Source organism: Lepidochelys kempii, chromosome 2 (assembly GCF_965140265.1).
Source record: "Lepidochelys kempii isolate rLepKem1 chromosome 2, rLepKem1.hap2, whole genome shotgun sequence".
NCBI classification, from domain to species: domain Eukaryota; kingdom Metazoa; phylum Chordata; order Testudines; family Cheloniidae; genus Lepidochelys; species Lepidochelys kempii.
The window spans coordinates 128,581,469-128,869,826 of NC_133257.1; the positions used below are offsets into that span (position 1 = coordinate 128,581,469).

The 288,358-nt window shown below is 40.6% G+C and overlaps 1 protein-coding gene across 4 annotated transcripts; it reads left to right on the plus strand.

Annotated features, from left to right (window-relative positions):
* The first annotated feature begins 76,795 nt into the window (after positions 1 to 76,795).
* Positions 76,796 to 223,138, plus strand: CDH10 (cadherin 10). 4 transcript variants are annotated; one of them, XM_073332273.1, is made up of 12 exons: positions 76,796 to 77,068; positions 130,286 to 130,666; positions 167,669 to 167,963; positions 179,387 to 179,506; positions 179,967 to 180,134; positions 187,246 to 187,433; positions 191,762 to 192,015; positions 198,180 to 198,316; positions 200,086 to 200,207; positions 209,128 to 209,236; positions 211,793 to 212,044; positions 222,176 to 223,138. In XM_073332273.1, the coding sequence occupies exons 2-12, from the start codon at positions 130,436 to 130,438 to the stop codon at positions 222,667 to 222,669; spliced, it is 2,370 nt and encodes a 789-aa protein (XP_073188374.1). In that variant the 5' UTR covers positions 76,796 to 77,068; positions 130,286 to 130,435; the 3' UTR covers positions 222,670 to 223,138. The 4 variants fall into 4 exon arrangements, with proteins under 4 accessions (XP_073188374.1, XP_073188375.1, XP_073188377.1 ...); XM_073332274.1 differs by having other exon boundaries at positions 187,246 to 187,424; XM_073332276.1 differs by lacking the exon at positions 222,176 to 223,138 and adding an exon at positions 217,169 to 217,421.
* Positions 223,139 to 288,358: the final 65,220 nt, after the last annotated feature.

Genomic DNA, 288,358 nt, shown 5'->3' on the forward strand with positions numbered 1-288,358 from the left:
TCAGCAAGAAGGCGAGCACCGCTCACCTGCACGACAGAGGGAGGACCCCGCTCTGCAAGGACTCAGCCCAGACAGTGACTAGGTCTGGGCCGAGGATGTCCCAGAACTCGCAGTAAAACTCCACGGTCAGCCCGTCCATGCCCGGAGATTTATTGGTGGGCATGCGACGGAGGGCTTCAGAGAACTCGGCTAGGGTGAGAGGCAGCTCTAGCCGGTCTCAGTCGCCCACGCTGACTGTGGGGAGTTCCTCCCAGAGCACCCCGCAAGCGCCAGGATCGGTCGGATCCGGGGAGAAAAGGCTTGTGTAGAAGTCACGGGCCCTCCCACACATCTTCTCCGGATCCGTGAGGGGGGTGCCATCTGTTCCCTGACTGACCAGAGCAGGGGCTGCTCTAGGCTAATGAGAACACCTGACTCCAATTAACCTGCAAAGAGTCAGGTGAGGCCATTAAGCTAATGTGACCACCTGACTCTAATTAAGGCCCCTCTGATACTATAAAAGGGCTCACTCCAGTCAGGCAGAGGAGAGCTAATAAAGACACCCTCAAATCATTGGTAAGGGAGAAGCAGGAGAGCTGTGGGGGAAGCGATCCAGGGGCTTGTAGCTGCTTTGGCAGTGAAAGGTCGGCTGCCAACAGCTGCTATCATTAGGGTCCCTGGGCTGGAACCCGGAATAGAAGACGGGTCTGGGTTTCCCCCAACCCACCACTACAGAAACACCTCTTGGGAGGGGAAAACAGGCCCCTGTCAGGACAGGAGGCTAAACTGTTTTGGTATGAGGCCATAGGAGCAACAGAGACTGTAGGAGTTCTCTCACCAACCTCCTTGCTGGCTTATGATGAGAAGGGCCCAGTAGACTGTATCCCTGGCCCTAGAGAGAGAAGGGCTTTGTGGAGGGTTGCAGTAAGCCTCTGATGCTAGCATAAACTGCCTGGAAGCAGGGGACCCACGGGGACAAGGTGAGAGATCTGCCACACATGGTATAGTGGATAGGTCAGGGGACTGCGACTGAAGAGACCTGGGTTCTGTTGTGTGGAGAGTGTCACAGTTACAGGCACGGTTGCCCTTGATTTCCCCTCAGTGGTCCAGCAAAGGCACCCACTTACAGCTTCCTAGCCATTGCCTTTCTGGTTGGAAACCAGCACCTTGCTCCCTTTTAACTGGGGTATTTCCAGGCTCCACAATTCTCTGCGTTCACTGTGTTATTCCCAGCACAGTCACCTGTGTTACTCCCAGCATAGACACTAGTCTGTGGACACCTGCTTGCCTTCTCTTCAGAGACGATTAACAGGTGTAATTGCTACAGTTATATGTACCCCACAGTGTTTCTATGCAGTCCCATTTTATTCTTATGGTATAAAGCACTACAGAGAAAACATTTAAATCAATAAAATAACCTACATGTCTATTAATAAGCTTATGGATATTCACCCAACCCTAACATAGATTCTGGAAGGAACAGTCCTTCCAATCCCCACCCAAGGGGTTTCCCTTTGCTTACTAGTTCATCACAGCTTCAGCTCAGAACAAGCAATCAGTCTTATCAGGCCTCAGAAGGCCTTGTCCTTCGAACCCTACCCTAAGGATTGGGGCCCTCTGTGGACCAGGAAGGAAGGACATGAGCCAGTTTAAAAACAGACTTTTTATCCAAAACCCTTTTTGTTTCTTGGTCCCTGGAGGATCCAGTTTGTACTGGTATATGGGGACCTTTCCAAGGTGATGGTTTCTCTGGAGATGCTAGAACCTGAGTGAACTTGCCTAATCATCCCGCACTGCCCTCCTATTTACTCCTCCCAATTCCACAACAACACATACACAAGTGCATTTTTAATACAATGGACCCCAAGGGAATTAACCTAATTTAGGGAAGTTTAACTTAATTCAATAAAGTTCATATATTTGGGGGGAATTGAGTGTCTGTCATAGGGGACTCTGCCACTGACCAGCTACTTAAATTATTTCACCTCTCTATGCCTCCATTTCCTATCTGTAAAGTGGAGATAACAACAAATCCCTTGAAGTTCTTTGAGATATATGAATGAAAGAGTTAGATAGCCACAAAGAATTATTATTCATAGAGGAGACAAGGTCAGTGTTGTCCCTAACTTAGGCTGGAGAGTGAAGTACAGCAACATAGGTGGGAGGTTTTTTTCCCCCCTGGATTTTGTTCTTAAATAACACAGTACCAAACATTTTATTCTAGGGGTATCATAATGAAATCCAGAATATTTAATAGCTATTTTCATGTCCTAGGAAAAACTGTTTGTTTCATTATAATTCTAATTGCTTGGCTTGTTTCTCTTTAGACTACTTCACTGGCAACAACTTAGACTGTGTCTCTGTAAGAGACTTCATCTCTCTTGCCCTCTATATCAGCTGTTGAGATCCTTGCTGACATTACCTCATGATTGAATTTGCAGGAAATAGGGGGCAGAGTCAGAACATTGCTGGGAAAACAGATATTCATAATTATAGAATTAACTCCATTGGCTGCAACCTACACTTATTGGCCAAAGCATGACATAAGATTTCCTTTAAGCAATAATTTGAGAATGTCTTAGATCAGAAGGCTTTTTTTTTTTTTTTTTAAATGATGGCTTGGGTTGAATAATTGCTACTGTCTCCTATAGAAAGTAATATTTCTGCATTTTTTTGTCCTAATTAGAGATAAGTGAATAATTGTGTTGTCAGATCTTGTGAGCTTTTATGAGTATTACTTGTTTTTCTTATAGCCCCAGTTCTTGGAGTGATAAAATCCATGGGAATTTTAGCCTACTTTTCCTCTTTTTTTTTTTTAAATGAAAGCTATTTTCTGTATTTAAACATTTGATGCTTGTTTAGAAAATCTTGGTAGGTCATATGGTATCATTTTAGTTCATTAATGGGGTGATTATACTCCTATAATGTGAAGAAGGATCTGAACGAAGCATGAGCGTTTTCAGGGAAAGGAAGCAGTTGAGAGATGAGTAACAGATCATTAGCATTAGAAAAATGTAGAAACATGTAAACATTTTCCTTTTTAGGCAATCCAGGCCTGGCCCAAGGCATGAAATAGAAAATTATTAAGAAAATTAATAGAAAATTATTAAGCTGTTGTAAGATTCATTGGCTGAGTATAGAGTATAGTAACTTTCTCTAGTCATAGTCACATAATGTAACTATCTGTATGTGCATGGTTTATTTGACATGAGCATTCCTGAAGCCTATTCTTTTTTAAAATTTAGCAGCTATTCACAGAAAATGTTTTGCAGTGTATGCCCAGTTCTACTTTCTAATATCCATGTGTATTGATTTTTACATAACAAATATTTAAATTGATTTTTTTTCATAACAGATGTAACTGCCTTACCTATTAATATGACCATTAATTATTCTAACTATATGTAATATGTGCAAACACCTATTCCACACAGGAGAAAGTGGGGGAAAAAATAACCCAAAACAAAAAAGAGAACTTTCTTTATTTGCATAGTTATACTCCCGTTGACTTCTATTTTTATACTGAATGATGCGCAGAAGCTGAAGCATCTGCTTATCTTGAATTGTATATATTTCACTTTCCTAAGAAGATGACATTGATGGCTATAAGAATGATGAGGCACCTTAGAGACTAACAAATTTATTTTAGCATAAGCTTTGGTGGGCTAAAGCCCACTTCATCGATGCATGCAGTGGAAAATAGAGTAGGAAGATAGACAGATAGATACAGAGAACATGAAAAAATGGAGGTTGTCATGCCAACTCTAACAAGACTAATCAATTAAGGTGGGCTATTATCAGCAGGAGGAAAAAAAAACGTTTGTAGTGATAATCAGGATGGCCCATTTCAAACAGTTGACAAGAAGGTGTGAGTAACAGTAAGGGGGAAATTAGCATGGGGAAATAGTTTTTAGTTTGTGTAATGACTCATCCACTCCCAGTCTTTATTCAAGCCTAATTTAATGGTGTCCATTTTTCAAATTCCAGTTCTGCAGTTTCTCATTGGAGTCTGTTTTAGAAGTTTTTTTGTTGAATAATTGTGACTTTTAGGTCTGTAATTGAGTGTCCAGGGAGGTTGAAGTGTTCTCCGACTGGTTTGTGAATGTTATAATTCTTGACTTCTGATTTGTGTCCCTTTATTCTTTTGCATAGAGACTGTCCGGTTTGGCCAATGTAGATGGCAAAGGGGCATTGCTGGCACATGATGGCATATATCACATTGGTAGATTTGGAGGTGTGATATATGCCTCTGATAGTGTGGCTGATGTGATTAGGACCTATGATGGTGTCCCTTGAATAGATATGTGGACACAGTTGGCAACAGGCTTTGTTGCAAGGATAGGTTCCTGGATTAGTGGGGTTTTTTTGTGTGGTTGCTGGTGAATATTTGGTTCAGGTTGGGGGGCTGTCTGTAAGCGAGGACTGGCCTGTCTCCCAAGATATGTGAGAGTAAGGGATCGTCCTTCAGGATAGGTTGTAGATCCTTGATGACACGCTGGAGAGGTTTTAGTTGGGGGCTGAAGGTGACGGCTAGTGGGGTTCTGTTACTTTCTTTGTTGGGCCTGTCCTGTAGTAGGTGACTTCTGGGTACTCTTCTGGCTCTGTCAATCTGTTTCTTCACTTCAGCAAGTGGGTATTATAGTTGTAAGAATGCTTGATAGAGATCTGGTAGGTGTTTGTCTCTGTCTGAGGGGTTGGAGCAAATGTGGTTGTATCTTACAGCTTGCTGTAGACAATGGATCATGTGGTGTGGTCTGGATGAAAGCTGGAGGCATGTAGGTAATTGAACTTTAGGATACAGATGTGGGGACCAGCATGAGAGACCCCCTAAAGCTTATTTTTACCAGCTTAGGGTAAAAACTTCCCAAGGCACAAATTATCCCTTGTATTTTGGATTAGGAAAACGCTGCCACCAGCAAGTGATTCAAACAAATATTTAGGGAGGGCCACTTGGAACCCTATTCCCCCCGCCCCCCAAGCTCTACACCCTCTTTCCTGGGGAGACTTGAGAATAAACAAAATGAGCACAGACCAACCTTGGTTTTTAGGGACACTAAATCAGATTCTTAAAGAAAACAGAACGTTATTAAAAAGAAAAGTAAAAGAAACACCTCTGTAAAACTAGGATGGAAAATAATCTCACAGGGCAATCAGATTCAAAACACAGAGGGTTTCTCCTCTAGGCAAAACTTTAAGGTTACAAAAACAGGGATAAACCTCCCTCTTAGCACAGGTAAAATTCACAAGCTGAAACAAAAGATAATCTAACGCATTTCCTTGCTATTACTTACTATTTCTGTAACATTAGATGCTTCATTCAGATATGGTTTAGGGATATGTATTTTCCCTGTCCTGGTTCTTTGCTGACCCTGGACTGAGCAACAAAGAGAACAAAAGCAAAACCCCTGCCCCCACACATTTTGAAAGTATCGTCTCCTCTCATTGGTCCCTTTGGTCACGTGCCAACCAGGTTACCTGAGTTTCTTAACCCTTTACAGGTAAAGGAGGGATTTTATGCTACGCTTAGCTGTATGTTTATGATATGGTCGGTAGGTTTCCAGGATACGGTGGTGTTTATGTGACCATCGCTTATTAGCAATGTAGTGTCCAGGAAGTGGATCTCTTGTGGGGACTGGTCCAGGCTGAGGTTGATGGTGGGATGGAAATTGTTGGTGGAATTCCTCAAGGGCTTCTTTTCCATGGGTCTAGATGATAAAGATGTCATCAATGTAGCGCAAGTAGAGCAGGGACGTTGGGGGACGAGAGCCGAGGAAGCGTTGTTCTAAGTCAGCCATAAAAATGTTGGCATATTGTGTGGCCATGCAGGTACCCATAGCAGTGCCCTGACTTGAAGTTATACATTGTCCCCAAATGTGAAATAGTTGTGGGTGAGGACAAAGTCACAAAGTTCAGCCACCCGGTTTGCCGTGACATTATCGGGATACTGTTCACGACAGTTTTGTTGTTGTAGTCCATCTTTGTGTGGAATGTTGTTGTAGAGGGCTTCTACACCCATAGTGGCCAGGACGGCTATGTGTCATTTTTCCAGCATGTTAGAATCACTCCTTGTAGGGTATATGAATCAAGGCTATCTTGAGTCAAATTTAGTGACCGCGGGAAATATCTTGTATTGCTCAGATGTATAGCTCTTAGTATCTTGGAGTCATGAATAGGCCTGACTTTCTCTCTTTGTGTTTAATGGAAATTTTGCATGGGGGATCTGTGTTTGGTAATATTAAAGGTGGCCTGAAGAGGCACATGAAAATGTTTAATTAAAATGCTTTTTCCCTTCTTTTTTTGGTCTTACAATTATTGGGAATGTCATGTCTTGTTTTCCCTGTTGTAGGACTCAGCTGTGAATGAGGGATTCTTTTGGCCTCTAAAGGTATGCGTACACTGCAGTCAGACGCCTGCAGCTGGTCCATGCCTGCTGACTTGAGCTTGTGGGGCTGTTTAATTCCAGTGTAGACATCTGGGCTTGGGCTGCAGTCTGGGGTCTGGCACCCTCGCAAAGTCCTAGAGCTCAGGCTGCAGCACAAGCACAAATTTCTACACCACAGTTAAATTGGCACGTTATTCTGAGCCCTGCAAGGCCAAGTCAGCAGGCATGGGCCAGCCACAGGTGTCTAATTGCAGTGTACACATGAAGTGTACACTCTGTGAAGCTTTGGGACTGTGGAAGAGCTTTCTATGGCTAGTTTTAAATTAGTTCTGTCCTCTTCAGGGAGTGTATTGAAGTTGGTTTTGCTCCTTCATGAGAGGCACTGTGATGTAGTGCACTCAGCACAGGACTATACATTCTTATCTCTCACACTGATGTGCTGTATGACCTAAGGCAGTTCGCTTAGACCAAAATTTGCACAGGTGTATATCTAAAGGTAGGCACTTAAAAATGTCTGAATTTCAGAGGTGCTGGACATTTGGAGTTCTCACTGACTTCACTGGACATTACATTTGGGTCCAGTGTCGCCCAATTTAGGTTAAAAGGAAACTCTTCTAAATCTTGCACAGAGGCTCTGGCAGAGGAAACTGGATTGAAAAGAGTTATCCTGTATCATGCATGTATTGTATCATGGAGCAGATTGGTTGGCATTTAGCAAACATATATCTAAATGCTATAATTTTGAGTGAGATTGCTCTCCCTTCTCTTAATCCCAACCCAAGTGTGGATTGGACCCTCCCTCATGGAATTCCACCCTCCCAGGATTGGGAAGAAGGGGAGAAATTGTCTTCATGATTCCTTCCCCTGTCATTGCAAACCCAGTTGGGAATTTTCCGTGGGTCCTTCTTCTGCTGGGAGTATGGGCGGAAATTAGATGAGAGAGAAGTCAGGGTTAGTAATGTATACATTTTGTTTAGTAGCAATTCCCCAGCACTTGGAACTATTATCTTTTCCACAAGCCTTCCTCAGGCATCCTGGAGGTGGAAACAGTCAGTGGAAGACCCTGATAGTGTGTCTGGGATCAAAATCAGTGCAGAGACATACGGCGTCCACTCAAGTGGACCTGACTTCCTATGGTGGTATCACTGAATCCCTGAGAATCACCAAGCTTTTGGGGCAAACCGTGTGGCATACTGTAAGAGAGAATGGCTAGAGAGAGAGAATTCCACCTGTACCCCAAGACAGAAGAATAGGGGTGAAATTGAGGAGAATGTTTTGTTCTCCAAAGCATCCTCACATAGAAATTTTTTTTCTTTAGGAGAAGATGATCCAGACCCTAGATTTTATTTTCAGTTGTATTCTTGGTCTGAGATATTAACTTAAAATAAAAAGAAATGTATTTCTTAAATCCATAATTAACTATTTTCATACATCTCTGCTATTATGTTCTCATTTAAATCCCTTAAATCCTATCTGACCTCTTTACATTCAACAGCATGCAACATTTTGGAGTCTTGGTTGCAAAATAGATCTGTGGGGTGAATTGGTAATAGGGCATTCAATCAACCTAGAAGAAACTCTCACTACACAGAATATATTATAAGGATAAAAACCCAATAGTCTAATTTCATCTGTAACTTCCTGCTTCATCTCTGTTTTCAACTAGACCTACTTCAACAACAAGAAAAAATCCCCAGTTTATGTATTTGCATATGTAGTAGGGATGGATAACTGGGACAGTTTTCAATTGTTGTGATATTTATTAAACTCTGGTTTTAGGAATTGCGGGAGGGGAGATTCTCAGAGTTGATGGGCCTTATCTGCCGCAGTCAGAATTTTCTTACATTGAGATGTGGTTGAAAATTTACATCTAAGTCAAAAAGCTCCAAAAGGATACTATTGAAGGCGAGATTATGTCATGAAGATTCAGTCTGGCGCTGGGTCCCATGTAGAGACACCAGAGGAAGAATGCTGTTCAGAGCTCTCAGAATGCAGGGACAGGCAGCACGCCTGCTATACTACACTTTTTTTGTGGGATGCAGTTTACACTCAGCTGGATGGTCAGTCATCTTCTCTGGCTCATGGATAGGACAGAGGTGTGGTCCTCCTGCCTTCGGCCATGCCTCCCAACCCCCTTTTGGGCACACTTCACTTCCAGAGATGTGGGAAGAGAACAGTCATTTAGTTCTGCAGAGAGCAGGGCTGCAGTTCTCCCTGGTCTTTGGGTGGACTGCACAAGGTGGTAGGAGAGGGGAGAAAAGGTTCCTTATACACTTCCCTTTCCCCCACTGCACAGCCAGCTCAGATTTCAGGTTGTTAATGAGATTTTGCCATCTGTGTTGATTGAGCCAGTTTGTTGCATTTTGATGAGCCAGTACCATTTTCTGGAGGCAGCTATCTTATACTTAAGAATTTAACTTAAATTTAAAAGAAATTAAAAGCCCTATATCCTTTACAGTTGTGAATTTAATGTGAAACAGATGTAAACTGAGGTAATAATTTCTCCCTGGGTCTGCAGAAAGCCTGAAACAATAGCTCTGAAAGAGTTGTTATATACCTTATCATATAGATGGATTGTTTACTCTGAAACCTAAGAACAAATTTAAATGTCAACATTGTCATCAATTACACTGCTGATCAGTGTAGGTAGAAAGGAGATTTTCCCAAAAATTTTGAAAATCTGCAGAGGAAATGGTGAATAGCATCTTCTTTTGAGATCTGAAGAAAGCATACCTTGGAGAGTATCACTAATTACTTTCTCCAGTTAGATCTCTGATGGAATCCTGTGTGTTGACAAGACCTCCTTTTTTCTATACATGAATATTCCTGATACGTGGGTGATGGGGATTAATTATAAATATTAGCTCTAGATTAGATTGAAAAAAAATGGTGAAAATGTCTTTGTGAAACTTATTTTCACTACATTCCTTTAAGCCAGGATGGCATCAGGAGGCACAGGATTTATATTAGTGATAACTTCTTTTTGGCTGGGTTAGAATAGGATATTGTTGTGCCACTTTTCAAATGGTCAGAGAGTAGTATGGGGGTGGCTTTGTATTTATCTTTATAGATCTGTTGGACATCTGTTTCTTTGAAGCCATCTAGTTTAGAACTAGACCATTGTTGCAAAATCAGGAACAACACATACTCAATAACTGAGCATACCTATGAACTTTGCTGGTATTCTGTGTATATTTTGTTAGGATCTGGAAAAAGACATAGCTGAAAAACTTGCTTAGGGATTTATGGAACTGAAATTTAGCTCACTGTAAGTTTGTCCACATGAAGCTTCTTGCATTCTTGCCTGAGTGATTTGTCAAGGGCTTCTTGAGCTATCCTGAGTACCAGGATGTTGCTATAGAAGCTTTTAATTCCATGGATGCCTTGTAGACCATTTTGCATTGTAGTTCTGCACAGTTGATGCAGATGTCAGGTTTTGTTAGCTACTGAAGGTCTCAGGTCTTTAGAATGTGGTGGTATACCTCAACTCTGGAGCAAAGTGAGGCCAATGAAATGCAACACTGGGTTCTAGCTTGGAGAAAAATGTGGTTTCACTGGATAATTAATAGTGTGATTGACTGTGTGTGAGATCTGTTGCTATTGATATAGATATTCTGAAATGTTGCCGCTAGCAAATTATATAGAACTTAATTATGTCTGGGGACTTGTGGAACAAATATACTGAAATTTAAATAATAAAGAACTATCTAGGGTGTTCTGTTAAATTTTACTTACAGTTCTTATTATATATACAAATTCTTAGGAGGCAGTGAGGTGATAGATGCAGCTTTTTGGCCCCTCGTCGGTACTTGCTAAGGTGTATTTATGTCTTCAAAAATAACTTCTCATAATTATTAAATCCTTACATTTCAAGTAGCAATTAACATCTTCTCCCAATTATCTACTTAGGTATAATTTTAAAAAATCACTTGTGAAATCATTTATTCTTCTCTGTCACTTCTAATAAAGAAAAATACATTGTGTGTGTGCGTATTTATGTAATTTCATCATTATAGTATACCTATATATCTCATAAAATAGTCCAGGTGTTGAGGCTGTCAAACGTATAGCTGAATATGAATCTGTGTGAGCCTTTTTGAAAAGTAAATCTCATGACAGAAAATTGTATTATCAAAATAACATTTCTGAAACAGATTTGAGACTCACATGGTGTCATAAATATAAAGGGAAGCGTGGTGGAAAATTAACCGTGCGTTGTGTTTGGATCAGAACAGGCCTGAGGCCCCTTTATTGATTACAAGTGCAGGGGGGTAACAGCTCAAAGTAGCTGCCCCCCGATGCAAAGCACACACAGCTTTTTAAAGCTTAAAACCACAGACAAATTACACATACCTCCGTATTAATTACCTTATTTGGAATACATTGCAAAATTAACACTGGTCAAAAGCAAAAGCAAGCGTCTCTCCCACTAGGCCCCTCTTGTTATTCACTGTCTGTTCTTTTGCAGTCAGCGACCTTTCTAACACAACTGTTGTGGCTATATATTTCATAAGCTTGACTATTGCAAATTTGTTCTGTCCCCAAACCACAATTGGTCAAGCACACTTGCACCAACTGTGTTTGCCCTTATTTGGCATATAATGTAAGCTTTTAACAGTTGCTCTGCCTTATTGGGAATACAGCAAAATAAGCTTTTCCTGTTATTGACAGGTCTGTTCTTTTCCGGTTAACGGTCTTTCCTAATTTCTAGCTGCTTTGGTTACATTTCTTAAGCTGTGCTGTTGTAACTGCCCTACAATGGAACTTCCCCCACCCTCTTCTTATGCTCTGTATACACAGTTAGCTTGACCAAAGTTTTAGGCCTATAAGTTTAGGCCTGCTAGATTTTTTTCCTCCACAGAAGGTTAACCACCTTTCTGCATACGGTGCTATAAAATCCCTCCTGGCCAGAGGCAAAATCCTTTCACCTGTAAAGGGTTAAGAAGCTAAGGTAACCCCGCTGGCACCTGACCCAAACTGGCCAATGAGGGGACAAGATTCTTTCAGATCTGGAGAGGGGGGAACAAAGGGTTTGGTCTGTCTGTGTGATGTTTTTGCCGGGAACAGATCAGGAATGCAAGCCTTACAGCTCCTGTAAAGTTAGTAAGTAATCTAGCCAGAAAATGCGTTAGATTTTTTTTTTTTTTGTTAAATGGCTTGTAAAATAAGCTGTGCTGGAGGGAATGTATATTGCTGTTTTTGTGTCTTTTTGTAACTTAAGGTTTTGCCTAGAGGGATTCTCTATATTTTGAATCTGATTACCCTGTAAGGTAGTTACCATCCTGAATTTACAGAGGTGATTCTTTTAACTTTTCTTTAAATAAAATTCTTCTTTTAAGAACCTGATTAATTTTTCATTGTTCTTAAGATCCAAGGGTTTGGATCTGTGTTCACCAGTACCAGTTGGCGAGGATTATTATCAAGCCTTCCCCAGGAAAGGGGGTGTAGGGCTTGAGGGGATATTTTAGGGGAAGACATTTCCAAGTGGTCTCTTTCCCTGTTCTTTGTTTAAAATGCTTGGTGATGGCAGCATACTATTCAAGGACAAGGCAAAGTTTGTACCTTTTGGAAGTTTTAACCTAAGCTGGTAAGAATAAGCTTAGGGGGTCTTTCATACAGGTCCCCACATCTGTACCCTAGAGTTCAGAGTGGGGAAAGAACCTTGACACATGGTGAGATGTCTCATGGTAAAAATGGGATGTGGTACAAGTTTCCTATGGGCATTTTCTTTTTGGGATATTGACACTGGCACCTGGATAAAATCAGTGGAAACACTGATTTCAAGCAGAGGTTGCATGGAGTATATTGTACTAGCTATTGCAGGGGTGGACATTGGATTTCTGAAATTGTATGGAGGGCAGGTTAGGTGAGGCTGTGCCTCCCCAAACAGCCAGGCAGGGCCTGGCCCCCCGATGACCCCTGCCCCATCCACACCCCCCCCCGCTTTCTCTCCCCTGACTGCTCCTGGACACCCTGCCTCTAACTGCCCCCTGCCACTCCATCCAATCCCTCCTCTCCTTCCTGACTGCCCCCCCAGGACCCTTGCTCCCATTCAACCCCCCCTATTCCCACCCTCTGACCATTCTGCCCCCTGACCACACCCAAACTCCCCTGCCCTCTATCCAACCCCACCCATTCCCTGCCCCCTTACCGCGCTGCCTGGAGCACCAGTGGCTAGCAGTGCGGCTGCACCGGGTCAGGCCAGGCTCTGCAGCTGCGCTGCCCGGCAAGAGCTTAAAGCCCCACCTCCCAGAGCATTGCACTGGCGATGCAATGAACTGAGGTTGGAGGGGAGGGGGAACAGCAGGGGTGAGGCCGGAGGCAAGCCTCCTGGGCCAGAAGCTCAGGGGCTGGACAGGATGGTTCTGTGGGCCATAGTTTGCCCATCTCTGATCTATAGTGTGTGTTTAATGTATGTTTATCCATGCTGGGGCTGGTCACAATGAACATGTTCATGTAAGTACTCTAAGGAGTTTGCCTTTATACCAGAGTATATGATGTTTTTCTGAAAACCCCAGGTTCCATGGTTCCTTCTGGGGTGAGAGACAAATCATGCAGCACAGATGGTTCTGTAGATTTCTGTTTAACTTTCTTCCATGCAGTCCTTATGCAAGCTGAAACATTCTGTGAGGCAACTGCCCCTCTCCTGCTTAAAAGCCCTCCACAAAATCCACTTCCTCTATGATGCCTGCAAGAAATCAGCCAACTGAGAATGACAATGTTGAAGAGCAGTTGGTGTCAGTTTATTATACTTATTTATTTTTAAAGGTCCATATATTTATATAATATATATGTGTATATATATATACACACACACATACACTATGTTAAGGTTAGGAAGTACCCGGTATAAAGGTTCCCTTTGTGCATCTGCATTATGATACAGTCTTTATTACATTATGATATTCTATCTTTTCCATAGGATCCATGATTTATTCCATAGATGATTGTTTCAGTATTACTTTTTATCCCCCACATTCAGTGTATGATCTCAGGCCTCCTGGTGGGAGACTTTGCTTGGGTGGAGCCCCAGTGCAACAGGTCTTTTGAATATCATGCTTCACCCCATTGTGGTGATCATTGGTTTCCAAATTATACTAGCAATTGGTCTGGTTCTGCTGGTTTATTGGATACAATGACTGATGCGGCGACTGCAATGGATGGAAGATCAGACCTGGTACCACAGAGTAAGGATGTGATGGGCATACTTGCTCAGCACAAGCACCCCATCAAAGAGGGGGCTTGATACCAGTCAGGTCTGTGTTTTTGGGGAACCAGGGTGCAGTATCTAGCCTGTCTGACTCATGAAAAACACCCACCCACCAACATCACCAGTCTCTGTTTGAACCAAAGCCGATCAGAGAAAAGGCTTGCAGAGAGCAGTGAAGGACGTTGGGAGACACACCTAGACCCTCCTGACCAGGGTGACAAGATTAAGACATCCCCATTAGCATACAGAATGAAGAACAGAGACAACTCCCCTAGCGTCATCTGCATGAAAGATAGGACAGGGATTAGCATAAAGAATGAAGAACAGAGAACCGCACTGAACTCTGAGACCAGAAAAGCAGGGAAGCACTGCATCATGGAAATCTCTGCTCCAGACGTTAATGAACCTACACCTGCACACACCCAGCTCAACAATTATCAGATCAATTCGAGTAATAAATCCTTGATTGATATCCAAAATACTGAAGCAGTCTAGTTGCATTGTGAGCTCCCTGGAAGAAAACGCCACCCATAGCCAAGCATGATCAGGTCCTATTGTCTAGCCTAAAGAAAACCCTGAAGTCATTGGTTTACCTATAAACAAATCTAGTGTTCTCCTTTGAACCATTGTATTTTCTCTACAAAAAATCCCTACTTCACCCTCCAGTCAGTGTTCTGATGCATGGATCCAAACTCTGCATCAGTTTCACTGGGACTCCATCTCCTGATTGATCGTGCTGGGGGCTCTGCCTGTCTCCTGCACTCAGGACCCTGAATTATCATCATCACCTGGGAACCCCGACCAGTTCAAGCCTCATGGAATGGGTAAGATCTCTCTCTCTCTTTTCTTTTCTACCTCAGGTATTACCTTTAATAAAATAACTGTTATGTTCGTTTAGGCTTTCCTTGTGTAGTTATCACTATTATTCAATAAATAACTTTTATGGTTAAGCTGGTTGCTTCTCTCTCTCTCTCTGTGAACTTTACTCCTTTGTGTTTTTGCTTCCCCCATTTACTCTGCAGCAATGCTTCTTTTACCTACGTTAAAGATCCCTGTAGCACCCAAAAATACTGTGGGGTTTGCTCATCAAGTTACTGCCAGTACAACTGAGGTGTGAAAATGGGATAAGGACTTGTTAAACCTGTGGCATATAAGGGGAGGGTGCAGCTGAAAGTGCTGCTCAGCCCAGCCTATTGAGACCAGGGGCGCATAAGGGTGACAGCTTGAGAGTGTTGATTGACCCAGTCCGCTCAAACTTGCTCTCTTAGAGTGTGTGTGTGTGTGTGTGTGTGTGTGTGTGTGTGTGTGTTCATCTAGTCATAGGGCTGGAGGAACCCAGTCCTGGGAAACCTAGGTTCTTCAGGATAGCTCCATTGGGAGGGAACTTGCAGAAGGAAGGAATAGAGCTCCATATGAACCCACAAGTGACATAAGCAGTACATTAAAATAATTACAGAACCCCCCGCACCAAAAAGGGTAACCCAAATAAATGAGTGTACCCCAAAGTAATGGGCACATCTGGTAACAGGTATAGAATCCAATTCTCCAGAGCAGCATTCAACCGTCTTCACTCTCAGACACTTTTCTCTTCCTGTAATTCCGTTCTCATGTAACTTGCAACTTTTGCAACAAATGAGGAAGGGGTCCTATAGGCCTTATTCACTGCACAACATTGATTAATTCTGAGAGAATCATCCAGCCCCTCATCCAGTGAATGAGGCATCAGTCGTGTTGAAAAAAACCAGTATGTGATTCTGAAATGAAAGACTATATCATAAGGGGGCTGAATTAAGTTTGCACTAACAACTGTAACAAGGCATTTCCAAATTGAGTCCTCAACATTGCAATTTTAACATTCCTTTAATGTAGTGATTAGGTTTTTGTTTGGTTGTTTTTTGAATATACAATCCTCTGACATGAAAGATGCTCAGAGATCAGATTGAGGCAAAGTGGTGGTAACTCTACTCAAGATCTATCCACTATCCCATTTGATGTTTTTACTATTACGATCAGTAATGAAATGATTATTTACAGAACAATTATTATGCGTCAGAATTAAAAAACCATTGAGATTAACTTAAGGTAGTTAATTCCTTTTTTAGGAGCATATTCTGATACTTTTGTGGACAGTAAAGGCACTTTATGTGAAGGGTTTAAATAAGGTTAAGGGTAAAATAATATTTCTATACAAATCAGTGGCCTGGCAAGGGGCAGTCTGCAATAACTGGGACCCTCCTGTAACCCTGATTGTGGATCCAGATAATACAGAATATACCTACCACTAGAAATGAGTGAAATTCGGAATTTCTGTTGTGCTGGAAATTCCAAAATGTCAACATTTGTTTTTGTCCCAAATTGGGGTGAAAAGTTTACATTTTGAACCTTTTCACACAACAGAAATGCTGAAAAATTGCTATCGGTAAATGTCAGAACAAAACATGTTGACATTTTTGATTGAAACAAAATACTTCAGTATTCTGAAATTTCAGTCCTTTGAAATGACCTGAAAGGCTCTGTTTCAAGCCACTTCAACATTTAATTGTATTTCCATATCTTGGCAGGATGCCTTAGGGACACAACCAGAATTTTCCTAAGGAGCTGGCCCAAGGGGAGAATTCCTCTCCAGTAAGGCAACTGTCCTGAGGCACAGCTGGGCTTGGTGCATAGCTCACAGAGGACAGAGTCAGCTGAAGGCAGGTTTGCAGGTCTGTAGCCAGGGAAAGAAGTGCTGGGAGTGCCAAGCCCAGGCTCCTAGTGCCAGGGTAGGGCACAGACTGGAGTCTGCAGGGGGGTGTACTGTGCAGCTACACAACCCTCCAGTGCTCCCACTCCCTGTAGAAAGCCCCAGCTTTTGGGCTGCAGCCCTTCTCCATGCTGCTGCCCTGGGGCAGGGTCTTGGAGAAGTATTGGGGTGTCCCCGACCAGCCTGCAGTATCAATATCCCTGCAGGGGCTCCTCTGTTTGGCAGGGATGTTGCCATAGAATGTCAGGGTTGGAAGGGACCTCAGGAGGTCATCTAGTCCAACCCCCTGCTCAAAGCAGGACCAATCCCCAACTAAATCATCCCAGCCAGGGCTTTGTCAAGCCTGACCTTAAAAATATCTAAGGAAAGCGATTCCACCACCTCCCTAGGTAACTCAATCCAGTGTTTCACCACCCTCCCAGTGAGAAAAAGTTTTTCCTAATATCCAAACTAAACCTCCCCCACTGCAACTTGAGACCATTACTCCTTGTTTTGTCATCAGCTACCATTGAGAACAGTCTAGATCCATCCTCTTTGGAACCCCCTTTCAGGTAGTTGAAAGCAGCTATCAAGTCCCCCCTCATTCTTCTCTTCCGCAGACTAAACAATCCCAGTTCCCTCAGATGCTCCTCATAAATCATGTGTTCCAGTCCCCTAATCATTTTTGTTGCCCTCCGCTGGATGTTTTCCAATTTTTCCACATCTTTCTTGTAGTGTGGGGCCCAAAACTGGACACAGTACTCCAGATGAGGCCTCACCAATGTTGAATAGAGGGGAACAATTACATCCCTCGACCTGCTGGCAATGCCCCAATGTATACATCCCAAAATGCCATTGGCCTTCTTGGCAACAAGGGCACACTGCTGACTCATATCCAGTTTCTCGTCCACTGTAACCCTTAGGTCCTTTTCTGCAGAACTGCTGCTGAGCCATTCGGTCCCTAGTCTGCAGCGGTGCATGGGTTCTTCCGTCCTAAGTGCAGGACTCTGCTCTTGTCCTTGTTGAACCTCATCAGATTTCATTTGGCCCAATCCTCTAATTTGTCTAGGTCCCTCTGTATCCTATCCCTACTCTCCAGCATATCTACCTCTCCTCCCAGTTTAGTGTCATCTGCAAACTTGCTGAGGGTGCAATCCACACCATCCTCCAGATCATTTATGAAGATATTGAAAAAAACCGGCCCGACAACCAACCCTTGGGGCACTCCACTTGATACCGGCTGCCAACTAGACATGGAGTCATAGATCACTACCCGTTGAGCCCAACAATCTAGCCAACTTTCTATCCACCTTATAGTCCATTCATCCAGCCCATACTTCTTTAACTTACTGGCAAGAATACTGTGGGAGACCGTGTCAAAAGCTTCACTAAAGTCAAGGAACAACACATCCACCACTTTCCCCTCATCCACAGAAGCAGTTATCTCGTCATAGAAGTAATTAAATTAGTCAGGCATGACTTGCCCTTGTTGAATCCATGCTGACTGTTCCTACTCACTTTCCTCTCATCTAAGTGCTTCAGAATCGATTCCTTGAGGACCTGCTCCATGATTTTTCCAGGGACCGAGGTGAGGCTGACTGGCCTGTAGTTCCCAGGATCCTCCTCCTTCCCGTTTTTAAAGATGGGTGCTACATTAGCCTTTTTCCAGTTGTCCAGGACCTCCACTGATCGCCATGAGTTTTCAAAGATAATGGCCAATGGCTCTGCAATCACACCTGCCAACTCCTTTAGCACTCTTGGATGCAGCATGTCTGGCCCCATGGACTTGTGCTTGTCCTGCTTTTCTAAATAGTCCCGAACCACTTCTTTCTACACAGAGGGCTGGTCACCTCCTCCCCATGCTGTGCTGCCCAGTGCAGCAGTCTGGGAGCTGATCTTGCTCGTGAAGACAGAGGCAAAAAAAGCATTGAGCACATTAGCTTTTTGCACATCCTCTGTCACTGGCTTGCCTCCCTCCTTCAGTAAAGGGCCCACCCTTTCCTTGACTTTCTTCTTCTTGCTAACATACCTGAAGAAACCCTTCTTGTTACTCTTAACATCTCTTGCTAGCTGCAACTCCACGTGTGATTTGGCCTTCCTGATTTCACTCCTGCATCCCCGAGGAATATTTTTATACTCTTCCCTGGTCATTTGTCCAATCTTCCACTTCTTGTAAGCTTCTTTTTTGTGTTCAAGATGAGCAAGGATTTCACTGTTAAGCCAAGCTGGTTGCCTGCTATATTTACTATTCTTTCTACACATCGGGATGGTTTGTCCCTGTAACCTCAATAAAGATTCTTTAAAATACAGCCAGCTCTCCTGGTCTCCTTTCCCCCTCATGTTATTCTCCCAGGGGATCCTGCCCATCAGTTCCCTGAGGGAGTCAAAGTCTGCTTTTCTGAAGTCCCAGGGTCCGTATTCTGGTGCTCTCCTTTCTTCCCTGTCAGGATCCTAAACTCGACCATCTCATGGTCACTGCCTCCCAGGTTCCCATCCACTTTAGCTTCCCCTACTAATTCTTCCTGGTTTGTGAGCAGCAGGTCAAGAAGAGCTCTGCCCTAGTTGGTTCCTCCAGCACTTGCACCAGGAAATTGTCCCCTACCCTTTCCAAAAACTTCTTGGATTGTCTGTGCTCCGCTGTATTGCTCTCCCAGCAGATATCAGAGTGATTGAAGTCTCCCATGAGAACCAGGGCCTGCGATCTAGTAATTTCCGTGAGTTCCGGAAGAAAGCCACTTCATCCCCCGGTCCGGTGGTCTATAGCAGATTCCCACCACGACATCACCCTTGTTGCTCACACTTCTAAACTTTAATCCAGAGACACTCAGGTTTTTCTGCAATTTCATACTTGAGCTCTGAGCATCATACTGCTCCCTTACCTACAGTGCAACTCCCCCACCTTTTCTGCCCTGCCTGTCCTTCCTGAACAGTTTATATCCATCCATGACAGTACTCCAGTCATGTGAGTTATCCCACCAAGTCTCTGTTATTCCAATCATATCATAATTCCTTGACTGTGCCAAGACTTCCAGTTCTCCCTGCTTGTTTCCCAGGCTTCTTGCATTTGTGTATAAGCACTTGAGGTAACTCGCTGATCATCCCTCTTTCTCAGTATGAGGCAGGAGCCCTGCCCTCTCGCGCGCTCCTGCTTCCTCCCGGTATCCCACTTCCTCACTTACCTCAGGGCTTTGGTCTCCTTCCCCCGGTGAACCTAGTTTAAAGCCCTCGTCACTAGGTTAGCCAGTCTGCTTGCGAAGATGCTCTTCCCTCTTTCGTCACAGTCTATTACTCCTGTATGAGCAGTGGGTCCTTGGCTCTGGGCTCACTCCATGCTGCTGTCTTGGCCATGGCCAGGACGAGATGCATTGGCTGCTGCTTCTCTGCTCAGAGCTGTCCAAGGGGCATGGGAACCTCCTCCTACCCCATTGAGTGCCTGGTTATAGGAGTCAGACTCTCTAGATGGACTATATCTTCCATAATGCACTGAGAGTCATGCAACTACCATGATGCACCACACAGCTCAGTCAGACAGGAGTCTCTGAATTGCATTATAGGAGATGTACTCTTACAGGGAGCTATGCCCGTATGAGAGAATGGGAGCTGGAGCTACAGCTTCCATAAGGCAAAACATGCACAATAGAGAGATGTCATTTAATGTAAAAATAACGTGAAACAAATGCATTTTGGATCATTTCAGCAAACAAATATATTCCCATTGGGATTGAACTGACATAAAATGAAATATTTCACTTTGATTTTCCCAATGGAAAATATATATTTTTTGGCAATTTTTGAAATTGCATTTTTTTTTGTCAAAGAATTATTCTGATGGAATTTTCTGACCTTACCTACCACTCCCCCTGCACGACAATGACCACATTGATTTCTAATCCTTGGGGAGTGCACAATAGTAGTTCTCCTCTAGTTAGGTTCTATCTTTCCCACTCAAAATGATTGACACTTGGCCCACACAGCTGTTGTTTCACTGTGTCTGCTGAAGCATTGCACTGTAATGGTTTGCATCCAGAATAATCATAGACGCTGAAACTATTTTTTTCTTTGAATAAAGGTTAATTTCTGCAGAAACGGATACAGCCCCGAAAGAACTACTGATATAACATTCAGCAGTGAGATCCAGTGGAAGGGAGATTAGATTGGGACATGGGAGATCTGGGTTCTGGTTTTGGCTCTAATGTTTGTTGTCTAATGTGGCTCTATGCAAATGATTTAATCTTTTGGCTTGATCTTTTAAGGCTGTAGAAAAATGATATAATGCATTATTTGACTCCATGGCTTTGCAATTAAAAACTGCATGTTAATGCATACTCAGAAGGTAGTAGAGTTAAGGTTGCATGTGAATCATTAACTCTGGCATTTCATGACTTTTGAGTCTCTGACGGTGCAGTCTTAAGTCTCTTAGATATAAGTGTCAAGGAAATATTTAACTGTATTCTCTGGATGTGACAATATTATTCAGAAGAAAGATGTATTCTAATAAGGAGGGGATAAAATAAAAGCCAGATCAGCAAGGTGTGATTTAGATGGGTGCTCATATCTTACCTGCCAAGGACACATTAACCCAGAAGAGAGAATCATTGTCGTTTTTTGCAGTGTAAATCAGTCAAATTTGAAGAAAATATATAAAGTTAACCTTGAGGTGTTTAGTATTTTATTTCTCATCTTGGAGTGAAATTGAGTACCATAGAACTACCAGGGGGTTGGGAGGTCTGAATTCACTACAACCAGTAGACTGGGTGTTGTACAATTCTGGAGATCCTCTGTAGCTGCTAGTTCAGCCTCTAAACTCATGAAGTGGCTCCTGGGCATTCCCCCACATGAGAAATGTGGGCCACTGGAGATGCACAATCATAGACACACAATCCCTGGCCCATCCACAACCTCTTTCCCTGCTTTTCAGTTTTGCACATCTTGTGTAGAGTCCTCTGGACTCCAGCTTTGACATACCCCCACTTCTGTGCAGTGAAACCACCCAGTTCAGCATTATGGGAAGTCTCCCACAACCTTAATGTAGTTGGGTGAATTTCATTCTCTCTGATTAGGGTACACTAACTTTGTTATAGCCAGTGACATTATAGAAACACCATTACAGTGTATTACATGGGATAAATCTAGTATGTAAATCCTAAGTGTGACAGACTGACAATTTCCTGCAATATCCTGAATGAACTTTATAGAATTAAGTTAAACCATATTGAATTAAGTTTAATACATTTGGAGGGTATATTGCATTAAAATGCAATTGCATTTGTGGTTATTGTGGCATTGTAAGTACCTTCTCTTCTAGGGGATGTTCATGTAGTTTTTGTTAGCTACCTTTTGAAGCCCCCTTTCTTCTCCCCCCGCCCCGCAAAGAGAGGTAGGCATGTACTAGTTCAAACTCAATTCTCCAGGGACCAACAGACAAGGAAAGGGGTTTTGGATAAAGAGCCTGCTTTTAAATTGGCTCGCGGCTTTTTCCTAATCCAGCAAACAGACAAGACCCCTGTTCCATGGTGGTCCCCAATCCTTAGGGTAGGGTTGGAAGGCCTGGGCCTACTTAGGCCTCGAAAGACTGGGTGCTTGTTCTGAGATGAAACTGATGAACTTGTAAGCACAAGGAATACCCTTGGATTTAGGGTGACCATATTTTCCATATTATGTTTTCTCTGTAGTTTAAAAAGCACTTGCAATAAAATAAGCTTGCATGGAAAGAACTGTGTGGTAACTTATAACTGTAGCAATTACACCTTTTAACCATCTCCGAAGAAAAAGCAAGCAGTTGTTCTTGGGCAAACTGGGAATAAAAAAGTGAAGGCAGGGATCTGTGCAGCCTGGAAATACCCTGGTCAGGAGGGGGAGAAATGTTGCCAGAAAGGCAATGGGTTGAGAGCTGGAAGCCTGAGAGTGGGTGCCCTTGCTGAACCATTGAGGAGAAATATGGTGAGGTTGCCCTGAAATGTGACACTATGCATTGTTGTCTAAATATGTGCAGAGGGGAGGAACGCAGCACTTTTACATGTTGCGCATAACTTTATTTTTTTTAATTTTTAGACTGGTGTGTGACATGAAACCACAAAGCTAGTAAAACAAATTGGAATACCTTCATTTAGTGGGTTTCTGGGCAGACTTAATAACACGATTGTATCGAGTAGAAAAATAAAGTTGGATCTGAATCTTGAAGCACTGTACCAGGGAATTACAGACCAGTCCGATTAATGTTGATACCTCGAAAGATCATGGAATAATTATTAAACAATCAATTGTAAGCATAAGGTTAATCAGGTGAGAGGGAATAGCCAGCATGGATTTCTCAAAAACAAATTGTGCCAAACCATCCTTATTTCCTTCTTTGACAGGGTTATTGGCTTAGTGGATAGGGGGAGAGCAATAGATAAATTATATCTTAGTAAGGCTTTTGACAGTCCCACATGACATTCTCATAGGGAAACTAGGGAAATGTGGTTAAATGAAATTACTATAAGTGGGTGCTGTCATAAATATAAAGGGAAGGGTAAACCCCTTTGAAATCCCTCCTGGCCAGGGGAAAGCTCCTCTCACCTGTAAAGGGTTAAGAAGCTAAAGGTAACCTCGCTGGCACCTGACCAAAATGACCAATGAGGAGACAAGATACTTTCAAAAGCTGGGAGGAGGGAGAGAAACAAAGGGTCTGTGTGTCTGTCTTATGCTGGTTTCTGCCGGGGATAGACCAGGAATGGAGTCTTAGAACTTTTAGTAAGTAATCTAGCTAGGTATGTGTTAGATTATGATTTCTTTAAATGGCTGAGAAAAGAACTGTGCTGAATAGAAAAACTATTTGTCTGTGTATCTTTTTTGTAACTTAAGGTTTTGCCTAGAGGGGTTCTCTACGTTTTTGAATCTAATTACCCTGTAAGATATCTACCATCCTGATTTTACAGGGGGGATTTCTTTATTTCTATTTACTTCTATTTTTATTAAAAGTCTTCTTGTAAGAAAACTGAATGTTTTTTCATTGTTCTCAGATCCAAGGGTTTGGGTCTGTGGTCACCTATGCAAATTGGTGAGGCTTTTTATCCAACATTTCCCAGGAAAGGGGGGGTGCGAGTGTTGGGAGGATTGTTCATTGTTCTTAAGATCCAAGGGTCTGGGTCTGTAGTCACCTAGGCAAATTGGTGAGGCTTTTTACCAAACCTTGTCCAGGAAGTGGGGTGCAAGGTTTTGGGAAGTATTTTTTGGGGAAAGATGCGTCCAAACAGCTCTTCCCCAGTAACCAGTATTAGTTTGGTGGTGGTAGCAGCCAATCCAAGGACAAAGGGTGGAATATTTTTTACCTTGGGGAAGTTTTGACCTAAGCTGGTAAAGATAAGCTTAGGAGGTTTTTCATGCAGGTCCCCACATCTCTACCCTAGACTTCAGAGTGGGGGAGGAACCTTGACAGGTGCACAACTGGTTGAAAGACCATACTCAAAGAGTAGTTACTGATGGTTCACTGTCAAACTGAGAGGGTGCATTTAGTGCGGTCCTGCTGGAGCCAGTCCTGCGTCCAGTAGTAGTCAATATTTTCCTTAATGGCTTGGGTAATGGAGTGGATAGTATGCTTATAACATTTTGCAGAAGACCAAACTTACCAAACTGGGGTTAGAGCGGGTAGGGGGGACATTTTAAGCACTTTGCAGGACAGGATTAGAAAGCAAAACAACCTTGACAAATTGAAAAGTTGGTGTGAAATCAACAGGATGAAATCCAATAAAGACAAGTGCAAAGTACTTTACTTAGGAAGGAAGAATCAAATGTATAACTACACAATGGAGAGTAAGTGGCTAGGTGGTAGTACTTTTTGGAAAAAAATCTCTGGGTTATAGTGGATTGCAAATTGAATATGAGTGAATGTGATGCAGGTTGCAAAAGAAAAAAAAGGCTAATATCTATCTGAAGTGTAGTAACAGGAGTGTTGTATGAAAAACGCAGGAAGGAATTGTCCCACTCTTCTCTGCACTGGTAAGGCCTCAGCTGGAGTATTGTATCTTGTTCTATGAGCAGCACTTCATTAAAGATGTCCAGAATGATAAAATGATAAAAATGAATGATACAAATTTAGAAAACCTGACCTATGAGGGAAGTTTTTTTTTGTGTTGGCTATATTTAGTCTTAACTGAAGACTCTTAAGAAAAAGGTGACTGAAGGTGGACATAAGTCTTCAACCATTTTATAAAGAGGACAGTGATCAATTGATCTCCATGTCCACTGAAGGCAGGACAAGAAGTCTAAATCTGTACCAAAGGAGAGTTAGATTAAATATTAGGAAAAACTTACTGACTATAAGTGTAGTTAAACTGTAGAATAGGCTTCCAAGGGAGGCTGTGGAATCTCTGTCATTGGAAGTTTTTAAGAACAGGTTGGAAAAATGCATCTCAGGGATGGTCTAGGTCAGTGGATCCCAAACTTGTTCCACCACTTGTGTGTTGGAAGCGGCAGCCAGTACGTCCCTCAGCCCGCGCTGCTTCCAGCATCTCCCATTGGCCTGGAGCAGCGAACCGCGGCCACTTGGAGCCGCCGTCGGCCGAACCTGCAGATGTGGCAGGTAAACAAACCGGCTGGCCTGCCAGGGGCTTTCCCTGCACAAGCAGTGGAACAAGTTTGGGAACCACTGGTCTAGGTTTACATGCTCCTGCCTCAGCGCAGAGGGGCTGGACTCATTGTTTTCTCGACGTCCCTTCCAGCCCTACGTTTCTATGATTCTATAATTCAGTATATAGTAACACTGAAGGAAAAGGCTTCAGATGAGTAAAAAAACATGACTGCATAGAAGTAGAATTGGGTTACATACACAGGGTCAGAATATGCAATCCTTACTCAAGTTGGTAGTCCCACTGTGGTCAACAGGAACTACTTGTGTGAACAATAATGACATGGATAAGGACTATATAATTTATAGGTTCATAGATTTGAAGGCCAGAAGGGACCATTGTGATTGTCTAGTTTGACCACCTATATAACACAGACCACAGAACTTCCCCCAAAATAATTAATAGAATGTATCTTTTAGGGGAAAAAAAAAACATCCTGTCTTGATTTAAAAATTATTTATGATGGAGAAATCTCTATGAACATTGGTAAATTGTTCCAATGGCTAATTACTCTCATGTTTAAAAAATTGTGCCAATTTCCAGCCATTGGATCATGTTATTACTTTCTCTGCTAGATTGAAGAGACTGCTATTAAATATTTGTTCTCAATGGAGATATTTATAGATAAGGCTACCCTTTAGTCATGGGTATTTTTAGTATAAGTCATGGACAGATCATGGACTTATACTATATACTCCTGACTAAATCAGGAGGGGGCACCATGGGTACTCGTGGAGGGGGCGGCCTGTGGGCCTGAGGTGGGGGGAGTGGCTCAGGAACACTGCTGGTGGTCGGGGCGGGGGTGGTGGGGCTGACTGGCTCCCTACCCGGCTCTTCACAGCTCCCCGGAAGCGGCAACATGTCCCTCCCTCAGCTCGTAGCTCCACACGCTGCCACTGCCTCAAGTGCCAGTTCCTCAGCTCTTATTGGCTGGGAACCATAGCCAATGGAAGCTGCAGGGGCAGTGCCTGAAGGCAGAGGCAGTGCACGGAGCTAGGAGCTGAGAGGGAGGGACATGTTGCTGCTTCCAGGCAACCTCCCAAGGTAAGCACTGCCCAGAGCCCTCATCCCCGGCACCCCAGCCCTGAGCCCTCTCCCAGATGCACCCAAACTCCTGCTGCTGCTCAGAAGGCAGGGGAGGTAGTCTGAGGCTGCCCCAGCAACAGCCAGTGTGGCTGCCCCAGGGGCCACCTAAGCACCTCAGGCGGCCTCCGGGCCAACTGCATCAGCCGCTGCAGAAGTCACGGAGGTTCCGGAAAGTCACAGAATCCGTGACTTCTGTGACGAACTCACAGCCTTATTTATAGACTATATCAAGTAGTGCCTTAACCTTCTCTCTTTTAAGCAAAGTTGATTGAACTCTGTGAGTCTCACTGTAAAGCATGTTTTTAACCCTTTAATCATTCTTGTGGCTCTTCTCTGAACCCTCTTGAATTTATCAGCATTCTTCTTGAATTTCCATCCCAAAAGTACATACTGTGATCCCTTCTGTTATATGATAAAATCTGAAAAAATGTGTAGATGCTCATAAAGGTCTTGTGTGATACCCATCATTCTATGTTCTGTTCACCCATTCCCCAAGTTATTAACTAATCAGGCTGGTATGTGACTCACCTCCATCTTCATCTAATCATGTTTGTGTGCTGTTCATAAACTTTTGATTATAATGTGAAGAAGAGCTATAAATGATCCTGACATCAACATGCCCCCTCCAACCCCCAAAGTTTCCTGTTAAACTCTGAGAGAACTGGTGCACTTTTCTACCAATTTTTTGTATAGAAGGCAATGTTTCTTAAAGCATATCAGTCAACAATGAACAGTTAAACTCCCAAGGAGAAGTTTCAGCCAGAGCCTAAACTTCAATCTTCCTTATTGATCAACTTTATTCATAGATTCTAAAGCCAGAAGGGAACTCTGTGGTCTGGTCTGTCCTCCTGTATAACACAGGCCATAGGACTTCCCTAAATTAATTTCTGTTTGAACGAAAACATATCTTTTCAAGAATTTAAAAATTCTCAATTTAAAAATTGCCAGTGATGGAGAATCTGCTGTGACTGTTTGTAAATTATGCAAGTGGTTAGTTAGACTCAATTTTTTTTTAAAAAATATGCTCTATTGAAAGTCTGTCTAACGTCAACTTCCAGTCATTACACCCTTTCTCTGCTACATTGATGAGCCCATTTTCAAATACTGGTTTCCTATGTAATATATACAGACTGCTAAGCAAATTGACCTCCTTGAGTCTACCACTATCAGGCATGTTTTCCAATCCTTTCATCATTCTCGTGGCACTTCTCTGAACCTCTTCAATTTTTCAACATCCTTCTTGAACTGTGGACACCAGAACTGGATGCAGTATTCTGGCAGCAGTCACATCAGCATCAAATACAGAGGTAATACAACCTCCCTGGCTATATTCAAGGTTCCCCTATTCATACATCCAAGGATCGCATAGCCATTTTCGTATTGTGTCACACTGGGAGTTCATGTTCAGCTGATTATCCATCAACAACCCCAAATCCTTTTCAGAATTGCTTTTCAGGATAGAGGTTTCCCCATGTGCTAAGTGTGGCATATATTCTTTGTTCCTAGATATATAACATTACCTTTGCATTTAGCTGAATTTAAAACACACATTGTTTGCTTGTGTCCAGCATACCAAGCAATCCATCTCTGTGTCAGTGACCTGTCCTCTTCATTATTTACCGCTTCCCTAATTTCTGTGCCCCCTTGGGAAGTCACTGTTCCTGTCTCAGAGTCCAGGCACAGCACTCTAGCTGTGCTGTTCAGGGAGATTGCCCCCTTGTGGGGAGAGTGAAAGTAGTCCAAACAGAAATTCAGTATGTTTCTGTAGCCTGGAAATTCCTAGGCCTTCAGGAAGACAGATGTGCATACAAAGAAAATAAAAGGCTATAAGAGTTAAGGGACAACTATGACATTAAGGCTGCAAGCACCAGAGATGGATGAAAGGTCTGAGACAAGGAGACAGAAGAGAGAGAATTGTCTTAGTATGCACTTCTTGTCTAAGAAAAGCACTTCTGTCTTTGAGATGTTTAGCAGAAGGGATATCAGGGACAAATTTTAGTCAAAGGCATCGGAGAAGATTGAGAGGAAGTGGTCATTGAAGATGTTGGAAGATATGTACAGTGTAAAATAATCAGTGTGAAGCGGTGGATAAATAGAGAATGCAACAGCTGTCTCTACCTTTAACTTCAAGTGCTAACATTGTGTGAGAAGGCAGCAGAGGGTTGAAAATTGAGCTGTCTCCTGAGATGAAAGTACAGTTGTACCTCAGATTTACAAACACCTTGGGAATGGAGGTTATTTGTAACTCTGAAAAAAGCATTATGGTGATTCTTTCAAAAGTTTACAACTGAACACTAAACTTCATACAGTTTTGAAACTTTACTATGCAGAAAAAAATGCTGCTTTCACACTTTATTTTTAGTAGTTTAATACAGTACTGTACTGTTTCATTTTTTTTTCTTTTTCTGATTGCATACTTCAGGTTCCAAATGAAGCGTGTGGTTGACTGGTCAGTTCGTAACTCTGGTGTTCGTAACTCTGAGATTCTATTGTACGGTCAGACAATGAGAGACATTTAATAGGAAGGAGTAGAAACATGACAAGATGGCATTGGAAATATCTGCAGGTGAGCCAAGGGGAATGGAATGGTCCAAAGTGTCCACAGTTATGGATTGGTTGAAGGTACAAGGTGGAATGAAATTTCTGACAATGGCAGCTGTGAATGCAGCAAGATTTGAGAGACTGGATGAAATGATAGAAAAAGGAAAAAAGAAGGTGGCTCTCGTAAAAGACTGGATGATCTGAGGAAGATCTTGGGGGACTAAAAACAAGGGGGGAATAAAGTGGAATTAGAATAGGATGGGGGGAAATTAGTAGGAAGAGACATTTGAGGTGGCAATATTATTGGGTAAAATGTAATTTAGATTGAGAAAAGTGAGTTCCTTTTATTTGGCAGCAGAAAGGAGAGGACAGCTAAAAGCAGTGGTGAGGAGGGTTTAGTCTTTTAAAGGGAGCAAGCATTATCAGCACTTTGGAAAAGCAGAAGTGGAAACTGGACTTTGCAACTCCATCAAATAAAATGGCATTGGTATACCTGAGAATTGTTAGAATTTGACACCCACGGCTTCCCATAATATGTAGATAATTCCAGCTCTTAACATTTCATCCACTTTGATCCTCTAACTTTTCTCCTTTAAATCTGAGGTTTAATAAGGCAGTTGGGCAATAGGATTTATATTAGCAGTGTCAGTGTGGCATTTGATTAAGCAAATCTTTCTAGGCTTATTATTTAAAATGCTGGATTCTCATTGCTAGGGCTTAATTCCTGTCTTTCTAATTTTATTACAATTGTAGATTCAACTTGCATTTTAATTGTCAGTAGTTTTTCAGAGTCCTTATTCTGTTCTGGATTGTTAGAAAACCAGAGATGCTTATGTCTGTCTTAGACTTTTTATTTCTACAGATATGCACTTTATGGTTGGAGGCCTGGTTTGGTTTTGTGTGTGTGTGTGTGTGTGTATTTTTCCTAAGTAAAACTAAGTTTTACTTTCAGACGGTCCTCCCATGGAACTGGGTGGAGCTATAATGAAACTACATTACTATATCGGTAGTTCTGTACTTTTGTTCTTGTGGACTGGCTTGGCTGTCCCAATAAGACTATCTATTGATTTTTAGCTTTAAGATAAACCATTTTTTTTCCTTTTAAAAAACTATCAGATATGTTTGCATGGGTAAACATATTAATGCCAGTGTGATGGCTAGGTTTGCCAACTTTGTAATTGCATAAAACCAAAAACCTCTTCCCCGCCCCTTCCCTGAGGCCTCGCCCCTTCTGAGGCACTGCCTCTACTTGCTCCATCCCCCTCCCTCAGTGGCTTGCTCTTCCTCACCCCCACTCACGTTCACTGGGCAGGGCGTTGAGGTGTGGGAATGGTCTTGGCTTCAAAATTATAGCTCACGTGAACACATGCTACTGGCTAAATTAATTCTGTACCTGCATAAAGAGTAAGGACATTGGCAGAAATTAAAATTTAAAATGTAAAAATACATTTTATAAATCAAGATTCAAACATAGTCCTATTTAGTGGGAAAATATTTTTATTTTGTTGCTGTGTATATTTCACAATATTCAAACCCCTTGAAATACAGATGTATGCTGAAATGAAAATATCCAACCTTTTTATTTCAGTAGGAGCCAATAAATGTTCTCTTTAAAGTTCTAGTCTTGATAAAAAGACAATGCTGAGTTCTTCTTACCAGAAACTGAAAGAAATCTGCTATTATATTTGATTTCTCCTTGACCTCAACAGAAATCACAATATTCTATATGATAGAATGTAATACATAAAACTATTAAAAACAAGAAGAACATAAACCCAACATTATCAGTGTATTAAAGTTGTAGTTTAAACATACAAAACCCAGGAATCTCTTAGTGAAGGGGATTACTACAAGCACCTTAACTCTGACCTTGCATGCATTATGCTTGGTGCACTCAGATTTTAAGGCCAGAAGGAACAATAATAATCTTCTATTATTGGATATTATGTTTCTTATTTAATGCTTACATTGTACTACTGGTGGCTGATTATTTTCATGAGTTAATTTTTAAATATATAATGGTCACTATGCCTTATTGTAAAATAGCAATAATTGTCTGCTGCTATATGAGGTCACTGCATTTCATTTATTCATTTACAGTGTAAGTCTTGACACAGCAGCGACTGCTTTAAACACCAATTCATCTTAACCTGCTCCAAACTGGTTTATGCAACGCAGTGGTACAAACACCAGCAGCTGCTGGTGTCCCCATCTACACTAATGCTTCTAGCATGGTAACTAGTGGACTACCGCACCAATGTCAGCAATGATGGAAGTTTTCTTTAGAATAAAAAAAGACTAATGCAATTGGGGGGAAGGGGAAGAGAGAGGCCATCTTTTGAAAATCTGATTAGGTGTGGCAGCAGGAGACAATTTGCTTGTGACAATATTTTGTTCCATTGACTGCTGTCTTTGTTTCTTACACTTATCACATCTTGTCAGTGAAACTGCATGTCACCAAATGTTCTGTTACTACAGAGTGTTCTGGTCTAGAAATGTACTTAAGCATGTGAGCAGTCTCGTTGAGGTTAGTAGACTTACATGCTTAAATTAAGCATATAATTAAGGATTTTGTAGAGCCTGCTTGCAGAAAGAAATGTGAGGCATCTGTGGAAAATAAATTGAGATGAAGCTGAGATGCACACAAACTCTTTTTGGGGGGTCAAATCAGGAGATGTTCATCTTGGGACATTGTCTACAATGGATTTATTTCTAATAAGTGATACATTTTATCTGATACATGATGTTGTATGATTCATTATTACTAATATATGATAGTCTGTTTCACATAGAAAACAGCTATTGAATTAAATTCTGCCCTAGTTAACTCCCACTGACTTTAATCTGAGTTACACATATATAACTGAGAAAAGAATTCGGCGTATAGTGTTTTAAAAGTACTACATACTGAGCTTTCAAGAATAAATTTTCTGAATTTTATTTAGGGGCCAGAAGTTCAGCCATCTGTTTCCTAATCCATTCCACATAAGTAAGTGATAATAATGTTAATATGTGAGTTGATGCTCCACAATGGCCTACACTGCTAACACATAAATGCAAAGGCTAAACTGAGACCTTTATTTTTGCAGCTATTACAGACCATTACTGAAGCAGAAACTCATGTTCTGTTAATGTTATTGCTCTCTCAAATTGAAAATGAACTGTGACTTTCTCAAGGCTTTTAAAGTAGTCTGTGTTTGAGTTCTTTTTTGTTGTGGAGAAAACTCAAAATGGCACCTATATTTGGGCACATGTTGGAAATACTATAAATGCACAGAATTAATAGATTTTTTTAAGGTCAGAAGGGGCCACTGGGATCAACTAATCTGACCACTCAGAGCATATACTTTCACCTAGTGGAATTTTATCTGTGCATTTAAGCTCCAGTTCAACCTTAGGTTATTGGGCTATCTTTCAGAGAGACATCCTGACATAAAACCTCCAAGTCATGGAGATTTTACCATGTTCTTTGGTGACCTGTGCCAGTGGGCAATTAGCTTCACTGTTAACTATTTTCATTTTATTTCCAGTTTAATATTTGCTTTCTTCAGCTATAGCCATCATATCTTGTTATGTACTTGTCTTGCTATGTTAGTCTTCTAATACAAGGTATTATATTATCTGAAATATTTGCTTACGGCAATGATCAACATGTAACTATTAGTTTACAAAAAACTGAGTGATAAGAATGAGCATAAATCTATCTTGCAGCAATACAGCACATTCAAATGTAAGTTCTATACCAACGGATATAAAATACCAGGTAATAAGTAAGGTCAGCAATGACATTTTCAATTTTTTACAGTCATTGTTATAATGGACACCAGATTGGCTGGTTTAATACCATCCATATTAGATTCAGAGAAATTCATAAATGGTGATTAGACAGTAAAAGGTTGGTTATTTTTGTCATGTTTCAGAATTTTACACTTCTTTCTAACGAGATTATATATTTTGTTAGGGGGAAAACTGACTCTGGGTGCAAATGGATTTGCCAAGCCTGCAGTAGTAGAATGGTGAACAGCTGTAGGTAGGAACCAAACAAAATAATCTACTTTTTTTTTAATAGCAGATTCTTAACTTATTTTAGAGCAATGGATAGACACAATGGCCTATTACTTTTTGCATTTGCATTAACATCTCCCTAACTTTTTTGGGGGGTTGCGGGTGGGGGAGGGGCAGAGGAGACAGTCACGCCAATATGGAATTACCCCTTATCAAAACATAGAGTACAAAACTACCCATTGCCAAAAGGCTTTGTGAAAGAGACCATGCGAAGAATGAAGATGATTGGTAGAAATCAATGCTTTGGAAGTAGTTCTGCAAACTACCCCCATTGCCCCCACCAGCTCCTATTGGTGATGGTTGTATGATAGGGTAATAATTTAAGCTCAGTTATTTTCATATATATTGTTACTCTTTTTTTTTTTGGTGTTCAGTTTATACTAGTGAAATAGTGAGAGCTGCAGCAGCTGCTTTAGTTAAGGTTGCTTCATTATTTCCACTCAAACCCCTTGTTTTAGCCACTCGGTGTACTGTATATCTACACTGCAATGTAATCAGACTCAGTCTTGAGCCCAAACTTCCCTTCCATCTACACAAACATCTCTCAGACTCTGGCTTGGACCCCTAGGGCTATGTGGGAGTGGATAGTTCAAGTCCAAATCAAGCCAGGATCCAGGGTAGGACCCTATTGCTTTGCATTGTAAACACAACCTACCCATGGTTTGGGTCTTGGGAGTCCACCAAAAGTGCCCCACAGTCCTCTCTATCTCAAGAATCATCAGCTGATTCCAGGGAAAGGGAAACAACCTTTCTTGGTACAGTGCAGCAGCACAGTGAGACAAAATTTAACCTTTCCATTCACTTTTGACCACTGAGCTGTAAACATACCATCAAACAGTCTTCTGTGTTTGCAATGGAGACTGAACAGAAGAAGTATTTTCCAAAGTGTGCTGCTCCATGGGTCACAGGTGCACAGCCAGGTTTTGGTAAATTTCTGGTGCAAGGCCAGCAAAACAGTGGACTTTAGTAAGAGTACCAGTAATTATCACATTTACCTGCAAAGAAGCTAGTAGCATTGCAAATTTACCTGACCAGTGCAGGGAGCAGATTAAGCATCAGAAGGCTGTGTATGGGAAAACCAGAATAGCACTTCAGGCAACTTGCTTACATCATGACCATTTTATGAGCAGTTAGCCAACTTTCTGGGCACTGCACTGAGCACAGAGCACACAGTAGTGTATGATGATCTGGTCAGCTGGAATAGCCCCCTTTTAGCCCCAGAATCCAGCATGGGGACTGATGGGAACCAGCAGTAGGCACCAAGTGAAGTCAGCCAAGTGACTTTGTAGCTGACAATGATCTCCGAGGAGGCTATCCCTCAGGAGCAGCAGCAGCCCATCCTGGGGCTGTACTCAGAGGAGCTTTTTGTTGCCTTACCTGTGGAACAGCCTTCCACAGAGCTTGCCGCAGATACAAAAGGGACAGAAGTTACACTGGAGCCTGGTGAGTTTCTGGCTCCATTTTAATGTTTGCTAATATAAGAATGTGAGGAATTTCCTTTCTGTGAATCAGTGTAAAAGTTATAAGAAGTCCCAGATAGCAGTGTGTATCTGTCGATAGTGGATTGTATGCCAGCCTCTTGGCTCTTTCCCTTTCCATCCTTCCCCTCCCCCACCACATGTGGTTCAAAATAGTGACCGGGAAATACAAATACTGTAGTAAAAATATCTTGAAAGTAAAGTTATACTGGAGAGATGCAGATTTTTTGCTAAGGCATCGCTGTTCGTTGGAAAATAATAACCTTACATTGGCATGCCTGCAAGTGCGCTGCTCTGTAACCACTCAACAATGTGATGAACTGCAGGTTATCAGTAAACTATTTAGTGGGGGGGAGGACATGTGTTCCATTTATAAATCTAGTCCTTGTTAGTTAAAGGTAGTCCATGAAGTGCACAAATGACAACATTATTTGTCCTAAATTCAACTAGGGGGTTGAAGTTTTGTTCAGAAATGTGCTGGGGAGGGGAGAGAGAATGGCTGTGGACTTCTATGCATCTCCATGCAGCCATAACAGGCTAAGCCATGTGGAAGCTAACACAGCATCCTATGATTCCCTTCTGAATTCCGATCCATTCCTGTGTGCCAATAGCTGCAAATTGTTCCTGAATCAGCAACTCCCGACAGGTAATCATGTTTGAGGAAAGGGCTTATTTTCCAGGGCCATCTTGGTAGCTGACCAGCCTACTCCTCTCATAGATATGCTGCTGTTCAGTCACTATACATTTGAATACTTTGGTTGCATATACTGCTGGTTTCCCACCCGCAGCATGAAATAGCATCTTCCTTTGCCAACCGGGCACCACAAGAACTGTTATGTCCTCCAAAATGTGGAATGCCTGAAATGATAGACAAATCTTTTGCAGCATAGCCACTAGCAGCCTCCCCGTAAACCCAAGTAGTTCTGCAACTTTTAGGGGGCGGGGAAGCAGCTTTTAATTTTTAAATGACCATTCTCCACAATTCTTTCACGGTGATTAACAACAGGCTGCATCCAGAGAGCTTCTGTGATCTGAAGAATCCCTCTCACAGTATATTGAAGTTCAGTTTAGAAAAGCAATATTTTATGTTCTTAAAATTCCACAGGATTTTTTCTGTGTTCCTGCACTGAGCTATTTGAGGAAATAACCCTCTGTGTCTTTTCCTGTTCCAGGCCCCTCAACCTCTACAGGCTGCAGAACCTCTGCAGCTCACTCACCCTTCAGCAGAAGCCTGGGCCAGTGTTTCCATGATGAACTTACGGTTGAAAATCTGGACCGGGGCAACAAGCAGGTCAAGCACCAGAAACAGAGGGACTTAAGGCTAGAAGAAGGGCATGGTGAGAGGCAAGAAGAAATGCTGAGGCTGGCTGTAGAGCTTGAGGGCAGGGTTTCATCATGGGAGGAGGCACATGCTTCGCTGTTCCTGGAACAGGAATGCAGCGAAGGGAGGAGGACAGATCTTAGCAGAAAGAACGGTTTGCATGGTGGATATCACTAATGGCCACAAGAGCACCTGCTGCATTACCCATACCACTCCATGTGTCCCCTCTGCAGTACCCTGTGCTGAAGTCCAAAAACAGCTTGTAAAACTCCTTTTGTGGGTGTCTCATGCAATCGTGCCCTGGGAGCTACTGGGCATGGCAACTTTGCCCCATGCAGTCCTTTATATTGACCCCCTCACGTCCTGTGGCTACATCTGTGCCACTCCCCTGGCTCCAAATTCATGGCAAATGGGGAAAGAAGGGAAAGAAGAATGGGGATTCAGGGGACATGCAATAGTAGGGGATTTCTATTTGTACATGATTTCACTGTTTGGACTAGTTTATACACTTTGGTGTTTGTTGTTTGTTTGTTTTCTTTAAGGTTCTGTTGTTACTGCTGTTCTGGTGTGGTAATGGCAGCTGTCCTCCATGGCAAGGGGTTAATATTGTACTTTTAAAATGAATGCTTATTAATCAGTACTTTTATTTTATCAAGAAAGTTTATTGGTATCCTCCAGGTCCATTACGCCTCAAAACCCTGACAAGGCAAAAATCAGACAAGGCAAAACCAGTGTCCTTTTAATAGCACCAGCCTGGCCAAAACAAGTCTGGTTCCCATATCTAGCTTGCCTTTCATCCTACACATCATTTAATCTAACACTGATAGCCAGCCTACTGACCCCAGACTCAGGGAAGGTTCTTCATTCTAAACTCACTGCACTGCCATTGGCTCTCAGGGATAAAAATGGACTGCTCAAAGTGCAGGAAGTAGTACTGAACAGCAGAAAGTAATCTACTAGAAAATAAACCATGCCTATAGAAGTGGAAGAGATTGCACCACAGGTGCACAAAGCAGGGCTTCTCCCCTCTCAACTCTCCTCTATCATATAACTTGGACTACCTTTTTGCCTTAAATAACTTGGATCTGTCTCTGAGTTCCATTAAAGTGCACTTAGCTACTATTTCTGCTTCCCCCAGGAAGGATTTTTGGTATTTGCTCACCCTACTACCTATACACTTATTAAGGTCTTTCCCAGATGTCAGAGAACACACCGCTGCATGAGATCTAAACTCTGTCTTCAAGTCCCTCGTGAAACCTCTCTTTGAGCCATTAGCCAAATGTTTCCTGCTACATTTGTCAATGAAACATGCCTTTTTAGTGGCAATCATTTCCACTAGGAGAACAGCAAGGTTGGGGTCTTAATGACTGGTCTCTCCCACCTCCCCCTCATACTGTGTTCTACTGGGAAAAGGTATCTCTTAGACCACTAAAGATCCCACTTTTAATAAAGTAGGGGTAGTCAGTTATTTTTTTGTCAAGGTCCAAATTTCTTGGTCAAGGTACAATCAAGTTCCAGACTCAAGAGAAACATTTTCACACTGCAATAAAAATAATTATAATAAGTAAGTAAAAAGGTTTTATGGTCCATTCCAAAGCATCTGGCAGTCTGGATTTGGTCCTCAGTCTGCCTATTGAGTACTTCTGAACTAAAGTAACCTCAGGTTTGCATATCAATCAGGACATTTAAGGCTTTTTTTTTTTAAACCCTAAACCTCACCAGTCCAGGGAGAAATTCTCTCTTCACACTTTAGATGCTAGAGCTTTGGCTCTAGAAAGAACCCAAACCTCTTAGAGCAGTGGTGGGCAACCTGCGGCCCACACACGGCCCATCAGGGTAATTCACTGGCCGGCCATGAGACAGTTTATTTACATTGACCGTCCGCAGGCATGGCCTCCCACAGTTCGCAGTCAGTGGGAGCTGCGGGAAGCAGCAGCCAGCATGTCCCTGCAGGTTACCCATCACTACCTTAGAGCTTCCTCCAGATGGTTTGTTTCTTTATTTCTTTTCAGACAGAGTTGAAGGGACCCCTATCTCAACCCAAAGATTTTCCAAATGGGTCTCTGGCTGTATTCTATCTTGTTATGAGATTGCTAATTGCATGTCCCCTTGTAGAGTTATACCCCGTTTTACCAGATCACCGTTTACATTGAGAGCACTGTTAAAGAATATTCCAATTGCAGAAATCTATACAGCTGCCACTGGGCTTCAGTTTATATCTTTTAGGGGCACTATGTTCTAGTTCATACCTCCAAAGCAGATGTTGCCTTTGAACCTGTCATTTTTCATCAGTCTTATACTGAGCTTATAAGCACCCACCTCCTGTAGGAAGTACTGCTTGTGAATTACCTGAAGTGGAGCACCCATAGGGACATTACTTGAAGGAGTGGTTACTTACCTTGTACAGGTTTCAGAGTAGCAGCCGTGTTACTCTGTATTCGCAAAAAGAAAAGGAGTACTAGTGGCACCTTACAGACTAACCAATTTATTTGAGCATAAGCTTTTGTGAGCTACAGCTCACTTCATCGGAGGCATTGAGTGGAAAATACAGTGAGGAGATTTATAGACACATAGAACATGAAAAAATGGGTGTTATCATACATATTGTAAGGAGAGTGATCACTTAAGATGAGCTATTACCAGCAGGAGAGCGGGGGGGGCGGGGCAGGTAGAAAATCTTTGGTAGTGATAATCAAGGTGGGCCATTGCCAGCTGTTAACAGGAACCTCTGAGGAGCAGTGGGAGTTGGGGGGGGGGATAAACATGGGGAAATAGTTTTACTTTGTGTAATGACACATCCACCCAGAATTTTTCACAAGAGGATGTTAACCATTTGGCAAATATTTCTCTGTTTTATCTTTCAGTATAACAGCCTTTTGTGGTTACATGACAGTTTTCTGGACAATGAAAACCTGCCTTCCGTTTTCACCACGGGTGAGAAAAATAACCATACTTCTAAATAAGGCAGCAAAAGCAGGACAAAACCCCACCTCTTTTGCTTTTGCCTTGGTTTTATAGGTACTGAAATTACAACTTTTCCATCACATCAAAGTCAAGTTATATTGGAAATTAGAGCTGTGCAAGTAAAGATATCCAACAATAATTTTTACAGTATTTAGAACTGAAAAATTTGTGGTAACCAGCTTTGGCAAAAAACGTCTGTTCTCTATCAGAGTTGCCCACCATCCAGCATACACTGAGAACACATCTTGTTAGTGGCTTTGTTACAGACTGTAACAGACAAATCCAATGTCACTGAAAGGTTTATGTTTGGAAGTAAACATATTTTTCAGGTTCTACTGTCGATATAATAAATTAAATTCAACAAACCTCTAAGAAGCTCTCGGAGGGTTGCCCATTTTCACAAACTCAGCAAAATTATATCAAACCAACTGGTAGATTTCGACAGATACATTATAGGAAAAAGTAATTTTCTGTTATAGAAAAAAATCTTTCCTCAACATTTGTAGATGACTCAACACTTCACTGAAAATAAAACTGGTGCAGTGACCCTGCATTTTTAACATCTTACTGTGCAATGTTTAAGCAATCTTTCAATACAACTATGTGTAATGGGGAAATAAAAACACCTCCAATTCCTTGAAAATGTGCATTTGCTCTGGGAGATGAAATTGGTTTGTTAGAATATTGAACAGCAGTTTCAGCTGAGCTGGGCAGATCGCAGAGATATAAAAATGCAAGGTACATTAATCTTGAAAATTATTTAGTAGCCATTGTGTAAGAAGGCACAAACATTGTTGATCTTTTAAATTGTTCTTTTAGTAAATTTCTCTAAATATATGCACTGTCAATATATTACAATGGTTATCCAATATGATTAGATAATGAATAACTTTTTGCAGTTATGAGTGGCACCTGCGGAATCACAAATCATTTGAAAAACATTAACTCTTACAACACCGCTGAGCTATGTTCAGTATTCACATTTTACAGTCAGGTAAATTGAGTCTCGAGGAGGTTAACTGATTTGTCTGAAAGTACATAAGAGATAAGAATACAGCTCAGTAGTCCTGATGTGTTCAACTGTACTAATCACTTGACAATACTACTTGATTGTACACTTGTTTAATATGAGTATCCAGCATCCAAAGTCAGTTGGCCTATAGACAGGCTTAGCAGACCTTTTAAAAAATAATGTTAACGGAAAATCAATATCTATTTTTAAGCATTTTCCCTTTTTTTTTCAATTTAATTTTTCAATGTTTTGGGGAACTATGATGATCAGACAATTATTCAATGACAGTAGATACTGAGATTCAAAAAGGTAAAGATTTGTAGCTGTTAAAACATAAATTGTCAACATTGTCTATCAAAATATACAAAGTAAATACCTGTAAATCAAATGCTATTTAAGTTCTCAAGCAGCATTTTTCTTATTTGCCTATTTGTAAATTCTGTCATTATTGATGGAAATATATTTTTCATCACTTTGTGTGTTGTGAAATCAATGTTTAACAACATTTATAGATAAAAATCTAATCCTTCCAAGCCTACCTCTAGATTAAGGCCTACATTTTCAAGCATGCACTTCTGCATGTGCTCAGTCTGCATGCATTCATTAGTCAATGCGTGTGCTAGTCAGGATTGTGTACACCTTGATTTATGCACATATGTCAGGTGAAGGATGCATGGACCTTTTGATATACTCACTTTTGAAAATATGGGTTTAAATCCCCTTAATTCCAGATATTCAAAGACTAAAATGGATAAGTGACCATATGTTTCTGAATCTTCCTTTTTTCAGTATTTTGTCCCAGTTTTTGCAAACCCCAGTAGACTAGACACAATGAAGAGCCACCAGTCACCTGACCTAGTGAAAGCAACAGCAGATGGAACACGTTACACATGAAGGCCACCAATTTAGGCATGTTACCAGTTCTTCTTGTTGTTTTTATATTATTTATTGTATTTGTATTACCATAGTGCGTAGGAGCTCTACCCATGGACCAGGATCCCACTGTGCTAGGTGCTGCACAAACAGAACAAAAGACTGCCCCTGTCCCAAAAACTTTACAGGAAACAACAAATGGATACAGGTGGATGAGAAAGTACAAATAAACAATGAGAAAACCTTAGGTAGCATGATAGACAGTGGTCTCAGTACCAAGCTAAGGGGAGGGAAAAGGTCACCTTGTATTTTGTCTTTGATATCTTCCAAGAAAAGACAAAAGTGATATCCTGTGCACAGAGAGAAGTGGAGTCAGGAGGAGGGAAGATTTTGAGGAGTGAGCCAAAGGCAGTGAAAAGGCAGCTGGGATTGAGTATGTGGGATTCAGTTAAATTGGAAAATTAGAATTGTGCAGTGATTAATCCAACAACTCTTGTGCAAGAGTCCATTTTCCATGATTCAAAGAGTTGCTTTGTCTCTGGCAAGTAACAAGACTTACAGGTCCTGAGCAATACCATCATCTACAGGGGGATACTGATCTAGTCTGGGCTGACCTCTGTGCCATTTGTATCTTCCCCTGTGCCAAACTGGAGCAAGAACTAGAGAAGGGGTACAGGAGCCTGTTTCTGGAAAGAGAATGTGTGACAGAGAATTTGGTGGGAAGGGGGGTAGTAAGCAGGGGAGATGAGAACCAAGGAGGGAAGAGGAAAGACAGGGTAGGTGAAGGGGTAAGATGAGAAAGAGATGGACCAGACAGAGGAGAAAGACAGCTCCTTGTCCCTCCTGCCTCTGTTTTTTCACTTTGCAAATCTCATCACCCAAAATGTAGTTGGTATCAGGCTCCCATTATGTTGTATGGTTGGTTTAAAAAAGGAACAACAAGTGCATAATAGTTAAGTTAATTGGAGACTGCTAGTTGTGTGGAAAAAAATCAGTGGCAATAGCTGTTTTTTTCTATCATATTATAGGAAGAAAATAGTGCTGTGTTAATAAACACATGAACAACTTTCACTGGTATCGCTACAGTTTCAAAATATGTTGACATCTTGTACACTCCTCTACAGTTTGGAACGACATGCTTCCCAGATGACTTTGAATTACCCCAGAGTCTTCTGATGGTGGAAAAAAAGCTAAACGTTGTCAATAATCTTTCCAGAGAGCTTCAAAGGTAAGAACCAATGACCTGTCCAAATGATTATGAACAGATATGCAGGACATGTGAGGAAACTATCTGCAGACTTTTTTTAAACAAAAGTCTAAGGGTCATTCACACTCTCTGCCACTAGTAAATATTCAAAATCAAGATTACCAAATTAACTGTATCTGTTGTTTTATTTGAATGTACACATTGGCATCTAGGTAGCAAAAAATATTAGGGTTTCTTTTTGTTTTTGAAACAACCGCTTGCCTACTGAAGTGTCAGAGATAGGTGAGCAGGCAGCATTTTTGTGAGAAGAGGAAAACAGGGTGAAATGCCACCCACGCTCTCTCTTCCAGAGGAAATGTTAAAACCCTTTACCAACAGCAGCAAAAAGACTTGGGGCTAAGTCCTAATTCTGCTCAAATAAATGGGAACTGGCCATTGATTTCAGTCCATCTGTTTTTGTTTTTATAATCTTTTTCTAGAGCAAAATGTCTCCTGTTTGTGGTGTAATGAAGCACTTTGTGTCAAGATGTCAAATGGTTTCATGACAAGAAAACAGTACTGCTATTAATGTCAAGGAATAATGTAAAAATGATATAAAAATCTATTAGAATGCTTTGAGGGGGTCAACACGCCTGCATGTGGACCAAGCGGATCCAGTGGACATAGTGTACTTAGATTTTCAGAAAGCCTTTGACAAGGTCCCTCACCAAAGGCTCTTATGCAAAGTAAGCTGCCATGGGATAAGAGGGAATGTGCTCTCACGATTAAAGATAGGAAACAAAGGGTAGGTATAAATGGTCAGTTTTCAGAATGGAGAGAGGTAAATAGTGGTGTCCCCCAGGGGTCAGTTCTGGGACCAGTCCTATTCAACATATTCATAAATGATCTGGAAAAAGGGGTAAACAGTGAGGTGGCAAAATTTGCAGATGATACAAAATTACTAAAGATAGTTAAGACCCAAGAAGACTGTGAAGAGCTACAAAACTGGGTGAATGAGCAACAAAATGGCAGATGAAATTTGATGTTGATAAATGCAAAGCAATGCACATTGGAAAGCATAATCTCAACTATATATAGAAAACAGACGTTGGCAAACTACAGGACTGTCCTGCCCGGCCCCTGAGCTCCTGGCCTGCGAGGCTAGCCCCCGGCCCTCCCCCACTGTCCCTCCTTCCCTGCAGCCACACTGCCATGCCGGCAGCACTCTGGGCAGCAGAGCTGCCTGCTCATGCAGGGCAGCACGGCAGCATGTCTGGCTCCGGCCAGTGTGGCAGCCAGACATGCTGCTCTGAGCAGCATGATAAGGGGGCCAGGGAGTTGGATAAGGGGCAGGAGGTCCTGGGGGGCAGTCAGGGGACAGGGAGCAGGAGGTGGTTGGATGGGGCGGAGGTTCTGGGGTGGACAGGGGAAAGGGGGGGTTAGAGAGGGGGTGGGGTCCTGGGAGGGGGTGGTCAGGGGACAAGGAGCAGGGGGGGGTTGGATGGGTGGGGAGTTCTGAGGGGGGCAGTCGGGGGGGGGAGTGGGAGGGGGCAGATAGGGGGCGGATGGGGGCAGGGGCCAGGCCATTTGGGGAGGCACAGCCTTCCCTACCCTGCCCTCCATACAGTTTCACACCCCGATGTGGCCCTGAGGCCAAAAAGTTTGCCCAACCCTGTGTTAGGTAATATTAACATGGGGTTACTGCCACCATTTGTACTGATACGGTTTCTCTCTTTTAATACAATATATAATAAGATACATGCTCTGAACCAGTTTGTGGAGTAATTTGTTATATGTTCAATAAGCCTAATTACTTCAGCAGTTTATATCACATGAGCTTATAGTGGAAATGAAAATGATCAGCTGTTGTTAATTCTTCTCTATGTTTCCACACTTTTTGAAAATAAGACCTTGAAACAAAATGGCCTCTTTCATACCATGAGGGTTTGAGGGCTTGCAGGATGATGCTTCTAAACAGCCAATGGAGAAGTGCTGGAGGCCAAATTTCTGATTTCAATACCCTCTGGTTGGCCTGGTGTTTTCAGGCCCTACCGATTGAGACTGATTGACAGAGGGAAGCTTGGACAGCCCTCAGAAGGGGTCATGGAAGCTGAGTCCTCCCTGGAATAAAAAACAAACACACATGGTGCATGCTCCAAGGGGTGGGGTCTCCAAAGACATTGAGAGGTGTGATTTCTGGACCCATCTCACTGCTGATTGGTCAAGGGGAGAGGAGGCACTACTGCCAGAGGGCCCAGCTGCGCCCCCCAGTGCATGCCCCGGGGCAGGACCTGTGTCACACCCTTAACACTAGACAAGGGTTGGCATTAAGAGGGGAGAGAACAGAATTTGACAGGTGGTGTGAAAAATTTTGACAACTAATGTGATCCTAAACTACTCATCAGCTCAAGAATGACAACCTCTGTTTAAAGGTGAATCTCTGGTGGCATAGAGCTGTGCTAGATTATATACTTCCTACTGTCAAGGTAGTAGTGGGAAGGGGGCATAACTGAGATATCTCTATATTGTGTCAGTTATTGACTGTTTTTGGTTCCGTGTGGTCATTACAGCCTAGCGAAAGTTGGAACAGCCCTTAAAAGGCTTTAACACAGTGTGATAGGGGGATGGAAATGCACAGAGAGAAACTTGGAGGAGGTTACTGCAAAGGTGAGCATTCAATCCTCTTTGCATGGCAACCCCCGATTTGCACTTTATGGAGATTAAACCAGATATTCAGCAAAGGCTAGAATATCTGGGCCTGTTCTTGTGCAATACTTGGCTCTCCTGCCTGCAACAGCACCATTCTTCAGATAGTTGATTAACTTGTATGTGGATCCCTGATCATTCATTTCACTATGTAGGCTCTAAGCCTAGACTAGTGCCTGGAGTTTAGCTCCATTTTTTCTTCGTTAGCTAGATGGATGATTCCTTTCCCTAAGGAAATCTTCCTCTCGCATACTAACTTCTTGGGCCATGCCTGGGAGATAGGACTTGGATCTATATGCAAAACTCTAAATGAATTTCTTGTTTGTTTGTTTTAAGAAATTTTGACCACGTGTAGCCACATTCATCTTTAACATAACTCCACTGAAATCAAGTAGGAAAGTATTTGTCCCATTGCATATAGTATTTTCCATTCCTAATTTTGACATAAATATATTAACTGTGCATTTATTATTATATTTTTAAATATTCTACCAAATAAATAGGATTTATAACATTCCAAAGTAACATTGTTTTTGGAATCCCTGCATTTCCAGACAATTTCTCTGTAAACTTCCAAATAAGTGTTTCATATATTGGTTGCTTAATTATTCAATTAATATTATATATCAAAATAGAAAACATCAGTGTTTGCTTTTAATATACTGCATATATGATCCTTCCAGAAAGGCTCTTGAAATACACTTTTTGCCTGATGGAAGTATCTCCTCTGAATGGTTTCAATTTATTAAAAATAGAAGATGATATTAAAATGCTAAAGGTAAATAGTAGTTACTTGTATACTTTGATTCCCCAGGTTATCCTGGATCCTTTCTTACAGGTTTAATGTGTGACTTGCCCACTAAGGACAAGACAGGCAGGCAATCACAAACACACACTGTGAGTTGTCACGTCTCTAAGAGGAAAGTACAAACAGTACAGTGTGTGTGTTCTTCTCCTCAGCACTCCACCAATATCAGTCCACGCTGGCCTTGTTTTAGAGCCAGAAACTAATTGTAGCATATAATAAGTGACCCTGACCCAAAGTCTTTGACTTTTTTTTTCCTTCTCATTCAGTGAAATGGCAACGGTAGCCCAAAGAACAATAACTGCAATGGAAACAAAAATGATTTGCAACGCTATCCACTAAACGTATGTGCACATACTTTCTTGCAGACACATGCTCATGATAGAGAGCGTATCTGCTCACAAATTCCATTCTCCAAGAGAATTATGTTCTTCACCGTGAAAGCGGTCAGTGCTATGTAGAAACAGTGTTGAGGCTGCTGTATGTATCACATTAATTTTAATTGCTACATGTTGATCATAACCTTAAATGAGAACAGAGATGCAGTCTCTCAGATTTCTGTAGCTTTCACTGGCATAGCAAATACCTACAGTAAGATAATAAATGTCAGTTAATATGACCGAAAGAGAAGAGAATGCTTTGGGGCACACCTAACCCATCTGTGACCTATCGTAGGTGTCTTCAGATATCCTGGCTGGCTGACCAGTAACTTGGGAGTTTGAGACTAGTAATTACAGGATTGTTATTCTAGCAAATGTCATCGTTATTAGATAATTTTCCAAGTGTCTCTGCCATATGGGATTTAGAGCCCTAGTGCTTAAACTGATTCTCATGAAGTAGTGGCAATAATTAAGGTTAGAAACGGCAAGCCATTGGGTTGAAAAGTTGGATCACTCACCCACAATAAATATGCTTAAGTATGTTTGGTGCTTAGTTATTGATTTACTTATCCATTGCCTGTGAGTGCGAGAGTGATTTGTGCAGAATTGCTCAGATTAGAAAAGTTCCATTTTAAATTCAGTATATGATTTAGATGAAGACATTCACTAAATTTAGTTAACCTGTCACTGTCATACCCCTCATATTTTAAAAAAGCTGTCTACTGTAATGCAATCTGATTATTCCCCCTCCCCCTGGTGAATACCAATCCAGCAAAAGTTTTGAAGCAGATGCTTTATGATGGGTCTATAGAGGTGAATTCAAACATTGAAGAGATCTGTTTATACTAAAGGTAAGTGGATAATGAAATAACCTTTTTAAAATTAGTTTGCAGCTAATTTTGTGAAGTCCTCATCAAAGACAGGAATTTTCAAGGCCTCCTTCTATCTTTAAATCAAAGCTAAATGAAAACTTCAGAGAGATGTATGACTAAAGCTTAGATCAATACATTTTAAATCATTAAAATATACTAGGTAGATTGATATAATTAGGCACAGTTTAATTTTGCATCTTATCACGATTCACTCATCCTTCCCTTTCATCACATTACATCATATTCCAAGATGAGAGAGGATATTTTGTTTAAAAGGATGTAGAAGAATGTTACCATAGTAATGAGCACACAACAAACCAAGCAAGGAATTATACTGTGCATTATATGGATTCTCAGGATATTGTAGGGCATATCTGTATAATGGATATGACATATGTGCCTGGGTTTAATATTCCTGTCACATGACAGAGGTAAATGTGCAATGGTTACTCTGTTGGAACACCTGTCCTTTGTTAATAAAGCTAATAATGTTATGTCTATGTCCCATTGACTCAGACATGCTCTTTCTTAGAGTCTGGAATAGTCATTTTAAAATTCAAAACAGAAGGTTTAGGATATTTTAGTTTTCAAAAGACAGAGTAAAATACAGCCACATTTTGAAAATTTAACAGCTAATCTAAAAATGAGGCAAATTCTCATTGTTTCCTAGGAAATACTGATTTTTAATCAGCATGACCCAGAAAGGGTGACCTATTGTGAAAAGCAGCATACCAATAGGGTAGATTACACAGGTCACCACAGTACTTCTTTCCAGATTTCATCATCTGCAGGAGGCTGGTCTCTGTCTTTCTCTGCAGGGATCCCAACTCAGTCTCAATATATGTAGCCCTTGCAAAGGTTGTAATACTTTGTTTGGCCAATCCATGCAACACCCACAGTTCCTGAAACAATGCAAAGCTCATTGCTGCTCTCCACTGACACCGTCTCCTCCCACTTTCTTATAGGTGCTGAATGCTGATAAAAGGATTGGTCCAGGACCATTCCTGAGTACAAGGAAAGCTAATGTGAACTTTTAAAATAACATCTCAACCTTCAGAAATGCATGATTCTTCACAGTCACCCCAGACAACAGCAAAGTAAACTCAAAGTGTTTGCAGAAGAATTCTGCATTCCCTCAATAGACCTTGTGGAAGTATGCAAATATCGAAGAAAGTAAATTGTAAACCCAGTGCACTCTGTAAAAAGGCACTGTATAAATATTAATTAATAAATGTTTACAATACCCTTGTGAAGAAGTTAAAAACTGTTATCAGTAGAGCTGGGCAAATACCTAAATAAAATAATGAAAAAAACAAACAAACAAAACTGCTGAGTATTTTGGAGCATTTAAGTACTGAACTTGCTTTAAGTGTGTTCACACCCTGTGTTGTATATGCTTACCATGAAATTTTAGCAAACAGGTTACCTGGGAAAAGTGTTTGCTGAAATAACATTTTCAATATTAAGAGAATATTTATGGAAAGCAAATTACAAACTCGTGAATGTGCATATTTTATATCAGAAACTTAATTGCAAACGTTAAGGGACAGAAACAATATCATTTGGCCAATGTATCCAATCACAATTAACTAGCATTGCTTGAATTTCATATATCCAGTTCTAGCAACTAACTACTTCCGAAAATCTTCTATAGATTAAGAATTATTCAGTGAGTAATTTTGCATAAGAAATACAAGGAAACTGTAAGATTTGCATGGGCAATTTGCAAATAGAGAGAAATATTTGTTGTTGTTGTAATTATTTCCCCAACTTTACTGATGGGCAAGTCTCATTGTCTCTGTCTCATTTGCTCCAAATTCACAGAGGGAGACTATGGGAGAGATGCATCTAGAATGTGGGTGTCTCTAGTTCTTGTATTGTGCTCTGACCACTAGACAACACAGTCATTATAACTTGGGACCTAGTACCTGGGAGGAGGGCACATTCCAGATATTCTGTTTGAACGGAATCTGTAATAGAGATTTTCTTTGCTATTCAGAGCCAAGGGAAACATGGGTATGAAGAAACTGATGAAAATGACATTGATAATATCGCTGAGGTCGCTACACTTATTTTCACAGTTCAGTCCCTATGATAGTGTAAATGAAGACTTGGGAAATGTGAAGTTTATGCCAGGATGAGACAAATTTTAAAATGTGGCTTTTTCACATGATCAAAGATAGTGGAAACAATAAATTCTGCAAATTGTCTTGGAAGAGAGTCCTCCTCAAATCATATATTTCTACTCAAGGCAACTGTTTCTAGATCTACATTTGAGAAACAATGAAAACATATTCATTTTACATGGAAACTACTGTGCCTTTTTAAGGGGGAAGGAAACTGAGCACTGAATTACATTTTCTATTAATCTATTACACAATGATACTCTGTCTTACAGGATATACTGCTTGTTCACTTACATCTCTTTTAATTGCTACGTTGGCATGTGGGGTTTGTGACTAAAATAAATATTTTAAAAACGATTTTTCTAGCTTCTAAAAATTGTTCTAATAGTCTCCCGTAGGCCTTCATTATGCCTCATAACTTCATGTTATGCTATACTGTAGCATAATTAGAAAATGTCAGTACTTGGAGCTCTTGAATATTTGGTTTCTTGGGGATGAGAAAGCAGCATAGTAAATGATCTAACTAAGGACTAACCTAAGCCCCTTGGCTGCTGTCCAGTTTGCAGATGAGCTATAAAAAGCTTTTGGCTGTTTTGGGTCTTGTTTAATTTTTTTTCTAATGCTATTAACCTACGGCTAAAATCTTATGGTCTTTTCAAGCTCCATATGCAAAATTCATTTCATGCTACTCCATGCCATTTTTGAAAGACTAGAGGATACAATAAATCACTGAACTTAAGTGACTGAAGTGTGAATCATTGTTGCAAGGATTCTAATACTGTTCTGGCAGTATTTCCATAAGGGCTATATTGTGATGACACTAGCAGGTGAAAAACTTGGAAAGCAAAACCTACTTAATGTGACTCCAAAATCCCGTCTGGACTCCAATATAAAAATACCTTATTAAAAGGGAAAAATACTGGTTGAAAGGTGTATTGTATTCATTCACAGACTGATTTCTATCCAACACCTTTGAGTTTTTCAAAAGGGTGACTAATGGATGGAAATGGTGCAGCAGAATAATTAAATTCTTTAAACCATAGCCACATAATTCTGGAGTTTGGTATCAGATTATTTGGCATAATATCAAAGCAGCAATTCCCTAGCTTCAAGTAGCAAGAAAAAGTAATAAATAGACAAAGTTGTTATCAAAATATTTAGGAGAAAGCCAAAATGACACTTACATTTTTGGGCACAAAGATGAAAGTGAAAGATTCTGTACAGAAGAAATCAGGAATATTGTACATATGCATTTCTTCACACATGGAGATCTTAAAATATAAGTTTCAAGCTATCCTGATATGTTTTGTCTTGCAAGATTATTGCCATACCTTGTCTGAGCAAGCTTCTCAAAACAAACAGAGGGGAAAAAAAGAAGGAACCTGCAGTCAGTACATTTATTAGACTCTACTGTAGTTAGGGATAAACTAATTTAGCATATTATTTTACTTACACATTTAACTCTTGACATGTCAATAGTGATTTTCTGTGTCAAGATTTAGTCACATTCATTTTCATTTTGCCATCTGATATTATGCTAAACCTATCTAAAAATGTCCTTTCCATTTTTGTTCGGGCTGCCAACAAGGTTGCCATCTAATTAATACCAGTTATGATTTTGTGTGCGTTTATGATGTGGGCACTTCTCCTTAAGGATCTGGTCCAAAGCAATACACTAATTTCATGTAAACCACTAAACAGCCATCGGGTAAGAATAACTTTTGGTCTTAACGACACTCGCTAATATTTTTAAATTTAAGATGCATGTTGGATCCCCTCCCCCTTTATGTTCCTTGGGGTTTTTTGGGACTATGCTTGGCTTCCACTCCTACAATTAGCCAGGACTACATCTTATCTGTATAAGGTGCTGAAAATCTCCATTGCTTATCTGTGGTATTGGTATTAAAGTTGCCTTTTGATGGTTACACATTATTCACTTAATGATATCAAGGAACTTTGTTACCCTTACTCTGCTGTGGGGGTTATCATGATGTAAGCCTCTGAATATTGAGATGTGGATCTGTTGGCAGGACTCAAAGGACAGAGTGGCATGGAAATGAGACTTTTGGTTCCATTCCTGCTTCATATTAGATTCAAGTCTGAAGTATAGAAAGTTCACACCCGAATGAGAAGTTTATCACAATTTAGGAGTGCCCATATACAGTGTTTAGAGTTTCTTATTCTAGAAATAGGGACCAGGGTCATGCAGATCTGGATCTGAACATTCCCTCTGGAGTTCTGAACTCAACCCAGCTCTTCATCATACATGGTTTTATACTGGTTGAATGCCAGTCATTTTTGATGACAGGAGTTTTGATTTACACTTTCTTCATCCAGGCACCTGTAGAGAGCTTAAAGGCCATGAGTCTATTTTGTGGTGTCATCTCACAGTAAAAGCTCTCTGCACATTTATTGGTTGCCTCAGCTATGTGAATTTATGGTTGCAGAGCTCTAGAAAACCTGAAGATACACAAGGAATGGTTAGAAAGGTCATATCAATCCCTATCAGAGAACTACAAAACAAAAACTACTCCCCATACGCTAACCCCACTCTCTGCACTATTCCAAAGTAAGACTTTGACAGCTTTCCTTTCCCCCCTCAGCACAGCCTTTAACATAGTGCCCCAACAGGTGGAGTAGACTTACCAGGCTATAGTCATTGGGTGTACCAACCTTTAATTTTCCTTTTCACTGTAGGTTTTATTACAGGAACAGTTCACAGAAACACAGACCATTGATGGTAATGTGCACCACTACTACAACCAATCTAGTGGATTCAAGCCACAATCACCTTTATACAGGGCTGCAACTCACATAGCACTAATATCTCTGCCTTGTTCTAGTAAAAGTTAGTTCAATTGTCAAAAAGAGTGGGACTGTCCATGATTTTATTTCAGGTTTGACCCTTGATGCAGCAGCTTTCATCAAAATCTGCATAGATTATGCTGCACATCCAACGCTAGCTCTTTTCACCACTTCCAGACTACTTGCTGCATCAGTGTCTCAAACCACTTTACTTCATGCATCAAATGCAGGAAATGAAGTGAAGTCTGACATGGGGCTCTTGTTAATTTCTAAACCACCAGACACCAAGGCTTTCCTAGAGATTTTTACAAATCTACTGTCAGGGTACAGAAGTTAGCAAATTTCATTGTCCTTAATGACCTCAGTGCTGATTCTAATGGTGCCTCTGATATTTACTTTATTTACCTAGGCTTTTCTGAGGTAATCTTTGGTCCTGCACACCCAGCTGGTAACTCTCTGGACCTGATCTTTTCACTGGACAGGGGAAAAGATGATATTCCACTGTTCTGGCCAAAACACCATCTCACTTCAGATGGAAATTGGAATTCTCCACATCTCCAGCCGAGAAGGTCAAACCACCAACATTCTGCATCAAAATACCTCATTGGCCCAACCCTTTCCCTTTACAGTGACTAATCTGCTAACCTGGCTCAGAAGAATAGAGAAGGAAGAAAATGTAAGTGTTGGTGGCAGAGAGCTAACATGAGTGGATAGAGATGAAATTTGGAATAGAAAAACGTGCATCTGCTATGGAGGAAAGCAATAGTTTGTACTTGTTTTTCTCTACAGCGTCTGTAAAGTAATGTCCCACAGAATTATTTCACATGATAAATCCATTTTTTGGAGCCCCAAATCCTTCCACTCCTTACCTCCTAGCCCTGCTTCCCCATACACGCACTTTCAGGAACTGCCACTCTGCTTCACAGAGAAGATCAGCTTCTATCCTAGTGTTCTAGCACACACTTCCAATAACTTGGCGCATTCACAAGAGGAAGTCCTGGAAGCTCCAGTGGAATCCAAACAACTACCCGTGACACTGATCCACGCATGCTTTTAGTGGATAGTGGAAAACTAGAAGAAACTGTGTTCCCTACTGACAGAGACTGAAAGATGGAAACCAAGAATGTAGTAGTCCAATCAGTATTTAATACACCTTTTTCTTGGTGTTACTGATCTTGCAAGCTGCCATCTGATTTCTGACCAATTATATCTAAGCAGGTTAATAGCGAAACAGAATCCATCTGTCCACTGCCAATATCCCGTATTCATTCACAGCTGGCCATGTAATGGGACTGAGAAAATGGTCTTGCTGAAGGATGGGCTTGTTTTATCAAAGGAACAGGGAAACACATCCATGCCTATACTGCTGGATGGCTCAGCCAGGTTGAAGGGTAATACCTTGAGATGTTTTTAGTTATTTTTCTCAGTAAGCCAGAAGATGAAGAGGGGCAGCTACTCCTTGATGTCTAAGGCTCTTGCCTGTTGAGTTTCACAACGTTTATCTACCTAAACATGAACTCCCATTGTGATGCTGTATCCAAAGGAGCTAATGGCATCCTGGGATGCCTAAACAATCTTGAGTAGGACTAGAGAGGTTATTTTACCTCTATATTTTAGACTGGAGTGACTGCTGATGGAATACTATTGCCAGTTCTGGTGCCCAGAATTCAAAAAGAATGTTAATAAATTGGAGAGGTTTCAGAGAAGAGCCACAAGAATGATTAAAGGATTATAAAATATGCCTTATAGTGGTAGACTCAGAGGTAAATCTGTTTAGTTTAAGGAAAAATAAGGTTAAAGGGTGGTTTGAATAGGATATAAGTATCTACAAGGGGAGAAAATATTTAATCAGAGAAATGTAGGGCTGGAAGGGACCTTTGGAAATGATCAAGTCCAGCTTCCTACACTGTGGCTGTTCATACTGGGCTCTTCAACCTAACAGAAAAAGGGATAACATGACCCAATGGGTGAAAGTTAAAGCTAGACACATTCAGACTGGAAGTAAGGGGTAAATTTTTAACTGAGACAGTAATTAACCATTGGAACACTTTACCAAAAGTCATAGTGGATTCTCCACCACTTACATTTTTAAATCAAGATTTGGATGGTTTTCCCCCCTATAAAATATGCTCTAGCAATTATTTTTGGGAAGTTCTATAGCCTGTGTTATACAGTAGTTCAGACTAGATAATCACAATGGTCCCTTCAGGCTGTGGAGTCTATGAATCTCTATTGCTCACCTGTTCTATTATGTCATTCAGACTTTAAGCTTTTGAGGCATATATGTTTGTTCAGTGCCTAGTTCAGTGTGGCCCAACCTTACTTTAGCCTTTAAATATTAATGCAATATAGATGTTAAATAATGACTAAGGTCAGTTTGTCCTTCTCAGCATGTACATGGAGCCACTATTGGAGATAGCTTGACTTGGGACTGGCTCAGGGTAGCTGTGTAAATTCCTCCCTGTGTGACCCTGACTGCCCATAACCACTTCGTTCCACTGGAACAATGGAACTGTTAACCACAGTGGTGAGGGTTGTGATCATGTGAGGGTGGAGCTTTCTCTGCAGCTGGCCTGTAATTGTGGGACTCCTTCCAGAAAAAAAAAATCAATTGATCACAAATCTTGCTGCCCTCAAAACACAATGTAAAACTTACGTATTTGATGATGTTTCCCTAAATAAATATTTTAAAATAAACCATGTGGTGATGGGGGGAGAGAGAGGAAACCTATTTTAGGGCAGGTGGGGGTGATGATGATATTTACAGGGTGCTTATACCATTGTGAAGTGTGTGTGTGTGAGGCGGGGGGGGGGTATTTTTGTTAACATATTTTGTTATTTATTCCTGGGAGGTGTGGTGGATGGACTTCTGTTTACTGAGCTGGTTGTGTGCATAGCTGTGTAACTGAAGTGGTGTTGTACGCAGCAGCAACCACTATATTGTTTCAGCTCCCTCATTGAGGGAGAATGTTAATGCGTCACTGAGCCCTTGTATGTGCATTCTCCCTCTTTCTTGGAGGCTGTATGTTTAGTTTTTTCTTTGTTGTTTTCCTTAATTTACAATAAATCATCTGGACTGAGAAAAATATTTTACTCTGTGTGATAGGGCTGGGGGAGGGGGAAGGGGAAAAGCATCATTTACTTTGGTGAACTTTAGAATTAACATGAAACTGCTCAATTTTCTACTCCAGTTCCTTCTTTCTTATGCCCCAGAGGCACTACATTTTTTATTTGAAAATGTGCTCTAAATTTTTGCTTCTTAGACAAGTCTTTTAATGCCCATCTGCACAATACATCAGGCGTTCAAAGTGACCTGTAAATATGACTTCAACCTTGCCCTCCCTTCTCCCACCTAAGCTAAATATGAGTCAACAGTGTTGCAAAAAAAGGCAAACATCATTCTGGGATGGATTAGAGCTTCTCATGTTCTAAGCAAGACATGAGAAGTAAATTATTCTGCTCTATTCCAGTTGAGACCTAATCAGTGTGGAGTATTGTGTCCAGTTATGAGCTCCACATTTCAGGAAAGATGTGGATAAATTGGAGACAGTCCAGAGAAGAGCAACAAAAATTATTAAAGGTCTAGAAAACATAACCTATGAGAGAAGGTTGAAAAAATGTGGTTTGTTTAGTTTGGAAAAGAGAAGACAGGGGTGGGGGGCATAACAGTTTTCAAATACATGAAAGATTGTTACAAGGAGGAGGGAGAAAAATTGTTCTCTTTAACCTTTGAAGATAGGAAAGAAGAAATAGGCTTAAATTTGCCACAACGATGGTTTAAGTTGAACATTAGGAAAACTTCCTGTCAGGGTAGTTAAGCACTGGAATAAGTTGCCTATGAAGGTTGTGGAATCTTCATCACTGACGAGTTTTAACAGCAGGTTAGACAAACACCTGTCAGGTATGGTCTAGATAATACTGAGTCCTGTTATGAGTGCAGGGGACTTGTCTAGAAGATCTCAGGAGGTCCCTTCCAATCCTACACTTCTGTGATTCTAGAAGTGAAGGGGGTAGGCAGAGCAAACATAACAGAAACAAGATTGTGCTGTTACATTGGTTAGCTTTTGCACACATTGGAGGTTTCTAATGGCTTCAAATCTTGATTTAAAAAAAAAACACATGTAAAATTGGCTATCCCCAACTGCAAGCATAATCTAGTTATCATTACTTAGCTGATTACTTGTAGGTAACAGAAATTAAAACTAAGGAGGGATTTGAAAGAGAGAGTGGTCCTATGGTTAAGACACTGGACTGTGACTCAGGAGACAGTTTATATTTGTGACTGTTCTTGTGGACTATTTGTATGAGCTTGGGCAGGTAATGTAATCTATTTGTTTCCATTTATTGACAGTAAAAAGAGGATAACCTTGTCCTTGATGATATCCCTCTGAGGAGAAATTTATCATTATTCATGAGGTGGTCAGATCGTCCCGCAATGGGCAATACAGTTCTAAAGAGACATGGTAATGGCCTTATTGGCTGAAATAAAACAAAGCGGATGTATAGCTTAGTGGATAGGGCACTGGTCTGGGGCTGAGGAGACCCAGGTTCTACTTCCACTGACCTGCTGTGGGATGATGGGCAAGTCACTTCAACTCTTTATTTCCCCCTCACCCTTTGTCTACTTGAATTGCCAGCTCTTCATGGCCGGGGATTGTTTCTGTGTGTACAGTGACTAGTACAATGAGGTCTGGATGTTGTTTAAGGCCCCTACCATAATAATAATGTGGAGATGTTTAATGCTGAAACAGACCAATGGTCTGTCATTGGTAGGTTGGAGTTGAAGTGTGATGAGACAAGAATGGGTAGGAAGCGTCTGATGGGGACAAAATTTAATGTGGTGGAGAACGGGAAACAATTGCAAGAATTCCCATGAGGGGGTACCATGGTTACAAAATAAGGATAAAAAATGTGATTGGCTTAGACATATGGATCTCTCAGTCCTTAATTGAATTGATAAGTCAGTGATACTTTAACCGTTTTCCTCTTAAGTATTTCTTAACTTAAATGCTTTAAAAAAGGTTTATTTTTTGAAGTGTTAATAAAAATAATTACACTTTTAAGTTAACCAGGTTTTGCATATATGGTGTATCTGATGTCGTCATTCTATCAATTATCCAGTTATCAATAGTTCTCCGTAAAAAACAGAATCAACAAAACTTGCATTTCTAATGTTAAAAAAAATCTGCAGCAAAAAATCCCCAAGCAAAATAACCTGTAAACCCCCCCATAAACATCTTACGAGCCTTTTTCGTATATTAGAATGAGACCAACCCCCCGCCCCCCCTGCAAAAAGCTCAACTTTGAGAGATCATTTAAAAAGTATTTAACATGTTTTAATGGTTTTTTTTATAAATCAAAAACTACTCTTTGTGGACACTTTTTTATAAAAAGGCTATGATGGGTACAATTTGAGATTCATAGACTCTATTAGCTTTATTAAGATTGTTGTGAGTTATAAAGGTGCTTAGAAGGGGGATAGGCAGGGTGGTCAACCTCGTGATGTGCTAACTTCCTCCCTCCCATCTCTTTTGAAATCCTTAGATGTAAATATTGGAAGTGTTTTATGTTGAGTTAATCTACATAAACAACTAACTTGAGATCAACACCATGATACATTAATTAGACAATATTAGTTTAACTTACTCTTTTTTTTCTAGATGGTAAATGAGTCATTTGAATAATTCAGACATTTTAAAATTGGCAGGAATAATTTAGCTGATTGGTAAATGAAGCATTATAAGCTTGAACCATTTCATATTAGGTCAATGAGAAGACTCCAGTGGCCACTGGATCAGGTGTTTATCTATAACCTTTTGTATTGTACTTAACAGTTTACATAGATTTCCCCTCCCCCCCCCCCTTTCTTAGTTTTTTCCTCCTGCGTATCAAGATGAAAATTTGACTTTTACTCTTGTCATAAATATAAAGGGAAGGGTAAACACCTTTAAAATCCCACCTGGCCAGAGGAAAAGCCCTTTCACCTGTAAAGGGTTAAGAAGCTAGGATAACCTCGCTGGCACCTGACCACAATGACCAATGAGGAGACATGATATTTTCAAAGCTGGAGGGGGGGGAGAAACAAAGGGTCTGTCTGTGTGATGCTTTTGCCTGGGACAGAACAGGAATGGGGTCTTAGAACTTAGTAAGTAATCTAGCTAGATATGCGTTATATTCTGTTTGTTTAAATGGCTGAGAAAATAAGCTGTGCTGAATGGAATGGATATTCCTGTCTTTGTGTCTTTTGGTAACTTAAGGTTTTGCCTAGAGGGATTCTCTATGTTTTTAATCTAATTACCCTGTAAGGTATTTACCATCCTCATTTTACAGAGGTGATTCTTTTTATAGTTTCTTCTATTAAAATTCTTCTTTTAAGAAACTGAATGCTTTTTCATTGTTCTTAAGATCCAAGGGTTTGTGGTCACCTAAGCAAATTGGTGAGGATTTTTATCAAACCTTCCCCAGAAAGGAGGGAGCAAGGTTTTGGTGAGGATTTTGGGGGGAAAGACGTTTCCAAACGGGCTCTTTCCTAATAAAATAAAACCGGTTAGACGTTTGGTAGTGGTAGCGAAAGTCCAAGGGCAAAAGGTAAAATAGTTTGTACCTTGGGGAAGTTTTAACTTAAGTTGGTAAAAGTAAGCTTAGGTTTTCATGCAGGTCCCAAAATCTGTACCCTAGAGGTCAGTGTGGGGAAGGAACCTTGACATGGTGGTAGAGCAGTGGGATCAACTTGAAATCATTCTGAGATTTTTTTGGACCAGAAGCACAGATTTGAAAAGGAAATATTTTTTTTTCCTTTGGGCTGCTGGAAAGCAGGTTAAACTGAAAGCAGTTATTTTTTTTCTCTGCTTTGGGGTCAGAGCAGAGTCCAAAGGGAATTGTCTTTTGTGAGCTGAGCTTTCTCTATGTAAAGGCAGGGTAGTTAACCTCCTGCAGGGAAATTCACAAGTCTTCACAGACCTGAAGTTTTTTTTTTTTTAACCTAAGAGCAACTAGAGGGGTTTTCTGCCTATTTGCCTGGAGAAAAAGGTGTTAGGGTTTGGGTTTTTTTTAGGATTTCTTTGTAGGCTGACAATCACTATCAGAGAATATAGGTATCATATAACAGCACAGCAAAATTTTACAAGCCAAGGTGTTTTTTGTTTTCTTTCTAACTCTCGGGTGTAAAGTTAGTCTAAAAACAGAGAGGTTAGGATGACTGACTCCACGGTTCAACAAAAGCTGGAATTAGCCAGATTTGAGGCTGAGGAAAAACAAAAGGAACATGAAAGACGGGTAGAACTCAGACGGATGGAGATGGAGGAGAAGGAAAAAGAGAGGAAGCCTGCACTGGAGATGGAGAAGACAAAGGCTCAGCAGAATATACCAACAAAACCTAGCAATCCTTCTCCAGGTACCACTTCCCATCCCAGAAAGTTCTCCACCTACAAAGCAGGTGATGATACCGAGCCCTTCTTAGAAAACTTCAAAAGGGCCTCCCTTCGGTACAGCATCTCTACAGACCAATACATGGTAGAGCTGAGGCCGCAGCTCAGTGGACCCTTAGCTGAGGTGGCGGCTGAAATGCGTAAGGAACACATGAACCAGTATGAACTGTTCAAAACCAAGGCGAGAGTCAGAATGGGGCTAACCCCCGAGCATTCCCATCAGCGGTTCAGATCCCTAAGGTGGAAACCAGATGTGTCATTTACCCGACATGCCTACCACATTGTGAAACATTGGGATGCCTGGATATCAGGAGCAAGTGTTAAATCTCCAGAAGATTTGCCCTTCCTAATGCAAATGGAGTAGTTCCTAGAGGGTGTTCCTGAGGAAATAGAAAGATGCATCCTAAATGGGAAGCCCAAAACTATAATCTAGGCAGGGGAGATTGGATCCAAATGGGTGGAGGTGGCAGAAAAGAAAAAAACTGTTCGCAGTTGGAGCGGATACCAGAATGGACAACCTCAGACCACCCCCTACTACCGGGGGCCGCCCAAAGCACTAACTACCACCCAAGGAATCCTCCAGACACCATGTTGTCCCACCACACCGTTCTCCAGCAACCCACCTCGCCCCAGTGACCCGTCAGCTGGACGATGTTTTAAATGCAACGAAACGGGGCATGTAAAGGCCAACTACCGCAAGAATCCCAACAGATTAACAGTTCATTGCACCAGAATCACACCAGAAGTCCTCAGGCCCAGATACTCTCAGAGCAGAGGGCAGCTGTGAGTGTAGGCGGGACGAAGATCACTGCGTGGAGGGACACCGGAGCACAGGTGTCTATCGATGCTTCCTTAGTGGACCCCAACTTAATCAACCCAGAGGCCCAAGTGCCAATTCAATCCTTCAAGTCAAACTCTTTTGACTTGCCTACAGCCAAGTTGCCTGTCCAGTACGAGGGCTGGTCAGGAACATGGACTTTTGCAGTCTATGATGATTATCCCATCCCCATGCTGTTGGGGGAAGACTTGGCCAGTCATGTGAAGTGGGCTAAGAGGGTGGGAATGGTCACCCGCAGCCAGGCTAAACCAGCCATCACGCCTAGCTCTGTTCCGGAAACTTCTACCAGGACTCGGTCAGAGGTGATGGAACCGGACCCCAGGACAATGTCTGCAACAGCAGTAGTGGATCCAGTCACAGAGACCCAGACAGAGCCAGTCCCAGAACTGGAATCGGTGGAACAACTAGCACCAGACTCATTGCCAGCACTGAACCCAGTACTTGCAACCCCAACACATCTCAGCTCTTCTAATCGATCCAGGTTTGTTGTAGAAAGAGGACTTTTATACAAGGAAACTCTTTCTGGTGGACACCAGGAAGACTGGCATCCTCAGAGGCAGTTGGTAGTTCCAACTAAGTACTGGGTAAAGCTATTAAGCTTAGCCCACAATCATCCTAGTGGCCATGCTGGGGTGAACAGGACCAAAGACGAGTTGGGGGGGTCATTCCACTGGGAGGGAACGGGCAAGGATGTTTCTACCTATGTCCGGTCTTGTGAGGTATGCCAAAGAGTGGGAAAACCCCAAGACCAGGTCAAAGCCCCTCTCCAGCCACTCCCCATCATTGAAGTTCCATTTCAGCAAGTAGCTGTGGATATTCTGAGTCCTTTCCCGAAAAAGACACCGAGAGGAAAACAGTACATACTGACTTTCATGGATTTTGCCACCCGATGGCCGGAAGCAGTAACTCTAAGCAACACTAGGGCTAAAAGTGTGTGCCAGGCACTAGCAGACATTTTTGCCAGGGTAGGTTGGCCCTCTGACATCCTCACAGATGCAGGAACTAATTTCCTGGCAGGAACTATGGAAAGCCTTTGGGGAGTTCATGGGGTGAATCACTTGGTTGCCACTCCTTACCACCATCAAACAAATGGCATGGTGGAGAAGTTTAATGGAACTTTGGGGGCTATGATATGCAAATTTGTAAATGAGCACTCCAATGATTGGGACCTAGTGTTGCAGCAGTTGCTCTTTGCTTACAGAGCTGTACCACATCCCAGTTATGGTTTTCACCTTTTGAACCTGTATATGGCCGCAAGGTTAAGGGGCCATTACAGTTGGTGAAACAGCAATGGGAGGGATTTACATCTTCTCCAGGAACTAACATTCTGGACTTTCTAACCAACCTCTGAACCTCTTTAGCCCTTGCTAAAGAAAACCTACAGGATGCTCAAAAAGACCAAAAAGCCTGGTACGATAACATGCCAGAGAGTGTTCCTTCAAAGTAGGGGACCAGGTCATGGTCTTAAAGGCTCTCCAGGCCCATAAAATGGAAGCGTCATGAGAAGGGCCATTCACGGTCCAGCACCTGGGAGCTGTTAATTATCTCATAGCATTCCCCACCTCCAACCGAAAGCCTAAGGTATACCACATTAATTCTCTAAATCCCTTTTATTCCAGAGAATTAAAGGTTTGTCAGTTTACAGCCCAGGGAGGAGATGATGCTGAGTGTCCTGAAGATGTCTACTATGAAGGGAAAAGTGCTGGTGGCGTGGAAGAGGTGAACCTCTCCATGACCCTTGGACATATGCAGTGACAGCAGATCCAGGAGCTGTGCACTAAGAGTCCCAACTGTGTCTGTATGGTAAATGTCACTGTCTCTCAGCTCCTTTTATGGTGTAGAAAAATTGTTTGTCTCACATTTTCTTACTCGGTCTCCACTGTAACTGTTTGGACTGTAGACAGGGGCTAGATCTGGCTTCCATTTAAGTCACTGGGAATTCTGACACTGATTTTGTTGTGCACAAGTCTGAGCCCTTCTACAATCAGATTGTCCTCAAATATATGCATGCAGTTCCCATTTAACTTGGTGGGAATTGCACATGTGTTTAAGAGAAGAATTGGAACCAAATGGCCAAACTTTCAAATGCATATTACATTTGTATACACACTTGTGTGTGTTGAAATCTGGAATACACATGTGAAAAACAAGTATTTGCATGATCAAATCCTGTGTTTGTCTGAAATAACCCATTTATCAAGGTGTGACATACCAGGGTACAATCCATACTAATAAGCAGCTGTGCCCTGCAACCTTGGGTGCCTCAAAACGCCTTGCTGAAGTAGCTCCCAACTGGGCTACTCACAAAAACAGCATGAAAGTCACACCGTGTGTGTGTGTGTGTTTGTGTATAAGTGTGTAAGTAACTGCAGGCTGCCACCCTCACTTGGGTTATACTCTGGCTCTCACCAGCCTGGGTTATACTGCAGGGTGACCCCAACACAGATTTACTGATTTACCCCCAGAAATGTATGTCCTGTGCTGCCCAGATCTTTCCTGGATAGTCCAAATATATTGCCTGTTATTCCTTATTATCTCAAATAATTATTCATACACATCAATTTAAACACACTGGAATAGATAAAACAGTAAAACAAGTTTATTAACTACAAAGAGAGAGATTTTAAGTGAGTATGAGTAATGAGGCATAAAAGTCAGAAATGTGTACAAGAAAAATAAAGATAAAATATACGTTTATGCCTAACTCACCAAACAATAGAATAATAGATTCATAGATTTTAAGGTCAGAAGAGACCATTATGATCATCTAGTCTGACCTCCTGCACAACGCACGCCACAGAATCTCACCCACCAACTCCTGTAACAAACCCCTAACGTATGTCTGAGCTATTGAAGTCCTCAAATTGTGGTTTAAAGACTTCAAGATGCAGAGAATCCTTCAGCAAGTGACCCATGCCTCATGCTGCAGAGGAAGGCAAAAAACCCCCAGGGCCTCTGCCAATTGGCCCTGGGGGAAAATTCCTTCCCGACCCCAAATATGGCGATCAGCTAAACCCTGAGCATATGTGCAAGGCTCACCAGCCAGACACCCAGGAACGAATTCTCTGTAGTAACTCAGATCCCACCCCATCTAACATCCCATCACAGGCCATTGGGCATATCTACCTCTAGTAGTCGAAGATCAATTAATTGCCAAAATTAGGCTATCCCATCATATCATCTCCTCCATAAACTTATCAAGCTTTGTCTTGAAGCCAGATATGTTGTTTGCCTCCACTGTTTCCCTTGGAAGGCTATTCCAGAACTTCACTCCTCTGATGGTTAGAAATCTTCATCTAATTTCAAGTCTAAACTTTCTGATGGCCAATTTATATCCATTTGTTCTTGTTTCCACATTGGTACTGAGCTTAAATAATTCCTCTCCCTCTCCGGTATTTATCCCTCTGATATACTTATAGAGAGCAATCATATCTCCTCTCAGCCTCCTTTTGGTTAGGCTAAACAAGCCAAGCTCTCTGAGTCTCCTTTCATAAGACAGGTTTTCCATTCCTTGGATCATCCTAGTAGCCCTTCTCTGTACGTGTTCCAGTTTGAATTCATCCTTCTTAAACATGGGAGACCAGAACTGCACACAATATTCCAGATGAGGCCTCACAAGTGCCTTGTATAACGGTACTAACACCTCCTTATCTCTACTGGAAATACCTCGCCTGATGCATCCCAGGACCACATTAGCTTTTTTCACAGCCATATCACATTGGTGGCTTATAGTCATCCTGTGATTGACCAGTATTCCGAGGTCCTTCTCCTCCTCTGTTACTTCCAAGTAATGTGTTCCCAGTTTATAAAAGAAATTCTTGTTATTAAATGCATGACCTTGCACTTTTCACTATTAAATTTCATCCTATTACTATTACTTCAGTTTACAAGGTCATCCAGATCTTCCTGTATGATATCCCAGTCCTTCTCCGTATTGGCAATACCTCTCAGCATTGTGTCATCCACAAACTTTATTAGCACATTCCCACTTTTTGTGCCAAGGTCAGTAATAAAAAGATTGGTCCCCAAACCGATCCCTGAGGAACTCAACTAGTAACCTCCTTCCAGTATGACAGTTCACCTTTCAGCGTGACCCGCTGTAGTCTCCCCTTTAACCAGTTCCTTATCCACCTTTCAGTTTTCATATTGACCCCCATCTTTTCCAATTTAGCTAATAATTCTTCATGTGGAACCGTATCAAATGCCTTACTGAAAGCGAGGTAAATTAGATCTACTGCATTCCCTTTGTCTAAAAAATCTGTTACCTTCTCAAAGAAGATCAGGTTGGTTTGACATGATCTACCTTTTGTAAAGCTGTGTTTTGTCCTAATTACCATTGACCTCAATGTCCTTAACTACTTTCTCCTTCAAAATTTTTTCCAAGACCTTGCATACTACAGATGTCAAATTAACAGGCCTGTAGTTACCCAGATCACTTTTTTTTTTACCTTACTTAAAAATAGGAACTATGTTAGCAATTCTCCAGTCATACAGTATAACCCCCGAGTTTACAGATTCATTAAAAATTCTTGCTAATGGGCTTGCAATTTCATGTGCCAGTTCCTTTAATATTCTTGGATGAAGATTATCTGGGCCCCCCAATTTAGTCCCATTAAGCTGTTCGAGTTTGGCTTCTACCTCAGATATGGTAATATCTACCTCCATATCCTCATTCCCATTTGTCATCTTACCATTATCCCTAAGCTCCTCATTAGCCTCATTAAAGAATGAGGCAAAGTATTTGTTTAGATATTGGGCCATGCCTAGATTATCCTTAACCTCCACTCCATCCTCAGTGTTAAGCGGTCCCACCTCTTCTTTCTTTGTTTTCTTCTTATTTATATGGCTATAGAACATTTTGCTATTGCTTTTAATTCCCTTTGCAAGGTCCAACTCTACATGGCTTTTGGCCTTTCTCATTTTATCCCTACATGTTCTGACCTTAGTAAGGTAGCTTTCCTTGCTAGTTCCTCCCATCTTCCACTCCTTGTAGGCTTTCTGTTTTTTCTTAATCACCTCCCTGGGATGGTTGCTCATCCAGCTTGGTCTACAACTCCTGCCAATTAATGTTTTCCCTTTTCTTGGGATGCAGGCTTCTGATAGTTTCTGCAACTTTGATTGAAGTAATTCCAGGCCTCCTCTGCCTTTAGATCCACTGTATCAGTTTCAGGCAGTTTCTTACCTCATGCTTTCAGCAGTATTACTGACCAAACTGTGTAGGTTAGGAACCCTCCCCCAGAGTCAAGTGAATGCTTCCTTTTTTGCTTCAAGTGCAGTGAACACTCACCAGGCTGTTGTGAGAAGATCCAAATGCTGAATCCCACATGCCCTTCATGTGTGGGAGCTGCGCAGAGTTCAGGCACTGTTCCTGGCCTTGATCATTTTGGGACATACGCTTGCACTCAACCCAGATTGCCATAAAAGGAGTGAACTCTCTGGTTTACAGTTTACCTCTTCAGGGGCATGGAGTGGTGAATGTCAGTAGAAACATAGACTTTACTAAGGATTATAAAAAAACACTGCTCTTCAGCTAACAGGATAAAGAGATATACAGATCTCAACAAAATAATAAACACACCTGTATCAATTTCTCCTGTCTGTTTCTTCACCACTCTAGAGAGGTTTTTGTATTGATCTGAGCCTTCTGAGATGTCCAGGATCCTTCCCCAGCAGCTCATGACTTCTCTTCTGAAACACAGCTTGGGGTCTGGGGAGGGAAGGGGAGAGGAGGTATGGTGCAGCTGGCCCAGGGCTCCTCTGGCCATGGGGGCTCGGTGCTCCAGCCAGCCTGGGGATCCTCTGACTGAAGGGCGGGGATGCTCAAGGTTCCTCCGGGCATGGGGGGTTTCGGAGCTCTGACTGTGGAGGGGGAGTGGGGGTGTTGCAGACAGAAGCCGCAGAGCTGGGGGCTAGCCTCCTCAAAGGGAGGCTCCACCATCCACCCATGGCAGCCTACTCTAATCCAGCTAGCCTCCTGTGATCGTATTGGTTTGCACTTAACAGAAACCCCCCCACTACTAAATCATGCCTTTTTTTCCCTCTTCCCCTTTCCTGACAAAAGCTTTCGCCTCTTGTCTCTACAGTTTATATTTTCCCCGTACCAACAGCTAGTTCTTTCATTCTGTTGCTGGTGGTTCTCCACTCCCATTTGATCCACCCCTTGCAGACAAACTGGAGGAAATAGCTTCTCCCAGCTTCAGTAAATCTCCTTATCATATCAACGGTTCAGTCATATACAGTTGTTAAGGTTAATGACACTCTATTGTCCCTTGTCTGGTAGATGCATATTTCAGCCACTGTCAACAAGTGTTGGATTCCATGTCTACATAGAGGTGATTCCTGATACCGCAATTTCATAATGACAACTTCATAACGTGTGGCTCTAAAGAACTTTTCCAAGTATTTCCTGCACCAGTCCCACGAGGAGCATGAGCATGTTGAAAAACTCATGAAGCTACAGAACCAGAGGGGCAGTCACATCTTTTTGCAGGACATCAAGAAACCAGACGTTGATGATTGGGAGAATGGGTTGACAGCAATGGAGTGTGCCTTGCACCTGGAAAAGAATGTGAACCAGTTACTCCTTGATCTGCACAAGCTGGCAACTGACAAGAATGACCCTCATTTGTGTGACTTGAATTTATAAGTTCTACAGCCAAATTTCCCAAATTGTCATAAACTACTAGTCATTATTACCCCAAAAAGTCCCAACTGGAAGTCTGTGTATCTTATGTAGATGCTAAACTATAAACCAAAACATGCAGCAATGGAAATGATAGAAAGGATCCAGCACTTGCTCCTGTATATACAGCAACAACATCTTTGTCTACCTGCACGTATGAAGCATTTTACATGACTGAATAAGGTCTGGTAGCTGTTACAGTAGTTGTCGGAACCAGGAATTTGGATTTCCTGATTTACATGTGATTAAAATATCAATCTCAACCCTGCTTAACGGTAGACTTCTTGTATTTGATCTTAGTTGTTAAAGGTAGGAGAAAGGGATGATTTACTAAATGTCCAAATACACACGAATGTAGCATCTTGAGATTCATGTAAACACACTGGGTGATCTCTTTTGAAAATGGCTCATTCAGCGTGTAATTGTACATTCATAAAAAAAATGCTGTGGCCTCAAAATTACATCAGGACCTCAACATATCACACTCTGCATTCACCAGCTGCACCTGTCCCAGCCATCCTAGTTGTGTAGAACCCATCCTGAAATCTGATCTGCTGGACAGAAATTCCAATCACACATAACAGTGCCATTTAAATTCACACAACATAAAATGTCTGCCAGTTATCCTGTTGAACTGTTCCTATATCCATTTAAATTCTGGATGAGTTTTGTAAGTGATGCTAAATAGAGAATTCCATGTTGAGTTTCTCCTCTCTCCCTCCCCCCAGAATTTAATAATAATAATGCTTTGCCCCCATCATGAATGTATCCCTATACAGTGTTTTAAGATGCAAGGCCAAATCCTGAGTTTCTTATTCAGCTTTTACTCAGTCCTTAGTCTGGAAAACTCCCATTGCAGTCATCGAAAGGTCAGTGCCACATTGCCTCCTCCTGTGGAAGAACTCTCAAAAGAGGTCAAAGAGAAGGAAGGAGGAGGTTTTCCTAATAGCATTGGTTGGATGGGAGGTGGATTTTGGTCTTAGCATTCCCCATGGCTCTTGGATATCTGTGGGGAAGGAGCTCCCCTTTATTTGGAGCCAGGAGACAGTTTATAAGACAGTTCCTTGCCCTGCTGATACCTCTTCTCTGGCAGCCTGGCTCCTGTTGGAGTTGTTCTGACATTGGCTGGTTCTCTGGACTGGAGCCAGAGTGTGGTAACATGGCTCTGAGTGTATAACTTTACACACATACAAATCCTGCCACATAGCGGGGATATGGTCACAGAAGTAGGTCCTCCCTTTCTTCACCCTCTTCCAACCTCAGAAATCTGTGGATTTCACCACATGAGCCTCTTGGGGACAAGGTGGCGGTGTGCCACTCCTCATAATCTCTTCAATTTGGAAAGGAAGAGATCTATGTTTGTAATGTTTTTTCTGCACATGGACACCTGGATATAATCTAGGCCTCAATAAAGAATTCAAGATGTGTCCAATCCATACTCAGTTTTTCTCCTTATGGTGTAAATACAACTGTGTAAACAAATTTAAAGTGAAGCAGTTCTCTATTTAATTTTCACCAATTTTTAATTTTGCTGGTGGGAAAAATACCATGGTTTCCTCTCTGCTTTGTGCTTCCCTGAACTCTGAAAAAGTCATCCATGGTATTATTTAGATTGAAAAGTATGCTTAATTTTATTTCTTTTGCTGCAAAAATGCAGCCTCTCTCAAATCTGAGCAATTGAACTGAAGCTAGTTTGCTGTTGCTTGTATCACATGAGCCATCATATTTGCCAAATGCAGAAATAAAAAATGTATTTGGAAGAACACAGATTAAATTTACCAAAGTAGCTGGACTCCCTCATTTATTTAGTTATTGCTCTGCAATTGCATATGCATGTACATGCTTATTTAAGTTCAATGGGATGGCAATACACCACTTGTCATCCCTTCAGGAAGAGACACATTCACAGCACTGTTTGTTCATTACACTAGAATTTACAACTCTTCCAGCTAAATCACACTTCTGATTAAATCCAACCTATGAAAAATGCCACACTGACACCTAAAATGGGGATAAGTTATTTACGTGAGAAGGGGATCACACAACAGGTTGTAGGAATTGGTTGTCCTATTTCAAATGCAGATTGGAGCTGCAAATCTACTATTTGGTCTGCTTCCTATAATCACTTACAAAAATGTTAAAGCCAACATTAGCAAGAAAACAATAAACATGTTGTCCAAGGGGGGACGGGCTGGGGGTGGTGGTGGAATAGTGATGAACACCAGAAATAGTCTGAGCAGTGCAGAGAGAAGAACAATTTCAGTGCAGCTTAAGTGCCATTAAAATAAATGTCCTCTTTTTTTAACATCTAACTATCAAAAGGAAGGTATACCATCAACAGGCTCATGTCCTGTTGCAGCTATATTAATCAAGCATTTGCTTTTAATTTATTGCATTTCTCTTGTCCATTATATTACCATTAAGACAGGGGTTTGACAGGCTGTTGCTTATGCTCTGTCATGATCTGTCCATAAGGTTTTGTGAATAACATTTTTTTAATCATTGCAGAAATTCTTGACAAATCTACTTTTACAATAGAATTGGTTTATTGCTATCCTGCCTGGTTGTTCCATTTTATTTATGTATGGTCTTCTAGAAAGACATAAATGCATTGCATCTCAATCCCACATTTCATTTATAGCATAGCAGAGAGTGTCTGCAAGGCAACTATAGATAATTTCAAGTCTTTATGATGCCCATATTTGTTTATAGCATCAGAACAGTAAAGACTAGGGAAAAAAGGACATGAAGAGAAGAGATTTGTGCATGGCAGACCTTGTACTGTACATTCAGGAGTAATGACAATGGGTGAAATAGGGTATACAGAATTCCTTGCAGACACATTTCTGCTTTTTCATGAAAGCGGCTTATGAGTTTTTAACTATAGGAGAAAAGGACACATAGGGATGGATTAAGATAGGGTATTGAGTTCATGGATCTGAGAAACATGCACCTCTAAGTATACTACCAAGAGTATAAAGATTAACAATAATTTCCACATCTCAAGGACAATTTTAACCAGAGGGTGTTACCAGAGCGTGTTTAACCAGATACTGGGAAACTTTCACGGGAGAGTGCATCAGCCACTTTGTTAGAAGCTCCTGAGATGTGTTGGATGTCAAAATCAAAATCTTGGAGAGCTAACCTCCACCGAATAAGTTTTTTGTTATTTCCCCTGGCAGTATGAAGCCACTGTAGCGCAGCATGGTCGGTTTGCAGGTGGAAACGCGGTCCCCAAATGTATGGACGTAGCTTTTCCAAAGCATAGACAATGGCATAACATTCTTTTTCACTGACTGACAAGTTGCTTTCCCTCTCAGACAGCTTCTTGCTGAGAAACACTACAGGGTGGAATTCTTGATCAGGTCCTTTCTGCATTAAAACTGTTCCCACAACATGCTTGGACGCATCTGTGGTTACTAGGAACGGTTTGTCAAACTCTGGAGCCCTTAGCACAGGGTCAGACATGAGTGTCGCTTTAAGCTGGTTAAAGGCCTTCTGACACTCTTCAATCCACTGAACTATATTTGGCTGTTTCTTTTTGATTAGGTCTGTCGGTGGGGCAGCAATTTGGCTGTATTGTGGTACAAATTGCCTGTAATATCCGGCCAAGCCTAAGAAATATTGGACCTGTTTCTTTGACTTTGGGACAGACCACTTTTGGATAGCATCCACTTTGGCCTGTAGGGGGTTGATAGTTTCTTGACCCACCTGGTGTCCAAGGTAAGTCTCTCTGTTTAGGCCTATTTGACACTTCTTAGCCTTAACAGTTAGTCCTGCCTCCCTTATGCGCTTGAAGACTTTTTGTAGATGTTCCAGGTGTTCTGCCCAGGAATCCGAAAATATGGCCACATCATCAAGGTAGGCGACTGCATAGTCTCCCAATCCTGCTAGGAGACCATCTACAAGTCTTTGGAAGGTGGCGAGTGCATTCCGCAGCCCGAAAGGGAGGAACTACCAACTGTCTCTGAGGATGCCAGTCTTCCTGGTGTCCACCAGAAAGAGTTTCCTTGTATAAAAGTCCTCGTTCTACAATAAACCTGGGTCGATTAAAAGAGCTGAGAGGTGGTTGGTTGCTCCTTGCCACCGTCCAAGCTCTTTGGAGGCTTTCATCTGCTTCCTGTTCGGTCTGGAACTGTTTTCTTGAGGCTGGAGAAATCAGTTCCTCATTGGATTGTGGATCTGGGCTTGGTCCCTCTGGAAGCGAGGCAGGTGATGGGGCTGTTTCCAACGACTGTGAACCGCTCTCTGCTGGTGCACTATGTTGGGGTTCAGGCTCCGGCTGTGTCTCTTGTGTAGGGTTTTCTGCTGCTGCCAGTGCAGGTTCGGTGGGACCCACTGGTGTTGGGGTTTCAAGTACTGGATTTAGTGCTGGCAATGGTTCTGGTGCCGATTGTTCCGTTGGTTCCGGTTCTGAAACTGGCTTTGTCTGGGTCTCTGTGACTGGATCAACTACTGCTGTTGCAGACGTTGGCCTGGGGTCCTGTTCCATCACCTCTGACCGGGTCCTGGTAGAAGTTTCCGGAACAGAGCTAGGTGTGACAACTTGCTTAGCCTGGCTGCGGGTGACCATTCCCACCCTCTTGCCTGACTTCACACAAATGACCAAGACTTCCCCCAACAGCATGGGGATGGGATAATCATCATAGACTGCAAAAGTCCACATTCCTGACCAGCCCTTGTACTGGACAGGCAACTTGGCTGTAGGCAAGTCAAAAGAGTTTGACTTGAAGGGTTGAATCGGCACTTGGACCTCTGGGTTGATTAAGCTGGGGTCCACTAAGGAAGCATTGATAGCAGACGCCTGTGCTCCGGTGTCCCTCCATGTGGTGACCTTCTTCCCGCCCACACTCACAGTTTCCCTCCGCTCTGAGGGTATCTGGACCTGAGGACTTCTGGTGTGATTCCGGTGCAATGAACTGTAATCTGTTGGGGTTCTTGGGGCAGTTGGCCTTTACATGCCCCGTCTCATTGCATTTAAAACATCGTCCAGCTGATGGGTCACTGGGCCAGGTGGATTGCTGGAGAATGGTGTGGCCGGACGATAAGGTGTTTGGAGTGTTCCTTGGGGTGTAGTTGGGGCCTTGGGATGCCCCCGGTAGTAGGGTGTGGTCTGAGGTTGTCCCTTCTGGTATCCGCTCCAACTGTGACCAGGGTTTTTTTTCTATCTCCTCCCTCTGCCCACTTTGTTCCGGTTTGCCCCACCTCTCTGGCGATCTGGGACTGCTCATATCGATCAGCATAAGAAACAAGACTTTCTGCTGAGTCCATTTTCTTATCCCATGAACACTGTTTTCTTTCCTCCTTGCACATATTCAGGAATTGCTCCTGAGCCATCAAATCACACATTCCTTCAAAGTTAGTTACACCCCTTTTTTGGACTCATTTATCTAACAGATCCTTTATCTGGTTTAGATAAGCCACATTACTTAGTCCAGGTCTTCTCTTAAGGCCTCTAAATTTCACTCTGTAAATTTAAGGTGTATCTTGAAATTGCTTTAAAGCCAAATTCTTGAATTTATTATAGTTAGAAGCCTCATCAATAGGCATCTTATTGAATATCTCCAGAGCTCTTCCAGTCAATTTTGCGACCAATGTGATCATCTTGTGAGCTTCAGGAATTTTATGGAGTGTGCGCAGCCTCTCAAAGGTGAGAAAATATTCAGCAATATAACTGGATTCATCATACTGTGGACATAGTGGCTCCTATTTGTGGATTGTTGAATAAGGATTGTTAGGGTTATCCGGCATATTCTGCTGAGCCTTTGTTTTCTCCATCTCCAGTGCATGATTCCATTCTTTATCTTTTGCCTCCATTTCTCTCCTGTGGACAGCCTCTTTGGCTTTTTATGCCTTGGGTTCTGTCATCTTAGCCTCTCTGTTTTTAACTAACTTTATACTTGAGAGTTAAAAAAACCCAAAAAACTGGCTTGTAAAATTTTTGTGCTCTAATGTGATACCTATGTTCTCTGATAGCTATTCTCAGCCTACAGAAACATCCTTTGTCTCTAGGTAAATAGACAGAAAAACCCTCTAGTTGCTCTTAGCTAAAAAAAAAAAACAAACCTTCAAGTCTGTGAAAAACTTCTGAATTTCCCTGCAGGAGGTTAACTACTGTGCCTTGAGGTAGAGAAAACTCCAGCTCAAAAAAGACAAATCCCTTTTTTATGCTTGCTGCTCTGGCCCCCAGACAGAGACAGAAAAACTCTAATTGCTTTCAGCTTAAAACCTGCTTCTAAGCAGCCCAAAGGGAAAAAGAAAATGTCCTTTTAAAATCCTATTGTGGTTTTGCTTCAAAATAATCTAAAAAAAAAATCTCAAAATTATCCCACTGCTCTGCCACCATGTCAAGTTTCCTTCCCCACTCTGAACTCTAGGGTACAGATGTGGGGACCTGCATAAAAGACCCCCTAAGCTTATTCTTACCAGCTTAGGTTGAAAACTTCCTCAAGGTACAAACTTTTTGCCTTGTCCTTGAACCCTGTGCTGCCACCACCAAGCATGTTAAAAAAAGAACATGGAAACGTCTCCACTTGGAGACATTTCCCCCCCCCCCAAAATATCCCTCCAAGCCCTACACCCCCTTTCCTGGGGAAGGCTTGATAAAAATCCTCACTAATTTGCATAGGTGAACATAGACCCAAACCCTTGGATCTTAAGAACAATGAAAAAGCAATCAGGAGCTTAAAAGAAGAATTTTAATTACAGAAAAAGTAAAAGGATCACCTCTGTAAAATCAGGATGGTAATCAGATTCAAAACATAGAGAATCCCTCTAGGCAAAACCTTAAGTTACAAAAAGACACAAAAACAGGAATATACATTCCATTCAGCAGAGCTTATTTACCAGCCGTTTAAACAAAAGGAAATCTAACGCATTTCTAGCTAGATTACTTACTAACAAGTTCTAATACTCCATTCCTGTTCTGTTCCCAGCAAAAGCATCACACACCCAGACAGACCCTTTGTTCTCCCCCATCCAGCTTTGAAAGTGTCTCATCTCCTCATTGGTCATTTTGGTCAGGTGCCAGCGAGGTTATCTTAGCTTCTTAACCCTTTACAGGTGAAAGGGTTTTGCCTCTGGCCAGGAGGGATTTTATAATTCTGTATATAGAAAGGTGGTTACCCTTCCCTTTATGTTTATGGCACTCCCACTGCATGTATTCTGAAAGATGCTGCACACTATTCAAACCCTGCTCTGAAGATAGTTATTAATTTCCTGATGGGCTCATCACTATATTATCCTAGTTCTGCACAAATATTAATGAATTTATTTTCATAACTTCCTGTGAGGTGAGGGGCTGATATTATCCCATTTTAGAGATGGGAAAGTGAGGCAGAATGAGCTTAAGATCAGAAGTATCCATTTGTTTTGAGAACCTAAATTGAGAGAATGAAGACCTGATTTTGAGAATACTTAGAATTCTTTAGCACTGTAGAAATTCAAAGCACAGCTCACATTGACTTGAGTTGCAGCTGTGAGTTCTCAGCACTTCAAGTCAGACCGTAGAAAATGAACAACAAACAATTAGTGACCATGTGTAAAAAGTTTGGGTTGAGTGACTTGCCTAATATTACACTGTGGAAGAGGCAAGGATAGAATACAATTCTATCCAACTGCCTTAACTGTGAGACTATCCTTTCTTTTTCTGTAATGAATGAGGCAGGTGTCCCATAGACAACCAGTTTCCTTCATTAAACAACCCTGATTCATCCTTAGAGAAGGTCCACACTGCACTGACTGAGGCAGGGTTCCTTTGGGGAAAAAAACAGTATGTGATCATGTAATTAACGATTATATCATAATTATAAACACGAGGGAACTGAGTTAAAGTAGCACAGGTCACCTTAATTTTGCCATTTCCTAATTTTTCAGAGCTTAACTTTGCAACCTGAATGTTCTTTTAAATCAGTGTTTGGTGTGTCATTGTCTAGGTTTTTAAGAAGCAATCTGATAAAACAGACATTTTCCATCATGTGACATCTCATACACACACATTTGGTTCATCAGCTGGGTTGGAACTTTTAGATACACTGCAAAGACTTGTTCCATATGAGATAACAGACTAACTGATGGAGTTAGGAGGCTGTTGTCCTCTACATGGACCAGCACTAGAGGAGGATCATCACTTTGCAAGTGAGTATCATAGATATTTGCTGACAGGAGAGGAAGGGTGTGACTCAGGAATCTAATCTTTATTCCATTCCACACTCTGAAAGGGGAAGATGGTCTAGTGGGCACAGACTTTTCTGCTCATTCTCCACAAGCATCACCCTTTCTGCTCACTCTGCTCCCACTTGACATAATTCCAGTCCTGTCTCTTCCTCATGTCTGGTTCCTCATCCCAGTCTTGTTCTCATCTGTCCAGCCTCCACACTTCAAGCCTCTCATCCCAGTCCCAGGTTTTTTGCTCAGCTAGACTCTTCCGTCCCCATCTCTTCATCTGATGTGTCTCTCCCCCCCCAACCTGGCTTCAAGTTTCACTAACCCCCATGTTCCCTATACCCAATGGTGCCCAGCTTCTCACCTGATGTGTGTCCCCCTGACTCCTTTTCCAGTCCCTTTGCCCAACAAGAGCCTGTTCTCCCCTCACATTATGCTTCTTGTCATATCTCCTTCCCTCCTCACCTCCTTACAAAGACAAAATGTAAAAATAAGAGGAAAAATTACTATCAACAATTTGTAACATAAGAATCTGTCGGACCATAATCAGAACAGCTATTCAGGTTTCCAAAGCTATTTCATAGCAAAATATTTAAAAAAAATTGTTATAACTCCCTGCAATGTAGCTGTCACTTTAAGAGGCTGTTCAGCTTGGTATTACAGGGGCCACCCCTGGACACGTTGCTTTTAGGAAGCAGAAGCACAGACGGTCCAGCTGGAAAAGGCAATTGTAAACACCACATTCAACTCAGTCTGGGGCAGAAACCATCAAACAAAAGGGAATTTTATATTTCTTGTCTCATATGAATACTGGAAGTCAGTAAAGATGTCACAGAATTGTTGCAAGACAGATTGTTGTGAAGTGTGGACCGCTCTCCCCATGTTGGAGAGAATAAGGAAATCAGATTTATTAATTCCATACTCTAGTCACTCTTTGAGAAAGAGTGAATGACTGAGAATCAAATTCTATGTAAAGCAGAAACAGAAGCAAGATCATTATTTGTCATATTGAGCTAGCTTTGGGAAAAGAAAGAAAGCAAATATAAAGAAACTGATTTTAAAATGTTATGCATTGTGTTATATCCTGGAAAGAGAGAGAGAGAGAGAGTTTCTGTGTCACATTGTTTTATTCCTTCATGTCAATAAATTTTACTATTTTACTTGTGATTGAACTTAGGACAGGAATTCTCAAACTCTATGCATTTCATGGGCCACATCAATGGACTGTTTCCCCTCCCGTTGGTGACTGCACAGATCACCTCCTCTCCCTTAAGTGATCCCATTATATCCGTTTGGCAACTGTAGCAATTGCTTACATGGAAAAGAGAAAGTACGTACTTTAGTTCTTGATGCCTTTTTTAATGCAATTCAGCAGCTGGAAATGGGAAAGAGAGAACACAATGTGGCCTGTCAGCACTCATGGACCACCGTCAACCGCTCTGCAGACCTGCCCTGGTCCATGGCTCACATTTTAAGACCTGCTGACTTAAGCAATGAGGCTTGTATTGCTTTCTATGAAGAGACTACTCTGTAGTGTAATACAATTCACTGCTAGTACATCTTTGTTGATATTATCGGTCTCTCTCTCTCACATTGTGCTGCATCCTATATCTGATACATCTTAACTTTTGGGGAAGGGTTTATGCCTTTTTTACAACCAGAAAAATTCCCTCTAGGCACTGTTTGGATGGAGCAATACTGACATCCACTGACGTAATCTTAGGTGGATATTTGCTGTATCTCTCCTAGCCAATGTTACACAATCCTCTACTATGACACAGAGAAAGGATTGGGATTAATATGATCGAAGGAGGGATTGTGCTGAGTCCAATTTGTTGTATTAGGAAATATCAACTGTTACAGATTAAAGCTGTGAAAAGGATTACAGCAGCAAAATGAGAAGCTACACTGTTGTGAGCCAAATAACAATATGCTAAACACAAGTGATGCAAATATCAACTTGAAGAAAATATAAGGTTGGGGAGAATGAATAGCAGCTCTGTACCATCTTCTCAGATGAGGTTTAGAAACATTTTGGTATCTTACATAATGTAAACCTGCACAGTTTTGTACACATTATAACACTGATGGAGCAGAAACAGATTTGTTTTGTTTTCTTTTTTAACCAATGGGGTAGGCAGTTCAGTGAAAACAATAACAATTAATAACTCTCTGGTTGCATCTCAGACCTAGTTGTAATTTAACTTGGTATCTTGTTTATATATTTAGTTACTATTCAGTGGCTTGCCACTGTGAATACTGCAGGATCACTGATGATAAAGGAAAAGTAAATATATCTAATTAAGAAAGAATGCTTACAAGAAGTGGTCACGTGTTTACTGTTTATCACTGCAAAAAGAGTAGATTAGGCTAATTACCTTGGACTTCAGACACAGAGAGCCTTCTATCAGGAGGGGGAGGGGGAAGCTTCAGCAAAAAAGCTTTCCTTTCTCTGTACCTCCCACTGCATTCACTTGCAAATCACTGTGTGCTTGGGAAAGCCTGTGCTTTCCCAGTCTCTAACCTTCCCATGGCAAGTGCTGTGGTTCAATCAGAAGAACCTCTCTCTCTCTCTCCCTCCCTCTCTGTGAGGGAGTGATTTTTTATTATTATTATTTTCTTAATCAGGAGCTTTGAATGAAAGCCAGTCAGTGAGAGAGCTCCCCCCTAAGCATGTCCAGAGTTAAGTGATGCTGGAAGAAGAAGCTGAGTTAGATTCAAGTAGGATCAGTCTTAGAAAATAACAGCAGAAAACAAACAAAAAAGGGAAGATAGTAGCAAATTCTCCAGCGTTGCTTGGGTTGGACACTACTACACTTGCTCAGAAGCAGAATAAAAGGTAGGAGCCTTTCATAATTGTATTTCCTTTGGTGGTTTTATTTTCTTGAACTATCAGCAGCACTGTATTTAATGTAATCCATAGAATTATTCTATTGTATACAACTTTTATACATTACAAAGGCACTTTGATAAATATGACACATACATGAAATCGAGACAAATGTGTGTATACTGTATTCAAAGTGAACTGCCTTTATACATATTCAGGATCGAACTGCATTTTGCAAAGCTTTTTTTTTTTTTTCCTTCCCCCAGTAACCAAGCTAGGTTCTAAGCAGCACAGTTTTAATTTGTATTTGATTACTGTAAATTCAGTGGAGGAATACTATTTGGACTTCAAAAACATAGTGTTTCATATTCTAATTATCACGAGCATAGCATGCAACATACACATACGTGCCCACACTGACTGCATCCTGATTGTAAGTCTATTACAGCTTTCTCTGATATTGCACTATTGTACTTGACTTTTGATTGAATTGAATCCAAACACTTAAAGCAAATACTTCTTCAGAAAGCAAGTCTCTGTGTTGAGACTGATGGCAAGGTAGACAGAGGCAATACTTTGCGTGCGTGTGTGTGTGTATCTGGACATGTACAGAGGGAAAAGTGCACACACTTCTCCTATACAAACATTTCATATTGTGGTTAGAAGGTAAAAAATCAAAGAAAAAAGGGAGAGAGAAGAAAGAGAAAATATATGTAGTCAGCAGTTGTTGTGAGCCTTTATTGTCACTGCTGCAAAGAAATCCATATTTTATGTGTTAAATTCATGCAGCACATTGCAAGTCCAAATCCATATTCCCAAGAAGTAACTGTTGATGGCGTTGTAAGCTGCACTAGATATTTGCAGTAGGCTAATACTGTACATACTAGTTGCAATCAGAAAAAAACTAGCAGACCTTTAGCATAAGAGAATTAATCTGCACATGCAATCAGTGACAAACAGCAACCAGCATTTTAAAACTGACCTATCATCTTTGTTGTTTCCACACAAATGGAGCTATTTCCTATAATCTTCATCTCTCATTCCAGTAAAAGCCTCTCTGTTATCCAAAACTGCACATCCGTTACTTGTAAGGTGTTTTGAGATACATTATTTTGTCCTCTGTGTGTGTGAGAGAGAGAGAGAGAGAAGAAGCAGCTCTGTAAAGAATGTTCTGCTTGCTTTTTATGGTGACGGTAGGCTTTATATTTACATGTTACTATTGCCAGTTTTTTTACTTGGAAAATATTTCTGAGTCTCAAAGCCCCTTGTTAAATATTCCATTTGCTAGGAATATTTTCACTTTCGTGCTAGTGTTCTTGAGAAATTCAGGTGATGGGAACTTTTACGCTAATCACATATTATTTGAATATAATATTAATTGCTTTAAAGAAAGCAATGAGAGAATTAAGTGTGGGATATGGGTAGGAAGAGGGAAGTTGGAAAGATAAGTTATTTTTTCCAGAGCAGAAAAAGTAGCTCTATATAGAGTCAATGTGGCTTCCACAGGGAGATAAATACTTCTTGGATCATAAGATGGTAATCTTCTATGTGCCTTGGGAACTCCTCAAATTCAAACCCATTCTGGTGAATACCAATGTAGCTGACAAGCTCATTTGTGGAGCAGGTTTATATAATAATTTATTCCCATCTTAAATCAATGTTTTCTGTGGTTTTGAGTGTCAGGGCGAGTTTGTATCTTTGAACTTAATTTTGTGTGATAGAATGTTAATGGTAAAATAGATCATAGCATACACTTCATGCTAGTTTTATTTTTGTAATGCTATGTTTGATTTTGTAGCTATATGTGGCATAGGTAAACAGATCTTACTGCTTCCTTTACCCTTCTTTTATATTTGTAATACTATCTCTTTACTATTTTGTAACTTTAAGTGGCAAAGGGAAACATCAAGGGCATATATCTGTAGGTATAGATATTTATATGTCAGTATATAGATACTTAGACAACTGTTGTTTACAGCATTGGTGAGCAGTATTGTGGATTTTGCTTTGGAGTTGATGTGTACGTCTATAGTAAAATTTTATATATATGAATGTTCTCAGTGGACTAAGGCTCCCTTATGAAAGTGCAAAGTGATGAAAATAATACCATACAGTTTTAGTAGAATCTAATATTGTGGTTACAGTCATGGTCCAAATATGAGCTTAGTTTAAAAAAAAAAAAACTTTACTGGTTTCCTATTAAAACACTTAGAGAATGACAGTACAAAACAGCTTATGTTGAAACAGTTACATATTTTCCCATCATTCTTGTTAAGTAACTCAATGTAAAAGACAGAAAAGGTTAATTTGAAAATGATACCCACCTTGGGTCCTCAAAGTCATTTCCTCATCTCAACATGATTTCCCAAGGAAACAAATGACTGAAAGTGTGTGTGTGAGCTGGGTGATTTCCATGCAAATGACTTATTTTCTATGTCTGTTAATCAGATTTACAACCAGGTGGCAGGTAATATCCTCTAAGAATTTCCCTATTGCATACCTTATCATGCCACTAGGTTGCAACATTTAGTGCATAGGGTAAGGGTAAGAGTGAAGTATTTCTGGATTGGCAGCAAAAAAGAGGTGGGGTTTCTAACTTAATATTAAATCTTAATTTTCATTGATTCATTATTAGCTAAAGTGTTGCAAGGTCTCAGGCTTCCTAATTAGACTTCATAATATGTCGATGTTCAGACATATTAATGATGTGTTGGTATTGTCAGTTAGCTCCATAATTTAGGATGATAGACAGAAATGGAAGGAAAGATAGAAAGTCAGTAAGTAGATACAGTAGTAAAGAGGGGCTTGAGAGACATTTTGGGAATGTCTTATCACTGGCTGCACTGAGCAATATATGCATTGCTCTCTTTTATGAATTACTATATGTAACAGAATTGATGCAGAGATGTTAATTAATGTATCATTCGTAATACAGGCTGAATATCTAAAATAAGAGAGAGTGAAGGAGTCTTGGTTTATTTTTAATTACTCTCAAACAGACTGTTTGGGTACCCCAAAGTAAAAAAACATGAAAGATGACTTTGTTGTTAATATCATGGATATTTAAGCAATGGCAAAATTGAATAAGCATTTTTAATCTTCACTGAATTATGTATGATTGTGTATAGTTATTAAAATAGAAAAGAGAGACTCTGAATGCAGTACAGCGAACACTTTTTAAACTGTGTATAAAAGGTCCCTTAAGAAAAACCTGCACCCTGCACCCTTCAATATGGACTATTCATCAATATTGACTAAACGAGACCCAAGCACTATATTAGTGGCTCACCCTCTGACTTCCCATGCTGCCTTTCATAAGATTAATTAACTCCCCTTTAATATTTCCACCTATAAAGATCATATTTATATGACATTTCATGTATACAAATGTTTTTTTCCAGATTTTTGATAAAACTTTGCTTTCTGTTTAATTTCCCCCCCTTGGAATAGGTATTCTCTTGATCTTTCTCTGTTGCCCTAGAAAAATCCCTCTGGGGTGTGTGTGTGGGGGGGATGTGTGTGTATTTGTTTCTGTCCATGTAGATTTACATCCTCCTCACTCTCAAGTCCTTTGAATGACGACTTCCTTGCAGTCAGTGGGTGGGGGTGGAGATTGAAACCCACTCTGCTACTGTGTTGGTTATAGCAGTCAAGCAATAGAAAGTAATCCTTGTCCCTTGGGAGTTGAGCATGCTTTGCATCCACTGGGCCACACTAACACAGTAGAAAGTAAACGAGACCCAAGCACTGCCTTTGCTTTTGCGTGGAGTTGAGGGGAGCCAGAATACGATCCATACCAGAAGGCCACTGAGCTCATGAATCCTCTTTATTAGCTTACCAGTCTATCTTTTACCATGTGGATGGTCTGCCAGAAATATGGTAGCCAGTATTTCTGTATTTCTTTAGCCTTCTTGACTATTTAACATCAAAGCTGATTACTCCACGTGGAAGGAGGGAAGAAACTTTATATGTTCTAAAGAGATTACATTACAATGAATAGGATACTATATTTTCTTTATCTCTTAATTCACATTAGATCTCCATTCCTTCCCTGCGTTTTGCCTCCAGAAACTAGTATGAAAAAGATGACTGTGTCATTCTGTTGATAAGAAGGAAGTATGTGCTGCAAGAGGCATAAACAGCACTAGAAGTAACTCTGAAACATTCTATAGGTTGCACTATCAATAGGTCATATGATTTGGGATCTGCTTCTGAACTCAAACCTTAGTCTTCCAGCTGCCAGTATGTAATGCTATCTTGGTACCAATGGCTGCACTGGGGGAATACAGAATTTTAGGAAGTTTAACTAGATATACTCTCAGGTAACATAGCAGGTGTCTGTTTTAATTATGTGAGAGTGTAGGGACAATATTATTTAATTCATTTAATGACACAATACTTATCTCTTTGTTACTCTTTTATTATGGCAACTCTTACACATAAGTCAAAACCAACTTTAAATCATATTTAATTTTCAAATAAAGGATATAAAATCATATTTTGTTTTTGGATTTTTAAAAGGTAATGGTTCAGAAAGAATATCTAGTAGGAAATGAAATGTCCAGACATTTGCAGAGTTCTGCTGGTGTTCAAAAGCCAAAGAAGTTCCCTTCTGTATTTTTTAACAACAGCAGAAATCTTTGTTTGAAATATTTTCCCATGTGCAATTTTATATTACCCTATATGTAATTATGTTTTTTGTAAATCTTATGATTGTATCACTGGTATTCCATCATCTGCCACGTTACTGATAGGCTAATGCAATAAATCCAGTCTCAGTGCTTTGCATTACCGCATAAAAACATGACATACCTTCATTTAGCATGATAAAATCATGCAATTAAAATGAATGCAATCCTTGTGAGCTCTGCAGATGTTATAGCACCCAGTTTTAAGGAGTAAGGGGTAGATATCAATGCAGTTCACTACACTTATGAACAAAGAGCTTGAAATACAACGTGTAATATGGAGGTTTGCTTTTTTCAAATTAACAATGTAAAATACGTAAAAAATAAATATCATACCCTCATGTGTCAGGGTAAGCATTAGTAACGTATATGTAATAGGTTTATTTAACAGAATGAACTGAACATTTGAAGAATTTCGACATAATCCTAGTGCTGAACATAAATAAAACAAATAATGTGTTTGTGTCTAAGAAACTATTAACTATGGTTTGTAACCTGTCCTTTAAATCAGCTACTGTACCCAATGACTGGAAGATAGCTAATGTAACACCAATATTTAAGAAGGGCTCTAGAGGTGATCCTGGCAATCACAGACTGGTAAGTCTCAGGTAAGTACTGGGCAAATTAGTTGAAGCAATAGTAAAGAATAAAATTGTCAGACACATAGAACATAAATTGTTGCGCAAAAGTCACCATGGTTTCTGTAAAGGGAGCTCATGTCTTACTAATCTTTTGGAGCTCTTTGAGGGGGGGTCAACAAACATGTGGACAAGGGGGATCCAGTGGACGTAGTATACTTAGATTTCCAGAAAGTCTTTGACAAGGTCCCTCACCAAAGGCTCTTATGTAAATTAAGTTGTCATGGGATAAGAGGGAAGATCCTTTCATGGATTGAGAACTGGTTAAAAGACAGGGAACAAAGGGTAGGAATAAATGGTAAATTTTCGGAGTGGAGAGGGGTAACTAGTGGTGTTACCCAAGGCTCAGTCCTAGGACCAATCCTATTCAACTTACTAATAAATGATCTGGAGAAAGGGACAAACAGTGAGGTGGCAAAGTTTGCAGATGATACTAAACTGCTCAAGATAGTTAAGCCCAAAGAAGACTATGAAGAGCTTCAAAAAATATCTCACAAAATTAAGTGATTAGGCAACAAAATAGCAAATGAAATTTAATGTGGATAAATGTAAAGTAATGCACATTGGAAAAAATAACCCCAACTATACATACAATATGATGGGGGCTAATTTAGCTACAACTAATCAGGAGAAATATCTTGGAGTCATTGTGGCTAGTTCTCTGAAGATGCCCACGCAGTGTGCAGCGGCAGTCAAAAAAGCAAACGGGATGTTAGGAATCATTAAAAAAAGGATATAGAATAAGATGGAGAATATCTTATTGCCCTTATATAAATCCATGGTACGCCCATATCTTGAATACTGCATGCAGATGTGGTCCCCTCATCTCAAAAAAGATATACTGACATTAGAAAAAGTTCAGAAAAGGGCAAATAAAATGATTAGGGGTTTGAGGACCCATATGAGGAGAGATTAAAGAGGCTAGGATATTTCAGCTTGGAAAAGAGGAGACTAAGGGGGGATATGATAGTAGTATATAAAATCATGAGTAGTGTGGAAAAAGTGAACAAAGAAAAGTTATTTACTTGTTCCCATAATATAAGAACTAGGGGGTCACCAAATGAAATTAATGGGTAGCAGGTTTAAAACAAATAAAAGGAAGTTCTTCTTCACTCAGCGCCCAGTCAACCTGTGGAACTCCTTGCCTGAGGAGGTTGTGAAGGCTAGGACTATAACATGGTTTAAAAGAGAACTGGGTAAATTCATGGAGGTTAAGTCTATTAATGGCTATTAGCCAGGATGGGTAAGGAATAGTTTCCCTAGCTTCTGTTTGTCAGAGGGTGGAGATGGATGGCAGGAGAGAGATCACTTGATTATTACCTGTTAGGTTCACTCCCTCTGGGGCACGTGGCATTGGCCACTGTCGGTAGACAGGATGCTGGCTGGATGGACCTTTGGTCTGACCCAGTATGGCCATTCTTATGTTCTTATATTCTTATGCAACACATGAGTAATGTGCATTCTTTCACTGGTTGTTGCAAGAAACACGTGTCCACCTTTAAAGCTATGACACATCTAGGACTAGCTTTCACTTCCAGTGAAAGCAAAGGAGCCATGTGTATAAGTGATGGCGTAGCTTTGGAGATACAAACAATTAAAAGGGGGTAATAATCCCTTTATTGAAAATGGATATGGCAAAGTGGACAGGGAAAAATGAATTGTTGTGTTGTGAAAAAGGAGTGGCTGAAAATATTCAAGGTGGGGAGAGGGTTATAAGCTTTCTAACGAGGAAACTATTGGTCATAAACATTGAATAGTATAGGAAATCATTTCCAGATATATTTATTTTGCCAATTAATAATCACTATTAAAAGACTCAAGGGCCCATCAGCTTCATCAAAGAAACAGCAGCTTTATCAATTTGCTGTCCATGTCTCTCAAAGTATTAAATTAATGGAAAAGGCAGACTCAGGCAAGTAAATTATATGCTTTCTGAAATTAGTACCATTGGGTATTTCTATAATGCTGTTAGACATCCAGGGCTGACCTGATCTTGCTAAGGGGCTGTTTAATTGCAGTATAGAAATTCAGGCTCGGGCTGTAGCCTGGGCTTTAGGACCCTGCAAGGTGGGTACATCTCTACTGCAGCTTGGAGCAAGCCTCCCAGCCCAGGTAGACAGGTGTGTGCTAACAGAACTTGAGCTGGTTCACGAGCAATAGCTGTGTGTACGTTGTGGCTCAGGCTGAAGTTTAGGTTCTCAAACCCACCTGACCCCTTCATCTCACAGCTCGAGTCGCAATATCCACATTACTATTTTTAGGTCATCGGCTTGAGCCCTGCTAGCACCGATCTATCTAACCTCACAACCAGCGGCAGTATAGACACACCCACTAAGGGTGCAAATTTTCTGTTAACTTTAATGGCATCACAACCTTCAGACAAAATATTAGAGTAGCTTTTGTGGGCATCTTAAAATAATATCTATTATTGAAAACATTCCAACTGCAACCAAAGTACTGCTTTGTAAGCTTTACCTTTGACAAAAACATCTGAGGTTTTTATCCAAGATGCAGTGAAGTAGAGGACATGGCAATAGGTAATGTCTTGGAAGTTAAATATAGCAAATAGTTTTTAAATTGTTTTAAAGCATCACAATTAATACTGTACAGACTGTTCACACTGATATTAGTGATCTTGTGCCATTGCACTGAGAATGTAGACAATGATTTTGAGGGATGCTGAGGCCCTATTGACTTTGATTGAAAATCAGCTCCACAGTGTGTTATTTCTGAACACAGACCTACACTGTGTTGGTAAATAGGCCCAATTAGTTTAGGCCTAAATCCCAAATGATTTAGGATTATTATCATGGCCCATAGAAACTTCAAGTGGAAAAAGTTTGTTAGATCATCCAATACTTGTCAATCTCACTTTCAGGGCAAGATTGTTCTAAAGTATGATGGGATAAGAGTCTAATCCAATTCCCATTGAAGTCTCCCACTGACTTCAGTGGGCTTTGGATCAGACTTCTAGAGAGGGAATTCTTACTTCCCTGCTTTGTGACAGGATACATTTGCATGAGGAGCAAAATGCCATTTGCTATTTTTACTGCCACATTACAGCTTCCCCAGTTTCTCCCTTCCATTAAGTATCAATATTTCTTATTATTTCCCTGAAATATGTTTGTTTTCATTGTTTTCCAAGTTGAATTTAATTTCTCTTTCAAGGTTTGGTCTCCTGTAAGAATCTCTCAGTGTAAATTTATTTGTAAGCTAATTTATTTTGTCATCATACTGAGATTTGTACTGTTCCTATATAGAGGCCTACAAGCAATTCATGCACTTTCTAGAATTCTTCACAATTCATGTGAAGTTGGCTTAGAATTATGAGGCTTTCCCCAGAATCGCTTAAGTGGGTGGATTTGCTCCTTTTTGTGATCAGTCTTTGGTCACAGGTCAGATTCAATAATGATTTGAAACTATTTTAACATAGGTATCCTGAAAATTCTCAGGTCTACAAATTTGCAATAAATCATGGTGGTGGGAATTTGTGCTTGTGCAAACACAGAATTTTAGATGTGCACAAACTATTGCATGCATGTACAACCTGCAATTTTTGCATGAATTGGATCATTGGTGAAGTTTGTGGAATGGTGTCCAAACCAGATTTAGGAAGATTGGAGTAAGTCTAATAGTAATGTTTGTTCCACTAAGGAAGAAACATAAAATAGAGGCGAAATTTGTCATATCAGAAGTATATACATTTTTGAAAAACTGCACATTGTCACCTAAAAAATAATAAGACAACTCATGTTAACCATGCAAACTACAGATGAAATGTGCAACTTTTACTACGAGCAAGCACCGGTGACAAGTGAGCCATGGTCCAGTTCAGGGCCAATACCTTATGGTCTCCAAGGCCATCTTAGGCCTGAAGGAGGGGGATTTTGGGGACCTCGTCAAAACAACTCCCCAAGTCTCTTAAGGTTTTACACTGAGCTCATAAAGGCTATGTGCAGCAAGTAATTTTCTGATAAAAAGAGGTCTTTTCCAGCCAATTTGTTGTCTGACTCCTACATGCCCCAGGAGGAGGTGCTGCTTCTTCGTAGTACAGTCACCTCAACTTCCCAGAGCACCTGCCTCTTTTAGAGATTATTCCTGGTTTCCCTCACAGTCCAAACTCCTGCTATCTTCAAAGGGTATCTTGAATGAATCACAAATACAGCAGCTGGCCCATATTAGGCTGAGAAATTACTTCATGACAGCTGGCCCTGTCCTGCAATACTGCATTTAGGGCATGCAGCTGTGCATGCTCTTGCTCTCTATCTTCTCCCTCCCCTTTCCCTTTTTAATCCCCACATTTAGATTAAGATTGAGGATGCTATTGATTCATTTAAACATTAAATCAAGGATGGCTGCCTGCAGTCATCAAGGTTTTTTTTGATGGTTTTTAAGTATCAAAGGTATGAGATTCTGCAACAGCCTTCCAATGGGGGTAATAAGGGCAAAAAAAACCTAACTAGTCTTCAAATGAAATTTGTTAAATTCAGGAATAGGATTATATGATGGAATCGCCAGCAATGGCGGGAAATTGTATTTGATAACCTAAAAGTTCCTTCCAGTCCTATGTTCCTAAAATTTATTATATATATTTTTACAAGTAACCACAGTTTCAGCAATGAACCTAAAGCAAGGTCCTGTATCTGGAAGTTTGGATCTGAATTTTACAACTAGGACCCATCTTTATACTTTTGTGAATCCTATTCACTTTACTCATGTAAGAAGTCCTCATTGTACGTTGGAAGAATTACAGCCCTAATTTGGCAGTCTATTTTTTTTTAAGTAAATTACTTAAACCTCAGTGGCACTTAAGCACATGCTTAAGTACTTCTGCTGAACTGAGACTTACAGGGGTGAGTTAAATGAGAAGGATTCAACCCTTAAAAGGACTCCTTTAAAAATGGTGTTTAATAAATAAATGTCCCCAAACTACTGGAAATAATTATTAATCATTTTAGTATCAGCAAATGTCCTAAATCTGCACTAGAATAGTCCATCAATTTTAAAGGTAGTAACTGAAAAGCATAAACCAGGACATGCACAAGACATGCAAAACAAGGAGAGATTACAAAAGTCAAAATAATGTAAATAACTATCATATTATTAAAATGGTCAGAAAATGTAAATATTTAATCTATCCTTTCACATGTAAAATTGTAATGAAATATGTAAATACCCTTTATTTAGTACTATACTATTTATTTCAAATTGTTTAATTATAAAATCTTTTGCACAAATCAGTGCTACTTTAAAGGTGCCCCCCCCAAGTTTTGATTTATGTATCATTAAAGCCTCATTCCTGCAAAGAGAATCACATGCACCCACTCAGCTAGCCTCGGAATTTTAATTACAGAACTGGGACCTAATTACCATTTGTAACTATGGTGGTGAATTATAATCACATGTATAGTGAACAATGTTTATCCTTCTCAGCACTCAGTAGAATCTAGAGTCAGTACCATCAAATGTGAGAGACCATGGCATCATATTTCTATATCACCAGCAGCATTCATTTTATTGGAAATCCTGTTGTACTCTGATCTAAAATAAATGTGGCTGCCTGTGGAGTATGTGAAGGCAGAATTTGGCCCTGTGACTCATAAGACACATCAACACTGAGTAAATTGTATGTAGCACTTCTTACTACATCAATTAAATTCTTAATTCATGAAACAAAAAAAACATTCTCCTTTCAGACATCAATTTATTTAAAATATTCTATTCTATTTTAAATAAATTATCTGAAAAGTATCTCAAATACATAAATATCAGTAATAATATTCAACGTATGTAATGATTTCATGAACCATTTAATTTTTGGTATTTACCTGTGTTGTCCTTGTAACTACTATATGTGCAACAGTATCATAGTAGGTTTCACTTGGATCAACTACTTAAATTTTGGAGCCATGTCCATAAGAGGTCAGCCCTGTGCATCAGGGTGGGAAGTAATTAATTGCACTTATTGTATCTGAAGAAATTAAAGAGCTATGTAAAGAGTGAGTGGAAGATTCCTTAACCTTTTACTGCTTTCCACTCCCCACCAAAAGAAAAAAAAAAGTACTTCATATTCCTGACCACTGTTCCCTCTAAGCTGTTCGCACACAGATCGTAAACCCCGTACACATGGCAAAACACCGTGCACACAAAAATTTGCACAGAAGATGTTTTTTGCGCACATGGCTTGTCAAAAATTAGAGGGAACATTGTTCTTGACACACATCTCTTTTTCCTGCGAGGGGAGTTACTACAGCCTTTGGGCTGAAACAGACCTCATATCTGTCTCCAGCAAAAGGAGGATATTGACATGGGTTACATCACTATGTTTAAATGATTAGAAAATGATACTTTTATGTGGGGGATGGGTGTTTCTGCCATTGAAATCCTGAGGTGGGTTCCTCTCCCTGACCAAGAGATTGGCACCCATCTTTTCCTTGCTGTTGATGCTGAAGTTTTGATTGCCATTGGGAAAACCTTTCTCCTTTCTTGTCCTCTCTCTGACATGTAAAGCAATACGATGTTTCTTTGACTTCATGCTCTAAAGCATTTTATTGAATTGAACTAGTCTCATGATTAAGAACAAAAGAACAGCCACACTTTGTCAGACCAATGGTCCATCTAACCCAGTATCCTGTCTTCTGACAGTGGCCAGTGTCAATGCATCAGAGGGAACAATTTATAGTGATCCATCCCCTGTCATCCAGTCCCAGCTTCTGTCAGTTGAAAGTTTTGGGGCACTCAGAGCATGGAGTTCCATCCCTGACCATCTTGGCTAACAGCCATTGATGGACTTATCTTCCATAAAATTATCTATTTCTTTTCTGAACTCAGTCATACATACATACAGTCACAACATCCCATGCCAATGAGTTTCACAAGTTGATTGTGTGTTGCGTGAAAAAGTACTTTATTTTGTTTGTGTTAAAACTGCTGCCTATTAATTTTATTGTTTGACCCCTAGTTCTTGTGTTATGTGAAGGGGTAAATAACACTTAACTATGCACTTTCTCCATGCTGTTTGTGACTTTATAGGCCTCTATCATATTCTCCCTTAGTCATCTCTTTCTAAGATTAATGGTCCCAGTCTTTTTCATCTCTGTTCATACTGAAGCTTTTCCATAGCCTAAATCATTTTTGTTGACCTTCTCTGTACCTTTTCCAATTCTAATATATCTTTTTTGAGATGCAGTGACCAGAACTGCATGCAGCATTCAATGTGTGGGCGTACCATGGATTTATATAGTGGCATTGTGATTATTTTTATTATTATTTTCATCTATCCATTTCATCCTAGATTCTAACATTCGTTTTGGTTTTTTGACTGCCACTGCACATTCAGCAGATGTTTTCAGGGGAATATTCATGATGCCAATATCTCTTTCTTGAGGGATAGCAACTAATTTAGATATCATCATTTTGTGTATATAATTAGGATTATTTTTTCCAATATGAATTACTTTGCACTTACCAACATTGGATTTCATCTGCCATTATGTCACTGAAATGGGCTGAAACGTACATGGACCAGACCTACTTTTCAAGGGGTTAGCTCCATCTCTGGATGTAGATGTTTCCATTGGAACATTAATACTTTTATGGACACGGTACGATATTATATACACATTTGCTCACCAACTCCAACAGGTTTGAGATGAGAAAGTGTCTTGATTTACTTGACTTATTAATTTGATAAAATCACAAAATATATGAGAAATTATTTCATTCTTTTATTTGGAGTTTTGAGGTACTGCCCACTAATGAAATTGTCATTGTTTTTGATTATTGAAATACTTTATTTTTAGTCATGAAATAACTATGTGGTGAAATTATATAAATTGAATGAGAGCACAGACTAGAGAGAAACAATGCGTCAGCCAGCTGAACCCACTCTGTGAAGTACATTGGGTGTATATGAATATATCCCAGTAGTGGCTCATTTCATCCAGCTTCTTGTTGAGGTCAGAATAATGAGAATTATAAAAAGAGTGATGAACTGAAGCATAGTGCATTATAGAAATAATCCCATTTAAATTTGGGTACATATATATCTTCAGAATATTTCAGCAGTCTATGCTATGACTCAGAGAGGTCAGTAGGCTAGCGCTCTCTTAAATTGATTACCTGTGAATGACAAGAAAGACAGAGATCTTATTTTACTTCTGAAATGTAAAACTTAAAAAAAAAAACAGTTTGTTACATTTGGGGACTTTAATTATGTTAATTAGATTCATGATTTAGAACAATATTAAAAACAGCAGTTTTCAAATCACTTCTCTCTTATAGGTTTTCTTTTCATTCCTACAGTCACCAGGCCATTTAAAGTTACTCACAAATGGAACAGCTCATCTCAATCACTAATGAGCAACCTAAACTACCTGTATTCTATGTTCATATATGACCACTGATTGGGTTATTTTTCAGTGTTGCAGGCTCGCTGTAAGAAATGCTTACTGCACAATACACGGACTCAAGCAAAAAAATGTAAAATTCCTTGGTATTGTAATTTGGTTATTACTTTTCCCCACTATGAATTTAAATATGTATTTTTAAAGCATAGGTTAGCAGGCTTTTAATAAGAAAAGGAAGAAAAGAAAGCACAGTACTGTAGATTTGAATATATGACTAGTCTATGAACATTTTACCTCTGGAGAAGAGTTCCTGTGTTGTCACTAGATAACAGACCACAACTGGACCAGTTAGTGTTAGGGTAAAATAGATTATATGGCGGGGGAGGAGATGACCAAATGGCAGTGACATTTGCAAGTTTAAGGAAAACAGATGAATAAAGGCCTGAACCGAAGTCCATTTGAAGTCAGTAGGAGTCATGTAATTGATTTCATTGGACTTACTTTGAGGCAGTAAGCCCTCAGAGATAAAGTGTGAGTGCCTTAAAATATAGTAGGTAAAATAAATTGATCCATGAATGAAATTTCATCTTTCAATGCAGTTAAATACTGTACAATCATAAACAGTGTCAATAAAATATTTCTGACATAAAATCTCTTGTTTCATAATGCAAACATCCTTCAGGGTATTGTTTTTTATAAGAAAAAAAATGCAGTTAGTTAAAGAATCTTAAGGAGAATGCATAGCTCTGCTTTTTTATGTGTAGACACTATACTTTATCACTATTTTGAAGAGAGATATGTGTCAATAAGTGCAGAGTAGAAGGATTATAAATACCAGTACTGCAATTATGGCATAGAATTTTTACTTTGTTTTCAGCTCTTGAAATAGATAGACGCAATTCAATCGGACTTTATCATAGAATTGTGTTCTTGCATTTAACAAAATTCTCTGTGAATTGTGATGTTTTGTGGAAACTAGGAAATAAAAAAAATTGAACATAATGAAATTAAAAATATGCTAGGAATATTTTTCATCATTGACTCTTTCTTGTAGCATGCACCTTTATAAAGATTTCAGTGAATTCAAAATGGCAACTGAATTTCTGTTTAAAATGTTAATGTGGAAAAATATTTTATAACTCTTCAGTTACCAATGAAAAAGAAATAGTTCAGCAGTTTTTTAGATTAAACTTTTCCTGTTGTTGTGTTTTGTTTGTTTTTAACTTGGATGAAATTCATTTACTTCAGGGTCATCAGTGTTTGGCTGGTTGACCAGCATACCCCTCTGTATGTTTTTGCCCACGGCTTGAAAATCAAGTATTTAATACTAAATTGTATCCCCTTCCTTTCTGCAATTTTTAGGAAACCTAAATTTAAGGAAAACAAACTTCCTGAATATTAATTGAACCAAAATTAGGTCTCAGCATTCAGCAGCTTGTCAAAGCAGGGGAGGGTTATGTGGACAACCTATTGGCTCACTTGAAGGTGAACTGTTGATGGTTTCTCTGGTAAAATTCCCATCAAAGCTTGTTTCATTTCTCTAGCAAGGAAACCTTAAGAATATCAAGATTTTTAGCCCTTTGGTGCCATCTTGTGGCAAGATGTCAGTTGTGAGGCAAGAGAAAAGTCATTCAGTCCTTGCTTTGAGTTTCTATACCTACTGCATAGCCTGGATTTAGTAACAGGAATACATTCAACTTTACTACCAGCTATAAAATGACAAACTGAGTCATGATTAGAATAGCTACAGAAATCGCACAAAACCGACTGTACTAATTACCAGATAGAAATACATTTTTACTGTACAGCTGCATGGAATTTGTATAGAATACTTAAATATTTAGTTAGGTCAAGGCAAAACCTAGCATTCTCCAGTGTGTAACAAAAAAGCAAAAAAAAAAGACCTGTGCTAGTGGTTTTTTTTGGCACTTTGGAAAATGTAAACATAAATGTAGAGGCTATGTGTTAAAATAAAGGGTGGTGACACAGCTGCTGTTCTTATCTAATTTATTATTCTGTTGTCTCAGTGTACGTTCAGCTAGACAAATATACTTGCTTTCATATTAAATTAATGCTTGGTTAACTCCCAATAAACTGAAGGTAATGAACTGGGTGGGTGTGTTGAGTTTGTTGAAGTTAAGGTTTGGTCATCAATGGTGCACCACCAATTGAGTTCAGTGGGAGTTGCGGGTGCTAAGAATCCATCAGGATCAGGTGCGTATTCAGTGCTTTGAAAGGCACCATACACTGTAGGCAATGTTTTTTTTCCCCTCCTCCAGTTATAGACCGTTCCTGGATGCAAAGATAATCTGTGAACAGGTGGGACAGAAATAAAATGTTGATCCTCCTACAAAAGCCATTGGCCCCAATTATTTTAGGAGAAGTTAAAAGTTTGTTTTACTAAGATTAGTGGGGGAAAAGGGAGGGAGAGTTATAATTTCTCTTCCCTTTTTATCTAGGTATTTATATGCCCCCATCAACATAGCATCTGAGCACCTCTCATTTGTTAATTATTTATATCCATAATTCCCTTGTGAATTAGGGGAGTACTATTATCTCCATTTACAGATAGGAAATGGGAAACACAGAGATATTAAGTGCCCCAGATCACACAAGCAAACTGTTGCAGAGCCAGAAAATGAATGCAGGTATCCTGGGTCACAGTCAATTGCCTTAAACACAGGACCATCTTTGCTCTCTTTTTCTAACAGGATATAGTCCCTTTCTATTTTCCTCTTTGTGGGAGTAAGAATACACATATAAGTACTTCCATGGTCAGAAACTCAATGAAAATATTTTTTTTCTAATTCTAACCTTTGAAAAAGGAAGTTGTATTCCATGTGTACCTTTCCGGAATTATATCCATATGAGCCAGAATCCTGACATCAATTTTGGAAGTACTGTATGGGTGTTGCACTCATGGTCAATATTGTTTTCATTATGCATGCTCTGTGTCACCTATCCTATACACTTATCTGGAAAGTAGAGTTAATCTTAACATTATGCCACTGTAATATGCCAATTTGGACAGAGAACTATCATTCCCTACTATGATATGTCTGGAAATGCCAGACAAGAAGAGATTATATTTTAATAAACAATCAATAGCTGGTGCCAGAACAGGACACTGCACTGTCCAGCAAGTGTGAAAAACAAATATCCCTCAATCCAACAGATCAAGGATGCCCCAGGTGGTAGAGAGATGTTAATTCTGTGGGTGTTGCTGTGATTTCTCTGGTTACAATTGGGTCTTATTGCCAAAGAGTATATTTAGAGATGCATTTCAGCAAGGTAGGGATAAACAAATATTAATATGCAGATGCTTGCTAGTGAATGCAGTAGATACAACATCTGGCATTTCAGTTTAAGTATGATGATTTCTCAGTTTACAATTTTCACTGTCTCAGCCCAGTAAAGTTCCCTTGACAAACACCATATTTAGCTATTTATCTCTGTTTATGTATCTTCTGAGCTTTCATATATGATGCTTTATGTATCATAGGATTGTATATGGTATGTGAAGACTAAAGCTTATAGGCCAGATTTGCTGAAGCTGACATAAGTTGAAAATTACTCCTCCCTGTCTCTTTGTTGCCTACTACCAGGCCACAAAAAGCAGGGCCGGCTCTAGGCACCAGCAAAACAAGCAGGTGCTTGGGGCGGCACATTTCTAGGGGTGGCAAAGTTTACAGAAATTTTTGGCATATCGCATTACATTTGGCTATGGTTAATTGTACCTGTTCTGTTATGACACTGCTAGCTTAATAGAACAGAGATGTTGCACTGTAGCAATAAATGGAAGTGCCTGGAATTCCATTGGCATGCATAACAAATTATGGAAAATTCTGCAACCTGTATCACAGGTTGGATACATAATTTTTATGCTTATTTGATCACATGGTATGGCAGAACAACAAAAACAGTAAACCAAAATAAATTTGTGATAATCTTGTTTAAAACAAAGTGTATCCAAAATGCTTTAGAGAGTTGTCGGGAAGAGGAGCCATAACTATTATCTGTGCAAGATTTTTCTCTTCTCTTCTTTCTCTTTTTTTTTTCTTCTTTTCTTTCTGCTTTGTTTTAGGCAAAGTAGAAAAGAGATCTTCAGCTTAAATTTGAAATGAAATGGAGAGTAAATCAGGCAGGGATACAGCCGTACCTCAAGTCAAGATCTGCCAAGGAGAAAGTCCTCACACCAAAGGTGATAGGATTATGTGGAGGGTCCAAGAAGAAGCCAGTACTAGATGAGCAAAGGGAAGTAGTGTGGGAGAGACACAGTGCTTGGAATAGGCTGGAGCAAGTTTTAGAACATGGAGAACAATTTTGAACTGAATCCTGAAAAAAAATGGAGAGCTGATGGAATTTGATAAGGAGGAAGAAGGTTGGCTGCCTGTTTTTATGCAGATGAAAAGGCAGACAGTACCAGTCTGACCATGATGAGGTTTGAAGGGGAAGGTCTTGAGGGAGACCAGAGCCAAGAGCCGCAACAGTCAATGCAGAAGAGGCTTGGCTCAGGATTTGAGCAGAAATGAAGATGAGGTATTGGCATACATGGGAAAAGTTGCAGACAGTGAAAAGTGGATTTACAGCCCTTAGGGATGTATGAAAAGAAGAGTTCAAAGATAAGGTTATGTCAGTGTTCCAGTATGTGGAAGCAAAGGCAAGGTCTGAGTTCAAAAGATAAAAAAGATGGAGGTGCAGGTGTTGAAGATACTGCACTTGCTCAAGAGAAACAAGTTTTGGGTAAAATTCTCTAAAGGAAAATGAGATAATGGCACATGTTTACTTGCTTAATACAAGAAGAGAAGGTGGACAAAGAGAAGTTAGAGTTAGCCAAACGTACATATTTTATATCTTCAGTACAGAATTGTTAATATTAAATATAGCTATGTAATCAAGGGGACAAAGGTTAAATAGAAAGAGCAGAGGGCTTAGAACTAAACCTATTGTGACACTATGAAGGTGGAGCTTTGTTACAGAGATGGAACTCCTTTGTTACCAGAGAGAAAAGAATTTGATACGGGTATAACCATAACAGGAAGAGTGAGAGACACCTAGATAGCCAGATGGGTGGTCTAGAAGGATGGAATGGTCCCCGGAATCAAAGCCTCCACTAGAGCTAAGGAGGGAATAGGTGGCGTTGCCAATGAAACTACGTTGACTGAAACTACATAAAACTGAAATGAGGTGAAACCCAGACTGAGTTAAGGGTGTTGTTGTGATATGACACCACATATGTGAATATTCCAGAACACCTGTTGTGTCTGAGGTCAGCACTGATACATGGTTTGAATGTATCCTCCTGGTCTTCTTTTTTGTAATAGTGAATTTTATGTCTTGCCCCAGTAATGGGCGCACCCTAAGAATTATCACTATGTAACTCAAGTTCATTCACACATCAGGGCTTTTAACAATCACTCCCCCTTCCCCCATTTTTTATGGAGGAAGGATATGTGGTATGCATAATTTCCTAAAAACAAAAACATGAAAAAATACTGCTGTTCTTGAAATACATTAGTCTTAACCTGTTTTGAAATGTCTCTAGTACCATTTTAGAAGAACATATTTCACAAAGAACTGATTTTTTTCAGAAACTAAGGGTTCCCTCCCTCTTAATGTATCAAATCTAAGCCTCAGATAAATCACCTACCTATTCTGTATCAGGATTACACCATTTGTCTATAGATTTCCATTTTCAATCCCAGTATATGCCATTTAGCTAGAATATAGGGAGGCTAAAAAAATATATTATTTATTATACTGGCTCTGTTAGATCTTCACTATAAAGAGGAAACCAAAAAATGTCTGTCATAAACCTTCAGAAGATGATCAAAAGAAAAAAATGTTTTAAAAATGTTTCTGGGGTTAGTCAGTCAGAAAAGATTGATTGCTGCTGTATGGGACTTGTATATTTAGTGCGTGCTTCTCCTGACTGTCAAAATTATTTATGTCTAGTGTGAATACTGACTAGTCTAGGCACTACACCTAGGTAGTGGCAATGAAGGAAGAAGGGGAAAATTTTTCCTGCTGCACAACTGCAGTAATATATAACTGACATGCTTCAGGGGGTGAGTGCCTAGAGAAATTCTAAACAAGATGTAAAGGTCACTAAAGCATAGGTTCCCAATAACTGTGTACTGTTTTTACATATGAGACCTAGATGTAACATCCTTTCAGACACCTGTAATAATAGTCTGAATGAGTTGCTGGCATGACTTTGCCTTTTGGCGATTTACAGTATTTAGGGCAAACCAGGCAGTGGCTATTTAAATGGAAAAGAGAAGTGTTAGAACAGGAAGAATGACACTGTTCTTTCTGGATACACTTTTGGTATCAAATTTAAAAATCCTCCCTCCCCTAGTATAACTCCAGTCTTCCTCATACAGAACTGAGCACAGAGTTAGATGTGCATAGTACCCTCCAAAGCAGGGCATGTTTCTTTCATTGTTTTTATTCCTCTTTCCAGTGGAGGAGTGATTCAGGCCATCTCAGAGGTATGAATATTTATCACTGACACAGAGATGGAAATTGTATTTCAACAGACTGATGCTTGAACTATATACTTGTTAGAAAAGAAAGCACCATTTCCCTGGAATGCATTTTTACCTGTGCCCCTTCAAATAGAATAAATTGTGAAATGCCTACATGGGAATATGTGCAGCTTTCTAGTTTGTAAACAGAAAATTCTGGAATGTATTTTAAATCAAGGACAAAAAGAAATCCTCATGTCTTAAAAATAAGAACAAAGAAAAGCTGTATATACAAGTATTTGCTCTGATGTCATATTTAAAACATTATTTTGCTTGGCCCTGATTTAATTTTATTATGGCATTGACACAAATTATCTGAGGGAGAAGAGAGAGGCTTTTAAAGAGAATAAAACTTTCCAAACTTAGGAATTCACTAGTTGTCCCTCCAAAGGTTGAAAATGAGTGTGTTTGCCAGTTGAAGTGAAATTTCATTAATTTCACTTCAACCAAGAAAATATCAGATGAGAAGTGTTCCAGCAGTCTATGTGACTATCAGGATCTAGCCTGTTTGAGCCTCCCAAGCTCTGCTCTAGTTCCTTGAATGGAAGCGCTTCTACAACAGCAGGTCGAGGTTAGGAAGGCATGGAAATCAGCAATTATCAACTCTGCCATGTTGTCCTCCCTTACCTCATAACTCTTCTGTGAGGGTCCTGCAGGGCTCCTGCTCTGAGAGGCCTTATCTAATCAGGGAAACTCAGTAAAATAAGATGAATCAACTGAAGCAGTGAAGTTAATGTGCATAAAAGTTAAAGTGCATTAAACCCCCATGAGGATGCTCTCATTCAGCAGTAAAGTGGCTTTAGTGGACAAGCCCTGAGTGAGGAAGGCTTGGGGCTAGGGTTTGGTGCTCTCCAAGGTGTGATAAATTCTCCCTCCCTCCTCAAAAGAAAACCCAAAAGAGAATCCGGTTTGTTACAGCCACATATGCTTCTTCCCTCTTTATTACATGTTTTGGCACCCTCAAATAAATGTATTTCCATTGGCAACTGCAGTCCTGTTAGCCACGTACTTGGTCACCTGCAGGAGCCAGGCTGTTCAAGAACAAGTGGGAGCTGCTGGGCTGGGAAGCACTGCAAAAGCTCCTTGCCTTCAGTGGATTTCCTGAGATCTAAAAATTAAGGGGATGTAACAACCTTCCCCTGGAGAGTTTCTACTCATCAAACCCTTGATGTCTCTGGAGGCCGAGTGAAGACCCAGATGTAGGGAAGGGCCAAAATGCAGCTTCATGTGTGCAGACACCAATTCAGTAAATTACTGAAGCATGTACATAAATTTATTTGCAGTCAATGGGTCTTGAGCATGTGCTTAAAATTAAGCACATAGTGCTTTGCTGAATAGGGTTGGGCTTATTTATATATCTAAGTGCTTTGCTTAATTGGGGCCTTAAACAGAATAGCACCAGTGTATCTGCAAGCGCATCTTGCTCCAGAATCTTTTAATTTTCTAACAGAAAGGCTCCAGAAAAATACAACTGAAACTAGGGCTATTCTGTTTACAATTGGCCCTGAACTTACGTTGGATAATCAGTATGTCAGTTGTGTAGGTTTGTCTTATTTTGTGCTCAGATTTATTGTATTACTGATAGCATTAGTCAAACAGTGTACACCAAATATTTCTAATACATTCAGGCATTGTATTGTTTACTTCCTAGATTTTAGTAAGAGGGAAAATTTCTCTCATCACATAATTCTCAGGAGATAGTGGTTTGTTTCATAAACTTTTAATGATCCCTGAGAAGTATTTGACAGGTAGTTATGTTAATTGATTTATACTATTTAAATATCCCAAGGTGAACATTCTACCTTCCTAAATTATATGTACAGAACAGTTGTAATGGATGAATTACCTGTAGAATTGCTTAATAGTACGTGTGACCATATGTTGTCCTGGAAAAAGCTTAAATTGAGACTCGGTTTTGAGATTTTGTTCAAAATCACATCTATTTCTTCGTAACGGCTTAATTTGCTTCTGGTGTACAATATACAAGGTAGCAATTTCTGCATTCAAATGAATGTATGAAATCAATGCATATTCAACAAAGTATTGATCTGCTAGTTGGGCAAAACGGTTACATCATGGTAGGTCATATAATCCCAGTCAATTATTTTAGTAGAAAAGGGTTTATATATCATATAAAATTAAATTAAAACAAATGTGAAGAGAAACCTAAGCCTTTGCTTCTGAATATCTTAGAATGTAGGATTTGAAGGGAGCTTGATAGGTAGGGCCCTACCAAATTCACAGTCCATTTTGGTCAATTTCACAGTCATAGATTTTAAAAATCATAAATTTCACAATTTCAGATATTTAAGCCTGACATTTCATAGTGTTGTGATGGTAGGAGTCCTGACCCAAAAGGAAGTTGTGGGGTGTGTGTGCCAGGTTATTGTAGGGGGAGTGTTGGCATTGTCACCCTTACTTCTATGCTACTGCTGGGGGCAGTGCTGCCTTCAGAGCTGGGCAACTGGAGAGTGGTGGCTGCTGGCTGGGAGCCCAGCACTGAGCACCAGCACAGAAGTAAGTGTGGCATGGTAACCAGCAGCTGCTATTTTCCAGCCACCCAGCTCTGAAGGCAGCAACACAGAAGTAAGGGTGACATGGTATGGTATTGACACCCTTACTTCTGAGCTGCTGCTGGCGGGACGCTGCCTTCAGAGCTGGGTGCCTGGCTACCAGCCGCTGCTCTCCAGCCACCGAGCTCTGAAGGCAGTGCATAAGTAAGGGTGGCAATACCATGACCCACCTCCGACAATAACTTTGCAACCCCCATGACCTCCTTTTGGGTCAGGACCTCCAGTTTGAGAAATTCTGGTCTTCCCCATGAAATCTGTATAGTATGAGATAAAAGCACACGCAAGACCAGATTTCATGGTCCGTGACGTGTCTCGCACGGCCGTGAATTTGGTAGGGCCCTATTGATAGGTTATCTACACTGAGGCAGGACTAAGTATTATCTAGACCCTCTCTTAGGTGTTTATGGAACCTGTCCTTAAAAACCTCCAGTGATGGAGAACCCACAACCTCCCTAAATAATTTGTTCCAGTGCTTAACTACCGTTATAGTTGGTAAGTTTTTCCTAATGTCCAAGCTAAATCTCCCTTATTGCAATTTAAGCCCATTACTTCTTGACCTGTCCCCAGTGACTAAGGAGAACAATTTATCACCTTCCTCTTTATAACAACCTTTTTACACACTTGAAGACTGTTTTTGTGTCCCCTTTCAGTTCTCTCTTCTCCAGACTAAACAAACCCATTTTTTTCAATATTTCCTCATAGGTCATGTTGTCTAGATGTCTAATAATTTTTTCCTCTGGACTTCCTCCAATTTGTCCACATCTTTCCTGAAGTGTGGTGCCCAGAACTGGGCATAGTACTCTAGGTGAGTACTCAACTCAAAGAAGAATTACTTCTCCTGTCATGTTTACAAAACATTCTAATACATACTAGAATTATGTTTGTGGGTTCCCCCCCCAACAGTATTATACTGTTGATTCATATTTAATTTCTGAGGCACTAAAACCCCCCAGATCTCTTTCTGCAGTACTTCTTCCTAGGCAGTAGTTTTCCATTTTGTAGTTATGCGATTTGATTATTTCTTCCTATGTGTAGTACTTTTCCATTTGTCCTTATTGATTTTTTTTCTATTTATTTCAGGACAAATTGAAGAAATGATAAGATCATTTTGAATTCTAATCATATCCTCCAAAGTCCTTGCAACCCCTTATTTTTAAACACACACACATTTTTACTTCTTCTGGTATAACCTTAATTATGTGGTCTATATTTTTTAATGCTTGTGTGGTGGTGGTGCTTTTAAGCCAAAAATTAACTGTAAACTTTCTTTAGGTATTTCCTGCATAGCTGTGTAATGCTGCCCTGCCCCTATTCAGAGGCTGGAACATTTGCTTTCTTTTATCTTTCTGTCTTTTGCACTTATTGATAATTCATATGTTCTTTTCATATGTCATATATTTTTATGTTAATTGAAATCTTCCTTAGGATGGCTTACTCTACCCTATATGATATGCCTCTCACTTCATGTCTCCTACTGTTTGTAGACATTTGAATTAGAGTTGTACTATGTAAAATAGTAAAATCAAGATTTAATGGTATGTAATCTCACTTCTTATAAGCAAGACTGGGTTTACATTGTCATGCTTTAAAAGGCAGATTGAAATATCCTATAAAACACCTTATTCTGCAGCTCTGGTGCACATGTAAAATTCCCATTGACTTTAAGTATATGCATGTAGCAATGGTGGAATCAGTGATACATTTACCTTGGGATGACTCCACTATGTCTCTGATCTACCTGTGTGGCAGCTGGCATGTTGAGGTTTTTGGGGCTTTTTTACATCTCTTCCTTACTGATGAACCATGCTGTCTCCTTAATAAAAGTCCACTATATCGGTCATTACAAAATGATACAGAGCACTGTTTACAGCTGTAAGTACTGGATTCTATCCACCTCCAGGATATTCTTTGTTATTTTGGAGGTGGCTGCAAGTAGCTTCATCTTCAGTTTCTCGTTTGCTAGTTGATAGTGGATTTACAGTATGTTACGGAGCTTGTATGTAATTTAAAGATACTAAATGCCACCCACAGGCCAATACGGTATATTGTTTCACAGTGCAAAGGTATATTTTGCAGATAATTTTACGACATATACTGGGTGGACTCTTAATTAATGATAAAGAAAAGCCAATCACTATCATCTATCACTACATAAAAATAATACTTATTTATGCCTGTCTTTTTTTTTCTATTGCATCTGATAGACAGCAGTCTTCTTAATCAGTGAGGTGGTCAGGGCTGGGACTCTCTCTTTCTCTCACCATGTACAGTGTCTAGCACAATAGTGGCCTTGATGTCAGATATGACCTTTAGGCATTACTGTAATTCAAATAATAAATTATAATAACTAACAAGTACAACAAAATGTACCCACTCTAGTTATGGACTCACCCCATCTTGTTCTGAATCCCATTCAATCTCATTAAACTAATCAGGATTGAATTGGGCCTACAGTTGGATGGGAAATAAACAAGAAACATTTAAAGGCTGCTGCAAAATGGTGTTGATTCAGTAAGTGGCCCTTTTCTGTCTGAATCAGAACTGAACCAATGGTTCAGCATTCTGTCAGGAGGAGTTTTGCTGTTGGTGATGGTATATTTCAAATTAAATGTAAAAGCAAGTTGCAATGACCTTTTGGGTTTGTTAAAGACAATGTCACAAAAGCAGAGATTTTACCTTGGTATTCTTGCCAAATGCTACCTTGGTTATTTATATGTTGTTAGTCAGGGCCTGTTTAAATAAAGTGGGGATCCCCAGCAAATGCATACAAATGGGCATAAATTCCAAACCCAAAATTCAGTCTTTGACCTTCTCCCTCCATCTAACCTAAACTGCTATGTTATGAAAAATTGTATGTGGCAGAGGGAGGAGGAGGGCAGAGTAGGAGGCTGGAGGCAAGTCCTATAAGTGCTAAAAGGGGTAGAAAATAAGTAATCAAAAATGCACGTAATTGGTGCAATCCCTACAGAGCTGTCAGCCAGGATGAAGTTGTATGTAATCAACACCAAGCAGCACTGGAGCACGAGGAAAATCATCAAAGTATAATTTCTTGGGGCCACTGGAGCTGAGTACATCCTATTGGAGGTTTGGCAGAACTGTTTGAGTTAGTCCTGCTCTCTGCCTAAAACTTTTCTGCTGTTTCATCTGAATAGGGTTTTTATTCCTGTCTGTCCCAAACTGTTGTATGGTGTTGCAGTAGGTACTATTAACCAATTGGTATTTCTCTCCACAAAAGCAGCTGCACTTTTGGATCTTTGCAATAAACCTAAGCATAGAAATATAGGTTATTACTGTTTGTATGGGGTACTAATGGCCCCATTGTGCTAGACATTGTACAACCACAGAGCGAGAAACCCTCTGTGATCTGAACAGCTTGCCAACTAAATGGACACCATGAATAAAGGCAAGAGGTGGATCCAGATGCACAGAGAGGTGAAGTGATTTGCCTAAAGTCAACACAGCAGGTCAGTGGCTGAGCCAGGAATAGAAACCAGCTCTCCTGAGTCTGGTTCATTTCCCCTATCCATTATACCCTACCACTGCTCAATATGTTTTAAATAAGAATGACAATAATAATTCTGATGCTTTTTTAAAAATAAATAATAGTGGAAAGAGAAGAATATTATGGTGGACAGGGAATGGACAAGTAAATTAGTTTAGTAAAAATCAGTAGCTAATGGTCACTGTGTTTTAAAAAAGTAGAATTCAACTACCGTTACATCCCCTTTTTCCCCCTTTGGAAACATAAAACTGAACATTTGATGATGAGTTACATAGCAAGTTTGAGCTGAATGGGATTTGAAATGGCTGAGGTGCAATATCAAACTCAGGATATCAGACATTACATTGGAGACAAGCCATCCTTAATAGGGATGCTACTGCTGCTTTAATGTTATCATTTTTTACCGTTTCAGACAGCAACTGTTCTATATACTTAGAATCGTTCCATTTGCCTTCCCTTTCCATACACAATGTATGTAAACATTAACTATTGTATGTTCAGCCCCTGGGGCTATATTTCCTTTTGCCAGTAATGTTTAAAGGTATTTCTCAAAAACCAGAAGTCTAAAGTGACAACTTAAAATAAAACCTAGCAAACTGAACTCCGACTAAACATAATACAAATAGGTATTTCGTTTTTCAAATTCTACTTAACCCTTGGGGCAGATTTGGAAACAAGTATTTGACCTTATATTCATTTTTTGTTGAACTAGGTTAAAGGACTTCTATTAGCAGTTCCCAGACTGTGGTCATTGAAAGATTGCTGGTCCCAGCATGTTGGCTCTTTTACTTTGTTCTGTCTTCTAAATTGGATTAAGATAGCTAAAAATATTTCTTACCCCCTTTTGACCTTGGGTCAGCCAAAGTTTGGGGCCCTGCAGGTTGTTTTCATTAGGAGGCAACATTGTTGATGGAGTCAGGTATCTTTGATGCAGTGCTGTTTATTTACAAAGGATTTACAAAGTCCTGTTTCCCTAAACACAGGAAAACTCAAACTGCTCTTAGCTCCATGCCCCTTTCAGCCATTGCTCAACGCAAAAGCTTTCAGTGTAGGTTTTTCTTAGGGCCATGCTCTCAGTGCCTTTGATGTGGGTGGTGATGTGCCTATGGTATAGCACAGGAGGTGTAATTTCCAGCTTGAGTAGAAATGCCCGTGCTATCTCTGATGGAGGTACCACATTAACAACAGAAGTGCAGCCACAGTGATGGGATGGGCTAGCTGCCCCAAATACAATCCTGTCTGAAACCTTAAGTATTTACCTGGGTGGCTAGCACCTCCTGCTGCTTGTGACAGTGTGGCTACACTTCTAGTTTTGGTGTGTTAGCTCAAGTAGAGCTTATGCAGATATGTCTACCCAAACTAGAAGTTAAACCACCAGTGCCAGTGTACAAAGATCCTGTGTTTGGGGTGGGAGTTGCTCATGCTTGTTTCTTAATTGTTATACGATGGGCGGTAAATACACCCATGAGCTTCAGTGATGTTTTGCCAAACCCACAAGAGTATATATTTTCTGATTATTTGGTTTTTTATTTTCTAATTAATTTCCTAATTAATTTTTAATATAAATAATTGATTTAGTTGGCACAGGGTTGCAATTTTGTTATGATTGGGCACGGTGATCACAAGCTCACAAATGGGCATCGGGGTTGATCCACAAGACACTCTCTATTAAGAGTCGACTCACATTGTGGAAAAAGTGTAAGTACCCTTGCCCTAGTCCTATTTAGAGCTGCAAGCATCTTATTTGCTGGGTTGGGCCCTTTTCCCCTATTTTAAATAATTTGCAAACAGATGAAGGGCCAGATTCTCTGCTGGTGAAAATGAGTACATCTTTGAAGTTCAGGGACCTGAATGTGTTCACATCAGCAGAAAATTTGCCTCAGTAACTTGTAAAAAGCTTAATTACTGGTAATTATCTAGCAGATAGGTTTTATGAATATAGTAGGGCCAATGGGATTGTTCAGAAACTGTAGTGAGTTCTCCTTTGGATATCTGACATTTTTAATTCTCTGTTCATGCTGTGTGATCATATCAGGATGCTGCTGTCTGCTTATGTAATGCCCCACTCCCATTTGTATGGAAATTCCCCTTTTCTGTTCTCAAACTGTATGAGAGAGTTCTTTGAGAGAGGGGAGGGAGGAGTAAGAAAGTGCCCTCTTAAAAAGACACACAAAGGGGATGGGCAGAAGCTGTTCAGGGGCACTCCTACTCTAGGCAACACCAGCATAACCTGTGGCACAGTTGAATGTTTATGTCAGCGTCCGAGCACAGCAATGTGCTGCAAAGAAACAGCAGTCTTTTGGGGGAAACACTAATTGGAAAAGCAGGAGTTCTGGGTATTTGGTGGGGAAAGTATCCAAGTACAGAGCAGGGCTGGACTTAGGTGCCCTGGCTATTCTTTCTTTGGCACCCTTGAAGTACTGCTCCCCAAGCAGTGGGCAGCCGCTCAGCAGGCAAAGCAGCAGCAGGTGGAGACGTGGCAGTGCTGCGGATATCATGCTGCCGGGAGGGTGGAGAGGGGATATGTGTGAGCACCTATCTCCTGCCCCACAGCCCTGCACTCTCTTGATGATGGCAACCCTCCTCCCCTTACCATGACGCCCAGGTGGTCGGACACATTGCCTACCCGTAAGTCTGGATTGGAAGACAGACTATTTTCCAGTCACAGGAAGAGAAGGATACAAATATTGTTGATCTATTTAGAATCATAGAACATTAGGGTTGGAGAGACCTCAGGAGGTCATCTAGTCCGGGGTCTCAAACTCAAATGATCACGAGGGCCAGATGAGGACTAGTACGTTGGCCCGAGGGCCACACCACTGACCACCCTCCCACCCGGGTGCCCCGGCCCCGCCCCCACTCCACCTCTTCCATGAGGCCCTGCCCCTGCCCCCCCTCTTCCCCTCCACCCCTTCCCTGTCCCCATTCCAGCCCCCTCTCTGCCCCAAGGGGGTGCAGGGTGCGGCAGGGGGTTGGGGAGCAGGAAGGGTGCGGGGTGCGGCAGGGAGCTCAGGGCAGGGGGTTGGGGTGCGGGGTGCAGCAGGGGGCTCAGGGCAGGGGGTTTGGCTGCAGGAGGGGTTCGGGGGGCAGGTCCGGCCCGGTGCGCACCGGGGGAAAGGCAGGCTCCCTGCCTGCCTGCCTGCCCTGTCCCCGTGCTGCTCTGGGAAGTGGCCAATGGGAGCTTCGGGGGAGGTACCTAGAGGAGCAGCCAGGGCAACACACAGACCCCTGTGCCCCCTCCCCCAGGTCCCGGCCACTTCCCAGAGTGGTGCGGGGGCAGGGAGGGAGGGAGCTTGCCCTGCCCCTGGTGAGCGCCAGGCCAGAGCCGCTCTAGGTAAATGCTGGAGGGGGCGCAGAAAATAACCCCACGGGCTGCATACGGCCCATGGGCCGCGTGTTTCAGACCCCTGATCTAGTCCAATCCCCTGCTTAAAGCATGGCCAACACCAACTAAATCATCCCAGCCAAGAGGGTTCTTTTGTGAATGACTCATTGTGATTAGTGGTTTTCTAGTGCCCTTTCTTCCCATCAGTGCTGGCTTCTGTTTCTTCCTGATGACAACAGCCAAGTTGGTGACCTTCTTATCTGTCAGCAGTGTCTTGTGAATTCCCTTGTAGATGCAGGAACTTGTCATGTGTAGAGAGATTCCTAAAGAACAACAGTCTCCCGACATTAATTCTCTTCTTCGCTATCTGGTCACATTTCAGGCAACCCCCTCTGTGTTCTGAACATGCTGTTTGGTTCATTATTGTTTAGTCATACTGTCATTCTTCCATAGTTATTTCTAGGGATGTGTCAAGAGTTTGCAAGTCGAAAAGTTCAGAGGCAAGGAAACAACTTGCAGTTGCTGGGTGCTTTGATATATAATTTCTAGGGCTGTCAATTAATCGCAGTTAACTCACACAATTAACTCAAGTTAATTGTGATTAAAAAAATAGCGATTATCACAGTTTTAATTACACTGTTAAAAACGGAATACTAATTGAAATTTATTAAATATTTTGGATGTTTTTCTACATTTTCAAATATATTGATTTAAATTACAATGCAGACTACAAAGTGTACAGTGCTCACTTTATAGTATTATTTTTATTACAGATATTTGCACTGTAAATATGATAAAAGAAATAGTACTGGTATAAGGTGAGTTGAAAAATACTATAATACAACCTCTTTATCGTGAAAGTGTAACTTACAATTTTTTTTGTTCGTTATGTAACTGCACTCAAAAATAAAACAATGTAAAATTTCAGAGCCTACAAGTCCACTCAGTCCTACTTTTTGTTCAGCCAATCACTAAGACAAACAAGTTTGTTTACATTTACGGGAGATTATGCTACTGGCTTATTTACAATGTCACCTGAACGTGAGAACACGCATTTGCATGGCAGTTTTGTAGCCAGCATTGCAAGGTATTCATATGCCAGATATGCTAAACATTCGTATGGCCCTTCATGCTTCGGCCACCATTCCAGAGGACATGCTTCCATGCTGATGCCGCTTGTTAAAAAAAATGTGTTAATTAAATTTGTGACTGAACTCCTTGGGGGAGATTAGTATGTCTCCTGCTCTGTTTTACCTGCATTTTGCCATATATTTCATATTCTAGCAGTCTTGGATGATGACCCAGCACATGTTGTTTGTTTTAAGAACACTTTCACTGCAGATTTGACAAAACGCAAAGAAGGTACCAATGTGAGATTTTGAAAGATAGTTACAGCACTCGACCCAAGGTTTAACAATCTGAAGTGCCTTCCAAAATCTGATTCGGATGGGTTGTGGTGCATGCTTTCAGAAGTCTTTAAAGAGCAACACTCAAATGTAGAAACTAAAGAACCCAAACCACCAAAAAAGAAAATCAGCCTTCTGTTGGTGGCATCTGACTTAGTTAATGAAAATGAACATGCTTCGGTCTGCACTGCTTTGGATTGTTATTGAGTAGAACCCCTCATTAGCATGGATGTATGTCCTTTGGAATGGCAGTTGAAGCATGAAGGGACATATGAATCTTTAATGCATCTGGCACATAAATATCTTGTGACGCCGGCTACAACAGTGCCATGTGGACATCTGTTCTCACTTTCAAGTGACTTTGTAAACAAGAAATGGGCAGCATTATCTCCTGCAAATGTAAACAAACTTGTTTGTCTGAATGACTGACTGAACAAGAAGTAGGACTGAGTGGACTTGTAAGCTCTAAAGTTTTAGGTTGTTTTATTTTTGAATGCAGTTATTTTTTGTACATAATTCTACATTTGTAAGTTTAATTTTCATCACAGAGATTGTATTACAGTACGTGCATAAGGTGAATTGAAAAATACTATTTATTTTGTTAGCACAAATATTTGTAATAAAAATAAATACAAAGTGAGCACTGTACACTTTCTGTTCTGTGTTGTAATTGAAATCAATATATTTGAAAATGCAGAAAACATCCAAAAATATTTAAATAAATGGTATTCTATTGTTTAACAGTGCGATTAATCACATGGGTTAATCACAATTAATGTTTTCAATCACACAGTTATTTGTGATTGTTTTAATTGCTTGACAGCCCTAATAATTTCATGAATATGATAGTACTCATCTGCCGTAGGGAATGTCTAATGTGGACAAAAAGGACTTAGCATTCAAGCTCTGTTCTCCCCCTCTACCACCACTTAGGCCCAGCACATACACTGGACCTAATGGATGCAGCAAATTATGCATGGAACAGCATGGAAGAGATTGTGCTTGCTTTAAGTTGCTTAGGAATGAGAAGTTAGATACTGCCCTGTAGATATAGACACAGAAGTGGGTTGTGTCAAACCATAAATCCTTAATTACTGGCCCAGTTATGGCATGTTTTGGGGAGACAGTGGATTTCCTTATCTGAGAGAGGTGTTGACCAGAGCTTGTCAAATTTTTCTGAATATTGATGTTTCCAAGAAAAACAGGATTAAAATGTCACAAAACATGTATCCAGTTTTTCTGCCAGTTCCAAGTGTTGATGATTCTGTTGGGGTTTCAAACGATATTGACTCTTTCAGAGAGACAAGGTGGGTGACATGGGCAGCGAGTAAAGCTTCCCCTGAGGGAGACTAGCTCCCTGTCCTGCCTCTTTTGCCCATGGCTGCCCACACTCCACTTCTGCCCTGCCCTCTCCCCTACTCAGCCTCTTCCCCACTCAATGGTCCCTCCTCCCACCACCACTTACTGGTTCTTCCTCCCTGCTCGCCCCCCTGCCATTACTTTCTGGCCCTTCCTTCCCCACCCTTTCCCATTCGACCCTCTACCTGCTTGTCATGTGCGTCCCTCCTCTCCTTCCCCCTCCCTGCTCGGCCACCCCTCACCACGTAGGATCCCTCCTCTCCTCTACCCCTTCCCACTCAGCCCCCTGCTGCCGCTTGATGCATCCCTCCTCCCACCGGAGCGGACCGGTGAGGGGTGGCAGGGGAGAGAGGGAGGAGGGACCAGCAAGTGGTGGTAGGTGGGCTGAGTGGGGTGGAGGGGTGGAACCGGTGAGCACTGTCAGGGACCTCCAGAGATGGGGATGGAGAGTGCTGGAGAGGAGCAGCCAGGCAGAGAATGCTGAGCTTTTAGATGCACCATGCAGGTTCCTGGACAGCTGAGGAGGCGGTATCTGCTACTCAGCTTCCCGATTCATCAGTAATCTCCCTGGCGAGTCCCAAGGACCCAGGAAGCTGAGTAGCACGTACCACCACCTCAGCCGCCCAGGTACCTGCATGGTGCAAAATAAATAAGCAAAAACTTTCCTCAGAGTCCCTCTCCCAACATGGAGGGGAAGTGGCAGGGCCACTGCAGTCCAGAACTCGGGCGGCATGGTCAGTGGTGGCTGTGCTAGGGGAGGCTCAGCCTCTCCTGCCCGACTATACCTGCCGCCGGTGGTGGGTAATGTCATATCTTTTCTTGGACCAACTCCTGTTGTGGAGAGAGACAAGCTTTCCAGCTACACAGAGCTCTTCTTCAGGGCTGGGAAAGGTGCTCGGTGTTATAATATAGCTCAGTATTATATAGAATATGCACAACGCTTTCAAAAAAGGAGCCTGGAAGATGAAATTCATAACTTTGCTAGATGCTTAAAATCATGGTCTAATTAAAGACCCTGGAATTATTGCTTATTACAACAATCTGTAACCCACAAACTCCCCTTTTTGTCTTATGGCTACAGGAGTGTTGTTGGGCCACTTCACGTTGAATGGTCCCTTAGACAATGTACTTGCTACTTACGCTAAACTATCTGTTCCAGCTTACATGTAGCTGTGACACTCTGAGTACCTTTCACAGACCTGAAGAGGAACTCTGTGTAGCTCAAAAGCTTCTCTCTATCACCAACAGAAATTGGTCCAATAAAAAAAGAGTACTGTCACGGGTTGGATCACAGAAACCCCCTTGGGGCTGCCAACTGATCTGCCAAGACTATTTCTTCCCCTGCTTTCCCTGCCAGCTTGGGACTCCAGCACCCTGTCTTGCTAAGCCAGACACGCCTGTCTGCTCCAACACAGACCCAGGATCTGAACCATGTGCTGTGAAGCTGCAGACTTAACTGAAAGCAACTTCAGGACTGCTCCCATCTTTAACACTCAGATGCCCAACTCCCAATGGGGTCCAAACCCCAAATAAATCTGTTTTACTCTGTATAAAGCATATACAGGGTAATCTCATAAATTATTTGCCCTCTGTAACACTGATAGAGAGATATGCACAGCTGTTTGCTCCCTCCTCCCCCTATGTATTAATACATACTCTGGGTTAATTAACATATAAAAAGTGATTTTATTAAATACACAAAGTCGGATTTAAGTGGTTTCAAGTAGTAACAGACAGAACAAAGTGAATTATCAAGCAAAATAAAATAGAACACTCAGGTCTATGTCTAAGAAAACTGAATAAAAACTTCACCCAGTCAGCTTCCTTTTACAGACTAGTCGTCTTCTAGTCTGGGTCCAGCACTCGCTCACACCCCCTGCAGTCACTGTCCGTTGTTCCAGTTTCTTTCAGGTATCCTTGGGGGTGGAGAGGCTCTCTCTTTAGCCAGCTGAAGACAAAATGGAGTGGTCTCCCCAGGGTTTAAGTAGACTTTCTCTGGTGGGTGGACACCCCTCACCCCCCCTGTATAGAATCCCAGCTACAATATGGAGTTTTGGAGTCACATGGGCAAGTCACATGTCCACTCGTGACACAGAACTTACAGGTAGCAGCCATGGGTCGCATGCTATCTTGAACATCCTCAAGTAGACTTCTTATGTGGATTGGAACATTCCAAGATCCATTGTTTCTTAAGTGCTTCTTCACTAGGCACTTAATTTGGACATTCCTTTCTCCAGAAGTTGACCAAACACTTTACAAAGGCTACTTAAAAATCAAGCCAGTACACAGCCAATACTCATAACTTCAAATACAAAAATTATACCTGCATACAAATAGGATTAATAGATTCAGTAGATCATAACCTTTACAGAGATATGTTACATGGTATATGTAGCATAAAACATATTCTAGTTATGTCATATATGCATACATGAGCATTTCCCATAAAGCCTTATGGGGTGTACCATCACAAATACCTCACCTACCTTTTGTATCTAATATCCTGGGATTAACATGACTACAATTACACTTGACTGTGTCAGTAAGCACAGAAGGGCAAGGTTCAGTAAAATAGGTTGTGGCTCAGATTTCCTGCATTGCTTCCCATTGCGTGAATCATCTGAAGGTGTCCTGTTGTTAAGCTTGCATGTGCTCTATGGTTTCTAGTATCCTGAGACGATATTGCTGTTGCCAATAATTTTGTCAGAAGAGTAGGCTGATAAATCGATGTAATCACAAATTGTCCTTTTTTAGTTTGATTTTGAGGATAGGACATACCTCTGTTGTTAAAAATGACTCATAAACCAGTATAGTGTACAGAGAATTGAGTCATTTATTGAAAATCTCCTCAAAAGATCATTTTTTAATGATGTACATGCTGATAAAACAGCTCCTAATTATAAATAACAACAAAGGAATATGGACTATAGTGACAGGAAGATGTAAAACTGAGCCTCAGTAATCTATCTGTCATCTAGTCTCCCTAGCAGGTTACTGCCAAGAAATGGAGATTCATTGGAAGGGCTAAAATAAGCAGCAATTTTAATATTTGTTCCAGTAACACCCTTCTAAATTGCAGAAGTCTTTGACCCTTAATTAGCTCCCTATTATAATGCACCACTATGAATCCCTAACACCATAATCCATTAAAACACCAAAAAGGGTTGGATAATAAATGGACAATAATATAAACTGTAGACAAATTAGGCAGATTCTTCCCCCAAACTGTACTCTATACAGCCCCACTGAAGTCATTGTTAACAACTTGCAGTAACTTCCAATTCTGCTCTTGCCTTTTGTAATCAGAAATTAGCACCATTGAAGTCAATGGGATTGTATTGGGGTAAAAATGGCTTGAGATCAGAATCTCGCAGGAGGAACTTTTTCTGAATACTGCTATTCTTTGCAGTTGCTATTCTTTTTCTGAATAATACTATTTTTTTCTTTTTTCTTTTCTTTTCTTTTTTTGAGAATATATGTGGATTATAGATTTCCCATAACAGAAATTCTGTAAGCTTTATATGTGATCTGTAAGTTCATATTCCTATTGAATTTTAACCATGGTTCATTGATCTCCACTATCTGATGCAATGCCCACAGAATTCTCTTCATACGTTACTGCCTGTTTCTCACATCTTGCTTAGCAGAGAAGCATAACAAAAATGTGCAAGGCTTCTGTTTTCTTTAAATATTATTATTAGATCAATAGGGGTGTTGTTGAAGTAAGGAAGAAGTGAGGCCCTCACATCCCTCCAAAGAGAATTCCTGTGTAGGTGGGCACTAAGTGGAGCTTCTTCACTGGGACTAAACTGGGGAGAGGAGGGCCAGCAGATTCTCTTTACTCTTGGACTCTTTTGAGAGTAGTTGAAAATGGCCTGCTGTTCCATTACTGTCTGACAGCTACAAGTGAGGAGTTCTGATTGGTGGGTGATTCTGAAGAAGGGCAATGGGGTGAGGTATATAACAGTTCAGAGGGAACTAGAGAGCCTGGGTGGGCAAGGTAATATCTTTTTATTGGACCAGCTTCTGCTGGTGAGCAAGACAAGCTTTCAAGCTTACACAGCGCTCCCTGAAGGTGGAATTTTATCAGGGATAAAATTCCACCAACCGAGGGGTGGGGGGGCCCAGAAGCAGACCCTTTATTAAATGGGTTCATCAAGTCTGTTCCGATGTTGGACTCTTAGCCCAACAAGACCTTGCATCCGCACATCAATAGATTAAATGGAGAATGATCACTATGGCCGAACGTTTGGCTAAGCATTGTGGAATTAAATTGGCCTGATCCCTTTTTATGAGTTATTTGTGGGATTGCCGATGGAAACCATTTAGCCTAAAAGTATGCGATCATCTTAGAGTTGGTGAAAGGTACTTGGAATCAGGAATACAGTGTCACTGTTCTTAAGATAGTAATACACCGTTATTGAGTAAGGCCTCCTTAATAGAAGGCTAAAAGCCTTTTCCATTAAAAGCTGACTGGATACATTTCTTTCACACCTTTGCAGCCAGGAGGATGGTTATTCAGCAAAATGGGTAATGTGTAATGTAGTATCCTCTAGGGTCATGATACTGTGAATAATGTATATCAAAAAGGTAGGAAAATATCAGTATTGAATGAAAAATAATGGAGAACAAATAGAACACAAGAGAAAGCTCCTCCTTTCCTTTGTTGTTGTCAGAAAGATAAAAAGGCTGAACAAGCCACAGCAGAAGCAAGCTTTAAGTAACATTCAGTTCAGCACCAGCTATGGAATCTTGCCTGCAAATTCACTGTGTTCCTTAATTGAAAACATGATCACCAGTTACAGCTGTGGTCAAATAAAAGCAGCAACAAGAAAATAAATGGTAACTTCTGTCTCCAAGGAAATCCTAACCTATAACTCGCAGTTCTGTCATCCACTTTCTAATGCACCAGATGCTTCCAGTAAGAGTAGAAAACATTACTTTTATTGTCTGACATATCTCCAATACAGAAATTGCATGAGAAACTTCTCAGATTATCTGCAAATGACAGTGAGGCCTCAAAATGTGTTGCCTACAGAATGGCAAGAAAGAAAAGGAGCTGCATTTTATTCCAGAATAATGTGTTTGCATACTGTGCAGACAATACCCCACACAGTTCTGGCAAAGCAAGCGAAGGACAGTTAAATAGTGGCATCAAAATAAAAGTAATATTCTGCCAGGGGGGTGTTCTCATAATACCCTATGTTTGGAAAACAGTTTGCTTTGGTGCTACACTTCAAGTCACTGAAATGAAAAAAAGAGAGAATTCTGCATATGGAAAGAACTATGGCCAAAATGTTCATGTCCAAAAATTTAGGATACCTCAATTTTTGGGTGCCAAAACTCCGACAGACGGACATACACAAGCTCTGAATTTCAGAGATATTGAGCACCCAGGATTCCAGTTGAAGTAAACAGGAATCGCTTATGCTCAACACTTAAGAAAATCAGCTCCTGGATGTTTCAAGATGGCTACCCCCTTCACTAGGCTTCACAGCCCGACCTGCAGCCTGAGTCACAACTTCAAAGCACTCCCTACACTGCTATTTTAGCATGGTGGCATGAGCCTGAGACTATTGACCCAGGCTGGGAGGCTTGCTGCCATGGGCTGTGTAGACTTACCCCAAAGCTCCTGCTGTGTTTAATACCCCCCACACAGTATAGTGCTGGGTGCTGGAGGGTGCTTAGAGCCACAGCTACAGGTGAAGTTCTGTCCACCACTCACTGTTGTGCTGCCCATTAAACAGTGACTCCAGTTAGGCAGACACAGACTTATCTTGAAGATAACTTTCTACCTTCTGAAGGGCTCTGTCTTATGCAGAATCATTCTGCTGCAGCACACCACACAAAAATCCCAGAGTCTGCAGACTGCCCCAAGGGTCATTCTACCAGACAGGTGATGAAACTCACAATGGTTAAATAATTTAATTAGCGAATTATTTCTATTAGATTTCTCACTGTTCTTTTGCTCTGTGTTCCTTGTGTAAAGTAGAGACTGGAGAATTACTATGATTTTGAGTTTTATTACCCAAAACACTTTTGAAAGCAAATGAAAAATTTTCAGAAAGCAAAATCAAGATGTTACTGTTCACAATATGAAAAATAAAACTCAAGATGGGAACTTACAATTTTCAAGAGATAATAAAACAGTTTGAATTAATTCAAAGTCTCATTACAATCTTATCACAAATTGTTATTCTGGTTTTATACTAGTCTGGTCAGGTGACTTTGGTGCCAACATGGAAATATGGAGCTGTAAATATAAATCCTTATTTACTTCCAGTCAGATTTCTATGTCACTGGAATTATGGGACTGATTGTGTCAGTTCAACTAAAGCAGAGTTTATAAATGTAGACAAGTTATTTAATTATTGAAAAATGTCAATTCAGCAAAATGACCTTGCTGATGTTATATTCATAGCCAAGCGTTGCCACTTATATATGTAAGACTATCACACATCAAATGCAAAACAAAATATGGAGGTAATAATTTTGACACTATTCTGATTTCTCCAGAGTTTCTCCAGTACTGTAAGCTCTTTATCCAAAGGTACAGTGGTAAAATCTTTAGCTTACAAGCCAATTCAAAGATTCTTCCTCTTTTTGTCTAAGAAGCTATAAATTCTCTTGATCACAAAATCCATGTGATTTTTAAGATGAAATCTTTGAAATGCTCAGGGTTTAGGGTTTCTCGCAGTGAACTTTTGCTGTAGGGGAGCGTAGTTTCTATTACAAAAAGTAGTAGGCTTAATTAGCGTAGTGAGTTTCTCTAGCCTCAAATATGTTGCTACTTATAACTTCTAGGTAACTATGATTAAACTTGTTACTGAAGTACACATGATCATACATTTTAGTCATTCAGAAGTTTTTTATTTAGGTATTTTCTAAGAAGCATGCCTACCTCATAACCAAGTCAACACTAGGGTAAACAATGAAAGTACTTTTATCAGTTGGAACTGGCATGATGGTGGGGTTTTCCAAGTGAGTTTCACAGTTGCAGTGGCTGGTTTCTTGAGAGAGAGAATTGATTCACTCAAGGTAGTAAAAAGAACAGGCGTATTTGTGGCACCTTAGAGACTAACAAATTTATTTGAGCATAAGCTTTCGTGGGCTACAGCCTACTTCATCAGATGCATACAGTGGAAAATACAGTAAGACGATTTTATATACACAGAGAACATGAAACAGTGGGTGTTACCATGCACACGATAATGAGAGTGATCAGTTAAGGTGAGCTATTACCAGCAGAAGAGGAAAAAAACTTTTGTAGTGATAATCAAGGTGGGCCGTTTCCAGCAGTTGACAAGAACGTGTGAGGAACAGTAGTGGGGGGCGGGGGCGGGGAAGAATAAACATGGGGAAATAGTTTTACTTTGTGTAATAACACATCCACTCCCAGTCTTTATTCAAGCCTAATTTAATGGTGTCCAGTTTGCAAATTACTTCCAATTCAGCAGTCTCTCATTGGAGTCTGTTTTTGAAGGTTTTTTGTTGAAGTATTGCCACTTTTAGGTCTGTAATCGAGTGACCAGAGAGATTGAAGTGTTCTCCGACTGGTTTTTGAATGTTATAATTCTTGACGTCTGATTTGTGTCCATTTATTCTTTTACGTAGAGACTGTCCAGTTTGACCAATGTACATGGCAGATGGGCATTGCTGGCACATGATGGCATATATCACATTGGTAGATGTGTAGGTGAACGAGCCTCTGATAGTGTGGCTGATGTGATTAGGCCCTATGATGGTGTCCTTTGAATAGATATGTGGACACAGTTGGCATCAGGCTTTGTTGCAAGGATAGGTTCCTGGGTTAGTGTTTTGGTTGTGTGGTGTGTGGTTGCTGGTGAGTATTTACTTCAGGTTGGGGGGCTGTCTGTAAGCAAGGACTGGCCTGTCTCCCAAGATCTGTGAGGGTGTTGGGTCATCCTTCAGGATAGGTTGTAGATCCTTGATGATGTGTTGGAGATGTTTTAACTGGGGGCTGAAGGTGACGGCTAGTGGTATTCTGTCACTTTCTTTGTTGGGTCTGTCCTGTAGTAGGTGACTTCTGGGTACTCTTCTGGCTCTGTCAATCTGTTTCTTCACTTCAGCAGGTGGGTATTGTAGTTGTAAGAATGCTTGATAGAGATATTCTAGGTGTTTGTCTCTGTCTGAAGGGTTGGAGCAAATGCAGTTGTATCGTAGAGCTTGGCTGTAGACAATGGATCATGTGGTGTGGTCTAGATGAAAGTTGGAGGCATGTAGGTAAGTATAGCGGTCAGTAGGTTTCCGGTATAGGGTGGTGGTTATGAGCCGGGGAGCACATCTGGCAGGGGCTGCATTAGCCTGTTTCTGCCTGGGAAATCTTGTTGTCTCCCAGAGCAGCCTGGTCCCCCCTCCCCGAGCGCCCCTCCTCCATGCCACAGCCTGAGCCCCTAACATTCATCCCCGCCTTGCTCCCCTGCCGGCAGCGTTTGCCCGTTGTGCAGACACAGCTGCCTCTGGGGTGGAGTAACCAGAACAGCCCAGACTGCTGGAGAAAGCATCCCCTACCGATCTCTGCCCGCTCCCTGCAGCACAGCGCCCCCTAGCACCACACTGGGGCATTGGGGCCAGCCCTGATTGCCAAGAGAGAGCACCCCCTACTGATCTCTGCCCGCTCACAGCACAACGCCCCCTAGTGCCGCACTGGGTAATTGGGGCCAGACCTGATTGCCAAGGGAGAGTGCCCCCTACCAATCTCTGCCCGCTCCCTGTATTATAATTTTTTAAGAATAAAACATGAAACAAGTGAAAGGAAATTACTTCACAAGTTAGTAAGAATTTGTTGATAAGTATAGATAGTTAGCTGTTGTAGTTACTCAAAATGTATGAAATGCAAATGGCATCTTCTATTTTACGTGTTGTAAAGGCTTAGGCCTAAGTCAAGAATCCTGGCCTATATGTGAATGTAAATAATAATTATTGTTATTAATAACTCCAAATGCTTGGTCTCATAACTACCCAGGCGCACCACTGTTTTGACATGGTTTACCTCCCGGTGGTGTTTTTTAATCTGGCAGGCTTAATTACAACTAGTGGGTAACCAGAATCTGACTGTGATGTATCCAGCCACTGTATCAGATCACAGAATGAGGAAGGTAGACTGGATGTAGTGAAATTCTTTCCATGTCACTGATTTATTGGTTACTCTTCAGTGTTTGTGGCATGCTGCATTTGATGTGCTACCTTATTACTTGCTTGTTTATAGAGAAGGATAATAGAATTCTTGGCACCTGAATGACAAAGTTAGGCTTTTCCCAGGCAGTTGAGGGGTATCACTTGGCTGACACTAATTTAATCACAGCTCATCAACTTTGTGGCATTTTCAAACAGTGGCTCAATGCTAGCAGAGACTAGATGCAGGAAGATACTGTGGGTAGGTCAGTAGCCAGGCACTTGGGAGACTAGAGTTGAATTCGCTGCTCTACCACAGACTTCCTGTGTGACTTTGGGAAAATTACAGCCTCTTTTGTCTCAGTTCCCCCATCTGTTTTAAGGGTGACAGTACTTCCATACTCACAGGAATGAGGTGTGGAAGAGAAGATAAATACATTAAAGATTGATAGCTTGGCCATATAGCTAAGATATATAGAGATGGTAGAGGCCTTTTAGCAGAGACCAGGTGAAGTCTAGCTTCTGTGATCAGGATGGAGCAAAACATTTAGAGCAGTTGTAGTCGGGAATTCTACCATGTCTGAAGAGGAAGCTAACTGAGTACAGCAGTCACAGTTTTTAGTCAATGATAAGCATCATGCACACACAGTTGTCATTCTGTTAAACTGAGGTATTGTGAAAATCAGGGTACATGCAGAAAACATGCACTGCCATCTTGACATTTTGACTGCTGTCTGACTGCAAACTTGGGATAGAGAGGCTCTAACCCAGGGGTGGGCCAAATCTGGGGATGGAAATTGTATGGCAGGCCATGAATGCTCACAAAACTGGGAGTTGGGGTGCTGGCTCTGGGGTGGGACCAGAAATTAGGAGTTCAGCATGTGGAAGGGAGCTCTGGGCTGGGGCAGGGGTGTGGGTGGGGAATGAGGGCTCCAGCTGGTGGTGTGGGCTCAAGGGTGCAGGAGGGTGGGACGAGGGGGATCAGGGCTGGGACAGAGGGTTGGGATGCTGGAAAGGGTCAGGGGTGCAGACTCCAGGCGGCACTTACCACAAGCAGCTCCTGGAAGCAGCGGCATGTCTTCTTTCTGGCTCCTATGTGGAGGCACGGCCAGGCAGCACTGGGCGCTGTCCCATCCATAGATACCACCCCTGCAGCTCCCATTGGTTGTGACTGCTGGCCAATGGGAGCTGTGGGGGCGGTGCTTCGGGCGGGAGCAGGGTGCAGAGCCCCCTTGCTGCTTCTACATGTAGGAGACAGAGTGGGGACATGCTGGTGCTTCTGGGAGCCACATGGAGCCACAGCACGTGCGGAATGGGGCAAGCCCCCGACCCCAACCCTGCTCCCTGGCAGGAGTTTGAGGGCCAGATTAAAACGTCTGAAGGGCTAGATGTGGCCCTCAGGCCGTAGTATGCCCACCCCTGCTCTAATTAATATCTCTAACCTTTCAAAAATGTTACAGTTAGTGTGTACTTTTTCACCACCACATCTGCCCTACATGACATTCTGATGGAAGGTGGTACTGGAACAGACTACAAATAGATGCAGATTACAGCCTTTTGTACACTGAGTAAGGCAGGAGTCCTGGGGGGAAGTAACATGAGATCAAGTAATTATAATATGTACACATGAGAGAGATGAATTAAAATTTTACGAACAATATTAATTTTTATGTTTTATAACTTGAGTGCCTGACATTGCTATTTTAATGGTCTTTTAATAATTTTTCCTGGATGTAATATAGTGGATCTAATATTTAAGGCACAAGTGACTGAGTATATGATCCATACTGAACTATGATTTCTTTTGTGGGTTAACTCTTAAAAATGTTGCTAACAGATTCCACAAGTCTGACTCATTTTGCAGAATTTTACTAGTGTATAGCAGTAGCTTCTGCAGTAAAAGGCGTGAGGCAAAGAAAGCCAAGAATATAATGTGATTGTCAGCACTTCACTGCAGAATTGTAAGAATTCCAAATACATTTCAACAGCACCATAAAGACGAGCTCTTAATTTGCCAGGTAAAAGGGTACATTGAGAATGATACAACAAATACAAGAACAAATTGTACAGCTATAGGAAAGTGGCTATAGGAAAGTGATACATATTTAAGGAACAAACCAAAAGGAGCTGAAATACAAGCTAAAGCTTCAAATTAGTTAAAGATAATTGACAAACCACTTATTGTGAGAATCACTGAGTACATTGTAAATATACCCAGGGTCTAATGTTAGTTTAGTTGAATAATCAAATGAAGGACTTGTAGAAAACATGAATAACAACGCATACTATAGGAAGCATGTGTGTGCTCTGATGTTCAATAACTGTTATGCTAATAAATAATTGTAAAGACACAAATATATCATTTTAAGAAATTTTCTAGAAGTGACGTCATCTCCATTTTACCATCGTAAAGTAAGGTTTAAAACTGTGAGCCTGTCATTTGTCTGCCTGTCTTCACAGGAGATTTTATTCCCACTACCCTCATCTGATTAGCAGGAATGGGAGTCTCCATGCTCCAGGCACAGGCACCAATACAAGTTTGAGGAGCCAGTATGTAGACACCAATGAACACTTTATTAAATTACACAGTCTTCTAAGCAGGCACAGTCTCTCAGTGCTCCAATTCTTCATGCTTCAGTGAACTGACTCTGCTCTCTGAAACTGTAAGGTTTCAGCCTGAGCTGCAGATCTAAACTCCTGATGAGATTATGGTTAGTTTTTAGATGTTTGGCATGCTTCTGTGCTTATTCTATTACTCTGATGGGGTTGATAGTTGGCTGGCAGAAAGAAAGCACTAGAAAGTACAGACCTTGAGCCTTACATTTCCATCTGCCCTGAAGGAAAAGAATGTCTTGTTTATAAATGCTCAGTGTCATTCACTAGAATTCATGCTGCTGGCCAGGAAATCACCTGCAGGACAGGGTGAAAGTTAAGTCTCCAGCACTGCAAGTCTTGCTGTACCTCTCAATCTGGGTTCCTGACAACGTCCCCAGTAGAATTTTATGATCTTTCCATTCCCAGAAAAGTCGAAGAATATCAAAGATGGACTGAAACAGAATAAAGAAAAAGTAAATGTATTGTTGCCAAGATAACTTATTTCTCTGGTACATGTTTCTAAATTATAGCGATAGATCCACTTGCCTGGATATTTCACTGTAATTATTTGCATACTTCATTTATTGGAATTTCATGTACTGTACATGTATCCCATAGAGGTTGAAGATTTGGCAAACCTATTGTACTGTCTTGGGGATTTACAAATTGTACCTAGTTCGCTAATATTTTTTCTTCTAATCTAAATCTAAGGTTCTCTCAAGTGCAATTCAGCTGCTAAAACACAAATGAATTCATAATCACTCAATAGCTGTTGAACATAGACTCATAGAATCGTAGGAATGGAAGGGACCTTGAGTCCCCTTCTAGTCCAGACACACTGTATTGGTGAGCTGCATGTAGTGTGTGTGTCTGTGCATTTGTATGAATGTTTGAAGTATCATTGAGTGCTCTGTAGTCAATGTTAAAGCTATAACCTCCTAATATAAACTCAAAGTGTTTTACTTCCCCCTAGTTTATCCAAAGAAAAACTCAATATTCCTGACATTTTGCATGCCGCATCTTTTAGAGTAGTGTTTTTGTTTGTTTGTTTTTCTGGGATGTTTGCTAAAAATCAAAAATTCCATTTTTATGTTATGGTATTTTTGAATATTTGCCTATTCTTTTTAAAATGTATTATTTTTTGGAATCATCTTTTTTCCACAGTGAATTGGCCTACAGACTCCATCCGTAATTAGAAGCAATTTTCTTTGGTTGACATTGAAGAGTAAGTTTTCTTTGGTTGACATTGAGGAGTAAGTACTTTATTTGTGGGAGGGGTGAGACAAAATATAAACAAAGCATTTTCCTGCCTCCAGGCTTTGTTGCTGCAGCAGCTGCTAGACTGAATCTGAGGAGAAAAGGGATAGATTAGGCTAGGTGAGGTGTGATACGATAGAAAAATAATTTAGGAGGAGGTGTGTGCGGACATATCATGGAGAAGCAGGGTGGAGCTAAACTCCCTTGTCAAAATGAGAGGAGGCAGGAGGACACTGGTGGGAATTCAAGTTTTCAAGATCATATAGTAGGGGGAACTTTGAATGAGTCAGGAGATAGAGAACAGAATGTGGGTGTGGCAGGAGGAATAACTTGTTAGCAAAGAACTTTGGAAGGTACAGATAGTAGACATAGAAGGGGTGGGATGTATTTAGAGGAATCATGGAAGGTTGAGAGGGGATGGCACAAAAGGTACAGAGGCACACATAAAGGGACAGGCTGTATGGAAATGGTGGTAGGAGATGGGGAACAAGGTATGGACTGGAGTGTTTTAGGGAACCATGGTGGGTCATAGAGAGGGGATGAAAGGGACTGGATGATTATAAGATCTCAATTCCTTTTCAAGGAATCATTTCCTTTAATCACCTACTGATTTTTGTTTGGTTAGTTATGAGTGTAACATTTTTTTGCAAATTTGAGAAGAAAGAAAGAGTTATAGCTGTATGTGTATGTGGGGGTGATAGTGAGTATTGATGGGTTATAATCGTGAAGGACACACTAGATACCTTATTTTTAATTTTAAGACATAATGTGCTTGTTTTTAAAGGTGTGAAATTTTACAATGTTTTGTTGTATAAAACACACACATACCTATTGTTAACCATGAATCACTGCTAAAAAAAAAAATAGCATTTCAGTACAGTTCCACCTAACATTCAACAACAATATTACACTTTCTTGACAAAGGTAATAATACTGCTCGGCATTTTTTTCTCTTAGAATTTTTTTCTCTGCTCTATTTTTCAGTTTCTTTCTCCTAACTGGGACATGGATAAAATAATGTTTGGGCTTGAAAGAAACATTCATATTGTATCATGCAGCTTTGAAATAGGGGGAAATGAGTTCACCATCCCTAATTAGAAGCAATTTTTCCGAACCATTCAGTTTGACTGTGTCCAGTTTAGCAGCTAACCATGCAGACTTTAGTCACCTTTATCCATTTAGGAACTTGAACTGAAGATAGTTCAGAGATATAGATGTCTCTTTTACAAATACATACTATAAATTAACAATGATGAATGTGTCCAGTGCAGTGTACAATGTAGAGCCGGTAAGCTTCAGGTAGCAAAATTATCAACTTATTGTCAGTTTATCATTTAATCCTTTGATTCAGAACTAGGCAGTTAATTTGTGAATAGGTTTGGGGGCATCTTTACAATTACTTGCATCAAAGTAAAATGACCTTTAATGCATAATAAGATGAATGATAAGATTAAAATCCTCTAAAAATTGTTCATTTGAAACAACTTTCTTTTTCTTTTTCAATTATGGTAACTGAAGCTGCATTGAAAGGCCTTTTTTTTTTTTTTAAATGAGGACAAAGTTGTATGCTGAGTATTTACTCAGTTGTGTTTTGGAAAAGCCACTTGTATGTGTTCAGAATCTGTTACACAAGCTGCCACTTTACCATGCTGGGGTCTAGCATATCAGAAGATTTTTTTTCTTTTTCCAGTCTTCATTTTTTTGTTCTTTATATTAAAAATGTGGCAACAGAGGTTGAAATCCCCCAAGTTTCTATGAATGTAGGATTTTCTGGGGCTGATGGAGAGATGAAGAATTTATATATCCAGTTACACTGCCATGCCCACTCTGCTAAAGGCTAGCTGAGTAGACTCAAGAGTTTAGAATTCACTTACACCAATGTAAATTAGGGGTGACTCCACAGAAGTCAGTGGAATTACACCAGAGTAAAACTAGTAGGAGAGTAGAATCTGTTCCATTATATCCCCTAACAGAAGGGAAACTTTCTCATCATAGAACCTCCCACACAGTTTATCTTAATTTGTTATAGGCATTCTCGGACTAGAAAAATACCTTCCTTTGGAATATTTGCAATGTTATGGTACAGGACTGAGGAACAATATTGAAGCTGTGTGTGGATTATTGTTGTGCAACATCTTGTCAGTGCCATAAATCACTTCACTTTCAGGAAGCTAGAACTCACCTCCAATTTAATCTTACTCTGATCTGTTTGAATGCAAAAAGCAAACTTTCGAAAAATTGTGCATGAATCTCTGTATCTCCTTGTTTTGGTTGAAATGTTAAGAATGAGCAGTGAATTCCTGTGCAAGAGGCTTCTCTTGTGGCATTTCAGACCTATTGAAACTAGGGAGCAATGTTACTTTGTGATGGGCATCTCTTGAAAGATTCAAAGGTTCTTTATGATTTGGAAAAGCATGAAGAATCTGGACACTTTTCCATAATCTAAACCTATTGCTAACACCTTGAAATCTGCAAATTGGACTGGAAATTTTGTGAGAAAAGTCTTGACCATGGCATTTCATGCTTCTGATCAGGCCTGAAATGATGCAAATAACCTTTCACATTGTATTGTGGCACACCTGCTTCTATTCTGACTCAAACAGGAATACAGAGGCACACAAGAGTGGGAAAATAATTTTAAAGTAGATTTCTGAAGTGTTTCAAACTTAAAATTAAAAAGTTAGTTTACTCAAGATCAAATTTGGGACTGAGAATCCAGATCAGTTCCCATTTATATGATTTTTTGCTTCTCTTGCCCACATAGCACTGTGCACACGAGCGCTTATGTCGGTATAAGTTTTGTTGCCCAGGAAGGTGGTTTATTCATGCTGCTGAACGACATGAGTTATATCAACATAGACCGTAGTGTAGACATATTAGTGGGAATATATCAAGCTAACTATCCTGATTCTGCTTTCTCACCAGAGAACATAGGGAGTATCTCTTTTTGAAGTACTGTAAGTGAAGCTAAATTGGTGTCAATCAGAGCAGAATCAGGCACAGTCCATTTTCTCAGTGGGTTTCGTTTAATTTGAAATAACATTTTACAGGAATGAGGTTTCAGGTTTAAAATTGTAAATAGCGGTATAGCATGGCAGGCACTCACTGCCATGGCGCCTCCTGCTGGTCATCCAGGAATTAGCTCAGTTCCAGCCTCGGAGTGCCTCCTGCTGGCCAATGTCTTCCTATTGATGCCTGCTTTCTCCACCACTTATAGCACTTCATGCCCCGTGTCCCTCCTGGACCCCGGTGCCCCTTTCCTTAGGGTGCTGTCCCGTAGCAGTGCCCCCACACTCTGGGTCTCCCCTCCTCAGGGAACCCCAAACCCCTAAGCCCACCTCACCTCAGTAATCCACTGCCAGTCCTCATCTAGCCCCTTCCCACAGGGACAAACTGCAGTCTGAAGTGGCCACTCATCATCGGCAAGGGGGGTTTGGACCTGCTGCCTTTCCAGCCTCAGCTGCCTCCCTGCAGCCCTAGTACTTCCCCTGGCCTTTAGCAAGGCCTCAGCCTGGGGACCCACCAGGCCAGAGCTCCCTAGCTCAGCCTGCTTTTCCCCAGCCCTGCTCTGCCTCAGGTACCCTGCTTGCTCTCCTAGGCAGCCTGGTCCTCCCTGTTCCTCAGCTGGAGCAAGAGTCTTTTCTCTCATTCCCTTGGCCTGCCCTTTTATCAGGGTCAGCTGGACCCTAATTGGGTATGGCACTGTTTACCCAACCAGGCTCCCTTGGCTGCTTTTAACCTCTTCCTAACCAGAGTGGGGTATCTGCCCCGCTACACGCGGATTGTATATTGTAACAAATATTGAACAGTGTTTTAAGAGCATGGTCCTGGCCATAGGATGCTGAAAGAAGGGAAGAGATTTTAGGGGAAAAGTTGGGTGAAATCATCAGTATTTCCATATGCATTCTGAATTATTGTTTAAAAAAAAAACACTTGAAATTCTGCTGAATTGCACATAACTTTTTGGAGAAAATACTCCATCAGAATTTCGGTACGTTTCCCAGAAATTTCCAGTGGCACTAATAAAGTGAAAACAGTTAGAAGCTGATAACAGTTTCAGGTTCCTCCAGTGATTAGATCAGCTCTAATAAGGTTATGAAGAATCTCAGCTGACTTGCAGTATTTAGTACAGAGCTGGGGATGCCTCAGTGTCATTTGTATCTTCTCGTCTAACTCGAAACCAAAACTGCCATTTCCCCCCCGTGCCCTTTATTTAGTGGCATTGCCACTACCAGTTGCAATATATTAGGCAGAAGGGTTTTGTTGTTGTTGTTTTTTAAGGTACATTTTATTTAGTTCAAGTATGTGACCATCAAACTTAATATTACACTTAAAACAGCAGGCTGAACTCAAAGAGGAGTCCAAAGGGGAGAACCCTACTGAATACATCCATTAAGCAGCATAGCCTGCCAAGTTCATGTACATTAGCTAGTTTTGTAATTTTAACAAATTCCATCAGAGCTTTCATTCCACTGACCTAATTTAACAAGAAGGAAATTCAATAACAATCCCAAACACTGACTCATTATTTCCCAGGAGGAATTTAACAACACTTCTACATCAAATAGTGATGTGTGAACAGTGGAATATACATACCTATGGGCTGGGGGTGGGGGTGGGGGGAGCAAGAGAAAGAAGATACTGTATCTCCTTTACACAGGTAAACCAATAACTTTCCATCTTTGGGGAAAATAGTAACAGGTCTAAGGGCTTAGATGTACATATGCAACTTCCTCTGACTTCAAGAAACATCAGCTAAGAGCAAGATTTAGTCAGTCTCTGTCTCTCTCTGTGTGTGTCAATAAAAAGAATATAGGCATGGGCGTATGGGCAACATAGAATTGTGGTAATGCTATTCATCAACAAACAAACACACAGTACCTACCCCATGTAATACAATTTATGATTGAGCCTGATCCTTCCAACCTTTGCTCACATAAATACTCCCTTCTTATACAAAGTAAGGATGTGTTGGTCTGGCGATATATCATTACAATGGAATGATCCTGGGTCCTGATCTTGCTGTCACTAAAGTCAAAAGCAAACATTAATTTTTGCATCCTGGTAGAAGCAGACACATACCAGTAAGGCAATGTCTCACAGTAATACATCGTGCTGGGAGATGCTCATATTTTATTAATTGTTTTAAAAATTTTAAATATTAAATATTAATGTTTTAAAAACAATAAAATATTAGAATATTATTTAAATATTAAATTAGATATTAATGTTTTAAAAAACAATAAAATATTAGAAACTCACTCATCATCAGGCTTTTGCAAATTGAACAAAAAGATTAACACATTGACTTTTTTTTTTGTAAGAACCCAGAGCAGAGCACGGGGCAAGAAATGAGATGCATTTTTTGACATTTATGAGACACACTTTTAAATTAAGAATCTGAAAATGCCTAGGGTTGTATTCATCCATGGTGTAAAGCCACTGAAGTCAACAGATTTTTGTCAGGGATCAATGTAGCCGAATGCATTGTTCTAAGGTATGCTAAACAATGCTGTGTCCAAATCATGGAAGTAAAGGAAAACCCATCAAGTTTCTGTATCATTTCAGGGTTTTTTGTTGCATATGGAAGAATACAGTATATGTATATACTGAGGAGCTACAAGCATTGGCTGTATATACTCCCATTGCAGATTTAAGAGAAAAAAATGTAGAGAAAATGTATCCTATTGAGAAGAAAAAGCCATAGGAGCATTCATATACGCTTGCTGCCTAGCAACAGACACCATTTCCCCCTTAGCAGGGGTCAGTGGGCTCTGCAAACAAAAATGGACGCTGAAATACGAAGCTAACATTTCTCTCTCACAAATTAGCCAGTAAGGAATTAACAAGTTCTACACTTCTGTTCTGGTTGCAGACTGCATTATGTGGCCTATGCAAAGCTGTTCTTATTTCATTTAAGACAAAGTACTGGAAAGAAAATTATATTATTTCCCAGAAACGCACCATTAGCGTTCAGAAATGTGTTAGCCCCTTTACCAAATAAGTAAAAGAAAAGATTGACATTCCCCAACATTGACATTCTTCAACAATCAAACAGCCCAGTCTTGTTCCCACTGAATTAAAGTCACGTCCTTTGAGTTAATATAAAATCCAAGTGACTTCTGTTCAGACTTCTGCCAAATTTGGGTGTTAAAAATTAGACATGACACAATAAGTAAGGGTGGGAAACTTAAATGTGGGGAATGAGAAGGGAAGGCAAGTGTTACAGTAATAATTGTTTGTAGTTACTCATTTTAGTCATGTGTATATCTGAGTTCTGTTGGGCGTGGTACTTAAGGTACTTACGGGACTTACAGATAAAATTAATATTTTTAGGTAGGAGTTGAAGGTGGTAATGGAGGCTTGGCAAAGAGGAACTGAAAGAATAGAGTGCACAAACTGGATTTACAAGTAATCCAATGTTTTAATCTTGTTAGCCAGTGGTCCAAAAGACTAATGCAAAGCAGTTTTAGAAACCACAGAAATGATGAAACATTAGTTCCCCATTGTTTTCTATATTTATTTGCATATAGAGAGAGTTCTCTTATTTATAGCTCCTAATGTTTTGTCTGCTATATTTATGTATATTAGAATAATCTGTAATAATAATTGTATATACTTAAAGTCCATAATGTACCATTATGATACATAATTATATATCTTTCATTTATAGTTAATATATTTCAAAATAGCTTCGGTCAAGTTGCCATGGTGCTTTGGAATGACATTAAATATCAAATGTGATCCTAACAAAAACATTTAAGTGTTAATATTCTTTTTTTTTTAATTGTATTTTACATGGTTTGCCTGCTGAAGCAAATCTAAATGAGCCATGCAGACATTTGCTCTTAAGCGTTTGGTAATTTCCAAATTTAATCTTTTAAAGTGGAAATCAGCTAATGGTGTCAACAGTCATGAAGAGTGATATACTGAGAAGGAACATAGGCACAAGATTGGAAACAGTTTATTTCTGTTTGATGTCAACAAAAGATATTGATGGAATCTGCCTATTGCTTCACAATGGTGCTAAATGCTTCCTTATTGTGTCAGGAAAAAACATAAAATACTACACAAACCTAACATAACAGGTTTGGAAATGGATTTACTTTTTTTCTCTCTCTGTAGTAAAAGTTGCATATTGAATGTCAAATTTAAGTATATTGTAAACCAAAAACATCCTGAGTTCACTATGACTTAACATCAAATAGATCAAGTCCTAGTTATTTCATCATTTTTTTCTTGCATTTAAAGTTGTTTGCATGCTACCTCACTTCATACTGTAAGTACTACATCCTAAGAACTTTTTATATTAAAAAGTTTGCTTCTTGTCATGTTGCATTTCTTTTGATGCATATGATGTTCCCTTTTGCCATTTAAAGTGCCTGGGGGAACTAGTGTTTCACCATTTCTGTGGTTTCTAAAACTGCTTTGCGTTAGCCTTTTCAGGCCTCCGGATAACAAGATTAATAAAACACTGGATTACTTGTCAATCATATCAGGTGGAAAATATTTGAAGTAAAGGCTGCAGTATTTAATATGTAAGTGCTAATAGTATTAATCCCCTAGTCTACATGAAAAAAAAAATCCTCAAAGTTCTTGAACTGAAAAGTTAAGAACAAAAGTTAATCAGCTCAATGCACTTTTGTTGTGTTTCTCATGTAATGTTTTGAAAGCAGCTACCTGCTACATTTGCAGCCCTCCCACTTGGTGAAGGTTGACAGAAACTCTTTATAGTCACGATATCAGCCATCAGTTGGGTGCACATGGGAAATAATCAGTTGCTTTCTTTGCTGTAAAGTACAGTGTGAAGTCAGTCACAGGCAAATGGAATGTTTTCAACTTACACTGTGTCTTTTCTGTTTATTTTGAGGATTTGGTGGATATGTGTGGAAGGGAGATGAACTATTGGAAATCACTTGGCTGCACTGCCAACTAAAGAGACATCAAAAGGTAATCCAGGAAAAGAACACTGTTGACCCCACAGCCATCTGGCTTGGAGGACAGACAGCAGTGGAGAACTATGATAATACAACAAGTGTTACTGCTACTGCTGCTCTGGATGTGCCTGCCACATCCCTGCTATGCAGAAATGCTGTTCAGAAGGACAACTGACCACCAACCGAAAGACTTTGTGGCACGTGTATCAGGGAGTGATGGAAAAGCATTTCACCGACAGAAAAGGGGCTGGATGTGGAACCAGTTCTTCTTGCTGGAGGAATATACAGGCTCTGATTATCAATATGTAGGCAAGGTAGGTCTGTATTAAGGTTTGATATTTCTCCATTACATCCTTATATATTTGTCCTACTACTGTTCTCAAGTTACTACAATGACTTATTCTCCTAGCTGAATGGTTGGTTTTCCAGGCAACACTATACAAGTTGTTTATCTGCTCTATTGGCGATCTCTAAAAGTAATAATGCAAAGAGTTACTAAAAACTATTTAGGAACATACAAATGTCTGAAACAAGCTAAAGTGTATTTCACAAATTATTGTGTGATCTTCACAGCATTCCTACCACCACCAGCGACCTACTTTTCTCTCCTATTTCTGAATCTTGTATTTTAAAATTCTTTCTAAAATTCTGTTTCATATTTTTTCTCTTTGACCTTTTTCAGTTTCATGCAAATGCATGTGGACTCCTATCCTCTGTCTGTACTCTTTGTACACAATTCTTTCAAACACAAAATGGCCTTTCTCCTCCAGTGCTCCCTTTGTCTTAATAAACTGCAGAGGACGAATGTCATTAACAAATGTGATGGAAAATAAATATGAGGAATGAAATTGTGAATTTAATGCTACTGACACCAAGAAAAGAATTCTGTATTTTTAAATTAAAGCATAAATTAATGGGCCACTTTCTGTGTTGACTGCTCTTGATGTAGTCCGATTTTTTTTTTATGTCAGGATGGTTGTACTGAGTCTGCCAGTGCAGAACGTGGCCCAGTATTTCAGAGCCCCATGCTGAAGGAATAGATGGAATAACAAAAAGTGAAGAATGGCAGCAGTTCTAGGGATGAAAAATGTTCAAATAACTAATTTTATTATAGGCAGCTACTAAAAGTAAAACAGCAACTTGCTCAACCAAAATCTTCCGGTCTTTCCCCCTTTCATCCAAAGCAATTGCTAATGAATCCTTATATAAATGCAAATTACTTGCCCAAAGTGAGAGTAATCAGCATAGTGCAGAGGCCATGCATGGAGCAGGTGTAAAAATGCATTGACTACGTTCTTTCTTTCTTAACCCTCTTTTGAATGAACTCCCATGGTTAATCAAAGACAAAACCAAGAGAGTTCCTACATTCCGTTGACTCTTTGGATTTTTGGGAGTCAGGCACTATCGCTCCCTTCTGAGCAACTGGTTTCTCACATTTCCTTTCCTAGCTATTGGTTTCTCAGCTTACATGAAGTCGGAATTTGGTCCATTAAAATGGAGGCTCTCTCCTTCCTTTGACTGTACCACTAATCAGTAACTATTGTTTGAGAAAGCACCAGTTGAGGCCTTACATTTTTGCTTTTGTTAAACAACAAATGAATTGAGAAGCAACCAAAATGGAGATTTGTGTGATGTCTGTGGATGCCTGTTCTGAAAGATTTAATTACACAACATTACCCTGGGTAATATCCACATCATGTTTTGTTGACTTCCTCAGATTAAGGTTCATGACCCAGATAATCTCATGTCATACAATATAACATGCTGGATTATAAAGGTTTTATGAATTAAAATAGGCCAATTCTCTCTCTCTCAATATAAAATGTTGGGCTTTTGTGCTGCAGAATCCCATGACAAATTGAGCATCGTACAGCCATTCACAAACTTTGACAACACAGATTCGGTTATCTTCATTGACTTGGGTCCTGATGATACATGTGCAAAACTCAAAAGATTTAAACAACAGTCCTGCACTGGGATCAGCTGTGCCTGTATGGAGTCCTATTGATGTCACGGACGATCTGCACAGGTGCAGGTACCAATGAAAAACTGGGGCCTTACTTTAGGCTCAGAACCCCCAGAGTTTCATTTTGAGCCTCAGTCTCATGGAATCCAACACATAAAACAAAATTTCAGCTGATTTTAGTCCAAAACCACATTCTTATAGAACAATCCTATGAAATATAATAGGGGAGAAACCAATAGGGTTCTATGAGAGTTATTCTTGCAGACTTATATAATTTAATAGAGTGAGAATCCTTTCCATAGATTTTCCCAGCCATCCTATGAAATAATATAGCAGGTATGTATTTTTCTATTAAATTCTGTAGGGCTGTCTTATAAGAGCTTGTACATTATGTGCTTACATTAGAAACTACAAATAGGCTCAGGTTCCTTAACTTCCATATTTTTCATTTTAATTTTTTGCAATCCTGGCCTTAGTATTGTGTTGCTATTAGGGCTGTTGACTAATCGCAGTTAACTCACACAATTAACTAAACAAAATTAATCCTGATTAATTGCGCTGTTAAACAATAGAATACCAATTGGAATTTATTAAATATTTTGAATGTTTTTCTACATTTTCAAATATATTGATTTCTGTTACAACACAGAATATGAAGTGTGCAGTGCTCACTTTATATTATTATTTTTATTACAAATATTTGCACTGTAAACAAAAGAAATAGTATTTTTCAATTCACCTCATACAAGTACTGTAGTGCAATCTCTTTATCGTGAAAGTGTAACTTACAAATGTAGATTTTTTTTTGTGATGTAACTGCACTCAGAAACAAAACAATGTAAAACTTTAGAGCCTACAAGTCCACTCAGTCCTACTTCTTTTTCAGCCAATTGCTAAGACAATCAAGTTTGTTTGCATTTAAAGGAGATAATGCTGCCTGCTTCTTATTTATAATGTCATGTGAAAGTGAGAACACACGTTCACATGGTACTTTTGTAGCCAGCTTTGCAAGGTATTTACGTGCCAGATATGCTAGACATTCATATGCACCTTCAGGCTTTGGCCATCATTCCAGAGGACATGCTTCCAGGCTGATGATGCTCATTAAAAAATAATGCATTAAGTAAATTTGTGACTGAACTCCTTGGGAGAGTACTGTATGTCTCCTGTTCTGTTTTACCCGCATTCTGCCACATATTTCATGTTATAGCAGTCTTGGATGATGACCCAGGGCATGTTTGTTTTAAGAACACTTTCACAGCAGATTTGACAAAATGCAAAGAAAGGTACCAATATGAGATTTCTAAAAATAGATACAGCACTCAACTCAAGGTTTAAGAATCTGAAGTGCTGTCCAAAATCTGAGAGGGACGAGGTGTAGACCATGTTTTCAGAATTCTTAAAAGGGCAACACTCAGATGCAGAAATGACAGAACCTGAACCATCAAAAAAGAAAAGCAACCTTCTGCTGGTGATATCTGACTCAGATGAGGAAAATGAACATATGTTGGTCTGCTCTGCTTTGGATCGTTAACGAGCAGAACCCGTCATCAGCATGGACGCATGTCCTCTGGAATGGTGGTTGAAGCATGAAAGGACATATAAATCTTTAATGCATCTGGCACGTAAACATCTTGCAACACCAGCTGCAACAGTGCCATGTGAATACCTATTCTCACTTTCAGGTGACATTGTAAACAAGAAGCAGGCAGCATTATCTCTGCAAATTGTAACCAAAATTGTTTGGCATGAAGTAGGACTGAGTGGACTAGCAGCCTCTAAAGTTTTACATTGTTTTATTTTTGAATTTAATTATTTTTGGTACATAATTCTACTTTTGTAAGTTCAACTTTCATGATAAAGAGATTGACAGTACTTGTATTTAGTGAATTGAAAAATACTATTTCTTTTATTTTTACTGTGCAAATATTTGTAATAAAAATAAATATAAAGTGAGCACTGTACATTTTGTATTCTATGTTGTAACTGAAATAAATATATTTGAAAATGTAGAAAACATCCAAAAATATTTAAATAAATGGTATTCTGTTTTTAACAGTGTGATTAATCACAATTATTTTTTTTTAATTCCTTGACATCCCTAGTTGCTATATAAAAGCTTTACATAACTTTAGTCCTTTGTATGAAGTTGCAGACAAGTCCAGCTATATTTGCATTTAAAATACCCAGTTTAGGAGATAACTGTGCAGGGATCATTGGGTGGAAAAATGGGCCTTCCAGACAGAATTTGTGCTTTTAAATTATACAGTACATTAAAACCCTTACATACTATAGTAATGGAAACTGACCAGATTGATACGGGATGTAACATTTTCAAAAATGCCTACGTCCCATTTTCAAATGTGACGTATATAAGTAACGATATTGTGGAAAAATTTACCCTGATTCTAGTCTTGCATCCCATACTTATGTGGTTCATTCAGCTGAAGACAGTAGAACTATTCATATAATTATAAGTATTGCAGGACTGGGCTCATAATATCTAGAAATGTCAGTTCAAAATATTTACAACAGACATCTAATTTTTGCCAGGAAATAGGCAGAAAAATGAGTTGTAAATGGACCAAGGGATAATGAGGTAGTGACACTCAAAGAAGGAAGCAGTATGTTTCTTCCTCATTAACACCCAAAGAGTATGGTGCTGAGAGGTGGTAAAATTCTCAGGACAGACAGTAGCTTATTTGTAAGTGGAACTTAGTGTTAATAATCAAGATTCTGATTAACACCTTGTAGTTGGTAGCTAAGTTGGTTTATTATAATTTTTTTAGTCCCAGTTTCTATTAAAATTCACTTACAAAGTACTTTATTTTGGGAAATATGTGGGGAGGGACATTCCTAGTAATTTCATTAAATATTTATTTCCCTTTTAGTTCTCTAATGAAGCATCCTTGTTGCATCTATGGCTGAAAGATTAAAGTTCATGAAAAAAAGAGGAGAAAATAATTATAATAGCCCTTTTTTCTTTAAAGGTTGGGGAATATACTGAATGCAAACTGACATTTTTTTTCTGAGGGAGGCAACACTTATTAAAATTTCCAGGAACTGTTAGTGGGAAGAAGGAGTTCAAGAATGACAGAAACTTAAATCTAATTAAATTGCCTTTGTCAGCCATTTATTATTTATTTCTCTGTGTGGATGTAGTTTCAATGCTGACCTTTAAAGACTATTATTTATTGCTCGTACTTACAGGAGCACCCAAAATGTGCTGGGTGCTATGCAGACCTTTTTTTTATATTTATTTCTGTTTATAATACATCTTTCATGCAACCTCAAGGCACTCTTGCCATGAATTAAAAACACAATTGCATAGCCAAGCCAGCAGCACATCCTCATTCCAAACAGAACATACATGATTGGTAATGAAAACAGTTCTGCACAATGCCCCACCTCACTCACAAAGAGCACCCATCATAATATTCTTACCTCCCAAAATGCCTGAGGAAATAAACAGGCCTGCAGCATACCTGAAGACCAAAGGTTCTGGACTATTGCAGATAAAAGTGTGGAGTAAATTTAAAAGTTAAGAGCACCTAAAAGAGAGAGTCTTGCTAGCAACTCCCTCTTTTCTACATAGAGGCATTTTCAGTTCTGGCACCTCCACCATTTTCATTTCTGCCACTAGAACTATAGCATTAAGGTGGAGAGGGAGAAAGGGACACGATCCTTGCTCTGAGGTGTTCACAACTGGAGATGACAAGCCGCGTATTGAGTTGGGGGAGAGGGATAAAATACAAACAATCAAACTTTAAAAAAAAAAATGTCTATTGTCCCCCACTGCCCCTTATCTGAGCATTGTTAGTTGTCAGTGTTCTTCTGGGCACAATAGTAGAAATGGGTCTTGTGGAGGGATTTGAAGAGGAAGACAATAATGGCATTATGGGCTAGTTCAGGAAGAATTTCCCATAGTGTAAAGAAAGTGACAAAGGTGGTTATGAGGGGAGATTCAAACAGCTTATTGAGGCTGGCTGAAGGATCAGAGCAAGGAAAGGTAAAATGGTAATAGACAAGAGAAAATAAGTAGAGAGGGGCAGAATTGAGAAGAGGTTTGAAGGGCAATTAAAGATAAGGAAGGATAAATCCAGTCTGCACATTCAGAACATCCCACCTGAAAGGCAGTGGAAATATATCAAAGTATATTTCTGAAAAGCCACCTTCTACATCAGATGCATTCTATGGTGCTTTACAGAGCCAAACACCCTATAAAGAACAGAACAACAAAAAATTGTCATTATTTAACACCTGTTTCTAAAACACAAACAGAGAATAAACAGTTCAGATCTCTTTTTGAAGCCTTCACCTTTTATAAAGTTCATACATTCATATCTGCCTTCCAAGGTTCATGGCTGAGGCTGGGAAGAGGAATGAAACCTTATTTCTTAAATACATTTTACTCCTCTTTATTGTGGTAGAGCCCAAAGATCGCCCAAAATGGGTCTCTATGGTGCTAGCCACTATACAAACAGAGTAGCCGACAGTTCCTGCCCTGAAATGTTTGCAATCTAAATAGACCAGACAGACACAGGATGGGAGAAGGGGTAGAATGAACAAGCAGACTGAACAATGTGATGTTCCACAATATTGTGTGTGTGTTGGGTTAGTTAGGAGGTGCTAAAGAAAAGGGAAGGGAGATGGGAAGTTGAAGAAAAGAAAAATGAGGGTACGAGGGGCAGGTGTGGACTGAAGCTGAGATGAAGATGTTGTGAGGGAGTAGGTTGGAGCAAACGGTCAGTAAGCTGACTGGCAGAGACAGTCCAGTCAATGCCGTAGAAAGTTCTCTGAGTGTCTGAAGCTGCTTCTGCTGCTGGAGTCTCTGGCTGGTTCCTCTTTGCAGTTTTCCCCCAAGGCCACATAGGAAGGGGAGACACCCCTTGGGTCCTAGTTTCCCCAGAGTTTGTGTGGAGTGGCGTTAGGAGGTCAGGATGTGAAGAGGAATGTAAGATTGAAACAAATCATTCAATTAAAATTGGCCAAGAATGTAGGAAAAATGTTTGCCAAGGGCAGAATGTCAAAGTCAAAGTAAGTGCTTAACATAGGCTAATTAAATGCCATTAATATAAGGACTGCAGCAGTGAGATGCTCAGCAGAAATGCAGACTCTGAAGTACCAGATTCTTCATGACTGTGATATCAAAGCTGATAGCTTCCTAAACTCATGGGTGAAATTCTCTGTGGTAAATCACATCTCTTAGCATGCACCCATATCTCTAGCAACTGAGAGGGAGCCTGAAGACTGCTGAATATCATAATATCCAATTAAACCATTCCAACTCATGAGTGAAGTTCAGAATTCAGTTTGCACATTGCTTGTTTTGTGGCCTTTATTATTGTTTAAGCCAGTTCCAGAAAATACAACTGGAAGAATGTTATAGGAATGTAGCCTAGATTATCATGAGCAAGTTACAGGATATGCCTAACTCAGTAGGAACCAAAATGTCACCAATTAATGTTAAGAAAGCAGATATTCAAGTACATTTGTGACCTGCTGAGATAGACACAACAGCTATATATTGCAGTAATTCTGGGGTTTTACTAAATAATATATGTGTTATTTTATTATATTATTTTATATATTATAATATTATAACAATAGTATATTATTATAATACTATTATATTAGTATTATTTATATATGTGTTGTTTTTTTCCAATAACATTGTACTACATATTGTAAGTTCTCTGGGGAAGGGTCAGGCCTTCCTTTATTTGTATGGTGTCTAGCACCTTGTGGGTGCTAGTTGAAATGGATAGTGAAGGTGATACTACACCATGGTTTATTTATGACAAAGCTATATTTTTGTTTCCATTATCAAACACTATCCTTTCTGGAAAACTAGAGAACATTAGACCCAGAAAAGGAAGGCATTATAGGAGGATACGAGTTATATACGGATTGTAGAATCTATTGGAATATCTTCGTAATGCTATCATAGGAGATAATAGCCTACAACAAAGCAACTTTTCATAATTCCAGAATAGGTGACTCAGAGATTGAGCCAATTGAAGTTTAAAATTCTAACAGACACAAGGACATTTTATCTAGATTTTTTGCCTTATAATAATGATTAAGAATTCTATTCTGTTTTAGCCATGGTGAAAGGGCAATATGACCATAATATAGCCTCTTCATGTACCCAAAGACTGATTCCTACTTTATTTCCTCCTTTGTTTTAGTGCCAGGTGCAATTTATTTATTTATTTATTTTTAAGGAAGTGGTGCTGTTACAAGACCTGAGTCATTTTCAAGCTTGTTCTACAAAATTGGATTAATCCTAAATATATTTAGTAGTTTGTTGGAATAAATCTTACGGTACTTTTTATCCTACTTCTGCTGAATAGAATTAACAATTAGTTAAAGATGAAGTTTAAGAAGTTTCCAGTTTAACATGATTTAACCTGAGTAGGTATTGAAAATATTTTTGTTTCATATATTAATAAATTGATGCCCTCCGATTTTGAGACAAAGTGTTGAAAGGCACATCCTGTCTGCCCCTGAATTTATGAGACAGACTTTGCAGCACAAAATAGAATACTTAGCTCTTTATCCTATTCTCTTCATGTGTAGATGGTAGCTGGTGTTATAGGATCACATAGAATACTCATAATCCAGGAAACTCTACTCGGTTGTGTATGTCTCCCAGAAGGGCTATCCAAAACAATCTGGTTTTGCTTCATGAATTCCCACATGCAAAATTTGAAAATTTGGTGAATTTAGTTAAGGGTGAAATTTCACCTTTTTAGACATGGTGTTTCTTACCAAAAATAAATGCATACATACATAAAGGAAAAGGACAGAAGCAAACCTTGGATCAAATTTAAATTTTTCAAAAAATTATGTTAGGCAAAAACTTGCTTATTTTTCCATCGGAAAAAATAACTGTGGTTTCCCCTCTCCCTTCACTTTTGAGGAAAAACATGAACATTTTAATGCAATACCTCAATTTTTGGATTTTCTCCCCGATCACTTTACTGCACATTTTTTCCACCCAGTTCTACATATCTCACACAACCAGTCACCACTCGGGTCACTGGAGATTACCCATGTGAGTAAAATGAGCAGGATTTGGCCCAACACCTCCAGTGCATTAGTTATGGCACAAATTGGAATGTTTATATACTCAATATATGACACAAGAAAATCTGACTAGGCCAGTAGATAGGGTTACTAACATACTTCAAAAATAAGGGTCTGTTTTCCAAGAACCCCTGCCCTACCTCTCCGCCTATTACTATTATTATTAATATATTATGTATTATTAATTAATTAATAATCAGTATTCATCTACAATTGCTACGGGGATTTCCTGCTGCTTTTTGCAGCACTCAGCAACTCCCAACCTTGTTGTACAGACGTGGAAAAATAAGGGTCGTCCCTTGTAATAAAGGACTGTTGACAACCCTACCAGTAGTTATGCAAGAATAGAAAGTGTTATGTTTCATGGCATAACACAGAGAAGTTAGATAAAACACAGAATTCGCTTGTTGGAAGGTTGCAACATAACACTACTTTATTTGTTAGAAATAAAAATGATAAAGTGCAAGAACCCATAAACAGAGAGAGACAAGGCAGGCTCTCCTTAAAACATAAAGACAAAACTCACCCCACCTTACCCTAGGCTGTCTACCAGTGAACTGACTCCTAGGCCCAGATTGCACACTTTCCTGCAGAGCTCCTTAGCCTGCAAGCAGGAAAACCCCCCAAATTTAAAATGACAGCTTGTAATTTTCACAATTTTCAATACACCACAAAAGAAGCAAGAATCAGTAAACAGAATATCACAGAGTAGACGTGACATCGTGTGCAAGAAGGGGGAATGTAACAGTAGTATGAAAAAAGAACAGGAGTACTTGTGGCACCTTAGAGACTAACAAATTTATGAGAGCATAAGCTTTCGTGAGCTACAGCTCACTTCATCGGATGCATAGAATGGAACATATAGTAAGATAGATAGATATATACATACAGATAAGTTGGAAGTTACCATACAAACTGTGAGAGGCTAATTAGTTAAGATGAGCAATTATCAGCAGGACAAATAAAACAAACAAACAAACAAAAAACGTTTGTAGTGATAATCAAGATGGCCCATTGATACAGTTGGCAAGAAGGTGTTAGGATACTTAACATGGGGAAATAGATTCAATATGTGTAATGACCCAGCCACTCCCAGTCTCTATTCAAACCCAAGTTAATGGTATCTACTTCCCTATAAAAAGAAAATGAGTACTTGTGGCACCTTAGAGACGAATAAATTTATTTGATCATAAGCTTTTGTGAGCGACAAACTTCATCGGATGCATTCAGTGGAAAATACTGTGGGGAGATTTATATATATACATAGAGAACATAAAACAATGAGTGTTACCATACACACTGTAACAAAAGTGATCATTTAAGGTGAGCTATTACCAGCAGGAGAGCGGGGCGGAGGGGGGGAACCTTTTGTAGTAATAATCAAGGTAGGCCATTTCCAGCAGTTGACAGGAACCTCTGAGGAACAGTGGGGGGTGGGGGGGAATAAACATGTGGAAATAGTTTTACTTTGTGTAATGACCCATCCACTCCCAGTCTTTATTCAAGCCTAAGTTAATTGTATCCAGTTTGCAAATTAATTCCAATTCAACAGTCTCTCGTTGGAGTCTCTTTTTGAAGTTTTTTTTGTTGAAGAATTGTCACTTTTAGGTCTGCAATCGAGTGACCAGAGAGATTGAAGTGTTCTCCGACTGGTTTTTGAATATTATAATTCTTGACATCTGATTTGTGTCCATTTATTCTTTTACATAGAGACTGTCCAGTTTGACCAATGTACATGGCAGACGGGCATTGCTGGCATATGATGGCATATATCATATTGGTAGATGTGTTGGTGAACGAGCCTCTGATAGTGTGGATGATGTGGTTAGGTCCTATGATGGTGTCCCCTGAATAGATATGTGGACACAGTTGGCAATGGGCTTTGTTGCAAGGATAAGTTCCTGGGTGTGGTTCTGTTGTGTGGTGTGTGGTTGCTGGTGAGTATTTGCTTCAGGTTGGTGGGCTGTCTGTAAGCAAGGACTGGCCTGTCTCCCAAGATCTGTGAGAGTGATGGGTTATCCTTCAGGATAGGTTGTAGATCCTTGATGATGCGTTGGAGAGGTTTTATTTGGGGGCTGAAGGTGATGGCTAGTGGCATTCTGTTATTTTCTTTGTTGGGCCTGTCCTGTAGTAGGTGACTTCTGGGACTCTTCTGGCTCTGTCAATCTGTTTCTTCACTTCAGCAGGTGGGTACTGTAGTTGTAAGAATGCTTGATAGAGATCTTGTAGGTGTTTGTCTCTGTCTGAGGAGTTGGAGCAAATGCGGTTGTATCGTAGAGCTTGGCTGTAGACAATGGACCGTGTGGTGTGGTCTGGATGAAAGCTGGAGGCATGTAGGTAGGAATAGCGGTCAGTAGGTTTCTGGTATAGGGTAGTGTTTATGTGACCATGGCTTATTAGCACCGTAGTGTCTGGGAAGTGGATCTCTTGTGTGGACTGGTCCAGGCTGAGGTTGATGTTGGGATGGAAATTGTTGAAATCATGGTGGAATTCCTCAAGGGCTTCTTTTCCATGGGTCCTGATGATGAAGATGTCATCAGTGTAGCACATGTTGAGTAGGGGCATTAGGGGATGAGAGCTGAGGAAGCATTGTTATAAAAATAAAAATAAAAATGCCATAAAAATGTTGGCATACTGTGGGGCCATGCGGGTGCCCATAGCAGTGCTGCTGATTTAAAGGTATACATTGTCCCCAAATGTGAAATAGTTATGGGTGAGGCCAAAGTCACAAAGTTCAGCCACCAGGTTTGCCGTGACATTATCGGCGGTCGGAATATGAACAAGAGGCTGCTAGGCAGCTCTCCAACACCACTTTCTACAAGCCATTACCCTCTGATCCCACTGAGGGTTACCAAAAGAAACTACACCATTTGCTCAAGAAACTTCCTGAAAAAGCACAAGAACAAATCCACACAGACACACCCCTGGAACCCTGACCTGGGGTATTCTATCTGCTATCCAAGATCCATATACCTGGAAATCCTGGATGCCCCATCATCTCAGGCATTGGCACCCTGACAGCAGGATTGTCTGGCTATGTAGACTCCCTCCTCAGGCCCTACACTACCAGCACTCCCAACTATCTTCGAGACACCACTGACTTCCTGTGGAAACTACAATCCATCGGTGATCTTTCTGAAAACACCTAAAGACTGAAAGTGGATGGGTCATTACACAAAGTAAAACTATTTCCCCATGTTTATTCCCCCCACTGTTCCTCAGACGTTCTTGTCAACTGTTGGAAATGGCCCACCTTGATTATCACTACAAAAGATGTTCCTCTCCTCCCCTGCTCTCCTCCTGGTAATAGCTCACCTTAAGTGATCACTCTTGTTACAGTGTGTATGGTAACACCTATTGGTTCATGTTCTGTGTGTATATAAATCTGCCCACTGTAATTTCCACTGAATTCATCTGATGAAGTGAGCTGTAGCTCACGAAACCCTATGCTCTAATAAATTTGCTCTAATAAATTTCTGTAAGGTGCCACAAGTACTCCTTTTCTTTTTGCGAATACAGACTAACATGGCTACTACTCTGAATACTTCACCATTAATTCAGGCTCAGCAGTTTCTCATTGGAGTCTGTTTTTGAAGCTTTTCTGTTTCAAAATTGCCACCCTTAAATCTTTTACTGAGTGGCCACAGAGGCTGAAGTGTTCTCCTACCAGTTTTTGAATGTTATGATTCTTGATGTCAGGTTTGTTTCCACTTATTCTTTTGTGTACAGACTGTCCAGTTTGGCCAATGTACATGGCAGAGGGGCATTGCCTGGACCAGTCCACACAAGCGGTCCATTTCCTGGACACTACTGTGCTAATAAGCGATGGTCATATAAACATCATCCTATACCAGAAACCTACTGACTGCTATACTTACCTACATGACTCCAGTTTCCATCCAGGACACACCACACGATCCATTGTTTACAGCCAAGAAAACACAAAATATAAATGGGCAGAGTCTGTTAGTGTTCAGAAATGTGTCCAATAATGTTACAGATGGTAAAATGAATTTAAGCAGAAATAGGAAGATGCAGCTGCAAAACTTACAGGACAGTTAGTATCCACTGTGCATGCTGTATCATAGCATAGTGTCATAACACTCTAGATATGTAAAAGATTTTTTTTGGTCATCTAATTCTATTCCCCCGAAAATGCAGGATTGTTCCCAATGGTTTATTTTCAGAGCTTTGTCCAGTCTTATTTTAAATGGCATGTGTGTCCACTATTCGTTTTTGTAAGCTGTGCCACAGCCTACTAGAGTTACCGTAATAATTTCTTAACTTGTTTGTCTTCAGTCTGTTAATCAGTGGTATAGGGAAAACAGTGCTCCAATATCATTTGACCAATGTTGTTCTAATAAAACAGCCAAATATTTGATATCTTGCAGTAATGATCTCAAAGAAAGATAAAACACTAAATAGAGCTCTTTACACATGCTAAATGAAACAGAAACCATACAAATGATCTCCTGCAAAACTCTTTTCAGATACACCATTAACTTTGGCAGAAATCTGCAAAACTTCTAGTTGCATCCAAAACCAGGCAACTTTACATGACACTAGATTTCATTTCAGCCGATTGTCTGCCATGAGACTCCCACGAGTCTGCCCAGACTCCTCCTTTGCTTTCACCAGTATTCTGGGAGGAGAAACCTAGGGTTCTCCTTTAGCTGTCCCCAACAAGCACACATGTGGTGTCATCAGGGATGATTGGCTATCCTGCACTCCTTTTTTTATACATATATTGACTGTAAGCCAACTCCCACATAAATCTATTGGACCTATATTAAGAAGAGTGGATGGTATACTACTTCACTATGCACCTGGAAAAGTAGGATAGGGAACAGGCTGCTGCTGAAGAGCTAGGAGGGAAGGGAGGACATTCAACCAAATGCTGTAGGGAAGGTGGCTAGAAGGCTAATAGACTTTCTCCCAGAAGGCAACTTACTATAAGGGAGAAACTCTGAGCTGCTAGGTCGGGGGCACAAAGTTTCCTTGCATTTAACTTAGGTTGTCTGGAAGTTTGGATGGATTATTTCTCAGTGTAAGACCAATCTTAGAGATCCTCTAAGTGCCATAGACCCCTTAAGGGCTGTTATTCTGGCATCTGATTGCTTTCTGGCCCTGCATTCTCTATATCTGAAGACCATTTAGGCACTTAACCTAGTGCAAAACATTCACAAGCACTAGTACAGTCTTCACAAACTCAGTTTCCTCCTCTCTTCCATCAGTCTGCCAGAATAAGAACATAGGAATGGCCATACTGGGACAGACCAATGGTACATCTCACATCTTCTGACACTGGAGGGTGCCAGATGCTTCAGGGACAATGAACGGAATAGGGCAATTATTGAGTGATCTATTCCCTGTCATCCAGTCCCAGCTTCTGGCAGAGAGGTTCAGGGACACCCAGAGCATGGAGTTGCATCCCTGACCATCTTGGCTAATAGCCATTGATGGACCTATTCTCCTTGAACTTTATCTAATTCTTTTTTTTTAACACAGTTATAATTTTAGCCTTCACAAGATCCCCTGGCACTGAGTTCCACAGGATGACAGTGTCTTATATGAAGAAGTACTTCCTTTTTGTTTGTTTTAAACCTTCTGACTATTAATTTCATTGGATGGCACCTGGTTCCTGTGTTATGTGAAGGGGTAAATAACATTTCCTTAATCACTTTTTTCCATACCACTCATGGGTTTATAAAAATCTGTCATATTCCCCAGCCGCTTAGTTGGCTCTCCTCTAAAATGATCAATCCCAATCTTTATAATCTCTATTCATATGAAAGCTGTTCCATACCCCTAATCATTTTTGTTGTGGTTCTCTGCACCTTTTCCTGTTCTAATATATCTTTTTGAGATAGGGTGACCATGGATTTATATAGTGGCATTATCTTAACATTCTGTTAGCTTTTTTAAGTGCCACTGCACAGTGAACAGATATTTTCAGAGAACTATCGGCATTGACTCCAACATCTCTTTCTTGACTGGTGGGAGCTCATTTAGGCCCCATCACTTTTTTTGTGTAGTTGGGATTATGTTTTCCGATGCATATTACTTTGCATTTATCAACATTTAATTTAATTTGCTATTTTCTTACCCAGTCACCCAGTTTTGTGAGATCCCTTTGTAACTCTTCACAGTCAGCTTTATACTTAACTGTCTTGAATAATTTTGTATCCTCTACAGACTTTGCACCTGCACCATTAACCCCTCTTTCCAGATTATTTATCAATACTTGAATAGAACTAAACCAAGTACAGATTCTTGGGGAACCCCACTATTTATCTTTCTCCACTGTGAAAACTGACTGTTTATACTACCTTTTGTTTGTTATATTTTAACCAGTTACTAATCCATTAGAGGGCCTTCCCATGTTATGCCATGACTACTTACTTTGCTTAAGAGCCTTTGGTGCATGACCTTGTCCAAAGGCTTTCTGAAAGTCCAAGCACACTATAGACTAGGTCACCCTTGTGCAGATGTCTGTTGATCCCCTCAAACAAATTCTAATAGATTGACTCTTCCCCAACATATCATATTCATCTGTGTCTAATAATTCTGTTCTTTACTGTAGTTTCAACCAATGCGTGTGATACTGAATTTAGGCTTAACAGTCTGTAGTTGCCAAGATCACCTCTGGAGCCTTTTTTTTAAAAAGCTGCATTACTTTAGCTATCCTCCAGTTATCTGGTACAGAGGCTGATTTAAGCAATAGGTTACACACCACAGTGAGTAGTTCTCCAATTTTATATTTGAGTTCCTTCAGAACCCTTGGGTGAATACCATCTTATCCTGGTGACTTATTACTGTTTAGTTTATAAATTTGTTTCAAAAGCTGTTCTACTGTCACTGGGACAGTTCCTCAGATTTATCACCTAAAAAGAATGGCTCAGGTGTGGGAATCTCCCTCACATCTTCAGCAATGAAGCCCGATGCAAAGAATTCATTTAAGTTCTCCACAATGGCCTTGTCTTCTTTCAGTGCTCCTTTAGTACTTTGATCACACGATGGCCCCGCTAATTGTTTGGCAGACTTCCTTCATGGCCTGGATCAATATTAAAAGCTTACGGCACCCTACATGATTGATCGATTCAGATTCAGGAAGTGTAATTGGGTTATATAGGGAATTGTTTGTTTTGATGGGTAGGTGAGGGACAGTTTATTTAAACTGATTTTACCTTTAAATTGTGTATGTTTTTTATACTGTATATGCACTTGGAGTGCAAGCCATTGTTTGTTTGTTTTGTTTTAAAGAAAGCAAGCAATAGATTCTGAGCACCTTGCAGGATCAGATACTGAAATTCCAAACTATAGGCAGGATCTGTCTGAGAGTGTGAGATCTTGGGGATACACATACTATGGTGATGAGCACAGTGTAAATGATAGATGGTTTTAGTTGAACTGCAAAGACGTTTTCAGTGGTAGAGATGTTAATGACATAGTAAGCTACCTACTGAATATAGAATTGTGTATGTTAGTAAATTAACTGATAATGAAATACAGAAGTTGACATAGTCACACTAACTGTTACTCTAGGGTTTCTGCCATTTGCCTCTTTCATCCCTATAAGAAAACTATTTTAAAATGTTCTAAAATTTTCCTTCAGAACCAACCAGTAGCATTGATCTGACATTGCAGCATCTCATTTCTAAATGAGACGATCAGTTCAGTCTAGTGCCAGCACAAAAATGTAATTCCATTGATCAGCTGGCAGGGAGATTTAGAATGAAGACTCTGTGTAGATAGTGGCACCTGTCCACCAGACATACAAGAGAACTAATCATCAGTGAAATGTACTTAGCTACCATCATGCTAGGGGCTTGCAATCCTGTTGGGTGGTTTCCAACCAAGGACTTTTAAATGATAATGTGTTTCTATAGGCTAGCTTTTCTTTCCTTTAGGAAAGAAAGAAGTCTGTGTGAAACAATATTCGTATTTTAAACTAGTGTCTTAGGAAATATTTTTTTTCTTTCTTTTTAAAGTGATGTCTGCCTGTCACAAAAGGATTTTCTAAAAAGTAAAAAAACTGATTAAATTGAGGTGATATGTATTCGTAGCTGTAGCTATGGAAAAGCAGAGTCCACTTCATCACAATACAGTCATTCACTCCAGGAATTAAAAGCACAATAAAAAAGGAAGCTTCAGAAATGTTCGACATATACCTTGTTTGAAGTTATAAATGTATAAATAGCTGAAAACCGTGCAGTTTCAACAGCAATTTAAAGTCTGGCGCTTTAGGGGTATTTCTTTTATCAAATGCAGATGACCTTTTAAAAACCCTATATACACAGATAACAATGAGGAGTGGAGAGTGTTGGTGATGGAAAATCAGTCACTTACAATAAAATACCCATGAGGGGGATGGAATATGTCTAAAAAGTAAAACATGACTGTCTATCTTTTTAAAATGTGTATCTGCTGAAAGTCTTGTCTTATTATTATATCGGAATTTTTGTCTGTGCAGCTGATAAAAAATGTTTAAACCTAAAATTCTGCATTAAACAGTTCCCTCATGTTTTTTGAGTTAATATATAATTTAGGTTCAAATTATTTTTTGTCCTAAGTGGACAGAGGAACATTGTTCTTCTGAATAAACACACACAACAACCCACCCACCCCTGTTCCCCACTAATGTTGCTGTTGGTTCATGTGTCTCACCCTAGAGTATTTTCCCAGGCTTGATTGTTTTCATGCCTCATTTTTTAGGAGGTTAAAGGAGGAGTCACTCCTCAGTGCAGGGCATTTTGTGCATCATACGCTCCCTGTTTTGCCCTTTGTCAGTTTTAAATATGCAGCCTCAATCCAGTTTCTGTGTCCTTAGGTTTGAGAATGACATCCATCTGAGAGAATGGGAGTGAGACCTGTCATGGTCAAGAGACTAATGGCTTGAACTTGCATGCTGATGAGCAAATCCTGTAGGTACTGTGCTACTCCAGCTCCCATTGACTTCAGGGAGCTTAGCTGTTTCCAGGATTAGGCCTGAAATTTTTGGAAAATTCAGAAAATGCTAGAAGAGAGAAGAGATGAGAATGGACAAGAAACAGGCGGGAGGCCCCACCCACAAATCCTGTTGATCCCCTCACCTCATCTCTTGCCCCTATGCTCCAAAGGCAGAAGATCAACAGAAGGTCAGAGGCATTTATATAGAAGCCCCATATGCTGCATGAGCTTACACTTCAGCAGCCAACTCCCCCACTCTGCCAGTGCAGCTGCTTGACCAAGACTCACCCTCAAAAGATTTTGCTTCATAGAAAGGGCTCTGTTGGAAAGGCAGTATGGACCCAGATTCCTATTACTTTTGCTTGGGTCATCTACACAGAGGCAGAGGAGTCAATTATGTGTTTATCAGCCTTGCCCTACTCAATGCCAAGGTTTCCACTCCTTGTCCCCAACCCAACTCTTTCCCTGAAGTTTTCTATCCCATGGACCTCCCCCTCCGATGGAAAGGCATAGTGATATTGTGAAAGTGGCTAATGCATGCACAAGGTCACAACCTCATGTGGATCTTGGGGTCATGATATTGTCCTTTCTTTACAATTATTTTCTGTGACTTCTAAGCCAGCCTTTCTCCACAATGACTGTTTTCTTTACTTCAGGGGTTCTCAAACTTCATTGCACCGTGACCGCATTCTGACAAAAAATATTACTACATGTCCCCTAAGCCTGCCTCAGACTTATTGCCATGGGTGGCAGGGTCAAAGTCAAAGTCCAAGCCCCACTGCCCCAGCCAGGGGAGCCAAAGCCCCAAGGACTTTAGCTCCAGTCAGAGGGCCTATAACCTGAGCCCCGTCGCCCAGGACTGAAGTCCTTGGGCTTCGGTTTTGGCCTTGGGTGGTGGGGCTTGGACTTCAACCCTGGGCAGTGGGGCTTGGTTTTTGGCTTTGGCCCTGGGCCCCAGCAAGTCTAAGAGAACCCTGGTGACTCCATTAAAATGGGGTCACAGTCCACAGTTTGACAACCGCTGCCCTACTTTAAACAATTTCCTGTCAAAAGCTCCATATTAATGAGACTTCACGACTAGCAGTAGTGGCTGGATATAGAGCTCATCGTTGTTGCTCCTCACATTGGCCAAAGAAAGCAAATAGAGAATTATACCAGTCACTCTGATATTTGCACCCCAGGGGCTAGCAGGGTGGATACAAAACAATGATTTTTTTGTTTGTTTGTTTAAATACGGGTTCATTTTTAAAAAATGCCCATTTAAAATTAAATTTGAAATTGACAATTTACGTTAAGGCCTAAATTTATTATTATCTATTAAAATCCTTTAAATACAAAAAATAATATGAAGCAAGACATGTTTACTGTCAAGTTTTAAAGAAGGTCAAACCACTGAACTGATGGAAGTCATGGGGTAAGCACCCAAGTTGGAACCAAAGTGCTGAACCAGCTTTTGATAGCAGTAACCTCTTCTGCAGGTACAGAGAGAATCTTTTCTTTATTTCAGTTTATTCAGCTAGCTCAGTTCAATGATTAGTTCATTTCAAGTTAAGAAACCAATTGAGAGATGAAAATGCTGAAAAGCTCCTCTTCCAAACTATGAATAAAAAGTTAGATGAGATCTACTAGTTCTGAAAATTTGAAGGACATAGTGACCAGAAACAATCAGTTCAATTCACTAACTACAGATATTACTTCCTTTGTTTAATAAATCAGTTTTAAATGTAATACATTTGATAAACTTTTTCTATTTATCCAGCACATTTAAGGTAATTTTAATTAATAATTATACTATTAATAAAAATGCTATTTTCATACATTTTCAATTGATTTCTATCCAAATAGAGTTTGACACCACATAATCAAAATGCATCATTCACCATTTTCTAACATAAAAATTAAATCTTAATACATTTAAGATAAACTATATAATTGCTTAAATAAAAGTATATACTGACACTAAATTTGAAGCTTCTTTTTGCTAGCCAGGAAGATACTGTGTAAGGGCTATATTTGCATATCAACAGGCTTTAAAAACAACAACAATAAGGAGTCTGGTGGCCACATTGGAGCACATTGAATAGAAAGAATAAGCTAAGTAAGAAATATGTGGAGATGAAACAGTTCAGGGCCTCCTTTCTTACACATTATTCACCAAACTTTCCAATGTAGGCATGCACTTTTGCATGTTTTCTTCTGAGGCAAATGCAATCCTGATGTAATTGCTTGTGCCATGTGTATTTTGAGGTTTATGTGTTTCCGTATGTACATAAGTGTGTGCTTCAGGAAATTTGGGTGCTTATGCTGAGTGCTTACAAAATATTTTAGGAAGAGGAAGAATACATATTGACTTGCTGTGAGAGGTTGATCAGGTCAAATCACTTCTATGTGCCTCACTTACTCCACATGTAAATTGACAATCACAATACTCATCAAACTCACAAAGGTGTTGAGAGTAATAAAATGTATACAGAGCTTTGAAAATACTCTATCAGGAAGAATATAAAGGCTAAGCACTATTATTATTACTTAAGCAATCATGGTTGTAATCTAGTTAAGTTAGTAATAAAGGTTAAAATGATAACAGAAAGGAGATAAAGAACTATGCTGAATTTCACCAAAGCAAATTCTGACAGAATGAGACGAGCATTGAAGGAAATTGAGCAGAAGACATCAAAGTAAACTGGTAGTTTAAAAAAAAAGAGAGACAGCGAGAGAGAGAGAGAACATCTAGGGAGTTATAATTTATTTAAATATAGTATGAATTTAAGAAAATACGCTCATGACATTTTTATCACTTTCGAGGAAGCTAATAAAAGGAGCTGATGGTGTAAAGGTGGATGCCGTTTACTTGGAATTTAGGAAAGCATTTAATAAAATGAAAATGAATCTCTACTTTGGTGTAAGTAAATATGGTATCAGTATTGACCTGCATGAGTGGCTAAATGGATATGGCTGGATATTAATACAGAGGGAAAGCATTTAAGGAAGATATAGTTTGAATTGTGGAATGTCACACAGATCAGAACTAGAAGATGTTTTGTTCTCTGTAAATATCTATTGTTTAGAAGAAATATTGAACATTAAGGTAATTAAATTGTATGATGATGTAATGAGGTTGCCATCTCCTCTGTAGGTGCCCCTTGTATGTTGGAATGACCCTTAAAGACAAGGAGAGTATTTCAGGTCATCCTGGAAGGATAAGGAGCCAGACAAGTGAATAGTCCAACTGAGGGGAAAATAGACATGTTCTTAATATCCTTTTAAGTCAGTTCCTGATGGGTGCATCCTAATAGAGACCACTCAGTGGATCAGAAGTAATACTTATGCTAGCAAACTACAGGCAGATTAAGGAAAAATGGTGAAAGGACCACTAAGGAATGCAGAGTTGGAGGAATGCAAGGGGTTAAATGTGGAGTTGCTACTTGAGAAGAATTGGAGGACGTTTCAGGAATGATTACTTCTGGGGGAATTCTGAGCCAAAAATTTAAAATTTTTGTGCACAATATTTTAAAATTCTGCATATCTTATTTGTCAAAATAACACAATATAATCACACCAGTTTCAATTATTTTGGTAATTTATTTCAAAATACTTGTGAGGAACTATGTCTGTAACAATACAGAAAACAAAAAAGATTCAGGAAATGTTTTTTGACAAATAAATTCCTTAATAGGCATATTAATACTGAACTCTAAGTAATAATTCATTTAAGCTACAATTAAGAAACATATTTCCTGCACCCCTCAGAAGCAGTGAAAAAGGGTTGGGGGAATCAGGGATAATGGAGAAGCTGTGGGAGAGGGAAGTAATTGCTGGGCAGGAGCCTTGGAGTGAACCTGGAGGGTTGTTGAATGTGGGTGGGAGAAGAATGGAATGGGGGAGGGGGAGGGATTTTTAGGGAGTTGAGGAACCTCCCCCATGCAGAAAATGGTTGACCCCTAGTCTCCCCCATTCAGTCTGCCCCATCCCTATGTGTCCCTGCACCCCCATTTACCCACCTCTTCTCCCCCCTCTCCCCCATGTGGCCCTGCACCCATACTCCCATTCAGCCCCTCACTCAGTGCTGTCATCCCACTAGCTCTTGTGTTCACTCCCCAATTTTTCACTCCCACTAGCCCTTCTGAATCCCAATCAATGTGACCCCCGAGCAGCCCCATGTGACCCATGCTGCCCCCCCCCAGTACATTAGAAGCAAGAGGAAGACCAAGGACAGATCAGGCCCATTACTCAATGAGAGGGGAAAGACAATAACAGAAAATGCAGAAATGGCAGAGGTGCTTAATGGCTTATTTGTTTCAGTTTTCACCAAGAAAGTTGGTGGTGATTGGAAATCTAACATAGTGAATGCCAGTGAAAATGAGGTAGGATCAGAATCTAAAATAGGGAAAGAACAAGAAAAAAAAACCTTAGACAATTTAGATATCTTCAAATCACCAGGGCCCGATAAAATGCATCCTAGAATACTCAAGGTGCTGATTGACTGAGCCATTAGCAATTAGCTTTGAAAAGTCATGGAAGGTGGAAGGTCATGGAAGGTGGAAGACATTCTAGAAGACTGGAAAAGGGGAAATATAGTGCTCATCTATAAAAAGGGAAAAAAGGACAACCCGGGAAATTACAGATCAGTCAGCTTAAGTTCTGTACCAGGGAGGGATAGCTCAGTGGTTTGAGCATTGGACTGCCAAACCCAGGGTTGTGAGTTCATTCTTTGAGGGGGCCATTTAGGGATCATGGGCAAAAATTGGGGATTGGTCCTGCTTTGAGCAGGGGGTTGGACTAGATGACAAATAATTAAGAAATCAATTTGCAAACACTTAGAAGATAATGCAGTGGTAAGTAACACTCAGCATGGATTTGTAAAGAACAAATCGTGTCAAACCAACCTGATAGCTTTTTTTGACAGGGTAACAAGCCTTGTGGATCAGGGTGAAGCAGTAGATGTTGTATACCTTGACTTTAGTAAAGCTTTTGTTACTGTCTCGCATAACCTTCTCATGAACAAACAAGGGAAATGCAACTTTCATGGAGCTACTATAAGGTGGGTGCATAAATGGTTAGAAAATCATTCCAAGAGAGTAGTTATCAGTGGTTCACAGTTAAGCTGGAAGGGCATAATGAGGGGGGGTCCCGCAGGGATTGGTTCTGGGTCTGGTTCTGTTCAATATCTTCATCAATGATTTAGATAATGGCATAGAGAGTACACTTATAAAGTTTGTGGATGATACCAAGCTGGGAGGGGTTGTAAATGCATTGAAGGATAGGATTAAAATTCAAAATAATCTGTACAAACTGGAGAAATGGTCTGAAGTAAATAGGATCAAATTCAATAAGGACAAATGCAAAGTACTCCACTTAGGAAGGAACAATCAGTTGCACACATACAAAATGGGAAATGACTACCTAAGAAGGAGTACTGTGGAAAGGGATCTGGGAGTAATAGTGGATCACAGCCTAAATATGAGTCAACTGTGTAACGCTATTGCAAAAAAAGCAAACATCATTCTGGGATGTATTAGCAGGAATATTCTAAGCAAGACATGAGAAGTAATTCTTCCGCTCTACTCTGTGCTGATTAGGCCTCAACTGGAGTATTGTGTCCATTTCTGGATGCTAAATTTCAGGAAGTATGTGAACAAGTTGGAGAAAGTCCAAAGAAGAACAACAAAAATGATTAAAGGTCTAGAAAAGATGACCTATGAGGGAAGTTTGAAAAAAAAATTGGGTTTGTTTAGTCTGGAGAAGAGAAGACTGAGAGGGGACATAACAGTTTTCAAATACATAAAAGGTTGTTACAAGGAGGAGGAAGAAGAATTGTTGTTCTTAACCTCTGAGGATAGGACAAGAAGCAATGGGCTTACATTGCAGCAAGGGCTGTTTAGGTTGGACATTAGGTAAAACTTCCTTACTGTCAGAGGGGTTAAGCACTGGAATAAGTTGCCTAGGGAGGTTGTGGAATCTCCATCATTAGGGATTTTTAAGAGCAGGTTGGACAAACACCTGTCAGGGACGGTCTAGATAATACTTAATCCTGCCTTGAGTGCAGGGGACTGAATGAGACACTCTGAAGATCCCTTCCGGTTCTATGATTCTATATCCCAGGCCTCCTCACCCGGCTCCAGAGCCAGGGCATTATGAGAAGGCAGCCTTTCCCCCCTCTCTCCATGGCTGGCTGCTCTGGCCCTTTGCCAACTTCCCTGTCTGCTGGTGCACAACAGCCCCTCGTGGGCAAAAGGTGTAATTTAATTTGAGGGGGTGGGGTGGGGGTGGGGGGAATCTGCAAAGTACATGAATTCTGTGCATGAGCAATGGCACAGAATACTCCCATGGAGTATGCGTTTGCAGCCTTTCCTTTCTGCCAACCCAAATGGTGATTTTTTTTTCATAGATGAATAATTTCTAGAATGCACTGGGTACTAAAACTAACGGGGCCAAAAGTGCCATTTACACTCTCCTGATGGCTTGTGGTACACCTGCCATGCTACCAACTACCCAAAAAGGCTTTTCTGTAACATGACACCTACATGATCCATAAGCAAGGATACTATAGGTAATGAAAGCCATAGAAATGCCAGTAATTATAACTGAAGAGGGACAATTACATTACAGTTGGAAAACAAAGTAAGTGGGAACAGAGGTGGGAAACAAAGAAAAAGAGCGAAACAGTTCCGGTGGCATTTAGTTGAAAATAAGAATAATGACTATCGATTATGGTGGTTAAATTTTAAGAATAAGGCTTGGCAGTGGCCTTAAGGAAAAAAAAACTCAAGTGGCCTTATATAAGTTGGAGAAAATGAGAGAGAGAGAGTAGTTTAGAGAGGTTATGTTTAGAATAGTGTACACAGTTTTGGTCCCTGGGGTGCAGCCTGGAACTGGGATACTGCTGAGTACTCTGGCTTACCAACCTGGGCTCCATCTCACACTATGATGTTGTGACAAACTGTAAACCTCTCCAGCTACTGCACTTACACAGATATCCACAGACAGGGACACTCCCAGCTGAGTTATAGGAATGCTTTTGCCAGCCACTCATGAAGTAACAATAGAGAGGCTCCAGCCAATTTCCCCAGCTCCCCAGCCTAGGACCCCAGAGCTGTACCATCTTGCCCTGGTCAGAAGCCTGACCAGTGTAAGTTTATTACTGAGTACCCCACTTCTACAAAGGAAAGGGGACATGCACCAGCCCTTGCAACTTGAGTACATTTCCCAAGCACTTCAACCAAAATGCACTGTTTTAGGTAAAATACAAAAGAGATGTATTAATTACAGAAAGATAGATTTTAAGTGATTGTAAGTAATAAGCGCACAGGTCAAAGTTGGTTACCTAAGAAATACCTAAAATCACAGTCTGAGTTCTATAAACTAGACAGGATTTGAATCAAGCAGTGTCTCACCCTGAGAGATAATACAAGCAGGTTACAGATCTTATGAATAGCTTATTAATAGTTTTATATTATTGCTGTAGCAATTATTCAGATGCTCAGCCAAATCAGAGAAAACTGTCACAGCTTCCGGATACAAATCTCTGATGCAGTCCAGATCTTCTCTCAGAGATTTTATAAGATGTACAAAAGGAACAAAATTGTGATCACTTCCACCCGACTGAATCACCTCAATGTCTGGAAGATTACAACTTCTTAGCTCACCAGTTAGATGCTGAAGAGTAAGCAAATTATGATGCTAAGGTTGCCACCTCTCTCCATCCAAATCAGTCCGTACTCAGCAATGTCTGTGTCATGATGTACTCCTTGCTCTCTCACCAGCTTCTGCAATCTCATGATCCAAGAATCCCCAGCATCCATATGTTGGCAACAGCACATATTTCTTTTCCCTCAGCAGTCAAGGTACCTGCATTGTCAGTTCCAACCTCTGGGCTGTGTGTCTTTGGAAACACCACATTAATCTGTGCTGAAATCAGGAAGTTGCCACTTCTTTCTCCTCCCACTCCTTTCCAAACCCCTGAGGGACCAGTAAAATGCAGATTTTCTCAAAGAATCCATCCAAGGCTTACTGACCACACATCTTCATTTCCTGACCCCTCTGCAGCTAGAACACCTCTTGCCATCCCTCTCCTCCTAGCCACACCATTCCCACCACCTAGCTTGAGTAGACATATTCACATTAACTCAGTGAAAGCTAATGCACTACAAATACGAGGGTAGCCTTGGTATCATGGGCAGTGGTGAGCAATGGCATAGGATAGCTGCCCCAAGAATGTACCCATGCCACTATAATAACAGTCCTTGCCTTAAAGCATTCATAGCCTAAATCAATTGGTGGTTCTGTACAAGGTTTGCACATGGATTGGGGTGCACTGACAGAGTTGTGGGCTGTAGGAAGTCTGGTGTATGTTGGTAGAGCTGGTGCTGCCATGCCATTATAACTGGTTTCCAGAATGTTTGTGAACGCAAAATTGACTTAAGATAGAGAGGTACATTTTTTGCCCAGCCCTTAACAATTTATATTTTACAGTGATTCTATTTGGAAACAAAGAAAACCTTGTTTTCGGTGAGCCTCCAGCAATAGCCAAAAGAGCTAAGAAGCATTGATGTTAATGAAGTTTTGCATTCATTTAAAAAGAAAAGGACTTAATGATGTTTATACATAATGCAAATTGTATAATAAGCTGTATGAAGTCTAATGTTGTTTTAATGGTTATTTGGTTAATACCTAAGCTCCTTTATAAAGTCATATTTAAGCTATCTAATAAAAAAATGTTGCTTATTGTTGGCACAAAGGTCTCCTGAAACTGTTGCTTAATTACCTCTTTGATTGTTGTCCTTATTGAAAAGCCTGTGTAGATTAATATTTTTTTCTTTCCTGTGTTTATGGAGTTTCCAGTGCAGTGAAAGAAAGGGCTGCTTTGGGTTTCAGCACATTAAGCTTCCTAATTCACCTTAGACCAATTTATGCTGAGTGGGGGTATGCTCTTGAAACCTGGTCAACTCTTTTCAAAATGCATATAGTGGACAATTCTCAATTATACCCCATAAGAGTTTGCAGCTCCAGAAACTAACAAGCCAGCAAAAAGAAACATTCCAATCTTGAAACATATAAACTATGCAATAATGAGTATAAGGAAACTTAAATTCCTAGTCATAAGTAGCATCCTCCCCCCTCCATACTGTGCTGAGATCCTTAAGGAAGGAAGAGAAAGGCAGTGGACAGTTCCAACTTGGGTATGGGTCAGGCCAAAGGATGTACATCACTTTACCCAATAGCTATGTGAAGAACACCTAAGAGAGTTGATATAGCTTGAGATTGCTTTACATTTACCATTGAAACCCCTCTGCCATGGGAAGCCTGTTTAAGAGGTTGTGCAGCAGCCCTGTTCATGGTTGGGGTTATCCTAGCTTCTAGAGAGTGGGAAAGGGAAACTGGGCTTCAGAGCCAATGAGAAGACCAAGTGACTATGTGGATGGTTCTTGCCTCTTATAGATCAGCAGGGTTTGTGGGTCTGCCCTGCAGCTCAGTCCATGGCAAACACAGCTATCCTGCCAGAACAATGTTGGAGAAACTCCATGAAGAAAACCTCACAGTTGTGTCCTTTTCTATTGGCTTGAACCATTATCAGGTACAGGTTACATACATATTTCACACTGATCTACTTCTGATCTTCTGCAGTTTTAAAAGGAGAACTTACCCTAATATTTTACTTTTTGCACTAAACAATGGAAGGAAAATTAAGCATTCACCTGATAACTCACAACTGCTACTTGGTGCATAGTATCAAATTAATCTCTAGGTCCCACTGGCTCTGCCAGAAAGGGTATGGCCTCTGCCAGAGTAGAAATTGTGGCAGCACAAGGCAGCTGCATCTTCCCCGTCTGCTAGGTGGCCTTGACCTGGGGAGGGGCATGGCCAGGGTGGCACTGATTTCACACACTCATGATGAAGCCTCTGTTGCTCCTATGAAGTTCAATGCCTAAAACAGCAAGGAGTCATCAGCAACAGACGTCATGCTGGAGAGCAGTAGTTAACAATGGGTTTACCGAGTCTGAGATTAATTGTCATATGGACCTTATGGGGTTTGTTCAAATTTTCTCCCCTCTCTCCCGAATAACTTGAGTGGATTTACACCAGAGATAAATTTGGCACAGTGAGACTAATAAATCCAAACTGAAATCAGCTAATCTAACCTTGGCTGTGCAGTGCAGAGTGGAGTGTTTGTGTTTGTCTGTTCTGAGCAAGTAAGAGGATTTCAAAGCTTTTCTTACCTTGCAACCAATATGCAGTTGCTGTACTTTCTTTTAACTTTGTTCTCTTGTCATCTTTCCCAGTCCCACAAAATTGCTCTTTCAGATATGCATTCTTCTTCTCTGTTTCTCACCTCTTTTAAATAACATGCTATAGCACAGGACTTGCAAGCTGTGACAACATAAATGAGTGAGATTTCAGTAGATTAAGGGTATGTCTTCACTACCTGCCGGATCGGCGGGCAGTGATAGATCCAGTGGGGATTGATTTATCGCGTCTAGACTAGAAGCAATAAATCAACCCCTGAGCGCTCTCCTGTCGACTCCTGTACCCAGCACCATGAGAGGCGCAGGCAGAGTCGATGGGGGAGCGGCAGCAGTCTACACGCTGCAGTGAAGACACCAAGGTAAGTCGATCTAAGTATGTCGACTTCAGCTACGTTATTCATGTAGCTGAAATTGCATAACTTAGATCAATCCCCCACCGCAGTGTAGACCAGGACTAAGAGTGAGACTGTAAGTATCTCATTGAAACACAGTGCAAAATCCTTCATCAGACAAGAGAGTTACTTTAAAAACTACCTTCAGAATAAGTCAAAATAAGTGAGTCTCATTACAAATGAATGAAATTTGGCACCAAGCTGCTTCACTTAAAACTCAGCAGTTAGGGAAAAGATTGTGCAGGATAAATACTCTAAAAAGAGAAAACGGAAAGGAGAAATGGTTTTGCCACATCTGTTGTAGATCTTGTCTTCTAGGCTGGTACAAAGGGAAATTAACTGACAAGTTTTAATACCTTATGTTTTGAGATGTAGGGGAAATAACTGTTCTTCAATACCATAGTTATTAGAATTAGGGTCTGCTTTTGTATTTTATAAGTAAGCCTTCCTGTAGGAGTTAATTGCAAGGAGAGTACTACTATACTACAGGGTGTTCAGAAAAGAGATGAATGAAAAAAAAAGGGTTTGATCTTTTTTAACATCTGAATATCAGTGTCTAGGGCAAAGAATTACAGTATAAGTGAGAACACTTCCTCCAATATATGATTTAACTATAATTAAATAGAAAGAAGCTAAAAAATAAAGATGGAGTTAAACATTCCATCTGAAACTACTGTTCCAAACTGGAGAAAATTCAGGACATTTTCTAGATTTGAATTTTATATCTAGGTCTCATTGTTGGTGTACATGCTCCTGAAAATATACACAGTATAGAGTGATACAATTGCAAGTTATAGGAATTAAAAACACATTTGGGAAGGTAGAACTGAATAGTCTGTATTATTTGGTGAAAACTACTGAGGAAAAAAGTGAGATTTGTTTTATACAGGGAAGTTTCCTATATATTACTGGGCAGTAAAACAAGATGAAAATGGGCTTGAAATGAATAGAAGTTTAATGTAAGAATTTAGTTGATAGATTTTACTTGTAGTACAGTTCTAATCTGAAAAGTGACTACATACATTCTTATTATTTGTATCTTGATACTCTGAATTTTAGGTTAACTAAAATTCAGATAATGACCTTGGAACCTGTAATTTGAATAGAAACAAATTGTATTAATCCTTACATCAGAATACTTGCCATTATTATTAGCTATTCCAGTATTCCAAATTTTCTTGCATGTGAAAATGGCACCTTCTTAATCAATCTGCTCCTTATGTTATTCAGAATAGTATCTTCTGTCTTTTCTGATGGAAGTAGGTTTCAAACTTTTTACTTTTGTTAGTACTACAGCAAGAATTCAACTTTCAGATTCCATGTGGAGCTTGGAGGGCTGGCAATTAAGGAAGAAAAATCTTTTTACTTATATAGTGAGCAGATTTGATTTGGAATCATTGAAAGGCAATTAAGGTGTAAACCTCCAGTGTAATTTTCAAGTCACTTTTCAAATTAGAACTGCACCGGTGTAAATTTGAAGTAACTCTACAGACTTTAATGAAGATACTGCAGAACTCTGGAGGTATAACTGACAGGAAATTGCTCAAGAGACTTATCAGTCTATCAACTTTACATATCTGTCTTTTCCATGAAGGGGCTGGGGGGAACAAGTCTGAGTTAGCTTTATTTTATGTAACTCAATTACATTTTCTAGCTGTTGTGTATCTTTCCCTATTGCACTGCTAATAATGTTTCTATAAAAGCCATACACCTAATAGGCTTATTGCTTCATCTTTTTCCAAACATTGTCCAGTATTTATGACACTGCATTCATTTTAATAATACTGCCTTACAGTAGTAAGTGATAGTGCTCTGGTTAATGTGTTTTCAGGTAAACAAAGTATTTTAATCTCAGTCTAGATTAATAACTAAATGCACAGGGCTGTGACATATGGTAATTGCAGTTGCTGTACAGTGAGTCAAACCCATTGGGAAAAAATACAGGAGATATTCTGTTTTTTGTCTAGTAAGATAAAGTATACAGTGGTGACCACTGAAAAGTGAAGTGCTCCTGTGGGAGGTAGAAACAAGTAATTCATTGGTTTGCAAAATATCAGGTGTGGAGATTGAAACAAAACCACATCTTCACAGCTGATTGTTTTGTGAGACAAAATTGTTAAGTGAAACAGATGTCTCTTCCTTTCTCAGCTTGGCTGTCATGAAACATAGACGCCCATTAGCCAAAAGAGCTATGTGAAATGTTTTACACTTAAAGTAGTATACAGGAAAACTCCACTAGCTTATTTTTTGCCAACTTCCCTGCTAGTCAGGAAAAGACAAATTTCATTTCACTTGGGACAATATCTTTTAAATTTTCATAGAACTATTTAAAATAATTCAGTTTTGGGGGTTTTTCCCCCAAAACGTCATTTATAATGGACATTTCTGATATTAGCACTATAGGTTGCCATCTTACTGAACAGAGGTTTTGGTTTTGTTTTTGATTTGCAACAATGCTATGTGTGTGAAGTCAGTGCCAGAGGACCTGCTTTTGATCTTACAACAGAGTAAGGCTGTAGCACCTTGCAGAAGTTATTTCATTTCTGACCCACAGAAAGGAAAGGTGGCAGTGCTTACAGAATGAGCTAGAATATAGTCTACCTCCTCACCTCACTTCTGTGTGTTTTACTGCTTTACTCCTCTAGTTGCCACCTGTAGTCTGACCTACAGACCGTGAAGCTTCAGGGGAGAGTGAACACACTACTGTAATGTGTGCTTGGTGTTGGAGTAGGATTGGGTGCCAGCATAGTGCCCCTGCAGTGTCTGTGACACCATGGTGATAGGTCCTCCCTGTGAGTTCTTCTGAAGTCTTTATGTATTAAGTGTGGGAACTACAGCCTCTTTCTAAATATTCTGCTCTGCAGTAGGGCAGCCAGCCACCCCCAAAGCATTCATAGGTGTGTCCTCAAAGTCCTTTATTTAACTACTTCTGGTTCATTTGGGTGCAGTAGAGGAAGACACTCTTCGTTGACTAAATGTTGTGGCTTTTCCCAAATATCGTTACATTTTCATCAGCAGTTTATTAAGTACTTTTTATACATATGTAGCAGCTAAGAGACCTTTTGAAATATGACAAATCTCAGAAACTCAGCATAGGTTTGTGATCCTTTTGGAGAAACAGAGTTCCATTTTAAATTCATGACAAACTAATTTGAAGTACTGTTGTGACTATTATGAACAGCCCTACTATAAAGTAATGGGAAACCCTATATCTATCTCCATTCTGTATTGCCTTTATCCAGAGTGTCTAGCTATCCTATACTCATTCTATGAAAAATAGGGACAGTCCAAATTCCCAACCTTTTTCGGGAGGGCGGGAGGGCTTGGAAACATTTCAGGATTCACCCCGGTAAATATGTCATGTAAGTAATGTAATTATCTGCCAACAATGGATCCATGAGTTTATACAGTGTATCTTGTGAAAATGAAGGAAACAGATTCTCCAAATTATTATGCAATTAATTGAACAGTTGTTTAAGGTAATTCTGAACAAAATAAGAAACAACTCAAACTTTCCTTCATCCCTCAGACTGGAATTATCTTTTGAGGTTTTAAAAAAAATGGTTAATACCATTCTTTCCTCCTTACAGTTTTTTATCACCTTTATTTTCTATTTGCTGGTTGGGTAAAAATGAAGAAAAGAAGAAATCCCAGGAGAGGTTATTTTTGAGAGCTATGTACCCCAATTTGCAAATGAAAGAGGGTCTAAAGTTCTGATAAGTGATTCTTTGAGCCCAACTTAAACCCTTTAAGTGTTTCAAAGTCCTCCTATCACTAATGCATATGTTTGTTGTTGAATACAACATAGCTCCTCAGACCACCTTAGGGTGATATACACATGCCAGAAAACAGTTACTTATGCTTTATGTCTGTGGTTCTTCATGTGTTATTTTTGCCTACCTGCAAATGTGAGTTGTGCTCCCAGCACCCCTGAGCTTGGGGAGACTTCTAGAAAATGAGTGCCTATTGGGACCGTGGAAGCACCCCTTAGTGACACTGAACATTTGGAGTGAACCTTATAAACCTCTGTTTCTTATGATAAACCCCAGAATCCTGTGTGAGCACAGCTCTAGGTGGGATATTTGAATATGCTGTAGCTCATAGGCTAGAAAAGTAACTGAAGGGAGCTGCTTTATGGACCCACACTCTGACTCTGATTTTGAAAAGTGGATTTTACCTCAGCAAACGTGACTTCCTTCATCTGCATAGAGCTTTATTACTCTGATTTAATGCAGGTGAAGCAAATTCATTCTGCAAGTGCAACTCCCATTAAAGTTGTTAGAAATTTCACATGCAGATCAAGGGCAGATATATCTCTTCATCTCTACAATAATTTGGTAAAAGAAAAGGGCTACTTTAAATTAGCCTGTCACCACTGCATGTTTTTTATAACCACTCAGTGACCTGAACAGATAAATATTTCAGGAATGGCATGTTGACTTTGCTATGGTATTAAGAAAGTGGGACAATCTGTGACTACATGCAGTAATTTAATATTTAAGGTGACAATATTATTGACTCAGAACTTTGCAATTAGAAATGTATTAGAATGAAGTGTAAATATATTTTAAATACTGTAGATATATAGATATGCACAGATAATATATCACATACACAGAATTCTACATTTAATCCATGAAACTGTCAAAGGCTTCTAAAAATGAGCTCCTTGCAACTATGAGTGGGGCTTTGTCTGGCCAGTTGGGGGAAAAGAGGTTGTAGCCCCTTAAAAGATTTCCCCCTCCCTTAGGAGTGATATCACTTGAGATGGGGGTTGACCAGAAGAGGCTCAGGTAGGTCATTGGGCCCCTGAACACTTAGGGGATAGGAAAGGTGTATATATACACCTGTCACTCCAGTCAGAACCCTTTTTCTCCCTGGATCAGCATAGAACCAGTTTTTTTGGTTTGCCGAGGGAATTGCACTACTCACCTTTTTGGGACTGAGACGGAATTTTTCCCTCATAGCTAGGGCAGGTGTGAATTTTTTCACCTACTCCACAGCAGCTCCAGGATCTGATGGGGTAGGGTCAGGAGATATTATTCAAGATGTCACAACTTAGCAGGTAGTAATTGTCAAGTGGAAGTATTTGTTCCAGAGGGTGGTCTAGTTTCCTGATAAACCAGAATTGGAAGTGTGTTTAGGGAAGTGTAACAGGGTACCTGGCCCCTTAAATGAAATTGGGCCAACTTCTCCTGTTGCAGTCCTACTGCACCCTAGTTTGGTGTCATGGGGAGGGAGGGGCTGCCTCTGGGAGTTATAAATGACAAGTGGTCCAAAGGCAACAGAGTTTGGAATCCAGAATTCAGAGGACAAGAGAGCTCAGAGGAAAGGCAGAGATAGGCTCAGAGCTTCAGGAAGGGGATGCCCCTGAAGAAGGGAGCCATGAAAGTTTCCTAGTGAGCAGCAAACCAGATCAGGCTGGTGAAAACAGGAGGCAGCTGAGAGGGGTCCACCTACAAACTTCCCCAGGACACAGTGCCACAGTCAGAGAGGGATGAAGGCTGAGAGCAACAGAAGGAGATGCCTGCTGGCTCTCTGAGCCGGAGGGCTGAAGTCTGGGGAATGATGGAGGAATGAGTAGAACCATAGGGAAACAGCTAAAGTGTGAGGTGTGGTAAGAGAAGTCAAAACTGCACTGGGGAGCTGGGGCACAGTGAGAAGAGCCAGAGCTGTATTTGGTGTATTGTAGGGACTGGAAAGAGTGAATGTACTATTTGGACTGGGGAATTTTGAATTATGAAGTGGGACTTTTGTTATAAACTAACCCCACAAAAGATCCATTTATATGTAGAAGCATGTCTGGAGTTATTGGGGACTCTATAAGAAAAGGGGATATTGAGGCAGGCACACTTTTTGTGCTGTGGCCTGCCATAGGAGGGAACCTCAGGCAGGGCCACCATAGCATAGGAGAAGGTATGCCCTAATGAAGCTAAGGAAGGGGTTGACTCCTATATCTGGTACAGCAGGGAGACAGCTCCTTTTCCCCAGCCCCAGAACTCTCATATGACAGGAGGGTGGTGGGGTCTCAGCAGGGAGAGCTGATAGTATCTCTCAAATTGGTGGAAACGTTTCGTGAAGGAATGGTAACATGTGTTGTACAAGTTATTGCTGGATAGTTCCGAGGTGCATTAATAAAGCTGTGGCCTAATGTAACCACATCCTTTGTACCTTGTGTTTCTTCCTGCATGGTTGAGACCATGTACCCCAGATGTTTGCAGGCACATTTGTTTTCATGCCAAAAAATACTTCAAAAGGAAAGTTACTTTTTGGTAATTCAATATATCTCAGTCTCTTCTTCTCCCTTCCCATGATAGAGCACCAGCTGTTGTGTGTATCATGACTCTGCCCCTCCTAGGAAGCACACAGCTGAAGGAACTGTCAGAGAGATTTCCTTTTTGTCCTTGGGTATGTCTAGGAGAAAACCAGTGAAGAAAATTAGAAAGCAAGGAAGAGGTGGAAGAGAGAGAGCCTGAGGAGAGGTTGAGACTTCCAAGTTGTAGGGGGCAAAGAAACTGGAGGGGGAAAGAAGAGGACTAGATCTTACATAGAAGAGACTCCCCTTACAATTTCTTTCCTTGCTTTCTTCCTGTTAGATGTAACCAGCTGTCCCTGACTGTCTTCCTTGTTTTTAGAAAAAGGAAGATGTATGACAAACATGTTTTGTTTTGTGTTCACTGTTTATTTTAATTTTTAGCTCAAGCAAAATTTAATCTGTAATTCTTTGCTCCATGCTTACGCTTACTGTTAGTTATTGTTGAATCAAGAGAGAATGGGAAAATTACTCTAATCAAAGTTCAGTAACTTTTAATCAGTTTTCTAAGTTTCTCAGTTTCTAAGCTGATAATGGCTTTGGTCCTAGATCCTGCATGAGTTCCTTCCCTTCTCCAGGCTCTGCTCATTATGAGTGTGTGGGAAAGATTCAGCTTCTGAAAATTTACCACAGCAAGAGGAATTAATCCTCAGACCTTTACTTCATCCCTCTGTTCCATTGAACTCATTTGGTTTCTGCAGAGACACCTGGGTATTGCTACATCAGAGCAGACCAGTAGTCCATCTAGTCTAGAATTTTGCCTCTGATATTGGCCTGAAATAGATGCTTTAGAGGAGAGTATGAAAGCAACATAGTGTACCAGGAAAACAAATGTAATAACTGGATACCATGGGGGAATATTTATACCTGATCTACGTGTGTGATCCATTTATTCCCTAAGCATGAACATCTTTTTGTTATCCTAGCTTGTAGGATTGAAGATGGTATTCTGATAAGTAGTCAATGCTACTTTAATATCGCTATGCTGTTTCCCCTAATTATAGTTAAAACATGAGGGGAAAGCCCAAAGTGCTGCACTAGTTTTATTTCATGTGTGAAACTTTTTGGATCATTCTAATATTCTTGCAGCCTGACCTCCTTTTTTTTTTTTTTTTTTTTTTTTGGTGAACTTTGATTTTGCGGCTACAATGTTGTGCCTATAAATAAATGTTGCAAAAAATTTGATGGTGCAAATAAGTGTGGACACATTTTATAGTGCTTAGATGCCCAGCTGTTTGCACCTAGAAATGAATGTTATTGTTGTTAACTATTATGTATAGTGTCATTAAATGCACAAATAAGTTAGTGAGGCACGTAACTGCCTGCTTACAGTGATCATAAATTTTGCCAATGGTTGTTTGAACTCACTAAATGGGCTTAAAGAGTTGGTGGTGGTTGTTCCCCCCCCCCCCCCAAAAAAAAATCCATGCTCAACAGCATGGCCACAAAATCAGAAACAGATTAGAGGTGCTTAAAAAAAAATATCGGGGCCTTTATCAGACATGACACATCTGCAAAATTTAAAAACATTTTAAAATATACATTTCAGGGTGAAAATAAATTGAATTATTTAATTCTACAAATCAGACATAACAGACTCAATGAGAAAGCAGGGAATTGTGTAACAGGAAGCGGGGAGGTGGTGTTGAGTGTAACACTCTGGCTTAGCCAATTGCATTTCAGTACAGTATAAAATAGCAAAAACATTTTGCATTAGGGCTCTTCCAGTGTTAGAAGTCATTTGTAAAGAAAGATATCTGATAACCTGATTTAAATCAATACTGATTGCTTAATGAATCTGATGCTTTTTGGTTTAGCCTGATAAAACTATCTGATGGGCATAAAAGTGATAATGAGTTACACTGAAATGTACTCCAGTTTAGGAGAAGGAAACATAAATAATAAGAAATAAAAAATTTAAAAATCGTGTGACACACTGCCAGTTGTTCTGTTTTCCTTAATTGTCATGTATCCTGCCATGTCCTTTATCTGCTTAGTGAATTTACAACTAACACAGCAGGTTGTGAATTTTTAATAGGCTCTCTTTAAGGAAAGAAAAGGTCAACATTAACATAAAATTCTTCTTTAAGATTTGTGGCACAAATGTTTCACAGCCGAGAACAGGTGTTGCTGGAAAACTAAAATCTGCCACAACAGTCAAGTGAAACGACTCTTTGTGTTAAGTGAGGGAGACGTGAATGCTTTAATACAGCACAATGACTGCAATGTGCCAAGTCAATGTAAATAGAAAATGAGTGTTTTTCCAGTCCTCATCTTGTTTTTTTTGCATGCAGAATGACTTCATGTCTTTAAAAAACTTTTTAAAGTAAAATATTTCTTTCTCTCTCTCTCTCCTTTAGCTTCACTCTGACCAGGACAAGGGTGATGGATCTCTCAAGTACATTTTATCAGGAGATGGGGCTGGTACTCTTTTCATTATTGATGAGAAAACAGGTGACATCCATGCCACTCGAAGAATTGATAGGGAAGAGAAAGCCTTTTACACCCTTCGTGCCCAGGCTATTAACAGAAGAACTCTGAGGCCAGTGGAGCCCGAGTCAGAGTTTGTCATAAAAATCCATGACATCAATGACAATGAACCAACGTTTCCAGAAGAAATTTATACTGCTAGTGTTCCTGAAATGTCAGTAGTCGGTAAGTAGTGATTTCTGGTGTAAGGACATACTTTTAACTATGATCTTTGACATAACCATTTCCCCAACCATTATAAAGTCAGTTAAGTCCTGATTTTCACTCAGAAGGTAAGTAATATTAGTACTTTTCTTGTTTAGAATTAGAAATAGGCCTGAGAGAAAACCCTACATCTGGTGCGGAGTTCAGGGTTCAGACTCTGCAGCCAGATCCAGATACAAATTTTATGGTTGGAGCTTTTGTCTATTTATAATCTTAAATACATTAATTCAAATGTTGTTGGAATTTGAATAAAAAGATGTGATACATAATTCATGGTTTGGTCTATGTGAATTGTATCCCTCCCTGAAATCTGCAGGAAAAAGGTGATTGGGGAAGCCTTTGATAAAAACTTCAGTGGAGTGTTTCCTTTCTATTTTTATAAACTGAAGCAACTCTAGTCTGCCTTCTCTCTCCTGGGTTCTGTGGCTGAGGAGCTATACTTCCTTGCTCCTGTCTCCTAATGCATTGACAGCAGACACAGTCCTGAAGAAGCTTCTGTTCATTCTGTGCCTTTGTTCACCTCTTTGCATTGTTTTTTTTTGTTGTTGTTTTTCTTTTGGGGGGGAGGGGTGGGGAGGGGTGGACTTTGTTGTTACCCTTCCAGTTCTCCCACAGCTTGCTTGTGGCTGGTGGTAGTCGGAATCCGAAGTGGCTTCGCTGTTCTCTTTATGCTTCATTTCACCCTCTATACTGGTTCTTAGATAAGAGCTTTGCCAGTTCCCATTCTCATTTTTACTTGTGGCTGGTACATGGGCAGGAGCTGAGCAGTTGTTAGGCAGAGTCCCATGGAAGGACATAAAAGTACCGTTACACATTGTGCTACATGCTGAGCATGACTGAGATAAATGTAAGCCAGTACAAATAACATTCAGAATCACAATTAGTTGACATGATGCTGAATTCAATTTGTCTTGGTGTATGAAGACTGCAGTGTTGTGGTCAGCATCATGTCAGCTAACCTGTTCAAACTATAGAACAGTCCTCCATATGATGATAACAATTTTACAGAAGAATCATGTAAGGTATGTTTTATGATAAAAAGTGGTCAATATTAAAAATTCACTATTTCCCAGATTAGTATACAATTGTATATGTGATACAAAGTTTCCTACTACATTTAGAATACAAAATAACTTGAGTGTGGAATCTGTTGGTAAATATTGACTTTATAGTAGCTACTAAAGTATGACTTACAAGTATATCATATAATTTTTGAGAGACCTCACTGACCCTGATTAGTATTTACAATCAACAGAAGAAGACATGGACACTAGAAGAGAAGAACCCCCAGAGAACTTTACAGAACTATGTGGGAGCATCATCCTGTTAACTGCATTGTTAACTATATGCATCTACCACATAGTCTAAACCTTCCATCATCTCAAAGTTTCAACATTAACCGAGCAAAGTTTATTTTAAAAAATGGTAATGCATTATCTGGGAAGGCACTGCACAGGGTTATATTTGGATTAGGGCTGTCAAGTGATTTAGAAAATTAATCATGATTAATCATGGAATTGATCACACTGTTAAACAATAATAAAATACCATTTATTTAAATATTTTGGATGTTTTCTACATTTTCAAATATATTGATTTCAATTACAACACAGAATACAAAGTGTACAAAGCTTACTTTATATTTATTTTTGATTACAAGTACTTGCACTGTAAATAAAAACAAAAGAAATAGTATTTTTCAATTCACCTAATACAAGTACTGTAGAGCAATCTCTTTATCATGAAAGTTGAACTTACAAATGTAGAATTATGTACAAAAAATAACTGCATTCAAAAATAAAACAATGTAAAGCTTTAGAGCCTACAAGTCCACTCAGTTCTTGTTCAGCCAATCACTCAGAAAAACAGGTTTGTTTATATTTGCAGAAGATAATGCTGCCCTCTTCTTGTTTATAATGTCACCTGAAAATGACAACAGGCATCGTCATGGCACTTTTGTAGCCGGCATCACAAGGTATTTACATGCCAGATACATTAAAGATTCATGTGTCCCTTCATGCTTGAATCACTATTCCAGGGGACATGCGTCCATGCTGATGATGGGTTCTGCTCAATAACAATCCAAAGCAGTGTGGACTGATGCATGTTCATTTTCATCATCTGAGTCAGATGCCACTAGCAGAAGGTTGATTTTCTTTTTTGGTGGTTCGGGTTCTATAATTTCCTCATTGGAAAGTTGCTCTTTTAAGACTTTTGAAAGCATGCTCCACACTTCATCCCACTCAGATTTTGGAAGATTCTTAAACCTTGGGTGGAGTTCTGTAGCTATCTTTCGAAATCTCACATTGGTACCTTCTTTGCATTTTGTCAAATCTGCAGTGAAAGTGTTCTTAAAATGAACATCATGTCCTGGGTCATCATCTGAGACTGCTATAACATGAAACATATGGGGAATGTGGCTAAACAGAGCAGGGGACATACAGTTCTCCCCCAAGAAGTTTAGTCACAAATGTAATTAACACTTTTTTTTTTAATGAGCATCATCAGCATGGAAGCATGTCCTCTGGAATGGTGGCCACAGCATGGAGGGGCATACAAATGTTTAGAATATCTGGCATATAAATACCTTGCAATGCTGTCTACAAAAGTGCCATACAACTAAATGCCTGTTCTCACTTTCTGGTGACATTGTACATAAGAAAATGGCAGCATTATCTCCTGTAAATGTAAACAAACTTGTTGGTCTTAGCAGTTGGCTGAACAAGAAGTAGGACTAAGTGCGCTTGTATGCACTGAAGTTTTACATTGTTCTGTTTTTGAGTGCGTTATGTAGCAAAAAAAATCTGCATTTGTAACTTGCACTTTCATGACCAAGATATTGCACTACAGTACTTGTATGAGGTGAATTGAAAAATACTATTTCTTTTTATTATTTTTACAGTGCAACTATTTGTAATCAAGAGTAATATACACTTTGATTTAAATTACAACAGGGAATACAATATTTATGAAAATGTAGAAAAACACTTACCATATTTAATAAATTTCAATTGGTATTCTACTGTTTAATAGTGCAATTAAAATTGTGATTAATCATGAATAATTTTTTTAATCACAATTAATTTTTTTTTAGTTAATCATGTGAGTTAACTGCAATTAATTGACAGCCCTAATTGGGACCCTACAAAACTAGTCTGAATAATGAAGGGATCACAACAAGGTTATCTAGCTTCAGTGTTTTTAAAATGGAACACAAAAATAACATTGACTATATATAAATTATAGCTTTTCTGGTACCGTAAGTCTCAGCAAATGTCATGCAGCTTCAATTAAGGAGATGATTTTGACAGAACAGTTCTGTATCATTTGGAAAGGGAGGCATATGGCAGGAGCTGGGATTGGAAAAGCCATCTCAGACCATCAGTCCCATCCTCAAAATCTTTCTCTAAAAGACATAGAATCATAGAATATTAGGGTTGGAAGGGACCCCAGAAGGTCATCTAGTCCAACCCCCTGCTCAAAGCAGGACCAATTCCCAGTTAAATCATCCCAGCCAGGGCTTTGTCAAGCCTGACCTTAAAAACCTCTAAGGAAGGAGATTCTACCACCTCCCTAGGTAACGCATTCCAGTGTTTCACCACCCTCTTAGTGAAAAAGTTTTTCCTAATATCCAATCTAAACCTCCCCCACTGCAACTTCAGACCATTACTCCTCGTTCTGTCATCTGCCTCTGAGAATGTCACTCTGCGGTATTATCTACTTTAGTCTCTTGTTACCTTGTTCATTTTTCCTCTGTGCAGGTCATGGGCAAAGATGAGGACCCTGCATTTAGGTCAGTAGCCCAGTAAGGCTGCCCGCTTTATGTAGATTACTGTACATATCCTCTTCCTTCATTCTTTTCCTCACTGAGTCCCAAAGGATTACCACTTATAACTTTATTCTTTGTTCTTTCCTGTCTTCTTGGTGTTCCTCATGTTTCACAAAGGGTTTCTTCTCATGGCTGCAGATAAATCAATTTTCTTCCCTGTACTTTTTCCTCTGGACTCTCTGCTAATATCCTTCAAACAAGAATAGATGTTTCTGACTTTAAACCTGTTATGATTCCTGTTATGATCTCATCCTTTCTTTCCTTTCAATTATGCTTCTCTATTCATCTCTTCCAGCCTAGGAATTCTGTTCTTTAATCACTCCCTCAGTGTTCTCACTTCATATCTTCAGGGTTTAGCAGCACAGCCTATGAATTCCCCAGGCTATGATTTTCTTCGCATCTTTGATGGCTATCATCCTTCCTAGTTGTTCTTCTAGCCCTCTAATCTATTCTGCCTTCCTGCATTATGGATATCAATGTGCACTTCATAAAGGTGTAACCTCCCTCTGGGTTTACATGTGGACTGCAACTTGGCCATCCCACAGTTAGCCTGTCATCTTTAGACATAGTTTTCCTTTTGTCTTTCTCTTCAGAAGAACAATCAGGACTATTTATAGCTGCCACTGCTCTACTTGCTCCCCAGGCATTTGTTCACTCTCTCATTAGTATGATATGTCCCCTTTTCCCACTGCTAAAATATCATAGCAATAATTGTTTTCTATAGCACTTCCTTCTTATTTCAGTCACTTACCATGCTACCACTTTGGATATTTTTATTTTTATTTTTTTCTGTACTTCTTCCTGCTAATTCTCCAGCAAAACCCTCCCACATCTGCTCAGCTAGAATCTCAGAATGACAGGTTTTAATGGCTCATACGATTACATTGCATCCTCGTATTTTGTACCAAACACTATGTCAATCCACTGCACACTAAAATAAAATAAAATCTACAGTCAGTAGCAGAAAAATCCAAGGAATAATGATTATTATGTTATTTTTTGGAAGGCCACCCAAAAATATTTACACAGTCTTGAGTGCTATGCTTGTCTCCAGCAGCTTTTTCCTCACTTACTGGAATGCCAGGTATCTAGACGCTCTTTCTGACATTACTTTCACTGAGTCTATCTCCTCTCCATTTAATTTGCTGCATGTAATATAGCATTCACATTTCAAAAATTAACAAACTGGAAAGTACATGCAATTATTTCCCCTCTTTTTCTCGGGAAACAGCAGATAGATTTCTGCTAGATTTCTTCAGCATGCTGTTTGTATAGATATGCCAGCAGAAGGGAGCTTAGTGTGTAGTTAATGCACAAAACTGGGAGGGAGACGGTCTGAGTTCTCATCCAAGCTCTGCCATGCATTTCTTATCCAACTTTCTTCTTGTTAATTATCCTGTCTGATCCTTACCTAATTTAAAGGTTAAATTCATGAATAGTTGTAAAGTGTTTTAAGATGCTTACATGGAAAGCAGCATAAATTGTGAAGTGTATTAATATTATTATACCCAGTTTAGGTCAGACTTTAGAGATGTTCAAAAGGTATCATTACAATTATTTTCAGACATGCCTTCTGAGAGCTACAATATTCTAGAAGCTGGCTGTTTAGTTATATTATGTAAACGCTATTGGCCTGATTCAGCAGTGCATTTCTCCACTGTATGGCATCAAATGTGTAGTTATCGCAGGGTAAAACTGGATTAATGCAATTGTTCTATAAATTATTTATAATGTACCAGATTCACCAGTACACTCCAGCTACTTTGGTCTATTTACAGAGTAGTTGGAGTGTGTTTGGTGAATTTTGGTCCTTTTATGTTCTACCATACAATGGTATTCTCAAGGGTCAAAGTTTGCTCTCAACATGTAGCTCTGCCTCCTACCAATTTCATCAGAAGTTGTGTATGTGCATCCAAGGGACAGAATTTAACTTGAGGGCTGCATAGAGCAGAGTATTTACAGTTCTTCTTTCAGCAGGAAGTATCTTTTAAGTGCACTGGACATGATTTTTCTCTGTCTCAAATTTTCCATTAATTTGATAGTTATTCCTGATTTATACCAGGTGTAAAGAGGAGGAGAAATAGATCTGCTATTTATTTCAGTAATGCCATGAGATACTTACCCATCTAAAATGGTGTAACATATCATGGAATATCAAAAATGCAACCCGTTTTCATAGGTTACCTAAGTTGACTTCATTTTAAAATGGAAACATTGATGAAAGACTGTGCAACACTAAGAGGTCTGACAAATTTGTTTCAGTATTTTTCAGTACATTACTGAATTGGCAAACAAAAGGGAAGCAAAGGATGTGCAATCGTTTTGCTTGCATTTCAGAAAAGCTTTTGATACTATTCCCACAAAAGACTGATCCACAAAGATTTGATGTATAAAGACTGGTACATGGGAGTGCTATTGAAATGGATTAAAAATTGGCTACCAGATGGGAAACAAATGGTTTCTTAAGAGGTAACTATAAATTGCCGACAGGTAATAGCAAGATAATGTTGGAAAGGGCAATCAAGGTCCACTTTTACATACCTTGAATGGCTTGAAAGAGGGTTTTGTTTCAAAAGTGGTTAAATGTGATGATGAAATGTAAAGGAAAGCAGCTAACACATTCAAATTGATCTGTACAAATTAATTTTGGGGGCTGATTAGACACATGCAATTCAGCATCGCAAAATAGAAGGCAATAAGGCTACAGGGTAGAACAAATCATAACTTGAGCTGGTAGAATTATTCATTGGGAGTATATTATGTAAATTTAGTCTTTTTTTCTGTTTGGTTAATCACAGGGTCCCTATTGTAGGTGAGATTATGTCAGATCCCTGTGTGGTGCATGGAGAGGGTGCAAGGAGCTTTCCTTTACTTTTATGGCCCCTGCCACCACCCCTGTGCAAGGGCCAGACCCCCAGCAGTATCTCCTACATCCAAAGGAGGCACAAGTCTAACAAGTTTAACAGGGTCCATGCTTTTCCCCCCAACCACCACATAGCAGCTAGCCGGGTGGACAAAGGGAAACAGGCTGCACCATCCAATAAGATGGTACAATCCCTCACCAAACCTGCCCTCCACCCCACCGCGGGTGATGTGGCTCCACATTGCCCTCAGCATGACACTATCTGGTAATGAGAGGCTTGATGCAGAGCTCAAGCCTGCTCCCATTGGTTTCAGTGGGAACAGGATCAAATCTGTAGCCTTCAGAAGGAGCGTGTGTGTGTGTGTGTGTGCGCGTGTCTACCTACACTGCAGCTGGGAATATGCTTTCCAGCCTGAGTAGACAGACTTGTGCTAGCTTGGTTCAAGCCAATGTGCTAAAAATAGCAATGTGGACATTACGGCTGGAGCGGCATCTCAACCTCTCAAGCCCGCCCAATTCTCAGCTGGTGCCATAACATCCACACTGCTGTTTTTACAGCACAAATCTGTCTACTTGGATCGGGACACTTGCTCAGAATAGCAGCATAGATTTACCTTGTGAAACTGCACAGGGGACACTTTGCAATGGTGGTCATTACAGGTATGGAGGTGACCGAGGTAGAGGGAACGTATCCAAAATAATTTATTCCATGCTTAGTGTGGTGTGGCTTCAAATGAAAAATGGAGTCATATGTTGTCTGTGCATCTTGTGAAACACAACTGGTGGAGCATAGCTCTCAGAAAGGCATGCTATAAGATCCAGAAGAAAAGAAATAAATGCATAGATTTAAAAACAAACAAACAAAAAAACAAGGGACCAATAGATTATCTAGTCCAGTGGTTCTCAAACTTTTTTTTTTTTTTTGCAGACCACTTGAAAATTGGTGAGGGTCTCAGCGGACCACTTAATGATCTTTCGAAATGGTGTTAATACCGTTAGCTAACTATTGTAAAGCACTTTGGATAAAAGCGCTATATAAAAAAAATCTTAATAATTAACATTTTTCTTCTACAAATAAAAGCACACAGCTCATATTTTAATATCAGTAGTCTTGACTTTCTAATGCAATGGATGTGCCGTCTCTCACCCACTGCAGCAGCTCCTGAGCTGGGGCTGGGAAAGAAGGCCATCTGTCTCCCCGGCAGCCGTAGCCCTGGAGCTGGGGAAAGTCACCTCAGCACATCCCACAGCTCTTCACATCCCAAATTCCCCCATCCCCTCTTCACCACCCCACTGCCCCCTCCCACCTAGCCTTTATTCCCCCCAAGGCCACCACCTCACCTTACATGTGCGTCTTCTCCAGGGTCCAGGCACCTGATTAATGGAGCCCCACCGGTGTGGCTCCACTACTTAGGTGGGTGGCCCTTCATTCTGTTGTGTGCAGCTGCCCAGGCATGCACCTTAGAGGGAACTATCCATGGAACACCTGAATGGAGCTCAGACCACAGTTTGAGAACTTCTGATCTAGTCTGACCTCCTGTATAATACAGGCCATAGCATTTCCCCATTTAGTCCTGTCCTGAGCCAAACAACTGATGTTTAACTAAAACTTGTCTTTCAAAAAGGCATGCATTCTTGACTTTTTAAACGTTTACAACAAGCTGTTCAGAGTTAACAAATCATCTAACAGCAAATAATCAAAAATGGAATTTAAAGCAATAAATGTCCTATTAATTAGAAAGCTCTATTTCTTTAGAAGCAAAAATGTAAAGCAAGCTGGCAATTTCAAATATCTGTACTTCTACATTTTTAAGGTTGCTCTGTAACTTTTTAAAATATTGATTATAAGGAAGGGCATAATTCTTCACATTGTTTCGCTAAATTGCTTTTATATGTAAGAGAACACTAAGCATCGACTTTCATTAAGGGTGCAAAACCATGAAGAGGTATGTAGAATATTCACATGCTATTGAAAAGAAAAATGGAGAAAGGGAAGCGGACAATTTTTTACTGTAACTTTCAATGTCCGTTAACTTAATCCTCTCATCAGCATTCATACCATAAAACAAAATAAAAATACATCCTCAGATAGGAGGAAGAAATATTATCCAATATCCAGAGTCTTATTACCCTTCAAAATTCAATCAAATAACACTCGAAGGTCCAGTTCTGCTAAGGATTCAGAAATTATAAGTATATTCTCCAATTTTTCCTCCAGAGAGAACTGATAGATATATTTAGTTTTGGTAGAAACAGAAAGACAATCCAATTGCAACACATTTGAATTCCTTTCAATAAATGCTGCTAATTGGTCTGTATAAAGCATATGCATATATAAGCCCCTCCAATTTCACTCAGCACTTAAAAGGAAAGAGAGATAATTCAGCTAGTAAGTCTATAAACTGATCTTGCAAGTTGTTCTGATGTGTATGGAGGAGTGCAAAGTTGTGCTCTCCCAGCTTCCATGCTTGGTGGTAATATATGTCAAGCCGCTTTGCGACCACTCCCTTCTTTGTGAATGAACAGGGTAAAAAAAGGGGACAGGGCCAGGGCAGAGAATGAGTATATCTCAGGAGACATGGTCTAAAGAGAAACCTTCATCATGCTAATCAGGAACTTAGCTATGCATTGCCTTTGCTGCTTGACTCCTTCTCCTCATTAATGTGTCACTTTCATTAATGCTATAGTGCTCATCATTGTTTAGCTTTGCCTTGGATGTGCAATACTCCACTCCTATGCTGTTTGGGATCAGGAAGGTAAACCCTGATCCTGCAATTTGTTGCATGCAGATTCAGAAGTCCATCCACGCACAATACATTGTAGGATCAGAGTCTCGAAACTTAATTTCAGACACCGTAGCAAAAATTATGAGCACTGTACCCCTCAGAATCTACTCTGTGCCAAAGTATGTAATCGTGTCACACACAGCTGAGTCAGTCTCTGGTTTGATGCCTTCCGTCATCGAGATGCACATGTGACTCCCTTCTTAATTTACAGAGTTAAAAATGTACCTTCCCTAAAAGAACAGCATAACCTGTTATCAGTTCCCAAGAGGGTTTTTCAGTGTCACTAAGGAAATCTGTAGATTAGAAAATGCTTTGGCATATAATAGATTTTAAGTTTTCTGCCTCATGTGGACATGGCCTTTAGCAATTATTAGTATAACAGAAGGTATTCCAGATGTTTGTCTTGTGTTTGTGCAGTCTCCATGTGCAGCCATTTTTTCTATGATTTCTATTCCCAATACCATTTTCTTCAATGAATTCTGCATTCTGTTTTAAGTGTTCATATGAACATCAACATAAAAAAGCAGGAACCACCCTCCTGTCCTCCTGACATGCTCTTGCCTTAATTTAGAGGCACCCCTTACTTAGTCATTTCTTGTTTGCTCTGTAGGGACTGAATTCTGCAAGATGCTGAGCTTTCTAGCTCTGGTCCAATAAAGCACTTATGGATGTGCTTAAAATTCAGCATATATATAGTTCCATAAGCAGGACTACTCACATGCTTAAAGTTAATCATGTGCTGAAGTAATTTGCTAGGTCAGGACCAGAGTGCTTAGCACCTTTAGAGAATCCTGCTCCAAGCAAAGTAACAATGTAGACTTTATCCCATACATCCTGCCATGACAATTGCTTTTAGGGTCAGTGGTTAATGTAGATCAGATTAAAAGTACAGAAAACTGATTCTGGTTGCTGTTGTCACAGGTGTCAATATTATGCAGTGATGTGGTGAAGGTATGCAGGAGAGGGAAGATAACTGGAACAAGAGAAGAAATGTACCTGAAGGACTTCCTGTCCCCAAGAAGTCCAATGGCTAGCCAAATGGGCAGATCCCATGGTGATAGATGACTTTTTAAATACACAATAAGAGAAGCAAACGTATATATGTGTGTGCAGTATATGGAGCTGCAATACATAGGAAACAATCATGATACTCCCCATCACTGTAAGTGCTATAATTTGGACTTCATCGGGATGGAGACTCTGCAGTGCTACAAACAGAAATAATAGTGAGGATGCTTGAAGGGTTTGGGGAGGGATTATTTCACAGAAAAGTTTGAAGTAGCCATGCTATTCCATGAAGGGTAGAAGATTAAGACATTTCAAAATATATCTTTTAGGTAAATATGCATGTTTTATGTAATATATATTTGTTTTTCCCTTTAGAGTGGAGAGGCAATGGTGCTTATATCTCCTTTTTCCCACCAGGGCGAGATGTGCAGATCTAGGTGAACTATTCAATCTGCTGTCCTTTTAACATTCCTGGATCTTTGTATATTGCATTGCCATTAGTGCACAGAAAGATTTATGAGACAATCTGGTGTCATTGAAACACACGCTTGTTTATGTTCAAAAACCTAAAAGAAAACAATGGTTATTAGCCAATAATAATCATGTAAGGATATGCATTAAACTCTGCTGCTCTTCTGGTTTGACTTTACTAACTTGGTTCTGATCTTCTATTCAGATTTAAGGAAACAGCTTCCAAACTGCTTAGTACTAGATCCTATAACTTGAATAAGTAAATATATTTTTTTTAATTGACCACAAGTTTATATGTAGATAAACAAACAGGTCCCTGTGATGCAGGAGTCAATGAAGATTTCAATGGGGTTACTTGAATGAAAACTAGTGCTTTTGCTCCTCCTCCTGGTGCCATGCAGAACTAAGCTGAATTTGGATACTTCAGGTACTTCTGTGGTGCAAGTCACAGCTACTGATGCGGATGACCCTTCATATGGAAACAGTGCCCGTGTCATCTACAGCATACTTCAGGGACAGCCATATTTCTCTGTGGAGCCAGAAACAGGTCAGGAAACTGATATTGTTTTCGTCTACCACAAGCGTAGTAGTTTTCTTTCTTCTAGAAAACGCACCAAAAATAGGGCAGATTTGTACAAAGCCAAGCAGTGAAGGGCTACAACGTTTCTTACTTGCTGTGTTTCAGTAACTTACAATCCTTGTAATAAAGGTGAAAGCCCTCTCTATTACAGCTATCTAAATAAAGCATAAGTTACTTGTCTTGTTTTGGGTAGGAATGAGAAAGTTGTAATATAGGACTAATGTTTTTGTTTCTATCGTACATAGAAAGAGAGAAGCTGTAATGAAAACTCTTCACAGAGATACACAGATAATTGGATTGCGCTGATAGTGGATGCACGCTTGAAAAATATGTTTTAAAGACACATTGAAAAAAAACTCAGTATCGTGATACGGTGCATGTCAGAAATGCAGGGATGGATAACGGTTGCTTACATGTTTTCCTAAAGGCATCATCAGGACTGCTTTGCCAAACATGAACAGAGAAAACAGGGAGCAGTACCAAGTAGTTATCCAGGCAAAAGACATGGGAGGCCAGATGGGTGGATTATCAGGGACCACTACGGTGAACATCACACTGACTGATGTCAACGACAATCCACCGCGATTCCCCCAGAGTAAGCTACATTTAATAGTCCTCCTGCACTACAAAAGCTTCAGAATTAAAGAGTTAAGCAATCGCCATCTGGTTTAATTTAAAGTAAATCTAGATTATGGAGCACACATGAACAAAAGGCTTATGTACAGATTTATTCACTGTTATTAAAGTAGAAAATTAAATGTTACAGTAGTCCTTTGTTCAGGGAAATGGTTACATGATCATATAGAACAAAAGGAAACCTGGGATACCTTTCAGGATTATTTGTGGGAGTGGGGCAGCATCATAAGAGCATTAGAGCAATTCTTTCTTTCTGGTTACCTATAGATTAACAATTTTTAATTCTTACTGGAAAACAAAACATGTATTAATTTTAGCAAGGAGGAAATAGGTGCACTGTAGTCCCTGCTTAAACATTTAATCATGAAGACCCCAACTCTGGGGAGGAATTACCTGAGGAAATCCAAACAGATCTGTATTTGTATAGACACAGTGCTCTAAAAAGCTGATATGCAGAGAACCTCCCAAAGTGAATGTGAATGGCATTTAACATCACTGTTTTTGACAGCTTAAACTTATCAAAGCACTTTATATTGCTTTTTAACCTTTTTTGTGATATTACAGCTTTCAAGCCTTCATAGTCTCAAACTAGAATAGGAAACCATTATTAGCCTCTATTTATGTAACCTGGAATTGTTAGACTCTTTCATATTGCAAACTTGTTAGAATATTAATTGAAAATTCCAATTGGTAGGATGGTTTATGTAGGTGAACATTTTATTACCTATTTAAAACATTTTGCATATATTGCAGCCAGAACATTTATGGAGTGCCCAAGATTCTATAACAGCAAATAGTTCCCATCCTTCTTCTCTCCCACTACTTTTATCCTGATGCAACTCCATTGACTTCAATTATGTTATTCCTGACTTGCACTGGTGTACAACAGAGGAGAGTCAGGCCCGATATCTCTGACTTCAACAAGTTCAAATAACAGGCAGTGCGTAATTGTCTTGGACACACAGGAAGAAAGACGAGATGCAAGTGATGTGGTTTAATTAGGCCACAACTTTATTAGCTTCACTCTTCTGGGAACTGTCCAGCAATAACTTGTACAGTGCAGGTCATGATTCCTGCCTTAATCATTTGCACCTCATGCAGGACTGTCATTTGTCCCCCCTCCTTCCACAGCTTGTTCCCAGCCTGTGGTTTATGGAACGGCTATAACTGAATTCTTCATTGAATACCTACGACTTTTTAGCTTTTATATTCATTGTATTCACTTGTGGCCTGATCCAACTCCCAAAGAAGTCAGTGGGTATCTTTCCATTGACTTCAAAAGGAAGTAATTATAAGGCCCTTCATCTATAGCAATTAATTTGTTGCCGAATTACTTTGCAGTTGGGGATATTTTTATGGCTATCCCTCTCTTTCTGCTGATACCCGCCACTGCTATGTTAGACATGGAGTAAATTACAACAGACACACAAATCTTAAAGTGTTCATGAAACTGACTGAAAACTTGCCAGATTCATGACACTGCTAAAGTAGTATTGATTTAAAAAAAAAAACGTTTAAATTGCATCTAAAACTTGTTAATAAACATTAAAATGATTCTTGACTTCATCATGTGTATATGAGCTTAAAGAAAGTGACAGTCTCTTACTATGTTAATGACATTAAAATCATAAATCTGTCATATTAATCAGACATTTTCAGATTCATGATTTGGACAGTCTCACTAGATTCATAAATTTATTAGATAAACATCTGTTTTCTTAAACCAGTGAAGACAACACAGATATCAGTTATGGAGTGTTTACTATGGATACTTCAGGGTACTGATCACTGTTAATACCCAGTGAGCTCAACCATCAGCTGCAGGCATAGGGCATTTGGTGTAGCTCAGTTGGGAGCACAAAGGGTACCCAGTCCTAGACCAAAAAGGTGCTGGTCCCAGGGTATAAATTAGAGTAACCTGATAACAGCTGCAAGAAACTCTTCTGGAAGATGGGGAACACCAATGTGCTGGAATTCCCTGGCCAAACCCCTTTTCCTGTCTGGAAGGAAGGAAGGTTGAGTAGAAACATGAGGATCACCAGATGCTGGAGGAATGGCCAGTTAAGGTGGCTTTGGGGTCACTTTGTGGGAGCAAAGTGGCATAAGTAACTTAAGTGCAACCAAGGATTGGAGTCAGCATATACCACTTCAGCATATCAATCCACTTGTGATTTTTGACATGGAAAAATTGTATTTTGTGATGGGGAAAAAAGATGTCTTATCCTAGAACAGCTACAAGTAGAGAATATAAAGAACTAGTTAGAGAACTGTGAAAAAGGAAATGCATAACTTCAGTTTTTTTGCTGTGTTTTGATTGTTATATGACTAACCAGTATTTGATGACGGTATATTGTCATGACATATCCCAGCAAATTATGTAGGTTTTATTTTGGTATTAAATAGTTTCACTGATAAACTGCTCAATTAAGCTTTTAGTAAATGTGTCCCTTAGGGAACTGATTTCAGAGCTGTGAACAAATCCACCATGTTGGTTTGGTTGTGATTTTGACACGACTAACCATGATGCCATGAACAGCTGCATTTCAGATAACTCATTATGCAAGAGCATCTTTTTGTGGACCATTTAGAGAAACATGAACATCTTTCAAATCCCAGGCTATTTCTCAGAGAGCTCATGCACAATTTCTCAAATGCTCATCTCATGGTTGGAAACATCAGTTTCTACTAAGACTTTAGCTAAAGCTCATTCTGTTTGGTTACAAGATGATGCAAGTGTAATTAGGCAATTCTACCTCTGGTCCCACTGTGATATTTACCAGGAAGAATATCCAATACAAATTCAGTTACATTAGCCAGGTCCTATGTCCATAATTGAATTTAGAAATTGATGGGATTTGTGACCTTCAGTGGGTCTTTTGCTCCTAAATCCCTTAAGCACATATGTAAATATCTCCCTTATGCTACAAAAATTTGCCTGGTTTTCCTCATGGAGCATCCACAAGCAGATAACTGTCTCTGTGGGAGCAAGATACTCACTGTTGGACAGACATGTAACACTAGGTTTTGAGCTGCTGCTGTTGTTTTTCAGGAAATGGGCTTAAGTTACAAGCATAGAATCATAAGGTTAGAAGGGACCACAAGGGTCATGTTTGGATTGATACACACAGTTTCCCTAACTTCAGTTATATTCAGAAATGGAGTTTTGTTTTGGGATCATCCTAGCTGAAAAAAACAACAAAGTTAATTTGGTTGAGTTCTCTGGACTCACAAAAGCTAGTGCAGTTCACAGATCTTTCCCCCCTGTAATTTAAATCCAAGTTGTTCTGGTTGAGCACAGTGTAGCAAGTAATAGAACTTTAGAATGGTTAATAGACTATAAGACAAAACCAACAAAAAGACAGACTGTGGGAAGTGGTCTGATACTATGGTGATGAGCGTTATATAAGTACTATAGACCAGGTCAGGATGATGATACACAAATAGCTTGTTAATCTCCCTCACCCCAGCCACCATTCCAAATAGCCCTTCAAGTGATCCATTAGCTGTTGGCCAATGTATTATAAACATTAAGAAGTGGACTTGCAAAGGGATTCAAAGGAGTTGCCTTACAGTCTGGCTTTGGGAATGGTGTTCTATGTATTAAAGGCAGTGCAGAACAAAGTTCAAGGAGTGTTTCTCATGCACCATAAAGCATTTTAAAATTTTAAAATGAAAAACAATTACAACATATCTATATTCATTGAAAAAAAATAAAATTAAAAATTGAAGTAAGTTCTATAGTCTGTTTTAAACACTTAAGAATATGGAAAATGAGACTAAATGTTGCTATGGCACCCTTAAATCTTCTCCTTCATGTGTTCTGTCTCGTGAAATGTTAGGAGACATATGGTCTTTCCTCATGGTCTCTCACAGCACTGAATAAATATTTATTTTATAAATATGAGCAGTGGGATTTCGTTGTCATTTTTGAACCATTAACAGATTATAGAGAGATTATGTACTAATGTATCAAAGTACACAGATTTAAATATTACAGAAGGGTAATGAAAATGACAACATAAATATGAGCTAAATCATGGAGCTGAAAACACTGAGGTGCAAGAATGTCAAGAAACATATTAATAAACAGAACTAAGTGCACTTTGGCGATACAATACTCTGTCACCACTGTGCATCCTGTAACAGGGTATACCCCAAACCCCATGAAGCTATGAGAAATGTAATTTGACTTAGTGTTCTGTCTTCTCTGGTTTGGTAGTTGATGGTTTTTCACTAAGTGGGTACAGTCTAAAGCCAATATGTCAAAGTTTAAATTACATTGGGCAAACATTATATAATAACTGGGAGAGATAAACTAATTCCTACAAATAAGAATAAGCCTGAACCTCAGTCCTATCCCCACAATGAACCAGACACTTTCCTTGATATGGATCTCCTCAAAAGGAGTCCACCTCTTCCCTTGCAACCCCTATTTTAATCTTTCTACCATTCTGTTAAGTATCAGGAACAACCACCAAGTGACTTGCCTAGGTCTTCCCACAGCTTTATTGACAAAAGAAGGTTGCCAGTGACCTTCCCAATTCTTCTTATGCCTTTCTTTGGGAGAACATGTCCACCACTGGCCTCCCTTAACGATCCTGCTTGCTTGGGGGCTCATCGCCATCCCACAGTCACTCAGAACCTAGATTTCTAGTCTGCTGGGCCTAAGTCAGTTTTTTCCAATTTCAGAATTCTGATATATTCTGCAACAGTATGAGCAAAAGGAGAGTGGATCTAAATGGGAGAAGGTTAAGGGATAGGAGAGAGCCAGGGACTTGTTTTTAGTGAGGGGTGGAATGAGATTTGAACAGGTTTGGATAAGCATCTGAACTTTTGGATACTTTCCTCAACTGAAGCTCCAAACCTTGGAGATTCCCCCATTACTAATTAATATAAGCTACAAACAGACAAAACAAACAGTGCTAAAGTACTTGCTAATGTGATCCTGTCAGATCTCTCAAGAAATGTTTGTATTTGCATGAGAGACCCATATGGAAAAGCCAAAGGTTTTCAGGAAGTGGGGCTGCTAATTTGTTAGGGTACATCTCATCAACAAGCTCCTCTGCATCAATACTGAATCCATGCCCCACTATGATGTAAAGCATCACTGTGTTACTGGATGCGCCATCTTGTGGGCGTCATGTTCATCTCCTTTCTTTGTACAGCAGTTTTGCCTTAGATAATGTAACCTTAATATTCCCTCTAGTTCACCATGCTTAGCATACAGAGTGCCTAGGAAATATTGAGGTAACATTACTTAGTTAACTAAAGCCACTGGAAAACAAGGTTTTTATGGGTAGCCAGTACACAGTGTAACTATCTTAGATTTCCTCTTTGAAGCAGGGTAGTGTCATAGCAGCATCTGTATCAATTTTAAAATTTTCCTTTATAAAAAAAAATGCTGCTAAACACACAATGTGGCTAAAGGTTTTTCCTCCTCATGGTCCTGGCAGATGAGGATAATGTACACTTATACATTAATGGCATGGATAGGGCCCAGAATGCTAGTCTGTATAGTAAAACTCTGTTTTATTTCATTGTTGTTATTTATTGCTTTACCTTCATGTTTGTTGGTCAGTGCTTTGCTAAAGCTCTAGGAATGCTGATGAGACAGTTTAGGTAGTACAAAACCAATAAGAAAACTTTTTTTGGGGGGGTGCATCCAATTTTAACAGTAGTGCTGAATGTATAATTTGCAATAAAAATTGGTTTAACAAAACTAGCTACCCTTTTTTTCTCATGGGAGGTTCATGAGCAGTTTCCTAGAACTTGTTTGCTATTCAGATTAATTTGGCATATCTTTTTTGAATTTTTTACCATATGGACTGATGGTAAATACTTGAATTTCAAACAATCACTTATATGTGATTGGTCAGAGAAGTCAATTGATTCTTTTTGTTCCTTGACAGAATGAAAGTGAATGCACTTCTCATGCAAATATATGCATGTGAGAATTTAAAAACTGGTTTCGGTGAATAGTTATGCAGTTGGCTTTAAAATATGCTTTTTGCAAATATTTATGCCAGTGAAATTTTATAACTAGAATATGAAAATGAAAGCACCAAGCATATTTCCTGCTTTGAGCAGGGGGTTGGACTAGATGACCTTCTGGGGTCCCTTCCAACCCTGATATTCTATTGCCAATTTGATTCACTTTAAAAGTATAAATCAATATTTTTACATTATTCACCAAATAAATTGTAATAACTCTATTTTAATTTTTCTGTGATGTCAAAGTAGATTTAAAAATTAACTAAATATGGTTCTTTCTTCAAGGATCTCAATCAGGATATGAGCCTTAGTATTTAGAATCTGAAAAGTGTTTGCCACTCAATTATAAGGATTTTAAAATAGGTCTACTTTGTGTCTTAGAATTAAATGGCATTTTAGAAATTGGGTATTTTATTATTACAGCCCTTTTAGTATTAGGCATAAAGTAAAGTGTAACAATGAAATTATACTATCATTTTTAATGTTTTAAAAATGAATAGAAATGTTTAGATAATGAGCAATAAATAGACGCTTTTAAGGGAAAAAGTCCTCTGATGAATCAAAGGAAAGAATTACATTTGTGAGTTTCCAAGTCTGTAGCTATGGTCACAGGAGTAAGTGAAATAAAATGAGTGTGGGACATGTGAAAAATGAATATTTTGTATCTATAATAAATATATATCCTAAGGAGCATGATTGATTATTTTGTATATTTAGTCACACAGAAGTAGAGTGATTATTAGTATCTGAAAAGTACCAACACTATGTAATATTACATTAAAAGAATACTGAGGTTGCAAAGTCAAGCACACATTAGAAAAGGTCAGAATTAAGTTTGCTTGTACCACTTTGATTTGTCCCCCTTGTCTGTATGCATTTATATTGATTTGCATAACATAACCTAGGAAGTTGATGGCAGAGCCAGGAATAGAATCCTGTTCTCCCCTCTGTACTGAATGAAACAGAGTTCTTGAAGAACAAATAGTCTAGGATAATGTAATTAAAGACTGAATCATAATGCACTGTTTCTAAAACTTGCTGTGCCTCTCTTTACTTGTTCTGCTTCTTTTTCTTTGTAGACACCATCCACCTCCGCATTCCAGAATCTTCCCCAGTTGGCACTGCCATTGGTAGTGTAAAAGCCACTGATGCTGACACTGGGAAAAATGCAGAAATGGAATACAGAATTATTGATGGTGATGGAACAGATATGTTTGACATTGTGACACAGAAGGACACACAGGAAGGCATCATAACTGTGCGCAAGGTGTCTATAATCAGTAACAACTGCTGAATGGTTTTGGTGTAGAGGACTGATGTAAATACCAATGTTGTACATTAGACACATATAGAAACAAAAGTAGATCATATTATGATCAACCTTAAAAGCTCAACATTTGCAAGAGTTACCACACAGCCGTATCTTAGAACATGTACTATTTCCCTGTACTTAGAATAGGAAATAATTGGTATTTGAGATATCACTGAGAAGTAGGAGTAGAAAGGGCCATCTCCAATATACTGCCACTATCATCACTGATTTTAGTACAAGTTTGTTTGATGCTTGACTGACAGTTTTTCAGTTTTTGATGCTAGAAACAGGTTTCAGTGTATTTCAGAGAAATACCGCACTGCTATAGTATAGGGAAATACTTTGTCCAAGATACATGTGCACAGTAACTGATTTTTCATAACTGTAGTATCACAGGGCAACAGCATCACGATCAGGAACTGCCAGCCAGGGCTTAGTAGCATGCAACCTTTACAGAGTAATAGCAGCAGCTAAGAGTGTGGGATTTTCTAAAATACCTAAGACAGTTGAATGCCTAACCATAGCTAGAGCACTGTGGATTTCTTAGCGCTGGTCTACATTACAAAGTTAGATCAGCTTAACTGTATTGCTCAGGGCTGTGAAAAATGTCATAGACTCTTATCATCCCCTGATGGTAATGTAGGCAGTGCTAACTTCTTCAGACCCTGCAACGGGATTGTATGCCTCAGTCTGCTTTCCCTGGGCAACTACCACCTCTCTCTTGAGAGAAGGCCCTTTTAATCCTGTCAGAGTTCTTTCATCCTTTTGTGTTCATAGGCCTTTACCTGTTCTGATCAAAACCATTTTTGTGGATTGGTTGGAAAGGAGGCAAAATCATTCAAGTTAATGGTCCAGGTATTGTTTACCTCTTACATGTTTGCTGAGCGGTAGCTTATTTTGAGCCATTTTTTTTTTCCTACCTTTTTTTCCCCAGGCAGATTCCTGTTGAGTTAAACCAATATAGTCTTTCAGAAAACAGCCCAAGAACCAGGCCTACACATAGAATTAATAAATTATTACAGAGCAGTTCCAAATCCATCACAAATAGCTCATAACAAAGAACATATTTCTGGACTAATAATTATGTGTGCTAAAGCGTTTGGACTTTTAAGGGTTCGTGCTCCTCTTCATGAATGAAAATGAATAATACTGCCCCACCAATAACAGGGAACCAAACTGACTGCGTGTGCATTTGTGAAAATATTCACAAGTCAATTTTTGTATTATTCAACCAGTTCTAACTGAGGATTTCCAGTGCACCTTCCAGTAGTGAACAACTAACAAACAATTGCTCTTTTACTACTCCACCCAAAATGTAGAGTAAGGGCCCCATTCAACATTAATTATAATGAAACTTAAGTACATGCTTGAGTGCCTTCCTGAAGAGGAATGGGATAACTTAGGACTCGTCTTCGTGTATAATGGTGCGGGCGCACTATTGCAGCTGTGCTGCTGTAGTGCTTTTGTGAAGAGGCAACTATGCCGACAGTAGCGCTTCTCTTGTCAGCGTAGTTAATCCGTCTCCTGGAGAGGCGGCAGCTATGTTGGTGGGAGAAGCTCTCCCATCCATGTAGCACTGTCTACACAGAGGGTAGGGCGGTTAGGTCAGTAAAACGACATCGCTCAAGGGTGTGGATTTTTCACACTTGAGTGATGTCATTACACCAATATAGATGTGTAGTGTAGACCTGGCCTTAGATGCTGAAAGGTAAGCACCTGTGGTTTAAAATCAGACATGTGGTGGACTGCTTTGCTCAGGAGATTTGGTAATGAGCTGCAAGGCCTTTCACTTCCAAGTGATGGGTTCATACCCAGCTTGCATCATTAAATGCTGCAAATTATTACGATCAGATACCCATTTCTGAGTTTCAGTTCCTTGAGGACAAATTGCTGCATTTCAGTTGGTATCTTCAATGGCAGTCTCAGTAAAAAGACATTGAGAATGGGCTTGGAGACATAATTACTCTTCCTTCTACTCTGATTTCTCTTCATAACAAGGTGGAGCAGAGGAGAAAGAGGAAAGTTTCCATTGCCTGTACTATACCTCTTCTGCTGATACATAGAATATTTAAATCCCCAAAGCTGTCACTCAGGCATCTTTCATGAGCACTAATTGTATAAGTTTGAGGTGGGGGGTAAATGTGTCTCTAGAATCCATTTTGATAAGTGAAAACCACTGACTTGATATCCCTGTTGTTTGTGTGAGCTAATGAAGTCTGCTCTGCAATCAGACAGGTAAATTCTCAGCCTGCTCATTCTCTATATATCATTCATTAGCTACCACTTTCCATCTGTGACACTTGCAGAGAAATTGGAGAATGGAATTTCTTGTCTACACAAAATGGATTCTAATTATAACCCTGAACCCTTCGCTTTTCATTTTAAAGGTAGCTGCTGACAAAATGTCAAATCTATTTTGCAAAAAATTCTCTGATCTTGGATTCATGAAATTCAATGAAAACGAGCAAGATTAAGTACTGATTTTTTCCCAGTAAGGTTTTAAATCTTTGTTTCAAATTTTTTTTTTTTTGCACAATTACAGTTGGCGGCTTAGGTCTGTTTAAATTTATTTCTCCTTAAACAATGAAACTCAGACAAGTGTAAGTATGTGCCTTTTCCACATAAGAATGGCCACATTTGGTCAGACCAATGGTCCAACTAGCCCAGTATTCTGTCTTCTGATAGTGGATGATGCCAGATGTTTCAGAGGACATTAACAGAACAGGGCAATTATGAAGTGATCCATCCCCTCTTGTCCAAGTTCCAGCTTCTACCAGTCAGAGGTTCAGGGACACCCAGAGCATAGGATTGTATCCCTGACCATCTTTACTTATAGCTACTGATGGACCTATCCTCTGTGAACTTACCTACTTCTTTTTTTAACCCAGTTATACTTTTGGCCTTCACAACTTCTCCTGGCAATGAGTTCCACAGGTTGACTGTGTGCTGTGTGAAGAATTACTTCCCTATGTTTGTTTTAAAATGCCTGCTATTAATTTTGTTGGGTGATATCCGGTTCTCGTGTAATGCAAAGGGGTAAATAACACTCTTTCATTCATTTGCTCCATGTCATTCATGACTTAGACCATTTTGTTAGCTTTTTTTGTCTGCTGCTGCACATGAACAGATGTTTTCAGACAACTATCCACAATGACTCCAAGATCTCTTTCTTGAGTGGTAACAGCGAATTTAGACCCCATCATTTTTGTATGTATAGCTGGGAATATGTATACAGTGTGCATTACTTTGCATTTATCAATATTGAATTTCATCTGCCATTTTCTTGCGCAGTCACCCAGTTTTGTGATAACCCTGTGCAACTCTTCACAGTGAGCTTTGGACTTAACTTTGTTTAGTAATTTTGTATTGTCCGCAAACTTTGCCACCTCACTGCATACACCTTTTTCTAGATCATTTATCAATATGTGGAACTGCTCTGGTCCCAGTGCAGATCCTGGACTGTGCTATTTACCTCTCTCCACTGAGAAGACTGACTATTTATTCTTACCCTTTGTTTCCTATCTTTTAACCAGTTACTAATCCATGAGATGACTCTCCCTCTTATTCCAAGACTGCTTACTTTGCTTAAAAGCCTTTGGTGAGGGACCCTGTTTGTCTGTCGACCCTCCTCAAAGAATTCTAATAGACTGGTGTGACACGATTCCCCTTTACAAAAGCCACTTACTCTTTTCCAACGTATCGTGTTCATCTACGTTCTCCTTCCTGCAAATGTTTCCTGAAGAAATTTGGCATTATGGCCCTGATGCTGCAATCGTTCCACAAGCACAACTCCCATTTGCTTCAAGAGAAAGGTCTGGGTGTGGAATGCTTGTCTGATTTGACCCTGTATTTGTGCAACATCAGCAAAATTCATCAAACAGTTGCTAAGTTTGCAGGCAAAAGTTTGCACACAAAAATCTGTTTAGAAAATAGCAATTAACACAACATTTCACTTTTGGAATTTTCTCAGATTTACACTAAGCCGTTCTACCTAGCTGCAGGTGATACTGTAATACAAATAATAATAAGTGGTGATTCACACTGACGTCACTGGACGTTTTGGTTACTCAAGGAACTGGATCCCTATTCTGTTCAGCTGTGGAAAACGACTCTCTGGATTTTCCTGTGAGGTTCTGAGTGCCATTAGCGCCTATTAATCACAGTGGAGTTACACCATTTTACATCAGCTGATGATTTGGCCCATTATGTCTTTACTTCCCCTATGTATCCAACACATACAGTGTAATTTAATAAAGTTTATCTCCTTTTTTCCTCCCTCATAGACACTGGACTATGAAACCAGAAGTCTTTATACTCTGAAAGTAGAGGCTGAGAATACCCATGTGGATCCACGATTTTATTATCTTGGGCCTTTTAAAGATACTTCAATTGTAAAAATCTCTGTGGAAGATGTGGATGAACCTCCTGTCTTCAGCAGATCCTCTTACCTTTTTGAGGTGCATGAAGATATCGAGGTGGGGACAATCATAGGAACTGTAATGGCACGGGATCCTGATTCTGCTTCAAGCCCTATCAGGTAATGTCACAGTCTCTCTATATACCTCATGATTTAAAAATCAAAATACAAAAACAAGCAAGCAATTGTGTGGAGAAAATGGTTTCCCTTTCAAATTGTGATTGATGAACGTTGAGGTAGCTTTTCCACCCTGAGACTTGGGGAGAGGAGAGCAGGGAGGAATTTCTGTAGTCTGAAGGAGAAGAACCCTTCTTCTGTACAACTACTAATGTCCACAGGGGAGAGCCCCTCCCCTGCAGACAGTAGGAGATACACAGGAGCTGATATTTACCTGGGTATATGCATAATCTCCCCGGTAACCCCTTAGGGAGTTCATCAGCCCTTCCGAGGCTCAAAACTGAAGAACTTCCCTTGCTGTGAGCCTATGCAAGTTGATCTACCTTTGCCTCGTATTTCCAGCCACTGTGAGCCTTAGAGGCCTCATTATTGCCCACCAATACATCTCCAGGAGGCTTGCTGGCAACACCCCAATCCTCCACCACCACTTCCAAGCCCTTGGAATTTCTCAAGCCATAGATGAGCCTAGGTAAGCTTGTCAGGCCCTCCTGTGACTAAACCTGTGGGGTTTGGGAGCCCCCTGATAAGCCTATGCTCCATGGGAGTGTGCGGGCTGTTGAACGTCCTAATATTTCCTCGTGTCAACCTCAGACATGGTAGGACATTGACCCAATGGTAGGATGAAATACCACTCTAAGCTATTCTCCTTTCTTCTATAATCCTCCGAAGGTCCATAGGAACAGGTCTTCCTTTCTTCTGTCCAGGGTCCATGCAGGAGCAACAAGGAATGAACAACCTCAGTCCTTGGTTCCTGCCTCCTGCTTCCTAGCCTTATCTGTGAAGCTGCTGGCTAGTTAAAATTAGTTGTGCAAATCCAGACAACCCATCCCAGTGTTACAGTTTAAACTGTTAATGATTTCAAAAAATAGACTTTCCAAGTACTCCTCTATTTTGTACAATTAATCTCATTGAGCTGAGTCCACTAAGTTTTACCACTCTCCTTTTTGCTTGGTTCTCCCTCCCCTTCCCAAAAGTATAAACTGTAGAAGAGAGACAAGGACGATGAAGTAATATCTTTTAAATATATTTTATTGGAGCAACTTTTGTTGGTGGAAGAGACAAGCTTTCAAGCTTCGCAGAGCTGTTTCTCAGGTCTGGAGAAGGTAACTAGGCTGTCTGAGCTAATTACAAGTTAGGACAGGTTGATACACCTATGGGGTTCACATATGTTGTAGGAGACCACTTAAAATGAAGTGGACAGGTAAGGGTTAGCAGGTTGTGGGGTGTGTTACAAACTCTTGTAATGAACCATAAAACCAGTGTCTCTGTTAATCCGTATTTTTTAATGTCTAACAGAGTTAGGAATGTACATTCCCAGGATAGTCTTTCAAATATATTATGCAGGTTTCCTTTGAGGATGAATTGAGAGGTCAGACATGTCATGATCTTGTAGGAAAAGTGTTCACCACAGGTGGTGACTGAAGACAAGGAGGGGGTTTGGGAATAATTTACTTCAGGATGTGGTCCCCATTGTGTGTGGGTTGTGATTGTTTAATGATACCCCCAAAATATACTGGAGATACATTTCTTTTTGTCGATGTTGTGATGCATTTTTTCACAAATTCTTCTTCAAGGTGGCCCATAAAAAGGTTGGCATATTGGAGAGCCAGCCTAGTACCTATGGCTGTTTCCATGGTTTGAACAAAGTGTTAGTTGTTAAACAGGAATTTGGTGTGGGTGATGTCTGAGTATTGTACATTGTCTTGTAGGAATTTGAGGCAGGCAGCAATGCCATCATGGTGAGGAATGTTGGTGTATAATGAGGTGACATCCACGGGGACAAGGATGGCATTCTGTGGGAGGTTGTTAATAATGGAGAGTTTCTGGAGAAAGTCAGTAATGTCTTGGCAGAAGTTGGCCCTTTGTGTGGTGAGTGCTTTGAGGATGATTTCGGAGAGTCCTGATATTCCTTCAGTGAGAGTACTGTGGCCAGATTATGATGGGTCCATCTGGGTACCTTTGTTTGTGTATCTTGGAATGCATGTAGAAGGTCCCTGTTCAGAAGGAAAGGCTTATGTGGGATGAGGCTGTAGAGGTTTTTCTTGGACTGCTTGAGGAAGGATTTGATGGTATCTTTACATTCCTGTGTGAACTGGTATGGGGTGGTCTTTGAGTTCCTTATAGCAGGTGGTGTCAAGAGCTTTCTGTTGGCCTCGTTGATGTAGCCATCAGAATTAAGGACTAGGATTGTGCACTATAGTGGTTGGATTTCAGGGACTGCATAGCTATCCTCTCGGTGGTAGAGAGATTGTGGTATATGTAGTGTTTCTCTGACCACTACATACTACTCCAAATATGCTGAACAGCTCTGCAGACCTCAAAAAACTGAAGAAATATCTCCTGCACTTCCATATTCCAGAATGAAACACTTCAAACAAGAAATTATAACATACTCCTACATACTGGATGAAAAAAAAATCAGGAAGTCTACCTGGAGTCCATGCAGGAAACTCAAACCAATCTCTAAGCACTAAGCTTTAGAAGACTATTTGGACTTTGGTCACATTTGACAAAGGTGTCAAAATAAGTGTTTGTCTTGTCTGATTTTCTTCAAATATGGTAGACACAAAGCATCATTTACCATCTATAAGGACAATATTCCTTTGTTTTTAGACTTTGAAGCATGGCAAAACTGGGTTTGTAAAGGAAACTGAATTGTAGCCTCACTTATGATGACTACTCTGGCTGGAAGAGTAAGATAACAGATGGAAATTTTGAACCTTTAAAGCATCCAGTATTGATAATGCATTTGAATATTGTTCCTTTATCCATTCTAACTTGATGTGACAACTGGGAATCTAAGTAGTCAGGTTTTTGAAGCTGTGATCTTAAAAGGAACAAAGTTGTTGGTTTCACTTGTCTCTGGCACAGCTTGATGAGTGGAACTGCTTCAAGTGAATAAGCTATTTCCCCCCCATCATGCTCTATTATTGATATAGCATAATAGCCTGACGATGCTGTCACACCATCACTCTTGGTCATGTTAGTGTTTCTTCCACTGAATGACAGAAGGTAATTCAGAACAGGCAAGACAGGTGAACTAATGAAATTAAGGGCAGAGGTGTAAACAGCTTTAACGGGGAAAAAAAGTGAAAAGAATCAATGAGTCTTGATTTAAGTTTCAGAGTAGCAGCCGTGTTAGTCTGTATTCACAAAAAGAAAAGAAGTACTTGTGGCACCTTAGAGACTAACCAATTTATTTGAGCATAAGCTTTCGTGAGCTACAGCTCACTTCATCGGAGGCATTCAGTGGAAAATCCATGCTCCTCACTGAAGGAAACAGAACAAGGCAGGACTTTCCATATATGTGGTAGTAATATAAATGTGTATGATTCTTTACCTTTCTTGTTATTGCTGTTTTCTGCTGGAAAAAAAACCTAACAAACAAATTCCGTAGTAGGGATCAGATTCAGCCCTCCAGTGTACATATGCTGACTCTATTAATTTAAATAACAGCCTTACATTTCTATTCCAAGAATCCAGCTCTTCAAAATGAGGATTATAACATTTTAGTTACTACCAAACCATCACCAGACAGTTATAGAATATCAGGTATTACAGGAGAAAATGGACAGCTAAGATTTTGCCTTCTTTATTTAGACAGGTTGTGTCCTTTTGTAATCAGGTTAGCCTGAATAAATCTTTTATGAAACTTTCTATTTAAAAAAGAAAAATTTGGGCAGCTTATGAAGTTGCCTGTTTCTTCTTTTCTTTTCTTTTCTTTTCTTTTCTTTTCTTTTCTTTTCTTTTCTTTTCTTTTCTTTTCTTTTCTTTTCTTTTCTTTTCTTTTAAATAATGGAGATGAGCCTAAACTAAACCTCCCAGGTATGAACTACCCTCTTCCAAAGCTTGGTGGAATCTGAATCCAGGTCCAGATCTGCATTTTACATGTGATTCTTACCTCTAAAAGGGTATGTCTATGGAGCCTGGGGCAGCAAGCATCCTAGCCCAGAATGAGGAGCTTGTGGGCTTGTGTTACTATACTAAAACTAGCTGTCTAGATAGCACTTAGAAATTACAACTTGGGCTGGAGCTTAGGCTCTAAAGCCCAACTCTCTCCCTAGGTTTCTGAGCCTGAGCTCCAGTGTGAGCCACAATGTCTACACAGCAATGTTTATCACAGTAGTACATGCCCTGGGAGCCTGTGTTTGTCGATCTGAGCTGGGAGGCTAGCTGGTGCAGCCTGTGTAGGCATACCCAAGTAGTCCAAACCAAAGCCAAGATCCAAATACCCCAAATTTTAGATAGGATTCAAAACCCAGTGCTGTATCTGAATTCTGTAGCTCAGGTCTTCCCTCTCATAGAAATATGATTTTTAAAGTGAAAATAGGCTATAACTACAGAATAAATACAGAATGTGTGGTTTGCTGCTTTCTGTGGCACTATTCTTTTTTTAACAGACTTGAGTAACAATTGGGCTATTGTCTGGGATTTAGAAGATCAACAGTAGCATCTGCAGGCTTTTGAGAACACCGGGATGATGTAGAAGGTGTATGGTTGCATAACACATACATAACCAAATATTTTGGGCTTATAAAGATAATAGGATTGAATCTTATTTATCTGGGTTGTGTTGGGTTGTGGAACTGTGATGTGAGAAGTAACTCAAATAGCTGCATCACTTGCCTGTTGAAAACCTGTACTATGGAACTTTGACTTATGTCCAGATTTTAAAAAAATGCATTTGATGGCTAAAGTATAATTGCTATGCAATATAAACATCTTGATGAAATATAAGTTCCCCCAAACTTGCCAGGCACTAGGGAATTTTCCTTAATTGTAACTTGTAATTTGGCCACCTGGTTCAGAACTAACACAAACCTTTTACCCCAACTTTGAAGCAAATTGTTTGTGTGCTTTCAATGGTTTAATTGGGACTGGGAGCATCAAAATACTACGAGAGGCTATTCCCATGGTACACTATTTCCAGCCTGGGTGAAATGAGTAAGTACTGGAAATACAAAGACAGGTTTTTGTGAAGGTTCTAGAGCATTCACATACATTCACAAAAGCACGCAAACTCTTGGATCATTCTCCAGACAAGATCATACCCGCATACTGTCAGAGGTACTGGACAGGGTTACCTAGTGTTGGCCTATCTATGCTTCCAGTAAGTGCAGAGTTAGGCAAACCTTCAGTGCTTTTGGAAATCCCATGATACACCAACTGAAAGGCCCCAATCCTTCATTTACCCACAACCTGCCACTGATTTCAGGGGCAATTTTGGACGCATGAGAAATGTAGATTTGGGTCCTAAATGGGAAGAATCAGAGAGCAATATGATTATTGATTTCAGTTTGCCACCATGTGACAGAATGACTTTCTCGACAAGTCAGTTGAAGGTTTGTCCATATGAGTATTTGCAAGGCAAAGGCTTTGCAGTACGGTACAAAGGTTCCTTAATATCAGTAGCTTCATTAAAACTGAAAATCCTGCCAGTTAACATACTTTTAACATTTTTGATTTTTTAAAATTATTATTATTATTTATTATTAAATAATTTATTTTTCTTTTAAATAAATTTACATTAAACTAGGAACTGAAAGCTTTAAACTGTCATTTCAAAAAGCTCAGAAATGAGTTGGCAGTCTGATGTGTTTTTTTTCAAACTGAAAGAGAATTTTCCTCTCAGGAAAAAAAGTGTTTAATTACTGATTTAAACAATGTTCTCTCTCCGCTCCCTATAATAATTCATATTTTAATACAATATCATTTAGTTACAAAGAAAATATTCATAGAAGCCTATGAAAGTTACAGGATAAATTGCAAGAGGAAATATAATGGATACATCTATATTGAGATCATTCTTAGGATTTGTATTTTTCTGTGTACTAGGTTAATATTTTAAGAATTATTTTAAGTTTTTTTTGTTTTTTTTTAGTTTCAGGGACAGTCATCAACATAACTAACAGATGAACTGCACAGCATTTTAAAAAGTTTAAACTTGCAGAAACTAAGCATTTATCTCATCTAAATTATCTCATCTATCATTTTGATGGAATGTATATAGAATTTGAACGTTATACAGATGTACTGTAAGGTAGAGTTGCTTCTTTTAATTTTCAATCACTTACATAATAATTTTTGTCTTCGTTTATCATGTTTAGATTTTCTTTGGATCGTCATACTGACCTTGACAGAATATTTAATATACACTCTGGAAATGGATCCATCTACACTTCCAAACCACTTGACCGTGAGATATCACAGTGGCACAATCTTAGTGTTATAGCATCCGAGATCAGTAAGCCAAATCTTTTTAGTTTTCCTTCATTTCTAAAGTTATTTAAATCTTTCTGGTGCGCAGAATAAATTTCTTAAAAATAAATAGCGTTAAGCCTGGTGCTTTATACATCTTTTCATTCATCTCAGACATTTACAAGAAGCCATTTTGACATTACAAGTAAATAGAATAAACCCAATGTACCATTAAGATTACTACATCATTGCATCTAATTCCAGTCCCACTGGCACAAAAGATTCTAAGTGACAAAAAAAAATCTGAGATTCTTCAAGGGAACTCATGAGGAGCGTTCATTATGAAATTATCTGTTTTAGCATAAGCGCTATATCACTGGTAAAAGCAATAGTTTCTGATGATAAACATGGCTGGTGCCACCATTCTTCAGGCTGCTGGCCACTGTGATAAATGTGTTCTTTCATAGTATTTTCATACTGTGGGAATTCAAGGCCCTTCTGTGCTTAAACTGAGATAGTAATCTCATTTCTTTGTGAGGATATTTTGAGAGAATTTAACTTCTCAACTTAGTTGTAGGAATTAGGTCTCTCTAAAGAAATATGTTAATTTTTTTTGAAAAGTTCAGGTTTTTTAAGGGCAATCAATCTACATAATAATTGCTTGAAATTCATACCTGCCAGACTCTACAGTCACCATCCCTTTATAATGTATTACTGAGCTTCTTCGAAGAGAAAAGGCAACATTGGAATATTTAGGACATTGCTTTCATGACGTTCAGATTTTTGTTCTGTTTTAAAGAAATTTAGTATGTCAAGTAGACATAGCATGTATTTCCTACAAACACTGATACTGTGATGCAGTGGAACCATAAACTGAATTCTTCACAGATTGCTCCCAAGACACCACAGCATGTCATACACCCAGTCAATACAATAATTTATGATCCATCTTCATTGTTTCCTACCCTATTCCAGAAACAAAGCAAAAACATATAAATGTTTAATATAGTTTGGTAGAGGAGTTCTCAGAAATGAATGATGTATGCATGACTTGCCTTTCACTAAAGAGTAAGGACCTCAAAAATTAAAAACAACCAAAACCCTATTCAGTTTAGTGCTGCAAATTTTCACCCAATCCTACTCCCACAGAAGTCAGTGGGATTATTGGATTGATTTAAAGAAAAACCCCTATTTATAGATTTATATTTTTTCTTACAGTAATTTAAGTATGTGATTCTGTTCTGACTTACACCAGTTTTACACTGGTGGAATATTTTTTTCTTTACTGAAGTGTCTACTGATTTATAAAAGGAGAAGTGAAAGGAAAATCAGACCCTGAGAATATCCTTTCAGAGTATGTTTGTCGCCAACCAGTGACCGCTCCTCAGTGTAAAACAAATTTGATAACATCCATTGTGTTTTGATTTTAAAAAACAAATTTCTGGCAGAACAATACTCCTGAGCCCAACGAAAACAACAATTGTCATTGGGTTATGCTAATAGAGTTTATTTGTATACATTATATTTGCTTATTTCATTAACAGAAGTAGTGTTTATCTTCATGAAAACAGCCTAATTGCCCACTAGATACCAGTGAATGAATTTGTTTCTGGCACTAAGCAAAATCTGTTCTGAACACTGATGTGGCCTGATCCTCACCTAGTTTGAGTCCAGGGAGCTATGCCAAATTACACCATCTGAGGATCTGGCCTTGAATGCTGAGTTCTGGAAGAATTTTAAAGAAAACAAACTTTTTTTTTTTAAATGAGAGCAAGAGATCACTTGTTTCTGTTTTCACTTCTTTTCTTTTGGCAGACAATCCCAAAGATACCACTCGTGTTTCTGTTTATGTTCGAATTTTGGATGTTAATGACAATGCCCCGCAGTTTGCCATATTCTATGATACTTTTGTATGTGAAAATGCAAGAGCTGGACAGGTATGCATTCTGTAAATACTTTAAGCTATTTGGTTTTGCTATGGCACTCAGTTTTAGGTCATTCTTTAGAAATGCTAGAGAGAGCATGCTGTTTGAGAGAGAGTGCTTCTAGTACAGTTTATGAAACAAAATGAAGACAAAGAATGGCTGTCAGTAAATCAGTCTTTAAACCTACACAATAATACTTTACAATTGCTCCAGCATGTAAATTACCAAATTACTTTTCTTTACTTTTACAGAAATGGCTTTCTACAAGAGATCTGTTCATTTTACTCTTAAGCTTTTGCATCAGTGGATCTGTTTTTGTTTGCTTTAGATACCTAAGCATATAGGTCTTAAAGATGTGTTCTTAATTGATTTCAGTGTTAGCTTCCAAGAAGAAAGCAACATGCTATAAATAATAATTGGTAATCAAATTTCAATTTTTTTTTCAAAAAGAGGTCAATACTATGGAGCTCAGTTGTACTTTGAATTCATATTTATCGTGTTTAGAAACATCAATGTCACACTTACTTTTTTATGCAAATGACAGTTTATCTCCCAAACATTTTCTGTGGGTGAATCAAACAAAAACATAAAAGATGTTAATATCTGAACTGGTAACATATTATTTTGTTTGGCTTTTATAGAAACCATACAAAATAATACAGAAAAATATACTTGATTAAAGTAAAACAACTCTGCTGCCCACTGTCTAGTTCCTAGTAGGCAGCTAGCCATTAGGGATGTTGGAAACCCACCAGTTTCCCTATTACTGTGTTGTGTGTTCCACAGCACATTAATCCAAGAATTAAAAAATGTCCTTAAAAGTGGCATCAGTGGTACCAGAATGGCATGTACACATCACAGTACTGTTGAAGAGAGTGTGGAGGAGGAATGCAGACTTCTCTGAAAATAGTTAATTTCTTGGACACCTTCATTTCCAGATGGCTGTCTCATTTTATTTATTTTTCTGAGTGGTTTTATAACTGTAAATTCACTGGTACAGATTATGTTTATGATGCACACAACTTAATCTCTCTGGGTCATTGCTAGTTTAATTCTGTCCTCTTGTATATTAGTTCCTCCTTTTTTTTTTTTTTTGTTACCATAATTACAAATGATGTATAGTGAAATTTAGACTTCACCGAATAGTCTTCCCCACTGATAAGTAACCACTGTTTATCAAAAAATGTTCAATCCTATCCTAGAATATGGTGTTTTATGTAGTTAGGTATTTTATTTCTTTATATGTTTAATATGTGACATTATGTTGACTGGCTTCTTGATATCTAATATATTAAATAAGCTTCAGAGGGGTAGCCGTGTTAGTCTGGATCTGTAAAAATGGCAAAGAGTCCTGTGGCAACTTATAGACTAGCAGATGTATTGGAGCATGAGCTTTCGTGGATGAATACCACTTCATCGGATGCATGTCAATATATTAATATGTGAGCTATTGAGAGAATTCAATATATTAATATGTGAGCTATTGTGATAGCATCTAACATGTGCTCGACATTTTCCAAACCTACAGAAAAACCCCAAAGAGATTACACTATAAGTTCACAAGACAGACAAAGGCACAGACAAACACCATAGAAACATAATGTATAAGTACGAGGTGATGCTGAGTAGGAGTCTTGATCGTTTTTCTCCTCTTACTCTTCCGAATCATCCTTGCTCCACTCCTCCAACTTCCCCTTTATCCTCCAGTCTCCAACTAGCCTTTACTCCCCACCATATAATCAGAGAGACAAAGAAACCTACAGCCAGTTAGATGGTGTGCATGCCAAGGGAAGCGTGGAATTACAGTTGTCCTGTGACATCCTGGAGGTGGAGCAGCCTAAATAACCTTTCACCTGCCCCCAGCCTGGAAAGGGTCCCTACCACCTCTTTCCTCTGTGAAAGAGGGTTGCATTCAGCAGAGAAATCATTGGATTAGGGCAAGTACAGCCAAATCTGTTCCAGATATTGAGTGCTGTCTTGCCACTTTTTCTTCCCATTGAGAGGGGACAGGCTGCTTCCTCCAGTATGGTTCTCGGAGCAAGGTTTCGGACCCCCAGGACCTTACCTGCACAGAGTCTTGAGTAGCTGTTGAATCACTAACTATGATGGAGGCTTTTAAATTTGGTTTTCATGATCAGTGTTCAATAAACCAAAACTGCTTGTCAGTTATTAGACTCTCCTTTACCAAATGTATACAGACTGACTCCCTTATCATATGTGCAAATATTTTACCTGAAAAAAACATATCCATCTAACTGGCAAATTCATGGATTTTTCGTCACTACATTTCTTAAAGTATGTTTTGGGTTTTTTTTTAGTTGTTGGGTCTCTCTTCTCACTGTCTTTAATTTATTGCAGATTATAAAGAATTAGTAGAAAAGATCCAGTGTTTGTTCAACTCTTTAGTGCATTTCATCCAGATCCATACGTGTATATCTTTTTTGTTTTATCAAATATTGTTTTACTGTCTATTTGTTTATCCTTTGCTCTTGCCATCTTCAAGTATCATATCCAACAGTTTCCCTGATTAGATCCTCCGATGTCCTTGTTATCATTAGCCTTTTTATTACAAGCTAAGTTCAAATAGATTTATTTAAAAATTCACAGTCCTCACCTTTTCAAGTTGTAGCAATTTTATTTTCTACCATTATTCTTCTTTTCAGGATGTATTTATAGGACATTCTTATTGCCTTTGATTCCTTACTAGCATGATATCTGCTTTTTTCTGTCATTATTTCTCAGTGATTCATTCACTCAAACATCTTTCTTATTAATCTCTTATCTCTTCCAATTATTTCTTACTTTAGTTCCTTCTGTGACCTTCCTTTCTATTTATATCTCCCATGCGTTTTAAGTTGTACTAGATTAGACTTTCTTCTTTCAGTATTGTGTTTTTTACAGCTTTCCAAGCCTTACTCTATTTTGTTTCCAGATAGCGATGCATCTCATGCCACACTAATGTACTGTTTGCTATGAGTGTGTGATGGGTATGTAAATCATGTATTAGGATTTCTGTACCCTGAGTAGAACACAGATACACAGGAATCTGCATATCAGATTTTAGATTAGTGGTCTTTTTACTCCAGTACAGTGGTCAGTACCAGGAAGATTTAAAGAACCCTGCAGTGAACTATTTTGGAATAAACTGCCCACAATACTGATCAGCTAGTGCCTAGCTTATGTACTGGGTCTATACCATTCATGATGTTTTTACACCTTTATGACGTCTCCTCTTATTCATCTCCTCTCAAAACTAAACACTCCCAATCTTTTCACATGCTCTTCTCATGGAAATCTTCCCATTCCTCTAACCATTTTACTCACCCCTCTCTTGATCTCCTTATGTTTATCTCCCTCTGTTGAGAAAGAGTGATCAGAACCATGCAGAGTGTACAAGATCTTTGGCTCCATTGCAGTTGCTATATACCACTCCGGCAATGAAAAGGGGCTGGTGAAGGATAAAAGAGTGTGGGGAATCACTGGTGGCATTTCCAGACAGCTATCTTTTTTTCTTCTTCTTCTTGGTTTTGTATTTTCCTTGGAAAATCAATAAGCAAAGAATGCAATGAGTGGAACATTGAAATTATCTCAATAATAATTGCTAGTGACATCACAACAAAGGAATGTACACGTAACTTTTTTTCTTTATGATTTTAGTTTCTGGTTTTTCTTTCAAAAATAAAACATAGGAAACAACCAGTGCATGATGAGGGGGGTCAAGGACAGTAATATATGTTTGGAGAATGGCTAGCATGCATCATGTTGGCTTGTAGGAGCCAACAGTATACATATAATATATACAATTAAATAGCCATAGTGCATAAGAGTTATACATATTATGGCATAATATATTAGCCCTATGGCATCCATTTCACAGCAAATTTAAGTGTATTCTCCCCTTTTTTGTCACCAATATCATTACTTTCTCACGTAGTGTGCACAAATATTTTCAACCATTCCAAAGAAACGAGAGGTTTATTAGGAGTTTCATTTTCTGAGTATTAAACACATTACTTTTAAAAGTACATTTTTTGGTGTTTGCTGGAAAATTTAATTCATCTACTAATCCCAGTATACACATTTTGTTTTATATTCAGAACTGTGGAAAGAAATTTCCACATGTTGCTTCAGTATATTTGAAGTAAGCAAAAAGTAGGTAGAGTGGGTTAGCTGATGGTTGGTGGCATGTCCAGTGTTAATTAGCTTAAACTCCCTTGATGTACATGCTCTAGCATTCAGTAAAATCTGTTTAAGATTTTGTTCTGGAAAAAACAACCACGTCGTGATAATGGACAAAATGCACTTCCAACATTCTGTTTTTTTTTTCAAAAACCAGTTTTCTTCTGACAATGAGAGATATAACTGAGCTTCCTACTCATCTATTTTACCTGCATACATCAGTGGAGAAACAGAGTTAATTAATTTGTTATTGCCCGCAAGGTGTCCTTTATTACTTAACAAAATGTGTTAATAGGTACATTAGTTCATTTGACCATGTCTTACCTCGTTGCTGCTGTTTACGTGATTGCGCTTTCTGTAAAATACAACAAGGTGATCTAGGCAGGGGACTTTAAGAAGCAAAGACATTTTGTGAAACATTTTGAATACTCGAGTCACATGATCAAGAATAATAATGAACCAAATTTAGTTTTTTTATTTGCAGCCTATTTGGCAAATCAGTTTTAATATTCAAATTGTCTCAAAATGTGACTACCTATTTACTTACATTGCATGTTTTGCAGATACCTTTCTTAATATCGGAGGCAACACTAACTTTCATGACTGTTACAGATACAGTGAGCAGGATTTAGCCCACCAAAACTCCAGCAACATTGAATTAACAGTACAAATGTTCTTCACTTCCAAAGAGACTAGTACAAGAGTCCACGTAATCAGCTGGACTCCTGAATTCCTGTCGTATCTAATAATGTATTTTATGAGCAACTGAAGCTCGGGCTTGACCAATACTTGGATGGGGGAGCCACAAGAAGTGCTAGTTAGTGAGGCAGGTGTCACGCTTCCGTACAGCATGGTGTTAGACGGCTCTGCTCTGCTGGAGGTGCTGCCATTCAGATCAGTGCGCAACCAAGGGCCCGACTGCTTGTCACTAAAGATCCCATGACACATTTTAATATAGTCAAGGTGTTAGTCCTCAGCAAACTGAGCCTGGCTCAGGATGCTGCCCTCCTAAAATCCCTGTTAATATTTTATCGGGTTTAATTCCCCTCCTAAATTTTGTTTAGCAGCATTGTTGGCACAGAATGCTTGCTGTATTCCACTTAAGACATAGCTGTGTCTCACTGCGGGTGAGTGATCCCTATTGCTTGGAAAACATTTTAGGATTCTCTATGAAAGAGTTTACATACAGAGAAAGTGTGTGTCTGTGTGTGTAATATGAACGGAATGCAAGATCCTAAATCAGCAGGAATATTATGATTGGTCCTCATGCCAGTGTCCCAGCATATAGTGTATATACGTAGAAGTATCTCAAGCCAAATTTCATTGTCCTGTTGAGTTTGCCTGTTGTCAGAAACAAACTTTTTTGAAATATGTTTTCTTCCTTTAGCCTAAGCTGTGACATATTTGTCTTTAACAATTCATTTATGTAACTGTATAATTAAATATATGAGGACTTCTTTTTGACTTGTTCAAGTACTCCAGGAGGTTTATTAAATCTCTTGTGCTTCATTCCTTAAGAATACAGCCACTAGTTTCCCAACTAGTGGCATGACACTGTAAAGTGTGTCTATGGTGATTATACATATGTTTACAATAGCACATTTCATCTAGAGATGCAAAAACACCTAAACACTTTACAGACTGCTTAATTATACATACATGTGTATATATTTTCAAGGATCACTTCACCAATTGCAAATTAACTACCGGTAATCTTAAAACTACTCTTTGGTTAAAACACAAGAGTGGAAGTGTTAAGTGAACTGTTTTATTGATTTACAATAATGTGATATTGGAGGTTGCCATAAAATACTTACAGGCTTTTGGTAATGTAAATGTAGCTGAACTTAATTGGGGGTGTTCTGGTAGGGAAGAGCCTGATGAAATCTAGCCTTGGGGAAGAGAGAGGCTTCCAGGGAGGAGGAGAGCCTTGTCTCGGATGCAGAGGCAGAATGTGGCGGGCTCTATTTTGTGGGGAGCTGAGACTGTTACTAGTCCCCTGGTCAGGGGACAGGAGATTCTTTTGTGGACCTCTGTCCAAGCCAGCAGCTTCTGCTAATCTCCTGTTAGAATGCTAGAAGCTGCAGCTGAGAAACTGTTGGGGCTTTGATGAAACAGGGAGCCAGGGGTGGCTATGCCTGGGCTACACTGGAGCCAGTGACTGGCTGTGACCAGAACTGACTGAAGGGAGAACCACCACCACCTTTTCATTTGGGAAAGTGCTTTTAGGGGACAGGGGATAGCCAAGAGACTTTAAGGGGTTTCCTTGACTCTGAGAAGAGACAAAGTGGTCTTATTGTCTAACCAGGGTCCAGGGTTACTGACCTCTGGGTATAACAGCTCCAAGTTTCAAGGAGTTGTGCCACTTAGAATGATCCCAAGTTAGAATTGCTGTGCCCCTTGTTGCTGTGGAGGGACTGATTTACTGGACCAACAGAGTGCTAACCCTGGCTTCAAGATCTTCAAGCATGCCCATGCAAGGAAGTGCCTAGAACTCTGAAATTCAGAAGAGTTCACACTCCAGGATGGTGTCAATGTAAATGTAAGTTAGCTAAGTTGTATTTACTACTGTAAACTGCATAGATTAATTAATTTATTGAAGTGGGCCCCTGCTGATTTAAAGTAGTTGTGACATTTTAATTAATCTCAGTCTGTTATAACATGTTTTTTTTTTTTTCTAAATTGTTACATAAAGGTGTGTTAAATCTAATTAAGAATATATTGTTTGTTTGTAATTGGTACTTTTGAGTTAGACCCCTTGCAGAGATTAGCTCTGGTTTATTCCTGAAGGCTTCCAAGGCACACCAGTGAGCAGGAGGCTCCAGCTAGGTTGAAGCGCCACCAAGTAAAAATATAAGTAAAAGGACTGTCTTGGAGAGGTGAATAGAGGATTCCTACCAATCCAACATCACCACTGATATACTCAAGATCTCCTTTACTGTCAACATCATTGGGTAGCTGGTCACACAAGTGAGTGCTGCCTGCTCCCGAGTAACCCAGGAAGGAAAGTGGAGGTGCAGGGGATGTTTGGAGAAGGATAAAGGGATACAATTGAGAGAGAAAAAGCCTAAGCTTGCACTGTGAAAGAGTTTTGCCTCTGCAATGTGGAAGGACTGGAGGAGAGAAGTGGGGAGTTAGATGAGTGTTTGGAAGGCCACAGAGAGGAGGTTGCCATTGCTGAGGCAAATGATGATATATCTTGACAAGAGTTTTAATGGTAGGAATGAAGATAAACAGATGCATTTTGGAGATTCTAGAGAGACAAAGAAAGCAGGATTTAGCATGTCATGGGAGAGATGTCAAAAATGATAGGGTAGATTGCATGCTTGAGGAACCAGTCGGATTGTATAGTTGACAGCAGTAATGGAGCAGGGAGGATATGTAGGAAGGTTCTAGAAGAAACTTCCATTTTTGCCAAGTTAAACTTGAGTAGACAATGGAACATTGAAGGCAGGATGTCAGTCAGTGGAGAGGTATTTCTGGTAATCATCAGCATAGAGTAATAACCGAGGCTGTGTGACTGGAAGTCACCCTGGGATGAAGCAACAAAAATCTCAGATTTACATCTAAGAGATGGGACTTGCAGTAGCTAACAGCCAGTAAGTTTCAATGATGAACTACACTGGTTCACTGCATACTTAAATAGAAGAATGGCAGGGAATCACCACTACTTCCTGCAATGCCTACAACAGGCTTTCTTTGGAAGTCTGCAACCCAAGTACTCTGATGAAGCTGAAGTTATGATATCTACCCAGGATCTCAGATCCCAGCTAGGGGTGATAGAGGTGTATGTGTTTTAGCATTTTGAATAGAATGTTTGAGTGTCATGGTAAACAATTTTCCCCTCATAAACTCTTAATTTACATGATTTTCTGTGCTGGGAAATGGACAACTGAATTTCATTACAAATTTAGAAGTTTCAAAGTGGTTTCCAATTTGCAGTGTTTGGCATTGAACAATTTTTGTTTCCCCCATCTTCTACCTTTTTACCACTGAGTGTAATCAAATTAAAGTTCAGGGGGTTTTCTTTTAATCCCTCTTTGTCTTGCAAGTTCCTCAGATTTGGAAGAGTTACAATGGCAGAGTCAGTGTTTCATTTTTGCTTTTGTTCAGTCTAACTTTTCCAAAGTTGAAGAAGTGTTGAAAAGTTAGAGTCGGGGGAAAAAAGTAGACAATGATTTTTTTTTTACATTCAGTGTGGTGGGGAGGGAGAGGATTAAAACGTTCATGTTATTTTCAGTTTTCAAACATTTAAATGAAATACAAATTTCAGTTTGAACCATAATGAGTATTTTTGTTTTGAAATTGAAAAATTTTCTTGTGAAAAATTGTGGCCAGTTCTTTGTGTATATTTTAAGTGTATTAATTTAATCTGAATTACTATTGTATATACTTGCTAAAAATATGTATAGAGAAATGTGTAAGGGGCAAAGGTAGGTAGCAGTTCAAAATATAATGGGGGGGTGGTTGTTTTGATTTTATAAACACTGGGTTTAAACTTTGCTTTGCAGTATTTAGAATCCAAACTCCCGACCAATGAGCTAGGTTACTTACTACTTTATTTTTTGCACTTCATCAGGAAAAGCAGCAACATATATGATGAAAGCTACATTTGATCAGTTACCATATTATATAGTATTATTCATACCATAGTTTTATAAATATGGATTTTTTTAAAGCTGGTACTGTTCATTGAAGTACCCAGATAACTGTATCACAATGTCTGCTTGTTTTTGTTTTTCCTTGTCTGCAGCTAATACAGACCATAAGTGCAGTAGACAAAGATGACCCACTTGGAGGACAAAAATTTTTCTTCAGTTTAGGTGCTGTTAACCCAAACTTTACTGTTCAAGATAATGAAGGTAAAATACAGAGCTTGCCCATGGTATAAGATTTATCTTTCATTCCGAACATATTACAGGTATTTTTCTGAAATGTTTGAACTTGTGTTTGCAACAGTTAAGACCTATTAACTGGAAAAAAGGACAGGGCCTTCACTGGCCACTGAACCTCATACAGAGAGCAGACAAAATTAATGTTACTACTGTGGAATTGCCTATTATCTTACTGTGCTTATGATCCTTTCTTCTTCTTGTCCATCTTCTTCCGTCCACTTACGGAATTATGATGGAAAATTGGGTATCATCACATCTTATATTATTAATTGCAATATGCTTGTTGGTGGGGGGACAATATGATGGAAATAATTTCCTTTATTTTAAAAGAAGTGTAAAGATTTAAATATTTTACAAACCCAAAATGTAAGCTTATGTTGAAATAAATCTGGATCAAGATTTCAGTTGCATTTGGTGGCTTTACATGTTTTTAAAACATGGTGATTTTGTCCTCTTTTGGTTTGGGGAGTGTTACAACCTGAACTCAATAGCAATGGATTAGTGGGGAGTAGATGAGACAGTTGAAGGCTTATGATAAATGCTGTCTGTGACATGGATATAACCACTACATGTAATCTATAGATACATTTAGTACACCATAACCAAAATATAAATCCACTGAAGTTATATAAAGGACACAGACTTGTAATCATTGGAGGTTTACTTAATCTATACACATTCAAAACCAAATAGCATTGATCTGTTCTCATCATTAAGCCCCTTATCTGGAAATAAATGAATTAATGTATGCTCTGTAGAGGTAAGCCATAAGTGGGAAATGGTAGAGTCTCAACTCGGAAGATAGTTTGGAGGTAGGTAAATGCCTACAGAACCCATAAGACTGTCAGCTGTCCTCGACGTGCAGAAGATTTCACTTTATATAATCTTAATTCACCTAGTCAGCTTCAGTTTAAGGTCACAGAATCTTAGACTCAGAAGAAAAGAAAAATCTTTCTAGGCTTAGTAAGCCTCCACAGCCTCCTGCACCCCAAAACATGACCACTGAAAAAAGTTCCTCTGGCTGATGTACAAGCAATGGAGAGTCTGTAACAATTGGTGAAGGGGGAGGAACAGAGAATAACATAACAGGATCTAACATCAAATTATTTGGGGTTGTGGGTCAAAGGCAGTGTATAAGAGAGGCTAAATCTAATACCTGATTTTTTGAGGGGGGTTGGGGAAAGGGCAATGAGAGCAGAGGAAGCGTGAGCATAGGGACTGTGTTCTTAGTCTTCTGTCTTTGCTCCTTTGTATAGCTGAATGAGGCTGATGACTCCAAGTGGATAGCCACTTTGGGTTTCTTTTTGCTCATTTGTCATTTTTTTTCCTGACTGTTGCCAGGGAATGCTTTTAGGATTTTATCTTTTGTTGGGGAAGTGGGACATGACATGAGCACTCATCTGTAGTCTGTTTGGTTTGTGTTAGAATTATGAAATCAGCCAGCATAAAAAGATATGAAACCAGGATGACATCAGATGGGAAGAGCTGTAAAGGAACATTCTAGAATGAATACAATGGAATGTTCTTCACTTCTCTCAGCCTTCTAGCTCAAACCAAGTGTAATATTTTAATAGAGGATATATCTTGGGGACTAGATCCTGTCTATGCAGATTTCAGAGTATCAGCCCTATTAGTCTGGATCCACAAAAACAAGAGTACTTGTGACACCTTAGAGACTAACAAATTCATTAGAGCAAAAGCTTTCGTGGGCTACAGCCCACTTCATTGGATGCATAGAATGGAACATATAGTAAGAAGATATATAACACACACACGGATAAGTCAGAAGTTGCCATACAAATTGTGAGAGGATAATTAGTTAAGATGAGCTATTATGCAGAGGATAGGCTCTAAGAAAATATATCTTATCATTTCTAATGATATTCCACACTTTTTGTAGATGGGTTACACTCATTAACTTCAATGGGAAGTCAACTGGCAGTACAGATAATGCTTATCTATCAGAGATTGACAATGCTGATCAAAGAGGAAACATTTGCCCCAAATCTTGTTTTTGTATTTTTGTCCTGTATTAGTAGAAAGAGCAGCAGCCCTCCTGGCAGCTCTGACTTGCAGGGAGGCTATTTGCACAGCATTTAATGCTACTGTTTACACTACAGATTAATAACAGCATGGTAAGACTCTGTACTACTTGACACATATACAGTATCTGGAGTACATTAACATGTCTAAACTGTTTAGGAATACAGAATTGCATTTTGATCTTCTGAATGCCCATGTTAATCACTCTTCCAATCACATTTCAGCTTGAGATACTGAGGAATACAATGCATTGGACAAAAGCGTGTTGAGCAGAAGAGAGAGGCAAAGCGGCTTTTTGGTCAAGTTTAAACACCAGTAGAAAAAAGCCTGATCTCAGATGTTAAGGAAGTGCACTTTCCAAAATAACATAGTGAACCAAAAACTCTGATAAAAAGTGTTTGTGTCTATTATATATAATATGCATTTTATTGTTATATATATTACTCATGTGTAATATATAATTATTTTTAACTGATATAGATAACACTGCCAGAATTTTGACTCGAAGAAATGGCTTCAGTAGACATGAAATAAACACCTATTTCCTGCCAGTGGTGATCTCGGACAATGACTACCCAATCCAGAGTAGCACCGGCACGCTGACAATTCGAGTGTGCACCTGCGACAACCGGGGGAACATGCAGTCCTGTAATGCCGAGGCCTTGCTCCTTCCTGCTGGCCTGAGCACTGGTGCTCTAATTGCCATTCTCCTCTGCATCATTATACTTCTAGGTAAGTAATAGAAAAATGCATCTTTTCCCAAATTAACTAATACTTCAGAGATATAGAGGCCTGAGCAGTTGCAAGCTACATAGTTTTGAAATATTAGTGTTTTGTGATATAAGATTCAAATTTACTGTAAAACAGTGGAAACGGTTTATTCTCTGGTGAACTTAGATGTAGTAAAACATTGTTTCTAGGTGACTAAGAATGAAAAACTCAGGTTGTTAAATTGTTCCAACAAATTTCAGTATGCAAATGGCAGTACCTATATACTTACAGTGAAGTTGTTCCCTAAAAAAATGGCTAAGAGGGTTGAACTACATAGCAAAGTCAAATCAATGAACTGGGACTTCGGTTTTTGGCATTTACTGGCAGAGAATTGTAAAATGTACTTTTAATCAGATAAATGATTTGAGATACTTTTACCCCTTCATCCATGTGAAATCATTATCTATAACACTTTCTAATAGGAAATGTACTAGAAATGGTTGTGAGAGCCAAGCAAACCGATCAATATTTCTCATCTTAAGTTTACGTAGTGATTCATCCTTCTTAGGGGAGCAGTGTTCATTTCTCTATAAACTGGTGGAGTTTGCCCCCTGAAACCAGTAGATCTTGTGAGAACTAAATGGAGGCCAGGACACTCCTCAAATGCTTTGGGATGAAGTAAAGATAACAACTTCAGTGTGTGTTCCATGAGAAGACACACGAAAAGCCTGGCCCATGACCAATGTTATTTTATGTAAACTTTATTTACTTTGCGATAGAATGCCTCAAAATCCTTAATATGCTTTTTACGATAACATTTCAAATATATCTCTGGTTTGTTGTATTGTTAATAGATGTTCTCTCATGCACATGGAAAAAAAAAAAGCTCAGGGAATATTAAGTAAAGGGCCAAATGTTGCCCTTAACACTGTTAAATCCAGAGTAACTTTCACTGATTCAGTTCAGTGCAATAGGCTAGAGCCTGATCCCCTGCTATCATGCCATACATGGAATTTGTTTGTACAGACTCTTAGTCCTCAAATAAGAAAATTACATGTAATATTATCTTCTATCATGCATTTCATAAGTCTTTCCCTTTCTTATACAGTGAGCTTTAGTGCAATTGAGCCTTTACTGGGCCATAGGAAAAACCTGATTTAATGTGTCTTTAACATTGAGTCACACCATAATTTTGTGTCTTATGAACGGAACAGTAAATTATTCTTTGTAGTGATAGCGCAGTGTTTTAGGAAACCTAAATGTCATAAAACTTCACATTTAAAATTTAGGTCTCCTGTGGAATATAGGGGAGCGAACAAATTTTGGAAAAATTGTAAAGGCTCTTGATAGTACTAAAAACCTTAGTCTGCAAGTAGAAATACCTTACGGTAGTTTGATTTGTCAGGGGTAATTATGTTACAAATGGAAAAAAAGTTCAGCTGATGCCGTAGTAATAATAAAGGACAGGTATTTTTAGGAACATATAAGATCACCACAGGGGTTTGTCTTAGCAAAATTGCCCAATATAATGTTGAAATATTTTTTCAGAAGCCAATTTGGTGAAATGATGTAACTAGCTGTGGAGGAGGAGGGAATTGTCTATTATTTTAAATTAATATCATATGCACCTCAGTTTATCTACTTGATATTATCCTGCCTGACTATATGGAATTAAATCAAACAAGGCTGTTAAGGGGAAAACAAAACAATGACAAAGTTAAGTTACCACCAGAAAGAATACCAAGGTCCTTACGAACGAGTAGCGGAAGCTATTCATTGGGAAATCTGTCTGGTTCCAATTAGACTAAAAGGTTAAGAGAAAACTGCAGGAGGACATTCTCTCTCTCGGAGATGGAGGCAGCTGGGCTAAGTAGAAACTGCCAAGGAAAGAGTAAAGTTTAGGTGACAAGATGTATACACACACACTTGTTTAAACCCTTCTCCTTGATAGTTATGTATTTTTCATTGAATAAGCAATACTTTTTCTTAGGGCTCTCAAGCGATGAACAAAATTAATTGCCATTAATTGCACTATTAAAGAATAGTAGAATACAAGTTATTTAAATATTTTTGGATGTTTTCTACATTTTCAAATATATTGATTTCAATTACCACACAGAATACAAAGTGTACAGTGCTCACTTTATAGTACTATTTTTTTACAAATATTTACACAAGTAAAAAAACAAAAGAAATTGTTTTTTTTCAATTGACCTAAGAAAGAGATTGCACAACATTTGTATCATGAAAGTTGAACTTAAAAATATAGAATTATGTAAAAAAAACCCTGCACTCAACAATAAAACAATGTAAAATTCTAGAACCTACAAGTCCACTCAGTCCTATTTGTTCAGCCAATCTCTCAGGCAAACAAGTTTGTTTTTACATTTTCAGGAGATAATGCTGCCTGCTTCTTGTTTACAATGTTACCTGAAAGAGACAACAGGTGATTGCATGGAACTGTTGTAGCCGGCGTCACAAGATATGTACGTGCCAGATGTGCTAAAGATTCATGTGTCCCTTCATGCTTCAACTACCATTCCAGAGGACATATGTCCATGCTGAGGTTCTGCTAGATAACTATCCAAAGCAGTGCGAACCAATGCAAATTCATTTTCATCATCTGAGTCAGATGCCACCAGCAGACGGCTGATTTTCTTTTTTCGTGATTCTATTCTGGAGTTTCCACATCAGTGTGTTACTTTTATAAGGCTTCTGAAAGCATGCTCCACACCTCATCCCTCTCAGATTTTGGAAGGCACTTCAGATTCTTAAACCTTGGATTGAGTGCTGTAGCTATTTTTAGAAATCTCACATTGGTACCTTCTCTGCATTTTTGCAAATCTGCAATGAATGTGTTCTTAAAACGAACAACCTGCTGGGTCATCATCTGAGACTTCAGTCACAAATTGAATTAACACATTTTTTTTAAATGAGTATCATCAGCATGGAAGCATGTCCTCTGAAATGGTAGCCAAAGCAGGAAGGTGCATACGAATGTGTAGCATATCTGGCACATAAATACCTTGCAATCCGGGCTATAAAAGTGCCATGCCAACACCTGTTCTCACTTTCAGGTGACATTGTAAATAAGAAGCAGGCAGCATTATGTCCTGTAAACATAAACAAACTTGTTTGCCTTAGCGATTGGCTGAACAAGAAGTAGGAATGAGTGGACTTGTACGCTCTAAAGTTTTACATTGTTTTGGTTATTTTTTGTTATATAACTACACTCAAAAAATCTTTATCATGAAAGTGCAACTTACAAATGAAGAGATTGCACTACAGTACTTGCATGAGGTGAATTGAAAAATACTATTTCTTTATCATTTTTACAGTGCAAATATTTGAAATAAAAATAATTTAAAGTGAGCATTGTACTGTTGTATTGTGTGTTGTAATTGAAATAAATATATTTGAAAATGTAGAGAAACATCCAAAAATATTTAATACATTTCAATTGGTAATCTATTGTTTAAAAGTGCAATTAATCATGGTTAATTTGAGTTAATCGCATAAGTTAACTGCAGTTAATTGACAGCCCTACTTTTTGTTTGAAGATGATTTTTTGAGTCACTTTAATAAGCTGCTAGTGACATGCCTCCTAAATGGAAATTTCTTAGAGGTGCCAAACACAGTTGGGCCTGTAGTGTTAAAACATTTGGAAAGAGGGGTGCTGCCACTTGAGGAGTGCATTTGAGAGGGGCTGCAAAGATGGGATTAGGAGTGACCCAGTCAAAGAGGGGCAAGCCGTGAAGTTAGTCACTCTGGGAAAAGTGCCCGTGGACAGACTGGAGGATGTGACTCATCCCTGAATATATGAATAGCCATTTCTTCTCTGAAAAAGAAAGGGTTCATTAGATAGTTCTTATGTGTGTTAATGTTTAGATTTCTTTTTTGCAGGGAGATAAACAACATTTCCAGGTTCATCCTATTTCTAATTATATGTAGGAATATGAATGGCCTCTCAACTGATCTGCATTAGGCAGAACACTGAATTTCAGCAGTGGTCTTCATAGAATCATAGAAGATTATGGCTGAAAGAGACCTCCAGAGGTTATCTAGTCCAACCCCAACTAAATCATCCCAGCCAGGGCTCTCTCAACCCAGGCCTTAAAAACCTTTAAAGATAGAAAGTCCACCACCTCCCTAGGTAACCCATTCCAGTTCTTCATCACCCTCCTAGTGAAGTAGTTTTTCCTAATATTCAATCTAGACCTCCCCCACTGCAACTTGAGACCATTGCTTCTTGTTTTGTCATCTGCCACCATTTTGAACAGCCTAGCTCCATCCTCTTTGGAACCCAAGTCACTCTTCTCTTCTGCAGACTAAATAAGCCCAGTTCCCTCAGCCTCTCCTCATAACTCATGTGCCCCAGTCCCCTACTCATTTTTGTTGCCCTCCACTGGACTCTCTCCAATTTGTCCACATCCTTTCTGTAGTGGGGGGCCCAAAACTGGACGCAGTACTCCAGATGTGGCCTCACCAGTGCCGAATAGCGGGGAATAGTCACTTCCCTCCATCTGCTGGCAATGCTCCTACTTGTATAGCCTAATATGCCATTAACCTTCTTGGCAACAAGGGAACACTGTTGACTCATACCCAGCTTCTCATCCACTGTAATCCCCAGGTCCTTTTCTGCAGAACTGCAGCTTAGCCAGTTGGTCCCCAGCCTGCAGCAGTGCATGGGATTCCTCTGTCCTAAGTGCAGGACTCTGCACTTATCCTTGTTGAACTTCATCAGATTTCTTTTGGCCCAATCCTCCAATTTGTCTAGGTCACTTTGGACCCTATCCCTACCCTCAAGCATATCTACCTCTCCCCTGCAGCTCAATGTCAGCCGCAAACTTGCTGAGGGTACTATCCATCCCATCATCCAGATCATTAATGAAGATGTTGAACAAAATTGGCCCCAGGGCAGACCCCTGGAGCACTCTGCTTGATACCAGCTGCCAACTAGAGATCAAGCCATTGATCACTACCTCTTGAGCCCAATAATCTAGCCAGCTTTCTATCCACCTTATAGTCCATTTATCCAATCCATACTTTTTGTAACTTGCTGGCAAGAATACTGTGGGAGATGATATCAAAATCTTTGCTAAAGTCAAGATATAATCACGTCCACCGCTTTCCCCATATTCACAGAGCCAGTTAACTCATCATAGAAGGCAGTCAGGTTGGTCAGGCATGACTTGCCCTCGGTGAATCCATGTTGACTGTTCCTGATCACCTTCCTCTCCTCCAAGTGCTTCAAAATGGATTCCTTGAGGACCTTCTCCAGGATTTTTCCAGGGACTGAGGTGAGGAAGACCGGTCTGTAGTTCCCCAGATTCTCTTTCTTCCCTTTTTAAAGAAGGGCATTATATTTGCCTTTTTCCAGTCGTCCAGGACCTCCCCCGATCACCATGAGTTTTCAAAGATAATGGCTCTGCAATCACATCAGCCAACTCCCTCAGCACCTCTGGATGCATGAGATCTGTACTTGTGCATGTCCAGCTTTTCTAAATAGTCCTTAACCTGTTCTTTCACCACTGAGGGCTGCTCACCTCCTCCCCAACCTGTGCTGCCCAGTGCAGCAGTCTGGGAGCTGACCTTGTCAAGTTTCAAGTTTCACTGCTCTGCATGTGTTTTCATTATGAGTTCTAACTCCTCCCCATATGGATATCTAGTCAGGAGTCAGAAACTGATGTATGTTGTAACTCAGAAAAATAAAACTTTTTCCTCAATAAATCAGCTCCCTGAATTCATAGTCAGAGCTGCTTATTTAGACTAAAAGAAGTGTTTAGTCTTATTACTATTTAAGCACCTTCAGGTGTTTGAGAGAAGGACTTGGATTATATTCCTCCTTGTGCATTGCCAGCAAGAATGCACTGTCATGTTCCAATCGGTTACACTTCTGCAGACTCCCTGAAGTCACATTGGTTGCATAGGTCTATCTGAGGACACCATGGGCTGCAGTAATGGGTGTTCATATGTGAGGATAAAACAACACAGCTTAGGTTTGATAGGCACAGATGAGTTTCTAGGGCTAGCAGGGTTTTTTTGGTTATTGGTGGTGGTGGTTGTTTTTTAAAGCTCTTTATAAGTAAAAAGATGCTTTATTTGAAACTACTGTCATGGAAGATGGCAAGCTCGCAATCACATGATGTCATTTTAGAGTCACTTTTCAGAGAAGAGCCTCTCATTTATAAAAAGAAAAGGAGTACTTGTGGCACCTTAGAGACTAACAAATGTATTTGAGCATAAGCTTTCGTGAGCTATAGCATAGCTATAGCATAGCGTAGCTCACAAAAGCTTATGCTCAAATAAATTGGTTAGTCTCTAAGGTGCCACAAGTACTCCTTTTTTTGGATACAGACTAACATGGCTGCTACTCTGAAACCTCTCATTTATAAGTAATGGAAGCCACCTACGCTCAGGTCTTAGGGTGGGTAACCTGACTTTGCAGGGTCATTACCAATCTGGTGGTGAGGAGAGAAAAGTAGATTAGTTTACTTGTAGTGTGTGGGTTGCAGTCCAGGACCTATGAAAAGAGCAGCTGTCGCAGGTTGTTCACTAAATTTAGATCCAGATGGATCGGTGCATTAGCATAGCTTTAAATGTACAGACTTGTTTTAAGATTCAAATTGGTGTCTAGGCCCAGCACTACCTGCTAATTATTGCTGAAATGGGGCAGGAGGGAAGGAACTAGTCCGGTCCCACCAAGGCAGGAAGAAGATTGATGTTAGTCTGTATGATAATCAAGGAAATAATTTTAAATACTTAATTCTTTACTTAATATTTTAATAAGACTTTATATTATGTTGCTAGGATTGTTCTGTATTTTTTGGTATCATTTTCATTTGAAATGTGTAATTTTGTGTGGCACAACACAAAAGCTTAGAGTTTAGTGTCAGAAATACTGTTACTTGCAGCACCAATCCTGATCCTGAGAGAAATTAATGTAGTCCTGTGATTAACTTTGAAATAAGGTCATATCAGTAAACAAACATGCTTACTGATATGACCTTATTTCATAGTTGACACAAAGAAACCATTAATGAATTGTAGTTTGGGGTTCTCTGCAGTATGACCATGCAAATTGCATATGTGCATGGTGTCTGGAGTGTCTCACAACTGAGAGTGCCTATCTCAGGGTAGACACTCCAAGCTGGTGGTGTGTTCTATAATTAGACTTCACCAAACCATTAAAAAAGGTGAACTCCTAGATCACAGCAGGTTGCTCCCTGTCCTGAGAGACCAGTCACTTACCCCAGGTCAATTGGTACTCTAGATCTTTCACCAAAGATAACACTGGTAGCCAATTCTATAGTAAACTAATCAAAGGAAAAGAGAGTTATTAAAACCTTAGAGCAGGTAAAATATATGTATACATGAGTCACAATTTGTAATTCCAAATGGTGGCAGTGGTGAAAGAAACTGCAAGTTTCCCAAAAGTCTTTTCAGGGTACCCAGATTACCTCTGGGGATCTCCACTTTGCATCTGGCATACTTACCCGTAAGAATTCAAACAGTCCAGAGATGAAGGATCTTTCCTTAAATCCATACTTATAGCTTCTTCTCATAGAAAACAAGCTGACAGGGTCACTACCTACTTGGGATTTTTCTTTGATGATGGAGAGTGAGGAATGCATTTTGAGTCTTTGTTCACTGATTACAACACACAATGACCACTTGCTTTGAAATTAGCACTTTTCTGTTAAAGTTCTTCATATGCATTCCACAAGGCTTCTTCCTTGTTTGACGGGTTATTTAGTTACAGGGGTATACACAATGTAAAATGTTTGCTAGTATTATAATGGGATTACATTATAATGGGATACAGAAAAGTGAAAACAATGCCGGTAACATCCCACTTGTTTTCATGCAGTTTCAACACCAAATACACTCTTATGCAACCACTTTGATCTATACAAATACACAACCGAATTGACCTGGGGCTTTGACATGAGCTGGCACCTGGTCTGCCACCATCACACGTGGGATCAAATCTACTAGTTTTATTCAAGTGGCAGTCATATTGGGATTACAACTGTAATTTCTCAGCACACATCACAGAAGGTGCTTATCCTTTAGAATTAGGATTCTAATCTTTAGTTGGGAAACTGCATTGTTATCCCAGCGGGTAAATTTCCCCATTTAAAAGTCTGTTTTCTACAAGGCATTTTGAAATAAACAATTTCCAGAGGTTCAGTTTTTGAAAACAAAAATAATTGAATATTGTTAGATTTCTTTCTCCATTTTTTCCCTCCCTTGAAAAGGAGGTGGGAAACCCATAAACTTTCTGATGGTATTAAAGTTAATATCAGAAAGGGTATATGTGTGTAGCTCTTTTATGCTCTTTCAGTTCATGAAAGCATTGAAGTATAAAATGAAAGAAAGTGTTATTTTCATAGTACTTTGAATTTGAAAGTGTTTTTCCAACTGGAAATATTTAGAGAATGTTTCCACCAGCCTGTTTTTCCAGTGAAAAAGAGGGAGGGAAAAACCCTGAAAATACCCAAATCAAAATGGAATAAATATATTTTGTTTTCTAAAAACAAACAAACAAACAAAATTTATTTTGAAATGCTGATTCAAAACAACTTATTTTTTTCCAATCATAAAATTAAACGTTTCCATCAAAAATACATGTTTCCGGGGTGGGGGGGGCGGAGTGTTAGAGGAAGAGACACTTTCTGATTGGGGGGGAAAAAAAAGTAATTGAACTAGCTTTACTTATTAGGTGGCTCAGTATTTCATACACGCAAGCCTGTAGTCAACTAAAGTATGAATACTGGTGTTTGGGTCAAGAGGTTTCATCAAATTTCCTAGTCGCTAGAAAATCCCGTTTACGAGTTGACTGCAGTCATATTGCTTGTAGCCATTAAAATTGGTTGATTCACAAATACCTTGGTGACTAAGAGTCTGAGCAAAAGCTCACTGAGATTAATAGTTTTCATATTAGATGATAGAATTAATTGGTTTCAATGGGCTTTGGATTAGGCCCTAAAAGTTCGTCTCACTATGAGTTTTTCTTCTATGTAAAAATGTTGACATTTCCTGAAAGTTTAATAATAAATTTAACATGAATAGATTTGTGTAAAAAAAATAGATTTGTCCTTTGTTAGTTATTAAGTTCAAAAACTGAGGTAACGTATAATTTAAATGACCAAACAACACTAATTTATAATGAACAGTTGGCAAACCAATTACACTATAGTCTGAATATTATTCATGTATGCTATTTTGTGAATACCTGCCAAATACACTCATAAAAAAATCAAGCTCAGTTCATACATTATTGGGAAACCAAAAATGGGCTGAATGCCTATTATTCATAACAATTATCAAGGCACGCTAAAAAGTAGTCAGTATCTTTGGACACAAAGTGAAATTAATTCTAAATTAAAAGATTATAGCTTAATTGAAACAATTATACAGCATATATAGTATGTGTTCAAGTGAGTGTGTTTTCATAAGGGAGATAGAAACAAGGTAATTTAAATTCCAGTTTCATTAGGAGTTCCTCTTTTTTATACTAAAAGAATATATGTTCACTACAAACAATAAAAAGTGACATCTTTCTTCTCTCTAACTGCAACCAGCCATAAAACAGCACCACACTATTTCTCACACAAAATCACCATTGCAACAGAGACCTCAATCAGCAATACCTTGATGATATATTCTCTTCAAGTAAATTCCTGTGCACTAGTTCACAAATGTTTAACTTTAAATAAAGTGGTCAGAAACAAGCTGTTTGGAGTGGAAGGATACCAAGATTGAATTTTATAATTTTCAAAATAATATTTAATTAACTGCAACTCAAGCACCGTTTGAGCAGTCTGCTTGAAACCTGCAAAAGTATTCTCCCTCATCATCAAAGTAGACCTGGCCATTTGCAGACCAAACCAATGTCCCTATTCAAAGATACAGAAAAGATCTTATTCTGAGTGCATCCTGTCTTCTTAAGCACAAGAGAGGTTTTACACAATACATGGTAAGGTGATGAAAAACCAGGATGGAGCTGTTTCAGGGACTCTTAAGCTTAGTTGGTAAAATTAAAATAAAGTAAAGCTATTGTTTCTGCTGGGCTTGCCATTGAGAAATTGTTAAACGGAGATCTTTAGTTTATCAATCTGCTCTTCTGTTTTTTTGTGTTTTTTTAAGTTATAGTGGTACTATTTGCTGCTCTGAAGAGGCAGCGAAAGAAAGAGCCTCTGATCCTGTCTAAAGAGGACATCAGAGACAACATTGTGAGTTATAATGATGAAGGTGGTGGAGAGGAAGACACTCAAGCCTTTGATATTGGCACACTGAGAAATCCTGCAGCTATTGAAGATAAGAAGCTTCGACGAGATATTATTCCTGAAACATTATTTATACCACGCAGGACTCCTTCAGCACCAGATAATACAGATGTCCGAGATTTCATTAACCAAAGGCTAAAGGAGCATGATACTGATCCCTCCGCACCACCATATGATTCACTTGCAACCTATGCCTACGAAGGAAATGATTCTGTAGCTGAATCCTTGAGTTCCTTAGAGTCAGGTACTACTGAAGGAGACCAAAACTATGATTACCTCAGAGAATGGGGCCCTCGATTTAATAAGCTAGCTGAGATGTATGGTGGAGGAGAAAGTGACAAAGACACTTCTTAACCTCCGATAGGGTCAATTTGAGAGGAAGTAACTTGACAGACACCTTCTCCACTCAACAATATTTAACATTCAGGAAAATTTTCCTGCCACTCAGCACAATGGTTTTCTTTTTAATTTGTTCATGGTCATTCATTCTTTCTAGTAGGATGTCACAGAATATATACAGCATTTTATTTAATCACCTTCCAAGAGCCAAAGCTATGGAAATTCAGTGTTGTCCATTTTAGTAAGTACAAGTACTTTCAGAAGCTTGAACAGGGCGATATTCCCTTAAGCAACCTCATGTACAAGCCGCTTTTGTTAGGTACATGTACTACCCTTGCAAGTGCAGCTTTTAAGAAGGCAAAGAAAAAAAAGTATGTCCAGTTCTGTACATTAACATTTAAAAAAAATGTACACGTGGTGTTAATAAGTGTGATATGCAGCTGGTTTAAAACAGTTTGTGCAACTTCATTTCATCAAATTCTATCTGCCAATGTTTTATATTTATATTTTTGTATTTATTTTTAAGAAATAAACCAGTTTTTACAACTATGTTGCCTGTTCTGGGAGATGAATTGTGAGTCCCTCCCCTCCAAGATAGCTATCTATACACTCAGGCTGAAGGACAGAATACAATTACTCCTGTAACAGTGCTTACTCCAGCCACTTTTATGCTGTCTATATTTAATCAAGCATTTCCCACCAAAATTTAGAAGTGAATGTGTTCAGAGAGAGAAGATTGGGGGGGGTCCATTCATTTGAAGAGGAAAAAAAAAAAAAAAACACCAATCTTTCAACTGTGACCAAAAAGGTGGGAAGCAGCACCACTAGGAAATCAAGTTCTATTTCAAGAATACGACGAGTTTAAGTCATGTGATTAAAAATTTGCAATATTAGACTTGAAATCAGTAGGACTACGCAAATGCATGAGGACTACTTGGGGCTTCAATACCTCTAGTATAGCTTCTCTTTGCTGGTCCAGAGTCCTATTAAAGCCACTGAGGTTAATTTAACTGTAACAGTTAATGTGGAAAAAAAATAGTTAAAGTTACTTTTTTTTTTGTTAAGGCACCTTAACTGATTACAAAGCTATAGTTTATTAGATTGTCTAATTTAAAGGTGAATTTCCTCTTCAAAAGGATTACAAACTGAAAATATCTGTCCACAGAACACCCCAGTTTTTACTAACATGCCTCATTGAGTATCTAATATCTTCCAGAGATCAAATTAAAAAAATGTAACAAACTCAAGATTTATCATCTAGTAACAGGATCTAATGATTACAGAACAAAGCATATATTCAATTGAACTTGGTTCTCTGACTCTCCCTCAAACTTTAGATTATACAAAATTTGTTTGTGGAAAAATCAAAGATTATTTGACAATGAAATATTTTCCAGAGCCTTTAAAGTGGAAAAAATCATACATATGTTTGGTGGAATGAAGATTTGTGTAGTGTAACTTTTTCCAATTTTCTTACTGGCATAAATTCAACAACTATTTTAACAATATTAGCTTTTGGAGAGATGTAATATGACATTCTTATTACAGCACAAATCTCTTCCTTAATGGAGTGCTTAAAACCAGTGCAGCTGAGAAAATAAAAGGTAGGCAGTCATGATTGTTCCTTCAGCATAGAAAGGTCAAACTTTTAATGAGTTAAATCTTTGAATTGTAAAAAAACATGCAGATTGATTCCACCCTTGATTCCCTTTATTTAAATTGATTTTAGCTCATGAAGAATTCAGAGTGATATATAGCATTTTCCATTTTATCTGATACAAAATATGTCAAAAATCATCAGTTCAAAGCTATTTCACAACTATTTAGATCATTTAAACAGCTACCCTTTTCCATGGTTATTTTGACACAACACACAAAAGTTGATCTGCCTTCTAGTTTTATAACAAAAGTCTATTCAGTTACAGTGATGTAAAAAATTATTGACTTTAATGATGTTACTGTAGTTTCAATGGTGTAACTGAAAGAAGAATTTTGCTATTAGTCTCCCATCCCATTTTTGGTTTATAAATGCTAAGTGAATCTGACTTACCAATAGGTCATCTGCAGAACTGAGTAAATTCCAAATGCAGAAGATTAAAGTTTCTTTGACAAAACTTTTATTTTCACATCCAGATTTCCCAAATTTCCCAGTATTAGAAACAACAACAACATTAATTTAATTACAAGTGGACACACTACCCAAAGATCAAGTTCCAATACTGTCCTCCATTTACAGAAGAATTGATATTAGTAAGTCTCCATTTAATGTAAAGAGGAATTGCATGTGCAACACACAGAAGAAGTGAGGATGTATGTGTATATTGTATATACGAGACTGCATAGAAGAAATATATAACTGCACATTTGGATCAAAGTCAAACCTATGCTAGTATAAATCCAGTCAATGCTTCTGTATATTGCTCATTCAAAAAGAGTTCCAGCATTTTTAGCAAGCAGGAAAAATTATTCTTTAAACACGTGCAATATTTTGATTTACATTATAATATTTATGAAAATTAACAGAGGAAATGTTTCTTCATCACTGCAAAGACATTGAGAACTCTTTCCCTGATGAAAAACGCAGCAAAATTCTTGAGTACTAAAATTTGAGAGGGGAGTGAAACTAAAAATATAGCTGTTACCTGTTTGGGACCATGTTAGCTGCAATCTTTCTGTTAGTAGCCTTAGAAAATAGTTATTAAAATAAAGAAGTATACCTAACCAAAATACACACAGAAGTGTGCAGGGAACCAATAATCTGGATCCATGATTACATGTCAAATAGACTCAGTCAAATTTGTCAAAATTCATATAGCAGAATGTAAGACAGAGCCCAGATTTAATAAAAATACATTTTGTTGTTGAGGCAGTTGTCTGTGTGCTCGTATGACATAAATGATCATAGAGGAAACCAGTCCCAACACAGCAAAAATACTTACAAATTGTAGTGAAGATGGAACTTCAAAAGGTTTACAGCTTAGTTCAGCTAAGTATCCAAGAATTCAATCAACCTACGGCCCCCAACCACTAAGCTTCTGTCCCCAACCTAATCTCCCACCAACCCCTATCACAGGAAATAGGGTGTTTGTAAAATAAGATCTTCTCATGGACCTACCTCCTTTCCTCAGTGTTTACAGAATGACAACACTGATTCATCGTGCCTATCTCATGGTGTCTTCAGGAGAAAGGGATGATAACAAGCCAGGGGAAGGGAATAAAATGCACATAAAATACCCAAATGAGTGCGCTTCACTGCACAGTTCCACCTACATCCATCAATTTTTTCCCAATCTAGCCATTACCAGCTCCATGCAGATATCAATCCATCCACCCACCTACTACAAAGTGAATCAGCATCTTGCCAGTCAATTCATTTCTATATCCCCCTATAAGCTAATTCCGCACTCTGCCACTTCGAGCGCAGAAGTTGGAGGCCCACAAGGATTCTAAAAATTAATACTGACCACTCCAGAATTGTATTAACTCTCAAGGTTACAGCTTTTCTCTGACCATGAATTGGTAGATGCTGCCACCACCCAAGTGTGGAACCCCTCTTATAGCCCAGGAAGGCGCACTAGAGAATTCCTTCCTGTGGGGTACCCTCAAGCCCTTTCACCCCCCCCCCACTGGGGAAGAGCAAAAAAAAAAATAAGGAAATCAGCTGTTGCCACCAGCTAATTAAAGCACATGTGCACAAATCTCTTAAGACACAAAGATCCAAATCTGTTCCTAAAAAAGGTAAAATTTATTAATAGAAAAAAAGAAACTACAACTGGGATCTCAGGCTATTTATAGATTTTAAAAGAGCAACTACATGGATTAAACACCAAGAATAGCTTTCTTCAGGTCCAGCTTAAAGGTTACAAGCAAAACAAAAGCACCTGGGGTTCGCACAGAGGAATCCAAAAGCCATAATGAAATAAAAGGGATAAACCTAATCGTATCTTCCTAGACGTTTCCTGATCTACTTACATATCTGGGGTTTTAAATGAGTAGTTTCTAGGTATGATACTGATGATTTTTTCATACCTGGCCCAAGCTTCTTACAGCATAGCTGCTGCCCTGTCCGCCTCTCCCTGGGAGAACGACAGACAGACAAAAGGGGAGTCTTTTTTCAATTTTAAAAAGTTCTAGCCTTCCCATTGACTCTTTTGGTCAGGTGCCCACTCATTTCCTTTTACCTATGCATAGCAGTGAGACTTTTGAACCCTTTACACATAGAGCAATTAGAGAACAGCTACTAAGAGAGATTTTATAGCTATTGGCTGGCTGGGTGTCCATAAAAGGGAGCTACCTCCCGCTGCCCCACCTTCATTTATCACATGCCCCCCAAATCAGAGACCGTGTTGGTCAGCGTGGTTCAGGTCGTGTCCACAATGGCTGGGATTTCTTCCTAGAGTTTTAGGAAAACAGTAAAAAAGATACATGCACCTCTAATTTTACTACTACTTATATGAAGAACTAAACAGTTTAAGGACTACAATGACTTGGAATACAGGGACATTTTTACCCCGCTGAGTCTGAGAAACCTTCCCAGGAGAGTGCATCAGCCACTTTGTTAGAGGCTCCTGAAATGTGTTGTATTTCAAAGTCTTAAAGAGGTAAACTCCACCAAAGAAGATTTTTGTTACTCTCTGACTGTGTGAAGCCACTTCAGTGCAGCATGATCAGTCTGCAGTTGGAAACGCTGTCCCCAAATGCATGGGCGTAGCTTCTCCAGAGCATACAGAATGGCATAACATTCTTTTTCTGAGACTGACCAATGGCTTTCCCTCTCAGAAAGATTTTTGCTGAGAAACACAACAGGATGGAATTGTTGATCTGGTTCTTCCTGCATTAAAACTGCTCCTATGCTATGCTTAGACGCATCTGTGGTTATGACAAAAGGCTGATCAAAGTCTGGGGCCCTTAGTACAGGGTCAGACATGAGGGCCGCCTTAAGCTGGTTAAAGGTTTTCTGACACTGCAGTCCACTGAACTGCATTTGGCTGTTTTTTCCTGGTTAGGTTGGTCATTGGGGTGGCAATTTGGCTGTAGTGTGGTACAAATCATCCGTAATACCCGGCCAAGCCCAAAAAGGATTGGACCTGCTTCTTTGACTTAGGGACAGACCAATTTTGGATAGCATTTACTTTAGCCTGTAGGGGGTTGATAGTTCCTTGACCCACCTGTTATCCAAGATACGTTACCCTGTTTAAGCCTATTTGACACTTTTTGGCCTTAACAGTTAATCCTGCCTCCCTTATGCACTGGAAGATAGCTTGGAGGTGTTCTGCCCGTGACTCTGAGAATATGGCCCCATCATCAAGGTAGGCAACTGCTAATTCCCCAACTCCATCCAGAAGGTTATCTATCAATCTCTGGACTGTGGAAGGTGCATTTCACAGTCCGAAAGGGAGCAAATTAAATTCATACAGCCCTACATGGGTGATGAAGACTGACCTTTCCTTGGCTGGGTCATCTAGCAGCACTTGCCAGTACCCTTTAGTTAAGTCTAAGGTGGAGATGAATTGGGCACATCCCAATTTCTCCAATAGCTCATCTCTAGGTGGCACTGATAGTTCTCTGGGCGAATTACAGCATTTAGCTTATGGTACTCCACGCAAAAGCAGATTTCCCCATCTGGCTAGGGAACCAGAACGACTGGAGAGGCCATGCACTCTCAGAGGGATGGATTACACCCATCTGTATTATGTCCTTGATCTCCCTTTTTATTGTGGTTTTGGCTTGAGAAGCCATCCGGTACTGTTGGGCTCTAATTGGGTGAGCATCACCTGTGTCAATGGAGCGGTACACTGAAAACATTGGCGTGAAGCTGGTGCACAGCTCCTGGATTTGCTGTCGCTGCTTACGCCCAAGGGTTATGGAAAGGCTCACCTCTTCTACACCATTGCTTTTCCCTTCACAGTAGACTCCTTCAGGCCACTCAACGACTTGTTTCTCTCCTGGGCTGTAAAGTGAAGAACCTTGATTTCTCGGGAATAAAAGGGGTTTTGAGAATTAACATGGTATACTTTAGGTTTTAGGGTAGGGTCTGGGAACACAATGAGGTAATTAACAGCTTCCAGGCACTCTCAGACCATAAATGGCTCCTCCCACAAAGCTTCCATCTTATTGGCCTGGACCGCTTTCAGGACCATGATTTGGTTACCTCCTCTGAGGGAACGCTCTCTGGCATGTTTATCATACCAGGCCTTTTGCTCTTGTTGAGCATCCTGTAGGTTTTGTCGAGCAAGGGCTAGAGAGTCTTTTAGGGTGTTTTGCAGGTTGGTTACAAAGTCCAAAATGTTAGTTCCTGGAGAAGATGTAACCCTCTCCCATAGCTGCTTCACCAACTGTAATGGCCCCTTAACTTTATGGCCATAAACAAGTTCAAAGGGTGAAAACCCCAAACTGGGATGTGGTACAGCCCTGTAGGCAAAGAGCAACTGTTGCAACACTAAGTCCCAATCACTGAAGTGCTTATTCATGAATTTACATATCATGGCCCCCAAAGTTCCATGAAACTTCTCCACTATGCCATTCGTTTGATGGTGGTAAGGGGTGGCAACCAAGTGGTTCATCCCATGAGCTTCTCAAAGACTTTCTATGATCCCTGCCAGGAAGTTAGTTCCCGAATCCATAAGAATGTCGGAGGGCCAACCTACCCTGGCAAAAATGTCTTCCAATGCCTGGCTCATGCTTTTAGCCCTGGTGTTGCTTAGAGCTACTGCTTCCAGCCATTGGGTGGCAAAATCCATGAAGGTCAGTATGTACAGCTTTCCTCTGGGTGTCTTCTTAGGGAAATGACCCAGAATATCCGTAGCTATGTGCTGAAATGGAACTTCAATTATGGGGAGTGGCTGGAGTGGGGCCTTGACCTGGTCTTGGGGCTTTCACACCCTCTTGCACACCTCACAAGACTGGACATAGGTAGAAATATTCTTGCCCATTCCCTCCCAGTGGAATGACTTTCCCACATGGTTTTTGGTCCTGTTCACCCCAGCATGGCCACTAGGGTGATCGTGGGCTAAGCTCAAGAGCATTTCCCTATACTTCACTGGAACTTTCAACTGTCTCTGAGGATGCCAGTCCTCCTTGTGCCCACCAGAAAGGGTTTCCCTGTATAAGAGTCCTCCTTCTACAACAAACCTGGACCTATTAGAAGAGCTGAGAGACAGTGGGCCATTCAGTGCTGCTGTCCAAGCTCCCTTGAGGCTTTCATACACTTCCTGCTCTGCCTGGAACTGCTCCCTTGATACTAGAGACATTAGTTCCTTGCTGGGTTATGGACTTGGGCTTGATCCCACTGGAAGCAATGCAGGTGATGGGGGTGTCTCTGTTGACTGTGAACCACTCTCTGCTGGTGCACTAGGTTGTATTTCAGGCTCCAGTTGAGCTTCTTACCGGTTTAGCTGCTGCTAAAGGTGCAGGCTCTCTGGTGCCCTTTGGTGCTGGCTCCCCTTACTCTGGTGGGGTTGCAAGCACGGGCTCTGGTGCTGAGTGTTTCACCAGTTCTGATGCTTGAGCTGGTTCTGGCTGGGTCCCAGGAACTGGATCTACAACTGCTGCCATAGACTCTGGTCTGGGGTCTGGTTCCACCACCTCTGGCTGGGTCCCGGGCCTGTGGTACCAGGAGACACAGACTGGATCCTTGTAGGAGAATCAGGAATGGAGTTAGGTGTGGAGGCCTGTTTAGCCTTGCTGCAGGTGACCATCCCCACCCATTTTTTTAGCCTCACGTGGTTGGCTAATTCTTCTCCCAGCAGCATGGGAATGGGATAATCTTCATAGACTGCAGAAGTCCATATTCCTGACCAGCCCTTGTACTGGACAGGCAACTTGGCTGTAGGAAAGTTAAATGAGTTGGCCTTAAAGGGTTTCACCATCACTTGGGCCTCTGGGTTGATGAATTTGGGGTCCATCAGGGATTGGTGGATAGCTGACACCTGCACTGCAGTGTTTCTCCACACAGTAATCTTCCTCCCACCCACACTCACAGTTTTCCTTCGCTCTGAGGGTATCTGCGAGGCATCTGGGCCAGAAGGCTCTCATTTGGATCCTGGAGTGATGAGTTGCAGTTGGCTTGTGCTCTTGGGGCAGTTGGCCTTCACATTCTCCAGCTCATTACATTTATAGCATCACCCAGCTGACTGTGGGCTGAGGTGAAGGGGGTGGTTGGAGAGTAGTTTGGTGGGACAAGAGGGCATCTGGGGTCTCCCTGGCTGTGTGGAGGGCTCCTCCTTGTAAGGTGGGGCCTTGGGCTGGCTCTGATGGTGGGGTGTCATCTCGGGTTGCCCCTTCTGGTATCCCCACCAACTGCTACTAGCTTTCTTCCTCTCCGCCACCTCCACTCATTTGGCTCCAATCTCCCCCACTTTGATTACAGTTTTGGGCTTCCCATCTAGGATGTACCTTTCTACTTCCTCAGGAACATCCTCTAAGAACTGCTCCATCTGTATGAAGAGAGACAGATCTTCCAGAGATTTAACACTTGCTCCTGAGATCCAGGCATCCCAATTTTTTAAAATGTGGTAGGCGGGTCGGGAAAATGCCATGTCTGGTTTCCACCTTAGGGCTCTGAACTGCTGATGGGCATGCTCAGGTGTTAACCTCATCCTAATTCTGGCCTTTTGTTTAAAAAGTTCGTACTCATTCATGTGTTCTTTAGGCATTTCAGCTGCCACCTCTCTAAGAGTCCACTGAGTTGTGGCCTCATCTCCACCATATACTGGTCTATAGGGATGATGTACCCAAGGCAGGCCCTTCAAAATTTTCTAAGAAGCCCTCTGTATCATCACATACCTTGTACGTGGGGAATTGCTTGGAATGGGGAACGGTACCTGGAGGAGGACTGTTAGGGCTACATGGCTGACCCAGCTTAGCCCTTTCCAGCTCTTAGCCCTTTCCAGCTCTGTCTCTGCTTTTAAGTGCTTCACTTCCATTTCCACCTCCAAGCGCTTTGCCTCTCTCTTCTTCTCTGACTCCAAGCACTTCATCATTAGAAGAAATTCCTGTCTTCTGCAGTTAGAACTTGGTCTGGGTTAAGGACATTCCTCCATCTTCACATCTGGATCTCGGGTTGAGGAGGGCTCTCTGGGGAAATCTCTGGTCCCCCATCCCCTCCCTGCATTTCTGTCATGGAGCTGGATGTCTGGGATTGTGCTGGGTCTGTCTTCTCTGTGGCGTGCTGTTTGGGAAGACTGATTGCTCTAGGGTTCGGTGCCCGACTGCAACCTCATGCACAGAGCTTCCTTATTCAAGCCTAGCTATTTATTGCCACGAAGCTAGAGAAAAAAAAACCTGCTTGTCAGGCTCCCTGGCTTTATAGGCTAAACTGTTTGCATGCCTGTTCCCCCTCAGGCAGCGAAGAAAAGAAAAGAAAAAAAAGTTCCCTGGCTTTGCAGGCTGCCAAAAGGAAAAATGTTTTCTTTTAAAATCCTGCGGTCTGGGCCCCTGGTTCAAAATGATCCCACTGCTCTGCCAGCATGTCAAGGCTAATTCCCCACTCTGTCACTTCGAGTGCAGAAGGTAGGGGCCTGCAAGGCTTTGAAAAATTAATATTGGCCACTCCTGGCTTGTATTAAACTCCCAAGCTTATAGCTTTACTCTGACCTTGGATAGATAGATGCTTCCACCACACAAGTGCAGAACCCCTTTGAGAGCCCAGGAAGGCGCACTAGGGAATTCCTTCCTCAAGCCCTTTCACCCCCATCTCTGGGGAAGAGATGAGAAAGAAAATAAGAAAATCAGCTGTTTCCACCAGCTAATTAAAGCACATGTGCACAAATCTCTGATGACACAAAAATTCAATTCTGTTCTTAAAAAATGTAAATTTTATTAATAAAAAAAGAAAGAAAATACATCTGGAAATTCAGGCTATTGATAGATTTTAAAAGAACAACTACACAGATTAAACATGGAGAATAGCTTTCTTGAGGTCCAGCTTAAAGGTTACAAGCAAAACAAAAGCACCTGGGGTTAGCACAGAGGAATCCAAAAGCCATAATGAAATAAAAGGGATAAACCTAATCACGTCTTCCTAGACATTTCCTGATCTACTTACATATCTGGGGTTTTAAATGAGTAGTTTCTAGGTATGAGACTAACGATTTTTTCATACCTGGCCCAAAGCTTCTTACAGCATAGCTGCTGCCCTGTCCGCCTCTTCCCGGGAGAACAACAGACACACAGACAAAAGGGGAGTCTTTTTTCAATTTTAAAAGATTCTAGCCTTCCCATTAGCTCTTTTGGTCAGGTGCCCACTCATTTCCTTTTACCTATGTATAGCAGAGAGACTTTTTAACCCTTTACACGTAGAGCAATTAGAGAACAGCTACTAATAGGGATTTTATAGCTACTGGCTGACTGGGTGTCCATAAAAGGGAACTCCCCGCCCTTCATTTATCACAGCCCTGACTACCTATCTCCCCCACAGTACAGAGAATCTTCCCTTTGCATGAAAAGATTGTTGTCTCAGATTACAGACTCTTCAGCAGGTTTCAGAGGAACAGCCGTGTTAGTCTGTATTCGCAAAAAGAAAAGGAGTACTTGTGGCACCTTAGAGACTAACCAATTTATTTGAGCATGAGCTTTCGTGAGCTACAGCTCACTTCATCAGATGTTTACCGTGGAAACTGCAGCAGACTTTATATACATACAGAAATCATGAAACAATACCTCCTCCCACCCCACTGTCCTGCTGGTAATAGCTTATCTAAAGTGATCAACAGGTGGGCAGTAGAGTTCAAACACACACTACCTGTCATCACTGCCCTCCTCCCCACACCTATCATTTCCTATATGTTATTGAGTTACTGACCCTCACCAATAATGTCAGTCTCTACTGCCACAAAGACCTTCATGCTTTCTCTCATGCCACCCCTCATGGAAAGGCCCAACAAAAACTTCCAAAGCTGCTACATGGCTCTTCTTAAAACTCACTTCTACAATGATGCCTGGAATTATTTTTTTTGCAGTGGCTATACAGTTCCTGTACTGAGTCCTGTGATTATTGCACTAATTACAAACTGTACTACATAGAAAGGTGGGGCACCATAAAAGCAAGAAACATGGATGCACTTTTTGCCCCAGCTTTTAGCTTGAAAATTGGCTTGTCTTTCTAGTAAAAGGCATGTTCTTTAATAACATTTCTCTGAGTATAGCAAAGGTATGGACACACTGTTAATGAAATACTTCATTTTATATACACTGCTGACTGCCTGACATCAAATCAATCAGTTTTAAAAGGCAAACTAATAAAGGGTGTATGACAACAACATATCAGCTGGAGATTATGCTCCTTTTCCTTCTTCCATGAGTGTCAGAGTGAACAAACTATGGTGCTGAATTCAATAGATACAGGGCAACCCTTAATCATGCTCACCTGATCAGCATAATAGGCCCAGAGCTCACACTGGGCTAAACAAATAGGCCGTTTGCAGCTCCAGTATCCCATATGTCTGTGTAACACTCTTCATTCGATTCTCAGTTGTTATAGAGCACACAGCAAGCAACTGTGACCATAGGGATGTGTACTTTGGTGAGTGTCATTTTGCTCCACGTAGCCAACACAATCACCTCTCCAGTTCCTCAAAGGCATACCTGGGTGGTGGAGAGAGAGTCAAAGTACTTTCATCAACATCCTCATAACTTGGGAAGCAAAGGATCATTGCACAAAACCAGCAAGGATATCTAAAACCTACCAAATCAAACAAACAGAAATTTCAAAGTTATTTTCACCCCACTTTTTAAAAATGGTCCTATTTTTATTCAAACAATTTTCTACTGAATTTAAAAATTATTTGGGTTTTCAAAATTTGCATTTTTTAAAAAAAGGAATTTATTGCAATGTCAAAACTTTAAAAAACCCCAATCTTACCATGTTACAAGGTGGCCCCTCAGAAGTAGCAATTAACCCACCCTCCCCCCGAAAAATACAAAATTAAATGAAAACAAAACAAAACAAAACATTTGAAGGACAGTCTAATTTTTTTTTCATTGAACATTTTCGTGGACATTAAAAATACACCATAATTATCCTGACTACAAATGAAATGGTTTAATGAAAACTCACATTTTAAAAAAAGCAGCAAATTTTGATTAGTTGTGTTTTATTTATTATTTTAAATTTCAACAATCTCAACTAATAACCCTGCTGTGCTGGGGTAGGGTGGAATAGTCTCTCTTCCCATATAAACTTTAACTTTCTTGTATCATGAACCTGGTCTGGCAAACCAATGCTTAAATATATGAAACATCCTCTGTGATGCACAAAGCTGCATAACCACAAAGTAGTGTTATTTACAGCAGTAGAACACTGGGCTGTTTATTAAAGCCAAGAGCCGGGGAGAGCTCCATCAATAGCCCTAGCACAGTTTTGGAAGTGCTGATTATGTTCAGAGCTTTCAGTTACTTCAGGAACACTGACATATTTGATCATAAAAAGAACAGGAGGACTTGTGGCACCTTAGAGACTAAAAGATTTAAGAGCATAAGCTTTCGTGAGCTACAGCTCACTTCATCGGATGGATAGAATGGAACATACATTAAGAAGATATTTTATATATGTGTATACATATACACACACACACACACACAGAGAAGGTGGAAGTTGCCATACAAAGTGTAAGAGGCTAATTCATTAAGATGAGCTATTATCAGCAATTCAGCAATGTTAGGGGGCTTATTCCTTCAACCACTTACTTCCCTGGTCCTTCTCGCATGAACAGAGAGCAACAATACCCGAAGTCCAAAGGAGCAAACAATTCAATATTTATTGGGGTGAACTTCCACCAAGCATGATTCCAGTTTCCTTCCTTAGTGTCCCCCTTCCCAGCTCTGATGCCACAGAGCCTTACCTGTGTCCCTGTTCCCATTCCACCCTTAGCAAAACATGATTCCAATTTCCCCACCCCCATTTCGCCCCTCACCCAGACACTTCCTGATTGACTGCAGACTATATAATAAAACTTGAGTTCTGCTTAGCTTTACCTTAACCAATCATTTTACTGAAATGTAACTAACCAATCCTAACATATTGTAACATGATTATTTAACCAATTATATCCCACCTCTTTAATTAGTTTACACCCAGCAAAATTAATTATACAGCAGACAGAAACAATCACAGAACCAGACAGAGACCATGCAAATAAATAATAGCAAAGTGGGAACTATAATGACAAAACAATACAGAAGTGAGGATTTCACATCCCAGCTATTGATAAGTGAGTTCTTCCCAGACAGGATGCTATCAAACTAAGTTTCCTTTTACATTTTCTAGGCACTTCCCTTTCTCTGGAGGTGATAGGAATACAGTCCTGTCCTGATAATGCCTAACAGCCCAATAGCACCTTCTTTCAATGTGACTAGTTTGGAATGTGAGGATGTGACCGGTCACTTCCCAGCTTATGGCTGCCTCTGAAGCTTAGCCAAAGGCCTTATACAGTCAGACAGTGATTTTGATTCTCTCTTTTATATCTCTATAACTAGCTAAGTGATAAGAATACACCTAGGCCTTTGCAGACAGGCCTGAATATCTATATCCTAACAAGCGATATTTCAAATGGAGTGTTGACCCTGAAGCCTAATGATAATTTATGTCAACCTTGTTCACTATTTCACTGCTGATGAAAGCACATAAGACGACAAAATCTCATATCATGAAGTTGTGCACAATCTGCTAAGAGCAGCACCTCATTTAGTAGCAGAAGTTGATGCAACTTTGGCGCAAAGAAGCTAGTGAGTGCTACATGTTGGTAGGGGACATATTTATACACAAATGTTTACCAACTCCTCCCCTCCACATTATGCATGTTGGAGCATGTTTTTTTTTCTTCTACATAGTATATTTGATGCACTGACAATAGCAATAAAGCAAAAAGCCAAAGTTACTTCTAAGGTTCCTCAACAGTTTGGAAGGTCAGCTTGAAAAAATAAATTGTTGTGGTTAAATCTAAATGTCTAGATTGTTTGTTTTTTTGTTGTTTGCTTTATTTTTAGTTCAACCTTCAGACTAATGTGAGAAAATCAATTTTAGCAATATAATAAAAATAATAAATAGAAATTTTAGCTGTGTAAAATATCAAGTTCCATACCAAAAATATGGAGAAAACATGTTTCATTCATACTTGCAATGGAAAATTTTGGAAATGTCACAGTAACCTTTTAAGATGGCAATTCCAGCAGAAGAACTCTTGACAAGAACTATGCACAATTATGTCAAAGATATATGAAAATCTTCTGAACATCAGCTTCTCAGAGCAGTGACCTGAGCAGCCTCTGTGTAAATGAGCCTGCAAGACAGGAAAAAAAAAATGTTGTTTTTTTTGTTGTTGTTACCCTTAATTACAGCATCTGAGGAATAGTTCTTATAAAAGCAGTCTTCTGATTCAGAGGACTCATTTGTGCCCCACTTCATGTGTGTGCACGGCAGATCCGAGGAGAGAAAGCAAAAGTCTTCCCCCTATTTGCACATCTGTGCATGGGCTGAGTACAATGGCAGTCCTTACATAGCCAAGGACTGCTCCAGGCTAATGTCACTGCTGGCACTCACCTCTCCAAAGAACAAAAGGAAGGGGGAAAGCCTTGGGCTCCACCCTCTCTGCACCAGCTACCTGAACTTAGTTTGTACTGCACCCTCAGCAAGGAGATGCAGCAGACATTCTCCCACAGTGCTCATGTAGTCCTTGTTCCTGTCTCAGGTAATCATTTAAAAGTTGAGGTAGTTCCCTGAAGGGAAGCAAAGTTTTCACCCTACACTAACTGAAAAACCAAAAGGACTAAGAGGTTGCAGCTTCCTTTGACTTCAGATGGAGCTTTGGCAGCACTTCTCTTCTGAAAGTCAGACCAGACCCTGTGAGTTATGATGGGCATGTGCTTTTCTATCTCAACATTCCCTACCCGTGGAGTCCCATGAGGATCCATCCTCTACAACAACTACATTACATGTAAAAAAATAATCTATACTAAAAGAACATTAGGGTTGCAAAGTCAACCATCCAAAAGTTATGAAAATGCCATAATTACAGCTGTCCATGCAACACTTAATTCAGCTCCCTTGTGTGTACACACTATGATATAGTTTTTCATTATATAATCAGATATTCCATTTTCCACAGGACCCTTGTTTCTCTCAGTATATAGGATGCACCTGCTCTATGGATGAATCAGGGTGGTGTAATCAGGAGGCTGTTGTCTTTGGGACTCTGCAGTGGTTTGAAGGTGTGTACTGTTTGTGGGTATTAGGACAGGTGGGTCTAGTCCCACCCAAAGCTACAGGCCCACCCCCTCAAATGAGGGGGAGCTGCCATTGGACCCAGGCCACAGTTGAATATGGAGGACCACAAATGAAAGAAAAAGGGACACGAGTGAGGTCAAAGGTTGAAAATCAGGGATCCAGATAAGGACAACTAGGAGAGAACCCCCAACAGTGCTCACTGCTCCTTAAAGGCATCTAAGGAGTCAGTGGACATTGCCCAGAGGAACTCTGCCGAGAAGCAGGACTGGATAAGAGATCATAAACAGTCTCAGAGCACCCGCCCACTCCATCCACCTTCCTCCTCCAGATATGATGGATGGCTATCTTGGCCAGCAAAAAGGAGGAGGTTGAAAAAGAGTTCCTCTGACTTTGTGGGGCCACAAATGGGGTGTTCTTCAATGAGGAAGGGCAGAGAGAAGTGCACCCAGTACCTCAGTAAGGTCACCCAATGAAATTAATAGGCAGCAGGTTTTAAACAAACAATAGGAAGTACTTCTTCACACAAGAACTCATGTGGAACTCGTTGCTAGGGCTAGCATGAAGGCCAAAACTATAATAGTGTTCAATAAATAAATAAAAATAATTAGATAAGTTCATGGAGCATAGGCCTACCAATGGGTATTAGCCAAGATGGTCAGGGAAGCAACCCCATGCTCTTGGTGTCTCAGACTCTGACTGCCAGATGCTGGGATTGGATGACAGGGGATGGATCACACAATAATTGCCCTGTTCTGCTTATTCTCTCTGGAACATCTGACATTGGCAACTGCCAGATGACAGGATACAGGGCTAGATGGACCATTGATCTGACCCAATATAGCCATTATTATGTTTTGGAGGAGCTGAAAGAAAGGCTGCAAGCTGATGTATGCCAGGGTCTCCCTCTCACCACAGAAGGGCCGAGCGTTGGAGGAGTTGATGAACTGCACCAGGTACATGCCCATGCTCACAGTTCAGTGGAGGGACCACCAAATAATATTGTTGGGAGACCATCGAACCAGAATGGAGTACAGACTGGCTCATCGGGTTCCCTGACCTCCTCAGGAGACAGCAGATCCCACATGGGTGGGACACGAGTGTGAGGAAGAGGATGGTATAAAGCACGAGTGTGTACATATGTTCCCTGGGTACAATTCAGAGGCAAACCACCTGGGTGTTGTTCAGGCAACTCAGGTGGCATTTAGGAGTGGCTGTGGAGGCATGCAGGGCAGTGGCCTGATGTCAAGTTCTTGAGGGCCAGCGGTGAGAGATGCATGGGAACCACCCTCCTGCAACACTCTCTCAAGAAAAGCAAGAGAATCAGGTGTCAAGGCTGCCCTCACCTCCTGGAGCACATGAAAGAGGATGGTGAGGTAAGGGGAGCAGTTATAACTCACTACCCTCCATAACATCAATCGTCCACTGAAAATGTCCACCCTCAGATTGTTAGGACTCCCTGCACTCTTAGTGTTCTCTTAGGCTCCTGTTTTCTCCTGTGCCTGGGTACCAAAACAGCTACAGTCATGAAATACACATTTACATCTAAAATTGGCAAGGAGACTGCACAACTTCATGTTAGATTTGGACTTAGTCAAGGGGATTTATATATTCATAACCACTAGATCTGATTATTGTAATATACTCTACTTAGGAAAGAAGCTGATGACTGTAAAAAAGCTACAGTTGGTTCAGAACAAAGCAAACTATCCAGTATACAACAGAGGGTGCCAATAGCACATTACTCAATGTCCTGCTTTCTTCACTGGGTCCCCATGGAATTCAAGCACTTTCAAAGCACTTCATAGGATCGACTCACTATTCATTATAACCTTTCAAGAAATACATTACTCTCAGGAGTGAAACTTGTGTGAAAGGAGATTTTATTTATATATATATATATATAGTGACAAAGTTCCTCCTCAATCTTGGTGGGTCTTGGGCTTATTGGTGGATTTGCTCGCCTTGGACCTTCAAGGCGACCCTCAGTTTGGCCGTTTTCGTGAACCCACAGTCCAGGTCAACTCCTCCTGTGTCTGATCAGGAGTTGAGAGGTTTGGGGGGAACCCAGGCCCGCCCTCTACTCCGGGTTCCGGCCCAGGGCCCTGTGGAATGCAGCTGTCTAGAGTGCCTCCTGGAACAGCTGTGCGACAGCTACAACTCCCTGGGCTACTTCCCCATGGCCTCCTCCCAACACCTTCTTTAGCCTCACCATTGGACCTTCCTCCTGATCTCTGATAATGCTTGTACTCCTCAGTCCTCCAACAGTATGCCCTCTCACTCTCAGCTCCTAGCGCCTCTTGCTCCCAGCTCCTTACACGAGCACCACAAACTGAAGTGAGCTTCTTTTTAAACTCAGGTGCCCTGATTAGCCTGCCTTAATTGAGTCTAACAGCTTCTTGATTGGCTGCAGGTGTTCTAATCAGCCTGTCTGTCTTAATTGTCTCCAGAAGGTTCCTGATTGTTCTGGAACCTTCCCTGTTAGGAAACGGAACGTCTTTTGCTTGCTCCTCAGCTATCTGCTTTCTATTCTTTCCTAAAGCCCCCTGGCCCGGATTTTTCTTACTTTTTGCACCTGCCTTAGTCCCCCCCCGACCGGGCCAGACGCTTTTTTGATTTTTCTTTTATTTTTTGTGGTTTTTTTCCGTCTACGTCCTTCGCCGGCCATCCCCCCCCACACCTGCTTTCGGGCGCAGCTATTTGCCTCAGCTGAGCCCCCGGAGGAGGGGGGGGAAGATTGCCGATTTTGCTGTCCGGAGGGGGGAGTGGAAACCCCCAGACCCAGCCGTTTTGCCAGCAGCTCGGACCTTACAACATTCTTAACATACCGGAGGACTTGGAACACAGCCAACACAGCCGGAGACGGAGATTTCATCAGACAGAAGAAATAATATAAATTATTGTGACGAAGGCCGTAAGATTGAGTAACTTTCTGAATTATACTCTCGTGGGGGGGAGTTTGACTGTGATTACTTGCGTTTGTGGCGGCACAGGGGGTGTGGCGTGGAGACCCCCACCCCCGATCCATCGGTGCCCCTACCCCCCCATCGTTATTACAACTGTCACGGCCCCCCCACAGTCTGTCCCTGCTGGCAATCTGCCATCTCCCTTCGGATCCAGCTGTTTGCTTTGAACTTTGCCTTCCGGACCGGACCTAACAACCGACCAACCGAGACTCTTTGGACAAACGTGTGTGGGTCTGCACCCCCCCCCCCGGATTGCTTATCCCACAACTTGCCCCTTTTACTGGACCCCGATTTTGTTTCCCCCCCCCTCCTCCCAGCCCCCCTCCCTCGGCATTTTTTCCCTTCCCATCCGCAGCCAGCGGAAGGAGGGGCTATTCCGCCTTCTCCCCTCCCCCCTCCTCCTTCTGGTGTCTCCCTGTCTCTCCCTGCTCACAATGGCGGGAAACGAGAGGGGCGAGACTGCTTTAATAAAATTAGTTGTCCCTTCCCCACCACCACCCCTGCCCAACCCCCAAGGTCCCCCCCCTACTACTATTGTTAAGGTACTTGCCACCCCCCCTGCTGGGGCACCGGTAGCAGGAGGCACCAGGGTGATTGCTGCTGCTGCTGCACCCACCACCCCCCCAGATTCTAGGAAACCCCCCCCGGTTCGCCAGAAGGGCCAGGGCGGGTGGAAGGGAAAGGGCCCCGCTAAAACCACTGAGCCCTCCATGGCAGGGGCTGCCCCCACTGCTGCGGCCTCGTCATCAACCGTGGCGCCCCTCCCAGCGTTTCCCTCCACCAGCTCTGCGATTGTCCCTCCCCCGGCCCCCAGGATGTATGCCCGGGCGGCAGCGGGCTCCCCGCTGCCTGCCGCCTCGTCATCTCGCCCCCCCCCGCCTCCGCCACCATCACCAGCGGCCGAGGCCCTTTCCCCGCCTTGACCAGGAAGCACGGTGTCCGTTGCCTCCTGGTGCCCGCCTCGCCCCACGTGGAGACATACGTGCAGGCGTTGGCGAAGGTGGTAGGACCCACGGCTATTGTGGCGGCCTCCAAGATGTATGGGAAGGTCGTTTTCTTCTTAGCCTCGGAGGATGCCGCCCAGGAGGCGGTGGAGAGGGGCCTGACGGTAGGGGGGGTGTTTGTCCCCCTAGAACCGTTAGAAGACCTGGGCGTTCACCTCGTCCTTACCTCCGTTCCTCCCTTCTTACCCAATGCTGCCCTGTTACCCGCTCTTTCCACCCTGGGGAAACTTGTTTCTGTCATCAGCCCTCTCCCGTTGGGCTGCAAGGACCCCACCCTCCGTCACATTTTTTCGTTCCACCGGCAAGTGCAGCTTCTACCACCGGCAGGGGCGCGTGACGGAGAGGCGCTTGAGGGGTCCTTTCTAGTCCCCTATGAGGGAGCCTGCTATCGGGTCTTTTATTCTACCGGAGAGGCCCGGTGCTACCTCTGCCGCTCAGCGGGGCATGTCCACAGAGACTGCCCTTTGGCTCGGAGGGGAGGGGCACCCGAAACCCCCGAGACCCGGCAGGACATCGGCCCCGTCGCTGCCGACGCCCCTGGCTGCCCAGTACCTGAAACCAACCCTCCTCCTACTCGACCCATCGCTGCTCCCGTCCGGGCCCAAGAGATACCTTCCCTACAATGCCCGGGCGAGCAAGGGGTTTCCACCCTTGCTAGTACCAACACAATAGAGCCCATGGAGGAAGGTGTGGCAAGGATATTATTGGGTACAAGAGAGGGCCCTCCCCAAGGAGAAGCCCCCACCCCTCACGTTACCCCACCGCTACCTCCCCGAACCCCTAAACCGTCGCCTCCGCCCCCCGACACGACCCCTGCTAACCAGCCCCCAGATGATGCTATGGAGGGCTGGACCCTAGTCCAGGGGAAGCGAGGCAAGCGGAAGGCTCGAGCTCCGCTGCATCCACCCGACGCGGAAGCCCCCCGGAAGACCAGGAAAGGAGGCACTGCTATCGAGCCTCCCGCCACGGCCGCAAGCGAGATCCATCTGCCGGTGTTGGGAGGGGAAGACGGACTGGCATTGGAGGGCAGAACCCCCCCTCCACGGGAGACCCTCCCCTCCGAGACTTCTGAGGACACCCCTTCTGCCTGGACGCTACCCAAACCCCCCGCGGACCCTGAGGCGGCCGTTGAGGCGGGCCCTAGAGGAGAGGCCCCTGGGGTGGCAGGAGTTGGCCTCTCCTCCGTGTATGCGGAGATTGAGGCCCTAGATTTGACCCCGGTCACCCAGGGAGGGGATGATTTGCTGCCGGCTGGCCTCGAGCTGGGCAGCCTTACCCCAGCCTCCCTTTCCCCATGCTCCCTCCCCCTATTTGCCTTCCCAGGTGAGCACCCTGCAGAAGGCGGTCCACCACCTGATGCCGTGACCGCTAAAACCACCATGGAGCCAGCACCTAGCATTATTGGGAGCCCTTCCCCTTCCCCCTTAACCCTTGACTCTGCTCAGGAGGCACTTTCCTTTAACTGCTCGCCTCCTGCACCCCAGAGCCTTACCCCTGCCCCTGCCCCCACCCCTGCCCCTGCCCAAGGTCCCTCCTCCTGCAATGTTAATGCCGCCCCTGGGGTTATTTCCTTTCCGCCTTTTGCAGACTCCCCCCAGGGAGCAGTCTTTGCACTTTCTAGTCGCGACCCGTTAGGAGTGGCAATTTTTCCCCTGCCATCCCCCTCCACCCCAAGGCGTGAAATGAATTTAATAACCCCAGCCTGTCAGATGCCCCGTCGGTGGTCCACACCCTGTCTACCTGCCTTAGCGGACCACGAGGCTGTATTAAGAGGCCCATCAGGGAATACCTCGGGAATTGTAACCCCACCCCCCATGAGCTGCAGCATGCGCTACGGAAGTTCCTAGAGCACTCCCGTGGCGCCCGCAATAGGGCACAGCTGGCTCTTTGGCTATGGGGGGACTTTGATCAACTCCTCCAGGCCACAAAGGCCCTTATAAAGGAGGGCAGGGGGCAAGGAAAGCGCGGTGCTGCGGCCTACGAGCGAGCCCGCAGCTTCCGAAGCGATCTACTCACCCACGGGATGGGTCATGGGTTGCTGCGCAACCCGCCGGGGGCTCTGAACCCCCCCGCCAATACGAGACCCCCACCCCCCCAGCCCTCCGTATGACGCCTCTTATTATTGCGACCCTGAATACCAGGGGCTGTAGGATGGCTCTCCGCAGGTCCCAGGTGCTCTCTTACCTTCGGGAGGGGAGGTACTCTGTAGTTTTCCTGCAGGAGACCCATACAGACCCGGCCGCCGAGGACAGGTGGCGGCTGGAGTGGGGGGACGGGGTATACTTTAGCCACTTTGTGACCTGGCAGGCTGGAGTGGCAACCCTATTCTCCCCCAACCTACGGCCTGAGGTGCTAGGGATCAATGAGGCCATACCGGGCCACGTGCTGCACCTTTGAGTCCGTATGGAGGGGCTCGTGGTTAATCTTGTTAACATCTATGCCCCGCAAATGAGCTCCAGGCGGCCACAATTTTATCAGCAGGTGTCCGACTTTCTCGGCACCCTGGATTCGCATGAGTGCCTGGTCCTGGGAGGGGATTTTAACACCACCCTCGAGGAACGGGACCGCTCAGGGGCCGAACCGAGTCCGGCCGCCGCGAATATTCTCCAAGGGATAGTCGACCATCACTCCCTAGTGGACGTCAGGCGCGACCATCACCCAGATGACACCTCCACGTTCACCTTTGTCCGGGTGGAGGCCCATCGGTCACACCACTCTCGGTTGGACCGTATTTACTTATCCCGTTTCCATCTTTCACAGGCCCACTCCTCCGCCATTCGGCCGGCCCCATTCTCCGATCATCATTTAGTCGCTGTAACGGTTTCCCTCCGTGCAGAGAGACCGGGGCCAGCCTATTGGCACTTTAATAACAGCCTGTTGGAGGACGAGAGCTTTGTGATGTCCTTCCGGGAGTTTTGGTTGGCCTGGCGAGAGCAGTGGCGTGCCTTTCCCTCGGTGCGGCGATGGTGGGATCTCGGGAAGGTGCGCGCCAAGCTCTTCTGCCGTGACTACACTCGGGGCACCAGCCGACGGCGAAATGCGGCGATAGAGCAGCTGGAACGGGAGGTCTTAGAGATGGAGAGGCGCCTGGCCGCCGATCCCGAGGACCCGTCCCTCTGCGCAGCGTGCCGGGAGAAGCGGGAGGAGCTCCGGGCCCTTGAGGACCACCGGGCCCGAGGTGCCTTCGTTCGCTCCCGCATCCGCCTCCTTCGGGAGATGGACCGCGGCTCCCGCTTCTTCTGTGCCCTGGAGAAAACGAGGGGGGCCAAGAAACATGTCACCTGCCTTCTTGCGGAAGACGGCACCCCCCTCACGGGTCCGGAGGAGATGTGTGGGAGGGCCCGTGACTTCTACACAAGCCTTTTCTCCCCGGACCCGACCGATCCTGACGCTTGCGAGGTGCTCTGGGAGGAACTCCCCACGGTCAGCGTGGGCGATCGAGACCGACTAGAGCTGCCTCTCACCCTGGCCGAGTTCTCGGAAGCCCTCCGTCGCATGCCCACCAATAAATCTCCGGGCATGGACGGGCTGACCGTGGAGTTTTACCGCGCGTTCTGGGACATTCTCGGCCCAGACCTAGTCACCGTCTGGGCTGAGTCCTTGCACAGCGGGGTCCTCCCTCTGTCATGCAGGCGAGCGGTGCTCGCTTTGCTGCCGAAGAAGGGGGACCTCCGCGATTTACGAAACTGGCGTCCCGTCTCACTCCTTAGCACGGATTACAAAATCGTAGCGAAAGCAATCTCGCTGCGGCTAGGGTCCGTGATGGCGGACGTGGTCCACCCAGACCAGACCTATACTGTCCCGGGTCGCAGCATTTTTGACAACCTCTTTCTCGTCCGAGACCTTTTGGAACTCGGGCGGAGAGATGGTCTATCGTTCGCCCTCCTGTCTCTTGATCAGGAGAAGGCGTTTGATAGAGTAGACCATGGGTACCTCCTGAGCACTCTGCAGGCGTTTGGATTTGGACCTCAGTTTGTGAGTTTTCTCCGGGTGCTGTATGCCTCCGCGGAGTGTTTGGTTAGGCTCAACTGGACCCTGACTGAACCGGTCAGCTTCGGGCGAGGAGTGCGGCAGGGGTGCCCCCTCTCGGGCCAGTTGTATGCTCTGGCGATCGAGCCTTTCCTCTGTCTCCTCCGCAGGAGGATGACAGGGTTGGTGCTGCGGGAGCCGGAGCTGCGGCTGGTCCTGTCGGCGTACGCCGATGACGTACTCCTCGTGGTCCAGGACCCGGGCGACTTGGCGCGAGTGGAGGCATGCCAAGCCATCTATTCGGCAGCCTCCTCCGCCCGAGTCAACTGGGTCAAGAGCTCTGGCTTGGCGGTGGGGGACTGGCGGCAGGTGAGCTCCCTCCCACCCGCACTTCAGACCATCCGGTGGAGTGCGGGTCCACTGCTCTATCTCGGCGTTTACCTTTCCGCCACGCATCCTTCCCCGCCGGAGAACTGGCAAAATTTAGAGGGCGGGGTGATAGAGCGGATCCGGAGATGGACGAGGCTTCTTCGATGTCTCTCCCTCCGAGGGAGAGCACTGGTGCTTAACCAACTAGTCCTGTCCACGCTCTGGTACCGGCTCAACACCCTGGCCCCGGCCCCGGGTTTCCTGACCCATCTCCGGAGATTGATTCTAGAGTTCTTTTGGTCAGGAATGCACTGGGCCCCTGTTGGAGTTCTTCATCTACCCCTGAAGGAAGGAGGGCAGGGCCTGAAGTGTCTGTACACTCAGGTCCGCGTCTTCCGCCTCCAGGCCCTACAGAGGCTCTTTTATAGTGCAAGTAGTTCGGCGTGGAGCATACTGGCGCACGCCTTCCTGCGCCGTTTCCAAGGGCTTCGATATGACCGGCAGCTCTTTTATCTTTCTCCGAGGGGTTTTCCGCGAGACCTCTCCGGGCTGCCGGCCTTCTACCAGGACCTCCTCCGGACCTGGAAATTATTTCTAACAACCAGGTCTGTGGCGGCCACCGTGGGGGCAGATCTCCTCACGGAGCCCCTGCTACACAATCCCCAGCTCTGTGTGCAGGTGGCGGAGTCCCGCTCGGTGCGCCAGAGGTTGGTCCTGGCGGAAGTTACGAGGGTCGGAGACCTCCTGGACTACAACCGGAGAGACTGGCTGGATCCCCTGATGCTCGCTCGGCGCATGGGGCTTTCCAGCCTCCGTACCCCCCGGCGCGTACTTCAGGAGGTGAAGGCCGCCTTGACCCCCGCTGCTCGGGCTTATGTTAGCTGAGCCTTGTGCGAGGGCGCACCCCGCCCATCCCTTACCCCAGGCCCGCCGGACCTTTCCATCGGGCCCCCACCCCATAGATCCCAATACACCCCTCACCCTTTCACTGCAAGCCGGCTGCATGAACTGCAGCCGGTTAGCTTTCAAATTGCTTCACGGAAATACTTATATACACTTACGCTTCACACCCTTCACGCCCACACCCTGGTGTCCCGCCCCGATACAAAGTGGCGGGATCTCCTGCCACCTTTGGAGGGTGAGCAACCTCGGTGGGCCAGCCTGTATTCCACCCTGGTCCCAAGGCCCGTCGGGGACATCAGTTGGCGGCTCCTTCACGGAGCTGTGAGCACGGGCGTGTTTTTGACACGGTTTACCCCCATTCCGGACACTTGTCCTTTTTGTAATGTGAGAGAAACCCTGGTGCACGTGTATTTAGAGTGTGCCAGATTGCAGCCCCTTTTCTGGCTCCTCACAAATATTTTATTACGCTTCTGGCTTCATTTTTCCCCCACCTTTTTATCTATACACTTCCCATCCGTGGCCCCACAAAGTCGCGGGATCTTCTGGTCAACCTCCTCCTAGCTTTGGCTAAAACAGCCATTTATAAAACCAGAGAGAGGAGGTTGGCCCATGAAGCGTCCTGCGATTGTGGGGCCGTTTTCCGATCCTCAGTACACTCACGTATCCGGGCGGAGTTCCTCTGGGCGGCGTCCACCGACTCCCTTGAAGCCTTCGAGGAGCGGTGGGCGCTGTCTGGGGTTCTCTGCTCGGTGACCCCGTCCGGTTCCCTCCCTCTGACCCTTTGATTGAGGGGAAGAGCAAGAGACGCCAGCCCCAGCCGTTGCCGCTGTGGATACCATCATTCCTGTCATCTAGGAGGGGTCCTATAATACATGGGTGTCTACCCCCCCCTCCCTAAACTGCCCACCCCGCAGCCGTGCCCATCTTACCGGGCACTCTCAGGAGGGGGAGGATCGGTGACACTGGGCGCGGCACTGGGTAACTCGAGGGGGTGGAAGACCACGAGTGTCGAGGAAGCCCCCCCGCTCTAGGCCACCAGGTAACTCAGGAGGGTGGAAGACCACGAGTGTCGAGGAATCCCCCCCGCTCTGGGCACAGGCTAGCCTGAACACTTCTCCCTCCTGAAAGCTGCTGTGTTATACCTTCTGATTGCGTTGTTTTGTTGCATAGTTGTTTTGTTTTCTTTGGTAATTCTGTAAGCGTTACCAATAAACTTTCCTTCTGTTTTCAAAAAAAAAAAAAAAACCTTCCCTGTTATCTTACCCAGGGAAAAGGGACTTACTTAACCTGGGGCTAATATATCTGCCTTCTATTACTCTCCTGTAGCCATCTGGCCCGACCCTGTCACTATATATATGTACACACACACACACACACACACACACACATTTAGAAAGGAAAAAATACACTAAAATAGATTTTACTGTAGAACAGAAGTGAAAGTTATCATCATAAGGCTGTTCAATGACTATGTAAAATGAGTTTAGTAGTTTCAGTCCAGTTTCCAGTAGACAAGTGTTGATATGACAAACCGCAAACACAATAATTGACAACCTTGTCAGTACATAAGAGAAAGACTGAATGGGCATGGTGATTGACTGCATTTACCTCCAGGCGTGATTCCTTTAATTTAGTATTGAGGTATCTTGGTTGGGCAGGGCAGGTAACTTCTTGCTGCTGTGGCTGCAATTTCTCTGTGGATAAACAGAGGACATCAGACTCCAGTGCTGACAATCTTACTCCTGAGGGTATTCTGCGCCAAAAAAATTAAAATTCTGCATAACATTTAAAAATTCTACAAATTTTATTTGTCAATAAATACATGTGGAGGTTCCAGTAGGAAGCCCAGGCCACTGACTGCACAGAGGTAGAAGATCACCCTGAGCCCCCCTCCCCTGGACATGGACTTGGTGGTAAAGTTGCACCTGACTGATACAGTACGAGGACCAGGACTGTCCCAGAAACACCCTGGGGCCCTGCCCCTCAGTTCCAAGCAGAATTTCCCCAGGAGTACAATCTGCCACATTATATAAACACAAAAGTCACAAAACAATTTAAAAGAATAAAAAGGAATATTGTGTGGGCAAGGGACTTGGCATTATACTTTGAATTTGCAAAATGCTTTTAGATTTGTTACTGCAGACATATTCAATACAGTGACACAATGCAACATTTTTATTTACTCTTATATAACAGGCAATTTGGACTAAGTGGGAGAAGCCCGTTAACCTCACAGGATATTTTTTTTTCAGTAATTAGGGTGACAGGACTGGAACAGGGATGTCAAAACAAAGAACACTGGTATCAGACAAAATAAAGATCATCGCTTCCCCAGCTAATGCATATTATTCCATTCATCTAGTCTCAGATTTATGCAAATGAGAAACCCACTTACATAACTTTTACACCATCCAGTTCATGTAAAAACTACTTGGCTAGCAATCCTCTTGGGTACTCTGCTGCACATGCACAGTGTAATCCACTTGGTGCCTGGGCATTAGGCTCAAGCCTATTTGTACAGCTTTATTCTTTGTTAAACAACATTTTCAATATTGCTTTCTGAAAGGGGTAGTGAACGCCATGCACTAGCTTTGGGTCCAATAAGAGCTATAGTTTAAGCCCCAGGTGAATAGGTGCTGGAACTACAGGTGCTGCTGTAGCCCCTGGCTTGAAGTGGTTTCTATCATATGTAGGGTTTATAGTTTGGTTCAACGGCTCTCAGCACCCCCACTATACAAATTGTTCCAGCACCACTGCCCAGGTGTGTATAAAACACATTGGTAGAAACTCTCAAACTTAACAGAAGGTGGATTATGAATTATTATTATTTTTCTTTGCTTGGGGACTGTATCTCAGAAACCCCAATGACCTCAAATTTGGATTACTAGCACTACCCTACACCTTCTTGAACACATCAAGTTTCATGGCATTATGAGTAGCCCTGCTAATTTTAGAACACCTAGAAGAGCCATCCTTTAAAAAGAAAGGGTTTCTCAACTTTAACTAGAGGGGACCTGATGCTGCCCTATAATCAACTGAGGCCTGGTCTACAGTACGCGGTTATTTTGGAATTAGCCGAGTTACTTGTAAGTAAAATTGTGTCCATCCACACGACCAAACCAGTTTTTTCAATTTAAAGGGCTCTTTAATCCAATTTCTGTACTCCATGTCGGCAAGTGGAGCAGCGCTAAAATCGAGATCGCAATTCCGGGTTACAGGTACTGTGGACCCAATTTGATGTTATTGGCTGGGAGCTATCACAGAATGCTTCTTTGTGATCGCTCTGGACAACACTCTCAACTCCGATGCACTAGCAAGGTAGGCAGTAAAAGCCCTGGGAACTTTTGAATTTCCTGTTTGGTCGCCATTAGCACAGGTGACCATCAAAACAGTCCACCATCACAGGAGACCATGCAGAGTCCACCAACACAAGAGATCACATAGTCCCGGATTTGCAGACGAGCTCCAGCATGGTCCAGACAGGAGGTACTGGATCTCATTGCATGTTAGGGAGATGAATCTGTTATGGCATAACTACGTTCCAAAAAAAGAAATGCAAATACATACGCTAAAGTCTCCAGGGCCATGACGGAAAGAGGCTACTCCAGGGACAGAGAGCAGTGTCGTACAAATCAAGGAGCTCAGGCAAGCGTACCAAAAAGCCAGGGAGGTGAACGGGCGCTCTGGGTCACAGCCCCATACATGCCGCTTCTACTGTGCGCTGCATGCAATTATGGGGGGTGACGCCACCACTACCCCACCACTGTCTGTGGACAGCTGCAAGGGGGGAGTAGCACGGAGTGAGGAGGATGAGTTTTTGAAGGAGGAGGAGAGTGCACAGGGGGCAAGTGGGGAATCTGTTTCCCCCCCTAGCCAGGAACTATTCTTAATGCGGAGCCAACTTTCAAGGCATGCTTCCTGACCATGACCCTGGAGAAGTCACTTCTGGTGAGTGAGAGCTTGATCGGAGCCACACGGTGTGGGGAAACCAAGCCATGCTGGGCTGTTTGCGTTTAGTTTAAAGGGCTCATCCCTGCTCAGAGCCTCATTGGAGCCATGCAGTGTGTATGTGTATGGGGGGCGGGATGGAGGGTGTTGTGTGAAGCGATCATCCCAGAGAGCCCGCAGGCACTCCTTTTATATGGCAAACCCACTAGGCATTGCTTGCTATGGGAGAGGGGGCCCGGCAGTTTGAAAGCATTGAAATGAATGCAGAAGAAACAAAACCTTGTGTGCCCCTAGGGCTTACCATGGTTGCCTCCAAGCTGAATTCTGTTGCCTGGCTGCATGTGGTGGCTTACTCACACCAAAGTGGCAGGTACTTCAGTATAAGAGGCAAAATGAGACCTTGTATAGAAAGAACATGTGCGGTGTACTATGAATTGCCTGTTTCACTGAGAAAGAGTGTCCCCTTTGTTCTCTAAAATGTATCTTTTAAAATACTACCCTCCCTTTTTCTCCTCCTGCAGCAGGAGCAAATGTTTCAACGCGGCCCCTGTCTACTCCATCCCAGAGGCTGGTCCAAATTAGAAGGCAGAAAAAACAAACTCGGGACAACATGTTTGCCGAGCTCATGCAGTCCCCCTGCACTGATAGGGACCAGTTGAATGCATGAAGGCAAACAATTGTGGAGTTGCATAAAGCATTACATGAATACGAAGAGAGGAGGGATGTGCGCAATGAGAGCAGGCAGGATGCTATGGTCAAGCTCATGGGGGAGCAAACTGACATGCTGCGCTGTATGGTGGATCTAATGCGGGAAAGGCAGCAAGACCACAGACTGTTGCTGAAGCCCCTGTATAACCACCCTCCCTCCTTCCCAAGTTCCATAGACTCCTCATCCAGACACCCAAGAACATGGGGGGAGGGCGAGAAGCTAAGGGGACCCATACAGTCAACCCCAGAGGATTGCACAAGCAGCAGAAAGATGGCATATCCTAATTTTTTTTTTTGGTTTCTGGACTTGTCCTTCCCTCCTCCTCCTCCTCCACCCCCCAACCCAATACCCCTCTCCCCCATCTAGCTTCTGATTTCTCTCAATGTTTTGTGCAACAAATAATAAAGAACATTTTTAAACAAATGACTTTATTTCCTTTCATATTATACATACATACATACATACATACATACATACACACACACACACACATATAGGTGGCAGGTAACTTTAAGAGAAACAAACACAACTATCACACCGTACCCTGGCCAGTCATGAAGCTGGCTTTCAAAGCTTCTCTGATGTGCAGCGCGCCCTGCTGCACTCTTCTAATTGCCTTGTTGTCTGGCTGTGCAAAACTGGCCACCAGGAGAGTTGCCTCAATCTCCCACCCCGCCATAAATGTCTCCCCCTTACTCTCACAGATATTGTGGGGCACACAACAAGCAGCAATTACAATCGGAATATGGGTTGTGCTGAGATCCAACCGAGTCAGTAAACTGCCCCAGCGTGCTTTCAAACGTCCAAATGCACATTCTACCACCATTCTGCACTTGCTCAGCCTATAGTTGAACTGCTTCTCACTACTTTCCAGGGTGCCTGTGAATGGCTTCATGAGCCATGCAATTAAGGGGTAAGCTGGGTCCCTGAGGACAACTATAGGCATTTCAACATCTCCAACAGTAATTTTCTGGTCTGGGAAGTAAGTTCCTTCCTGCAGCTGTTCAAACAGACCAGAGTTCCTGAAGATGTGAGCATCATGCACTTTTCCTGGCCATCCAACGTTGATGTCAGTGAAATGTCTCTTGTGATTCACCAGTGCTTGCAGCACCATGGAAAAGTACCCCTTGTGGTTTATGTACTGGCTGCCCCGGTGTTCTGGGGCCAAGATAGGGATATGCATTCTGTCTATCACCCTGCCGCAGTTAGGGAACCCCAGCGTATTAAAGCCATCCACAATGGTCTGCACATTTCCCAAAGTCACTACCCTTGAAAGCAGCTGGTCAATGACTACATTGGCTACATGAAGCACAGTAGCCCCCACAGTAGATTTGCCCACTCCAAACTGATTCCCGACTGACCGGGCTGTCAGGCGTTGCAAGCTTCCACAGGGCTATGGCCACTCGCTTCTTAACTGTGAGGGCTGCTCTCATGTTGGTGTCTTTGCACTTCAGGGCAGGGAACAGCAAGTCACAAAGTTCCATGAAAGTGGCCCTACACATACGAAAGTTTTTCAGCCACTGGGAATCATCCCATACCTGCAACACTATGTGGTCCTACCAGTCTGTGCTTGTTTCCCAGACCCAGAATCAGCATTCCATGGCATGAACCTGGCCCAACACCACCATGATCTCCCAATCACCACATGCCATGCTTCTAGGAACATCTGTGTCCATGTCCTCATCATTATCGTAATCGCGCTGTCGTTGCTTCTTTGCCTGGTTTTGCAGGTACTGCACATACTGTTGGATAATGAGCAAGGTATTTACAATGATCAGAACTGCAGCGGAGATCTGAGCGGGCTCCATGGCTATGGCACCTGCACAGGTAATCCTGAAAAAGGGGCACGAAATGCAATAGAGCAAAGTTGGCGGTGGAAGCTGTGCTGCTCGGTTCACGGTAGCCGAAAAAAGGCAGGAAATGGTTGCCTTCTGTAGCTGTCATGGAGGTGGGAGCCCAGGACAGACAACATGGAGAAGTTCGGAAGCGTGGCAATAGCAGGAGAGCAGAGTTGGCGGCAGAAGCTGTGCTGCTCGGTTCACGATAGCCGAGCAGAGTTGGCAGCAGAAGTGTTCGATGAGAAAGGAAAGAGTAGTAGAGATTACATAGGAAGATGAGAGGAAATGAGGGATGGATTCATAGTAGCAGGAGAGCAGCGGTGCACCGTCTGCTGAAAGCAGTATGGCGTCTGCACGCCAAAAAATGTGAAACGATTGTCTGCCATAGCTTTCACGAAGGGAGGAGTGACTGACAACACACCCAGAAACACCCACAATAATGTTTTTGCCCCATCATGCACTGGGAGCTTAACCCAGAATTCCAATGGGTGGCGGGGACTGCGGTAACTCTGGGATAGCTACCCACAGTGCACTGCTCCGACATTCGATGCTAGCCTTGGTACTGTGGATGTACTCCGCCGAAATCACACGCTTTAGTGGGGACGCAGAAGACGGAATGTATAAAATAGCTTCCAAAAATTCAAATAGAATAATTTCAAAATAATTTCATGCTGTTGACGTACACTGAAATTACTAGTCTTCTTAAATCACTATCAGCTATTCTTACATTTTAAGCCATTTTTAAAGGAGCAGACTCGCCCCTGCGGCGCATCCTGCTGGTCATTGGGGAATTAGCTCTTTCCAATGTGGAGCACCCTCTGAAGGCCGGTGATCCGCACAGCTCTGGCCCCTGTGCCTCTTTCACTGGGGTTCTGCCCCTGTCAGTACCCCCACACTCTTCCTCTGGGTCTCCCCTTTCTGGGGAACCCCCAACCCACTATCCCTACCTTGCCTCAGTCTGGGCTACTGCCAGTCATCACCAAGCCCCCGCTCCCTGGGGCAGACTGCAGTGTAAAGGCCACTCATCATAGGCAAAGGGGTTCAACCCTGTTGCCTTCCTCTGCCTCCCAGTACCTATATGGGCCTTGGACCAGGCCCTATAGCCTGGGGAGTTGCCAGCCTGGAGCACCCCTGCTCAGTCTGCTCCTTCCCCAGCACTGCACCACCCTCAGTACCCTGTGAGGGAGGCAGACAGGCTCTGCTCTCTCCCAGCCTGGGGAGTGACTTCTTGCATCTCTGGCTCACAGATTTTTTATACAGGCCAGCTGGGGCGTGATTGGGGCGTGGCCCAGCTGCGGCTGCTTCCCCAGTCAGCCATCCCCAGCCACAGCTTTCTCCAGTGCTGCTTTTAACCCTTTCTATTTTAGGAGTAGGGTAGCCACCCCGCTACCCCATTTAATGCACAAAACACTGACCTATGCCATTTATTAAATGAAAAACTATTCTTTATTTAGAAAGAATATGACATACAGTACTTGCCAGGCAGGAGCATGAAGCACTGTAGTTTTCTCCTAGTGCTTAAACCCGGTGAAATGAATGAGCAGGAATTCAAGCTGCAAGTGGAGTTTAAGTTTAAAATTATTCTTTTTACAAAATTATATAAACTTACTAATGAATTCCACTGACTCTTTGTGCAGTGCTGTTGCCATATGAAATATTAAAATATAAATCTGCATGGAGAATAATATAACAATGGAAGGTCATGTTGCATTACTGACTGAGATGGCAGATGGCTTCTTTCATTGCCAGGCTGATTTAATTTCTTTCACGTTAGTGAAGAGTGAACCTCAAACAGTTCAAATGTTCAGTTAAGTTTTGATAAGCATAGAAAAGTGTGAATGATTAAATTTGCAGCTTATCTGAACCTCTTTAGGTCCTAATCCTTCAGTTTCTCTGTGCTTTGACATTCCGCTGCATAAATCAAAGAAAGTAGGGCCCTAAGTCTGGAAAGCAGATTGGAAATATCAAGAGATCTGACTTTCAGGTGATTTCCCATAGTTCCTGTTTTTAGTTGGGTCAGAAACGCCAACAGAACTAGCTCTCTTGTGATAGATATCTCAGTTTAGCATTTCACTCACAAGCCTTAAGCTTTTGGTCTCACGCAAATCCAGGAAGTACAGAGGCAGGCAAACATAAAAATAAACAAACATTTTATTAGGTTCTAATTTTGGTTTCATACCTCAATAATGTCCAGGTTTGGGGTGAAGACTTGAGTTAGTTCTTACTTTTATCCTTAATGAGTTCACCCATCCTGAGAGTCAGATGTTCCCTATTTTGCTTCACAGCCTGGAGGTGAGTGGAGGAGAACACCAAGTGGTGGAAACATCTTAGCAACAAAACAAAAGACCAGATGATCTGTTGACTGTTCAATCTCTTCCTGAGCTTACATCACATAGGTGCAGATCTGCAGCTCTGGGGGAAGAGAGAGAGTATGTCAGGGCAGGAGGAGGACAGAACTGGAAGCAGTTGCTCTGTGGGGTATGCTATCATCAAATCCCAGTGAAATTCCAAAAGGATCTCTGTGGGGTAGTAAACAACATTGGAAACAGCATTAATTTACCTTAGTGGCATCTCCCCGCCCCCACGCAGAACAGGAACGGCACAGGAATGAGGAAGAGATCCTAACTTAAACTTCCCAAGGAATCATACTGCCATACTGCAGGCAGCAGCAGCACAGAGTGGCCGACCCTTTGCGAAGATTCCCTAATATCCATGGCCTCAGAGCTTGCTTTCCTTACAGCTAATCTGTCCCAGAGGGTCTTTGGAAGGTCATGACACTTGCTCTCTCCTTTAGGCCAGAAACCAAAGGAGGATGGGAGGAGCATGTAGAATTTCCTTCCTGCCTCCTTCAGGTTGTAGCATGGGAAGTTTGCAATTATAATAATGTGATTAGGAATTGTATTTTATGTCTTTATAAGAACGTAAGAATGGCCATACTGGGCAAGACCAACGGTCCATCTAGCCCAGTATCCTATCTTCCAACAGTGGCTAGTGCCAGATGCTTCCGAGGGAGTGAACAGAACAGAGCAATTTATCTAGTGATCCATCTGCTGCCATTCAGTCCTAGCTTTTAGCAGTCAGAGGTCTAGGGACACCCAGAACATGGGCTTGCATCCCTGACCATCTTGGCTAATGGCCATTGATGCACATATCCTCCATGAACTTATACAATTCTTTTTAAAAAAAATATTTTGGCCTTCACAACATCCCCTGGCAATTAGGTCCATAGGTTATGTAAAGAAGTACTTCCTTTTGTTTGTTTTAAACCTGCTGCCTATTAATTTAATTGGGGGACCCCTGATTCATGTGTTAGGTGAAGGGATAAATAACACATCCCTATTCACTTTCTCCACACCATTCATGACTTTACAGACCTCTATCATATCCCCTTTAGTCTTCTCTTTTCCAAACTGAACAGTCCAAGTCTTTTTAACCTCTCCTCATACAGAAGCTGATCCATAGCCCTAATCGCTTTTATTGCCCTTCTCTGTATTTTTAGAACATAAAAGTGGCCACAATTGGTCAGACCAAAGGTCCATCTAGCCCAGTGTCCTGTCTTCTGACAGTGGCCAATGCCAGGTGCCCCAGAGGGAACAAACAGAACAGGTAATCATCAAGTAATCCATCCTCTGTCACCCATTCCCAGCTTCTGGCAAATAGAGGCTAGGGGACACCATCCCTGTCCATCCTCTCTAATAACCATTGATGGACTTATCTCCCATGAACTTATCTAGTTCTTTTTCGAACCCTGCTATAGTCTTGGCCTTCACAACATCCTCTGGCAAGGAGTTCCACAGGTTGACTGTGCGTTGCATGAAAAAAATATACTTCATTTTGTTTGTTTTAAACCTGCTGTCTATTAATTTTATTTGGTGACCCCTAGTTCTTGTGTTATGAGAAGGATTAAATAGCACTAATTCTAATGTATCTTTTCTGAGATGGGGAAACCAGAACTGCACACAGTACTGAAGGTGTGGGAGTCCCATGGATTTATATAGTGGCATTATGATTTTTTGGTCTCATTATCTATCCCTTTCCTAAGGGTTTCGAACATTCTGTTAGCTTTTTTTGACTGCTGCTGCACATTGAGCAATGTTTTAAAAAAAACTACCCAAACTAACTTCAAGTTTTCTTTCTTTTGCATGTATAGTTGGTATATGTTTTCCAATGTGCATTGCTTTGTATTTATTAACATTGAAATGTATCTGTCATTTTCTTGCTCAATTACCCAGTTTCGTGAGATCCCTTTGTAACTCTTCGTGGTCTGCTTTGGACTTAACTATCTTGAGTAATATTGTATCATCTGCATATTTTACCAGCTCACTGATTACTCCTTTATCCAGATCATTTATGAATATGTTAAACAGCAATGGTCCCAGCACAAATCTTTAGGGAACCCCCCTATTTACCTCTCTCCACTGTGACCCCATATTCCTACCCTTTGTTTGCCATCTTCTCACCACTTACTAATCCATGAGAGGACCGTCCCTCTTACCACATATCTCCTTACTTTGCTTAAGAGCCTTTGGTGAGGCTTTCTGGAAGTCTAAGTACAATATGTTGACTGGATCACCCTCTTCTACAAATTTATTGACCCCCTACCCGGCACCCTCAAAGAATTGCTGAAGCATGATTTCCCTTTATAAAAGCTGTATTGACTCCTCACCAACATATCATGTTCATCTATGTGTCTGATGATTTTATTCCTTATTACAGTTTCAACCAATTTGCCCAGTACTGAAGTTAGGCTTACAGTCCTGTAATTGCCAGAATTACCTCTGGAACAGGTTTTGAAAAGCAGCATTAAATTAGCTATCTCCCATCATCTGGTACAGAGGCTAATTTCAGCAATAGGTTACATGCCACAGTTAGTAGTTCAGCAATTTCATATTTAAGTTCCTTCAGACACGTGGGTGAATACCATCTGGACCTGGGGACTTATTACTATTTAAATTATCAATTAGTTACAAAGCCTCCTCCATTAACACCTCAATCTGAGAGAGTTCCTCAGATTTGTTACCTAAAAAGACTGACCCAGGTGTGCGACTCTCTCTCACATCCTCTGCATTGAAGAGCAATGAAAAGAATGAGTTACCTAGGGAGGTGGTAGAATCTCCTTCCTTAGAAGTTTTTAAGGTCAGGCTTGACAAAGCCCTGGCTTGGATGATTTAATTGGGGATTGATCCTGCTTTGAGCAGGGGGTTGGACTAGACGACCTCCTGCGGTCCCTTCCAACCCTGATATTCTATGATTCTATGAATTTGGCTTCTCTGCAACAGCCTTGTCTTCCTTCGGTGTTCCTTTAGCACCTCGATCGTTCAGTGTCCCCACTGATTGTTTTGGCAGGCTTCCTGCTTCCAGCGCTGATGCAACCACTAGGCGAACTAGGCAGTCGCCTAGGGTGCCAAGTGTTTGGGGGCAGCCAAAAGAGCACTCTGGGGAGGCGGTGCAGCAAAGGTGAGCTGGAGCAGGGGGATGTGTGGAGGGCCACCTGCAACAAGTAACGGGGGAGGAGGTGCAGTGCACAGGAGAGCCGCTCCCCGCCCCAGCTCACCTCTGTTCCACCTTCTCCCCTGAGCATGCAGCCTCGCTCTGCTTCTCTCCCTCCCAGGCTTGCGTGCCAAACAGCTGATTGGTGCCGCAAGCCTGGGAGGTGGGAGAAGCGGCGGCGTGCTCGGGGAGGAGGAAGAACAGAGGTGAGCTGGGGCGGGGAGTTGCTGCACGCGGCTCCCCGGGCCGAGGGAGGGGGCAGCAGGGAGCTGCCGCACGGCTTCCTGGGCCGAGGGGAGGGAGAAAGAGAGGGGGCAGCGGGGAGCTGCCAAAGGGGGGGCGCCTCAAGGCGAGGGGGGTGGGGAGCTGCTGCAGGGCTGGGGGGAGGGGTGGCTCAAGGTGGAAGTTCTGCCTAGGTCGCAAAACATCTTTGCACCGGCCCTGCCTGCTTCTGATGTACTTAAAAAGATGCTGTTAGTTTTTGTGTATTTTGCTAGTTGCTCTTGAAATTCTGTTTTAGCCTGCCTAATTATGCTTTTACACTTTACTTACCAGAGTTTATGTTCTGTTCTATTTTCCTCAGTAGGATTTGACTTCCAGTTTTTAAAGGATGTCTTTTTTGTCTCTATCTGCCTCTTTTACTCTGTTATTTAGCTATTGGGGAATTTGGTCCTCTTAATTGTTTTAGTTTGTTTTTCTTTGGGATATACCTATAATTTAAGTCTCTGTTATGGTGTTCTTAAATAATTTCCATGCAGCTTGCAGACATTTCTTTCTTGTGACTGTTCCTTTTAATTCCATTTAGCTAGCCTCCTCATCTTTGCATAGTTGCCCCTTTTGAACTTAAATGCTACTGTGGCAGGCTTCTTTGATATTTCCCCCACCCCTACAAGAATGTTAAATTTAATTACATTCTGGTTATCACCACGCAGCTCAGCTATATTTATCTCCACCATGTCAACATGCCACTTTTTAAATCGTGGAAGAAAAGTGCTTTTCCTTTTTTGATCCCCTCAGGATCGATCTCCTTACACAGTCCTAGGCAACTGCAGGGTTTGGTTTTTTAATTTGGTTCTTGTGGTTTTTTTTTTTTAATTCTTGGTAGTCCAGTTCACTGAAGAAAAATTGTGCTGGCTACTAGCAAATGATAATGCCGTGCCATTTCTATAATATGTGATCACTTTTTTATTAGGGTATTGCCAATAATCTGTGATACAATTACCACCTTGCTTCCCACACTTCTAGTAACATCATATTTCAATAGACCACATTTGTGTATTTCAATACACCACATTTGTGGCCAGAGTAGAATACATTGATTTTAGATTCTCAAGCAGATCTTGTAACATTTTCCAAAATTTTGATCTCTCATTAAAGCACAGTAAATTCACATTTCCACCTCTGTTTAAGAGAATGAGATTCACGAGTAGAAGTAGCCCAAGAAACATTGCATACAATTTTGTGGCTACCTGAGAGAAAGATAAAAATTGGAATTGAAAGAGCCCTAGAAGATGGCTCCAATGCTTTTGACAAGCAACACAACTTGAAATCATGCTAAATTTAGATTGTTGATTGCTTCCCTAGCTAAAATCATTCTACAGATATGACACCTGTTAAATCCTCCAGATATAAACCCGGGAGTAATTCCAACCAATTAATCCCAATTAAGGAATTTATCCTGCAATTTTATTTTAACGATGTTTCAGAAGGAACAATAGGTTAGCTCTGGGCAAAATGTGTATCACCATATATGCACTCACCCAAGCACCCTATCTATACTTTAACATTGAGCTTAGTATTTTTTTTTCTCTAGGGCAACTATCCAGGACTGGATTAAAATGTAAAATGTCTAGACCTTTTAAATGTATTTAGGTAAGGAGTGACTCACAGGTACAAGACAGAGAGGAAATTTGCAATACATTACATTGCTATATTTAGAAGCCTAGAGCCACCTTTTGTTTTATGAGCATCTGATCTTTCTATTTTAACTTTTCCTTTCCTATAAAAAGGTTTGATCATGTGCTGAATTATTTTAAAATCAGTCAGTGAAATTTAAAGTGAAGCATACTAAGTAATTCAGCTGCAGAACTGCTATCACTTTGACAGTTTGGGTTCAACCCCACAATGAGAGCACAAATTTGCTCCACATGAGTGGTTGGACTACTAGAATGATATTGTCTTTAACTATATTTTTAGTCCTTTGTTTAATAATATACCTAAGCACTTCATGCCCTCTGGTAGATATAAGAAATTTTATTTATGTAGTAAGGTATTAGGGAAGAATTGGGACAAGGGGAGTGCTTCTTTTTTTTTTTTTTTTTGGTAAATGTATGTTTCAATAAAACTTAATTAAAAAGTTACATCAAATAATCTGTTGATTTTTCTGAGTTAGTTAGCACTAAAATGCCTAATGTTCCACTCCTTACATTGTAACTCCCACAATTCTACAAGAGGCTCCAAGACTATTATAAATAACGATGGTGACAATATTCTGCCAGGTCCACACTGGGCCTGGGCAAGATCTGAAACTGAGACCCTGCCATCCTTCCAAAAAAATTCCTGATGAGGGAAGGTACTGGAAGGGCTGAGGTTAGAGAGTAGGCCTATCATGCACTAACCCTACAGTGGTGGTTTCTATCCCACGGGGTGGCCCTTGCTCTGGACATTGAAATCTGGTGCATGGGGTCATAGCACCACTTATGTTTGACCTGATTGCCTCTCCATCATAAGAGAGGGACAGACAGGTCAAATTTGAATGAGTGGCATTGAGACCTGGTGCACAGGGTCGCAACACCACTCACTCAAATTTGGTCTGACCACCCCTCCATCCTGATGGAGGACCAGCTGGGACAAACCTCAGTGGCATTGCAATCCCATGCACTAGGTCATAAATCCACTCAGTCTCGGGTGCGGGGGAGGCTCTCAAATGGGGGACTCAGGGCAAACTGCCTGTTTCCTTTCCCACCTCCAGGGCGCACTGTACGCAGCTCTCTCTAATAACTCTGCCAGGTTTAAAAGATTGAGACATGCTCCAATTACAAGTGTCCCAGAACTGCCTACATTCATTTTACAGGCAAACCTTATCACAGTTGTTCTCCACCTTTGTTACTTTGAGACAATGAATTCTGTACCATGGACTACCTAGAATACCACTCAGAAGAATCAGTTAGTGCAAAATGTTGCTGACCATATTGTAGCTATGAAAGACTACAGTAAGTATGTTTGACCTTGCTGAAACCTAGTCACTTTTATAGCAACACAAAATAAACCTTTTGTTCTGGCTTTCCACTGACTGCAGGCCTTGGAATGTCCCAAGTGTCTAATGGATGCTCTCAGACCTCATGGCTGCTGTTCAGGGAAACTAGATAAATTGCTGCAGAAGGCTGCGAAATATAGGTTTCCTATGACAGAAAGATGCTATCTGGTGTCATTCTAACCTTTATAAAGTGCCTTTGAAAAATATGGGGATGAATACCTGATTAAGTCAATTAAGTTTCTCCTTTCATAATGTCTATTTTATAAATTGATATAATGACTGATCGACATGTCTGCTCTCACCGGGCAGAATAAAGATCAAGACAATTAAAAAAGGATGATTTGTTATATAAAACTCAGATTAAGAAGCTTCTAGTTGGAAAAAAGTTCTTAAAAGTCCTCAAGGTAGATAAAAGATTATTAGGTATTTTTCCCAAAGTAGGATGAAGGAGTTGAAGATTATTACTGTAATTATGAGCTTCCTAGGGCAATGTGTCACACTCAATGTCATTGTACACCATCCAAATAGGTAAAATTATTATTGTAAGTGGGGTGATTAGCAGTTTTTGTTTTTCTAATCTTAATATATATATATATATATATATATATATATATATATATATATATATATATATATTAAATCAAAACATACAAATAATGAATGTTAATCATTGGATATTTGAGGTGTTAGCATAAAAACCAGTGGACAAGGCAACCTCAACGGTGCAAATATATGCCATATACTTATTGGGCAAGCATCTAGGAGCTTCCACTGACATTAAAGGGAGTTGCATCTATGGAAAGAAAGAAGACTATATATTGTCATAACAGAAGGTCACTACATTCATCCAATTGTGGAGGGCTTATGCAAAGCCCTTGGAACCACTTATGCACTATGGTGGGGTTATTGGGAGAAGAGGAGATTTTAAGGAAAAATGACATAATTTGCTAAACATTTCAAGATCAACTTTACCTTCAGTTACATGTATGCAACTCTCATTGGGCCAGAATTTGATCTAATTTTCACCTGGGTAAATTTAAAGTAATTTTATTGGTTTCTGTGCAATTGCCCTGGATTTGCATAGGTGCAACTGAAATCTAGATCTGGTCCTCTGATTTCAGTGGGCATGGCAGGTACATAGCTGAGAGTAGAACTTGCCCTTCGTGGTATACTTTTTGTACTGTAACTGAGTAAGAGACAGATTAAAATGGTCTACATATTGTTATGTTCATGGCATAAAAACGGAGAAGTTAGATAAAAACATAAAATGCTTTTTCAGAAAGATTGCTATGTAACACTATTGTATGTCTTAAAATCCAGAACTCTGACACACAGGAATAAAAAACCAAGAGAGAAAAAACAGGCTGCTCTCTAAGGCAGAAGAGATACAACTCACTACACCTTGACCTAGGCTGAATCTTTGCAGAGTGAGTGCTGCCAGTTAAAGCCAGATGACATGCTTCCCTACAGAGCAAGAAGCACCAGGAAAAACCCTGAGCATCTAAAGTAATAGCTTACAATGTTAATAGACTTTTCAGTGCACCACACCTATAATAAGAGTTCTCTCTAAATACAAGCCCTTTGTCCCACATGAAAGGTCATTTAGCACCAAGTTGTTGACCAGCAGATGTAATGTCCCTTGAATTGCTTCCTTGCTTTTCATGACAAACAAGGAAGTGTGTGGGCTCTGACTTATACCAGCTGCTATGCAAACTGTCTTGAGCAAGCTTTGAGTACCTGTAAACTGTATTGCTTTTTTCTACTGTTCATTAATGATGTTTTGGCTCATAACTGAACTGATGTGATCAAACATAAGGAGGATTACCTGCAGAACTGGCACTTGTATAATGCAAACTGCCAGTTTCAAAAATATTTTGCTGGACCCTAGTGCAAGTCTGACTAACTTGTGAGTGAGCATAATTACATCCACACAGATGGGCAAGAACTCAAGTGACTAAGAGGCCACATGTGCACCTCTGTTACGGTTTTCTTCAGAGCCATATTCCCAATCAGAAGTGTCAAGCTGTCTACTGATTCCAAATATCATTGATAATGCATGTGGCACTGGTTATCCAATTCCAGACTGGATTCAAATTCTAACATACAAAAACAACAAATACTGTAGCCAAGTACTGTAAATTGAGTGTGTGTTGGGGATAGACCTGTGGGAGTCTCTACATTCCACACACACTTTTGTATAGTGGTATGAGTTCCCTGAAAAAAAAATTGCCTTTCTTTCCATTTTTTTTAAGTTGAATAACAGTCAACTTCCATGTGCACATATGAAAAATATGTAATATCAGAATCAGGTTAACTGCAAGGTCAGAAATACAACCTAAGCCTCCTACCTTAGTTGTACCTGGCCCTAGCCCTGGCCACCCATAATACTAGTGTCTCCCATAAAGAAAAATGACAGGGATGACAATGGGACACTACATTTAATTAAAGTTTTCCCTCTAAGCAAGGGATGGACACACTCAAATGTGGTAAGAAAGAAAACCTTACAGTGACATAATTGAATAAATGGAACGAACAAAAGAGAGAGTAAGATAGTTACCAGTAACAAGAAACCGCTAGTAATAGTGTGGTGAGACAACAAAACAGAGGGACATCTGATACTCAATTTATTAAGCAATAACCTCAGTTGGAGATTAGCAGAGCCTGCTTCTGATGCCTTGTCTACACTACGGGGAAAATTTGATCTACGCTACACATTTTGAGTTACATGAATAGCGGAACTGAAATTGACATATCTTAGATCTACTTACTGCAGGGTCCACACTAGGGGAAGTCGATGGGAGACACTCTCCTATCGACTCCCCCTACTCTTCTCGATCCAGTGGAGTACAGGAGTTGGTGGGAAAGCGATCTGCGGTCAATTTAGTGGTTCTTCACTAGACCTGCTAAATCAACTGCCAAAGCATGAATCACCTCTCATCCATTCCCTGGTAAGTGTAGACAAGCCCTGAGAAACAAAGGAAACTTACTTCAGGAGATAGCATTTTTGGCTCCTGTGACAAATAGCAGCCCCGTGGATGGAAATGCTGCTGTGTTTTATATCTACAGCCTGTTACCTGCCCTCCTCCTCTCTAATTATAAGCAAGAGATATATATATAGACAGAATCTGAGAACCAGCTACAATTCAACCAACTAGGGACATTTAGAAGCTGTGAGGCAGTAGAAAGGAATGAAAATCAGGCCAGGACACTCTCTCTCTTTCCTCCCCCTTCCAAAATTTCATCCACTATTGGTACAGCAAACAGTTGCCCTGATTGAGGTACAATATTTGTGGAGGAAACAGATGCAGCACATAGCTCATTTAAACAAATTCAGATAGCTTTGGGGAGAAGCTGCTGATACCTCCCCCTTTCTTTAAGCGATTAGCCCTCCAGTGCATTCAGAGAAAATTTAACGCTCTGGAAGTGAGACAAGGTAGCTGATTTCCGACAGAGGAGCTCTTCAGTCATAAAAACTGGACTTGCTGTATCAAAGGTCAGCAGAACAATAATTTTCAAATGGGTTTCCCAGTGGAGTCAAAGTATATTTATAACCTAACAGTCTTTCGATGGCTTCTAGTAGCTACAAATCTGAAGATGGACTGATTACATATGCTCAAACTTAGACAGTGTAAACCAACACAGAATTTTCATAGTTCTTTCACAACAAAGTTTGGCAGTATAGTGTAGTTTGCATACACACTCAAATTACTGAGGGCCAGATGTTCAAAGGAATTTAGGTGCCTGAAAATGCAGATAGTTACCTAGCAGGATTTTCACAAGTTCCTCATCAACTTAGGCACTTCATTCTCATTGAAATCAATAGGGGTAAGGCACCTAACCTGCTTGGGTGCATTTGTAAATCCCACTTGGCATCCAACTGCATCTTTAGGCCACTGAATACCTTTGAAAATCTGGCTGGGGGTTTGTATTTAATCCTTATCCCAATCCAAAGCTAAAAAAATTGGACTATAATCTTTATGAGACTAGGTTTTCTCATGAGTTTTCTGGCACTTTCTGCTGCCACTTGGATCAGAAACAACAGGGGAATCATTATCCCTACCCGTTATTTTGGCACGTCTTCTGCCTGTGGTCTCAGGCAGAACCAGGTAGTTTAGAGTCTCACAGAAATAAAGAATAGTTAGGAAAAATTTTAAAACGGAGCTTTACTAAACCTCAGACTTTATGACTTTAAGTACTTCCTGGTACAATATTATTCCACAGGTTTCAGAGTAACAGCCGTGTTAGTCTGTATTCGCAAAAAGAAAAGGAGTACTTGTGGCACCTTAGAGACTTACCAATTTATTTGAGCATAAGCTTTCGTGAGCTACAGCTCACTTCATCAGTATTCCACAGTAGACAGTGTACCTTATTTTTTGTGCTAAAAAATAAATCCATTTGAACCTGCAGGAACTTTAAACTTTAAGGGGAATGTTCATGACAATCAACTGAGGCGAAAGAGATCAGATTTAAAATCTCTCTAGTGTTACTAATAGAGGCAGTCAGAAAGTGCTGAATTAATCGTTCATGTGTCTGATCAAGGAGACTTCAGCTGCTTTTAACACCTTCCCACTTACAGATGAAGTAAAGGATAAACTGTATATATGCTATGACATCTGAGCAGTATGGCAAGTCTCAAAAATAGATATAACAATTCAAAATCAAAAGTTACAACCCATTCACACAGGAGTACTGAAATTACAGACCAGCATGCAAGGAAATAAGATTGTTGATGCAGACATGTGGACAGACAGAGAATTACATAGAAATCACTTACCAAAGTCAGAATTTCTCTGTGATAATCAGATGACATCCAAGATAGATTTTAAGATACTTGGTTGAGCAACATGAATGTTAAGCCGTTACAATAATTAAAATTTAAATGCAAAAACATCTGAGTAAAAGAACAACCTAGACTAGCATACAGTGAAATATAAAAACAATGAGTCTCAGACTACTGATAGGACACACACTTCCAGTAAGAAATATGTAAGACCAAAAAAGTATATGAACTAGACTGGATGAACTGTGCTACAATTCTGTCACAGAAATTGTGAATTTGAATGTGGTCCATGAAACCAAGCGGTGCTGTGATCTGGCGTAGGGGGTTACAGTGCCACTCAAGTTTGGCTTGTCCACCCCTCTATCTCCATCTATGGAGGGGCAGACAGGCCAAACCTGAGTGGCACTGCAACCATGTGCACCAGCCCACAATGTCCTATGGGACAGGAGGGAATGGGAGGCAGACCCAGTCCCATGGGACTGGAGCCGCTGCTCCACAGTGAGTGTGGGGTGGGTATGAGGTGGACTTGCTCTCCTACTCCTCTCTCCTACTCAGGGCCTCACCTTTCTTAGCACCTCCTGGCCTTTCCATGACTCATCATTCTTTTCCTGAATCTCTGCCTTGAAATTTACTAACAATTTCTGTGCCAAAATCATAGCCTCAATCATGTGAGACAGGACACATTTTGGGGATCATTAATCTGTACATAAAAGAAATAAGCCCCAAAAGACAGTCCCTTCTAGTTTGGCAGTGAAAAATCTCATTTCCACATACAAGAAAAAGTAGCAGAAGTTAAATCTAGTCACAGATCTTTAAAATATCCTTTAAGCCCTGTCCACATATAGTTTTTTACAATTTCAGCGAATAGAGTCATTCCATCTGTGTGAATAGCATAATTCCTTCTGAGGTTCCAATTACAGCACAGTACCACCACTCATCTCTTAGGTGCAGGCCATGTCTTAAAGCCACAATCTCGCCCTTTATAGCCAATGAAGATTTAAGAATAGCCAAAAGATTATTTTATGGATAAGTACCTTCAGTTCCTCAGTTAGACCCCAAACCCTAAAGATTAGCATCTTCTGAGGATTTTCTAAAATGTTCACCTCACTATGAAAAAAATATCCTGAATTAATGCAGCCAAAAGGATTCCCTGCTTCTGACTGATGCACATTAGATTAGTGAAAATTCATTTTAATTTCCTTTTTAAATGCATCCAATCTTTTTTTTGCCATTTGAGATTCTAGTTTAGTTTTCCAAATCCTTAACTGCTTGAAGCTAAGTGTACTGGAGTGTAATTATATCAAGCTATTCTTTGAAACCATATCTAAAGACACAGGATGTGATTCTGCTCCTTCATATGCTAGTGTAAAACAGGATTAACTCCACTGAAATTAAGAAATGCTGGTGTAAAACTGGTGTGACAGAAAAGTCACACCCTTTGAGCTTTTCGTTAATAGACTATTTATCACATGTACTGTTCCCCTGATTTTTTTTTTCTTTCCAGAACTTTCTATTCCAACAGTTATTTCAAATGATCTTGAATTGCTCATTGCTTCTTGGCCATAAAAAAATCACATCTAAACAATGAAATTAGTAGGTACTCAGCAAAAAGAGTTTTGCTTTTTTCACTCTTTTATAGAGTTATTTACAGGTATATTACACAGGAAAATACACATGTAACATGGGCAGATATCTACTTAAAGTAGCATGGATCACATATTATATAAAGATTATGTTTACAAAGCATTAATAAGTGATTAATAACTGCCTTAAGGATAATTAAGACATGAGTAGTATATAGATGTTACATATATTTATAAGCATATCAGTAGAAGCTGTTACAGGCCATGGTTTCAGGCCTGGTTACAGGCCTGGTTTCAGGCCATGGTTAAAAGCAGCATAATGATCTGTTAGACTCTATAACAATTCATCATCCATTCATTAAACCATATATTAATCATTTATTAACTTATTTATGAGCTTTTTAAAATATACACTTTTTATAAAGTGTGACTGCAGCATGCATATATCTAGAAACCTAAGATCATATTTACTCAGCTGTAGGCTGCTTTGGAAATTTTGGCCATGGGATTTTTGGTTTGAGATTATTATAAACAACATGCACACACTAGAGGCACGGACACACACACACACAAACAAACCAAAAAAAAACCCACGATACAGGATTTTTCCACATACAAATTTAAACAGGTGTTTGATGCAACCTTGTTACAAACAAGTAACAATATATTGGTATTTATTGGAAACTTTACTGTACATAAAGTTAAACCTAGGACTTTAGTGAAACAATTCTGGATACTTGCTTAAAACTATAAGATGAAAATTGGTAAACAAAAGAACAGTACATTGATATAGTGGATGTATTTTGTGAGAAAATATTTTCAATGGCCTGAAAATGCAGTACCCAAAAATGCTGTTTACATGTAAGATGCAGTTGACAAAAGACCTGACTTTGTAAAGGTAACAACATGAATTAGGGACAGCTAAAAAGAAAGTAACATACATGGTTAGAGTACAATGTTTTCAAAGAGGAGTTTACTGAATGTGATGGATTATCATTTAAGAGAAGGAATGCAGTGTCATCTATTATAAGAAATGAAATGCTGTAAATTCTATTAAAAAAGTGCCCAGTGGAGAATAGAGGGAGAAAACCCCAAAACACTAACACAGTGAGAAACAAAGAGACATTAGTCTTTGATCAGAAATGCCAGTTCAAATGGTGTTTTGAAGTGTCTGCAAGTTCATTGAAACTGAAACAGCAACCAAAAGGAACTTTCAATTAGTCATAAGCCAACTGATAGCAATTGGAAGACTGCGACAATGGAGTTGTTTCACTTTAAGGATATACTATAGCAGATTACTATTCAATTTATTGTGCATACTGCCAATTCTAAAGTACTCAAAGCATAAAAGTTGTGAACCACATATATTCTATTTATGGCAGAGCGGGATGGCCACTAGAGTGAATCCTGAGACGCAATTGTCAAAAAGGACTATACAGGAGGGCAGCGAACCTGGAATCTCTCTTGAAAAAACGTGCTGAAATTATCCTGATCCTGAGATACCATGTTAACTCACTTTATCCATTTATCCATACTTTATTTCACTTAAACAGTGCAAGGTGCTATCTAAGCAACTAAGTGATGGCAACCATTCAGCTGCCATGAAATACAGGTAAATATTAGGTGCTAGAATATAGCATTTATGCCACAAGCCTGACTATGGGGTGATGCAGAACTGCTCTGTCACAGCATAAGTAATAGAAAGATATTGCCTTGGGCAGGCATGACATCTCCTGGAGCCGCTCCATGCACATGTCCCCCAACGAGTTGGCCCTGCTCCCCTAGCCAGTGGAGAAGTTAGGTGAGAGTCATGGCCCTACCTCCTCCTCCTCCCTCTGCTATTTGGCATTCAGTTCCCACTAAAGAAAGGGCAGCAATAAGCAGTGCCTGAACACATAGGGATTGCTACTGTGAGTGGCTCTTGTGCAGCCACACAAGATGGGCAGGGAGGAGAAGCTTCTTACCTGCTCCCCCACAAGAGCCATCACAATCCAGCCCTAGCTCTTGAGTGAGAAGCTAATGGGTTACATTTCTTTTTAAATCCATAAACTCAAGATCAATGGTCTGGCCATGGCTACAGTTGCCGTTTCCCCATTTTCTCATGAAATATTATGATATAAATGATATATTTCCATTGTGAACATGCTCTTGAAAGAGGCTGTAATTGCTATGTGACAAACTGGTGTTCTTTAGTAATATACAGCAATACCCCTTGACTAGTTTGATATGCCATTTGGCACTTTGCACATTTAAAGTTGCTTTCATCTCTCAAACTCCTTTTTCCTCCTTATATTGAAGTGTGGACTGAAACCTTGTCAAAACAGACAAAACTGTTATATACAGAGTGCATAAATCATTATTCTGATGGGATTTTAGCATTTCCATCCTCGTCAAGCTGGTTTAATTAAACATCATTCACACCTATGACAAGTACAACTGAGTGATATGTTGCTAGGCTTTGCCAAAATATTAATTGAGATCTCATTCAACTAAATGTTAGGGTAGTTATCTGTTGTTTGGCATATTATTAAAGTTTCACGTGCTTTTCTTCTTAAACATAGACAAGTATACTTCTAACCCCATATTAGGGCAGTTTACATTAACGTACATTATTCTACTATAAATAAATACACATCTGCATAAGTCCGCCTTTCTTCTTTTTTCATTTCCATGTATGATAGTGAAACTGAACCAGCACATACCATTACACCATTTTTAACCCTTTTGTCACTGTGAATTGGATTCCAAAATTCCATGACACAGAGAATTACAACTGCTTTTTCAGATTGCAGTATAAAATTCTCAGCATCAGTTTCTCTATTTCCGATGAAACTATTTCATTTATCAAAAAAGTATTAATTTATTGAAATATTTATCCCATTCTATAGCATATATTTACTTGTTTATTCATTGTATTGCACAGAAAGTTACACACAATTCCTATGACCATTCTTTCCCTTCATTAACTGTAAAAAATTTCAGCTCTAGAGGCAGTGATTAATTTTAAATTAAAATGTGATTGTCTTCTGTTTTTTCTGAAGTCAGGCATGAACACTGTTGAAGTCTGTTCCTCTGTCCCCTACCCCACTTAAACTGAGTCTGAGGAATGTGGTAAAGACACAATAAGGTAAGTTTTATACTGTATATATTTCCTTGAGTAAAAATAATTTATATTCAAATCTAAGCTCAGTTACAGTGCACATAAAGTAAATTGGAGTCACTCTGTGCATCTAAAGAAGTGGGTTTTTTTACCCACAAAAGCTTATGCCCAAATAAATCTGTTAGTCTTTAAGGAGCCACCAGACTTCTCGTTCTTTCTGTGGATACAGACTAACATGGCTACTCCTCTGATATAAAGTAAATTGTTGGCCCATTGCTCAAAATGATTTCATTAACGTGATACTGGAAGTAACACACCAAAAATAATAAATAATAATCAATTAAACAAACAAAGGCCAAAGGGTCATATGCTGACTAAATGATATATTAGATACTTCTTAGAGACAAAAAACTAAAAAAAAATAGATGGGAAATTACTGTTAATATTAATAGCAAAATAAAGAGGAAAAGCAAAAGAAAAGGTTAATCAGCAAATCACTTCAACATTCAAACACATAAGCTCACTTTAGGCTCAACCCTGCATTTCTAGAGCACCCAGAACTCTAATATACTCAATGGGAGATTGGAGATGTGCAAATATTATTATTATAATTAATTATGTTTGTTATGGTAGTACCTAAGGACCAACCAAGAATGGGGCCCTGTTGTGCTTGGCACTGCACAAACACAGAGTTGCTGACAGTCCCTGTTCCAAAGAGGTTTCAAACAACAGTAGTTCAAAGCGCACTAAGGAACTTTTAGTACATGCTAGCAGGATCCACAGGGCGACCTAGTGTGCAGCAGGCTAGAGCAGTGTACATTGACACCCCAATTTACCGTGCACCAACTCTTTGTATGCACAAGTCCTAAAGAAGAGGCTGTGCAGGAGGAAGAGGGTTGGAGTAAACAACCAATGAGCACAGAGCAAAGATAAGTCCAGTCAAAACTGTAGAAAGTTCTCTGAATGTCCGAAGCAGCTTCCGCTGCTGCTACTACGGGCTGTGTTCTCTGGCTGATTCCTTTCTGCAGTTTTCCCCAAGGTCACATTTTGGGGAGATTCCCTACAGGCACAGATAATCTTGCTGAAAAGTATGGTCCTTTTTGGAAAAGGCAATGGGATATTTTACACATGTACACATATTTAAGAAATCTTATGAACTCTGAGGATATTTTAATATTTAACTCCCTGTAAAATTTTATTTTCAGATTTTTAATTTTCTTTAAGAATATTATTTCTTGGTATATAGGTAAATATTTAACAGACATATGTCTATTAATCAGTAAATCTATGAGTGAGTGCTGCAAATCATCCAGCAAAAAAGCTCCATACAATTTCTAGGCAGATGATCATCTCTGACCCTCCAGATATGTGCACATATGCTGAAGTTTACTACAATGAGAAGTTTACAGAAGTACAATTAAGCATGCAAGAGTTTGCAGGGTAAGAGCCTACATAATCATAGGGTGTGCATTAACTAACAAAAATATTTCAGGATTAATTTTAGATTTTTTTGTATTTGTACTTTATTTTCTGTATCTGTCCACTTCATAACACCAGTCCAACTGTATAGATCTATGTAGAATGGGAAAAAACATAACTAATACAATTTATAAACTTCTAAAAACATTTTGAATAGCTTTTCCATCTCTAACAATGCTACCATTTCAGAGTCTGATATTTTGAATTTTCCAAGGCTAGAAGAAGCAAGTGCTTGTCTTGTTGGAAAGCTGGGACTTGCGAGACATCAGAATTCATGCCCTTCAGTGGTGCAGAACTGCACACTGGAACTCCATGGCCATGGGCCAAAGCTATCATAATTTGGGGGGTGAAGTTCCATACATGGGAGTGAAAAAAGGAAACTTTTTTGGCCGTACTCCTCCTTTCCCCACTCCCAATTTTTAAATGGTGGATATTTGAAGCTGATGAGAGATTTTTCAGTGTTAGTGTAAATTCCAGTGGCGATGGATTAGTGGACAGAGTGCAGGTGAGAGAGTTAGTTTTGCATGATAAATGCAATTCAACACGAGTTTTCAATTTATCACACTGAAGTCACTAGCATAACTGTGGTATGTAGATATTTATAATAACTACAGTATTCCTCTGCACACACAATTGTTTTTTTCTGGTTGGATTTTTGTTGGCTTTTTTAACTACTTTCACACTGTATAAAAATGTCCTTTTTGCTATATTTATTAAACAATATTTCCTTTTTTATTATAACATTAAAGTAGATGTACTGTATACACAAAAGCCATTACTGCTGTATATAAGGCTGATGTTCATTTTTACCCACTTTTATTAATATTCAAATAGTTTAATGGTTATAGCTATATTAATAAGATATATAGACAATCTTTCTAATGGTTACTGCAATATTAATAAGATATATACAGCACTTTTTAATGGTTATTGTTATTTTAATAAGATAGATAGAACATTTGTATTAGATGTAAGAGTATTAAATACTTAACTTGATCACAGAACAAGCTGTTAGAACGCACACTGTAAGACACAATAGTGAGATGTATAAAGCAGAGTACTACAGTTATTTCACAAATGCTGACGTTATATATGTACTATGAACACCCATAGGGTACTATTTTTAAAATATTTCATTTAGGGAACCACTATTTTTAAGTATAATTTAGCTAAGCAATAAAATTCCTTGAAATCAAGCCTCACTACTAGGGTGCAATATGCCTTGAGCATAAAAGGAACCCAGAAATCCCCCAAAGATACCATTCGGAAATTATGAATGGGGAAATAAAAGAAAACAAATCAACAACATAAAAACCAGCTGAAGTCTAGTATACAGTCAAGCTACTGAAGTAAAGGGATCTATTTTGAAATTCATGCTCTCAGTCATCTAAAGTGTATAACTTGAATAGTGTGGCAGAACTTTCAGCTCCCAACTCGTCATGACTGAAATGTGTGACAAAGATTTTAAGTGCAGTACACAACAGAACTACAGAGAAAGCTATTATTGTTATGTATTACTTGTATTGTGGCAGTGCTAAGAGGCCCCAGGCACATAGTTCCTGCACTAATGCTTATAATGTAAGATGAGACACAAGAGGTGAATGCAAACAGATAATGTAGAAATTATGTAAGATTCATATCTTAACACAAAACATGGTTTCTATAAATGCTTGTTCTTAATTTTGCATGTTTATCTCAGAATTACTTGTCTGTCTAAAATAGCCAGTGTCCCAAAGGCTTACACTCTAAACAGACAAGCAGAAAAAGGGTATAATATTACATTATCCCCATTTAACAAATGAAAAGGGAGGTATAGAAAGATCAAGGCCTAGATTTGTAAAGGTATTTAGGCACTGTCCCAGTCAGCGCCACAAGGCTGAACTCCTTCAGTGACCCATTGCTTAGCAGAACTTTAAAGCTGGAGCAAGTGCCAGTTAAGTAGCAACTTCCGCATTCACTCATGGGGACTGTGTAAGTGTCTATATGTGGGATTTTTAAAAGCCAGGATGAGTGCCACTGTGCCTAAATGGACATTTTACCCAGGCACAGCAACTTGCACACAGCAACCTGGCCAGCGCCTACAAACAGCTCTCTCTCTGAAACAACAGCTCCACATACCATAAAGAGCTTTAACTTTTGCAGCCATTACATTTTATAGGGACATTTCCACTACTTACTGCAATGCTGGATGAGAGAACAAGGTTTTATTCCCCAATACCCATTCCTGCTCAGCTATCCTACAACCTATCTCTGTCTAACTTAAATTTTTCTACCAACTCACGTTTCTGGCTGGCTGGCTTATGCTCAATCGCTATTTCATGCTCACCTGACATTTATTTCCACTGCCACCTTTTGCCTTTTTAGCACGTCTGTTTTGCTGTTACTTATCAGATGTGGTCTATGCCAGCTGCTAGAGACTGTGGGACTGTTTTTAATCCCACTTCCATCCTGCTCCACAATACCCACTCCTACCCCCTTCCACATTGTTTCTTGAATTTTTACTCCACTCCCACCCACTACAACCTTAGATCCCACAAGAGAAACAGATTTCCCTCATGTTGCTTAAAAAAAAAAGAAAAGAAAGAAAGAAAGAAAGAAAGAAAGAAAGAAAGAAAGAAAGAAAGAAAGAAAGAAAGAAAGAAAGAAAGAAAGAAGGTTGGTTAGTATATTATATGAATGGAATTTTAACTTAATTTTTACCACTAAAAGAATACATGCTTAAACCTTGCAAAAAATACTTTAACTCCTGTTGACATAGACATCAAATCTCTTTCTACCTTTCACCTAAATTTAAGTATTAAAATCTTTATTATTATTTTTAAAGTATTTTCCCACAAATTACCACAGTCTGTTTTTTTTTTTTTTTTGCCCACACAATCCCACCCACAACAAAGTACTTTTTACCCATACCCACTATTGTGGTAGTGAGTCCTGTTGGACCCACATGATCCCAATCCCTCTGCAGGGCTCAACCAAATCCCATGTATTAAGCTTGGTGTGAGCAGGTCTATGTGATGGCCCCGGACAGCATGTTAGGGGATGCCTCCACCTGGTTTAAAAATGCCACCTAGTTGGTTAGGCACCTCCATATCAACAAGAGGGCGAGGAGGTGGCATAGGTAATTGTGTAGAAGTACTGCTAGATAAGTCTATGACTGACTGTAGTTATGAGCCCCATTTCTCAAGGCTATGGACCTGGGGTAGCAGCAGAGCTTGGGATGCTGAGGTTTAGACATTTGGCATTAATGGGCCGGAAAGTAGGTGCCTACAGGGACTTAGGCACCAGCCAGGTGGAAGTTTTAAAAGAACCAGTGGTGGACTTAGGCACCTATCTGCCTCTTTAGGTGCCTAAATACCTTTACAAATCCAAACAGTAGTGACTTTCCCAAGAACACACAGGAAGCCTGTGATAGAGCTGGGAATAAAACCCAGAGAGCTTGGGTTCCAGTAAAGTCTCTTACAAGGCAATGCCTTTTTACTTGTGTAAATCTGGAGTAACGCTACTGACTTCAATATGATTATTATGGATTTAATCCAGAGTTATGCAGGACAGAATTGGCTCCATGTGAAGAAACGTGCTTGTCACAGAATTGTGCCAGACCACATATCATCATCTGAATCTAAAATTAATAGCCCACAAACATGGTAAGTCTATTTCTCTTTCTCTTCTAATCTTTAGTTTCGTTCCCAGTGACACTCAAACTGCTTCCTTCAATGCTCGCTGAAATAGAGTAGCTCAGTCGGTTATAGCCAGATATCACTAATGTAGTCTTTCCTCCACAGAGGGAACTACAAATATAAAAACTCTGACAACAGATTTTCAGCTCTTCCAGAGGAAGGGAAGGAGCAGAGAGAAAGAGAGGAAAAGGAAACATGAGGAATATAGAGGAAAACAAGGTATAAAACTCTCAGTGGCAAGTCATCAGCTGATCTCTGAATTATCACAGTTCCATTGTGGAGCTATGACAATTCAAACCCAGTTTAGGATTGGCCCCTCAATTTTTCTTTCATTTCTTGATCACATATTAACAGTAAAATTGTCACAATGTTTTCTCATATTCATTGAAATTTCACTAGTTTGATTGGCCAAAGGAAAAATATGTCAAATATTAACACCTGACTAGATTTTCAAGTTGGAACTGGTGAAATTTTTACACCTCAATGTCTTCTTGGAAGAAAAAGTTTTCTAAGATATTTTACTACTCTTTAGATACTCCTTTATCTTGCTCTTTTGAAAGATCTTGAATTCCTAGTAGACTAGCAGAGCATTGGGCAGCATTCTTTCAGTCTGCACTCAAGTGTTTCACAAAGATATAAGTGCCTAAGTGGATTTTTAAAATGCCTACGTGCAAATAACTTTAAAAAGCTGGCCCTTAGTTCATTTTGCAGAAAGTGGATCCCTAAATACATTTTATTCATGTATTGAGGCAGCACATGTGCAGTGTGTAGATAAAGCTTGGATGGTTCAGAGTGCTGTTAAGTGTTAGGTCAAGTTCAGCCCTGGTGTAAGAGGTCATTAATCTCACGCAATTCACTTCTTATGCCAAGGTTTGAATTTGGTCTGCTGTCTCCAGTCTGCTTGGACTTCCATCATGCTATCGGATAGTTGGGCACGATGAGGCCAGAAAAATGGCCTAAATGTGGGAATTCCTACTCCATGAGGGACATTTGAGAGAGATTACTGTGACACTGCCCTCCCCCATATTCATCATAGTGGTATGATGAAATGATTATGACATAATTATGCTGCATCTTGTACAAGATATGTCTTGTGAGGTACCTGTGGAAAAGTTATGATTTGCTGAATATGATTATCCTATTTGTATGCATGTATCATTTTTGTTTCTAGGGTTATGGATAGTGACTATGTATCTGTATTTCAAATGTGCTTATTCTCGGTAACATCCACAACAAGCCTTTCAGGTACAATAGTGAAGAAGCTAGTCAGTGCTACTCGCTTATCAACAAAGACAGTGGACCATGGAAGAGCTTAGCCTTCCTGTGAATGTTTCAGCCAGCCTCTGAGTAATGGCTGCTATGACCTAACAAAGCACGCAAGGGCATGTGACCAAACCACATGACACTGAACTCCATTTTGGTACCTGTATTTTTCCACAAACTGGGCAGAGAACTTGGCTTAAAACAAAGTGTTTTAAAACATAGGGAGGGACTATATAAAGTGGGGAGTGACATCATGATTTGTCTTTAGTCCCCCACAACTCAACACCTGAAAGAAGCTCTGAAAGACAAAGCACTTGGAACGGGGGAAGGGAACCCAAGCTGCAAAGCAAATGCAGTTTGTGTGTTAAGAATCTGCAAGCCTGCTTGTATCATCAGTCAGGATGAGAGATTACCGATTCAAATCCTATCTGGTATTTTAGGTTTAGTTTGCAGTTTTGTTCATTTACTACGCAATCTGCTTTGATCTGTTTGCTATCACTTATAATCACTTAAATCTATCTTTCTGTAGTTAATAAACTTGTTTTATACTTTATCTTAACCAACGTGTTTTGGGTGAAGTATCTGGGAAAATCTTAGCTCTGTGGACAAAGGCTGTTGGATATCTTTCCCACATCAAGACGGAAATGAATATATTAATGATCTTACATTGTACAAATCCCTGTGCAGTGCAAGACAGTATAATTCTGGGTTTATACTCCAGCAAGGGGGCAAGGCTGTGGAGCTGGGGAATTGGCTGTTGTATCCTGTCTGTCCTTGAGCGGCTTAGGTAAAGCATTCAGGTAGTTCAGTTGGGTGTGTGGTGCCACCTGCTGTCATGCTGGGTGATAACAGGGCCTGGACAGGGTGGCTGAATCACCATCAAAGCAGTGTGAGAGAGGCCTGTCCAGCTGTGGGGGACAGCAGTTCCCACTGCTCCCAGACTGAACCCCAGGGGTGACAACCCATCACAATTACTACTTATTTGCATTGTAGCGTAGTTATGAATCTGTTGGTTTACATGCATTTTTAAAAATCAACATTTTAAGTTTAATTAGAAGTACTGTGGTTTCACATAAACTGTTCAAAGTCTTTGCATAAAGAAAGTACTGCACATATTCTTTTTAGTATGCTAATTTTTCACATAGTGCATGAAAAATTTTGATCATTGTAGTAATAAAGTTTAATTTAGAATGCTTGATTTTGACATAGCAGGGAAATTTAAAACCTGCAATAACTGAAGCAAATCATTCATGCACGGAAAACAAAAAAAATATTCTGACAAATTGTTATAACACAATTTGTTCAATATCTCAGCAACAGTAATGAGAAGATCCTTGCACATGTTTGTTTTCAAACTGTTCCTATTTCTGTTTCATATTAGGTTAATGCTGTCTACAGAGGTGTACTGAGCACTTCCAGCTGCCATTCTTAGTGTTCTGAGCACTTCCAGCTGCCATCAGCTGCCATGACTTTAATAATATTCCATACTAACTATATATAACCAATTTCTGTTAGTTAGCATAATCCAATTTCTGGATTTACCCTATAAAGCAAACACACATCTTCTGTTACTTATAATTATTTGTCCTTGTAAGGAATGAGATTATTTAAACTTGAATAATGGTGTTTTTTAAATAGTTCAAAATAAGATCATTCAGTTGCAGTTAAATTTCTAGAGGAAACTATTTGAAATCATTTTAACATAGAATATACAAACTTTTGTTCAGGTATAATAAACTTAGGAAAGACATGTCAAAAAGCTCTTGTGTAAATAGTCCTGTTTCTGGAAGGGAATCTGCTGTCAGTTCCCTCATTTGATTGAAAACCAGTATCCTGAAATACCCTGAGAATTGTGCATATATATACATATATATTTTTCCCTCAGAGTAGGTGAATCCTCAGCTGCCTAGTCAAAGAGCCATGCCAAAGCGGCTGAATATGTTAAAATTTCCCCAAAGAAACTTCTCTTTGAATCCACATACATTTTAAAGTATCTAGCAGCTGTATTAAAACATGATGCTACTTCAAAATTATTGCATATTTATAATCAGGCAGGACAAATACCTCAAACAATTCCCCATGGAAACTAGCTCAAAATGAAGTTGAATTGTTCTACCTGTGTTCATTCTACTTTTGCATTTGCTTTCTGTGCATATTCTAGCAAACAAGTTCACTGGGAAGATTGCTCAAAAAGCAAAAGAACAGATAGGTAAAATTAATTCTTGGGCAAATTTCCAAACTATTAACTCATTTTGTGTGCATGAACCTTTGTGCACTTTTTTCAAGCAGTAACACATACGAGCACAGGTTCTGAATTTGCAGGCACAAAACACATCTGGACAAGTGGATATGCACACATTCTAAAATCTCCCACGCAGGTGTTAATATCTCTCACTTGCTTGCACAGGAATGCTCAAAAGAGAATGTATGCAGCTGTTTTTGCATGCATTTAGAATAACTTTAGTGCTACCCTGGGGCAATAAGAATCTGCTTAACTTCCAGTGCAGGGTTACCCATAATAAACAAACAAACTATAGTCCAACTGTTATGCAGATAATCACATTAGCCTTTAGGAGCTTTGTAACAGGTTATACATGAGATTTATTTTTACTGAGACAGGCTGTTCGAAGTTCCTACAGGACTTGTTCGAAGTACCACGAGATCCTTAACTTTCACCTAGAAAGTTAGGTGCTCAAGATGGACTCTGAGCATTATGACTTACTGAAAGGATTATATCCCTCAGTATGTCTGCTCTCCCCTCTTACTGCACTGTAACACAAGCAATAAACATGAGCCCCAAGCCTTTTATGACCAAGGACAAGAGTGTTGCCAACCATCATGAGTCGTACTGCGTTTAATAATTTCAGTAATTTTGACATGGATGATCATCTCCATTGGACTTCATTGAGTCTTGGGTAATTTCCAAGATATGAAGGTTTCTTGTACTCCTTCTTAGAAAATTCCCAAGTTGTAATAATTACCATTGGGGAATTCTTCCGTTTAAAAGCACAAGGAGTTGGAATGATGCCAGGTGGTAACTATTCAGCTATTGGCTATTTCTATTAAGCGTAAACAACCAGAAACTGCTACAATTTCAACTGGTAAACAATTTAAGACTACAAACGCCCCACTAAAAATAACCATAGTATGAAGAAATCTCAACTACCAATAATCCAACAACAGAAGGATCCTAATTAGGAGACAAACCAATCCTAGAACAAACCTAACATCAGAAGGCGGCTTATTTGGCAATATTTGATTCTTTAAGGATCCCTGTGATAAAGATATGAAAAGGGCACAAATCTCACCTGCAAAACCCTTTACATTTATTTTTTTTAATCTATTGTTATTTCAAAGGGTAAGTTCTCTGTACTTTCTGAAAATTAGGCCCCTTTAAGGTGTCTAAAGTTGGTCACAGGGCCTGGACAGTATTGAAATCAATTCAAAAAAATGGAAGGACTCTGTGGTATTAATGCTCCATCACAACAGGGTTGGGATTGCTGGGACATCTGCAGCACTCTTTGCACTCCAGCCCCCTGGCAATATGATCTCATTAGAAACCATGTTGCCCCTGCATTCCTACCTAATCTCGCCCACAAATTCCAACCTGCCTCCCTACCCCCACCAGTCCTCAAGATTTCTAGAACAAAAAACCTGTAAGATTTCATGCTGGCAATTCCACTATTTCCTATCTGTATTTCCCAGTATATAGGAACTGCCAGTCTAGGTGAGACCTGTAAATCATCTAATTCAGTATCCTGTCTCCAACTATGGTCAGCATCAGATGCTTCAGAGGAAGGAACAAAACCTTCCTAGGAAGCAGATGTGGAATATTCTACTCCCATGAAGGTTTTAGCCTAACCCCTATTAAAGACTGGCGTAAGCCCTTTTATCTTCCTTCTTTGTAAGCATTAACTATTATAACTCTGGATATTTTTATCAATATAAAAGTCCAATCCCCTCTTTAAACCTTGCTAAATTCTTTGACTTAACAAATTCCGTAACTGTGTTGGGGGATGATAATTCATTGAACAGCTCTCCCAAAGTTATGTCTCTACCTGGCCAGCAATAACCTTGGCCCCACAACACCCTTCTGCAAGATCTAGGAGAGGAACCGATGCTACTTAGACTCAATTAACTTCCTTGTGATGGCTTTCCAACTCTTTTCAATACTTCTGTGGAAAAAAGTAAAGGGGGTGATCTGAAATGTTTACCTAGAGAAATATTCACTGCAAAGATGAACAAACAGCATTACTGTAAAAGATGTCCAGATAAATTGTTATAAGAAATGAGGGTCATTTCCAAGAATCATTTCATGGCAGAACAGGAAAGACTAACATCCATGGGTATTACAAATGATTAACACGTGAAGCAGATTTATAGACATGAGTCATCATAGCAAAAACCAATCATGAATAAGTTGTAGTCATTAATCAAGTATACGTTGTAGTCATTTATCAAGATAAGATAAATTAAATAAGCCCAATAAGGTGCAAGACCAATTTTTTTTCTGAGTGTTGTTAAAGTGGGAAACAAGTTTAAATGAACGTAAGTACAGAATACGGGATTCAATAAATATATAAAGCCTGAAAGAGAAACTGAGCAATGTGAAGACAGCAAAAATTGACCTGAAGTAGAAAATCCGAGTGTGGAATTTAGTTTCAAGCAATAGTGCAAACCATGAGAAAATCACGATGTTAGAGACCAAAAAACCAACCAAACAAAAAACTCCAGCTAGCTGGTCATTTCATTGCTCAAACAGGTTGCTTCCTATGGTACATATTTTAGCTAGCTTAGTTTTACATGTGTCAGGCTCCACCTGGGTTGGTGGGTCCATAAGGGTTACGCTGCTAGCGCTGGTGGCTGAGTTTCCCTCATTTCTCTAGTTCATGGTCTTTTGCCTTAGATGGTACCAGTGGCATCATTACCAGTGCAGAGTCTGCTACCAATGCAGTCATGATCTTATGAGGCTTTTTGTCATTGCCCTAAAAAGAAAAGGAGTACTTGTGGCACCTTAGAGACTAACCAATTTATTTGAGCATAAGCTTTCGTGAGCTACAGCTCACTTCATCGGATGTCATTGCCCTGGGACATAGGAAGTTTTAAAGTCTTTGGTGATAGAGCCCAAAGACTTGGCTGACTTGGACAGGGTTGGATCTATCCTCTTCAGAGTGGAATTAGGGGAGGATTTCCTCTTTTGCTTATGAGAGCATTCTTTACTCTCTAGATGAAACCCTGATAGAGGTTCTCCAAGCGTGAACTCCCTTACTCCTGAGTCAGGCCTTGTTCTAGGAGACGCGTTCCTCACTGACTCTGGCTGATATATGGGGCAAGGTTCCATAGCAGACTTCTGACTGGGCCTCACAGCTTTTTCTGTGAGGTATTTTTAAGCCAGATTTCTGTGCCTCACAGCTAGGGAAGGGGGGAACAGATACTGCATCTGGCAGATATATATGAGGAAGTATAGGAAGCACTGGGAGTCATCATTGACAGAGAAGGAGTGAGGACAGGGGACAGAGTTTTTAAAGCCTGGTTTTCTGGCCATTATCTAATTCCCACATTGGGAACCAGCAGGGTTCCCCAGGTGGGGAATCTAACTAATCACTAATTATATTATTTTAAAAAAATATTTACACTAAAACTAAAGATAAAACTGACAAACTTTGAAATATTTACAGGTTTGAACCCAAGGCTGGAGAAAAAGGAGAAACTCTGCACACTGGAGGTTCCAATTCAGGCCATGTGGCAATAAGAAGGAACTGAAGATATGATTGGTCCACCTCACCCTTTATATTCTTGGTGCAGAGTATGAAGAGAGCAGGGGCGCAGGCATGAACCAATCTCAGGAACCTGGAGCACACGCATACCCACAATAGAATATACATAGCAACCACTATTCAAAGAAGAACTAAACAACTTTTCAAAAATGTTAGATAGATAAATCAATATTTTAGACCCTCTTCAAATATAAAATCTTAAACAACAGTGGGAAAAACAGCAAACTTTTAAAAAGTTATGGAATGGGCAGAATGAGACTAAGCCTAATGAATATAAGCAAGATGAGATGGCGGAGAGAATGAATGAATTCAATTACTGGATTATAAAAAATATTCAGTGTCTGTTTTATCAAAAGATTACTTTTGTACCATAGCCTACACAATGAATAACTGAGTGAGGTTTATTGAGCTTATTCTTCATTTAAACATAGGTGTTGTATTTTAGTGAGGAGACCAAAGGAATATTTTAAACTTCATTAGACATTTCTAGCATTAGTTACACCTGTGTGACCTCTCAGTTCCATGGGATTGCACAAATACGCATGTGGACAAAATGCACTTGAGGTGGTTAATTTCTTATTGATGCATGTGTATAGCTCCTATTACGTTGAATAAAATCTATGCACACAATGATGGCAGAAGAAACATCTTTGGTGAAAAAGGACATATGTTGACATATCTGCAAGCATTTACACACCAGTAGCTTCACTGAATTTCAGAGAGACTACTTACATGTGTATAGTTACTTACGTGCATGTTTGCAGGATCTAACTTGTGATCCATATGACTGCTATTTTATTTCTAATCATGTGTTCTAAGAACTGATTCCTGGGTTTAAAATATCATAAATCTACAGTAATAGTGCATTATCTCTGGTAAGCATCGAGCTTTTCATAGAACAGAAGAAAATATTATTTTATTTAAATATAAAACACCTCCATTAAGCAGCCATAACACTTCAAATGTAAGGCAAAATTAGTTATATGGTATAATAATTTAAACACAAAAATGAAGAAAGATCTTGGACTTTCATTGTGGGCCTTGATAAGCCCTAACATGGGCTATTTTTAAAGCCATGCCAGCAGTATTTATTGTACTAACAAAGGCTGAGGTACCATTTGCCTTGTACTTTCTGATTGTTAATCCTTGTTGAGCCAGAATGAATTAAAATATGTTCCACCTTTTGATAAAATTTACTGTATGCCCCCAAATGATTGGTTTGAACTACTCTGTCCTGCTGAACTTCTAAAGTTAATCTTGTATTTATGGAAGCCTATGGACACTTCCGCTTGTGCCAGGTTTAGTATTCAGTTAAGCTTCCTCCATTCAACCTTTCCACCCCAGGAGAAAACATAATTAATTTTCATTGAGTGGGTATCATCTTGGTAAGTACTCCCTCAGCAAACTAACCTCCTTTAAAAAATATTAGAAACACACACTTGGACATGAGGGAGGAGAGTGGAAAGAGAGAGAAACTGACAGTACTTTATCCTATTTATCAGCAAGATAATCCTTTTTAAGTTTGCATGACCCAGCTTTATTTATGCACCCAAAATTTATTTCAAAAGACTCTACATGGTAGTTTTGCACATTCAGGGATTACTGAATCATAACTGGATTTTAACACATTAGATTTTAAGAAGAAAATTAGAATATTTTAGTTTTATTCCTATATTTCTTTTTCATAAAATGCAAGGAAATTACTTTAAAAATGGCAATCAGTCACATAAAAAAAATTATGGAGACATACATTGTTGCTTTAGATTAGATAGAAATGGGGAAAGACTGGAGGCACAAGTTTCAGCTCCATAAAGGTCGAGTTCAGTTTTGCACTTAAAGCAGTGCTTCAGCCTTTGAGTAAAAATGGATTTTCCCAGAATCTACAAGAAAATCTGTTAATTAGTTTAGGAGTTACAATTAAGTTTAAAATTGGTTCCTTAAGAAATTCATCACCCAGCATCAGACCCTTTTTTGTCCTGAATGATCTTAATAAGACTAACACAGAAGCTTCAGACTTCCCACGTAATTTAAACTCACCGAAATAGTACGCATAGGTAACATTTCCAATTTTTTTTAGGGTTAATGGCAATTTTCTTCTGTTATTCTTCATAACTGGAAGTTTAATGTTCTTTAGAGAATTCCATGAAGAACTGCTCTATTTCAAAATGGCTGTCTTCTCCCATTGTTCTCAATAAGATCATATGTTCATTTCACCGTGCCTCCTGTCAGCATAGGGAGCCACAAATATTCCCAAAGCATCCCAAGTATGACCATGTTCTGTGTATGGAACTGTTTTAGAATGTGGACCAAAAAACTGCTGACCTTAATCACAAAAGTAGTCCCACTGAAGTCAGCGTGTCCATTCATGGGGGCAAAAAGAGTAAAAGCTGGCCTATTGGATGTACCATCTATGTGCACATTGCATTTCTTGGCTTTGTTTGGATTTGTATGTTTTTTTTAGTTTGAAGAAATTAAATATTGATTATTTTAAAAAGTTAAATGTAACAAAAGATTTGGAATTTTCTGTGCACAACATATACAACAGAAGAACCCAAACTTATGAAGTAATAGGCCCCTCATGCAAGATAATCAGAGTTTCTCTCTCTCTCTCTCATTGAAGTTCATTCAAGTTGAGAATTCTCAGCACCTACCAGGACGGGCTCAGCATCTCGCAGGATTTGACTTTAATACAGTAAAGTCCTTCCCAGATCTGAATCTTGGGGCTCTATGGTGCAATATTTACTCGGGTTAGTGGCACTTGCTCACACAAGTTCTATTAGCCCGGGTCTACACTAGGACTTTAGGTCGAATTTAGCAGCGTTAAATCGATGTAAACCTGCACCCGTCCACACGATGAAGCCCTTTATTTCGACTTAAAGGGCTCTTAAAATCGATTTCCTTACTCCACCCCTGACAAGTGGATTAGTGCTTAAATCGGCCTTGCCAGCTCGAATTTGGGGTACTGTGGACACAATTTGATGGTATTGGCCTCTGGGAGCTATCCCAGAGTGCTCCATTGTGACCACTCTGGACAGCACTCTCAACTCAGATGCACTGGCCAGGTAGACAGGAAAAGAACCACAAACTTTTGAATCTCATTTCCTCTTTGGCCAGTGTGGCAAGCTGCAGGTGACCATGCAGAGCTCATCAGCAGAGGTGACCATGATGGAGTCCCAGAATCGCAAAAGAGCTCCAGCATGGACCGAACGGGAGGTACGGGATCTGATCGCTGTTTGGGGAGAGGAATCTGTGCTATCAGAACTCCGTTCCAGTTTTCAAAATGCCAAAACCTTTGTCAAAATCTCCCAAGGACAGAGGCCATAACAGGGACCCGAAGCAGTGCCACATGAAACTTAAGGAGCTGAGGCAAGCCTACCAGAAAACCAGAGAGGTGAACGGCCGCTCCGGGTCAGAGTCCCAAACATGCCGCTTCTATGATGAGCTGCATGCCATTTTAGGGGGTTCAGCCACCACTACCCCAGCCGTGTTGTTTGACTCCTTCAATGAAGATGGAGGCAACACCGAAGCAGGTTTTGGGGACGAAGATGATGATGATGATAATGATGATGATGAGGATGAGGATGATGAGGTTGTAGATAGCTCACAGCAAGCAAGCGGAGAAACCAGTTTTCCTGACAGCCAGGAACTGTTTCTCACCCTGGACCTGGAGCCAGTACCCCCTGAACCCACCCAAGGCTGCTTCCTGGACCCGGCAGGCAGAGAAGGGACCTCCGGTGAGTGTACCTTTTAAAATACTATACATGGTTTAAAAGCAAGCATGTGAAAGGATTACTTTGCCCTGGAATTCGCGGCTCTCCTGGATGTACTCCCAAAGCCTTTGCAAAAGGTTTCTGGGGAGGGCAGCCTTATTGCGTCCTTCATGGTAGGACACTTTACCACTCCAGGCCAGTAACATGTACTCGGGAATCATTGTACAACAGAGCATCGCACTGTATGTTTGCTGGCGTTCAAACAACATCCGTTCTTTATCTCTCTGTGTTCTCCTCAGGAGAGTGAGATATAATTCATGGTCACCTGGTTGAAATAGAGTGCTTTTCTTCAGGGGACACTCAGAGGAGCCCGTTCCTGCTGGGCTGTTTGCCTGTGGCTAAACAGAAATGTTCCCCGCTGTTAGCCACGGGGAGGGGGGAGGGTTGAGAGGGTAGCCACGCGGTGTGGGGAGGCAAAATGCAACCTTGTAACGAAAGCACATGTGCTATGTATATAATGTTAACAGCAAGGTTTACCCTGAAAGAGTGTAGCCACTGTTTTATAAAATGTGTCTTTTTAAATACCGCTGTCCCTTTTATTTTCTCCACCAGCTGCATGTGTTTCAATGATCACAGGATCTTCTCCTTGCCAGATCCTAGTGAAGA

Coding starts and splice junctions, on each gene's coding strand:
- CDH10 (XM_073332273.1), top strand. CDS start 130,436: ATGATAATACAACAAGTGTTACTGCTACTGCTGCTCTGGATGTGCCTG. Junction 209,237..211,792: donor TACTGTTCAAGATAATGAAG/GTAAAATACAGA, acceptor TAACTGATATAG/ATAACACTGCCAGAATTTTG. Junction 212,045..222,175: donor CTGCATCATTATACTTCTAG/GTAAGTAATAGA, acceptor TGTTTTTTTAAG/TTATAGTGGTACTATTTGCT.